The following is a 240,561-nucleotide window of genomic DNA, read 5'->3' on the forward strand; positions in this document are numbered from 1 at the left end:
CCCCACAGGTGATGGCAACCCTACATTATCCATACCTCCCAGCATGCCCCTCTCCAGGAGGACACAATGCTCTGTTCCTGGGTTTCCCTGGTAATGTAGGATTGCCAGCACCTGTGGTGACACCTTTCTTATCAGTTACCTAACTCCCCACAGGTGCTGGCAATCATACATTATCCATACCTCCCAGCATGCCCCTCTCCAGGAGGACACAATGCTCTGCTCCTGGGCTTCCCTGGTAATGTATGATTGCCAGCACCTGTGGTGACACCTCTCTTATCAGTTACCTAGCTCCCCACAGGTGCTGGCAATCATACATTATCCATACCTCCCAGCATGCCCCTCTCCAGGAGGACACAATGCTCTGTTCCTGGGCTTCCCTGGTAATGTATGATTGCCAGCACCTGTGGTGACACCTTTCTTATCAGTTACCTAGCTCCCCACAGGTGATGGCAACCCTACATTACCAGGGAAGTCCAGGAACAGAGCATTTTCTCCCTCATGGAGAGGGTCAGGTAGGCAAGTATGATATATACACACACACACACACAGTGGCCCTTATTCTGGTTTACTTGCAAAGGTAAATCCATACTCAAATGGACAAAACCATGTGCATACCTCCCAGCATGCCCCTCTCCAGGAGGGACACAATGCTCTATTCCTGCACTTCACCTTCATTTTTTGATTAATATCACCTGTGTTGAAGCACCTTTCTTAAGCCGTGTACACACGGCTGCGATAGGGGCTGATATTGCTGGGAATATGGTCGCTGGTGACCATATTGCCGGTGATGGGAGTGTGCCCCGTGCGCGCTCCTGTTTTCAGCCCCGTTCTAATCGCTGGGCGTTGATGAAAAGGAGACACTGAGCAATATATCTCCCCCGTGTGTACACAGCTTTATCCATTAACCTGTTTAAAACAGATGCTGGTAATCATACAGCATTGTGTCCTCCTGGAGAGGGGCATGCTGGGAGGTTTGCATGTGCACTGCAGGGGGGCAGCTGCAACAGGTGCAGAGAGCGTTAGATTTGGGTGAGTTATTTTGTTTCTGTGCAGGGAAAATACTGACGGCTTTATTTTTACATGGTTATGGGCTTGCGCTTGTGCAGATTAGCGAAAATTGCTATATTCATTTTCAATAATCTGCGGCCCAAGCTGTGATTCTGCCCTAAATGCAGATATTTACCCATAGCCAGAGTCGCACGGTATCTGTGCGGGAACTGCCCCTTCCCAACTGCTCGTTGTCACTAACCGCGGGACTGATCCTATCCCTGGTGCTAGAGATGTATCTGAGATCCGAGGGATCGCCATGTACACACCGCGCAGCAGAGAAATGCATCCTCCGACACACCATCGCTGACCCCGGCCTATGTACCCACACGGACCTGCTGCCCACACTGCCCGCAGCAACGGACACTTCCTAATAGGCGAGCACAGTCCCACATCATCTGTATTTGCAGCATTTGGCAGACAGTGATCTGGGGTTTGTGATGTGGGAACATCAGATATTATCTCCATAAACTCCCTCCCACCGACGTCCGCCGAGGATTCTGATGAATATTCACTGATTCAGCTTGTGACGCATTTTCTCAAAGAGCCGCAGAGCGTTGCATGTTGTGGCCTCGCAGACCGTCTCCGCTGACAGACCCTTGACACGGGCTATGTACTCACAGGGGACGACAATGTTTGATGGGATATTTCTTTCCTGGAATAAGAAGATAATCTGTGTAGTGATTAATCCAACATCCTAATACTGCGAACGGCTCACTTCGGAAAATAGGGACATTTCCAAGGCCGAAATTGTAAGTGTGACTCATAGGGGGTTATTCTAGTTCAAAAGAATTTGAGTAGACACTAGTGTGTATACTCATAGGAGCGCTTAAAGTGTTGTGACCTCAATCTGAAGCAGCTGCTTGTATGAGGAGGGTCAGTCCCCAAAATATATAAAGAAAAAACAGCACAAAAAGCAGCGCTACCAATTAAAGATGAGTGAATCAGATATCAAAAAAGTAACAACAATTTATTAAAAACAATAATAAAAATATACATATATAGCAGCATTAATTATCCCATAACATGTGTATCACAAGTGGGCACAAATAGAGTATGTGCACATGGACATTGGAAATAGGCAATAAAAGGTGATCAGATCTCACGTGTCGGAATTAAACCCCATCCGGGGTGGAGGATTACAGTCCCGCACTGTCCACACTATGTAGTCCCATACGAATTGGCGGAGTCCAGAGTAACAGCGATTTGTATTCCTGTGGGCTCACCGAGGGAGTGGCTGTTGTTATGTGAGCCTACCTTCAACCTCGTGGCCGGATATCCAGGTAACGTCCAAGATGGTGATGAATTAAGCCGTGGACTTCCAGATGTTATTAGGGAAAGATGGTGGTCAGGTGATTGAGAAGGAACCTCCAAAGTGTAGATTGAGGTCTTGGTATCAAGGGGGGCCAACGCGTTTCGCTGTCCAAACGTCAGCTTTGTCAAGGCAATCCTCCACCCCGGATGGGGTTTAATTCCGACACGTGAGATCTGATCACCTTTTATTGCCTATTTCCAATGTCCATGTGCACATACTCTATTTGTGCCCACTTGTGATACACATGTTATGGGATAATTAATGCTGCTATATATGTATATTTTTATTATTGTTTTTAATAAATTGTTGTTACTTTTTTGATATCTGATTCACTCATCTTTAATTGGTAGCGCTGCTTTTTGTGCTGGTTATTCTAGTTCATTCTTTCTGACAAAATCCTTCTTAGATGGACAAAACCATGTGCACTGCAGGTGGGGCAGATGTAACTTGTGCAGAGAGAATTAGATTTGGGTGGGGTTATACTTCAAAGTGAGATCTATATTGCAGTGTAAAATAAAGCAGCCAGTATTTTCCCTGCACAGAAACAAAATAACTCACCCAAATCTAATTCTCTCTGCACATGTTACATCTGCCCCCCTGCAGTGCACATGGTTTTGTCCATCTAAGAAGGATTTTGTCAGAAAGAATGAACTAGAATAAACCCCATAGTGAGAACTTGCAGAGTGCTGTAACCCATAGCAACCAATGAAGGGCTTGATTCAGAGTTTATCACATGTTGCAGATGACTGCGAGCAGATAGTGAACACCCGCGCCGTGCAAGTGTGCGAGAGAATTGCGAATAGATCACTATTCACTATCCACCTGCAATTCCCTCACCATCCAATGATTGGCCAGTCTGTGCAGATGTGAGCAACTCTGACCCTTCCGCCATTGTGCCGCAGAATCAGGCTGACGGAGGCCGATTGTGATGTCACAGACCCTCCCTGATAACACCTCGGCATGATGTGCCAGATTCAGATGTGGTTGGGGTATCAGAATACATACGCTTGAGCGGTGGTCAGGATGCCGGAAGTTAGAACCCCAACAGTGGCATCCTGGTCAAACATCACAATAGGGGCGGGGTAAGTGTACTTATACTCTCCCGCTACCCTCCTCGCCCTCCCTACCTAATGCATAATAACCCCAACCCACTCCCCCACAGCCTAACCCCAACCCCCTCCCCCCACCACCTAACCCCTCCTGCAGCCCAACCCACTCCCCCACATCCTAACCCCCTCCCCCCACCACCTGCAGCCTAACCCCAACCCACTCCCCCAAAACCTAACCCCCTCCTCCCACCGCCTAACCCCCCAGTCTGCAGCCTAACCCCAACCCACTCCCCGCAGCCTAACCCTAACCCCCCCACCGCATAACCCCAACCCACTCCCCACAGCCTAACCCTAACCCCCTCCTACCACTGCCTAACCCTAACTCCCCCCCCCCACACCGCCTAACCCCCCAGTCTGCAGCCTAACCCCAAACCACTCTCCCACAGCCTAACCCTAACCCCCTCCCCCCACCGCATAACCCCAACCCACTCCCCACAGCCTAACCCTAACCCCCCCACCGCATAACCCCAACCCACTCCCCACAGCCTAACCCTAACCCCCTCCCCCACCACCTAACCCCATCTGCAGCCTAACCCTAACCCGCTCCTCCCACTGTCTAACCCTAACCTCCTCCTCCCACTGTCTAACCCTAACCTCCTCCTCCCACTGTCTAACCCTAACCTCCTCCTCCCACTGTCTAACCCTAACCTCCTCCTCCCACTGTCTAACCCTAACCCCCTCCTCCCACTGTCTAACCCTAACCTCCTCCTCCCACTGTCTAACCCTAACCTCCTCCTCCCACTGTCTAACCCTAACCTCCTCCTCCCACCGCCTAACCCCCCAGTCTGCAGCCTAACCCCAACCCACTCCCCACAGCCTAACCCTAACCCCCCTCCCCCACCACCTAACCCCATCTGCAGCCTAACCCTAACCTCCTCCTCCCACTGTCTAACCCTAACCTCCTCCTCCCACTGCCTAACCCCCCAGTCTGCAGCCTAACCCCAAACCACTCCCCACAGCCTAACCCTAACCCCCCCCCCCCCCCTTAGTGCACACATGTGTATAGTCTTAGATTCATACAGTACATGTGTAGTCAGCCGCCACCTGTATGTCACTATACCTGCGCGTCTGGTCCCAGCGCTGGGGAATCCGTCTCCAGACAGATGTTCTCCAGAGGGATTTGTCGGATTAGCTTTTCTCTCTGGGGTTCAGCAACAACAAGAATACAGCGGTTATATACTGTATAGCGTTTCCGGATCATGGAGGTTATTCTGGTCTGATCGCTCCCCTGTGAAATTCGCAGCTTTGTGAGTTATCTAGAATAACCCCCCATGTGTGAGAAGCGCCAAGCGTCAGAAATACCGTATGCCTACTGCCCATGCACCCACCACATTCAGGCCGGATCCGGAGCCGCAGCCAATATCGATGTTCTCCTACGGGAGTGATTTGATTCTCAGAAAATGGCTGATAACGCCTATGGCGCATGCGTGACACACAGGCGCTGCTGCGTTTCAGACCCTCTAAAGCTGGACGACATCTGAAATGATTTTGCCGATTCCGACGGGATGGAACGACCAGATATTGCTGGGCACACACGTCGCCCGGTGTGTGCCCAACTGAACACTGTATTTGCTATCTCTCACTATTGTGGTTCCCTGGGGTGGTTTGGTCGGACTGAGGGTGAGGTGTACCACACCCTAGACTTGAACCTTCAGAATGTTAGGGACCTACCTGATGATCGGGTCACCTGGACGTGGAGGGTAGGCCCATAGATTTGGCCAAAATTATGAAAATAACCTCACTTTGATCAATTTATTACAATGACTGATGTTTGGAGAGTGCACTTGTTTTCTTTTCTGTGTGTGGCACTACAAGTCTCAGCATGGTAGCGCCTCTCATTATGTGCCCTCTAGGGCCCCCTATATAGATCGTATCGCTTACCTGATTGTTCTTTGCCACGGCGGGGGGGAAGGAGAAGAAGTACCCAGCCTGTACCCCCTCCAAGGCAGCTGATGGGCGTCCAGCAAAATTATGCAGCAGGACTTTCTCTGCACCTGAAACCCAAACGGAAAACCTCACTTTTCATTAAAGGGTAACAACATTTATATTGATGTTCCCTATCGTATTGGGCCTGATTCAGGTGTGGTTGTTCTTGCGATTACCGTACACAATTAATGCTAATATGGGCAGACGCTAACCTGAGCATAGGTGCGTCCGCTGCGGTCGCGTCATTTCTGTCTGACAGCTACTGATACATCAGAACCATCGTCGCAGGTCGTGCTGCAGATTCTGAAGATGTGCAGGCTGAGCCGCTCGCCTTGGATGTTAAATATTTGTTATGTGTTGCCGACATAACAAATGTCAACATTGTAGATCACCACTGTACCAGGTGTTACAAATAACAAATATTTAACATCCACCTGGTACAGTGGTGATCTACAATGTTGACATTTGTTATGTCGGCAACACATAACAAATATTTAACATCCAAGGTGAGCGGCTCAGCCTGCACATCTTCAGAATCTGCAGCACGACCTGCGACGATGGTTCTTATGTATCAGTAGCTGTCAGACAGAAATGACGCGACCGCAGCGGACGCAACTATGCTCAGGTTAGCGTCTGCCCATATTAGCATTAATTGTGTACGGTAATCGCAAGAACAACCACACCTGAATCAGGCCCAATGCGAGGAACAATAATTAGATAGTAATTACAAAGTTTGTACCTTGTTCCTTAAGGAAAGCGATCGTTTGTCTCCCGGCAGAACGGGAATGGACGTTCCTGCCAACGGAAAAACAGAAATCTCAGGAACATTTTATTTCAAGCGTCATAGACATGGCAGGATAGATTGTAAGCTCCGGCGGTGCCAAGAAACAGACGCACAATGTCATACACTGATGCAGGCCGGCAGCAGCAGCCAACTGCTCACATACAGCATGGTCGTAGCTATCCAGCGATCAGAGGACTGATAGACAGTCACTGGGGGTTATTCAGACACACGAGGTCATACACTGATGCAGGCCGGCAGCAGCCAACTGCTCACATACAGCATGGTCGTAGCTATCCAGCGATCACAGGGCTGATAGACAGTCACTGGGGGTAATTCAGACACACGAGGTCATACACTGATGCAGGCCGGCAGCAGCAGCCAACTGCTCACATACAGCATGGTCGTAGCTATCCAGCGATCAGAGGGCTGATAGACAGTCACTGGGGGTTATTCAGACACACGAGGTCATACACTGATGCAGGCCGGCAGCAGCAGCCAACTGCTCACATACAGCATGGTCGTAGCTATCCAGCGATCAGAGTGCTGATAGACAGTCACTGGGGGTTATTCAGACACACGAGGTCATACACTGATGCAGGCCGGCAGCAGCAGCCAACTGCTCACATACAGCATGGTCGTAGCTATCCAGCGATCAGAGGGCTGATAGACAGTCACTGGGGGTTATTCAGACACACGAGGTCATACACTGAAGCAGGCCGGCAGCAGCAGCCAACTGCTCACATACAGCATGGTCGTAGCTATCCAGCGATCAGAGTGCTGATAGACAGTCACTGGGGGTTATTCAGACACACGAGGTCATACACTGATGCAGGCCGGCAGCAGCCAACTGCTCACATACAGCATGGTCGTAGCTATCCAGCGATCAGAGTGCTGATAGACAGTCACTGGGGGTTATTCAGACACACGAGGTCATACACTGATGCAGGCCGGCAGCAGCAGCCAACTGCTCACATACAACATGGTCGTAGCTATCCAGCGATCAGAGGGCTGATAGACAGTCACTGGGGGTTATTCAGACACACGAGGTCATACACTGATGCAGGCCGGCAGCAGCAGCCAACTGCTCACATACAACATGGTCGTAGCTATCCAGCGATCAGAGTGCTGACAGACAGTCACTGGGGGTTATTCAGACACACGAGGTCATACACTGATGCAGGCCGGCAGCAGCAGCCAACTGCTCACATACAACATGGTCGTAGCTATCCAGCGATCAGAGTGCTGATAGACAGTCACTGGGGGTTATTCAGACACACGAGGTCATACACTGATGCAGGCCGGCAGCAGCAGCCAACTGCTCACATACAGCATGGTCGTAGCTATCCAGCGATCAGAGGGCTGATAGACAGTCACTGGGGGTTATTCAGACACACGAGGTCATACACTGATGCAGGCCGGCAGCAGCAGCCAACTGCTCACATACAGCATGGTCATAGCTATCCAGCGATCAGAGGGCTGATAGACAGTCACTGGGGGTTATTCAGACATGCTAAGCCAGGCATGTCCAAACTGTGGCCCTCCAGCTGTTGTGAAACTACACATCCCAGCATGCCTTGCCATAGTGTTTGCATTCCCTAATAGAAAACCTGTGGCAAGGCATTATGGGATTTGTAGTTTCACAACAGCTGGAGGGCCACAGTTTGGACAGGCCTGTGCTAAGCAGAGCCTTATTTTAGTGTCCATGTCGACTGTGTCAGTTGAGTAAAAAAACCAACATCAATCTTTTGACTGTCAACCTTGCCATGTCGACCTAATGCTTGTGTCAACCTAACCCCATGTCGACCTTCATGCACGTCGACCTAGTTGCTGTCTATCCAATGATCCATACCCATGTCGACTGACGTGGAAATGGACACCGTTTAAGAGTACCGCGTCCCCATGCTATTCCTTGTAGACCTGGTGACCGCACCCGGTGGGATCAGCCCGGAGCTGAGCGCAGTTTGGACGCTGCTGTCGTCTCTATAACACTATTACCCAATCAGATCACTATAAGGCGGAGGCGTGTGACCGTATCTCATATAATGTAACTGCCACAATCGTGTTTATTCCTTTATTATCTGCTAGGTGAAGGGTGACGTTATGGGCCTGAGTCACATGTGCCAGTGTGTGCTGACGCTGGCCCGTCTGCGAGTTTATGCAGAGATCATTCACACCCCTTCCCCGCTGTATATCCCTGTGGCCGAATGTGCAGGGTCTGAGATGGACATTTTTCACCGCTCACTTCCCGAGATTGGTCGCCGAGTGCAGTGGGCAGAACAAGCGGCCAATGACACACTTCATGCTGAATCAGGCCATCGCAGCCGCGCCCTTCTTCCCAATGCCAGTAACCATAGTAGGGTGTAACCACATCACTGCGCTCCCTGCTCCGCACATTTCTGCCATGCCATGTTATGCACAGTGCCGCCCAGGGCCGTTACTACAGAAGGCGCCACACGACTCGTCTCGCTGTTACCAACGGCTGTATCAGAGCACGTCTGCGACTATTTCAAATGTCATGCCTGCTTGTGAGCCAATCAGAGCTCACAGCCCAGCAGCCATGGTGGCTCCTTATTGGCTGCCAAGGTACAAGCTCTGATTGGCTCGCAAGCCGGCACAACATTTGAAATAGCAGCGAAAAGGAGCATGTAATCACTTGTGTAATTTAAAACAAGTATTTAACTCGCCCTGGCAACAAGCATGTAATCCCCCCATAGCAATGAGCACTTAACGCCCCGCTGGCATCAAGCATTTAATCCCCTGTGGCAACGAGCATTTTACTCCCTCTGGCAATGAGCCATGTAGTCCCCTATGGCAACGAGCATTTACCCCACCCTGGCATTGTGCATGTAATGGCAGGTGGCAAAGAGTATGAAAACCCTGGCAAGGAGCATGTTATCCCCTGGCAACGTGCATGCAACCCCTGGCAACGTGCATGCAACCCCTGGCAACAAGCATGTAGGTAAGCGAGCAGCACATCTGTGGCATGATATGTAATAGGCATTATGGCACATGGCATAATTGTGTAAAGGGCAAGGCCACACCCCTCCTTTTGACACACAAATGTTTTTGTTTTTTTGTGTATGGGCGGAGGGGGGGGGGGGGGGGGCATTTTTATCTGTTCGTACCGGGAACCAAGTAGGTCAGAAACAACCTGTTGCCGACCTGCCAGTGGTGTCAGCACAGTGGTCAGCGAGTATAAACTAAACGGTTTGTGTCAGTTATGTTACCGCCCCTGCTCAAGGGCATTTTGATCTCTGAGTGTGGACATAAATGCACAATTAAAACAAGTACGATTATTTATTCCAATAATTTACACCTAATGGGAATATTCAGCATTACGCCCCCATATTGGGATATTTTTGGATCACTGCCTGTTCTTGCTGCACTCATACCCGTGTACTCCTCACTCATACTGCATACTGTCATGGTGTAAATGTACAGATGTATACTGACACAGGCAGCTCCAGGCGTTTCGCGATGTCCAGCTGTATCTGTAAGACTTTCTGTTGCTCCTCTCTATCTGCAGAGGTGGGGGTCAGCCAGGGGGTGAAGTCCAGCCCAACCTGAATAAGGACACAAATGAGACAAGGAAAGAGTATATGGTAGTGACGGGTATAAAGTGGAGGATGTCACAGTGAATATAGAGCTCAGAGGAGCATTCCAAGGCCTCACTTCTTACTACATCATGTGCCCTGTGACTGTGGTTGCCATGGAATCGCATTGATGTTCAGAATACTAGCATCTCATAAACAGATTAGGACACATTTGATTAATATGTTTGGTCAGATGGTGTAAAGGTGTGTATTGGGGGTAATGTGTGTGCAAAAATGATAAAACAAGTATATGCTGAAAGAAGAACGCAGACATAACTGTCACGTGTTGCTGTGTAGAATTATGTGTTAGAGCGTCAGTACTGTGGACCTTATGAGTTTGAAAAAACTCAGGAGCCCGAGGTGTGCTCCCCACCACCAGTGCTGTGCCTAAACATGTGCAAAGGAGGCCGTGCGATCGAATGGGTCCGTCTCCTAGGAGACAGGGCCCCGTTTTTCCCCTAACCCCTCTAAACCGTAAGGCCGAAGAGGGGAAAATAGGGAACGGTGGGTCCTCTTCGCCGAAGCTTAGAGAGACCCTCATTCCTCAACCCCCGAAAGGGTTAGGACGGTGGGTCCTCCGCACCCCATGGTTTGGAGAGACCTGCAGTGGACTTCCCTCCGCCTTGCGGCTCGGGGTCGTCCTCGGGGGGACCGAAGCTCTCCCCAAAAGGCGAGAGCTTCGGCACATTGGGGAAATGGAAGGCCTGAAAGGGTCGACCACACTACCCAAAAAAAACGTGACAAACTACAAAAAAAACAAGGAACGTGAAAAGTGACAAACGTAAGAGGGGGAAGAGAAATAAATAATAAAGGACCCTAGCCAGAAGGCCAGGGTGGGGGTGTGAAAAATTGTCCTACCCCATCCAAAAGGAATGTAAGGACGTGCAGCGCTAACCTAGAGGGAAGTGCGCAGTGCTAGTGCTTACTAGTGCATGGTGATTTTGGGATCACCCGTGCATGTTTGGCACCCCCGAGTTTCCCCGGGGGCACAGTGCAGCCTCGGACTTCAAGCAGCCAGCCAGTCAGCGTCCGACCAAGTGTTTCTCCGCTCAGCCAGTGGGCCCTTTCCGACCCCCGGCATGGGAATGGATACTCCACCGGGCTTTTTCGGTGAGTCTCCCCCGCAGAGGCCCAAATGGACCACCTGAGGAAGAAGAAACCACCTACTCAGTCCCGACGTTTCACCTCTCCCAGGGATTGAGTACTGGGCTGGGCTTTTCGCTGTCTCCCTGGCCGGGGGCGACATGTTACCCCCGGACCAGAGAGCAATCTACTCGGTCCCAGCTTTTCCCTTTTTCCTGGGAGTGGATACTAGACCGGGCTTTTCGAGTGACTCTCCCACAGAGGCAAAGACCCCTGAACAAGAGCCCCATCTCAAAGCGCCGATGCTTCTCCCCTCCCTACCAGTGGAGAGAATGGTATTCCCTCCCTAGCAGGGCATCGAGACTAAGCCATTCCTAGCACTCGTCCAGGACATGAGGATGGTTGCTATCCTCAGGCCCAGTAACAAGATGCTACGGTACTGCTTTCTCTATTCTCTGCCAGGGGGCGGTCCAGACTCAACTGATAAGAACAGATACTACACTTGATCTTAGCCAAAAGGCCGAGAAGCGATGTGGACCTTATGCTACAGTACATGTGAAGTAAAACATTTCCTAGCGGTTCCAGCCTCACCTCTCCTATAGCGACGAGATGGTCTCTGTACTTGTCAAACAGGGAGAGGGCAGGTTCCAAATCCTCCAAAAACAAAAACAGAGTTAAACAATTTACATGTGTGACACAAAGAGGGGAACACCAACCCAAGAGGCTCTCTAACCTTAGGCATCAAGTCTAAATATAATGGGGGGCTGTCTGTATCCCCTCTTCCTATTGCACTGCCCCGCTGGCAAAGCGGTAAGTGGCCCATAGGCTTTAATGGGTTACTGCTATCTCAGAATGTCTCTGGGACCCGATGCATTGCTGCCCAATAGGGGTAGAGCGATAAAACTCCTGCCATTTCAAACATGAGGGGCTCATTTATCAATGAGTGGTAAAACCTGTCATGTATGATAGATAGGGCTCCAACCCAAATCTCAACACATGGCACCGAGGAGCTGAACACACAGCAGTTAGGAGCGGAACACGCACACACATCTGGGAGCTGAACACATGACAGTTAGGAGCTGAATGCACGACGGTAAGGAGCTGAACACACAACTGGGAGCTGAACATGCAACAGTTGGGAGCTGAACAGACACACTGCTGGAAGCTGAACACATGGCAGTTAGGGGCTGAACACACACAACTGGGAGCTGAACACACAACAGTTAGGGGCTGAATGCATGACAGTTAGGGACTGAACAAACACAGCTGGGAGCTGAACACATGACAGTTAGGAGCTGAACACACACCAGTTAGGGGCTGAACACACATCAGTTAGGGGCTAAACACATGACCGTTGGGAGCTGATTGGCTGGAGCACCATTTATCATATACAACCAGTTTTATCACTCATTGATAAATGAGCAAGAGAGCATGTGCAATGACAATTAGGAGCTGATTGATTGGAACTGTATCTCTCTCCATGTTATCACTCTCCAAGCTTTGATAAATGTCTCCCTTAATTTGGGAGAATACAGTTGTTTAAATGCCAACCTTCATTGTGACGCTGCGATAGCCATCTGTTCTCCTCTGGATAGGATGAACCCCAAAACACGGCATGAGATATTTCGGGTATCTACAAAACAGATAAAGCCCCCGTATTAGACATTTATATGGATATACAGGTGCCCGCACACATATACTACTGAGTTAGGTGTCCATGAGTCCTGGTTCAGGTATCCAAAAAGTCAAATTATGGAGATCAGTATAGTGGAGTTGGGGTGCTGACGCGTTTCGCCGGGAAGGTTCCAGCTTTTCCAAAGGACCATTAAAAAAGCTGGGAACCACCCGGGGAAATGAGTCAGTCACTCACCCCAACTCCATTGCTACTATTCAGATCTACTAGTCTAGCTCATACCCCAGATCCGCTGTGTCCTTCGCACTGCGCTTACACATGATACAAACCTTTCCGATAGCTGAATAAGCCTCCCAAACTCTCCGGCGTTCTCTGTTACAGAGACAAGGGCCTGGACGCCGTCCTACAGGATAAAACAATACATTTCCTAAACACGTAATTACATTTTGTATGTTATAACTTCTGTTAAGAATGACAATTCTGTACGTACATTTCTCGATCTCACCAGAATTTCCTCTGTGTCCTGGAAAAGCAAATGTTATGTTAGTGTCGGCAGGTACCAACAGGAACAGCAGGAATGGTGGGATTTGGGGAAGCAACGAAATGGGGATCAATAGGAAACATTTAACTATTTAGCTTAAGACAAATCCCGTCCAGACAGTGCGACGATAAACCCCTTTGCTTTTTAGCATTGCCCATTTTTCCTAGGGAAGTGAAGAGTGCAGACAAATCCCGTTCCAGAGACATTGTTCCAGCAAATATACTGTAGGCCCTAATTCAGTAAGGCTCGCTGGACAGCAAAGATCCGCTGCTTAGTGAGCCCTCTAATGCCGCCTGCAAGGTGAGCGCATGCCGCCCCCCACCGCCGCGCAAACATCCCTGCCGCAATGCAAATGAATGTTTAGTATAAACATGCAAGTCTCCGAAGCCATTCGCAAAGGGGGCTTCACATGCGGATTGCGCAGTCCCCAAAACATTGCGACAGGGACGAATTTGAGTCATCGTGAATCAGGCCCATAATTATTCCAACTGCTGAGCAAATACTCTACAACGTTATCAGCACTGTACCCGCTGCTTTCCCACACCGCAGCCATCAGCACTGTACCCGCTCCTCTCCCACACCGCAGCCGTCAGCATTGTACCCGCTCCTCTCCCACACCGCAGCCATCAGCACTGTACCCGCTCCTCTCCCACACCACAGCCATCAGCACTGTACCCGCTCCTCTCCCACACCACAGCCATCAGCACTGTACCCGCTCCTCTCCCACACCGCAGCCATCAGCACTGTACCCGCTCCTCTCCCACACCGCAGCCATCAGCACTGTACCCGCTCCTCTCCCACACCGCAGCCGTCAGCACTGTACCCGCTCCTCTCCCACACCGCAGCCATCAGCACTGTACCCGCTCCTCTCCCACACCACAGCCATCAGCACTGTACCCGCTCCTCTCCCACACCGCAGCCGTCAGCATTGTACCCGCTCCTCTCCCACACTGCAGCCATCAGCACTGTACCCGCTCCTCTCCCACACCGCAGCCGTCAGCATTGTACCCGCTCCTCTCCCACACTGCAGCCATCAGCATTGTACCCGCTCCTCTCCCACACCGCAGCCGTCAGCATTGTACCCGCTCCTCTCCCACACCGCAGCCGTCAGCATTGTACCCGCTCCTCTGCCACACCGCAGCCGTCAGTACTGTACCCGCTCCTCTCCCACACCGCAGCCATCAGCATTGTACCTGCTCCTCTGCCACACTGCAGCCATCAGCATTGTACCCGCTCCTCTCCCACACTGCAGCCATCAGCACTGTACCCGCTCCTCTCCCACACTGCAGCCATATGCACTGTACCCGCTCCTCTCCCATACTGCAGCCATCAGCACTGTACCCGCTCCTCTCCCACACTGCAGCCATCAGCACTGTACCCGCTCCTCTCCCACACTGCAGCCATCAGCACTGTACCCGCTCCTCTCCCACACTGCAGCCATCAGCACTGTACCCGCTCCTCTCCCACACTGCAGCCATCAGCATTGTACCGGCTCCTCTGCCACACCGCAGCTGTCAGTACTGTACCCGCTCCTCTCCCACACCGCAGCCATCAGCATTGTACCCGCTCCTCTGCCACACTGCAGCCATCAGCATTGTACCCGCTCCTCTCCCACACTGCAGCCATCAGCACTGTACCCGCTCCTCTCCCACACTGCAGCCATATGCACTGTACCCGCTCCTCTCCCACACTGCAGCCATCAGCACTGTACCCGCTCCTCTCCCACACTGTAGCCATCAGCACTGTACCCGCTCCTCTCCCACACTGCAGCCATCAGCACTGTACCCGCTCTTCTCCCACACTGCAGCCATCAGCACTGTACCCGCTCCTCTCCCACACCGCAGCCATCAGCACTGTACCCGCTCCTCTCCCACACCGCAGCCATCAGCACTGTACATGCTCCTCTCCCACACCGCAGCCATCAGCACTGTACCCGCTCCTCTCCCACACCGCAGCCATCAGCACTGTACCCGCTCCTCTCCCACACCGCAGCCATCAGCAATGTACCCCGTCGTCTCCCACACTGCAGCCATCAGCATTGTACCCGCTCCTCTCCCACACTGCAGCCATCAGCACTGTACCCGCTCCTCTCCCACACTGCAGACATCAGCACTGTACCCGCGCCTCTCCCACACCGCAGCCATCAGCACTGTACCCGCTCCTCTCCCACACCGCAGCCATCAGCACTGTACCCCGTCGTCTCCCACACTGCAGCCATCAGCATTGTACCCGCTGTTCTCCCACACTGCAGCCATCAGCATTGTATCCGCTGCTCTCCCACACTGCAGCCATCAGCATTGTACCCGCTGCTCTCCCACACTGCAGCCATCAGCACTGTACCCGCTCCTCTCCCACACTGCAGCCATCAGCACTGTACCCGCTCCTCTCCCACACCGCAGCCATCAGCATTGTACCCGCTCCTCTCCCACACCGCAGCCATCAGCATTGTACCGGCTCCTCTGCCACACCGCAGCCGTCAGTACTGTACCCGCTCCTCTCCCACACCGGAGCCATCAGCACTGTACCCGCTCCTCTCCCACACCGCAGCCATCAGCACTGTACCCCGTCGTCTCCCACACTGCAGCCATCAGCATTGTACCCGCTGTTCTCCCACACTGCAGCCATCAGCATTGTATCCGCTGCTCTCCCACACTGCAGCCATCAGCATTGTACCCGCTGCTCTCCCACACTGCAGCCATCAGCACTGTACCCGCTCCTCTCCCACACTGCAGCCATCAGCACTGTACCCGCTCCTCTCCCACACTGCAGCCATCAGCATTGTACCCGCTCCTCTCCCACACCGCAGCCATCAGCATTGTACCGGCTCCTCTGCCACACCGCAGCCGTCAGTACTGTACCCGCTCCTCTCCCACACCGCAGCCATCAGCATTGTACCTGCTCCTCTGCCACACTGCAGCCATCAGCATTGTACTCGCTCCTCTCCCACACTGCAGCCATCAGCACTGTACCCGCTCCTCTCCCACACTGCAGCCATCAGCACTGTACCCGCTCCTCTCCCACACTGCAGCCATCAGCACTGTACCCGCTCCTCTCCCACACTGCATCCATCAGCATTGTACCGGCTCCTCTGCCACACCGCAGCTGTCAGTACTGTACCCGCTCCTCTCCCACACCGCAGCCATCAGCATTGTACCCGCTCCTCTGCCACACTGCAGCCATCAGCATTGTACCCGCTCCTCTCCCACACTGCAGCCATCAGCACTGTACCCGCTCCTCTCCCACACTGCAGCCATATGCACTGTACCCGCTCCTCTCCCACACTGCAGCCATCAGCACTGTACCCGCTCCTCTCCCACACTGCAGCCATCACCACTGTACCCGCTCCTCTCCCACACTGCAGCCATCAGCACTGTACCCGCTCTTCTCCCACACTGCAGCCATCAGCACTGTACCCGCTCCTCTCCCACACCGCAGCCATCAGCACTGTACATGCTCCTCTCCCACACCGCAGCCATCAGCACTGTACCCGCTCCTCTCCCACACCGCAGCCATCAGCACTGTACCCGCTCCTCTCCCACACCGCAGCCATCAGCAATGTACCCCGTCGTCTCCCACACTGCAGCCATCAGCACTGTACCCGCTCCTCTCCCACACTGCAGCCATCAGCACTGTACCCGCTCCTCTCCCACACCGCAGCCATCAGCACTGTACCCGCTCCTCTCCCACACCGCAGCCATCAGCACTGTACCCCGTCGTCTCCCACACTGCAGCCATCAGCATTGTACCCGCTGTTCTCCCACACTGCAGCCATCAGCATTGTATCCGCTGCTCTCCCACACTGCAGCCATCAGCATTGTACCCGCTGCTCTCCCACACTGCAGCCATCAGCACTGTACCCGCTCCTCTCCCACACTGCAGCCATCAGCACTGTACCCGCTCCTCTCCCACACTGCAGCCATCAGCATTGTACCCGCTCCTCTCCCACACTACAGCCATCAGCACTGTACCCACTGCTCTCCCACACCGCAGCCATCAGCACTGTACCCCGTCGTCTCCCACACTGCAGCCATCAGCATTGTACCCGCTGCTCTCCCACACTGCAGCCATTGGCACTGTACCCGCTCCTCTGCCACACTGCAGCCATCGGCACTGTACCCGCTCCTCTGCCACACTGCAGCCATCAGCATTGTACCCGCTGCTCTCCCACACTGCAGCCGGCGTCAGCACTGTACCCGCTCCTCTCCCACACTGCAGCCATCAGCATTGTACCCGCTCCTCTCCCACACTGCAGCCATCAGCACTGTACCCACTGCTCTCCCACACCGCAGCCATCAGCACTGTACCCCGTCGTCTCCCACACTGCAGCCATCAGCACTGTACCCGCTCCTCTGCCACACTGCAGCCATTGGCACTGTACCCACTCCTCTGCCACACTGCAGCCATCGGCACTGTACCCGCTCCTCTGAAACACTGCAGCCATCAGCATTGTACCCGCTGCTCTCCCACACTGCAGCCGGCGTCAGCACTGTACCCGCTCCTTTCCCACACCGCAGCTGTCGTCAGCACTGTACCTGCTCCTCTCCCACACCGCAGCCATCAGCACTGTACCCGCTCCTCTCCCACACTGCAGCCATCAGCACTGTACCCGCTCCTCTCCCACACCGCAGCCGTCAGCACTGTACCCGCTCCTCTCCCACACCGCAGCCATCAGCACTGTACCCGCTCCTCTCCCACAGGGAACAACCTGAGATTCCCCTACTGGGTTTAGAAACCCCAACATTAAAAGAACGTTGATCTCCCTGACTGGAAGATTAACATCCAACGTCTTCCTATCCGAAATCTTAGCGGATGAGTTCAACATCCCTTTCTGATTCCGTAACCCAACATGGGGCATCCTAGTCTTAGAACCCCATTTGTGCGTCGGAGTGCATGGGGGGGGGGGGGGGTATGGGTGTTACATCCCAACTCCACTCGGGTTGAAAAAAAACCTTTACAGCACCACCACCACCAGACTTGTGCAGTTCACAAACCTAAAGAAAGTGGCCAGAACCCCCACAATAAAGACATAGATTGAAGCTTCTACGCCGTAGCCGGTCCTCTGGTGAGAATCTTGGCTGTAGAAAACTTCCATGTCTCTTCTGAACCCCCTGATCTAAAGTTTGGCTGACTAACCCTCTTTAGTCAGGGTCTCCTTTGGAGAGGATTGAGCCCCAAAAACCTCAGAAAGGTCCAGGAAAATTTTGGTTCAAAGGTCTTGCAATTGCAGGAATGACTGCTGCAAAACCTTAACCCGCTCAGGCTTCAAGGCACAAAAAGCCGTAATTAAGGCATCCAAAGAGGCTTGCAAGGCCTACAATTTAAATACCGCACAGGAACAAGTAACCAGCCTGACCAGACCCCTGGGCAGGCGGAACAGGCAAAACTTGAACTGAACCAGCTAAAACAAACCAGCAAAAAAAAAAAAAAAAAACTATTTCCTTGTATGGGCACAAAGAAATTCAGTAAGCCAGTAAAACACCCAGAATACCACAAGACAAATATATATATATAAAAATCGGTATGGCCGGTGATAATGTTACGGATCTGGGTGTGAACCTGCCGTTGGAGTACTGTGACAGGCACGTGTGGACGATGGTGGTGGGCTGAGCCCTCAGCCGTGACCGCTGTTTAGGACAGCCACAACGCACCCTACGCTGACTCTATTGGCCTTTTCGGGCAGGTGACCGTAGACTGCGGATTGCTAGGCTTCTCCTGTAGTCGCCGACTTCGAAGAAGTGAGTTAAGCCCGCTCCAACCCCGATGCAACCAGGTTTTATGGTATGTGAAGTCTACGGCGACCGCCCGAGACAGGACCAAGAGGAGATCTAACTACAGGCGCTAACTGGACAGGACCCCTGGCTAACGGCACCAGGCCAAGGACGGGGAGTGTGACCGAGTCACAGGCACCGGACAAAGCAATAACGGGGCGCCACCAAACGAAACACACACCAACGCAAAATAGTACACTTAAAGTAACGGTACCCCAAAACAGGCGTGAACCCACAGCCGTGGGCCTCTCCGAACCACGGACCAGGACAATGATAATAATAACTTAGGATAAAGGGCCGCTTGCCCGCAGAAATAAAGAATAAGGAACCAGGCTCCATTGGAGCACTTACGTGACCGGACCAAACCCTCCGGCAGCACAGAATGGTAACGTGCACGCCGGGAACGACTTGGCATGACTGGTTGGTGCCATGCTGACCAAGACGGAACCGGATCACGACTGTACCAGGACCGGACCAGGACTGGACGCAGACCACAGCAAGATGGCAGCTGGACAACAGCTGAACAATGACTAAACCACAACCGGACTGAGAAGGGCCCAAGACCAGATCAGGATGAGACCAGGACTGGACCGGATCAGAACGGGACCAGGACTAGAACAAGACTGCACCGGATCAGGACCAGGATAGGATAGAAACTGGACCATGGCTGGACTGTGTCTGGACCAGGACAGCAACTGGACGATGATTGGATCCAGACTGCAGCAGGACAAGACTCTGACAGGACAGAACAGAGCATATGACACTCTGTGCAAAGCAATATCACCAGCTGAGCTGGGCTGGATCCCTTAAGAGGGATAACCAGCCAATTAACCAGCCAATCAGGGCACCAGGACGCTGCTGCGGCGATGCCACAGCAGCACAACAGTGAGCACCATCAGCATTGTACCCGCTCCTCTCCCACACCGCAGCCATCAGCACTGTACCCGCTCCTCTCCCACACTGCAGCCATAAGCATTGTACCTGCTCCTCTCCCACACTGCAGCCATCAGTACTGTACCCGCTCCTGTCCCACACTGCAGCCATTAGCATTGTACCCGCCCCTCTCCCACACTGCAGCCATCAGCATTGTACCCGATCCTCTCCCACACCGCAGCCATCAGCATTGTACCCGCTCCTGTCCCACACCGCAGCCATCAGCACTGTACCCGCTCCTCTCCCACACCGCAGCCATCAGCACTGTACCCGCTCCTCTCCCACACTGCAGCCATCAGCACTGTACCCGCTCCTCTCCCACACTGCAGCCGTCAGCTTTGTACCCGCTCCTCTCCCACACCGCAGCCATCAGCGTTGTACCCGCTCCTCTCCCACACTGCAGCCATCAGCACTGTACCCGCTCCTCTCCCACACTGCAGCCATCAGCATTGTACCTGGTCCTCTCCCACACTGCAGCCATCAGCACTGTATCCGCTCCTCTCCCACACCGCAGCCATCAGCACTGTACCCGCTCCTGTCCCACACTGCAGCCATCAGCACTGTACCCGCTCCTCTCCCACACTGCAGCCATCAGCATTGTACCTGCTCCTCTCCCACACTGCAGCCATCAGCATTGTACCCGCTCCTCTCCCACACTGCAGCCATCAGCATTGTACCTGCTCCTCTCACACACTGCAGCCATCAGCACTGTACCCGCTCCTCTCCCACACTGCAGCCTTCAGCATTGTACCTGCTCCTCTCCCACACTGCAGCCATCAGCATTGTACCCGCTCCTCTCCCACACTGCAGCCATCGGCATTGTACCCGCTCCTCTGCCACACTGCAGCCATCAGCACTGTACCTGCTCCTCTCCCACACTGCAGCCATCAGCACTGTACCCATCAGCACTGTACCCGCACCTCTCCCACACTGCAGCCATCAGCACTGTACCCGCTCCTCTTCCACACTGCAGCAATCAGCACCCACACTGCAGAAGTCAGCATTGTACCCGCTCCTCTCCCATACTGCAGCCATCAGCACTGTACCCGCTCCTGTCCCACACTGCAGCCATCAGCACTGTACCCGTTCCTCTCCCACACTGCAGCCATCAGCATTGTACCTGCTCCTCTCCCACACTGCAGCCATCAGCATTGTACCCGCTCCTCTCCCACACTGCAGCCATCAGCATTGTACCTGCTCCTCTCACACACTGCAGCCATCAGCACTGTACCCGCTCCTCTCCCACACTGCAGCCTTCAGCATTGTACCTGCTCCTCTCCCACACTGCAGCCATCAGCATTGTACCCGCTCCTCTCCCACACTGCAGCCATCGGCATTGTACCCGCTCCTCTCCCACACTGCAGCCATCGGCATTGTACCCGCTCCTCTGCCACACTGCAGCCATCAGCACTGTACCTGCTCCTCTCCCACACTGCAGCCATCAGCACTGTACCCATCAGCACTGTACCCGCACCTCTCCCACACTGCAGCCATCAGCACTGTACCCGCTCCTCTCCCACACTGCAGCAATCAGCACCCACACTGCAGAAGTCAGCATTGTACCTGCTCCTCTCCCATACTGCAGCCATCAGCACTGTACCTATCAGCACTGTACCCGCACCTCTCCCACACTGCAGCCATCAGCACTGTACCCGCTCCTCTCCCACACTGCAGCAATCAGCACCCACACTGCAGAAGTCAGCATTGTACCCGCTCCTCTCCCACACCACAGCCATCAGCATTGTACCCGCTCCTCTCCCACACCGCATCCATCAGCATTGTACACGCTCATCTCCCACACTGCAGCCGTCAGCATTGTACCCGCTCCTCTCCCACACTGCAGCCATCAGCATTGTACCCGCTCCTCTCCCACACTGCAGCCATCAGCATTGTACCCGCTCCTCTCCCACACTGCAGCTATCAGCACTGTACCCGCTCCTCTCCCACACCGCAGCCATCAGCACTGTACCCGCTCCTCTCCCACACCGCAGCCGTCAGCATTGTACCCACTCCTCTCCCACACCGCAGCCGTCAGCACTCTACCCGCGCCTCTCCCACACCGCAGCCATCAGCATTGTACCCGCTCCTCTCCCACACTGCAGCCGTCAGCACTATACCCGCTCCTCTCCCACACTGCAGCCGTCAGCACTGTACCCGCTCCTCTCCCACACTGCAGCCATCAGCACTGTACCCGCTCCTCTCCCACACCGCAGCCGCAGCATTGTACCCGCTCCTCTGCCACGCCGCAGCCGTCAGCACTGTACCCGCGCCTCTCCCACACCGCAGCCATCAGCATTGTACCCGCTCCTCACCCACACTGCAGCCATCAGCACTGTTCCCGGCTCCTCTCCCACACTGCAGCCATCAGCACTGTACCCGCTCCTCTCCCACACTGCAGCCGTCAGCACTGTACCCGCTCCTCTCCCACACCGCAGCCGTCAGCATTGTACCCACTCCTCTCCCACACCGCAGCCGTCAGCACTCTACCCGCGCCTCTCCCACACCACAGCCATCAGCATTGTACCTGCTCCTTTCCCACACTGCAGCCGTCAGCACTATACCCGCTCCTCTCCCACACTGCAGCCGTCAGCATTGTACCCGCTCCTCTCCCACACCGCAGCCGCAGCATTGTACCCGCTCCTCTGCCACGCTGCAGCCGTCAGCACTGTACCCGCTCCTCTCCCACACCGCAGCCATCAGCATTGTACCCGCTCCTCACCCACACTGCAGCCATCAGCACTGTTCCCGGCTCCTCTCCCACACTGCAGCCATCAGCTCTGTACCCGCTCCTCTCCCACACCGCAGCCATCAGCACTGTACCCGCTGCTCTCCCACACCGCAGCCGTCTGCACTGTACCCGCTCCTCTCCCACACCGCAGCCATCAGCACTGTACCCGCTCCTCTGCCACACTGCAGCCATCAGCACTGTACCGGCTCCTCTCCCACACTGCAGTTATCAGCATTGTACCCGCTCCTCTTCCACACTGCAGCCATCAGCATTGTACCCGCTCCTCTCCCACACCGCAGCCGTCAGCACTGTACCCGCTCCTCTCCCACACCGCAGCCGTCAGCATTGTACCCGCTCCTCTCCCACACTGCAGCCATCAGCATTGTACCCGCTCGTCTCCCACACCGCAGCCATCAGCATTGTACCCGCTCCTCTCCCACACTGCAGCCATCAGCATTGTACCAGCTTCTCTCCCACACTGCAGCCATCAGCATTGTACCCGCTCCTCTCCCACACCGCAGCCGTCAGCATTGTACCCGCTCCTCTCCCACACCGCAGCCATCAGCACTGTACCCGCTCCTCTCCCACACCGCAGCCATCAGCACTGTACCCGCTCCTCTCCCACACTGCAGCCATCAGCATTGTACCCGCTCCTCTCCCACACTGTGCTATTGCAAACCCTGTCCATGTAAAACTAAGGTAAAAAGATTCAAATTAAATTGCTGAAACAAATCATATCAATCTAGTGAGTTAAATATTTATATTATACTAGTTACCAGCCCGTCAAAATGAGAGAACATCATAACAATAATGTCAGCACTGGCGCCTGCACGCAAAACACTTGAATCCCCCCCACAGAGATGAGGAGCAGCATTAGCCTTTAATTATATAGGATGTGGAAGTGTCCACTACAATGAATGTCTAGCGCAAGGATCCTCAATCTCGGTCCTCAGGACCCGACACGGTTCATGGTTTACCCGTCACCTTGCAGGTGCACTGTATATCCCCATCACATTTTAAAATCCGACCTGGAAAACATGAACTGTGCAGGGTCCAGAGGACCGAGTTTGAGGACCTGTGGTCTAAGGCAACCCCCTAATTCATGTGTCTCCCCCTTATTTTTCAATTAAGCTATAGTGGCAATAATTGGAAACCCAGGAGCAGAGTACTATCATAATGGCTCATGCTGGCGGCTGTGGTATGGTTCACAAATAATGTCTAGGTAGACAGCAAAATGTCAACACCTTCTGACACTGCCGACCTAATGCATATTGACATTTTTGTCAATGTCGACCTATTGACTGTCGACTTTGGCATTGCCTGTAGCCACCCGTATACCCATGCTGCCATGGAGCATTATTGGTGGTGACATAACCATTCCACCACAGTCCAACCGCACAGGATTCCATGCAATCTGCTAAAAACGGCACTCCAAAAATGGCCGCTGCATACCTCCAACATGACCCTCTCCAGGAGGGACACATTGCTCTGCTCCTGCACTTCCCTCTTAATGTATGATTACCATCACATGTAGTGAAACACCTTTCTTAGCAATTTAACTGTTTAACCATACCTCCCAACTTCTGTGTTGGGGAAGTGCCCGAAAAGGGGGTGGGGTGTATGCAAATGAGGGTGCGGCTTATGCTAATTAGGGGGGTCTCCCAACTGCCACCCCCCGCAGCGGGACAATGCCTGCCGCGGGTGGGACAGCGGGACAGGACCTGAAAATCTGGACTGTCCCGCTGTAATCGTGACAGTTGGGAGGTATGTGTTTAACACAGATGAAGGTAATCATACATTAAGAAGAAAGTCCAGGAGCAGAGCATTGTGTCCCACCTGGAGAGGGTCATGTTGGGAGGTATGCCGCTGCCTTGAAGGAGACTGATGCTAGAGGCCCTACAGGACCTAAAGCATCTCCCAAAGGAGTGCAGCACACGCTACCTGGAAGTGCTGTATTCCGGGAGCATTGGTACGCTGTGAGCACCTTACCTCTAGCAACGAGCATGTAACACCCTTTTAATTAACAAGAAACCCCTGGCAACAAGCATATAACGTCTGGACACAAACATGTAACCCTCTGGCAACGAGCATGTAACTCCTGGCATTGGGCATGTAATCACTGGTAAAGAGAATGTAACATACCTCCAAACTTTGAGGGTCCTGTCGGAGAGCCGCTGGCACGTGCGCCAAATGCCTGCCGAAAATTTAGGGCCATGGCCTAGCTAAAGGGGGTGTGGCATATAGCGTCTATTTCTATTCACGGGCGACAGGGGGCGACTCCCAACTGCCTTCCCGACGCGGGACACTTCCGGGCCCAGGCAGGCTGCAGGAACGTCCCCAAATATCAGGACATTCCCTCGGTAACTCGGACAGTTGAGACTCAGGAGGTATAGCTGGCAATAAGCATGTAACCCCCTGGTAACAAGCAAAAAGCCCCTGGCATCGAGCATGTAACCCCTGGCAATGAGCAAAAAACTTCTGGCAATGAGCATGTAGTGGGGAGGGGGGTGGGGGCACCAGAAAATGTTTTGGGTGGAGGGTGCAAAACTTTTAGTTATGCTACTGGTTACTGGCACCACCATGATGCAGACATATGGAATATAGCAGAGGATAATATATTTGTTTTATACAAAACTAGAAATAGCGTTAACAACTGATCACTACACACAAAACAACACACTGTAGCTGACGAAACCATTTCTAGGAAGGTAGCAGCCATGTACGGCTAGATAGCTACACACTTGTGTCTCCGTTATAGGAGCCATTTAGTTGAAGCTGCCTGGCTCCACTTCCACATATTTTGGTCTCTTAGAAAATGGCCGCCGCCTTGAAGAACGCGTGCTGGAAGACTTCAGCAGCGCCGTGTGACAGTGAGCACGGGTGCACTTGTTGCCATGGTGACTTGACACAGTAATGCTGTGACAGCATACAGCAATAGTTACCTGGAGGAACTCCTCGGCTGTCATATGACAGTGACAGTCCACAAACCCTGCTGCTGCCGCCATTCCCACACCTGGGCGGGGCATAGCTGCAATTAACGCCCCCCCAGTAATGTCTGCAAGGGGGCGGGGCTTAGAGTCAGCCTGCCAGGTGTTGGGTTGGGTTTAGCTGCATAGCCCATTGTGTGATTGTGCAGGAAGTGTTCCCATAAAGATCATGTCTCCTGTACTGAATATAGTGAAATCGATTCACACACAGAGGGTATTTAATTTGTATTTTTATTGCTTAATACAATCTTACTGCTCTGGGTGTTTGTCTCCTTATGTGCTCATTATTTTTACAGCTGGACTATGAAACCCAATGGGCACTTTAATGCCCCCCATGCTGGATCTTGTAGTTCTTCTGTAAAAAGCAATGTGATTTTATCTATCTTACACACATCAGCCATGGGACCCCGGGAACAGACCCAGGCTTCAGCCCTGGATGAGTGAAACCTGATGTGGACCCCTTTATTGGGGGGGTGGGGGTCCAGGGATCCCCGTATTTTTGGAACCAGGACCGGTCCAAGAGCCTGATGCTGGTTTCTGCAATTCAGGGGATCCCAGGACTGGCACAATGAGCCCGGGCTGGTTATGCACAGGAGAGGGGACCCCACGCCATTTTTTTTTTATCTTTACTAAATACCGCACACTTCCCTGTCTAAAAAATTGCACATCATTACTTAAAACTGCACATGTCTAAAAAAAAATCGCACATTTCGTTACTTCAAAATTGCAATAAATTGCATGCAAATTCTGACTTTGTTTAAAAAAATTGCACCTTATTACATTTCACCTTGCATGTGATTTGCAAACTGACCTGAATCACCCCAATAGTGCAACTTCCCCTATTCCGAAACCAGCAGAACTGGAGGGGCTGCCGGTTCTGCTCCTAAACCCGAGCCTGGAACAGGCAATGTAAGTACAGAAGTACACCACCGTCTTCAAACACAGAATAACATACCTCCCAACTGTCACGATTACAGCGGGACAGTCCCGATTTTCGGGTCCTGTCCCGCTGTCCCACCCACGGCAGGCATTGTCCCACTGTGGGGGGTGGCAGTTGGGAGACCCCCCAATCTAATAGAATAGACGCTGTGCGCATGCGCACAGCGTCTATTCTCGTATGAAAATGAGGGCGCGGCTAATTAGCATAAGCCACGCCCACATTTGCATACGCCCGCCCCCTTTTCGGACGCTATTTCCCCAACACAGGTCCCTATTTCCCCAACACAGAAGTTGGGAGGTATGGAATAATCATTTCCTGTGTGTTACAGCAGTGTTACTGCCAGCTACAAAGTATCCTCAGAGTTAAGGCCCCCATACACTAGCCGATTTTGGTCAGATTTCTGCCAGATCAGTCGGATCTGGCAGAAATCGGACCAAAATCGGCTAGTTTGGATGTCCCCTCAGATCCGATGCGCGGTCCCGTGCGCATCGGATCTGCGTCGGGTGGTCGGACCTGCTGCACGTCCGACCACCCGACTTGGGACCTAGTGCGGCGGTAGAGGGAGCAGGGGGGGCTGGGGACGCTGCGGGGGACACAGGCGGCATAGAGCCGCGCAGGGGGAGACGGCGGGAGCTGTCAGTATTGAATAAAAAAAAAAAAGCCCATACAATGCATGGGCGGCCTGTGATTGGCTGAGCGCTCTCTCAGCCAGTCAGCAATTGGCTGAGAGAGCGCTCAGCCAATCACAGGCAGCCCATTCATTGTATAGGCTTTTTTTTTCTACCATTGACAGCTCCCGCCGGCTCCCCCTGCCCGGCTCTATGCCGCCTGTGTCCCCCGCAGCGTCCCCAGCCACCCCCGCTCCCTCTACCGCCTCGCCGCACAGACGCTGGGGGGACACAGACGTGTCACCCGCAGCGTCCCCAGCCCCCCTGCTCCCTCTACCGCCTCGCCACACAGACGCTGGGGGGACACAGACGCTGTCCCCCGCAGCGTCCCCAGCAGCGGGGGACACAGAGTCCCCAGCCCCCCCCCCCCCCCTGCTCCCCGGGTTTTTTTACATGTGATAAATCGAGACGATTTATCACATGTAAAAAATGGCACATCAAGTGCCAGTCTAATCAAGCTCCCCCGGGGAGCAGCCGGGTAAGCTCAGGGGGAAGTCGGGGGCGACTTGTCCTAAGGACAAGTCGCCCTAGTGTATGGGGGCCTTAACACAGGTTACCTACTTTTAAATTCTTCTTTCCAGAAGAAGCCCAGAGAGGAGACTGTCAGTAGCACTCCGGGGGTGGGGTCTGATGTAGATGTCATCAAGCCCCGCCCCCCAGTACTGCAAATCCCACACTTCACGTGTCTTCAAGGAGGGGGACGCCGGTATCTGGGAGGGTTTCTTATCTTTCCGGGGGACCGGGATGGGGACACAATTTTCATGAGCCTCTAAGTCGACAATCAAAAGGTCGACATGGGGTTTTTCACTGTTTTTTTGACCCAAGTGCACCGCATCGTCTCGCATTGCTTTGGGCACGGTGCCTCGCTGCGCTTGGCACACTATGTTATTCTCCCACCACGCCCTAGTGGATGGTAGGGCATTAAATACCGCCTGTCGGCACATGTCGGCTCAAAAAAACAGTGAAAAACCCCATGTCGACCTTTTGACTGTCGACCTAGACACCATCGACCTAATGCTTGTGTCGACCAAATGACCCGTCGACCTAAACCCATGTCGACCTAGTACCATGTCGAACTTGACCCATGTTGACCTAGAACAATGTCGACCTAATGGTGTCGACCAACATACTGTAGACCAAAAGAACGTATCACCTGTTAGACACCCTGCATGCAGATAAACTACATACAACTACAAGTGAATAGATCATTTATGCTGTAATTTGCTGCCATCTACTGGCTGATGATAGACATGCAGTTATACATTCATATTTTTGGTCATAAAGAAATCACATTCTGGAAGACAATTTATTTACCAGGAGTAACATTTGTTATAGTGACTAAACGGTACTTGTGTGTTATCACGGCTCCCACTAAGCTATTTGCTTATTGGGCTATTCTGCGTAAGAAAATCGCATTGCTTCGCATGGGCCATTTTAAGGGCCGTGCGATGCGATTTTCCTATGTAATTTATTCAATTCTCTATCAGCCCCGGGCCATCGCATCGCACCTCCCGCAATATCGCATGCGATCGCATGTTATTTTATAGGGTGTGCAATGCCATAAAATTAGCTATACAATAATATCATTGTATGACATACAATGATGTTTTAGGCCCCCCCACTATACACGCCACCCCGAAGCGTGGCGATCGGCAGCGGAACGTGTCCTCCGACCTTTTCATACCCCCACTAACCACGTCGGCGTGGACTAGATTTTATATAGTGTGGCGAGCGCAGCGAGCCGCCAAAGCATGGTGAGCGCAGCGAGCCCCGCGAGGGGACGCAGAATACATGTAAAGTAAGCAGCATCCCCTCGCGGGGCTCACTGCGCTCGCCACACTGTATAAGATCAACTCCACGCTAACGTGGATAGTGGGGGAATGAAAACATCGGAGAATGCATTCCGCCACGACTCGTAGGGCTCGCTGAGCTCGCCACGCTTCGGGGTGGCGTGGATAGTGAGGGGGTATGTAAAACATTGCATGTCAGACAATGATATTATCGTATAGCTAATGTCTTGGAATCGCACACCCTATAAAATCACATGCGATTTTGCGGCAGGTGCGTTACGATCCCCCGGGGCATACAGAGCAGTGAATAAATTACATAAAAAAAATCGAATTGCATCGCATTGCATCGATGCGATTTTCCTACGGTGCCGTACGTAAGAAACTTGGGCGCCGAGATAATACACAAGTACTGAATAAACTAACACTTTACTATGAATATTGTAATTCTGTGGTAAATTCACCTATTGTAACGTGAGAAGATTATTCTAATTGTAAAGACAAAATATACTGAAAGAGTCATTATAAACCATAATGTTGCTTAGAAGAAACACATTTCACAATGGATGCCAGTACGTTAGTCCTCCAGCACCCCCAAGAAATACCCTCTCCGATAGCTGCACTCTGGGGGCCTGATTCAGAGTCGATTGCAAAAGCAAACTCTTTCTCAAATGGGCAAAACCATGTTACACTGCAGGTGGGGCAGATGTAACATCTCCCGGGGGCGGGGTTTGAGCGTGATGTCACTCACCAAGCCCCACCCCCAGGACTTAAAATAACCTGATTCATGGATCTCCATGGAGAGGGCGGGGCTAAAATGATGTGATTATGACATCCGCCCCCTCCTCCGAGACCCAACAATTGAGGTATTTAAATGCCACGGTTGAGGGAGGATGCCACGATCAGGGGACCCGATTTTCGGGAGCCTCCCAGCCATTCCAGGAGGGTAGGCAACCCTGTCATACATCAGTCAGAAGGGCTCCAGAAAGTAAACTACTGTATGGACCTCATTCAGTATCGGTGGCGCAGGTGGATCGACCCTTGTCTATGCGAAGGCCGGCGCATCGCCGCCATCTTTAATTTCACATCGGCTGTATGTCCCATTTCTAACGACATCCATAGGAAAAAGCAGGGCATACCCGGGTTCAGGGTACATGAGGCTGATACACAATATCGGGGTCAAAGTGCAGTGGAACTGTGTCTAAAGCCGGGTCCACACTGGGATTGTTCCAAGTTCAAGTTCCCCGGTCTGACCCGGGATTTTGGTGTAAAAGCAGTATTAGCCAAATACAGTATCCTTCAAAGGGCGACACTGTCACATAGGGCCTGATGCAGCCCTGCTCACTAGGCTGCATATACTCACTGCCTTCCGAGCAGGTAAATGCCACCCCGCCAAACACCTGCCACCCTAATCTGCTCATTACCATGTGCGCAGATGCGTTTGTATAAACATCCGCTCGCATGCGGCCACATGGAACAAAAATGGCCGATCACCATCGTATGGTGGGCAGAGCAGAATAATTGTGTGCAGTGGTGGTTGCACAGCATAAAGCAGCCCATACACGGTCCGTTTAACGGATCCGTTTGGGACTTAAATAGTACACATCGGATCGCATCCCTAGTGCATGCACTGCAATCCGATCCGATGTGTACCTAGTACAAAAAGTATGTGCAGCACATACTTTTTGTACCGTACTATGTGATGCGCGGGAGCGCGCATCGCATAGTACAGAACGGAGCCGTACACAACGGACCATGTATGGGCTCCTTAATAACCATTGGTGGCCAGTGGTGTCGCCTGCCTACCTTGTCTGCGTGTGCTTCCAGCCCCCTCTCTGGTCATGTGCGCAGCGGCTGGAAGAGGAGCGGCCGGTGGTGTAGCCTGCCTACCTTGTCTGCAGCGTGCTTCCAGCCTCCTCTCCAGTCATGTGCACAGCGGGTGGAAGAGTAGCGGCCGGTGGTGTAGCCTGCCTACCTTGTCTGCGTTGTGCTTCCAGCCCCCTCTCCAGTCATGTGCACAGCGGGTGGAAGAGGAGCGGCCGGTGGTGTAGCCTGCCTACCTTGTCTGCAGCGTGCTTCCAGCCTCCTCTCCGGTCATGTGCACAGCGGGTGGAAGAGGAGCGGTCGGTGGTGTAGCCTGCCTACCTTGTCTGTAGCGTGCTTCTAGCCTCCTCTCCAGTCATGTGCACAGCGGCTGGAAGAGGAGTGGCCGGTGGTGTAGCCTGCCTACCTTGTCTGCGTTGTGCTTCCAGCCCCCTCTCCAGTCCTGTGTACAGCGGGTGGAAGAGTAGCGGCCGGTGGTGTAGCCTGCCTACCTTGTCTGCAGCGTGCTTCTAGCCTCCTCTCCAGTCCTGTGTACAGCGGGTGGAAGAGTAGCGGCCGGTGGTGTAGCCTGCCTACCTCGTCTGCAGCATGCTTCCAGCCCCCTCTCCAGTCATGTGCACAGCGGGTGGAAGAGGAGTGGCCGGTGGTGTAGCCTGCCTACCTTGTCTGCAGCGTGCTTCCAGCCTCCTCACCAGTCATGTGCACAGCGGGTGGAAGAGTAGCGGCCAGTGGTGTAGCCTGCCTACCTTGTCTGCAGCATGCTTCCAGCCCCCTCTCCAGTCATGTGCACAGCGGGTGGAAGAGGAGTGGCCGGTGGTGTAGCCTGCCTACCTTATCTGCTGCGTGCTTCTAGCCTCCTCTCCAGTCCTGTGTACAGCGGCTGGAAGAGGAGTGTCCAGTGGTGTAGCCTGCCTACCTTGTCTGCAGCGTGCTTCCAGCCTCCTCTCCGGTCATGTGCACAGCGGGTGGAAGAGGAGTGGCCGGTGGTGTAGCCTGCCTACCTTATCTGCTGCGTGCTTCTAGCCTCCTCTCCAGTCCTGTGTACAGCGGCTGGAAGAGGAGTGTCCAGTGGTGTAGCCTGCCTACCTTGTCTGCAGCGTGCTTCCAGCCTCCTCTCCAGTCATGTGCACAGCGGGTGGAAGAGTAGCGGCCGGTGGTGTAGCCTGCCTACCTCGTCTGCAGTGTGCTTCCAGCCTCCTCTCCGGTCATGTGCACAGCGGGTGGAAGAGTAGCGGCCAGTGGTGTAGCCTGCCTACCTTGTCTGCAGCATGCTTCCAGCCCCCTCTCCAGTCATTTGCACAGCAGGGAGAAGAGGAGCGGCCGGTGGTGTAGCCTGCCTACCTTGTCTGCAGTGTGCTTCCAGCCTCCTCTCCGGTCATTTGCACAGCAGGGGGAAGAGGAGCGGCCGGTGGTGTAGCCTGCCTACCTTGTCTGCAGTGTGCTTCCAGCCTCCTCTCCGGTCATGTGCACAGCAGGGGGAAGAGTAGCGGCCGGGGGTGTAGCCTGCCTACCTTGTCAGCAGTGTGCTTCCAGCCTCCTCTCCGGTCATTTGCACAGCGGGTGGAAGAGGAGTGGCCGGTGGTGTAGCCTGCCTACCTTGTCTGCAGCATGCTTCCAGCCTCCTCTCCAGTCATGTGCACAACAGGTGGAAGAGGAGTAGCCAGAGGTGTAGCCTGCCTACCTTGTCTGCTGCGTGCTTCCAGCCTCCCCTCCAGTCCTGTGCACAGCGGCTGGAAGAGGAGCGGCCGGTGGTGTAGCCTGCCTACCTTGTCTGCAGCGTGCTTCCAGCCTTCTCTCCGGTCATGTGCACAGCGGGTGGAAGAGTAGCGGCCGGTGGTACAGCCTGCCTACCTTGTCTGCAGCGTGCTACCAGCCCCCTTTCCGGTCATGTGCACCGCAGGTGGAAGAGGAGTAGCCAGAGGTGTAGCCTGCCTACCTTGTCTGCAGCATGCTTCCAGCCCCTCTCTGGTCATGTGCACAGTGGGTGGAAGAGGAGTGGCCACTCGTGCAGCCTGCCTACCTTGTCTGCAGCGTGCTTCCAGCCCCCTCTCCGGTCATGTGCACAGTGGGTGGAAGAGGAGTGGCCACTCGTGCAGCCTGCCTACCTTGTCTGCAGCGTGCTTCCAGCCCTCTCTCCGGTCATGTGCACAGCGGGTGGAAGAGGAGTGGCCGCTCGTGTAGCCTGCCTACCTTGTCTGCAGCGTGCTTCCAGCCTCCTCTCCAGTCATGTGCACAACGGGTGGAAGAGGAGTGGCCGGTGGTGTAGCCTGCCTACCTTGTCTGCAGCGTGCTTCCAGCCCCCTCTCCAGTCATGTGCACAGCGGGTGGAAGAGTAGCGGCCGGTGGTACAGCCTGCCTACCTTGTCTGCAGCGTGCTACCAGCCCCCTTTCCGGTCATGTGCACCGCAGGTGGAAGAGGAGTAGCCAGAGGTGTAGCCTGCCTACCTTGTCTGCAGCATGCTTCCAGCCCCTCTCTGGTCATGTGCACAGTGGGTGGAAGAGGAGTGGCCACTCGTGCAGCCTGCCTACCTTGTCTGCAGCGTGCTTCCAGCCCCCTCTCCGGTCATGTGCACAGTGGGTGGAAGAGGAGTGGCCACTCGTGCAGCCTGCCTACCTTGTCTGCAGCGTGCATCCAGCCCCCTCTCCGGTCATGTGCACAGCGGGTGGAAGAGGAGTGGCCGCTCGTGTAGCCTGCCTACCTTGTCTGCAGTGTGCTTCCAGCCTCCTCTCCAGTCCTGTGCACAGTGGCTGGAAGAGGAGCGGCCGGTGGTGTAGCCTGCCTACCTTGTCTGCAGCTTGCTTCCAGCCTCCTCTCCAGTCATGTGCACAGCGGGTGGAAGAGGAGTGTCCAGTGGTGTCGCCTGCCTACCTTGTCTGCGTTGTGCTTCCAGCCCCCTCTCCAGTCATGTGCACAGCGGGTGGAAGAGTAGCGGCCGGTGGTGTAGCCTGCCTACCTTGTCTGCACCGTGCTTCCAGCCCCCTCTCCAGTCATGTGCACAGCGGGTGGAAGAGGAGCGGCCGGTGGTGTAGCCTGCCTACCTTATCTGCAGCGTGCTTCCAGCCTCCTCTCCAGTCATGTGCACAGCGGGTGGAAGAGGAGTGTCCAGTGGTGTAGCCTGCCTACCTTGTCTGCAGCGTGCTTCCAGCCCCCTCTCCGGTCATGTGCACAGCAGGGGGAAGAGGAGTTGCCGGTGGTGTAGCCTTCCTACCTTGTCTGCAGCGTGCTTCCAGCCTCCTCTCCAGTCCTGTGCACAGCGGCTGGAAGAGGAGCGGCCGGTGGTGTAGCCTGCCTACCTTGTCTGTAGCATGCTTCCAGCCCCCTCTCCAGTCATGTGCACAGAGGGTGGAAGAGAGTGGCCGGTGGTGTAGCCTGCCTACCTTGTCTGTAGCATGCTTCCAGCCCCCTCTCCAGTCATGTGCACAACGGGTGGAAGAGGAGTGGCTGGTGGTGTAGCCTGCCTACCTTGTCTGCAGCGTACTTCCAGCCTCCTCTCCGGTCATGTGCACAGCGGGTGGAAGAGGAGTGGCCGGTGGTGTAGCCTGCCTACCTTGTCTGCAGCGTGCTTCCAGCCTCCTCTCCAGTCATGTGCACAGCAGGTGGAAGAGGAGTGGCCGGTGGTGTAGCCTGCCTACCTTGTCTGTAGCATGCTTCCAGCCCCCTCTCCAGTCATGTGCACAACGGGTGGAAGAGGAGTGGCCACTCGTGCAGCCTGCCTACCTTGTCTGCAGCGTGCTTCCAGCCCCCTCTCCGGTCATGTGCACAGTGGGTGGAAGAGGAGTGGCCACTCGTGCAGCCTGCCTACCTTGTCTGCAGCGTGCATCCAGCCCCCTCTCCGGTCATGTGCACAGCGGGTGGAAGAGGAGTGGCCGCTCGTGTAGCCTGCCTACCTTGTCTGCAGTGTGCTTCCAGCCTCCTCTCCAGTCCTGTGCACAGTGGCTGGAAGAGGAGCGGCCGGTGGTGTAGCCTGCCTACCTTGTCTGCAGCTTGCTTCCAGCCTCCTCTCCAGTCATGTGCACAGCGGGTGGAAGAGGAGTGTCCAGTGGTGTCGCCTGCCTACCTTGTCTGCGTTGTGCTTCCAGCCCCCTCTCCAGTCATGTGCACAGCGGGTGGAAGAGTAGCGGCCGGTGGTGTAGCCTGCCTACCTTGTCTGCACCGTGCTTCCAGCCCCCTCTCCAGTCATGTGCACAGCGGGTGGAAGAGGAGCGGCCGGTGGTGTAGCCTGCCTACCTTATCTGCAGCGTGCTTCCAGCCTCCTCTCCAGTCATGTGCACAGCGGGTGGAAGAGGAGTGTCCAGTGGTGTAGCCTGCCTACCTTGTCTGCAGCGTGCTTCCAGCCCCCTCTCCGGTCATGTGCACAGCAGGGGGAAGAGGAGTTGCCGGTGGTGTAGCCTTCCTACCTTGTCTGCAGCGTGCTTCCAGCCTCCTCTCCAGTCCTGTGCACAGCGGCTGGAAGAGGAGCGGCCGGTGGTGTAGCCTGCCTACCTTGTCTGTAGCATGCTTCCAGCCCCCTCTCCAGTCATGTGCACAGAGGGTGGAAGAGAGTGGCCGGTGGTGTAGCCTGCCTACCTTGTCTGTAGCATGCTTCCAGCCCCCTCTCCAGTCATGTGCACAACGGGTGGAAGAGGAGTGGCTGGTGGTGTAGCCTGCCTACCTTGTCTGCAGCGTACTTCCAGCCTCCTCTCCGGTCATGTGCACAGCGGGTGGAAGAGGAGTGGCCGGTGGTGTAGCCTGCCTACCTTGTCTGCAGCGTGCTTCCAGCCTCCTCTCCAGTCATGTGCACAGCAGGTGGAAGAGGAGTGGCCGGTGGTGTAGCCTGCCTACCTTGTCTGCGTTGTGCTTCCAGCCCCCTCTCCAGTCATGTGCACAGCGGGTGGAAGAGGAGTGTCCAGTGGTGTAGCCTGCCTACCTTGTCTGCAGCGTGCTTCCAGTCCCTTCTCCAGTCATGTGCACAGCGGCTGGAAGAGGAGCGGCCGGTGGTGTAGCCTGCCTACCTTGTCTGTAGCATGCTTCCTGCCTCCTCTCCAGTCCTGTGTACAGCGGCTGGACGAGGAGCGGCCGGTGGTGTAGCCTGCCTACCTTGTCTGCAGCGTGCTTCCAGCCTCCTCTCCAGTCCTGTGCACAGCGGCTGGAAGAGGAGCGGCCGGTGGTGTAGCCTGCCTACCTTGTCTGCAGCGTGCTTCCAGCCCCCTCTCCAGTCATGTGCACAGCGGGTGGAAGAGGAGCGGCCGGTGGTGTAGCCTGCCTACCTTGTCTGTAGCATGCTTCCTGCCTCCTCTCCAGTCCTGTGCACAGCGGCTGGACGAGGAGCGGCCGGTGGTGTAGCCTGCCTACCTTGTCTGCAGCGTGCTTCCAGCCTCCTCTCCAGTCATGTGCACAGTGGCTGGAAGAGGAGCGGCCGGTGGTGTAGCCTGCCTACCTTGTCTGCAGCGTGCTTCCAGCCTCCTCACCAGTCCTGTGCACAGCGGCTGGAAGAGGAGCGGCCGGTGGTGTAGCCTGCCTACCTTGTCTGCAGCGTGCTTCCAGCCTCCTCTCCAGTCCTGTGCACAGTGGCTGGACGAGGAGCGGCCGGTGGTGTAGCCTGCCTACCTTGTCTGCAGCGTGCTTCCAGCCTCCTCTCCAGTCATGTGCACAGCGGGTGGAAGAGGAGTAGCCGCTGGTGTAGCCTGCCTACCTTATCTGCTGCATGCTTCCAGCCTCCTCTCCGGTCATGTGCACAGCGGGTGGAAGAGGAGCGACTGGTGGTGTAGCCTGCCTACCTTGTCTGCTGCGTGCTTCCAGCCTCCTCTCTGGTCATGTGCACAGCGGGTGAAAGAGGAGCGACCGGTGGTGTAGCCTGCCTACCTTGTCTGCTGCGTGCTTCCAGCCTTCTCTCCGGTCATGTGCACAGCGGGTGAAAGAGGAGCGACCGGTGGTGTAGCCTGCCTACCTTGTCTGCTGCGTGCTTCCAGCCTCCTCTCTGGTCATGTGCACAGCGGGTGGAAGAGGAGCGACCGGTGGTGTAGCCTGCCTACCTTGTCTGCAGCGTGCTTCCAGCCCCCTCTCCAGTCATGTGCACAGCGGGTGGAAGAGGAGCGGCCTAAGGTGTAGCCTGCCTACCTTGTCTGCAGCGTGATTCACATTTCAGATATCAGTAAATTGGGCAGCATTACATCCCCCATATAAACCTATGGAGAAATGTGGCTGCATACCGGAATGGAGGGATCGCAGCAGATATCAGAGGTGCTGCGGCCCCTCCTCCATACTGTACATTCAGAAGATATTTGCGGCTAACTAATAAGTGTTTAAGGGAAATAGCCGCAAATATTTCATGATAAATGGACCCTTATCAGAGCACTGGGGAAGTGTGACGGTTCTGCCTCACTTGATTTAGAGAGTTTGTAATTGTCACCCCAGAACTTTACAGCGCCTTACATGCAATGTCAGTTCTGCCTCTCAGCCAGCAGGTGTCACTATTGTGTAGGGAATCATAACCTCTTATGATAGAGGACTACACACATGTACTGTACGGGAAACGGTCAACTGTCAGACCAGACTTAGGTCGCCAGTCATTAGGTCGACTGTCCCCAAGGTCAACAGGGTTAAATGTCGAAATGGCTCAATGTTGACATGACTTAAGGTCGACATGGGCCAAAGTCGACATGGTTTTAGGTTGACAGTCATTAGGTCGACATTAGTTTTTACTGTTTTTTGAGCCGACATGTGTCGACAGGCTGTATTTCATGCCCTACCATCCACTAGGGCGTGGTGGGAGAATACAATAGTGTGCCGAGCGCAGCGAGCGATGCGAGGGGCTGCAGTTTGATCCCAACTGTGTCCATGTCGACTGTGTCGACATTCGGGTAAAAAAAACAGTGAAAACTCATGTCGACCTAATGACTGTCGACCTAAAACCATGTCGACCTTGGCCCATGTCGCCCTTGAGCCATGTCGACCTTTAACCCTGTCGACCTTGGGGACAGTTGACCTTCCGGGGTCGACCTAATGACTGTAGACCTAAGTCTGTTCTGACAGATGTACCGCTTCCGTTAGTAAATTTGTGGCAGCATCGCGGCGGCTGCCAAGCGAAGGGCGGCGATGTATATTAATACATCCCGCCCCTAGACTTCTCTTCTAGGAAGGGGGGGGGCGCGGTTTACTGTTTAAACTTGACCCTCCCCCTCCCATCCTGACTCCTCCCCCTTCCCATTCCTGACTCCTCCCATTGTAAGACTGTTCCCCCCCCCTCAAAAAAAATAATATTATTAATAATAATAATAATAATAATAATAATAAAAAACAATAATAAATGTTAAAGAAAAACCCTGCATGGTGGATCTGCATTGCAAACACACTGTACAGTATGTGCAGCCGGACACACCAGCAGACGGACAGTGCACACACAAGGGAGCTCCAGGCTGTGGCTGCTCCCACTCATCAGGCGACTTCATCCTGAAACCGGGCACACACCCACCGTGTGCCCGCAGGGCAGTGCTGCAGACACAGCCCACCCCACACTATCTGTGAGCAATCAGGGTGGCAAACCACCTAATTTACAGCCCACCAACCAATAGGATGGCAGGATGGGGAGAGAAAGCCACGCTGTATCAGCTACTGGGTGAGAGAGGCGGCGTCATCACCTCCCCATCATCACTACAATCATTACTTAGTAGGTGCAGGTGCAGATGCGGCCGGCAGCAGTGAGGAGTATACCCCTCGCCCCTCGCAGTGATTCCACTGGCCTAGGGTGGGCGACCGCCCCGTTCGCCCCCCCCCCCCCTTAAATCTGCCCCAGGCCAGGGGTGCTAAGAGGGTGGGGGGGGGGGGGCAGAGGCGCTTTCGGAGAGGAGGAAGCTCCCTCCTCTCTCCCGGCCAGTGCCGATGATGGCTATATGGATGGATGATAGCACTAGATGGCTCAGACTCTCCTGCGTATGTGCAGAACTGGCCGCTGAGGCCATTTTTCAGCGATTCCGAAAGCACTGCTGTCATCATGGTGGGACTCCGGAGAGGTAAGTATTAAACATGGGTGCAATGAGTGTGGTGTGGATGGCTGAAGTCACCCAGCAGGCATAAACCCCCCCTTTCTGCTCCCGGCCCTCGCTCCCCACAATGAGGCGTATATGACCGGGGTCTGCACATGTGCAAATATGCGAATGTGAAGAGCCCCAAACATCGTAACAGGGCCGAATCGCCCCCTTCAGAGTGATGATTAATCAGGGACTTTATCTCTCTCCACTTGATCTCTCTCCATGGTTTGATACATTTTACCTTTTGTTTTGACGTTCAAACTGCTGTTCTGCCGCCAGGCCCGACCTGTATCTGTACCTCCAAAACTCTATATATATTGTGCCACCTGCCTCCTAACATCAGTGTGGTGATGTCATGCCCGCATCACTGAAGGGACATGGCCACGCCCCAGAAGGCACGCCTACCACTGAATAGTGTGAATCTGCCAGACCCCACCCACTGGCAGGTGTGCACGGTGCCATTTATTTATTTATTTATTAACAGTTTCTTATATAGCGCAGCATATTCCGTTGCGCTTTACAATAGCAGACAGTGAAACAAAACAGGGTATTTACAGACAGTCAAAATGTAGGAGGGCCCTGCTCGCAAGCAGAGCCGCATGGGACTTCTATACCTTACCAACCAGGTATGGGTCATACGGTCAACATGCATTGGGTCAACCACTGAAGGTGGACATGAGCCAATGTCGACACATGGGTAGGTCAAAATGGGCTTAGATTGACAGGGTCATTAGGTCGACACAAGCATTAGGTCGACATGGGCAAGGTCGACAGCCCATAGATCAACATCGTATTGTTGCACCGCTTCCCCTCGCTGCGCTCGCCATGCAATGGGCACGATGCCTCGCTACACTCAGCACACTATTTTATTCTCCCACCACGCCCTAGTGGATGGCAGGGCATTAAATACCTCCTGTCGGCACATGTCGGCTCAAAAATAGTGAAAAATCACGTTGACCTTTTAACTGTCGATCTAGCCCATGTTGACCTAACGCTTGTGTCGACCTAATGACATGTCGATCTAAGACTGTGTCAGTTTTGACCCATGTCGACCTTCAGTGGTCGAACCCAATGCATGTCGACCGTAGTACTGTCAACCTAACGACCATATACAGTACCTAGCAACCAATTCCTGATCAGAAAAGTGATCATATGAGCGAACAGAGCTCTCGGAGAGAAGTTAAAGGGGGGCGGGAAGAGGCTTCGTTTTGGGGGCGGGGCGTGGCTGATGTCACCAAGCCCCGCCCCCATGACAGGCTGCAGCATCAACTTGCGGGTCAGTGGATGGGGGGAGGGGCTTAAATGGTGCACAATGACGCGAATCTCGTAATTTTAGCCCCGCCCCCTCCCCGCGGACCCTCAAAATTCGTAGTTTTCGACCGCTGGGAGAGGGGGAGCAGGGGCTATGGTTAAAAAGCGGGAGACTTGCCCACCTTCGCGGGGGGCCGGGAGGGGGTACCGATTTGCCGGACCCTCGGGCCATTCCGGGAGGGTAGGCAAGTATGGCTCTCAAATAGGGACTGCCCCGCTCCAATCAGGATGGCTGGGATTTTTGCCTTATCTATACTTGCATTCAAGCCATCTACCTTGTGCCACCTACCTTGTGCCATCCACCGTGTGCCATCTACCTTGTGCCATCCACCTTGTGCCTGTCTACAAACGATTGCTCTTCCTTGTATCTATATCAAGGTTAAAGTTCTCCGCTGTACTGTATGCCCAGAGCTATAAATGTTATTTGTGCCACCTGCAGTGTCAAGTGCCCGAATCCAAATAACAATTCGTTGACCTTTTAACTGTCGATCTAGCCCATGTTGACCTAACGCTTGTGTCGACCTAATGACATGTCGATCTAAGACTGTGTCAGTTTTGACCCATGTCGACCTTCAGTGGTCGAACCCAATGCATGTCGACCGTAGTACTGTCAACCTAACGACCATATACAGTACCTAGCAACCAATTCCTGATCAGAAAAGTGATCATATGAGCGAACAGAGCTCTCGGAGAGAAGTTAAAGGGGGGCGGGAAGAGGCTTCGTTTTGGGGGCGGGGCGTGGCTGATGTCACCAAGCCCCGCCCCCATGACAGGCTGCAGCATCAACTTGCGGGTCAGTGGATGGGGGGAGGGGCTTAAATGGTGCACAATGACGCGAATCTCGTAATTTTAGCCCCGCCCCCTCCCCGCGGACCCTCAAAATTCGTAGTTTTCGACCGCTGGGAGAGGGGGAGCAGGGGCTATGGTTAAAAAGCGGGAGACTTGCCCACCTTCGCGGGGGGCCGGGAGGGGGTACCGATTTGCCGGACCCTCGGGCCATTCCGGGAGGGTAGGCAAGTATGGCTCTCAAATAGGGACTGCCCCGCTCCAATCAGGATGGCTGGGATTTTTGCCTTATCTATACTTGCATTCAAGCCATCTACCTTGTGCCACCTACCTTGTGCCATCCACCGTGTGCCATCTACCTTGTGCCATCCACCTTGTGCCTGTCTACAAACGATTGCTCTTCCTTGTATCTATATCAAGGTTAAAGTTCTCCGCTGTACTGTATGCCCAGAGCTATAAATGTTATTTGTGCCACCTGCAGTGTCAAGTGCCCGAATCCAAATAACAATTCAGTGACATCTGACGTGTGCCAGTCCTAACACTGGTATCCTGTGCCACCTGTGCCCGTATTTTCCTGCTGTGCTCCAATTTGTGCTCCGCTGAATCCTCCACTGTCTGTAGAAGCTGAAGGGCAGCCAAAGGCTACATGCCACCTCCTGCCAGGCTGCTGGATTTGTATCCTGCACCTGAGCTACTGTATATAAAACAGACTATATATATATATCGCTGCACAAATCATCCCTTATGTATTACCGTTGTCTTCTATTGCACTCGGAAAGTTTCCGTCTGTTTTCTGTAAACACCACAGTACTTCAGCATGTCCCGGGGTACAAAGCGTGGTTTAGGAATACATGCTGTAGATAATATTTTAGGCTGAACACCCTTCACCATAAAATAATGCAAATCCAATTAACAGAAGTTCAGGATCACAGTCTTTTGATGACAGGGTGATTTCCATACTTACAGAGTTATACACAGATGAAAGTAATATTACAATGTGTTATTTTCATGTTATAATAATAATAATAATAATAATAATGATATTTATATAGGACTTTTCTCCCAATAGGACTCAAAGTGCTTTACCATTCTCTTTACAGCTCAAAAGGCAAAACAAGCTTAACAGTGAAATGCTGAGTAAATAGATAAGTCTTTAGTCTATTTTTAAAGGATTCTACAGAGGGGGCTTCTCGCACTGTGCGAGGAAGAGAGTTCCACAGAGTTGGAAAGCTCGACCCCCAGATGAATCAGGGAGATTCTGGGTACTGTTAGTAGTCCTTCTTCAGCGGATCGTAGTAATCAAGTAGGACAGTAAGGAATCAGCAGCTGCTGCAGGTGCCTTGGGCCCTGGTCATGTAGGGCCTTGAAAGTGAGTAAGCCAATCTTGAAAACGATTCACCATTTTACAGGTAGCCAGTGAGGGGCGTAGAGAATGGGAGTTATGTGGCTGGAGCGGGGATGGTTAGTTAATAGTCTGGCAGCTGCATTTCTTTTGCTGGAAGACCCAGGTAGAGGGCATTGCAGCAGTCTAGTCATGTTATATATTCCCTACTGTCACAGCATGTGTTCTTTAACCCCTTCCCGACATATGACGTACATTTACGTCATATGTCGGTTGCGGGGGAATCAAGCCAGCTCACGGAGTGAGCTGGCTTGAAAGAAAGCAGGTAATGGCTGTATATTACAGCCAGGTCCCTGCTCTCACGGCCACGAGCGGCGAATTCGCCGATCGTGGCCGTTTAACTCTTTAAGCACCGCGGGCAAAGCGACCGCAGTGCTTAAATAGCTGATCGGAGGGGGGCGCCCCCCTCCGGCGCCGATCGGGGCCCCCGGCAGCGAGATCGGAGGGTGCCGATCGGTTGCCATGGTAGCCAGGGGTCTAATGTAGACCCCTGTGCTGGCCGCGTTAGCATACCTATTACATCCTGCCTGAGGCAGGATGTAATAGGAAGTGCATAAAATCACTACGTTCAGCCATAGAGCTCTATGGCTGAACCTAGTACAGGCGATCGCGCCCCCTAGTGGTCAAGTACACTAGGGGGCCTTGTAGTAAAAGTAAAAAAAAAAAAAAAAAAAAGTTTAAAAAAAAAAAAAAAAAATATTAAAAGTTCAAATCACCCCCCTTTCCCCATTTCCCAAATAAAAATAAATAAAAAATAAACATATTTGGTATCGCCGCGTTCCTAAAAGTCCGATCTATTAAAATATAACATTAGTTATCCCGCACGGTTAAAGGCGTAAACGGAAAATAATCCCCAACGCCAAAACTACGTTTTTTGGTCGCATCGCCTACCCAAAAAAAAATAGCTAAAAGAGATCAGAAAGTCGCCCATATCCCATAATGGTATTAATTAAAAAGTACACTTCAGCCCGCAAAAAATGAGCCCTCACCCAGGTCCGTAGGTGGAAAAATAAAAAAGTTATAAGCCGCAGAACATGGCGACGCGACGCAAATTCGAAAAACCGTAACATTTTCTATTTTTTTTTTTAGTGGTAAAATGTAACGAAAACTATATAAGTTTGGTATCACCGGAATCGTAACGACCCATAGAATAAAGATAACACATCATTTTAAACGAACTATGAACTCCAAAAAAAACGTAACCAGCGCAAAATTGTGGAATTGCGTTTTTTTTTCTTTTTACCCCACATTGAATTATTTCCTGATTCCCCAGAATATTATATGGTATAGTAAATGGTACCATTAAAAAGTACAACTTGTCCCGCAAAAAAAAAGCCCTCATGTGTCTATATAGCCGGAAAATTAAAAAAGTTACGCTTATTTGAACGCAAGGAGGAAAAAAAAAAAAAAATTACCATAAAAGGCAATGGCGGGAAGGGGTTAAAGGGAATACACATGAATGACCGATAGACAAGATGCCGGCAGTCAGAATACTGACACTGGCATCCCGAGGCCCCCTCCTAACAATAACTCTCCCATCTTACAGCCTAACCCGAACACCAGCCCTGCAGCTGAACCCTCCTCTCTAGTGCCTAACCCTAACCCTGCTAACATAACCCTCCTGCCCTACAGCCTAAACCTAAACCCTTATTCTAAGGGGTAAGTTTACTAAGATATGAATTCTATTGAAGATGGGATGTTGTACGAGCAAATTCTCCTCAAAACCATACCTGTAATGGGAAATGCGATCTGCCCACATTTACTAAAATAATTATAAAAATGGTACTGGAGGGAGCCCTGTATAATTATGCTATCTTGAGATAGCGTTATCTAAGCTTCTCACCAGTTCATCTTGTTCCTCCACAGCCTTCTCTGCCTGCTGGCATATAAGACTGTTGGATTTTGGCCCTGAGATCAGTTATATTTACAGGCACCCAGGGACCGGTGATTGGTGATCCAAGAAGTAAGGGGGGTACACACCAGAACGATTAGGGCTCAATTCCATCAATCTGGATCCAATTCCGACGATTGGATGCAGATTGTATGTAGATTGGGCATGTTTAGGTCCAATTCCGATCCGATTCCAATCCGATGCTGTCGTTTGGTCGTTTTACAGATCCTACCTGCTGCAGGTAGGATCTGTAAAAGATCCATTCAACTGGATACAGACTCAGATCGGATTGGGATCAGATTGGATGCAGATCGTTAGCAGATTGTGTGCTCCAACAGATCGTGCGACCATCACACAATCTGCTAACGATCTACTAACAATCAGGATCGTTCTGGTGTGTACCAGGCCTAAGCCAGTCATCTGATCACCGTGCTCCTGCTGGGACCCTGGTGCAGTACGGTCATGCTGAGAAGCCGGCATCACCGGATCACCAGTCCCGGCTGCAGTTAAGTGTAAAGGTGCATACATACTGTATGATTTTTTAGACCAAACTTGTTAAATTTGGCCCTTTTGAATGATATTGGTGAAAATATCTTTCATTGTCTATGTCGTACTGTATAGAAGAAAATTACAGTTAGGTTATGGCTCACAAATTTGGGAAAATGGACAAAAAAATTCAATTAGTCAAATTGTTTAGATAAAACATTCAACTACAGTACTTTGTATGAATTTGGCAGCAAATTAATGAATTATAAATGACATTTGCTCTAATCCAGTACCATATTTTTATTCCATCCAACCAACTTGTTGGATGGTTGGAGGAAAGTTGGTCTGATAATTGATCAGCATAAAAGATGCCATCTAATCAAGAAGTGAGGGCCAGGGGGGTTGGCCTGTGCTTCTTAGAGGTCCAGGCTTGTGCAGACGTGTCCTCAACTTGGCCACACACCCCGTATCGGTACTCATCTGTCCTCTGGTGATTTATGTGGTCTCCTTGGGATAGCAGCTGCCACCACAATTTCTGCGGACAAAAGTAACCAGTGTCCTAGCACTGTGTCCACCATTAACCACTGATTCTAGAAAGCGGGACGATAACAGTAGTTTCATTCTAGGAAATATCTCAGACGGAATATTAGCAGCAAATATTCTGGACAGCAGTTTTGGAAGTACTGCTCATCCCTATGACTCACATATGGTGTAGGCCGCTCTGGCTGATTGTTATATCATTCCGCCTTATACCTAACCACAGCAATCAGACCTAGGTTCAAAAATAGTCAAATACATCATAGGTTTGGAAGACCTCACACAAAAGACGGCATCTTTACGCCTTGTATTGTCCATGCATGGTATGTCCGGAAAAGCAACAACTCAAACAACTGACTTCTAGCCTAAATTGACCTTGAAAAATATGATTTTATCAGATTCTACTCTTTATTCTGTTTTTTTTTTTTTTTTTAGAAATGAAACTAAGCCCCAGTATGAGGGGCAGAACTACTGCTAATACAGTCACTGACCAGCAATGCACCATCTGGCTGACCTATATTTTCACTTTCTTTCCTTTCTTACATTTTCTCTGCTGCGGCGCTGATTCCAGATCTTTTGCAGTCTAATCCAGATTAGTATATTAGTATATGGCTCCCCATGCTTTGGGCAAGATGCTACCTCTATATCGGCCACTGTTTACGCAGTTTAACTTTTTTTGGGGGGGTTTTAAAAGTGGACCAGGTTTTGTTCAGCCTGTTCTTATGGTACGATCATGAGCATTGCCATGTACCACAGTGATAGGTGCCTGGAGCATTGCCATGTACCACAGTGATAGGTGCCTGGAGCATTGCCATGTACCACAGTGATAGGTGCCTGGAGCATTGCCATGTACCACAGTGATAGGTGCCTGGATGTAGCTATTTGGTCAGTCACAGTTTTTGCAGAACGTCATTTTGGATGGTTTTGCTACGATAATGGAATTTTGCCAATTGTCTTCACCGTTCTTCATTAGAATTTGTCTTTGTTAATACTGCAGGGCGATGGACTTCAACTTGTTTAGAAACGTCCCGATAATCCCTTCCAAACTCTTGCAAAACACTGATTCTCTGAGATCATTGCAGATGTGTTTTCGCCTTGGCATAATGATACGCAAATCCAAACGTTCCAGAGGGAACTGCCAAAGACTTCCTTAGGATAAGATAATGAAGTGCCCCTGATTAGCCGTACCTGGCTCAAACCACCTTCTTTACAAATAGGGAAGCAGTAAGCGGTGCTTCTAGTTTCACAGCCTTGCTTGACTTATTTTATTTGTCGTTGTATAAAGTAAAATTTGTTATGTTATTTGCCACAAAGGATCTAAGGGGGGTGATTCAGACCTGATCACTGCTCTGCTAAATTGCAGAACCCAGCTCTCTGGTATTTGCCACAGTGACATCCTGTCCTGTGTAAGCCTGCGAATTGCTGAGCAGCACTGGTGAAAATGATCTGGATCGGCAAATAGCTGCAAATCCACATGCCAGACAATCACCATGGATCCCACAGGTATGTCACATGGACAGTGCCCCGCATCCCAGCACACAGGTATGTCACATGGACAGTGCCCCGCATCCCTGCACACAGGTTTGTCAAATGGACAGTGCCCCCGCATCCCAGCACACAGGTATGTCACATGGACAGTGCCCCGCATCCCAGCACACAGGTATGTCACATGGACAGTGCCCCGCATCCCTGCACACAGGTTTGTCAAATGGACAGTGCCCCCGCATCCCAGCACACAGGTATGTCACACGGACGGTGCCCCCGCATCCCAGCACACAGGTATGTCACATGGACAGTGCCACCGCATCCCAGCACACAGGTATGTCACATGGACGGTGCCCCACATCCCAGCACATAGGTACAGTATGTAACAGGAACAGTGGGCTGTGGCCGCAGGTGGTATAGTCTGTACTGTGGGCACGGGTGGTATAGTCTGTACTGTGGGCGCGGGAGGTGCAGTCTGTACTGTGGGCGCAGGAGGTGCAGTCTGTACTGTGGGCGCAGGAGGTGCAGTCTGTACTGTGGGCGCGGGAGGTGCAGTCTGTACTGTGGGCGCGGGAGGTGCAGTCTGTACTGTGGGCGCGGGAGGTGCAGTCTGTACTGTGGGAGCGGGAGGTGCAGTCTGTACTGTGGGTGCGGGAGGTGCAGTCTGTACTGTGGGCGCGGGAGGTGCAGTCTGTACTGTGGGCGCAGGAGGTGCAGTCTGTACTGTGGGAGCAGGAGGTGCAGTCTGTACTGTGGGCGCAGGAGGTGCAGTCTGTACTGTGGGCGCAGGAGGTGCAGTCTGTACTGTGGGCGCAGGAGGTGCAGTCTGTACTGTGGGCGCAGGAGGTGCAGTCTGTACTGTGGGCGCAGGAGGTGCAGTCTGTACTGTGGGCGCAGGAGGGACAGTCTGTACTGTGGGAGCAGGAGGGGCAGTCTGTACTGTGGGCGCAGGAGGGGCAGTCTGTACTGTGGGCGCAGGAGGGGCAGTCTGTACTGTGGGCGCAGGAGGGGCAGTCTGTACTGTGGGAGCGGGAGGGGCAGTCTGTACTGTGGGCGCAGGAGGGGCAGTCTGTACTGTGGGCGCGGGAGGTATAGTCTGTACTGTGGGCGCAGGAGGTGCAGTCTGTACTGTGGGCATAGGAGGTGCGGTCTGTACTGTGGGCGCAGGAGGTGCGGTCTGTACTGTGGGCGCAGGAGGTGCGGTCTGTACTGTGGGCGCAGGAGGGGCAGTCTGTACTGTGGGAGCAGGAGGTGCAGTCTGTACTGTGGGTGCAGGAGGTGCAGTCTGTACTGTGGGCGCAGGAGGTGCAGTCTTTACTATGGGCGCAGGAGGTGCAGTCTGTACTGTGGGTGCAGGAGGTGCAGTCTGTCCCGTGGGCACAGGAGGTGTGGTCTGTACTGTGGGCACAGGAGGTGCGGTCTGTACTGTGGGCGCAGGAGGTGATAGGACTTTGCTATAGTGGCACCACAGAGTTTGCTTTAGGGGCAGAACACTGTGTCATGGTCCTAATAATAGGAAGGTAAATGGGAATTAGGAGGTTATTCTGGGTGACACGCAAAGCTGCAAAATCCCCCCCCCACGCCCTGATTTCCCCGCATGCTTGCGAATGGAAGTTTAGCGTAAATGTCCATTCGCAGCCTTGGGTGCAGGGACAAAATCATTTGCTGGTCGCCGATCATCCGATCATTGAATGATTTTGCAGGAGCTCCCTCTCTGGTGTCTTACATCTGTAGGCGCCCTGAACAGGAAGCTGCCCGCCCCCCGCACCCGCGTCACAGGCCCATTTACATGGGAACGCCCCTTGGTAGCTCGCCGCACCTGCGCATGTGCGTAACAGTATATGTGCAGTCACTCACCATAATTCCCCTGCGCAAACACACAGGGAGAATGGTGATTAGAATCACCCCCTTATTGTATATATTGTAAGACAGTAGTGTCAAACTCACGGTCCTCCAGCTGTTGTTGAACTACACATCCCAGCATGCCCTGCCACAGTTTTAGCAATACATTATATAAAATCTGTGCCAGGGCATGCTGGGACGTGTAGTTCCACAACAGCTGGAGGGCTATGGTTTGACACCGCTGTTGTATATATGCATTTAATGGATTGAGCATGGATTGTCCTGAACGAAGTTGTGTGTTGTTTGGTTCCTGATATTCAGTATAAACTACTGATGTATTATTACCACTGTGCTGTATTCCAGGTGCCTGCTGGGATATCTCAGGGAAACATGACTGCTAGTGAGGAATTCCATAGTGTCTCAGCAAGTGTAACCTTGTATGGAGTTACTGCTCAGCAGGACGACATGGGGCAAAAGGGACAGCAGATTATTTTAGCAAACTATAATATTCCCTTTACTGAATTACCAAAATATACATCTGATATTCCTACAGGCATGGAACAATAATGGGGGGAAAAGAATGTTTGCAATTGAATCGGTTATTAAGGAACTTTGAGCAGAAATTTCTTAATGGTTATGGTGTATGTGCCCAATGTATGGTAGACATGATGGCAAAGGTGTAGCTGGCATACGTGCAGTGAGTGCAGCTGCTTGGGGCCCAGAGTAGAGGGGTCCCTTCAAAATGTTTTCATGGAGCCCAAAAAGTACCAGCTACACTCCTGGATGATGGGCATGGACTTAGCTGACCCAAAGATTTCTGTCCCCAAATGATGCAGCTAAGGAGATGGTTGGATGGTTGGTCCCTGTACAGAATGTGTTTGGTGTGATCTGTCACTCCACACAGAACACGTCTCCACTGCTCTACAGTCCAGTGTCGGTGCGCTTTACACCACTCCATCTGACGCTTGGCATTGGACATGGTGATGTGAGGCTCGTATGCAGCAGTTCGGCCATGGAAACCCATTTCATTAAGCTCCCGCCGCACAGTTTTTGTGTTATGATTAATGCCAGTGGAATTCCGAAACTCTTCAGTTACAGAGTTAATAGAGCGTTGGTGTCTTTTACGCACCATGCGCCTTAGCATTCGTGGTCCCTCTACGGTTTTATGTTGCTTTGTGGCTGAATGCTTCCACTCTCTAATAATACCACTTATACCCCTTTCACATCCCAAATGCAGGGTCGCACCCGGGATTTGCACACGGCATTTGTGATGATTACCCCCACAGCGAGCCGGTCAGAAATGGGGAAGGGCAGAGTGGCGGCCCATCATCGGGGGGCGGGGAAGGAGGCAGCGTTTGGAGATGATGTTGCCTCCTCCCTATAGTGTGAACAGGACCCAGGTCACTCAACCCAGGTTACCCATTTATACTGCCCAGCAACCCGGGTTATCCGTTTATACTGCCCAGCAACCCGGGTTATCCGTTTATACTGCCCAGCAACCCAGGTTACCCATTTATACTGCCCAACAACCCGGGTTACCCGTTTATACTGCCCAGCAACCCGGGTTACCCGTTTATACTGCCCAACAACCCGGGTTACCCGTTTATACTGCCCAACAACCCGGGTTACCCGTTTATACTGCCCAGCAACCCGGGTTACCCGTTTATACTGCCCAGCAACCCGGGTTACCCGTTTATACTGCCCAGCAACCCGGGTTACCCGTTTATACTGCCCAGCAACCCAGGTTACCCGTTTATACTGCCCAGCAACCCGGGTTACCCGTTTATACTGCCCAACAACCCGGGTTACCCATGTATACTGCCCAGCAACCCAGGTTACCCGTTTATACTGCCCAGCAACCCGGGTTACCCGTTTATACTGCCCAACAACCCGGGTTACCCATGTATACTGCCCAGCAACCCGGGTTACCCGTTTATACTGCCCAGCAACCCGGGTTACCCGTTTATACTGCCCAGCAACCCGGGTTACCCATTTATACTGCCCAGCAACCCGGGTTAGATGGGAGATCTATTCCAGATAGGATGTCGCTATGGGCAACCAATCAGATTATATCTATTATCTTAACTCCAATCTTAGTATCATCCTATCACATACCAGTCAAGGGTGGCATCCTATCACAGTGCCACATAAAGGTGGCATCCTATCACAGTGCCATATAACAGTGGTGTTCTATAACAGTGCCACGTAAAGGTGGCGTCCTATCACAGTGCCACATAAAGGTGGCATCCTATCACAGTGCCATATAACAGTGGTGTTCTATAACAGTGCCACGTAAAGGTGGCGTCCTATCACAGTGCCACATAAAGGTGGCATCCTATCACAGTGCCATATAACAGTGGTGTTCTATAACAGTGCCACGTAAAGGTGGCGTCCTATCACGGTGCCACGTAAAGGTGGCATTCTATCACAGTGCCACATAAAGGTGGCGTCCTATCACAGTGCCATATATCAGTGGTGTCCTATAACAATGCCACGTAAAGGTGGCGTCCTATCACAGTGCCACGTAAAGGTGGCATCCTATAACAATGCCACGTAAAGGTGGCGTCCTATCACCGTGCCACGTAAAGGTGGCATCCTATCACAGTGCCACATAAAGGTGGCGTCCTATCACAGTGCCACATAATGGTGGTGTCCTATAACAGTGCCACGTAAAGGTGGCGTCCTATCACCGTGCCACGTAAAGGTGGCATCCTATTACAGTACAATGTATTACACGCATACCTCCCAACTGTCCTGATTACAGCTGGACAGTCCTGCTATTTGGTGACTGCCCTGCTGTCCCTCCTGCGGGTGGCAATGTCCCGTGGGGGGCAGTTGGGGGGAGCCAGAGATCACCACTGCTCTGCTCTCCATCTCTTCAGTGCAGGGAGGGATTTAAGGGAGCTGGGGGCTGCCCAGTCGCTAGGGGAGCAGGGGTCGCAGAGCTAGGCCATGCCCCTTGTACCTGAGGTCATGCCCACCCGCCCATTTTCAGACAGAACAGGCCTTTGGCGCAGCAGGTCTCGAATGGGAAATTACATAAATTGGGAGGCATGGACATGGCTCCCAGAGGTAGCAGTACATGGCCACGCTTCTAGCTGCCACGTTCACAATTGACCTCACATGCTTTTTCCAAAGTAGGCAACTATGCTTAAGAATATCCATGCTTGATCACACACAGGGCTGCCATCAGGAATTTTGGGGCCCGGGACTCATTTCCAGTCCAGGCCCCCCAACCCCCCTCCTCACTTGACTTACCGTAACCCGGCTCCTGCTCCCCCATCTCCTCTTCCGCTGAGCTGCAGCCTGGAGGACCCAGAGCGCAGGCTTCATCAACCAGGATGCCGGTGTGCGAGCTCTGATTGGCTGAAAAGCCGCGAGAGAATCATCTCCTGTTATGTAAAGCAATAGCTGTATGGCTAGTACTTTATCTCTCTGAATGTTATCTCGCTGGAAGCATTGATAAATACCCCCATACTCCCACTGCATGTTGGCAAAAGACTTCAACTAAATAAAGGATATTGGTCCTTATTCAGGTCCGTTCGCACAGGGACCGATGTTTTGTTACTGCGCATTTGTATTTCTGCACATGTGCATACTCAGGGTGCGTGCACCCACTGCGAGTACATGGATCGCTGGGTGTGCGCACCAAGGACAGCGGGCAGAGAGGGGCGGCGGCGGGGGACCCATTAGCATATGTGATCGCCCCGCGTTCTCATGCTAATGAGGCCATGACATGACTGACGGGGGCGGGCAGCTGACATCACCGGATTCCCATTTCCGTCAGAACGTGCACGCAAATGTAAGGGTGCCTCACTCTAACCTATGCGTGCACGTTCCATGTCAATCGATGGTCAGCGACCATCGAATGGTGTGGGCGTTCCCCTGCATGCTGCGAATGGACGTGTATGCAAAGACATCCTTTTGCAGCCAGCGCAAAGGAACGCGCTTTACGAATGGTGGGACGGCATGCCACCATTCGCAAGGCGGGGTTAGGTTTACTCACAAGGATGCATAACCAACCTGAATAACCCCCATTATCTGCTGTAGGATGAGTCAGTTCCTGTTTCCCGGCTCTTGACAGATTTTTAAAAATGTGTCATAATTTTTTTTTTGTCCCTTTGTGTTACTGCATCTAACAGTCCATATGTCTATATATATAAATCAATATTCTCTGCCATAAATGCCACAGATTAAAGGCATAGATCTGACTGTAAGCTAGGCCAGGAAATGGGCGAATGAAGCGGATCAGTCAGGGAATGCAGGCTGGCTGGTGGAGGTACAGATCTGGATGATCTTTGGGGGGAAGGGAAGGGTACATTAAAAGGCTTTTCCTGCTCACGGCTACTACACTGTAGATTTCTGTCTGCTGGCTGCACCCCCCATACACACACACACACACACACACACATACACACACACATACATACACTCCCCCCCCCCCCCCCCTCCTTCTGATGTAACACATGGTCCTGTGAGGCTTAGGGGATGTCTAGTGAAAATTACATCTCACTTCATTATTATTATTCTTTTTTTGACACTTCGGAAACTCTGGGATCTTCCATCTGGAAAAGTCAAATGGGAACAGCCTGGTGGCATGGGGGTAATCAGATGGGGTCATTCTGGCCCCACCCCATCCTACACCTGATAATTCAGCTGTATTAAATAACGTATTATAATAATAACAGTCTGTGACTACATGATGGAATATGTTGGCGCTATGTCAGTAAATGAATACATTGACGCGCGTTTGGTGGAATGACGCTGCCGCAGGTCACCTGACTGCGATTTGTCCGGCGCAGCGGTTGTGCCCCACACGTGCCACAATGTGGCAGCAGAATAGGGACCTCTGACAGGAAGAGGGGAGGGAGAGGGGGCAGCAGAATCTCAGAAGTCTTTGTTTTATTGCACAGGGAAACATATTAATAATGGTCTGTTCCTGCTGAGTGCTACAATGTAACAGGGGTGAAGGAACCGGGGCTGGTGGTGGTGTGTGTGCTGGAGGTGGAGCCACTACTACCCCAGTCAGTGGGTCTGGGCTGAGGATGTAGTCATGTAGTGAGCCCTCTGCTGCTGCTGTATATTCCCTTCCTGAGCTGCTGAAGACTGGAGAGCCCTCTCTTTCCTCTCCCCACCCCTCCTATTCCTCCCCCTTCCAGCCTCCCACTGCTGCTGCTGCTGCATGCAGACCCTACTGCTGCTGCACCTCTGCAGATACAGAAGGGAGGGATCCAGGGCGTCCATCACCACAATGTATCTTATTTATTATTAGAGGATCTGGAACCCTGAAGATTGAACCCATTTTTTTGGAATACTACCATTATTTATTTGCCCCTGTTTTATTTTTGTATGCTTTATTTTTTTCCCCCAAATGGCATTACCACATCTTGGACTCTGGATACCCCTTTTGCTGTAGGAATACCAATTGGATTGCTTCTTTATTCTGGATCAGGAGAAGGAGGATTACACATAGGGGGATATAGATATTTTGGGTAAAACATGGAGAATGATATATTTGCTCCAGTCCTGGAACATTTCATGAGCAGCCCTCTGGTGAGCTGGGTAAGCCATGTCTTTATTTGTCCTCCTGCACCTTTGGGCCAGGCTGATCCATGTGGTGCGATGTGCATTAACCCCGTCTGTTCTTTCTAGATCAAGACTTTTGGAGCGTTGGTGAAGGGCAGCGCGACCCTCCTGGATGAATATGTGGCTTTAGTGGATGGCGTGTTTCTGAATGAGGTCATGTTTCAAATGTAAGTAAAAAAGAAAACGGCTTTTTTTTCCTTCTTCCTATTCTACCTCCTCCAGATTCCTCCTGTGTCCTAAGTTACGCTGATGGGGCATAAATAATAAAGGTATCCATTATACAAACCTCTGCTGCAGAACCTCATGGGATACACGAGGCTGAAGTTAGCTTCTTATTCGGCCAGCTTCTTATTCACTTCTTATTCAAGCTCCAGCTTCTTATTCACTTCTTATTCAAAGTCCAGCTTCTTATTCAGGAAAATCAGTCTAGTAAGGGTTAATGAGTATAAGAAGCTGGCCGAATAAGAAGCTAACTTCAGCCTCGTATGGGATACCAGGCTATCTTGTGAGTGCAACACATAGTATCTTGACCGTCTGCTTTGAGTTCCCCCATTTAAGAGGTTCCGCAGCAGCTATACACTGAGACTCTATGGGGGTTTTTGCCAAATCTCACACAAGCCAGCTCTAGTGGAAATTGGAAGAAACCTGATTCCTCCCAGGTTTCCCTGTCTGGGATTCCAGAGGAAAAAGAAAAAAAAGGAATGAGATGGTATAGTTGGAGGTTTCATTATTCATAGCGGTACTGACAGCTTTCCAAAAACAGCAGGGGCCTAGCTGAAAGATTGTATCGCTGAATGGAAGGGTGGGTACCCTGTCATCTTCCATGGTGGCGGTCAGTGCCTGATCCACTCTGACACCTGTGTACAATGGCTAAGGGATTGAATTAAATGACACCCGCCCCTCCTTGTTAAGCTTACAAGTGAAGGAATTAAGGAGGTGATAGGTTTGTGAGCTCTGGGCATTTAAATGGAACTGGAATTCATGTTTGTACCAAAGTGTTGATTTTTGGTTTTCCGTTATGTTGCGGAAGAGACAGCACAGAGAGAAAACCTATCTAGCAGGGAATCGGGGACCATGTGCGGGGCGAGATAGCCTGCAGTGTTAGATGAGGGAAGTTCTCTTCCAGACCTGTGATGTCACATCCCCAGATGCACAGATCTTGTGTCATAACTACTCACGTCTCTTCTGATTTATGACCAATTGCTCACATAGATAACGGTGTAGAATGTTCATGTTATTATTGATATAACCTAAAATGTTCAAAATCTGTATCTCCAGTATGTGCAAAATGAATGCCTTTCTTTGTCCCCCAAAATATAAGATTAATCTGGTGATATGGTTATGTCCTCACAAAACTAGTATGGTCCTAAAATCTAATGCAGAACTGGGCGCTCAGCTGGTAGTAGATGCTGGGACTTGTAGTTCTACTGCAGCCGGAGAGCTGCCAGATGCTGATTTTCTAATATACAGGATAGCTTTTGGCAGAACGAGACCCTCTCCGTGCACTTGCTTTTGACTCCTATTGGCTTATTTAAAATCACCATTTATTAACGCTTTCAGTGCCAACGTTGCTGCGGGAGAAGTGCAAAATATCCGCTGTAAATCCCGGGGCCGCATAAAGCGACTGTTCTATTTTTGGCGCAATGTTTAACAAAACTTCAAGGAGTTGACTTCAGATCATTTGCCGGCAATGACTAAAGTGATTCATTTTCCGCAAGTTGGACCCTGGCATTTTTAGAGGAGATTGGGCACATCTCTGGCAGCACCATCGGCACTCGATGGGTCAATGACTGTTTGTATTGTGAATTGAATGATTTTCTGGAACATTTGCACAGAGTAGATCAGGCTGAGATGACTGATCTATGAGCTGTGGTCCTGCGACTGTGCGCTGCCAGCAGGGGGAGAGTGACCAGTACATGGATAATATTTCCCTGTAATAGCCATACAATGGAAGGAGGAAATATGACCCTGTATGAGCACGCTCGCCTGGAGGGTGCAATGAATCAGTTTCCTTCTCTGTACACAATTGTGCACACAGTATACAGTTCTAGTTATCAGAACAATGTGACGAAAAGATTGCGGATTATATGAATTCATTATGGACGTTTGTTATATTGTCATTGGGTTCTCTTGGGAGTTTGAAAATAAATGGAATAAACTGCACTGAAACTTAAGGTACTTGTGTATTTTGGCGGCGCCCATCGCATCGCATACCATAACACATACGATGGTATGCGATGCGACGCGATATCGTACGATTTTGCACGATGGCATACAATTTTGAAATTGTATGCCATTGTACATGGCATACGATGCCATACGATGCGATGCGATGCGATTAAACATTGTATAAGCACCCTAATGGGTGCTTATACTATGTTAAGCACCCAAATGGATGCTTACAATGTTAAATGCACCCCCACGCCACCCCCCACTATAAACGTGAACCCGAAGCGTGGCGAGCGCAGCGGTACGCGTCCTACGACCTTTTCATACCCCCACTATCCACGTCGGCGTGGAGTTGAGAATAGAATAGTGTGGCGAGCGCAGCGAGCCACCGAGCCCGAAGCGTGGCGAGCGCACGCGGATACCTTCACAGGTAAACGCGTCCCCTCGCGGGCTTCACAGGTGTCCGCGTCGCCACGGACACCTGTGAAGCCCGCGAGGGGACGCGTATAACTGTGAAGGTATCCGCGTCCCCTCGCGGGGCTCGCTGCGCTCGCCACGCTTCGGGCTCGGTGGCTCGCTGCGCTCGCCACACTATTCTATTCTCAACTCCACGCCGACGTGGATAGTGGGGGTATGAAAAGGTCGTAGGACGCGTACCGCCGCCCCTCGCGGGCTCGCTGCGCTCGCCACGCTTCGGGTTCACGTTTATAGTGGGGGGTGGCGTGGGGGTGCATTTAACATTGTAAGCATCCATTTGGGTGCTCAAAAGCACCCTTTAGGGTGCTTATACGATTTTTGGTCGTATAGGGGGTCAAAATCGCGTCGCATCGCATCGCATGCCATCGGGTGCATGGCATGCGATGCGATGCGATATGTTCGTCGTACGACGGACATCGGGGGCGCCGCCAAAATACACAAGTACCAAACTTAATACTTTGTGTAGCTCAGTAAGTTTCTGTACCCCCCCCCCCCCCTCCCATAGGCCCATAGAGATACAGATGGGTATAAATGGTAAGATAAGCTTTATGAAGGCCTACACCAGTGATGGCTAACCTTGACGCTCAGCTGTTGTAGAACTACACATCCCAGCATGCCCTGCATCAGTTTTAGCATGGCCAAATAGTAAAACTATAGCAGGGCATGCTGGGATGTGTAGTTCAATAACAGCTGGAGTGTCAAGGTTAGCCATCACTGGCCTACACTTTAATATTGCTTTAGTACGATGTGGGTAATTATTATACTACGGTAGTTAAAAGCCCGTCACAATGACAGCTTCTGCAATGTACTGTCACCAAGCTTGCCTATGCCCAAATGGTCGGGAGATTCCCGAAAATCGGGTCCGCCTTCCATCCCCCCGAGAAGGTGAGCAAGTCTCCCGCTTGCCTCCCAGAGCCCCCGCACCCCCTTTCCCCGCTGATTCAATTACCAGACAGTTTTTATCCCACAGACTCTCTACCCCACCCCGGTCCCTATGTGCCCCTACATCCAATCTCTGTCCTCACATCTCCCTGTGTCTCCATATCCAGAAAGTGTGAAAGTAATCAGTGTCTCTGTAAAAATTGCTTTCACTTTCTGTTATGACATATTTTAGCACACAAAGAGTAATTTGGTCTGTTGAGTGGCCTCTAATGGTCAGTGGTCCTACTTTAGCTCATAGAGGTGAGGAGTTAATTAGCCTTTTATATAAATGGATGTGTTTTCAGGTAAGAGGAGGATGTGGTGGATACACGAAAAAGGGCATTAGTTGGACATGGTCAAAAAGTCAACACAAGCAACAGGTCCTCGTGAAAAGGACGACATGAGTTTTTCACTTTTTTCTTTTTAGTACATTTGTAAAACTGGTTCTCAGCAAGCACCTAGGACCGCAGGAGAAGCCACCTGCCAAGGTTCAGGATTGTAGGCCTTGTGGTTTAAGATTTCATGAGAGTCAATCTAGGTCTATATAGCCAGTGGCGGAACTACCGAGGGTGCAGGGGGTGCAGCTGCTATGGGGCCCGGCGGCTGGGGGGGCCTGAGAGGCAGCAAGCACTCCCCTGCACCGTTTTATTTATTTACTTTTTTATTCAGAGACCCGCCACCTGTCTGAGCTGCTCGAGGGAGAGTAGTATAAGGAGCCGGGCAGAGTAAAGGGGGGCTGCGCCATGCGCTGTGCTCACGGAAGAGAATGGAGCCAGGTGGGGAGGTTCGGAGGTTTGCGCCCTGCTTGCGGGAGTGTGAGGACGGAGCTGGACAGGAGGGATGGAGGGCGGGTCGTGCCGCAATGTGCCGGGCCCGCCCGTGAGTTCTGAAGAGAGACTCTGGAAGTACAGGCAGCCCTACCCACCTGCCACGAGGGACTGGCTTTCACTGTGGGACAGGCAGTGAGGGCAGCTGAGGGAGGACTCCTGCAGCTGCTTCTAATTTCTGGTGAGCTAAGCTCAGCAAAATACATTACTGTGGGCGAGATTCAGCAATAATCCCCGGTGCACATCGCCGGCATTCGCATAGTTAATAATCGCATATGCACTAACATATGCGATTATTAACACAAAAGCGATGCCCGGCGATGTGCACCGGGTCCCCCCCTCCCTGCCGGAACCCTTACACAGCTGTAAAGGCTGCGGTTCCTCCTCCTTGCACTCAGAAGTGGTGCAGGGAGGAGGAGATCACTGGTCCAGGCAGCACAGCAGGAGGCTGCCGGACACAGGTAAGGGGGGTGCGGCGGGGGGCACGCAGGGCGGCGGGGGACGCGAAGGAAAGCCCATAGGATTCCATGGGGTTACGCCAAATAGGAACTGGCGTAACCCCCCGCAGCGAAGCCCCAGCAATGAGGCTTTGCTGCATATGAAAATGCGGTAAAACCCCCGAAAACGGGGTTTTTACGGCATTTTCAGCTTGCTGACTCTCGCCCTGTATGTCTGTTACATTTACATTGTTTTGGTACTTGTGTAGTTTCACGGAGCCAGCATGGCGCCGTGCATCAGTGTTCCCTTGCGGTGCTCGCTTCGCTCGCCCGCGCTGTGGGCTCGGTGGCTCGCTACGCTATCTAAATTCAACTCCATGCCAACGTGGATAGTGGGGGTATGAACTATCCACATTGGCATGGAGTTAAGTTACTTTATTTTAGATAGTTTGTCGAGCGTACCCAACCCGGAAATAGCACAGCGCCATGCTGGCGCCGTGAAACTACACAAGAACCATTATTTCTCCTACAGTATATAGCAATATCAATATAAAAGATCCACTGATTTGTGTGACTGACCTGTGGGCATTGCGGTGTGCCACATATTATGTAATGGGCATTGCGGTGTGCCACATAATGTGTAATGGGCATTGCGGTGTGCCACATAATATGTAATGGGCAATGCGGTGTGCCGCATAATATGTAATGGGCATTGCAGTGTGCTGCATATTATGTAATGGGCATTACGGTGTTCTGCATAATGTGTAATGGGCATTGCGGTGTGCTGCATAATGTGTAATGGGCATTGCGGTGTGCCGCATATTATGTAATGGGCATTGCGGTGTGCCGCATATTATGTAATGGGCAATGCGGTGTGCTGCATAATGTGTAATGGGCATTACAGTGTGTTCCATAATGTGTAATGGGCATTGCGGTGTGCCGCATAATGTGTAATGGGCATTGCGGTGTGCCGCATAATGTGTAATGGGCATTGCGGTGTGCCGCATAATGTGTAATGGGCTTTGCGGTGTGCCGCATAATGTGTAATGGGCATTGCGGTGTGTTCCATATTGTGTAATGGGCATTACGGTGTGTTCCATAATGTGCAATGGGCATTGCGGTGTGTTGCATAATGTGTAATGGGCATTGTGGTGTGTTGCATAATGTGTAATGGGCTTTGCGGTGTGCCGCATAATGTGTAATGGGCATTGCGGTGTGTTCCATATTGTGTAATGGGCATTACGGTGTGTTCCATAATGTGCAATGGGCATTGCGGTGTGTTGCATAATGTGTAATGGGCATTGTGGTGTGTTGCATAATGTGTAATGGGCATTGCGGTGTGCCGCATAATGTGTAATGGGCATTGCGGTGTGCCGCATAATGTGTAATGGGCTTTGCGGTGTGCCGCATAATGTGTAATGGGCATTGCGGTGTGTTCCATATTGTGTAATGGGCATTACGGTGTGTTCCATAATGTGCAATGGGCATTGCGGTGTGTTGCATAATGTGTAATGGGCATTGTGGTGTGTTGCATAATGTGTAATGGGCATTGCGGTGTGTCGGATAATGTGCAACGGGCTTTGCGGTGTGTCATGTAATAGGCTTTGTGGTGTGCTGCATTAATGTGTGAGGGGCTTTGCGGTGTGTCGCATAATTTGTAAGGGGTAGAACTCCTTGAAGCAAAGCCACACACTTCTTTTGGAATGGGTGCATTCTATTTAAAAAAAATATCTATCGGAGGGGCACATTTTTACTGTTCACACTAATGGCGGTCACACCTGGTGCGATGCCTTCTGGTAGAGACCTGAATATTGGGAGGCCCATTATAAATTTTGCTATGGGGCCCTCAAAGTTCTAGTTACGCCTCTGTATATAGCCATCAAAGTGGTCCTTAGCAACCAACCAACCTGTATGTTTAACCGTTTGATTGCCTGCAGCTGTGCGTTCTCAGGCTTGCTGTGGGTAAAAAGCCTCAGGAACCCGCGGGCTGCGCGCTTACTGCAGATTTCTGTTCACGCCCCAGGAACCCGCGGACTGCGTGCTTACTGCAGATTTCTGTTCACGCCTCAGGAACCCGCGGACTGCGTGCTTACTGCAGATTTCTGTTCACGCCTCAGGAACCCGCGGACTGCGCGCTTACTGCAGATTTCTGTTCACGCCTCAGGAACCCGCGGACTGCGTGCTTACTGCAGATTTCTGTTCACGCCCCAGGAACCCGTGGACTGCGTGCTTACTGCAGATTTCTGTTCACGCCTCAGGAACCCGCGGACTGCGTGCTTACTGCAGATTTCTGTTCACGCCTCAGGAACCCGCGGACTGCGTGCTTACTGCAGATTTCTGTTCACGCCCCAGGAACCCGTGGACTGCGTGCTTACTGCAGATTTCTGTTCACGCCTCAGGAACCCGCGGACTGCGCGCTTACTGCAGATTTCTGTTCACGCCCCAGGAACCCGTGGACTGCGTGCTTACTGCAGATTTCTGTTCACCCCTCAGGAACCCGCGGACTGCGTGCTTACTGCAGATTTCTGTTCACGCCCCAGGAACCCGTGGACTGCGTGCTTACTGCAGATTTCTGTTCACGCCTCAGGAACCCGCGGACTGCGCGCTTACTGCAGATTTCTGTTCACGCCTCAGGAACCCGCGGACTGCGTGCTTACTGCAGATTTCTGTTCACGCCCCAGGAACCCGCGGACTGCGTGCTTACTGCAGATTTCTGTTCACGCCTCAGGAACCCGCGGACTGCGTGCTTACTGCAGATTTCTGTTCACGCCTCAGGAACCCGCGGACTGCGTGCTTACTGCAGATTTCTGTTCACGCCCCAGGAACCCGTGGACTGCGTGCTTACTGCAGATTTCTGTTCACGCCTCAGGAACCCGCGGACTGCGTGCTTACTGCAGATTTCTGTTCACGCCTCAGGAACCCGCGGACTGCGCGCTTACTGCAGATTTCTGTTCACGCCTCAGGAACCCGCGGACTGCGTGCTTACTGCAGATTTCTGTTCACGCCTCAGGAACCCGCGGACTGCGTGCTTACTGCAGATTTCTGTTCACGCCTCAGGAACCCGCGGACTGCGTGCTTACTGCAGATTTCTGTTCACGCCTCAGGAACCCGCGGACTGCGCGCTTACTGCAGATCTCTGTTCACCCCTCAGGAACCCGCAGACTGCGCGCTTACTGCAGATTTCTGTTCACGCCTCAGGAACCCGCGGACTGCGCGCTTACTGCAGATTTCTGTTCACCCCTCAGGAACCCGCGGGCTGCGCGCTTACTGCAGATTTCTGTTCACGCCCCAGGAACCCGTGGACTGCGTGCTTACGGCAGATTTCTGTTCACCCCTCAGGAACCCGCGGACTGCGTGCTTACTGCAGATTTCTGTTCACGCCCCAGGAACCCGTGGACTGCGTGCTTACTGCAGATTTCTGTTCACGCCTCAGGAACCCGCGGACTGCGCGCTTACTGCAGATTTCTGTTCACGCCTCAGGAACCCGCGGACTGCGTGCTTACTGCAGATTTCTGTTCACGCCCCAGGAACCCGTGGACTGCGTGCTTACTGCAGATTTCTGTTCACGCCCCAGGAACCCGTGGACTGCGTGCTTACGGCAGATTTCTGTTCACGCCTCAGGAACCCGCGGACTGCGCGCTTACTGCAGATCTCTGTTCACCCCTCAGGAACCCGCGGACTGCGCGCTTACTGCAGATTTCTGTTCACGCCTCAGGAACCCGCGGACTGCGTGCTTACTGCAGATTTCTGTTCACCCCTCAGGAACCCGCGGGCTGCGTGCTTACTGCAGATTTCTGTTCACCCCTCAGGAACCTGCGGGCTGCGTGCTTACTGCAGATTTCTGTTCACCCCTCAGGAACCCGCGGGCTGCGTGCTTACTGCAGATCTCTGTTCACGCCTCAGGAACCCGCGGACTGCGCGTTTACTGCAGATCTCTGTTCACCCCTCAGGAACCCGCGGGCTGCGTGCTTACTGCGGGCTGCATTTGAATATCTCTGAGCCCTACATACAGGCTAATGGGGCATATTTAGTTTGCTGCAGGGTTAATGCGGAATCAGGGAGTTTGTGCGCGTTACCAACTTATTTTGGGCGTGATGAAAATGGATATTAGCTGTATAGCCTTTCCCTGTGCTGCACAGTAATTATCCAAAAATTAGCTGCGGGGAGTAGAATAGGCCCCGTAACATTCATTGTTGCAATTGATAATATCTGTGATTTAAGCAAAGACAATTAGTGGATAGAAGTGTATCCATAGAGCAGCTTTATGTGCTAGACCAGTGGTTCCCAACCTGGGGTATTAGTACCTCTAGGGGTACTCTGCAGACCAGTTGGGGTACTTGAAAATAATATTAGTAATGGCGGAAGAAGTCTCCTGATGGCAGAAGAAGTCTCCTATTGGCGTGGAGACAAACAATGTTGCGTCACTTCCGGTTCCACCTGCAGCGTCATCAACTTGTGCTTTTGCCCGACCAGCAATCCACTGGGAGCTCCCCGCGCTGCCCTCAGATATCAGCCATCATCTGCCCCATGCTGACATGGGTGGAGGAAGCAGCAGCATAAATCCGGCAGGTGTTAGTGGGAACCCCAGAGACAGTACGCATCCAGCGGCCAGACAGAGGGACCCGATTCCTGACCGCACACACTACTCCTCCGCTACCGGAGACAGTACACAGCCAGCGGCCAGACACAGAGGGACCCGATTCCTGACCGCACACTACTCCTCCGCTACTGGAGACAGCACACAGCCAGCGGCCAGACACAGAGGGACCCGATTCCGGACCGCACACTACTCCTCCGCTACCGGAGACAGCACACAGCCAGCAGCCAGACACAGAGGGACCCGATTCCTGACCTCACACTGCTCCTCCTCTACCGGAGACAGCACACAGCCAGCGGCCAGACACAGAGGGACCTGATTCCTGACCGTACACAGCCAGCGGCCAGACACAGAGGGGCCCGAATCCTGACCGCACACTACTCCTCTGCTTCCGGAGACAGTACACAGCCAGCAGCCAGACACAGAGGGACCCGATTCCTGACCTCACACTGCTCCTCCTCTACCGGAGACAGTACACAGCCAGCGGCCAGACACAGAGGGACCCGATTCCTGACCGCACACTACTCCTCCGCCACTGGAGACAGCACACAGCCAGCGGCCAGACACAGAGGGGCCCGAATCCTGACCGCACGCTACTCCTCTGCTTCCGGAGACAGTACACAGCCAGCAGCCAGACACAGAGGGACCTGATTCCTGACCGCACACTACTCCTCCACTAACGGAGACAGTACACAGCCAGCGGCCAGACACAGAGGGACCCGATTCCTCACTGCACACTACTCCTCCGCTACCGGAGACAGCACACAGCCAGCGGCCAGACGCTACCGGAGACAGTACACAGCCAGCGGCCAGACACAGAGGGACCTGATTCCTGACCGTACACTACTCCTCCTCTACCGGAGACAGTACACAGCCAGCAGCCAGACACAGAGGGACCAGATTCCTGACCGCACACTACTCCTCCACTAACGGAGACAGTACACAGCCAGCGGCCAGACACAGAGGGACCCGATTCCTGACCGCACACTACTCCTCCGCTACCGGAGACAGTACACAGCCAGCAGCCAGGCACAGAGGGACCCGATTCCTGACCGCACACTGCTCCTCTGCTACTCCTTAATATAAGGACACTCGTAAGTACTGTGGATTTTCCAAATTGAGATGGGAGTACTCCTAAATGAAAAGCCAAATCAAGGGTTACGAGAGAGAAAAAAGGTGGGGAACCGCTGTGCTAGACTAATGGTGTGTACACGCTGTATGATTGCAGCCGCCGCTGATATCGGTGTCTGCGGAGATTCGGCGTACACACTTACTAATACAAGCGACGGCTTGGGGGTTAGGGGCATTCTGAATCATGATGATACAGGATATTGGGCTGAAAAGCACAAAAAAATACTTTAATGGAAGCTCTCTGTGTGCACTACTGTGTGTTTGGTTTGACTAGAACATTTTCATTTTTTTAATCATGATTGTGTGTGTGTGTATGTGTGCGTGCAAGTTGTGAAGACAGTCTGTTTCAGCAGCCATGTTTACAAGCATACGCGGCACAATACTGTTTGTCATATAATAGCTGTCGTAGTTCTGCCCCAGGAATAAATCACGCGATATCTCCTGATGTAAGTGGCACATGACAAACATGGAGTCCGGCAGGAGGAAAACGTACACAAAAAGCTGTCTGTTCCTTATAGCCGTTACCATGGTGACTGGGAACCTGGGGCACGGAATGTGTTCCTGCATTGATGTGGTACAATATCCCAGTGTGTGCGGCTGCGTATATCCTGCTTGTTCCGTCCTATTTGTGGTATAGTTGGTGTTGTGATAACGAAACTGTTACTCCAAGATCCCAAACATCATTTTCTTCTGAGCAAAGATTCTCTCTACAGGGTTTCCCTATAAATCAGCCTTTTATTGCCGTTATGGGTGTAGAATTGAGGTAGCCGTACATGTGTCCTTCCTGAGTGTCAAATATGGTCGCTGCTAGCTCAGAATGATCCTGTAGGTACTGAGGCGGGTATGCCAAGTGCTCCAATGTTATATAATGACTTGAGTGTTGTCGCTTTATTATTGTAAATCATCGTTCCTGTGTTTACTGGTCAGATAGTTACTTTGTGATGGACATTGTCGTAGATATGGCAGCAGGCATTTAGCACATGCAAATTATTCCTTTTTATTATTTGTTAGGGTATACTATTGGATGGGACAAGCTGTTGGCAATTGTTGCAGTCCCCCATCGCGCTCTGAGACTGTAGGTCGACATGGGTTAGGTCATTAGGTTGATACAGGCATTAGGTCGACATGGGGAAGGTCGACAGTGAAAAGGTTGACATGAGGTTTTTCACTTTTTTTGGTCCCGAATTTCTAGACAGTCGACATGGACACTAAATCGTAGCACCGCGTCCCCTTGCGTGGCCTGCTGCGCTCGCCATGCTTTGGGCATGGTGCCTTGCTATGTTCGGCACACTATTTTATTCTCCCACCACGCTTTAGTCCAGGGGTGGGGAACCTCCGGCCCGGGGGCCATATGCGGCCCCCGTAGCCGGTCTGAGTGGCCCTCCCACCCGCCTGGCAGCTTTTCCAGGCGTCAAGTAGAGGGGAATTCTCGTGAGAGGTCGGTAGTTCTCGCAAGATTCCTCTTAATCAACAGCAGCTGGAGACTGTCAGTCCTAGTCAGCTGCAGCCGCCGGAGTGTGGGACGGCTGCAGCAGGACCATTTGTAAGAGAAATTTTTACATATGGCCCGAAGGATTTTTTCCCTTGGCACAAAAAAGGTTCCCAACCCCTGGTCTAGTGGATGGTAGGGCATGAAATGCCGCCTGTCGGCTCAAAAAAAAATGTGAAAAACGTAACTCTACATTTTGACTGTTGACCTAATGCTTGTGTTGACATAATGACCATTTCGACTTAACCCATGTTGACCTTAATGCATGTTTACCTAAAATGAATCTCTAAAGGGGCCTACACAGGGGGAGATGTTGCAGCAATGTAGATTACTCAGCGCACAGCGCCGCACCGAAGAGCGCACTGGCCCTGACTGGCGACTAACTGAATTTATCCTTAACGATGCGCCCGTGAGATGCAGAGATGTGATCACCGCGCACCTCGGAGCGACCATGTTTCCACCCGCAGTATTACAGCTGATGTTGGGATCGTATGATATGAGGCGCAGTCTATTAGCCATGAGGGGAAGCAGTGGTCTGCTCTGGGCTCGTATCCAGTTGACGTTTCGACTCTGTCTAGATCGACGGTCTTGTGGTCCACCACTAATGATCAAATTCATCTATTTCGACTCCTAAACACAGTCCACAGTGTCTAGATCGACACTGACAGAAGCTAAAGATTGACGGAAATGTCATCGACATTTGGTTGATAAGAATTTTTCATGAATTTTTTTTTGCTTTAACCAACTTGTACATACGTTACCATCCCAGTGGGCATAGAGGGAGAATAAAACAGAGGCGAGTGTCCAAGCCAACCTATGTTGACCGAAAAATTTGAAAAATTGTGTCGACCATGTTCTCATTGATCTTCTGTTACTGTTTGATCTAGACCAGGGCTGGGCAACACCGGCCCTCCAGATGTTGATGAACTACACATCCCAGGATGATTTGCATTAGTTTTGCTATGTGGCCATGCTGAAACTGATGCAAGCCATGCTGGGATGTGTAGTTCATAAACATCTGGAGGGCCGGTGTTGCCCAGCCCTGATCTTGACGCTGGTGACTATGTTTAGTTGTCTAACTAGACACATTCGACCATTAGTGGTTGACCACGAAATTGTCTATCTGCTACACCGAAACCCTCTGGGGTGGTGGGAGGTCTGTTTTTGGAACATATGGGGGCATTCAATCCGGGATTCCGACTGTGGAACGTCTCCACAGTCAGTATTCCAGGCAGTTTTCATTCGGTTCGACAGACGGAATTCAACGTTCTGACTATATAGTGTCGTAAAGTTCAAGGATCGTCGGCTGCGGATTGGGGAAAACCGTCCGTGAATTCGGCAATCCGCGGTCGTTTCTGACTAAACAGATCCGACTTGTTTTAAAGTCAGATCTGTTTTATAGGAAACTGTCTTCATTGCTGTCGGAAACGGCGAGGGATGCTATTTCTGATGGCGGAATTTGCGGCCGGGATTGAATACCCATCCATCATAGGGAACCAGGAATACTGGGAAGGAACTGTCTTTCCATTAAATTGGGGGTTTTGGGGAGGCAGTAATGCGTGTTCACAGAACACCCACCTTGAGTTATGCTTACAGGAAAGCAAAAAGCATTTCAGACAGACCTCCTGTACCCAGCATGAGTCTGATGCGTCTACCGATACTAAGGATGGTGGTAAGCGTATACCTTGTATCTTTAAGGTGCTGCTTATACAAGCCACACATTTTGATTTGCTGGACTGTACAGTATTTCATATCTTCCTCCCGTAGATGGACGTGGATATATCTTGCAGCAGCTGTGCTGGAAAGGCTAAGGCATATATTATTAAGTGCTGTGCTGCTCTAGAAATCTATGTGGGGACCGCTGACTCAGTCGGGAGTGTGACCGTGTTTGGGGGGTGGACAGAATCAATAATACTGGCTGCTCTGCATTTATTGTGCCCTAGTCACTGAATGCTTTTATACGTTACATTTGTGAAGCTGCGAATGAAATGTATCTAGATTACCAGCGTATAATCAGGTTTATTCAAATCATTTACACTTAATTCATACTGATTTCGGTTTGAGTTGTAACTGTCACCAATACCACAGCGTTGTTACTAGGTCTGGGCATTGTCGGAGTTGCGCACACGGGTACAGGGGAAACCCATGGTAGACCCCATTGACTAGAGACCAATCCCCTCTTCTCAGGCTCGGGTTCCAGACTGTGCACTTGAATGAAGGTTGGGCTGCAGCACAGTTCAAAATGTAAATAGGGGCGTCCCATCAACTGCCATTCCAACCTGACTCACTGGCAGTGGGTGTGGCTCCCATATTTGAATTTTGAATTGTTCTGGAGCCACCACTGATTGATATATGATGAACGAGTGATTGATATATGTGTATACATACGTTACATTATTACTGCACAGGACTAGGGCGTCTTTTCTTGAGTGCATTGGTGTTATTATTCTTGTACATTATCATGCATGCATTATACAGTATAATACATATATTTAAGGAGTCTGCACAATGTATTTTCTAAAAGTTAGTGTCTGGGCACCTACAACTACTTACCTACAGTGGGCCCTTCAAGCCCCAGTTCACTGGAGAGGGGCCAGAATGATGGGGAAGTTTGGCCAAACACTGGGGGTGTGGCCATACCCCCCCCCCTCCCCCCCCCAAAAGAAAAGAATAAGAAAAGTACAGCGCACAGCGTCTCTGTGCGCCAAATAGGTTAATTTTTGCCCCCTTCACGGCTAACTGGCCCAGTCTCCTTTAAACAAGCTCCCGTTGGTGACCCTGATTTGCTACTATTCCTTTATTACTGTTTCAGGGGTTATTAAAAATTGTTATTGTTATGTCATTATTAGTTGATGTGTCTAGTTTGGTATCCCATACAGAACAATGGTTCCTTTTTCACCTTACAGCACTGAGGTCATGAGTTCAATTCCCAGTCATTCCGTATCTGTGTGCAGTGTGTATGTTCTCTCTACATTTGTGTGGGTTTCCATGGGTGCTTTGTAAAGTGCTGCGGAATAGGTATTGTGATTATAAAAATAACTATTAATAGATAAATCAAATAGTTTTGTATAAAGTTCGGCTTAGTGACATAATATACAAATGTCCATACAGAACACGAGACAACCAATATCGTATCAACTGGTATGAAATGATCTTGACGCCATTGCTACGGGGCTTCTGTTAAGTGACAACTGACAGATGGATGTTGTAAATCCTACAAGGTACAAATCCTATCTGTTGTACTTCTCCTTGAAGACAGGAGCAATGCCAAGTATGTCAGGTATTTCCCCTGGAGGTGTCTGGCACCCACACATGGTCCTGATAGTGCTTTGTTAAGATCTCCTGGCAGACTTGCTTTTTGGAGCACTTTGGGGAAGGTGACATTTTCTGATATTTCCTGGCTGGGGGCCAGCGAAGGGCATCTCGTGGCTTCGTCTGATATGTAGGCAGGTCCCGTCCGCTATTCCTAAAAGACTCCCTGTCCAGAGGAGCAGAGCATGTAATAGATTTGTCAAGACACAGAGTTCTATTTATTAATCCCGGCAGCTACAAAGATCAATTGATCTCTCGCCTCTTGGAAACCATTTGAATAATCGTGATTTGGAGCAGGCACAGTGGCCCCTCACGTGATGCCGCATTTGGGAATTTACTGGAGCTTTGAGTAAACACGGTGTGGATGTTGCAGATTTAAAGGTCACCTTTCTATATTCACATACACGTTTGTAACTTTATTAGATGGTCACACTTGTTTCAGATTTTATTCGTAGAAACAATTTCTATAAAAGAGACGTGTGTGTGTATATATAGTTATAAGATGGTGTGCTAAAATGACAAACATCCCACTTATGTTATTGGATACTCTAGTTCACACGACTGCGCATTATTTTTCAAGTGTCACACACCTCTCAGAGTAAAGACGGTTACACACTTTAAGACGATTCAGAACAACATATCAGCCTGATTGCTTATGTGTATGCGTGTACCAGCAATTTGCAGATGCCTGTGGTTGCTAGGCTTGATGTGCCTAACAACAAACACTTGCTTTAACGCTAGCAACCACGGCATGAAGGAAGGAGCGATATGTGTGATAATGTAGTGTTCATTCTAGCACCCGCTATCTTTGAAAACCCATGCAGTTCCTGTTCCCTGCCTGGGGTGTCACTGTCTGCTCTGGTGTTTCTAGCACAGGTATGGTCTGCATATCTAGAAGCACTACAGCAGACAGCGACACCCCAGGCAGGAAAGAGGAACTGCATGGATTTTCAAAGATGGCGATTGCTAGAATGAACACTAGATAATGCACACCCAGGTTCCGATATGATGTGCGTACAAATCAGCTGTGTGCACATCACTTAAGTGTGTACCCAACTTTAGGTTGGGCACACACTTTATCCATAGGCTGGAGGACCTGCCATTGCATCGGGTGGAGGATCCAGGTAAGTATATGTGTTGGTCATTTTGATTTTGCCCTTCCAGCTGTGACATCACCCACCCACGATAAGTGTATCTGAAGATGTATCTGCCGCCATCTTTGCTGCTTAGCCGACGCAATATGGTTGTGAACGACGTCGTACATAGACATATTGGGGGTACACAGCGGCTGAAAGCATTGCGATATATCGGCTGTTTGATCAAACAGACAATATAACGGCCATTTTGAACATAGCTTAATACTTCCAACCACATCACTAGCAGAGACACTACTGACAGTAGCCCATCCCCGCCTCACTGACAGCGGGGCATCCCGACTTCCTGTCAGTATTGTCGCCAATTACCAAGAGGAGAAAAGCCTTGTATTCTCACTAGTAACACATCTTAAAATATCACTACCTACGCCTTGTCTGTAAATGTAATGGCTTACATGACACATCAGATCTATGGGAATGTGTTGGAATATAATTTATTTTTTTGTTCTATCTATTATCTTTAAACATTTGTTCTTAAGATTTCATATCCTTATAGGTTGCTGTCTCGTAAAACATTTTCCAATTACCCAAGGCGGGCTTAATTCTGCTTTCTATGACGGTCTATCTAAGGTGTGCTCACTGGTCCCTATGGGATAACGCTCAGACGTCTAGTTGCCACGGTGATGTGCAATTAATGAGGTCTTAAATGAGTTTGTTTAGGAAATGGAATCATCCCTGGCTGCGGGAGAGACAGCTAATTCACCAGAGGAGGACGATGGCCATAAATCAGATAAATTCAGTCATAAGACACGTTTATTATATTTGCTTATGTTGAGAATCCGCTAGGAATTGCTTTGTAATATGAAGCGGGACATATAATGTGGTGATTGGACATCCTGTAGATCAGACTGTGTAATTGGTTATTCCACATTTCTAAACTCAACTGACTGATGATAATTGGTTGGAAAAAAAATCAGGATAAAAATCTATTTGTGAATAAGATATTTCTGGCAAAAAATCCCTCAAAACATTTAAATATGAAATATCTTCCAACTGATAAAACATTGTTTTGGGGAGGGATGTAATTTGCTAATAAACTCGAGTATAAATTACCTCTGCTTTATTTAAGAATACTTGACAACATTGGGCAGTTTGCATTCTGGTTGGGGCTTGTGACTCTGTCATAGCGCCATGGGCGGGGTTCTGGGAATTTGGGAGCCTGTCTTCATTTCATAATGACGTATTCTTTATTCCCTTTAAATCAATACAGCGGATGGGAGAGAGAGAGTGTTAGTGAGTGAGTGAGTGAGTGTGTGTGTGTGTGTGTGTGTCTGTGTGTGTGTGTCTGTGTGTTGGGAGGGGGGATAATGATGCTTCTATCACGGTTGGTATCTGTTAAAAAATAAATAAGCGAAAAGCCCATAGGCAACGATCAATTCATGGCATTGAATCTATAAAGCCTTTCATGTCTCCTTCTCCGTGAACGGACCCTGGCTAGCCTTCACAATGCATCAGAGCCTTGTGTTAATGATCCGTCACTGTCCACAACACACAGTCCCTTCATAAGCGAGCTGGTTAGGAATGTGCCAATACTCTCTTAGCTCTACGTGACCCGGAAGGCACTACACAAAACCGGTATAATATGTTATTATTCATTATATTCACAGCACTGATGAAATGATGATGTTCTATATGACCGAGAAATACTAATATCTGCGAACCTTCCCAAATCTAGTACAAACTAGGACACTAATAATTCTGCTAAAGTCCAGCTCCTTGATGCTGTCAAAAATCATGGCTGCCCCACTGGTACAATTGGGATCTTTAAACAGATTAGGGGTGACCATAGACCATAAATGATTCAAAATCATTGATGGTTTATGACCGCTATAGAATAGTTTTGCCATTGATTGGGGGAGAACCAGATGTTTCCCTCCATCGATGGCACGGCATAACTGAATAGTTTAGTTTTTTTACCCATAGGGAACATAGCCCCGCCCCCTGGGTTTGATTGGCTCATGGTTCTGTCAAATAAAAATGATGGAGATTAATAATGTAAAACCATCGATTTGCACTATCGCCATCAATTGGAACCATTGGTGGCGATAGCATCGATGGCTATCCCGAAAACAGATGTGTTAAGCAGATTTAGTGGCTCCTATCAGTTTGTACTTGTGACACTAGCCAATAGGGTGTGTTGCTCCTGACCAGATCACACTTTTCTTGCTGAACGGGTGTGTCAGAATGTTATCTGTTTTCTCTGAGAGCTACTGTACCAGCAGCCGCACACATCTGTAACTAACCACCCTGCCTAATGTTCCCGTTATCCCATGCTATATGCCTGTGGCTGCGTAATTATAGTTTTTGTGTGGATTTTTTTAGCAAGAGTGCTTATAAAGCATTTATTTTGGCCTCTTATTTGAGTGTTTTGTAGATACTGTGTTTTTTTTGGAAGTTAGGACGAGGGTACAATTACCCCACCTACACTAATCTAAAAGAGCTTGCCATAAAAATATATATCTTTTTTTCATTTTTATTGGATTCTATTGTGGTTAAAAATACATTTGGAAGTTATTGTACAATTGGTGTGTGCAAATATTTGTGTAGCAAAGACTAATGATACCCTGTTCTCACTGCAAGGCAAAATCCTGGGTCTAGCATGCCGACCCGGTAATTTGCCTTTTAACACAGGTTTTTTTGCAGTGTGAACGGGTCGCATACCCGGATCTCATACACTAGTAAAACCCTTCTTTTTACCCGTGTTTGAGATCCGGGTATACAGACACGGGTTGACCCATTCACACTGCAAAAAAAAAAAAAAACATGTTAAAAGGCAAATTACCGGGTAGAACTGCTTCACCTGGGAATTTGCCTAGCCGTGAGAACGGTGGTCCGTCACCACCGCTCGGTAAATGCCGTGTAGTTCACACACGCAGTGAGAACACGGCATTAATTTCTCTTGTGAAGTTAGGGCTCTGAACATGTAGAATTGATTGACCCCCTACACACAAACTTTCTGCCAGACCTTTACGCTCAGTTCAGCGTTGCTGACGCATTGTTTATTGTTCATACGTGTTACAGCTTTAGGGCCTGATTCAGCTTTTGTTAGCAATGCAAAAATGCATGCAAATGGTCAAAACTGTGCTGCACTACAGATGGGGCAGATGTAACATGTGCAGTGAGATTAGATTTGGGTGGGGTGTGTTTAAAACTGAAATCTATATTGCAGTGTAAAAAATAAAGCTAACATCGCCTAGTGTGTACATTGAATATCGTTAACGAGACCCTCCATCACCTAAACATGTACAGACGAGGGAGCTCCTCATTAACGATGGTCATGGTGCGGCAGCGCAATGGCCCACCATCCCTTAGTCGCTGCTCATTCCCAGCCGACAGCGGCAAGTGATGCAAGCACCCTGCCGCCACCAATATCGGAGTCTGTGGGGATCGTGTAATGCGTCTGGGGCTTTGGTCTGAAAACAGCTATAACTTCCTATTGTTCCGGAATGTAGGAGATCTCGCCAGGGCTTCTAAAAGAGTAGGTTAGTCCCCCTGATCCAGTAGATCTAGTGGCCTCTTTGCATGGGACAGAGCCAGTATGTAGCAGTGGGATCAATTGTTAGTTACTATGGCAACAGATAATTGTTGTCAGGTTCCGGTTCTGTTTCTTGTTGTGGTTTTCCTCAACCAGGTCTCATACATTTTGAAAGACAGGAGAATAATGATGGTTAGTGGCAGTGTGCAGTCATTACCCCTATAGGGTGGGAAATATCGATGCCAGAAATACAGCTAAAACTCCTAAGTTTAAGCCCCATCCCTATATGTACGGTACCAAGTTCCGGAATGCAATAAATTCCGGAGAGTGGACCTGATGGGCAACAGTATCCATTACCCAATGGAAACCAGCAAGCTTCTTTTCATGTTTCTCCCAGCGCCCCCTGTGGCTTTTGCCTCATTCTGTGCATACGCAGGGCATACTCAGAATAATGCCTGGGTCCTAAACCCTGAAGTCCTTGTATCACAAAGGAAAGCTCTTATCGGGAAACCTGTTATGTGCAATTCTAGGTACATACCAAAGTTCTTAATACCAGTATGTACCAAATAAGGGGTGTGGTATGGGACTCCGACAGTCGGGATCCCGACTGCCCGGAGTCAGACAGCATGGCGAGCGCAAAAAAGCCCCTTACGGGCTCGCTGCACTCGCCACGCTGCGGGCACGGTGGCTCGCTACGTGAGCCACCTATTCTATTCTCCCTCTATGGGGGTCGTGGACCCCCACGAGGGAAAATAGCGGGTGTCCGTCGGGCACCCGGCTGTCGGCATTTTGACAGTTGGGATCCCGACGTCGGGTAAATGACTGTCGGGATCCCGACTGTCGGGAACCCGTCCGGCACCCCCAAATAAGTGGTGCGATGTATCGCTCTATGGAGGCTGAGTACAATAAAGCACGGAGAGAGAAAAAACTGTTGGTACTTAGATGTTAGTTGGGCGCCCACTATAGTTAGTCTGCTCATACCCCCACTATCCATGTCGGCATGGAGTTGATTTTATATAGTGTGATGAGCGCAGCGAGCCACCGAGCCCCACAAGTGGACGCGGAAAACTAAGCGAATCACTTAGTGGGCGCCCAACAACTAACACATAAGTACCAAACTGTCATATTCCAAACTCCTTGTGTATGATAAATGGTTCTCCAGCAGCTTCCAACTGTCATGTGTTTGGAAAATAAAATCTGGAAACGGATTGGCTGGTGCGACATTATCATACGCATCGAGTTTAAAACTTGCGTAAGATCAAAAAAAAAAGGCCCCATAATAACTGAGGGGTAATCTGAGTATTTTACATTTCCCTCCCTATGTTCCGATCCTTCCAGTAGCTGATTTATAGCTGTAAGACATAAGTGTTGTCTAATTAGAGGCGAAGGGAGAACTTCACGCTGTTTATTTTCAAAAGGCGGCTTCAGGTGAGATGTTTTCCAGGTTCTTCACATTCCAATTGAACTCCCTGGTAGAAGGAGCCATCTGTCTGTGTGTACGCGCTCTGACATAAGTTGCCCTTGAAATTAACACTGAACTCTGTCATGATCAAAGAGACCTTATTTTACATAACATGTCAAATAATGTCAGTCCTGCTGCATCTTCATCTTCTACCCGGGGTAATGTATGCAAAGCAATGGCAGTAGGATTAGGTCTGCTTCTTAATCCTCCCGCTCTCCGGAACATTCATTTTCCCACTTTATCTTTGGAGCAGTCATGTGAACTAGTCAGCACTTTAAGCTCAGTCTGAGTTGTCCCATTTGTGTGACTGCTGCTGTCATGGATGGATGCTGTATAAGAGATATCTGCTTTGCTAATAGAAAATAGATATTAAAAGTTTGGTGTAATCCTGATTATGGATAGAACGAGGCTCTGCAAGTTATATAAAACTTCATCACATTTATCAATGAAATCTTTCTGCCTTTTAATGGCAAAAAAAAAGGAAAATGCTTAAAAATCTCCATATGCAAAAACTCTCTATATAAATTCTGCTAAAGGGAACAATTATGGGGGGACTACTGTAAACCTGGGGTACTACTATGGAGCACTACGAAAGGGCTGCTATGGTAAATTACTATGCAGTCTTCTGCTTTTTGGGACTGTTAAGGGGATGCAATGGGGGAGAGGGGAGGGCTTCATGGCTGCCATGTGTGCTATATCAGGCCAGGTGTTCTGCCAATTGTGCCATATCATTCCAGGGTTGCTGCCCTCTGTGCTGTATAATTCCAGGGTGCCGCCATGTGTGCCATGTAATTGTAGTGGCGCTACTTGGTGTGCATACCTCCCAAATTTCTTACATTTAGTATAGGGACACTCGCGCGCCCGAAAAGGGGGAGTGACATATGCAAATGAGGGTGTGGCTTATGCAAATTAGGCCGCACCCTCGTTTTCGGCCGCGAATAGCCGTCTATTCTGTGAGATTGGGGGGGACTCCCAGCTGCCCCACCCCCGCCCCCACGCAGCAGGACACTGCCGGCCGCTGCGTGAGGACGTTCCCGCGTTTAGCGGGACAGTTGGGAGGTATGGGTGTGCCATATAAGTCCAGGGGTGCTTCCTCCTTTATTTAATTTTTTTAATTAAAATATTTTTTTCTTCTTTACTGCAGAGGTTCTCTGAAGTGTGCCATATCAGTCCAGGGGTGCTGCTCAGTGTGCCATATCAGTCCAGGGGTGCTGCCAAGTGTGATGTTTAATTCCAGGGGTGCTGCTCAGTGTGCCATATCAGTCCAGGGGTGCTGCTAAGTGTGATGTTTAATTCCAGGGGTGCTGCGCAGTGTGTCGGATCAGTCCGATGTTTGTGCGGCTCACTTACTGTAGCTTTGTTATCCAGCTACCTCAGTGCAAACTTTTGGGCCTAAAAACAAGATTGTTAGCTGTGAGGTGTTCAAAATAGACTAGAAATGAGAGGAAATTAATGTTATTGAGGTTAATAATTCTGTGGGAACAACAAAAATGATCATATCTAGTTCCAGCAATGTGTAGAACTTAGTAAAAATCATGTCATTCCCAACCACGGACCTCAGGACACACCCGATGCTAGTGATATCCGTGCTTCGGCAAAGGTGACGGAATTAGTACTTTGATTTAAACACTGTGCCGAAGCCTGGCTATCACTATCACCCTGTGCCTTGAGGACCGTGGTTGGGAATGTCTGCTCTAAAGACTAGTTCACAGTACAGGAACTTTACAACTGTTGGTGAACAAAAATCCTTAGCAAATATGGCGATCAGCCACCCGCATAACTCTAAAGGGGTGTACACACAGAGCAAATTTGTGCTATTTTCTAAGCAATCTGACTAGATTGCTTAGAAAGTAAGCACAGATCTCTCTGTGTGTATGCTCCAAGAGATTAAATATCTCTTGCTAACTAAGTCAGTGCATGCAGTCACAATCTAGTCAGATTGCTTAGCAAATGACTGCAAATCTCTCTGTGTGTACAGAATGAGAGATACTGGTCACAATCTCTCATTCTGAACCATTACCCTGCCTTTTTTTGCTTCAGCAAAATCGCTTAGCAAAATCGCTTAGCAAAATCGCTTAGCACAAATCTCTGCATGTGTATGTGCTCCCCATGGGAGATCTTGACACCAGCAAAATTGCTTAGCAAAATAGCTTAGCACAGATCTCTACGTGTGTATGCCCCTAAGATGAATTTATTGTAAGAAAGGCGTCATTGTTAAATTATTAGAGAAAGTTCCTTCTTCACTTCATGTACTAAGAAATACCACAGCTTAACAACAACCATACCCCATAAATAGCCCCCCACCTCACCCCCCTTCTCTGTTTGTTTCTATTCACAATGGATGACCCCCAATGTTTTTTTTTTTTCTTCAGTAATAAAAGTTTTTTTGACAAATAGTTTTACTGACCTTGAATATATTAACATTTTTATTAGGCCACCTCTAAGTTAGCCTTCTAGTACCCTCTAGCCTTTGTAATCTTACTATAATTCAGATATTGTGTTCCTTTTATTCATTCAATTATTTGCTTCTTAAAATCTCAATATAATAATATTATCACAGACACTTATCACTAGAGAAAGGATTATATGCAACATAAAAAGCTTGAAATATGCATGAAAAATACTTAAAATATGCTTGAAAAGTGTTAAAATATGCTACATTAAATAATAAAAAAAGTAATTTTTAACTTATTTATTTAAAAATCAGCACACAATTAGTTGCAAATAAACCTCAAAAATAGGCCCACAGCATCTGCAGATGTCTAGTGCTATACACAGGATTTTCTTTCTTTCTGGCTGCTACAGCAGACTGCAGCGTCCAAAGCTCTTATGGCATCAACTACACGGATCCTCATCTCCAGCGCCGATGGATCAAATGTCATCATAGCGTGTGAGGGCGGCGCAGTGGAAGGCTTCCTTCCTGCGCCACATACTCCCTGTGACACGGCATTTCCTCTGCGTCGCGTGATGTCACAACCCTTCCGCCCGCCTCCTCTGCTGCAGAAGTCTGTCTCTTGGTGTTAGAGGCAGGTAAAGGTTCAGGAGCTTCATAATGGCATCCGCCCCGACTGACTTTTATCAACATGGATTGGCAGCCTAGAGCAGTGTCAGACATAGTGTATATCCAAGGTTCCCCACACTGCGCACATATTGCCCCAGCCTGCACACTCTACCACTACCACTACCTGGCCAACAGCAGCAGGGCAAAGCAGTGCTGTGACTCGCGGGTGGGAAGAGGACGGGGCCTAAAATATGCACCATCACTAGATTTTAGGTAAAATATGCAATAACCAGTGAGAATGGGCAAAATATGCAAATGCATATAATCCTGTCTCTACTTATCACCGACACTGTTCAATTTACAGAGAATGAACCTACCTATACTTGTTCACCAGTGTGTCTTTTATCCATGCTAGAAAATAAAAATAATCTTAGAAAAGATGAACATGGGTAGAACATATAAACCATGTGCAGAGCCCCCTCAGACTCCATGTTTCCTGTTCACTGGGGAGGCTTCATTCCCTATCCCAAGATGGCCACCAAGATCTCTACTGAGTATGGGCAGAGGCCATTATTATTATTTTTTTTTTGTTAATCCTCCCTTCCCCAAACCAGCTACCCCACAGTTTTACAGTGCACACACAGTGTTTCCTATGGCTTGCGATGCGCACTCCCCCGTAGATCATATTTCAAACCAAAAATGTATGTGGCAGTACTTCTTGTACTAGATCGCATCGCATTGACAGAACATCACGCTGCGTACAGCCTGGCATTAGATTTGCGCAGGTAATTCCAATCCTGGGATTCAAATGTGCTAAAAATTTGTAGCATACACTCATCGGCTGTGATCTGAATGTAGCACCAGTCCACGCATTCTATTCTCCATCACCAGTTTACATAGAACAGTGAGTACAGCTGTCAATCTGGTTTGCAGGTTTGGACAGGGACCTGTTTACTGCATAGGAAGGGTCTAGAACTAGGGTATTATCTCCTATCCATATCTCCTATCCATATGACAAGTGCTGAGCTGGCCCCTGAAGCAATGCTTGATCCTTTTCTGTGACGGGAGCCATTTGCTGCAAGATATTGTCACACTGCTCCTGTCACTGCGGAGGAGACAGCATTTTGGGGACACCTGTCCTGGGTGCGTTCCGTACCACCACTGAGGTGGCAAGTCCTTTATTATCAACACCATAAAAACTGATCATTTCCCCATGAAATATGCAATTATTAACACATCTGCCCCCTATTTGTAATCCTTTGCATACACTGCTGCTTATGATAATACGTAACACAGACGCAGCCGTGGCGGTATTCTCTATGATCCCGGTACAGTACGTCCTCTTGTTTTCTGTACTCGCCGCAGCCGCCTTCTTCCTGGGAAAAACATTCCTATATTATTTTTTTACTCTATTATTTACCGTTGCTCTAAAAATAATTCTGAATTCATATAAAAATGTGATGTCACTTTTTCCTACATCAGAGCACAGACCCAGCAGTTACTCTTGTTACATGGTGCCAGCAGCTTACAAATCTTTTCCAAGCGCCGGGTCTGTAGACCGTATGAAATACTGAGTCTGGGTTTTCTTTTTCCGCAGGCAAATGCTCCTTTTTTATTTTACTTGTGTATGTATCCGGAAGGGGAATATATAGATCTCCCAACTGTCCCAACATTGTTGCCCCAGTGTCCCGCAGTTGGCTGCTCTGGATAATGGCTGATGCTGTGCGCATGTATGCTGTGTCTAGTCGGTGGAGGTAGCCACTGGTGGCCTGTTCCGCAACTCCAGAAATGCCTCCAGAGTGATGATACTAGGGTGGCTTACTTGCCCAACATTTCCTTTAAGGCCACATTCCTCTTGCACTGAGACCATGTCCCCTTTTTGGACTAGGGCACCTTTAGCACTCAGGAGTCCCCATTTTTGATGGATAATATTACACTGCAGCACCCGGCTCCTGCAGAAGTTCCGGCACCCCCTCCGAGGGAGTACCCACCTTATGATGCCACTGCCCCGCACCCTTTTAAAGTGGTTACAAACAGATTCACTGGGGCTTGAGCTAGGGGCAGAAGGAAGTTTGTCAAATTTGTACAGTATGAGGTGGTCCAATTTAACTAATAATTCTTATTTTCTCCAAATTCCGATTCTTCTTAGTTACTTCATTAGTAGAACATGTTGTGCTAGGTTCCTGCAGTAGGATTATTTTACCTTGGGTTTGTATAGAACAGTGGTAGCCAACCCTAGCCCTCGAGAGCTACCAACAGTGCACATTTTCCAGACAACCTAGCTGCTGCACAGCTGCAATCATTAATCACTGACACATTTTAAAAGATCCACAGATGGAGCTAATTAGCTCACTTGTGATTCTGTGAGGAGACCTGCAAACATGCACTGTTGGTAGCTCTCGAGGACTAGGGTTGGTTACCCCAGCTATAGAACAATGAGGCAGCGTGGAACACTATGCAGTCATACAGTCAGCATGGACAGAACAAGTGATATTTTATACTTTGTGCTTTCTATCTCGCGCTTCTACTTATGGTGCCCTGTAGCCGTCCATTTCCAACGAGGCTTTCCAAATGAACAGCCATAGCCAGAATTCTGGGTATTGTTTACAGCAATAGTGTAGTTGAGCTTTGTAGGGTACAATATGAGGATAACTGCTATGACTTACAGTAATCCCTAATTACGATTTATGCTGGACTATAATGTCTTTGTGCATCAGTAATGTATAAGGCGCCTAGTGAATTATGCTGCTTGGCCTATACCTTTGCTTAACTCTTAAGCCTAGAAATAACTCACACTGAAACCTTATACTAAAAATAAGACACGAACACCAAGTGCGTAAGTTTAAAGGTCATGTAAATATTTATTATAAGTGGTATGACCCTATTTGTTAAGGGATGGCAAAGAAAGCACTTGAGACCAGCTCCCCCGCGTGGATGCCACTCATGGCAGCGACCGTGTCGCTCCAATCCGCTAACATCACTCAAATGTGGGTACAGCCTGCGCTGTGACGGGTATGCCACACCCCTCCTATGGCCTGACGAGGACACCTCCAGGAAGTGCCCAACGCCCCACCGCGTTGAGTCGGGACTCGCCCGCCATCCTGGCAGGGGGGTGGGCCAATACCTCACAGAGACCACCTGACACCCCACCTGAGTGCTGGTCGAGAGCGCCTTCTCGACGATTTATAACTAAAGCTATCAAATCGAAATTTGGTGAAAGGCCTTTGAGCCAGGTAGCACAAGAGAAAGGGAAGGGAGGGTGGGAATCCAAACTCAAAGAGGAAGTCCTTCCTGGCAACTTGCCTATATATACCCCTCTTCCAGTGGTGTAGCTACGTTTTGGGCCCCCCCATCGCCGCCCCGCCGCCCATGCAACCCCCCCTCTAGCCCCCATAGCCTTACCTATCGCGCTGGTCCCGGCGGCTCCGTTCTTCTGCTGAGGACCACCACAAAATGGCCGCCCCCATACAGCAGACAGTTTCAGAGAACTGTGTGCTATATGGGGGCGGCCATTTTGTGGTGGTCCTCAGCAGAAGAACGGAGCCGCCGGGACCAGCGCGATAGGTAAGTCTGCGGGGGATTGAGGAGGGTTTAACTATAGCACCGCAGCCCCCGGCGCCCCCACATGCACAGCGCCCCCCTGCGGTGACGGGGGCTGCGGTGCTATAGTTACGCCGCTGCCCTCTTCTAAGCTCACTCCCACCTGCTACCTGATAGGCAGATCTAGCTGCCACTCACCTTTGATTTCCTTTTGGCCTCTACCCTATCTTTCAATAGCTTTATTTACAATCACAAATTCACAGGCTCTTAGATGCACTCGGGCCTATGCGGCCCTTGTTTTATATAATGGGGGTATATTCAATCAGTGTCAAAACTGTCGTCTTGCCAAAAAGACAGCAGTTTTCGACATGAATACATCGGAAGGGGTTCTGATCTATTCCATCTTAGCTTTTTTTTTCCCCGGCATGTCGAAATGTTTCGACATGCCGAAAAGCATGTGGATTGACGGAAGAGCCGCTAATTCACCTGCTTCTGACGGAAACACAGCCAAAACTGCTGTGTTTCCATCATTCTCAATCCGGCACAACAAGATGCCAGATTAAAGGTACAGAGGACGGCGCCGGGTGAGCAGCAGCAGCTTACACGCCAGAACCCGCACCCTCCAGCACCCCCCCCATACATACCAGCTGCCGAGCCAGGTGAGAGCAGCTCACCCAGCTGCATCCAAGCTCCCTCTCCGGTTCTTGACGTCTCCCGCTGCCGTGCTTACCCGGTCTGAGCACCGGCCGGGTGAGTGTCAATCATCAGCCGACATCCGGATTTGGCAGATGAATTGAATAATGGATGCTGGATCCATTACGGCAATATGGATCCGGCATGAATTGAATATTGCCCTACATCTGTTACACAGAGAGTCTGGTGAATTCTGCACTGAGAACGTATCCGGTGTAAAGTCCTACTCTGTATTCTATTGTGTACTGAACTCGTGCCAACGTTGCTGTGAGCTATCCTCCAAAATATCCTCTAAAAATCCCAGCGTCGCTCACAGCCACTGTCCGTTTAGTATCAATAAATACAAATGCAGCCGCATCAATTAATCAAAGTTTAGTTAACCCTTTGAGCAGCAAAATCTCTGTGAGATGTTCAAAATATCTGGGAAAAAAAGCCATGGTCTCACATAAATTCAAATAAAAAATGTTGTATAAAAAAAAGATATTCTGTAAATATTTCAGGTCATTGTGATGGCAATTGTTACACATATTTAGACAAATTCATTTGGCACTCAAAGGGTTACAATTTGCACCAAAAAAAACCCCAAAACAGTCGATGTGGGTGCGCTGGCGTTTTTTAACGGATATTTTGAAGATGTTTCACAGCAAAGATGACAATCAAGGGGTTTAATAAAAAGGTTTCCGTGGCCATTTTCACACCTATGTGAACAGATTCCTTTGGCACTCAAAAGGATAAACTTCGACTGCTGTCTAACCTCTGTAGGCTAAAGGAGTAGTACTAGCATTTCCCCAAAAAAATCTTGTTTTAATTTGTGGTTCCTGGGGCCCGCCAGGGGGACGGAGCTGTTCCGCTAAACCTTAAATTGGTGATGCTGCTTTAAAATAACAGAAGGCTGATGGCATATAAACCCCAAGTGTGATGTAGATATTGTGCTAAATGGCATCTTACCATTCTGGTCCCAGCTTTGTAAATTGATGGCTGTGTGGAGGAGGAGGGGCTTAGGTAGCGTTTGGTGAGTTTATAGTCAGATGGTTCAGCCCCCATTTTTTTTTATTCCCTTCAATAAATGAAAACGGTATTATGTGTTTAATCCGGTTGTCGGATTGTGACAGCTGCATAGAAAGTCACTTGTCAATGCCCCATTGTAAGAGAGCTGGCCACTGCTTCCGACTGCTCACATGAGAACTCACGCATGTGTACTGGAAATGGCAAAGAAGGGTACTCTCAGCACTAGGCTGATGTGCTGAGGAGGCTGGGAGGGATTGCCGGAGGAGGGAGTTTTCACTCCCCCACTCGGGGAAAAAAAAAGATGTTCAAACATTATATCGCTTTTGCATCCTGCTTCGCCTCGGTATAGAGGTATAGCAGAAATAGAAATGCCGACATAATCAGGGCCTGGTAAAACATATGCCCCTTAAGCTGGTTACACATATATACAATCGTCGGGACGTTCTTCCGTTCTAGGTCGAACAGCCGTTCGATTGTATAGGTGTGTACGCTGTCCCCATTCCTTCTGTACGATCGATAAACGCCCAAAAACTTGTCCGTTGATTCTCGGTCGGTCGAAGGTTCAGTGCTGTTTAATATTCATCCAACCGGACGGGCCCATATCGGTACAAAAGTGCAGTGTGTACGCACATTCGATCGATATGCTGGCCGTTCTTGCGATTATACTGGCAAAATTGGAATTGGAATGCCCAATGTTCCATACCCTGCCGGCTGACTAATTTAGACGCGTACGCTGTCTATATAGAAGTTTAGTCACCCTGCCGGCTGACTAATTTAGACACGTACCCCATCTTTATAGCAGTTTGCCATATGTCTGGCCCTAGCCACTCCTTTTTTTTTTTTGTTATGCCGTTAACCCAGCCCATTATGATCATTTTGTTTATATATGACGTGTCAATAGCCCAAATTGAGAGAGTGTGTACGGTGGTACAATCTTTTTCTTGTGACTGTTGGATGGGAGTAGATCGGACGTAAAATTGTACAGGTGTGTACACGCGTATCGACTGGTGTTTGTGGACGGTCTGTCCCATGTATGGTTGATCGAACGCTCGCAAGAAAACCGGGATTGTATAAATGTGTACCCAGCTTTAGTGCAGAAGCTGCTATAGTGTTTAGGAGTTTAAATGGTTCCTTGGGGGGCACATCTGTTTCAATGCACAAATGTCAAAGTAGCACATAGATGACTGACCAGGGTTTCTTATGCTTCCCACATAGAGCTGTAACCCTCAGGCTCTGAGGGAATTCAATTAGCCTCCTTTATTTATCCCCAATTGATCCCCGGGGCTATTCAATTAGCCCCCGCTGACAGTACTTTCTGTTACTGATAATTAGTGGGTGCCACCTCCCTGTTATCGCACAGATTATGTGGGCAGTGTTCAGTTACATTACATTATTCTCGCATCTAAAGTGTTGGAAGACCTATTTTGTATGACTCATGTTGTGCTCAGTGTTCGTGTCTAAACCCGACCAATCAGGACTTTTCACGTCTCTCCCATCAGTTTGGTCGGGTTTAGACGTGCGTAGTGCGCACAAAATGAGTGATAAAAAATCAATTGAATATCGTCCCCACTGACCTTCCATCACTTTAGGTGGGAGACTGTTTTTTGAGCAATTTAGCTTGCCACCGATGGGTGAGAGCAAGCCGAATTGACGATAACGATCCCTTAATCAGCAACAATTGAATAGCGTCTGGGGGGGGAGCAATCGGGAGGAGGAAGAAATGCATTACTTTGTTAGACAGAATAATGTGGCTTCATCGCTACCAGTGTATTCATAATGTGCGGTAAGGCATGTCAGATAATCTATGCCAACTGGACTCTAAGGGGATTTGTAAAATTACCCCCCCCCCCCCCCCCCAAATTTAATCTGAACACATTTAGTTTCCCGTATAATTACCGTGCCAAATGTGGTCAGTACGGAGGAACCAAAAAATCACCAAGAGGTTATATTACATTACAGCAAAAACCACCAGAGACAAAGGGGGGAGTCAATCACATGCGGTAAATTATCGTCGTGAATACGATTGTACTCCCTTTATCACCCCAGACACTTGATAACACTCATTAACTTAACGTGTTAACAGACGTTAACATGAGATAGTGTACGTTACCACTCAGGGTGGTCTTCCTGGTTTACTGCTCATCAGATGTTAATGGAACCCACAGGTTGTTAATAGAAAGTGAAGGATCCCATTCTATAATCCTCTATTTGGTCATTTCCAGGGCTTGTGCATATGAATTGTGGGCTATAGGGCGTGGGACCATATAGAATCTGCCATGTTCCCCCAGTTACTATCATTTCTTATTGCACAAATCAGAACTGATTCTTGTGTAAAACACCTGAGGACGATCTTGTCGGGGCAGCGGTTCCGGTAAGAGCCTGTCCAGTATTATAGTCCTAGTGGATTTATAGCCTACGCTATCACTTTACTCCTAGAGACCATGGGGGCGCCAGCATGTACAGCAGCACCTGCGTGGTGCACGGCGGGATCCAAGTGTGACCGCTGCTCTTCCAACGGAGCCCTACAAGAAACATAAGGGGGGGGGGGCTACAAGAAACATAAGGGGGGGGGGGCTACAAGAAACATAAAGGGAGGTCATGGTTAATGGATGTATTAAAAAATGGTGCCTAGTGTTGATTGGCCTTTTTGAAAATGGAGCCACAACACAAGGGACAACCCCAATATGACCACAGTTGACCATTTTAGGCGCATTCATCGTCTTTTTTTTTTGCGGCTTTTCTGTTTTATAGTGACTATCATCTGTGACACATTCAGTGTGATACATCTGCAGTATTTCTGGCCTCATGTCAGTTCATACAAGATACTCTATGCTACCATTAGCCGCACCAGATTCTTGTACTCTTCTTTTGAAATCTTATCAATTTCCGAAATTGGCCTTTTTAATCACTGAATCTGAGCCGGGTTTTCATCGTATTTTGTGAATTGATGGCGAGCATTTACAGATGAAGTCCTTGCCGTAAAGGCTGCTACTGCGCGTTCCTGGTGTGGTGTATAAATATTTGATTGGTGTCCCGCTCTCAGCTGAGATTCTCGGTTAGTATTTGGCAGGTACTGTGGCATTAAGTGGTACAGATACTGTACATTGCTGCTTAGCGCAGTTATATTTGTGACTGTCTAAGCAGAACATAAGGTCACTGTCACAGCGAATAACTGCATATTGTCTCCCTGTATTGTTCCTTTGTATGGCGCTGCGAAACACTTGTAATAACTGCATATGCCTGTCCCTTACACACTTTAAGCCTACCTGCATATTTTACATTTTTTTCATTAAAGATAGACCTCCGAATGCCAATGTGTTATCAACGTCACGTAAATGATGGAAATCTCCAAAATAACCAGGCCAGCAAATTACCAGCTACAGCCTTGAATGTGACTTTTCTCTATCTGTGCTGTACAGTTTAGCAGTGGCATATTGATATTGGGTGTAGGGTGCACACGGGCTCCTGGGTGAAGGGGGCCCACACCACTTATCCTACCCTCATCGACTATATATTTACCTGTTCCACCACCGCTGCAGAAATCACTGGTAAAATGGGGCCGCTGCCGTTGTCCTGGAGTTAAGTACAGATACGAAAAGGCAGAGTGCTTAATTGTGTCAATACATGGGATGGCAGAAGGAAGGTGGGGATAGAGGAGGCAGTGCTACACAGAGACTGCACATACACCCCCAAACCCCCCCCCCCCCCCAACACCACCTTATAAAAGGGTTTATTCAGACCTGACCGCTGCTGGGTGAGTGACAGCAGGGCCCTGTGATCAGATAGCTGCCACCCAGACTGCGAATGGCCTGAGAAATCACACGATCCTGTACTATAGAGACAGGCTGATTGAGACCGGAGCTGATGTCATAGACCCCCCCCCCCATTAACACACCTGGGCATGCCTGTCACCCATCTGAAACCGGGCGTGTGATACCCACAAACGTCATCTTCTATTGACCTGCTCCTCTTGTGATGCGGGGTCACCACACCTTGTTTTTCCCACCCCTGGCTGCTCACTGCGCAAAATACTGAATTTCACACCTTTTTAAGATGCCCACATTTGGCGGCTTCATGTCAATCAACTCGTGAACGGCTAGCGATCTGAATAGACACATCTCTTATTTTATGTATTATTATGTCGTCATTTGTATGTTAATTAAATTCTACATTGAGCCATGAAAAAAGATTACTATCAGAATTGATTGAGCAGCGCTTCACTCCGTATCCGCAGATTCGTATTTCTATAAGTCACTAGCAGAGGCAGCAGAGGTGCGAGTGGGAATGTTCCTCAGCTGCTGCAGGGCTGCTCCCGGGGCTTATTGTTGGGTTCCAATTATACAGCTCCGGGTACATTCTGTGCAGGAACAGACTAGCAGCACATCCCACTGCTAATTTGATTTGACGCTCAGAGGTAAATTTATTAACAGTTTATTTTGCTAATATTTTATTTCCTAAAATCACTTAGAAACGGCTTTTTTGTTTGTAAGTTAAAAACCTATTTTTACATTGGAATCAATGTTAAATGGTCCCTGAGACCCGATTTTACATTGGCCCCAATGTTAAATGCCCCCCAGACCCCATTTTTCATTGTATGCCCCCCCATTGTTAACGCCACGCCACGATCAACGTGAACCCGAAGCGTGGCGAGCGGCGGCGGTACGCGTCCTCCGACCTTTTCATACCCCACTATCCACGTCGCCGTGGAGTTGATTTTATATAGTGTGGCGAGCGCAGCGAGGGGACGTGCATTACTTCAGACGTATTACGCGCCCCCTCGCGGGGCTCGCCGCGATTCAGGATCGCTGCGCTCGCCACACTATATAGAATCAACTCCACGCCGACGTGGATAGTGGGGATATGAAAAGGTCGGAGGACGCGTACCGCCGCCCTTCGCGGGCTCGCTGTGCTCGCCACGCTTTGGGTTCGCATTCATTGTGGGGTGGGTATACAATCAAAAATTGGGTATGGGGGGCCATTTAACATTGGTTCCTATGTAAAATTGGGTCCATCGCATTGGTCGCATCGTATGCCATTATAATGACATGCGATGGACCCGATTTTACATAGGAATTTAACATTACATACTATGCTTACAATGTAAAATCGGGTCGGTCGCGTCTGTTGCATCGTATGCCATTATAATGGCATGCAATGGACCCGATTTTTAAATTTGTCGAGAAACCTAAAAAAAAAAGCCAGAAAATCGGGTCGGTCGGGTCCCATCTCATACCTTAAGTTAAGGTATGCGATGGGACCCGATTGGCGCCGTACTAGGAAACCAGTACCAAATATTCTAATCCCTACTTTCTTCTGGAAACTAGAATTTGGGAGATTACAGCAGGAAGTGCAGCACCATCGAGGGGGCGAGTCACACTTGCAGCATTTCAGATTCTGATGTCTCTGATTTCTGTGGCGGCATCTTGCACCATCTCCGGGTCTGATGTCGCTGTACTCCTGCAGTTCGCGTGCTCTGATTTGTGTCGGCATCCTGTAGCATCTCCGGGTCTGATGTCACTGTACTCCCGCAGTTAGCGTGCTCTGATTTCTGTGTCTGCATCCTGCAGCATCTCCGGGTCTGATGTCACTGTACTCCCGCAGTTAGCGTGCTGTGATTTCTGTGTCGGCATCCTGCAGCATCTCCGGATCTGATGTCGCTGTACTCCCGCAGTTAGCGTGCTCTGATTTCTGTGTCGGCATCCTGTAGCATCTCCGGTCTCTTCTGTCACTGTACTCCCGCAGTTAGCGTGCTCTGATTTCTGTGTCGGCATCCTGTAGCATCTCTAGTCTCTTCTGTCACTGTACTCCCGCAGTTAGCGTGCTCTGATTTCCGTGTCGGCATCCTGTAGTATCTCCGGGTGTGATGTCACTGTACTCCCGCAGTTAGCGTGCTGTGATTTCTGTGTCGGCATCCTGCAGCATCTCTGGGTCTGATGTCGCTGTACTCCTGCAGTTAGCGTGCTCTGATTTCTGTGTCGGCATCCTGTAGCGTCTCCGGGTCTGATGTCACTGTACTCCCCGCAGTTTACGTGCTCTAATTTCTGTGTCGGCATCCTGTAGCATCTCTGGGTCTGATGTCGCTGTACTCCTGCAGTTAGCGTGCTGTGATTTCTGTGTCGGCATCCTGTAGCATCTCCGGTCTCTTCTGTCACTGCCTTTCCGCAGTTAGCGTGCTCTGATTTCTGTGTCGGCATCCTGTATCATCTCCGGGTCTGATGTCGCTGTACTCCCGCAGATAGCGTGCTCTGATTTCTGTGTCGGCATCCTGTATCATCTCCGGGTCTCTTCTGTCACTGTACTCCTGCAGATAGCGTGCTCTGATTTGACCTCTGATATTTTCTGTGCAGAGAATCATCACTTCATCCCCCTAAGGATATTTTTTTCTTTTTCTTCTTCTGTCTATGAAGAATCCTTGTCATGTTATGGTATCAAGGTCATACGAGGTATCTGGAAACAAGCTGTATATTTGATTCTTACTGTACTATTGGAATACCAGGTCTTCTTCTTATTGTGCGGCTACTGATCCATTTCACGTCTCATTTACATAAAATGCTACTGGAGGAATACTGTTCATAGTAACACAACTGAAGATCTGGCACCAGGTTTGCGCCACGGAGAAGGCGATATTGTTCCCCATGCACATCCAAATTTCTCCCAGAAAGTCCAGTGAGCGGTGTGTGTGCCACAAATGATGGTACCGGGAAAATCCTCAACTCGATAGGACTGAAAAACATTTTTACAATTCATTGAAGATTTCATCCGAATTCCCCCAGGGAAGGCCCAGAACTGCCCGTAAGGTTTCTTAACTGTAATTGGCAGCGGGAGCCTGCATACGCAAGCACCACACTGCCATAGCATTGAATGCGGAAGGGGGGGGGACATAACCATAAGAGACCATTGATTTGTGGTTATTTCACGTCAATGTATTATGGTTATTTCTGTCAGTTATTGCAGTTCATTCAAGTTTTCACCCAAATCCCACCAGTGGAAGGCTCAGAACAGTCTCCCTGGGTCAAAGTTCTGGCCAGCATGCACCAATGGGAAGTCCTAACCCAGATTGTATGAGCTCCTTTGTTTTCCAAAATCTTTTTTACACGGTTTGGCATAGAATCCAACAACTCATTGGTGACTTTAGGGTCAGGGTGCCACACTTGAATCAGTGCTTCAATCCGCTTCACTTTCGTCATACAGTCCTTTCCTCTAAGGCCACGCTTGTAAACAGACCACATATTTTCTATGGAATTCGTGTCTTGTGAGTTCTCAGGTCAGTCTAGTACCTTTTTATATTCTTCCCATCCATGAAATTTTCGACCATTTTCGATGTATGTCATGGGGCAAGATCCTGTTGGAAGATGCCTGATCCATCTGGGAACTTTTTGCTTTGAAAAATATCAATGTGACACACTGAGCAGCGTAGAAGGGAAGTAGCAGAGGACTGTGGGCTCAGCCTCTGTATGACAGACCCCTGCCTGGGACACCGCTGGGGCTGCTTTGTGATCACGACCAGGGCCGGCAAGAGGCATGCCAGGCCCTGGTAAAAATCTTGGGGCGTTGTCATCTCCAGCGATTAAGCCATGCCTCCAAACTTTCTGGGGGAGGTGTGAAAAAAACCCTCTAAAGTTTATTGTGTTATTGTCATCACCAGATCACTACTTGCCCCATGGATAAATATGTGGATGAGGCCAAAAGATCTGGGTTATACTCTACCACCATTATCTGGAAACCTTCAAAAAGCTAAAAACAGTTTGGCTATGATAAAAATGTGCATCCTTTATTCTCAGAATACCTGGTGGACTCTCATGGAGTATTGAAGGTCCAACCACCCTTTGATTCCCATTTGCAGCACCCTGGAGAACTGCGGAAAATCATAACCGCACTTACTGTACACCTACTGAGATCTAAAAGGCTGTCTACATTCTGCTTGACTGCTTGATTCATCTGGGAGAAGATGGTGGAAAGTCTCTTTCTCTGGTAGAGATTTCCATTCCCTTATATTACATAAGATCCATTCCCTTAACAATCAGTATTTGTGCATTTCTTCATCATTATGCATATAGAAAAATATCAATGTACTGAGCTGAGAATATCATACCATCAACTGGCTTCAAGCTTTCAACACCTTAGTAGCTGAATCATCCCCAAAACATTTTATTTTCTGGCTGTTTCACACACTGATAATCACTGATCTTCTCTCCAGTTGAGCTTCGAGCATGTTGACTTCTGTCTCTGATGTCCCCATGAAGAAATGGCTATCATCACTGAAGACAACCTTCGGCCTGTCTTCCTTGGTCCAGATTTTATATTTCTGAGCCCATTTGTAACGCCTTCTACCCTACCGTCCACCTAATACCCCTTTCACACTTGCAAGCCGGGTTCTAAGTTCCGGGTGTGACCCGGCATGCAAGTGCTTTCACGCTGGCCACCCAACCCGGAATGAAGTCGGGCTGGTGGCGTCATCTGGAGGCTTGGCCGGGGCGGCGCTGGGAGATGACGGCACCTCCCAGCAGCGCATTTTCACTGCAGTGAACGGGATCTGGGTTACGCTGACCCGAAATACCCGTTCACACTCACCGCATCCCGTGTCGATTACGCACCTGGGTAGAAATCCCGGAATGCCGAACACGGGATTCGGTGACAAGACCCTTTCACACTGAGCTAAATCCCGGGTTGATGCGCGTTCATGTGCAAAAACCCAGGATATTTTTGCAGGTGTGAAAAGGGTATAAAAGAAGTTACCTAAATGTAGAATGAACTATACTGTATTACAATTTCTTTCAAATCCATTTTCAAGGCGTCACTTGTTTGTAAAAGCATCCATAAAATAAATTCAGATTTCAAATTATTATTTTTCGAAGAAGATGGCAAGAGATTAAGTGTCCAAAAAAAAAATCGTAGTAGTAGTAGTAAACAAATGACAAGGTAAAATATTGTCGAGGTAGGGTGAGGCAGGAGGACCCTACTCATAAGAGTTAACATACTAAAAATAGGTGGGTGGACGAACGAAAAACAACAGGATAAGTAGGAACGGAGGCAGGATAGGAGGAGGGATAGGCTAGTCGAAAAAAGTGGGTTTTGAGGGAGCGCTTGAAGGAGGTAAGGGAATCAGAAAGCCTGATGGGTGGCGGGAGGTTGTTCCAGTGCAGGGGGGCAGCGCGAGAGAAGTCTTGGACACGGGAGTGGGAGGAGGTGATTAGGTGAGAGGTCAGTCGAAGGTCAGCGATGGAGCGAAGAGGACGGGAGGGAGTGTGGATAGAGATCAGTGAAGAGAGGTAAGGAGCGGTGGAGGAGGAGAGAGCCTTGTAGGTGGTGGTGAGGAGTTTAAAGAGAACTCTGAAAGGAATGGGGAGCCAGTGAAGAGATAGACAGAGGGGGAGGCGGAGGTAGAGCATCGGGAGAGGAAGATGAGCCTAGCAGCAGCGTTAAGAATGGTTTGGAGAGGTGCGAGGCGGGTGAAAGGTAGCCCAGAGAGAAGGATGTTGCAGTAGTCAAAGCGGGAGATGACAAGAGAGTGAATGAGAATTTTGGTCGCATCAGTGGAGAGAAATGGTCTGATGCGTGAGATGTTGCGTAGGTGAAAGCGGCAACACTGTGAGAGAGCACGAATGTGGGGGGTGAAAGAGAGGGAGGAGTCAATGATGACACCGAGGCAGCGCGTTTGGTCGGTGGAGGTGATCTCGGTTTCACCAATGCTGATGGAGATAGTGGGAGAAGAGGGGATGTTCGGGGGATGGAAGATTAGAAGTTCAGTTTTAGCCATGTTTAGTTTCAGGAAGCGTTGGGTCATCCAGGCATTCGGAGACCTTGGACAGGAGTGATGGGGATAGGTCGGGGGAGGAGAGATAGATTAGGGTATCATCAGCATAAAGGTGGTAATGAAAACCATAGGAGCTGATGACGGTGTCCAGAGAGGTGGTGTAGAGGGAGAAGAGGAGAGGGCCAAGGACTGACCCTTGGGGAACACCGACTGGCTGTGGGGTAGTAGGAGAGGAGGAGCTCGGAGTGGAGACGGAGAAGGAGCGATCGGAGAGGTATGAGGTGAACCAGGAGAAGACCGTGCCAGTGATGCCAAAGGAGCGGAGGGTGTTGAGCAGGAGAGGGTGGTCAACAGTGTCAAAGGCTGCCGACAGATCAAGCTGGATGAGGATAGAGAAGAGGCCTTTGGATTTAGCCGATAGTAAATCGTTAGTGACTTTGGTCAGGGCATTTTCAGTGGAATGTAAAGGGCGGAACCCGGATTGGAGGGGGTCTAGAATGGAGTTAGCAGTAAGGTAGCTTAGGAGACGATTATAGGTCAGACGTTCTAGGAGCTTGGAGGCAAAAGGGAGGAGGGAGATGGGCCTGTAGTTGGATGGAGAGTTGGGGTCCAGATTTTTTTTTTTGAGAATTGGGGAGACAAGAGCGTGTTTGAAGGAGGAAGGGAAGATCCCAGAGGATAGGGAAAGATTAAAGAGGTGAGCCAGGTGAGAGCATACTGACGGACTGAGACAACGGATAATATTGGAGGGGATAGGATCGAGCGGGCAGGTGGAGGGAGAAGCGGATTGAAGGATAGAGTGGACTTCAGCAGCAGTGGTGGGGTAAAATGAGGACAGGGGTTGGAAGGAGGGGAGTGGAGATGTAGGAGGGGAGGAGGGAGAGGGTGAGGTCATGGCAGCAGTGATGGCAGTCCTGAGAGAGGAGATTTTGGTTGAAAAGTAGGTAGCAAAAGTAGGAATCTTTCCTTCCCCATGTCCCTGGTGAAAGCTATCACAGGGACCCCCCCACCCGGACAAGACAACCCCATGACCAGATTTTGATGTGCGGTCCGGGTCTGGTTTTTAAATAGTCCCCCTTCTGATGGCTTACAAGTGTGGGAGTGTAGCGGCGAAGTGTATGGGGAATTGCGGGCCAAGCCACCCCACAGTGTCCATTTTGGGGCGGATGAAAAGTGCATTCACACAGACATCTGCAGCACGTGTGTCTAAGAACCCGTGATATCACTGAGGCACTGCCCGTTCCATATAAATAAGCCTTAGGGATATTTCCTTGGATAAGTGCATTCCTCATGGGATAAGGGCATTCCTGCCCGGATAAGGGCATTCCTCCTCTGATGCTACCGATTTCCCTGCACAAATTGTAATTAATTAACACAGCACAGTTGTCGCTGACTCCGATTCAGCATTATCCCTTGCGGAAACCCTTTCCCTCCCCCTCCACTGCACACACGTTATTGTGCCATCCCCCACCCTTCCAATGTATATCTCATCTTCCCGTCTCTTCTCAGACCGTATGATGTATTTATATACTGTATACATAAATCCGTCATATGGTATATACTATATAATGTCTGGGCTTCTCTCCTTTACTGTGGAGGGTGAGATTGTTATAAGTTAGATTTTATATTTCTCTTCTGCTCAAAGCAAGCATGTTCCAAAGGACATATGTATGATGTATACATTCACGTTCTGTTGGGATAACGAGGTTTTAGGCTTAAATGTCTGCATTGAAATCTGTGGACAGATGGTTACAATTAATACCACAACTGGTATCCAGTCTGTTTGGGCTCAGAGACGAAGCCATTAAGTGATCACATTTCTATAAGAGAGATCTTGGTCAATAGTCTACTAAATGTACATTATCCCCAGCCACATGGGGTCCCAGGATTAAGTTCACGGGAAGGGCTTGTCCGCCCATTGTTATTCGGCCTTGCCTTCCGTGGTGGCGCGTGTTGTGTTTGTGCAGAAGTCAGCCGGCTCCTGCGTGGGGAGGGTTATTGTCTCTCCTCTCGTTTGAAATTGATGTAACTTGCCATAAGTAGGTTGCTCTTAAATGTAAAATGTCCCAGGGCTGTGCTTTAGTGCTGTGCTGCCTATTGACTGCTAGACGGATCTGCCCTATTTTACAAGGCTGTTTACCAGCGAGGCATTTTTATATTCCAGCCACAAAAGGATCTATTCACAGCACAGTGTGACTAGCTAGGGGGGCACAGATACCCGGTGTTTTCAGGAACAGGGGGACTTGTCTGAGGAATTCTGTGCAATGATCTGTTTATTTCACAGTGCGATTGCTGCAGTGCAGTCAGGGTGGAATTACGCGTGTGTGATGTCTGCACTGATTTTTACCAACACTGCAGCAGTACCGCATGTGTATTAATTCATTGGTTACCTGTATTCTAACGTATTCAATACAAAATTCTTTTACTTAGCCTTTTACTTCTTATCTCAAAATATCATCCAACCCGACCTCTACTCTCCTCCCAAGATCTGCGTCTCTCATTCACACTCATTACTCGCTCCCATTTCCGATTTTTAGGACTTTCTTCAGGCTGCACTCACTTTGTGAAATACCCTCCCAAGCACAATAAGACTCTCCTCCAGTCTCCAAACCTATAAGCGTTCCCTAAAAACTCATCTCCCAGATACCAGCGGCACACAACCCCCCCTCCCCCGCAGCTTTTCGGGTGAGGGGCGGGACTAAAGACACAAATCGTGTCTTTTTTTTTTTTTTCAATAAAATTCACTTTCGCTTCAAAGGTGATTGGTTCACTTCTCCACTGTATTACTTCTTTATACGTCTCGTCCCATGTATACTGAGCAGGAAAGTGTCTTACGTTAATGGTCCCCAGTAACGGTGAAACTGTCCTTCTAAGGGCTCCTGTGTTGTGCTGGGAATTTAGAGGAATGTAATACATTGACTTAATAGCTCGCTGTGTAAATACTAAGTCAGTGCTCCAAAAAGGAGTCCGTTACTAGGCACTTGCCAATAAGGATTTTTGTTGCTTTAGTCTGAAGAATAACATTTATACTGTTTTCAGACCGCAAATACTATGTCACACCCGGGATTAGGACACGGGTCCCATCCCCGGAGCGACGCGGCATTTGCAGTCTGAAAGCTCCGCCACCGACCTGGCTTATTGCCGTGTCGGTGACCTCACATGGAGCGGAGCTGAGCTGCGGCGCATCATTGGGGGCTTGGGAGGAGGCAGCACTTGGAGCTGACGGCGCTGCCTCCTCCATACTATGAACAGGACCAGGGTTGAACTCCCGTGTTGCGTGATCCGAGGTGGCCCTTTCAGACTGCACCTCGATCCGTGTTGGGGATACGTAAATAACCTGTGTCTAGAGTGTGTTCTGAAAGCGGCAACCTGTGGCTCTATAGTAGGAATGAATGCAGTATGTTTGAAAATGTGACAGTTAGTAATGACTACACCTGTGCACCAGCTAAGGAGTCTGGGAAATATGACCGGTAGTAATGACTACAGCTGTGCACCAGCTAGGTGATCTGGGAAATGTGACAGTTAGTAATGACTGCAGCTGTGCACCAGCTAAGGAGTCTGGGAAATGTGACCGGTAGTAATGACTACAGCTGTGCACCAGTTAGGTGATCTGGGAAATGTGACAGTTAGTTATGACTGCAGATGTGCACCAGCTAGGTGGTCTGGGAAATGTGACAGTTAGTAATGACTACAGCTGTGCACTGGCTAGGTGATCTGGGAAATGTGACAGTTAGTAATGACTGCAGATGTGCACCAGCTAGGTGATCTGGGAAATGTGACAGTTAGTAATGACTGCAGCTGTGCACCAGCTTAAGGAGTCTGGGAAATGTGACCGGTAGTAATGACTACACATGTGCACCAGCTAGGTGATCTGGGAAATGTGACCGGTAGTAATGACTGCAGATGTGCACCAGCTAGGTGATCTGGGAAATGTGACAGTTAGTAATGACTGCAGATGTGCACCAGCTAGGTGGTCTGGGAAATGTGACAGTTAGTAATGACTACAGCTGTGCACCAGCTAGGTGATCTAAGAAATGTGACCGGTAGTAATGAGTACAGCTGTGCACCAGCTAGGTGATCTGGGAAATGTGACAGTTAGTAATGACTGCAGATGTGCACCAGCTAGGTGATCTGGGAAATGTGACAGTTAGTAATGACTGCAGATGTGCACCAGCTAGGTGATCTGGGAAATGTGACCGGTAGTAATGACTACAGCTGTGCACCAGCTAGGTGATCTGGGAAATGTGACAGTTAGTAATGACTGCAGATGTGCACCAGCTAGGTGATCTGGGAAATGTGACAGTTAGTAATGACTACACCTGTGCACCAGCTAGGTGATTTGGGAAATGTGACAGTTAGTAATGACTGCAGATGTGCACCAGCTAGGTGATCTGGGAAATGTGACAGTTAGTAATGACTGCAGATGTGCACCAGCTAGGTGGTCTGGGAAATGTGACAGTTAGTAATGACTACAGCTGTGCACCAGCTAGGTGATCTGGGAAATGTGACAGTTAGTAATGACTACAGTTGTGCACCAGCTAGGTGATCTGGGAAATGTGACAGTTAGTAATGACTACAGCTGTGCACCGGCTAGGTGATCTGGGAAATGTGACAGTTAGTAATGACTACAGCTGTGCACCGGCTAGGTGATCTGGGAAATGTGACAGTTAGTAATGACTACAGTTGTGCACCAGCTAGGTGATCTGGGAAATGTGACAGTTAGTAATGACTACAGCTGTGCACCAGCTAGGTGATCTGGGAAATGTGACAGTTAGTAATGACTGCAGATGTGCACCAGCTAGGTGATCTGGGAAATGTGACAGTTAGTAATGACTGCAGATGTGCACCAGCTAGGTGATCTGGGAAATGTGACAGTTAGTAATGACTGCAGATGTGCACCAGCTAGGTGGTCTGGGAAATGTGACAGTTAGTAATGACTACAACTGTGCACCAGCTAGGTGATCTGGGAAATGTGACAGTTAGTAATGACTACAGTTGTGCACCAGCTAGGTGATCTGGGAAATGTGACAGTTAGTAATGACTACAGCTGTGCACCGGCTAGGTGATCTGGGAAATGTGACCGTTAGTAATGACTAAACATGTGCACCAGCTAGGTGATCTGGGAAATGTGACAGTTAGTAATGATTACACATGTGCACCAGCTAGGTGATCTGGGGAATGTGACAGTTAGTAATGACTACAGCTGTGCACCAGCTAGGGAGTCTAGGGAATGTGACAGTTAGTAATGATTACACATGTGCACCAGCTAGGTGATCTGGGGAATGTGACAGTTAGTAATGACTACAGCTGTGCACCAGCTAGGTGATCTGGGAAATGTGACCGGTAGTAATGACTACAGTTGACCCGAACCCTGGTGAAGCAGACAGGTTGGAGAGGTAATCATCGTCATTCGCATGTTCATGGGTAGGGACTAAAATTATGCAAATTGCCTCAATTTAGTCCAGCCCCTATTGTACGGACCCACGAATCACAGCATTTTCCTCCTTTCCTCTGGGACAGGAGAAATAAATAATTTTGTGTTTGTAATAATTGTAGCATCATTTACATTTGCGAACAATCGCTGACGTCTTTGTTCAAACACAGATGGGGATATGTTCAGAATGATTTCTGCATTATGACAGGGTTTATGTCCTTCAGCCTAGTTGAGTTGAGTCTTAAAGAACCATTTCCTATTGCACATTACAGCACAGCTGCTATATTTTAGGCTGCGTCTACACATTGCGTTTTGCCAGGTCCCGTTTAAAGGGACTTGTTTGGCAGGAAGGGGCCTGCACATGTAAATCTATGGCTGCATGTACACATTGCAGGATGCAGTCGAACAGGAGCTGTTTAGCAGGATGCTTACACAAGCCTGCTGCATCTTGCTAAACCACAATGTGTAGACACAATAGGCTGCATCCTGCTAAACCACAATGTGTAGACACAATAGGCTGCATCCTGCTAAACCACAATGTGTAGACGCAGCCTTACACAACTAATGGTGTTCTAGTCTATCTTCTTAGCTTTATGGGAAAACGCCTTGTTCTATATTTTATTTTTCCATTTTCTTCAGCATATTTTTTATCACAGGTAATCGTATTGGGTAAAGCCGGCCATAGATTGATTGTCAGATCTGGCTGGAACAACATCCTGGTAATGGATGAGAGCAGATGACAGTTGACCATTTGCTTTGAAATGCTGGAAAACTTCCAAAAACTGTCACTCAGATATTACCAGGTTTTTGTTCCAACCAGCCCATTCTGACAATCGATCTGTAGATGTATGGGGCCCATAAGCCTTCACTGAGCTCCAATGCATTTTTATTTGTGTTGATAGGGCTGCCCCCTAATAGCAGACAGTTTTTAAGGATGCTAGAGGAGGCCGCCGCCGCCTCCTCTAGCATACCTACAAAATACTGTCTGCTATACGGGGGCAGCCATTTTGTGAGGGGCAGTTTTCAATAGCACTGTACGACAGGAGGAGACGGTCCGGAGCCTGGAGGAGATCTGCGCTTCGAGAATGCGGCAGCATGAGAAGGGGTAAGGGGGGTGATTAACTCTACGAGGGCGGGCGGATGGGAGGGCTAGGGCGAGGGGGGGGCCCGCGCTGTCTGCCCACACGTCCCGGTCAGCTCAGCCACACACAGAGAGAAAGGTTTTGTGAGAACCCAGCGCTGGATGAGGTGCAGCTGTGTACTATGGAGAGGGTTAACGCCCTAACCCAATTTGAGACATATACAGAGGTTAGTAACATAGCCCCGCAGTGTAGACTGGTGCCCACAGTTACTCAGCGCCTCCCCGCCATGGCGGGGGCTGCGGGGCTATAGTTCCGCCACTGGGGAGCATGCATCAGTATAAAATTGGCATCGAATGCGGCTGAAAACCATTTGATGGGCATTCGATTCTATTTTGACTATCTAGTCAAAGTCAAACACAAAATCTCACTGTGTGTACGCAGCATCACACACCGAATGGACAGACATTTTGTGAGCAGCGTCTGTATGCATGAGAGTGGCGACTGACATTGGGCTATTAAATGCAGCCAAACCTCCATAAAGGTCCTTTTTTAGAGGTTTGGACACTTATTGCGTGTGCACCAAGCCGCGGAATGCGATAGATTCTGGGACTTTGATGCAGTGGACATTGCCATCTTCAGATGGCACTGCCCTGGTAGAAGCCTATGCGCTTTCGCGTTTTTCCCTCTGAGAGGAATCCAATATGATCCCTTCACCTGACAGCCGCCGCGATGCTGCCGCATATGTACTAACATATGCGGCTAGCATCGGGTTGCGGTGACGGAGACCCCCGCGATACCTGTGATGTGGTCTGTGGGGGTCTCCGTCACATCCCGGCGGCTGCCAGTGTCCCCCTGCGTCTCTTCCTCCCCCCTGCAGCCAGATGTCCTCCCGGCTGTGACACCAGGGGGAGTAGGAGATCAAAGGAGGACGGGAGGGGGGGTCGCGCGGGCGGCGATAGAAGCCCATAGGCTTTTATAGGGTATCGCCACCCTCTGGGTGTCGATACTCTGCCAGGCGAAGACGGGGCAGACGGGTATTGGTACATAGGAAAATGCGATAACACCCCCGTTTTACCGCATTTTTCCCTTTAGTACATCCCGCCCCGTATGAGGTAAAATCTCCGTGATTTTAGAGGCTACATCTCATTAATATTAATCTGGCCTCCTCCCCGTGTAAGTAATGGGGTGTTGTAGGAAAGCGCACACGCCCGACTTCTTAATAACTCCTCTCATGCCATTCAATGAAGGGATCTGGTGGGTCTCTTACAGATCTGCGTGTGCATGCTCGGTTGCTTTGCAACTGTCAACATTTAGCAGGGAGACATAAGACCTTCGCATAATGAGCGGCAGGAAGTACCCTAATTACATCTGCCGCTGCGGCTTATTATATTACAGGACAATAACATGTATAAAGTCAGCAGAAGTTAAATGTAACCGTAGGGGAGAAATGCCGATATAATTGTATAATAATGTTCTAAATGCATTAGTAAAGAAAAAACAGGTAATAATGCTTATATCGTTTGTTGAACATGATGGTAAAATAAGAAACGTCTAATCAAAACCTAATTACTACAGCGGTACCTCTATTATGAGAAATGTTGTATATGCACATAACACACAATGATGGGACTGGCTGGTGTGCAAGACGCAGACGCAGACCAGACACAGACACATGACCTTATTTGGGGTCTGAGTGTCTGATTATAGAGTATAATGGATTTCACAAGCTTCTAATCTAACAGTCGCCTCTTATGTAGGGACATGTCCTGATCATTGCATCACACTTTTCCTGATCATTTGCTCAGAGAATATGAATGATGACTCACAAACTCTTCTGTCCCTCATGGTTAGTGGTTGGGTGAAGCCATTTATTGTCAAACAACTGCGTTTACTCTTTTTAAATCATAATGACAACAGAAACTGCCCAATAGACCCTGATCAAAGGTTTACATACCCTGGAGATTTTGGCCCATAACATGCACACAAGTTGACACAAACGGGTTTGAATGGCTACTCATACCCCTTTCACACCGCACTTGTTAAACGGTATATTGCCGTTTAAATCCCATTTCTAAACATTTAAGGCTGCAGTGGGAAAGTGCCAGAGTGGATTTGCCGGTTAAAGATAACTGGTATTTCAAAACGTTTAAAAGTCAGAGTCCTACACGTTTCAGAGCCGTTTTTATGCAGTGAGAATGGCTCTGAAACGGTATTCAGTAAAAACAACAGATTACAGACCTGTGATAGGCTGTCCCTTGCATTCTGCCTTGAAACGTGTTCAGGGGATTAAATGGGTTGACTGATGTGAATGGTATTTAAACGGTATTTAAAACGGTAATCTACTGCAATGTGAAGGCTCAGACCTGTTTTAAATACCGTTTCAAAATACAGTTTTTTAAAACTTTTAGGCAGTGTGAAAGCGGTATAAAGGTAACCATCCTCACCTGTGATCTGTTTGCTTATAATCAGTGTGTGTGTGTGTGTGTGTAAAAGGTCAGTGAGTTTCTGGTCTCCTGAAAGACCCTTAAACCCTGCAACATATTGCATATAATTTATATGGTGCCACAAGGGTTCCGCAGCATCTGACAATACATAGAGCAAAAATCAATAAAAGTAAATTAGGGTAAAAGGCAAATTAAGTATATGGTAAATAAAGACAGTGGACAAGACACTGATGCAGTTTTCAGGGGGGCAGAGATATATTATAAGAAAAGCACATGAGGAGAGAGGGCCCTGCTTGTGAGAGCTCACGACAGATAGAGAGATAGAGAGAGAGAGAGAGATATTGACTTTGCCACTTAACCAAAGAGTGAAGGATTAATCCTTGCTTTAGGAATTCTGGGTAAGCATGAAGCATGGCTGCCCCATGATGTGTGGAGTGGAACATTGGCCCTGAGGGGTAAAGGTGGCCAGTAATTTGGAATCCTTGGACTGGTGCTTACCCACCTTTTTTAGGCACACTTAAGGCAATGGGCCAGATGCACCAAGCTTCAAAAAGTGATAAAAATGGAGAGTGATAAACAACCAACCAATCAGCTCTTGCCTGACATTTTTCAAACACAGTCTGTGACATGGCAGGTAGAAGCTGGTTGTTTATCACTCTCCATTTTATCACTTTTAAAGCTTAGTGCATTGCCTGATATTGAGAAGGATGTTACTAGATTTTGCAACAACAAAAAAAGTACATTGGAAGTCTCATTCTAAAACTTTTGAATCAACAAAATGGTACCTTTTTTATAGATCACTTCCATGAGGTGATTTGGTACTTGTTTAGCTTCATGGCGCCCAATATATCGAATGCGATATCGGCAGATATATCGGATGTGATGTGATATATATCAGAATAGTATTTTCAACATTGATTTTCATGGGAGGTGTGCTACCACTGGACAAAAAATGATTCGCACAAGAAGAGAGAGGAAGAAAATTTTTGTCACTGGTGTGGTGCACCTGAGGTCACTGGCAAATTCAAATAAAATATAACCTTTATTGGTGTAATTAAAAAAGTGAGATATAACAGACATAATACAGTCTCCTTGTTGAACGGGTTCTCTATAATTGTGTCAGCACCGTGGCTCAAAAGAAACCCGCTATCCCACAAGGTCTCTGCATTTAACTGATATACTCAGTGTTAAGTAATGAATAGACACGCGGCATGAGTAGTGAGCTGCTTATATTAGCGTGCTTGCTAACATTTGCCGTATCTGGGTAGAATTCAGTGAATAGGCTTAGTTAACAGTCTCCCGATATTGCCCCTCATATACAAATCAACCTATAGTTTTATGCATGAATCAAAATACAATCCTATCAACAGTGCGTATCAGTGAGCGGCACCGCTAGCCGGCGCGCGCTTCGCTTTAGCTTTTTCAAGGCAAAGGCTTGTGTCAACAACCTAATATAAGATTAGGTATAAACCCCACATCATACAGTGCGTAGGCGGTGAGCCACCAAATTTTAATACACTTCATTCCTTCCCTGTCTTCCTTGTTATTGTTACATGTGTGTCTTGTTATATTTTGCTTTTTTAATTACACCAATAAAGGTTATATTTTATTTGAATTTGCCAGTGACCTCAGGTGCACCACACCAATGACAAACTTTTCTTCCTCTCTCTTCCTGTCATGTGACTGGTTGCCATGACAATTGCATTAAATCACAGCTGAAAAGACAATCATCTCTCTTCATACAGAGGGACATGTTAGAGACACCATTTTTATTGGAGACTGTGACTTTAATTCAGCTCTATGTGTACTGTATAAGCACGAGACCTCTTTTGCTAGTAAAGCAAAACAATTAGTCAGAAAAACAATCGTATCTTACTTGAAAAGTGATTTTTTTTTTTTCATTTATAATTATCAGCAGCTGGAGAGCCCACATGATTTATGCATGCGGTATAATAGTATGAGGCTTCAGAGATGACCGCTTTGCAAAGCTCTGTATAATAACGGAATCCTCGCCTTTCAGTTCGTACTACGCCGCAAGATTTGTAATCTGCTTTATTAACTGACTTGTCTTCTATATTTGGAGACATTTCAGGGGAGGCCGGCCCAGTGTCTGTCTGCCTGCCATCTGCTTACATGTAAGGCTCCGCAACACAAAACATTATTTCTTCTACAACAAACAGCTTTTTATAGAAATATGTAATTGGTTTTATGAACAAGTAGAATAGATTGTAAGCAACCTACGCAACAAATCAATTTGGGCCATATTTAATATTTTTCTATATATGTACTTTACGTCTAGATTTCAGCTGTTTGTAATGTAATTGTATGCAGTAATATAATGGTTAGAATCCTGTTATGTACAGTGTGCTTGGGTGCTCACTTTAGCTCATACGTGCTAAAAAAAGCTTGCTTTGTTTTTCAAAGCTGATGCAAAATGCTGTAAACGCATCATTGTAGCCTCACCCCCTCTCCGCGGAACCCGCAATTCACGATAATTAAACAAGTGGAGATGGGGGGGGGGGGGGGGGTGTGCGAGGACTCTGGCCAGCAAGCGGGAGACTTTCCCATCTCCCCAGGAGCCCATTCCGTGTGGGTAGGCAAGCCTGCTGTAGCTCCATGACTTATATTGTATGGAGGACACGGTTAGGCATAGTCTAAAGCCCCCACAAACATGAAGCAATATTACGGATGATATCACTCATTTTTGCCCTTCTGATCAATATCTGTTGTGATATTGCCTAGTGTGTAAGCTCAATATCGTTAATAAAGCGTGCTCCTGTGGGTCTTTAACGATGTCCCACATCTCAATTTGACTATATCGTCAGCATGTATGGTGCGGGGACCCGATGTCACTGAATGATATTGTGTATTCACGATACCGTTTGGCAGGAGTTCGGCAGGAGCTGTTGATGATACCGCTTGTGGAGAGAATTGTGTAGTGTGTATCTGGCTAAAGAGAGACTTCCTCTACAGCAGAGTTTCCCAAACTCTGCCATTACAGTCCAGGTTACTAAGGATAGCCACGCTTAAACACATGTGACTTCATTTTACCCCTTTCAGATCGCAAACCCGTGTCCCACCCGGGATCCACTCTGATCCGAGTCATCCGTTATACACAGAGGGTGACCCGGATTTAACCCTTCTTATAACCTGGGTCGAAATGCCGGGTTAATTGACCTTGGTTATTTTTGCGATGTGAAAGGGGTTCTAGTACTTCAGTCATTTTTCTTTATAACATCTCTGCACAAGTATACTTAACACCTGGACTGTAATGGGGAACTCTGCTGTGTAGGTATCTTAAACCATATAACTACTGAGCCAGGGCTGTAGATAGCTGTTCCCCGGTACTTAGAGGGGGGGGCCTAATGTAAGGAGGTGTGACACATCAGCGGTGGTTTAAAAAGCTGAGGTCCTTACAGTGTACAATCTCCAAGTGGGTCCCCTTCTTGTGGTGCAATGGTCTGTTACCCATGAGCAGGTCTCAGAGAACATGATTTGGGGGAAAATGTTCAGGAAACTGTCTGCTGCACGATTTTTACAGTGATTTCTGCACCTCTGCAGTTTGACATGTGACTAAAATATATGGGTGCAGGATGCGCGGTGTGGGTACCACACACCCTGGTATCATACTTGTCTACACTGAAGGGGGGCAGCATATTTGGCGCTTGGGGGGGGGCATGGCTGGCAGGTAGATGGGCAGATCAGGGGGTGGAGTGATACAATCATGTTGTCGTGGCCCCAAACTCTGTTATGCAGTGTTAGAGAACTCATTGTCTAGCGGGTCCCCTCTCGTTCTGCCCACTCTTGCTCTGTAAGTGGGTGGCCGAGGGGGTCTGGTGAGCTAGCCCCATTCCTTCCTTAGCCACCCGCTTACAGAGCACTTGTCCACCTTGTTTGGGGAGGCCGGAAGGGCCATGAGGTTTTCAGGAGCCATGTGGCCATTTCGGGAGGGTAGGCAAGCATGCCCCATATCCATTTGTGGTACATTATTGCTTAAGTCAAGTGTAATGTCTTTGAGCACTATTTTATTACAGGATGTCCAGTGGATGGATACGGGACTTGTCACTTCCTGTTCTACTGACCATTTGAAATGTTCTTATTTCTAAGCGATCTGGATAGACGTCCCTTTTATCCAGTTTTTTGTGGAGTACAGTAAAATACGTTCTGTGTAATCACAGTGACTGTCCGTAAATCGCATTTTGTACACACTGACATCTTGATTTTGCACCCAGAGCGTTCTTGGCAGCATCGCTCCTTTTGAGCTGTCATTCTGTGTGTGGCTTTTTCTGTCATTGCACGCTGATCAGTCCTAATACTGGTGTGGTCCCTTTAGATCTGCTGTTGTGTCAGACGGACCTCATGCTGACAAGGCCGATCCTCCCCACCTTTCTGCGGAATAAAGGGTCTTTATGGCCATGGGGGAATCCCGTTGTGTTTCGTACTGGTTTCACCAAATAACTTTGCTATAGCTGTCTGCAAATCACATTCTGTGCACTCATCTATGCTGAAAGTCTGGTCAGTACAGGAATCTGTGTATAGGACACTGACATCCTCCATATAGAAATACAATTTGCATTTGTCTAGGAAATATATATTTCTGTTTTCATAAAATGTTTCCTAGTTTCTCACACTTTAGTTTACGACAGTCTGACAAGTCTCACCAAATCAACTTCAGATGCATGATGTATGTGAGCAGCAACCAATGGCGCTCAATCAGCATCAAGCCTTAAATAAAACATCCTGTTGCTATTGGTTACACAATTGATTCAATTTAAACGGATGGACAACAAGTGGCCTTAGTTGTTGTATGTTCTGCAGCCCTCTGAGCCCTTAACCTGCGCCCACAGCTCCTCCCTGCTTTATAGTCAGATTGGGGGTATACATAGCCTTGGATGAAGTACCATCCAATCAGCTCCTATTTAACATGTTTAAAAAATGACAGATAGGAGCTGGTTGGGTGGTACTTTATCTATGTCCACTTTCTCTCCAAGGCTTAGTACATAGACGCCTTAGTGTTTTATAATAATTTGTAACAAGTGCAGAATGAATGAAATGTATTGTTTTAACTTCTTACTGAACATTTTTGCACCATGTGCCAGAAAGTGAATTGGCTCGCCCATCGTTGGTGGATGGCCATCCCTAGATTGGGGAAGGGAAATTATTAATTTGTCTGGATAAAGCATTCTATAGCGACAGATGTACGTAAAGATAAATGATTTGCGTCCATTGTCGAGTTCTTAGAAAGTCATTAGAAACTGATTGTCCGTTTAAAGCGTTGGGCAGATTCACCGGAAGCTGAATCCTGCCTGCAAGTCACAGGCTAATACTTACCCTGAGTCTTTGTTTCCATCACACAAGGCTCTGGCACGGACTGAAGAAACTTTGGAGACTCCTAGATTAAGAAAAAAAAAAAAATGACAGGCATTAAACCTTTAATTTCCATGTAATGTGACATTCCTGAGTATTCCATTGCTCTAGACAGCACTGTTGTTGTACTGATCAGCGCTCTACTGATGTGGCTGTGAGGTATAGAGGTTGGAGAAAGAATACACCAGCAGTAAGTTTAATAATACCACGATCTTCGTAACCAGTATAATATAATATACATGATTGTGGTTCAAGATAATTACTGGATCTAAGATGTATTTTAACATGCTTTAAGTCCATATCCGCATTCAGAAACTCACTGCGATTATTGTTCTTAACCTGTTTTTGCAGAGTTAGAAGGAATAGTAGAATGATGCTTATATTCACATGCATCAAAATGTTTCCTGATCAGACATTCCGAACCACCAGGAGGTCAGTCAGACCCCGCTACTAGATGGGGGATTGCCAAGTGTGTGGGCGTGGCCATGCACCATTGTAACTATTACCGGGACTGCATATGAAGAAGCCGCCACTGAGGGAGTGTGGTTATGTGACATTAGTTTGCTTGGAACCCTCCACACCCCAAAACGGGCTCTGGGCATAGGGTGCCTGGCTGGTGTCCTTGCAGACTGCAAATCAAAATATCCTGCTGTAATGAACAAGTCCTTTGTGCAGTGCTAGTAGAATAAAGCTGCTTTTCTTCCCATTTCATGCTCCTATAATTCCACCTGCGCTTGTCTGTCAGAAGAGAATATTTTCATTTCAATTAATGGAGAAATATATGTAAATATATAATTGGTTTGCAGACTCAGCATTTTATATGCTAAATGTAACAAAACCATCACTGAATTCTAAAGGACCAGAAACCTCTATGTCATCGCAAATAGGATCTAGTGGGACAGCGTGGACAGTAACTGTTCACCCAGTGGGCATAGTATCAGGGGGAAATAGGATCGGAGGCTGCTAAAGAGCTGGATTTGGGAGCAGAGTGGTTGTAGTTTAGGAGAACGCCTGGCAGAGCGAGTTCTAGCCGGGAGCAACCTGGGAGAAATCTGTCATAGGAGGTGGTTATCAATGAAGATGCAGACATGGCCGTTCAGAATGTAGTGACCTGGTCAGAGATGTGTGAGAGAGACTTGCTGGAGAGGGCTTGGAAGGTGATAATGGGAAGTGTGGAGTCTCCCCCAGGGGCTATGGGGAACCGTGTACCGGATTACAGAGCGGTGTAGTGGTAAGGGATGATCATTCTGACTGCAGCCTCTGGGACAGATTGTAGCGGGGATAAGACTGTATGCGGAGAACTCCAATATACTAGATATGGTAGACTGGCGCTCGGGCACCTGGGATTTAAAGGAACAAGATCAATCAGTGGTCATCTGCAAGAGGTGGTACCGGAGACTTACTATACGCATATAGTGGGTACACACGCTGTGATTTTGCTTGTGATTTGGAATCAAATCGGGATTGAATGGTACGCAAAATGTATTAGAATTTTACTATCTAGTACAGATCTGACAAGACCATTATTCTATTCGATTTATACTACACGGAGCACACATTGGCATCAAATCTGCAGTTGATGCCCATATGATTTTCTATTTGATTTTCCATTCTATTTTGCTTCTATAAACAAAATCGAAAATAAAAATAGTGCAAATCTCACCGTGTGTACCCCTATTGTAGTGCATTTCAATATTTTCCATTTGATTTACTCCTCGGTTTACTATACCTATAAGATGCACTCAGGATAGCAAAGTTAAGACGTCTGTGCTTCAGCATGATCTTCCCACTGCAGTGGGTTCCGCTGCATAGTGGCCGCAGGAGCCGGGTTGTAGTGTACTGCGCGCTGCGAATTTGTACTTTAGTCACAATCATTACAGTGTAAATTCACATGGTGTTGTGTGGCGCATAAAGGGAATGTGTAATGTAGGCACTGGCAAATATTAGGGTGAAGGAGTGGGGAAAGATTTATATATTTTATTTGTTTCTGCTGTCTATATAAACATAATTTTCTATAACGCTAAATGACACATACTCTGTCTCGTCTTCTGTTTCAGAAATCCCAAAGCTGATAATCAAAGAATATACAGAAAGATCAATAATGACTCTTCCCTTAGGATACAGAACTTGTCCGTTCTGGTAAAACAAATCAAGTCCTACTACCAGGTACGGTATTTCCTTCTATACAACGTCTTCGGTTCTGTTTGCCGATCTAGACGCGTTCTATCCGGTATATCACTCATGGTCGAATGCTTCTAGTTAGATGTTTAAAATAGATCAACAGTAACGGAAGATAGACGCAATCGTTAGGACGAAGGGAACGTGATTGACAGGTTGACATAAGTTATTCACGTTTTGTTGGTGGTTGGTCAACATGGACACCGTATAATGAACTGTGTCCCCTCACACTTTTTTATAATCTAACGCTATGCCAACTTGGATGGTGAAGTATGAAGCAAGTCGGTCTAAAGCAAAAAATTATGAAAAACTTGCGACTGACGATCACATTTCCGCCAACCGAACGCTTTCTTCTATCTGCGGTTACTGTGGATCTAGGCGCTGTCCATTATCATTCGGCACATCGACCAAGAGCGGCCAACCACATGATTGTCAATATTGAGGCCATCAATCCGTTGTCCGGATACGGATTTCTTCATAAGGGTCATTGGGCTGACCAAATTTAGGTCGACGCATGAAATAGGTCGACATGGCTAAGGTTGACAGGGTTTGCAGGTCGACATGAGTTTTTACATTTTTTTGGCCTGATTGTCATAGTCGACATGGACAAAGTGGATGGTAGGGCATGAAATATCGCCTGTCGGCACATGTCTGCTACAAAAAAAAGGTGAAAAACTCATGTCAGCCTTTTGTCTGTCTTTCTTGCCATTGTTGACCTACAGTAATGCTTGTGTCTACCTTCCAACGCTGTTGACCTAAGCCAAATCAACGTAATTCAGGTGTCGACCCTAGGGCCTAGGGTGCGTGTCGACCTTGATAGGTTGCACCTAATGAGCAGATCCCAAGGGAGCATGTTGTGATTATTTGGCCGTGGATTTCCATCATTTGGACACCATGTGTAATATTACTCCGGAGGCAGATTACGCTGCGCCGTTGTTTACATTAAATAAATGGATCTTGATGGACAGGAAAATATGCGACTGGGAAGTTAAAAACTATAAACCTCAAATCTTGAAAGGGCGTACATGAAAAGCTGGAGGGGAACGATTCATTTCAAAGTTAAATGTATGTTTGCCTGGAATGTGATCAACAAATACCTCCTTTAGGCAGAAGTAGCGTTATATCATTTTCTTCATTAAAAAGTAGTAATTATATATTCTGTTTCCAGATTTGACAAAAAAATACTTTGATAGAATAGTTCTAGGCTTTAGCGAATTGTCTTTCGTTGTTGTTTTTTTTTTTTTAAATGCTTCTTGGAAAACAGTTGTGACGAAATGTGTTCAATTTCTTTTGTGGTTTGGATGTAGGGATTTTAATTAGAGAAGTGTCCTCTAATCAATATTCTGAAAAATAAAATAAAAGGTCAAGTTAATGTTTTTTTTTTTCTCTCTGCTGTATTGATTGGGAATCACTGCGTGTGGAAGGCCCACTGTGTCTCACCCATAGACCTATATAGTAATTGTGTCACAAGCTAGTTCAAGGTCAGAATATGGGAGATATAAAACCAGACAGAAAGTAGACTGGAATTCAGAGCTGATAATCTTGGTGATGGCGGCCTGGGACTAGAAAGCTTTCATGTAAGATCCCGTTGATGTTTGGGCAACCGGAATAACCCCTGCATTAATTAGCCAGGGGGTGATGTGCTTGGCTTGGTTATAACACCATGTGGGATTCACCTTGAATTTAGAGTTGTAAACACGGTTAAACAAAATAATATTTAGCATTTTTTCACATTTTATTTTTTTCATTAATCTTGGAACTAAAATAGTTTTATTTTACAATCTTTACCACTGAGCAACACAACCTACAGCACATGGCCGCCACTCCCTACCTATCTGGGCCCAGGTTCTGCGTTGCACTCTCCTGCCTTCCCTGCCTGGTACAACCAACGTGGTGGCTTTCTATGGACTACGCCAGCTGCAGGCCCTTGAAGCCAGATAGGGCTGTTGTAATAGAAAGTGTCCACCCCTGGGATTGGCTGCCTAGGTGTGATTGGTTCCAATGGGAAGTCACATCGGCTGCTAGGCAGTCCCTCCAGAAGCGTACCAGAAAACATGGTCATGTCTGCTCTATTTCCAAAGTCTCCAGTCATGTGATGTTACCATAGGGTTACTCAGATGTCTGATGTTCATGCAGCTGACCTGAAGATGCGCCTTCAGACACCGCAGCGGATTCAGAAGCCAGCCGCGGGTGTCCATATACATAGTTACATAGTAGGTAAGGCTGAAAAAAGACTTGCGTCCATCTAGTTCAACCTGGTATAGATATCCATTGCTGATTTGGTAGGTTCTGGTATTTTACAGACAAATTATATTTCTTATTTGTACCCATGGATGTTTTTCTCCAGTAAATGTTTGTCCAACTTTGCCTTGAACGCATTTAATGAGCCAGCCGTTACCACCTCTCTGGGAAGAGAGTTCCAGAGTTTGAATGTTCTGACCGTAAAGAGATTCTTTCTACTAGCTGAATGAAATCTTTTTTCTTCTAATCTATACTCATGCCCTCGCGTCCTAGATTCCTTTCTAGTAGAAAATAGGGTGTGTGACAGTTCCTTATATTGGCCCTTGATATACTTGTACATGTTGAGCATGTCCCCCCTTAAACGTCTCTTTTCTAATGTAAATAGTCCCAAATTGCTTAATCTCTCCCCGTAGCTTAAATTCTCCATTCCCCTAATAAGCTTTGTTGCTCGCCTTTGGACTTTTTCTAATTCTATGATGTCCTTTTTATAGTGTGGGGCCCAGAACTGTACTCCGTACTCTAGGTGAGGTCTCACCAATGCTTTATATAGTGGCATAATTACCCATGAGTCCCTAGTTTCCATTCCCCTCTTAATACATGCCAGAATTTTGTTGGCCTTTTTTGCAGCTACATTACAATGGGCACTACATCCTAGATTGCTGTCTATTTGGACTCCTAGATCCTTTTCAAGTATGGAATTACCCAGTTCCTCTCCGCTAAGGTTGTAACTTGCACACTGGTTGTGTCTCCCAAGGTGCATAACCTTACATTTATCTACATTGAACCTCATCTTCCATTTTTTTGCCCACTCATCTAGAATTGCAAGATCATTTTGAAGCATGGTGACATCTTCTGATGTGATTTGATTTGAAGTTTTGTATCGTCCGCAAATATGGATACATTGCTGAGTAACCCTATCCCAATATCGTTAATAAAAATGTTAAACAAAATGGGCCCCAAAACCGAACCCTGGGGCACTCCACTTAGTACCGGTATCATATCTGATACGGCACCATTCACAACCACTCTTTGTTCTCTATTACATAGCCAATTCCCTACCCATCTGCAGATATTTTCGCCCAATCCTAGGTTCTCCATTTTATTAATCAATCTCTTGTGTGGGACAGTATCAAATGCTTTAGCGAAATCTAGGAAAATCACATCTACAGCATTTCCATTATCGAGGTTTTTGCTAACCTCTTCATAGAACCCTAGTAGATTAGTTTGGCATGAACGATTTTTCACGAACCCATGTTGGTTAGTACTGAGTAGACTGTGAGTTTTACATATTGTAGCATGGATGCTGCTTACAAAGAACCAGTTCCTGTGGCTCATTGATTTGTTTTGAATTTAAGCAATTGCACTGCAGATCTCGCTTATATACTGTTGTCACTGTCCTGCCAGAATATGAACTTTTGCCAACGTTGGTTCCACTGGCATATTTTATAATGGGTGCAGTTAGAGCTGGAATAAAGGGGGGGGGGGGCTCTGTATCCCTGGACCCCCCTCTCTAAGGGCCCCCCTGACTAAAGTTGCTCAGAAGCAGTAGTAGTTGCTGGTACAGACCTCTTGCTAAAAAAAAAAAAAGGGGGGGGGGGGCATGTACTGACTATTGCCTGGTGTACTGGGGGGAAGAACAGGTGCTGTCATTAGAGATATGGCACTGTGCCCTCTTGCTGTGTGTGGTTAGGGGCGGGCCCTGCTGTCATAAGTGCTCCGAGACCCTCTAACACTTAATCCATTCCTGTGTACTGTGCTCATGGGCTCCTGAGTCTAGGAGGGTCCAGATCTCACCCGTTGTGCTGCAGACATTAACATGCACATGCCGTTTTCCCAGAGATCTGTGCATGCGAATTACAGACTGATCCCCCAGGTGCCCATATCCTACAGCGCTGCCGGCAGAGAGGAGAGGGCCCGGATGAAGGAGGCTACACACAGGCCTTGTAGGCTTGCCTAAATTGTGCTCCAATCATTTATATGGAATGGCCCCAAAGTTGGTCTGTCCCCCCCATCCCTGTAATGAGAAGTTACAAAGCTTCCCAGAGCTGCTTGTATTATCCCTCGCACTCAAAGTGAAAGAGAAAAAAAAAAGTTTTGTTTGAAATGTATTTGATCTTCCTGATGAAGCTGTCTGTATGGCAGTGTACACATGGGCCCTGATCTGGTCGGCATTTAGCCCCACCCATATGAATGCCCGCCTCCCCCCCCCCTCCCCGCTACGGCGAATTTACCTGGAGAACTGCGAATAAATATTTTGCATAAACATCCAGTCGCCGGCTTGATGGGGCGGGTTCAAAATCATTAGATGGTCGCTGACCGTTTTTTTTTGTAGCGCACGCAAATATAACTCCGCCTCTGCTGACTTAGATTAGCGGCGCCCTGCTCCCAGAACAGGGCGGGCAGCTGACACCCGGTGAAGTCCCCGGAAGGCAGGTGGCCGCCCCCTTTCGCATGTGGACCCACCCAGTGTTTTCGTGGGTATGCCGCTGTACATAAAGATCAGTAATAGTCCCCTGTTCCTGACTGCAGCTTTCCTCTGGTTGGGAACCTGGCAGGGGGTCAGAACACGTGTTTCACCACGTGAAGTCAGTCTGTATACCCTGATATTAGGTAAAATAAAGTATATACTTTAAATTTGTAACCAAATCTATATCCGTAAATGCACTTGTGCCCCAGAAAGGAATATAAGTGGGCTAATTTTTGTTTGGAGTACAGATGGGCTCCAGTCAACCACTAAATACAACATGTTGCCCCAGGCTAGCTTGCTATTAATTTGTAAAAGGCTTGTATACGCATGTAATGTATTTGTTTACCACTTGCAAATGGGTGTAGTATGATATGTCATCATTCATCATGTCAACTTTTAATTATATCGACGTGATCATAATGTCAATGTTGACCATATTGACATTTATCACGTAGACAGTGAGGACGTGTTAGAGTGGCAGATTATCATCCCTGGTGGTCCAGCTCCCCACGGCTGTAGCAGCTCAAGCAGTGTTTTCTGGGTCTGGGTGGTCATGTGACTGTTATGTCCGGGTCACACCTCTGCTGCGCAGCGTTCCAATGAGTACTTTTGCACTATCCCTAATCCCTACCCCCTTACTCTCTCCCTCTAGTGCAGTGATTTTTAACCTTTTTGCCGTAAAACAATCACACTGGTCCCCACAGGTAACAAAAATACCCTTTACATGAAAAGAAGAGTCCAGTAAATAACAGTTGAACTGGTGCTGGTGGCTGTAAACTGGTCTGGGCATCTCTAGATCTGGGGGCACAGTGGTCGAAAAAAACACTGCTCTAGTGCCTAACCCTAACCCGCAATGCTCCCGGTGAGGACAGGCTGGATGTAGGTAACCCTAAGTGGAACCCAGTGCGGTCTTATGCTGCTGCAGCACATCCAATACAAGATCTGGCTGGCTGTGCATTACACGATGCTAATCTTATTATCACTGTTGGAACCCATGGTAACAGGGGCATAAGTTCATCCCAGCCGCCTGGAGGCAAGTTGGAGTTTAGTACCCAGTCCCCTTAATAAGAAAAAGGGGAATACACATGTGGTGTCCGTGAATGTGTAATTATATAGATAGCGCTGTCAGTCACAGGTACCGAAGCCTGCAGGGAACTTACAGGGTTCCGGTTATACTGTGCTCCTTATCCGGATTGATCATAGAATAACTCTAGGTCGACCACTATTGGTTGACAGACAGTAGGTCGACAGGGTTTAAAGGTCGACAGACAATAAGTTGACATGGTCAAAAGGTCGACATGCAATTTTTTTTATACATTTTGAGCCGACGTGCCGATAGGCGGTATTTCCTGCCCTACCATCAACTAGGCGCGTGGTGGGTGAATATAAGTGTGCTGAGTGCAGCGAGCCATGCGAGGGGACGCAGTAGACTTAGTGTCCATGTCGACCTATGTTGACATAGACACCTTGCAATGACTTATAAAGGTGTCGGCCACCCACGCACCTGGGTTACTGGATGGTAACTTACTCAGATTCCCTTCTGGTAACCCCCCTGGGTAGCGAGCTGATGAGATGTGTGCGCACTAGTCAGCAGAAACATGTGAATATCGGTGGCGGGCGCACATGGGTGCTGGGGCAGGCGCCCAACATTTGAATTTCCCCAAAGGCTGATGTATAATGCATGTTTCTAAGGGTTGTAAATGACCAACCACAGCCAACTCCCCCCCCCCCCCCCCCCCCTCCCCATCATTTGTAAACACATGGTTAACTAGGCCCTTGTTGCTCCACTCCCCCTGCCGACACTTGTCACCAGCGGCATCGACAAGTGTGTATGCCCTTGACAATGCCGGCACCAGATATTGATGGTGGCCACCGATGTACTGGTCATTACACAAATAATCATATATGTTTAGGTGCACTTGATGGGGCCGATTCAGACCGAACTGTATATGCCCATGTGCAGACACCCTGTGTGAACGCCTTCGGGGGGTATTTCACTCGCTGAGGTGTTTATAAGGGCAGTGGAGGAGGCAAGCAGGGGTGACATGGTGGACGCAGACGTGGCGTTACCTGCTTAGAGAGGGACGCTGATGTCACATGACGTCAGCGCCCAACCCGTGTTCAGCAATCAGTGGCGGAAAAAAAAGTCAGTTCAGACAGTTATTTCCGAAGGGGTGGGGGTGGGGGGTGGGGGAGGTGACGCTGAACTGGTTCACTAGGCTGCGTGTATACACAGCCCAGCGATCATGTCTGAATCAGGCCTACTGGGACAAAGATATTAATATCCTGAAATATTACAGATATTGGGAAAACATGCGAACTACACACACACACACACACACACACACACACATGCCCATGATTGGCCTTAATGCTACCCCAGGGTTTAGTAATAATTGCATTTTTTTATGCCATTTGAGATGTCCAATAGAGATATCACATAGACTCCGATACATCAAATGTTATATAGTGTATGGGCAACACAATGGCAAAGGGGTTAGTATTCCAGCACTGAGGTCAAGAGTTACAGTTCTGACCAGAGCCCTAGGTTTTTTTTTTTTTTTCAAAACTTTATTTTATTGAAGCGTAAAAGACCATTTGACAAAATAAAGGAGTATCCGGGGCCCTATCTTTGTGGCATTGCAGCAGTCTTGTCGCTTTCTCCGTATGAGATAATAAAAGTTATCCAAGAATTACAAATCTGATCCAGTTCTAATGAAATCACCTCACAAATAAAATGCCGTTCATCCCTATAGTAGATGGCATACTTTCCAATTTATTAACTGAAAAATGTTGGTATTCTCAGGTTTAAGTCCGGGACAATTCAATTCCAACCCCCTTTTATATCCGAGCCCCATGTTAACACACATTAATAACGTGTTAACGGTCGTTTACGCCCAGCGTCTGGTAAAGGTTCACGGATATGTGTGGTAACGCTGTTTATCAGGGATTGGTTTCAAGATGAGGCTCGGGAAAAGAAACCCCCAGTAACTAATTGGATAGCCCCAGGGGATCAATTAGTCTGCAGTCATTTACTGTGTAATTAATATAAATAATTTAATATTAATTTACTCCTAAATCTGTCTTGACTTGTTGAGTTGATTGATGTACTGTATATTGGCATTGTATATCAATCAATAATTACTCAGAAATATAATCTAGATGTTTAAAACGGGATGCAGTTAATTTGCCGGCGGTCGGGATCCCGACACTGGAATCCCGACCGCCGAAATCCCGAAACTTTCTCCCTCTGTGGGTGTCCACGACACCCATAGAGGGAGAATAAAATAGCGTGCCGAGCGTAGCGAGGCACCGGGCCCGCTGCGTGGCGAGCGCAGCGAGCCCGCAAGGGGGGGCGATCCATGTCCCCCCTTGTCAGGATTTCGTCGGTCGGGATTCCAGTGTCGGGATTCGACCGCCGGGATCCCGACCACAGGCAAATCGTATCGGATCCGTTTAAAACCAGTCAGGGCTTCTGAAGCAGATGTGGTTTCCTCAAGGTTTGAATGTAGATTTGATGGCATAATTCTTAAAGTTTTGCAATAAACAGTGTGATATTATTATCCTTTTCCACAAAAAATCCCAGGTCAGACTTTAGCTGGTATTTTTTACGTTAGCCGTTTCCATTGACCAGTATCCGGCTTAGGTGCGATGTTAGATTTTCATGTCGTTGGAAACGGGGTATTAGCTTAGTTGTGTCAGTCTGTGTTATCTACACTCTATCTAATACAGCTTGTGTTACTCAGTCCACAGACTTATATATGCTCCCAATATAAATTCATAGTTCCTCTACCGCCTTTGTGAGCTAGGTTGTATAATAATGAGATTATTGGCCAAATATTATTGTGGGGATACTTTATTAATAAATGTAAAGTAGCCTTGATAGGATATTGCATACTTGCCTACTTCCTTGTAGGCCCAGAGAGGCGACACTCGCTGATGTGCAGTTCGGGGGCAGGCACGGATGCCTATGTGATTAAGCCCCGCCCCCATTTCAGCTAATTGCCTTGATTCGTGGGTCTGCGGAGAGGGAAGGGCTAAAACGACACACATATGCCCCATGTACAGGGAAGAATGAGGCATATCTGTATGTGCTGGGGAGCGTGGGGAAAGCTGCACCCCAGGCACACATCATATACCCTCCAACATCTGAAGGTCAGAAACCAATACACATTCGGGAAGGGGTGTGGCCATGTGCAAAGTAGGCGTGGCCACAGTTAAAGTGGGTGTGGTCACACACCCTTTCCGAATGTGTACTGTGCATTTTTTTTTTCCCAAGAAGACTCCCACCACTCTTAGAAAGTATAACAACTACACCGGAAACTACAACTGTGAAACTACAACTCCCAGAGTCGGAGGAGCTGGCTACAAAAAAAAGGTACTTTCAGTACAGTTAGATTTAGCTGGTGCAGACCATTAAAAACCGGTACTGTAACGGCTAAATCGGTACAGTTGGAGGGTATGACATATGCCCCATGTACAGGGAACAATGAGGCATGTCTGTATGTGCTGGGGAGCGTGGGGAAAGCTGCACCCCAGGCACACATATGCCCCATGTGCAGAAACAATTAGGCATGTGTCTGTACAGTATGTGCTGGGGAGCGTGGGGGAAGCTGCACACATATGCCCCATGTGCAGGAACAATGAGGCATGTGTGTATGTGCTGGGGAGCGTGGGGGGAAGCTGCACACATATGCCCCATGTGCAGGGAACAATGAGGCATGTCTATATGTGCTGGGGAGCGTGGGGGAAGCTGCACACATATGCCCCATGTGCAGGAACAATGAGGCATGTCTATATGTGCTGGGGAGCGTGGGGGAAGCTGCAAACATATGCCCCATGTGCAGGGAACAATGAGACATGTGTGTATGTGCTGGGGACCGTGGGGAAAGCTGCACACATATGCCCCATGTGCAGGGAACAATGAGGCATGTCTGTATGTGCTGGGGAGCGTGGGGAAAGCTGCACACATATGCCCCATGTACAGGGAACAATGAGGCATGTGTGTATGTGCTGGGGAGCGTGGGGAAAGCTGCACACATATGCCCCATGTGCAGGGAACAATGAGGCACTTGTGTATGTGCTGGGGAGCGTGGGGAAAGCTGCACACATATGCCCCATGTACAGGGAACAACGAGGCACGTCTGTATGTGCTGGGGAGCGGGGGGAAAGCTGCACACATATATGCCCCATGTGCAGGAACAATGAGGCATGTGTGTATGTGCTGGGGAGCGTGGGGGAAGCTGCACACATATGCCCCATGTACAGGGAACAACGAGGCACGTCTGTATGTGCTGGGGAGCGGGGGGAAAGCTGCACACATATGCCCCATGTGCATGAACAATGAGACATGTGTGTATGTGCTGGGGAGCGTGGGGGGAAGCTGCACCCCAGGCACACATATGCCCCATGTGCAGGGAACAATGAGGCATGTCTGTATGTGCTGGGGAGCGTGGGGAAAGCTGCACCCCAGGCACACATATGCCCCATGTGCAGGGAACAATGAGGCATGTGTGTATGTGCTGGGGAGCGTGGGGGAAGCTGCACCCCAGGCACCCATATGCCCCATGTGCAGGGAACAATGAGGCATGTCTGTATGTGCTGCACACCAGACGCCTGGAGAGAATAGTGCGTGTATAGGGTTACATACCTACCCATTGCACAGCCTTATTATCCCCGTCCCAGGAACAGATGTTACAGCTGTCACTTCATATGCTATTCCTTTTATCTGTAAATCTGTAATGCTCTGTCCTGAGGCCATGTTTACAGTAGTGGGTTCCAGCAATTTTAAGGTTTTATAAATTGGTCATAAATCCTGTGTAGTAAATGCATTCTGTGTGTGTCTGTGTTTTATTAGCGTTTTCCAATATTACTGGAATGTCTGAGCTGCAAGTAGGGGGAAATAACAATGGCAGCCTTCCCTTCAGGATCAAGAAACGCCATTACTACTGTACCTGGGACTCATTGCAACCTTTGTGCTGGATACCAGGGGATGGCGCGCTGGCGGTAACAAAGAGGACGGCGCTATCTGTACTTGGAGCACAGATTGGGGAAGATACAGTAACTCCAGCTTCTCTTTATCTCTGTTAGCAGAACCTATATTGGTAGGTGCCAGCCGTGTCTGATGGGGGCCACTTCACACGATGAATACTTGCCTTCTCTCCCGGAACGCCCGGTAGACTCCTGGAAATCCGGTGGCTCTCCTGGCCCCCGGGAAATGAACAAAGCAATACAGATCTGGCCCACACCCCCAAGGGTGCATGAAAGTAGGCAGTACAGGGGGTGATGATGCGATAAAACAATGAATTGCGTTGTTTTAGCTCTGCCCCTAGGACAGGCGGTGCACATCAGATGTCTCTGCGTTGTACATTTATGCTTGGGTCTTGCATACCTCATGTAATTGCCTTATGTAAATGTTTTTTTTTTATTATTATTCATAATCAATGAGCGAGATGTAATCTATAATATAATCTCCCTAATGTATTTCTGGCCATTGAGCAGCCAGTACAGATCTGTCCTACTTCCTTGTCTCCTATATCTTCCAGGATACCTTTTCTGTGCCCTGCCAGTTTGTATCCTCCACACTGTGTTCCCTCTCATTCCTGGCATCTTGTCCCTTTTCTTGAGGCCAGGACCTCCTACTCTCTGCCCTGTCATTTTTAGCCCCCCTCCTCTCTCTTTTTTGGACCATTTCTCTCAGCCCTTACACCTTGTCCCCTCTCGTCTCTCTCCTGGGACACCACCTCTGTGTCTTCTCACCTTGTCACCTCTCTTCCTTCTCCTGGGACACCACATCTGCATCTTTTCACCTTGTCTGCTCTCTTCTCTCTCCTGGGACACCACCTCTGCGTCTTCTCACCTTGTCACCTCTCTTCTCTCTCCCGGGACACCACCTCTGCGTCTTCTTACATTGTCCACCTCTCATCTCTCTCCTGGGACACCACCTCTGCGTCTTCTCACCTTGTCCCCTCTCATCTCTCTCCTGGAACACCACCTCTGCATCTTCTCACCTTATCCCCTCTCTTCTCTCTCCTGGAACACCACCTCTGCATCTTCTCACCTTATCCCCTCTCTTCTCTCTCCTGGGACACCACCTCTGTGTCTTCTCACCTTGTCCCCTCTCTTCTCTCTCCTGGGACACCACCTCGGTGTCTTCTTACCTTGTCCACCTCTCATCTCTCTCCTGGGACACCATCTCTGCGTCTTCTCACCTTGCCCCCTCTCTTCTCTCTCCTTGGACACCACCTCTGCTTCTCCTCACCTTGTCCCCTCTCTTCTCTCTCCTGGGACACCACCTCTGTGTCTTCTCACTTATCTCCTCTCTTCTCTGTCCTGGGACACAACCTCTGCGTCTTCTTGACTTGTCACCTCTCTTCTCTCTCCTGGGACACCACCTCTGCATCTTCTCACCTTGTCTGCTCTCTACTCTCTCCTTGAACACCACCTCTGCTTCTCCTCACCTTGTTTGCTCTCTACTCTCTCCTGGGACACCACCTCTGTGTCTTCTCACTTATCTCCTCTCTTCTCTGTCCTGGGACACAACCTCTGCGTCTTCTCGACTTGTCACCTCTCTTCTGGGACACCACCTCTGCATCTTCTCACCTTGTCTGCTCTCTACTCTCTCCTGGGACACCACCTCTGCGTCTTCTCACTGTCACCTCGCTTTTGAGCTCCCTTTTCTCTGCCCTGATAGTGTGTCCCTCTCCTGGTGTAACGTAGCATTCATATGCAGACACAGCCGCGGTCTATCACCGCCGTATATCCTTTTAATCATAATATGCTATTTTTGCACCCGATTCACAGTGCTGTGTGAATAAGCTGCATTTTAATGGAAAAAGTTGCCTGAAATGAAGCTTGGCGCTACAGAGTTACATGGTGCTCCAGCGTTCTGTGCAACGCACCTTGTAGCTCATAGATGATAGATGTATATGGACACATCAGTACCTATTGTGTGCCTGTTAAAAAAAAAATCCAATAAAGATAAGACACAGACTGTGGTATTTTGGGGTACGGTCATTGGGTCGACCCTTGAAGCAATGTAGAGCAGTGCGGCCAGTGCTGCGGACACTTCGGTCTAACCAGGCACACGGCTATTAACGCCATATGCATTGTAGTCAAGGGACGCTCTTGTGTTAAGAGTCGTTTGTGATGATAAGACATCCTGGTTTAGGACCCAGAGTCCTATCTGTGCATGCGGCGAGTGACTCGTGCGCCACTTAACAAGGGACATTAGTGAAATCCTTGGGTGAACAGGAAAGTCTTGAGTCTATTTTTGAATGTTTCCAGAGAGGAAGCTTCTCAAACTATGCGGGGACCTGAGTTCCATAGAGTCGGAGCCACAGCACTGAAAGCTCCACCCCCAGATTAATTCAGGGAAATTACGTGTAGCTAAACAATTTTTTATATCCTCAAATGTACTTTGGGAGTGCGGGCAGGTCCACGTGATATCATGACATCACACGATAGCCTTGCAATGCTCCTCTGGGAACGTCGTGGATGACCAGGATAGCGTTATTGGGACCTACTGGGCCCTAGACGGGTGTATAGTTTGCCTTGTGGAAAATCCGCATCTGAACAGCCCTGATGACCAGTAAAGCAGGACTCCATTCTATTGCTGAGCCTGTTGCTTCATACAAAGCTGACCTGCAACCCTAAATGCTGATTGGCCCACAGCAACGCTAGTTCTACCTGCTGTGATGATCCATTCCAGCATCCCCAGCAGCACACACGTCACTGGACGCATGCAGACTCTGGGTCCATAACCCGGATGTCCTCTCTTTACAACTGATCACTCTTACCACAAGAGCGTCCTTGGCCAAGGCGTTAATAGCCGTGTGCCTGGTTAGACCTCAAGTATTCACAGCACTGGCCGCGCTGCTCTACATTGCTTCAAGGGAAATGTGAACTTTGTTTATAACAAATTGCACTTGATAGACTCCAGTCCCAGGGCCCCTTTTTCTGTCTGGGCCCATGCCTAGAGTCCCAGCAGCAGGGCAGTGGTGAGAGCGCCTATCCAGCCTGGCTCCTCCCTACACTGCATACTCTGCTGAGCAGGTAGCGCTGGCTCTGAGTAGTATTAGTAATGTCTGCTAGGGTTATTAATCCATTCTGCACCATTGATGCGGTAGGACTCTGTTTAGCGCCAGAACACTACTTTGTTCTTCTCTTATAGATAGGATACACAGTAGTGCTGTAATATATCAGTGACACAGCAAATAGGAGCACTGCATTCTTCAGCTGGCAGAGCCAGGCGTGGCGTCTCATTCTATTTTTGCCTTTTTGTCTGTTATACGTTAGGGGCTTGCGGAGCATATGCTGTTCAGCAACTTCTATTATCCCTTGAAGGAATTTTAATCTGTCTGAATTTAGCAGCTTTATATAGCATTCTGCTCCAGCGCCTCTTAGAACTTTGGCAGGAATTATAAGGTTACCATGTTATCCATAATGTACAAAAGTCTCAAATACAACAGGAGCATTTTGTTACGACCAAAATCTGTGGATATCTAGCACACTGAAGAGGTTTACATGGTTTCCACACTTTATACCTCATTGCAGTAAAGTTACGGAAGGGGGTGCTGGGGGTGTGGACTGCACCGAATGACACCATTCACGGGAGCTGACATTAAAATGAAGAAATCCGGGAGCGGGCACAGCCAGGGCCGTCTTTTCGTATGGGCTTAATGGGCACTTGCTCAGGAGCCCCAGGTGTATAAGGGCCCTATGCTGATAGCTGAGGATCCCCTTTTTCCAGGGATACCAGAATTTTGAAAATCGGCCCTGGGGAACTGGAGATATCCAACTTCAAAGCAGCAGTCCACATCCGACCTGTTAATTGCAATTCCCAGTCATATTTCTGAGGTTCTCTCTGGCTTAGAGTTTTTCTGAGAGTATATTCCAAAAGTTGGGACTCTCCCCTTTCTGTCGACACTAGCGGCTTGTCTCTATCCTACCCAGAACCAGAGATATCAGCCTTCCAGCAGCCGGTCCCTGCTCCAGCTCCAAACGTCTTGTGTACAGTTTTATATTTTTGTAAATGGATTGCTCTGGCTCCTGATCTCTGATCCCCAAGTCCCCAGCACCTCCTGAAAGTTGGGACTCTACGTTGTTATACTAAGAAATCGAAATCTATTTCCAGATAATGGCGATATCTGCAGTCAAACAAGCTGCCCTTCCACCGGAAAATGACGAATATTAAAGTTGCCCACACACTAGAAAGATCTGCGATCGTAAAATGTGTGCATAAATTAGCCTTGAAATCTTTTTTACGTCCTGGACAAAAGATTTCAGGCAAGCGCACATCTTTACCAAAGATTTTTCTTAAGATCCCGTGTGCGTTCCTATGGATCTTTTGTTAAATCTTCTGATCTTTTGTGCAGCACCTAAGATCAGAAGATTCAGCTAAAGATCCACGGGAGCGCGCATCGGACCAAAATCGGCCGATTTCGACCGATTATCGGTAAACATCGGACGATATATATCGGCCCAAAAATCATTCTAGTGTGTGGGCACCTTAAGCCCACTCCATTATCCAACCCTCCCCTGCGTATAAAACACCCCCTACCTCCCTGGAAGTCATTAACAAGGGACCCATCATTCAACTCAGTGCCCCCTTCCAAACGTTAGTGTTCTCCCTCCCACCACCTGTGCAGTAAAGGAGTAATTAGCAGAAGTTACTGCTCCAGGTCCTACATGTTGAATGGAAGATAGAGCACCCCCTGCCACCCGTGGGACATCAAAGCAGCTGCTGCTAGGAGGGGAGAATGGGTAAGGGCCCCAGTGCATTGCTTTGCCCAGGGGCCCACACTGCTGTTAAGACGGCCCTGGGCACAGCAAGAGAACATCCCTGGGGAGGAAGCTGGCGGTCACTGGGGGCAGTCTAGCATCTCCTAGAGCGCTGGAACTCTAAGAACAAGGGTGTGCCACACCCCCTTCAGCACAAGGCCACACCCAGTCAGTGCTCTGGGTCCAATAACTGCACTGGGTGATGCCAACCCTAGTGACGGTACTGTCTCACTGTGGGGAATTTGGATTTGTAGCTTTGGGAATAACTTACTGTATGCAGTACTGCAGCTAGCAATTCCCGTTCTGCCAGGCGGATTCAGTGCCGCACTGCGTTTTTTTCCTGTCTATTTTTATATTTTGTAAGAAACAGAGAGCTCCAAGCAGGGTTGTGACCATATATGGGACAGTTCCTCTTAGCCATGGAGTTGTCCGAGCAGTTACAGGGAACCATCAGGGCTGCCATCAGGAATTTTGGGGCCCAGGACTCATTTCCAGTCCGGGCACCCCCCCTCCCCCTCCTTACTTGACTTACCGTAACCCGGCTCCTGCTCCCCCATCTCCTCTTCCACTGAGCTGCAGCCCGGAGATGCCAGAGTGCAGGCTACTTCAACTCAGGATGTCTGCAGCCAATTAAAATGCAGCACCGGCTGATGAGCCAATCAGAGCTCGCGTACTGGCAGCTGCTCTGATTGGCTCAAAAGCCGGTGCAGCCTTTTAATTGCCCGCCAGTGTTCTGGGTTGAATAAGCCTGCGCTCCGGGACCTGCTTTGTTCAGCACACTGGGCATAGCGGAGGCAGTTGGGGGGGGGGGGGGTTTGCGGTGGGCAAAATGAGCTGCCGGGGCCCCGGGACAGCTGTACCCACCCACAGCACCCCCTATTAGCGGCCCTGGGAACCATGCAGCGCCCATTGGCCTCCAGACAGCGGGCACATACATCTACTACTACTACTGTCACCAATACATCAGGGTTGCCGACCCTCCCGGAAATTCCGGGAGTCTCCCGAAAATCGGGACCCCTCCCGGCCCCCTGGAAGGTGATGATCATAGACCCCCGCTGTCCCCCGGATCGCGGCATTAATATGCCGCAATCCTCGGGTCTCAGGAGGGGGCGGAGCTAAAACTGCACAATCGCGTCCTTTTAGCCCCGCCCCCTCCACGGAGATCCGTGAATTCCCAGCTTTACCAGCATGGGGCGGGGCTTAGTGATGTCACTCGTAAGCCCCGCCCCTGAGCGGCTGCTGAAACTCTCCTCTCCGGGCTTCTCCCGGAGAGGAGAATCTTAGTCGGCAACCCTGCAATACATACAGTACATGTGTGTTTTACAGGGTGGGGGTGTATAAGGGAACCATTATTTATGAAACAGTAACTATCTGGTACACCTAGCAGCTGCTGTGATCTAGGACAGTCAATTCAAACATATAAAATCAGTCCAATTGGTTTGTATAGGATTATACTTTTTAATTGATGAAGTGCTGCTACCAATTTTTCTTATTTAATAAACCGTGCCATCTAAACCAATTGCAGCAATTTGCTGATCTGAGATTAAATGGGGGGAGGAAAATGCTTTGCTTGTAACACACTAATGACAGCTCCACAATCCACTGAAGCACCGACTTGGGATTCGCCCTGTAATGAAATAAGCACTGTGCGTTGGGGCTCGGTATTTAGAATTAAATTGGGAAATATCAGGTGACTCTGGAGGCCGATGTCTTTTTGTTGCCCTTCTTTTCTTGCCTAATATTAAGCTTTAGATTGTGCTGCGGGTACAGCCGCAGTGGTCTGAGTATAAACTGGTTATATTCCTGCAGCTGGTGGGGGAGGTGGGGACATTATGGTTGCTCCCACATCTGCTGGTAGAACACAGGGATTAACACAGGGAAACCCTTCTAAATGAGCTTCCACTACAGAGCAGTCTTTCCACATCCATTTACAATTTATACATTGTAGGACTTTAGAATTAATAAGACCCAGGCAATGACTACGCCACGTATATTTCTGTTGACTCTAGAACACTATAACAGTTCCTCGTGAGTGCGGCATATTCTGGGTCTCACGTCCTATTCACGTTCGGTATGTTTCAGCGACCGGCGCTTGGACAGTGACCGTTTGTGTAACCGGGGGCAGCTTCAGTCCGCCCTCTCATATCACAATCAAAGACTAAAGGCCCCCATACACTATGCGATTTTGGGACGATTTCATCCGATTTCGGCACTTTGTGCCGATAATCGGGTGAAATCGGCCCAAAATCGCAGGTGTGTGATATCTGATCCGATGCGCAGTCCCGTGCGCATCGGACCGGATCAGGGAGGTTGGACGGTCAGTACATACGATCACGTCCGAACTCCCTGTATGCATATGCCTGCCCACCTGACAGGCATATGCATGCCGACATCGGGGGAGCAGTGGGGCGGGCAACGGGTCCTTGAGTGCTAAGCTGGCGGCGCCGGGGAGTGCTGACCTGGCCGGGCGGTGCTCTCAGCCAGCCAATCAGAGAACGGCCAGTCATTTGACAGGTATTTTAAAATCTAATACCCGCCACTGCGCGTCCCGTCCCGCAGCGCTGCTGTGCAGATTAGAAATGGGCAAAACGGATCATTAAGCTGAGCCGGGATCCGCAGATCTTTTGGACGGGTCCTCGACTCGCTAAAAAAAAAAAAGAGGGGAATATACATGACCGAGTAAAAACACTGATTGATGGCTGTGTGCAGAATCGCCATCGATGGCAATCCCTGGCAGCAGCAGCTAATCTTTCTATCACTTGTAGTCACAGCACTGTACTCAGTCTCCAGATGTAGTACAGCTCAGATGCCACAGGTGGCAGCACTGAGATCAGGAAAATGCATTGTGATGGAAAACGAAACTGAAACGGATCACCTTTTTTTGGGATCGACGGCTCACTCGTTCTTGAATGGGATCCGTTCAAAAAAATCTGGTTCGTTCGCGAACGACCCATCTCTGGTGCTGATATCTATGATCACCGCCCGGCCAGGTCAGCACTCCCTAGCGCCGCCAGCTTAGCACTCAGGGACCCGCTGCCCGCCCCACTGCTCCCCCTGATAAGAGCACCGCCACCCCCTGACCCTCACCGCCCGCCGCCTACGCCCCGACATGTGATAAATCGCAAGCGATTTATCACATGTCAAATTTGGCTCATCAAGTGCCAAATTGTGTGTGAGCCTCCCGGGCGGCTCACAGGAGAATTGGGTCTGACTTGTCCTAAGGATGTCCTAATGTATGGGGGCCTTAAGGGGCTGATTAGATAAAGCGGAGAAAAGGTAAAAGGAGATAACGCACAGCCAATCAACTCCCAACTGTCTTTTTCAAACACAGCTGATTGGCTGGTGCTTTATCTCCTTTTACCCTTTCTCCGCTTTATCTCTTCTCCAAGCTTAATAAATCTGCCCCTAAATTTAAAGCAGACATTCTGTCTTCAGCATTATCTAATTTTGTGCAAAACCTGTGTTCAGCAGCAGTATTATTAATCCATTTGTCAAAGGTAGGTTCCAATCATGTTTCTTTATGTTTGTTCTGAAACACTTAAGGGGCACAAAAATGGGGCGATTTTGCCTATTTCTAAGCGATCTGTCTAGATCGCTTATAAACGAAGAACAGATCGCTCCGTGTGTACACCCTATGGCGGTCCCACGCGTCGCCATCTCCGGCTCAGATCTTTAGCACGTACAGGCAAGATCTAGTCAGATCGCTTAGCAAGTGCTGCAAACCATTAGTTAGCACAGATCGCTATGTGTGTATGGGTGATGTAAACACAGAGAGGTTCAAATGAAATCTCCTAGCCTAAATCAGTAAGCACACATCACTGAGCACACATCTCAACATCTCAACGTGTGTATGGACCTTTAGGCACCTGTTGATGTTTAATGCGATCAAGAGTTCCTGATTTTGATACACCCACTTGTTTATACAATTTGTCCATTCCTTTGACATTCTTCTCACCGTGAATGGCTTTCATCATATCCATGGGTCTCTTTTCTAGAGGGTTCGCTACTCCCTATTTATTATCAGTGTTTTCCATGACTTCAGACCCGAAAGTTTACAGGCCCACATACACTAGTCCTAAAGACAAGTCGGACCCAATTTCCAAGGAGCTCCCCAGGAGGGCTCACTGACGATTTGGCACTAGATGTGTCATTTTTACATGTGATAAATTGCATCCTACTCCCAGGGAGCTGCAGGAGTGGGACAGAATAATTAAAAAACAAAATCAAAAGAAAGGGTGGCCGCTGATTGGCTGACGGAGCTCATTCAAGCAATTGCCGGCCGCCCATTCTTGTGTATGGGTTATTTTTCAATGTCCAGCCCACCGAATACCACCTGCCGGGGATGCAGAGCGGGTGGGGCGGCGCCTCTCCTACTACGGTCCATATCGGATGTGATACATCGGGGCATACTAAAAAGCACCCGGAATGTGCCGCTGACCGCTGTATGAATTATCTTACGTGCAGCGAGTCCGACTACGATACGATGCACACAGGGACCGCACATCGGATCAGATGTCCTACACATGCAATTGGGGCCAATTTCACCCGTTTTGGGCCCAAATCGCATAGTGTATGCGCTTTACAATTGGACATCCATTGACATGTTAAATATGTTGATGTTATGAATGTGGACATTCAGTCTTTCAGCATTCTGATGTCAGCATTCTGAATATCGACATGGTACATTACACCCTGTAATACTGGAATAAGTGTTTCTCTAGCCCAGTGCTGGATTAAGCCTTTGGGGAGCCTGGGTCACTTTAGACAGGGGGGGAACCCTCCCACTTTTCATTACACTGTCCGGAAGCTGCACAGGAGAATTTTATATATATATATATATATATATATATATATATATATATATATATATATATATATCACATGAATAGCGTGTGATTGTTCCCTCTGTACCTTACTCTGTAGGAGACCTCACAGGTGCAGCACTGCCTCTGATTAAAAACTCTCCCATGATGAGGCTGCTGCTGCTGCTGTCCTCCATGGGCCTGAGAAGCATGTGATGAGCTCCACCAATCAGAGCTCAGCACAAGATTCTCAGCCTCTATCCTCTTGTGCAAAGTCTCACGGGTCAACTCCCAGTAATGCACTGCACACTTGTGCAGTCAGTGTGCCTTGGCTCCTGAAAACCTTTAGCAAATTAAATAAATTAAATACATGACGACATAGGGGGGTCCTACATAGAGGTGGGCCCAGGGGTACTGACCCATGAGCCCCCCCCCCCCCTTAATCCGGCCCTGCTTTAGCCCCCGGTTGAAATGTTTAGGTGTGAGCAAGTTTCTCAAGCATTTATAGAAAAGCCAATCGGCCAAAAGATTTTTAGAGCCGGCTGCTCTGTGGTTTAAACCTTAAGTTGCTATTTTGCCAATTACGTACCTCCTCCTAACCTTACCCTAAAGCTACAACAGTACGATTGTATGAATCACAGGAGGAAGAGAGGTCCCAGATGGCTGCATCAATCACAACAGTGTCATCTGCCTTCTGAAAGTGCACATATAGTGCTTCTCATCTCTGAAGGAGACATCTATAGCAACACGTCTGTCCATGTACATACAGTACACTAGCTGTCCTGGCAGGACCCTGCTATTGTTCTCCCAAACTGAATAATCCCACTTGCTCTATCTGGCTCGCCAGGAAACCTCTTAAATAGTTTTTGTCTTTGTAGTGTATTCGTTTTAAGACACACATGAAATATGACATTCCATGTGGAGGGACAGAAAAAGAAAGATTGTGAAGTTCTAGATGTTTTTGTAACAGTCCTTGAATTGCTATAATTATTGTTGTCCTTGTAGTGGTTATCAGTATCCTTAATATAATTGTTATTGTCACCAGTATGCTGAGAACTAATTTGACCATTCATTGGAATTGTTGAAACTGTTGCTTGTCTATTTATCCTGTAATATGTGTGATCTTGCTTCTATTAATAAAGGCACACCTACAGGTATAAGGGAATAAGGACATACAAACTCCACACAGATAAGGGCCTAGGTCAGCATTGAACCCAAGAACCCAATGCTGACATCTGTGCTGACCAGCTCTCTCAATGCAAATTCTGTAGGCATTGACCTATGGGGCAGATGTATTAAGCCTTAACAAGAGATAAATGCCAGGGTGATATGGAGAGATAAACGTCCAGCCAATCAGCTCCTTACTGACTTTTTTCAAAAACAGCCTGTAACATGGCAGTTAGCAGGTGATTGGCTGGATGTTTATCTCTCCTTATCACCCTTGTATTTATCTCTTGTTAAAGCTTAATACATCTGCCCCATATGTGCAATGCATTCCGACCTCACATGTTACTTTGTATATAGTTGATTTAGTATTCTTTTTAACAAATAAGTTGTATGTTATTTGGCAGGAATGTGTAATAATATATTGTGTCAACTATGTATGTCTTTGTTTTAAATTAATTTGGTAAGCATTGCTCAGTGAATCCATTACTTCTGGAGGGAGAACTAACATTGGTGCAAGCAGGTTCAATGCACTGGGGCCCCTGAGGACATAAGGTGTCCATACACTGTAAAATTATTGTTTGCAATATGGATTAGATCATATCGTATAAGTTTTGCAATGCAATGCAATCTAGTCCAAATTGCATACAATAATTGTACTGTGTATGAGCACCTTAAGGGGCCCACTGCTGCCCCTGATACACTCTTCCTGTCACCCTCTGTTTTTCCCTGTCACCCTCTACCTCTCCCTGTCACCCACTGCTGTGGTTCATATTGTGAACTTGGGTGAGGGCCCAAATTATATTTTTGCTCCTGTGCTCCCCACCCACAAGTTCTGACACTGGTGACTACAGTATGTGTATAAGTGACTCCGCATTTTTTTCCACAGGAATCTTTGCAACAGTTGGTTATGATGAATTTGCCGAATGTTTTGATACTTGGGAAAACTCCATTTTCTGGTGAGTACCAGATAATCTACAATCATGCCATCATTTATAACATATAATCGTTTTAACAATAAATGTAATTATGTTCTAAACGTATCAGGCCTCAATTTAACATGTACTCGCTCCCTGCGGAAGAAGCCATTTTGTGGTCAGATGCAAAATTTACCCGCGCTTTGAACCCGCAGCTTCTGTAGTCACACGATAGGCTGTTTTCTCGTGGTTGTTTTTTCAGCCCACAAAATGGCTGCCTCCACTATAAGGGATCATGTCACTTCAGCTTATTATCAGTTCTTTGTATTGCACGTTTCTGAAGTACTTTTACAAATAATATGTGGTCATTCACCTCAGCTCCTGCCTCAGTGGAGCTTACAAGCTATATTCCCTATCCTATGTTTACTTCTACAGACTAGGGTTATTTTTTTGTTATATACTGGCAGCGAGTTAACCTACCAGTATATTTTTTGGATTGTGGGAGGAAACCAGAGGTAATGGCATGCCCTGTGACACTTTGAATCTGCAAAAGAGGTGTGGTCTCATGGGAAGGGGTGTGGCCTTGCAACCTGACCCCCTTTATCATCACTCTGGGGGGGGGTGCAGGAGATGTTCGACAACCCTGGTTCCTGTCATTACAGATGTGCTGGCATTTAGGGCCCCTGTGGGAGTTGAACTCATGGCCCCAGTGCTGGGAGTTATTAATGCTAACCATTACGTCACCCTGCTGCTTTTCAGTCGTCAGTTATGATGATGTTAGCATTTTGTTAGGGACGTCTGTCAGTTACTGTTACATTGCAGGTTTATGTGAATGCTGTTATTATTGTGCTCAGTATGTCGCTGATAGTTCTCTTCCATAAAGGGGTGGGACAAGGTTAGACGAGTGTGTTCCTGGAAGATTGGTAAGCTAGCCACCAGACTGTACAGTATGGTCTGACTGGTAAGCTAGCCACCTGACTGTACAGTATGGTCTGACTAGTAAGCTAGCCACCAGACTGTACAGTATAGTCCGACTGGTAAGCTAGCCATCTGACTGTACAGTATGGTCTGACTGGTAAGCTAGCCCCAGACTGTACAGTATGGTCTGACTGGTAAGCTAGCCACCTGACTGTACAGTATGGTCTGACTGGTAAGCTAGCCACCTGACTGTACAGTATGGTCCGACTGGTAAGCTAGCCACCTGACTGTACAGTATGGTCTGACTGGTAAGCTAGCCACCTGACTGTACAGTATGATCCGACTGGTAAGCTAGCCACCTGACTGTACAGTATGATCCGACTGGTAAGCTAGCCACCAGACTGTACAGTATGGTCTGACTGGTAAGCTAGCCACCTGACTGTACAGTATGGTCTGACTGGTAAGCTAGCCACCAGACTGTCCAGTATGGTCTGACTGGTAAGCTAGCCACCTGACTGTACAGTATGGTCCGACTGGTAAGCTAGCCACCTGACTGTACAGTATGATCCGACTGGTAAGCTAGCCACCAGACTGTACAGTATGATCCGACTGGTAAGCTAGCCACCAGACTGTACAGTATGATCCGACTGGTAAGCTAGCCACCAGACTGTACAGTATGATCCGACTGGTAAGCTAGCCACCTGACTGTACAGTATGATCCGACTGGTAAGCTAGCCACCAGACTGTACAGTATGGTCTGACTGGTAAGCTAGCCACCAGACTGTACAGTATGGTCTGACTGGTAAGCTAGCCACCTGACTGTACAGTATGATCCGACTGGTAAGCTAGCCACCAGACTGTATGGTATGGTCTGACTGGTAAGCTAGCCACCAGACTGTACAGTATGGTCCGACTGGTAAGCTAGCCCCAGACTGTACGGTATAGTCCGACTGGTAAGCTAACCACCAGACTGTACAGTATGGTCCCACTGGTAAGCTAGCCACCAGACTGTACAGTATGGTCTGACTGGTAAGCTAGCCACCTGACTGTACAGTATGGTCCCACTGGTAAGCTAGCCACCAAGCTGTACAGTATGGCCTGACTGGTAAGCTAGCCACCTGACTGTACAGTATGGTCCGACTGGTAAGCTAACCACCAGACTGTACAGTATGGTCTGACTGGTAAGCTAGCCACCTGACTGTACAGTATGGTCCGACTGGAAAGCTAGCCACCAGACTGTACAGTATGGTCCCACTGGTAAGCTAGCCACCTGACTGAACAGTATGGTCTGACTGGTAAGCTAGCCACTAGACTGTACAGTATGGTCCGACTGGTAAGCTAGCCACCAGACTGTACAGTATGGTCCGACTGGTAAGCTAGCCACCAGACTGTACAGTATGGTCCGACTGGTAAGCTAGCCACCAGACTGTACAGTATGGTCCGACTGGTAAGCTAGCCACCAGACTGTACAGTATGGTCCGACTGGTAAGCTAGCCACCAGACTGTACAGTATGGTCCGACTGGTAAGCTAGCCACCAGACTGTACAGTATGGTCCGACTGGTAAGCTAGCCACCAGACTGTACAGTATGGTCCGACTGGTAAGCTAGCCACCAGACTGTACAGTATGGTCCGACTGGTAAGCTAGCCACCAGACTGTACAGTATGGTCTGACTGGTAAGCTAGCCACCAGACTGTACAGTATGGTCTGACTGGTAAGCTAGCCACCAGACTGTACAGCATGGTCTGACTGGTAAGCTAGCCACCAGACTGTACAGTATGGTCCGACCAGGGCCGGCACCACCACTAGGCAGCTCTAGGCATTTACCTAGGGTGCTGGCACCTGGAGGGCGGCAGTTCGCCCCTCACCCCCAGCATATAGCTGTCGGCATCCCTGCAGTGCTGGAGCGGTCAGGGGTGTCCGTGCCGCGGGGGTACCTGCGGCGCTGTCACTGTATAAAGCTGCTGGCGGCAGCGGGGTCCCTGCAGTGAATCGAGAATAACTAGCGCTATCGATGGCGCGGGAAGCGCTTCTGGGTTTGAAGATTCAGCCAATCAGTCGGACCCAGGCGAGTCAGGTGGGGGCGCCCCGGTGCCCGGGGGGGGGGGGGGTGGTGGTACCTGTGGTGGACGCTGTCGGCGTCCCTGCAGTGCTGGAGCGGGCAGGGGTGTCCGTGCCGCGGGGGTACCTGCGGCGCTGTCACTGTATAAAGCTGCTGGCGGCAGCGGGGTCCCTGCAGTTAATAGAGAATAACTAGCGCTATCGATGGCGCGGGAAGCGCTTCTGGGTTTGAAGATTCAGTCAATCAGCGTGCGGCAAGTGTTTTTCAAAATCAGAAGCGTTTCCCGCGCCGTCGCGCGCATAGCGCTAGTCATTCTCTATTCACTGCAGGGACCCCGCTGCCGCCAGCAGCTTTATACAGTGACAGCGCCGCAGGTACCCCCGCGGCACGGACACCCCTGCCCGCTCCAGCACTGCAGGGACGCCGACAGCGTCCACCACAGGTACCACCACCTCCCCCGGGCACCGGGGCGCCCCCACCTGACTCGCCTGGGTCCGACTGGTAAGCTAGCCACCAGACTGTACAGTATGGTCCGACTGGTAAGCTAGCCACCAGACTGTACAGTATGGTCCGACTGGTAAGCTAGCCCCAGACTGTACAGTATGGTCCGACTGGTAAGCTAGCCACCAGACTGTACAGTATAGTCCGACTGGTAAGCTAGCCACCAGACTGTACAGTATAGTCCGACTGGTAAGCTAGCCCCAGACTGTACAGTATGGTCTGACTGGTAAGCTAGCCACCAGACTGTACAGTATGGTCCGACTGGTAAGCTAGCCACCAGACTGTACAGTATGGTCCGACTGGTAAGCTAGCCACCAGACTGTACAGTATGGTCCGACTGGTAAGCTAGCCCCAGACTGTACAGTATGGTCCGACTGGTAAGCTAGCCACCAGACTGTACAGTATGGTCCGACTGGTAAGCTAGCCACCAGACTGTACAGTATGGTCCGACTGGTAAGCTAGCCACCAGACTGTACAGTATAGTCCGACTGGTAAGCTAGCCCCAGACTGTACAGTATGGTCCGACTGGTAAGCTAGCCCCAGACTGTACAGTATGGTCCGACTGGTAAGCTAGCCCCAGACTGTACAGTATGGTCCGACTGGTAAGCTAGCCACCAGACTGTACAGTATGGTCCGACTGGTAAGCTAGCCACCAGACTGTACAGTATGGTCCGACCAGGGCCGGCACCACCACTAGGCAGCTCTAGGCATTTACCTAGGGTGCTGGCACCTGGAGGGCGGCAGTTCGCCCCTCACCCCCAGCATATAGCTGTCGGCATCCCTGCAGTGCTGGAGCGGTCAGGGGTGTCCGTGCCGCGGGGGTACCTGCGGCGCTGTCACTGTATAAAGCTGCTGGCGGCAGCGGGGTCCCTGCAGTGAATCGAGAATAACTAGCGCTATCGATGGCGCGGGAAGCGCTTCTGGGTTTGAAGATTCAGCCAATCAGTCGGACCCAGGCGAGTCAGGTGGGGGCGCCCCGGTGCCCGGGGGGGGGGGGGGTGGTGGTACCTGTGGTGGACGCTGTCGGCGTCCCTGCAGTGCTGGAGCGGGCAGGGGTGTCCGTGCCGCGGGGGTACCTGCGGCGCTGTCACTGTATAAAGCTGCTGGCGGCAGCGGGGTCCCTGCAGTTAATAGAGAATAACTAGCGCTATCGATGGCGCGGGAAGCGCTTCTGGGTTTGAAGATTCAGTCAATCAGCGTGCGGCAAGTGTTTTTCAAAATCAGAAGCGTTTCCCGCGCCGTCGCGCGCATAGCGCTAGTCATTCTCTATTCACTGCAGGGACCCCGCTGCCGCCAGCAGCTTTATACAGTGACAGCGCCGCAGGTACCCCCGCGGCACGGACACCCCTGCCCGCTCCAGCACTGCAGGGACGCCGACAGCGTCCACCACAGGTACCACCACCTCCCCCGGGCACCGGGGCGCCCCCACCTGACTCGCCTGGGTCCGACTGGTAAGCTAGCCACCAGACTGTACAGTATGGTCCGACTGGTAAGCTAGCCACCAGACTGTACAGTATGGTCCGACTGGTAAGCTAGCCCCAGACTGTACAGTATGGTCCGACTGGTAAGCTAGCCACCAGACTGTACAGTATAGTCCGACTGGTAAGCTAGCCACCAGACTGTACAGTATAGTCCGACTGGTAAGCTAGCCCCAGACTGTACAGTATGGTCTGACTGGTAAGCTAGCCACCAGACTGTACAGTATGGTCCGACTGGTAAGCTAGCCACCAGACTGTACAGTATGGTCCGACTGGTAAGCTAGCCACCAGACTGTACAGTATGGTCCGACTGGTAAGCTAGCCCCAGACTGTACAGTATGGTCCGACTGGTAAGCTAGCCCCAGACTGTACAGTATGGTCCGACTGGTAAGCTAGCCACCAGACTGTACAGTATGGTCCGACTGGTAAGCTAGCCACCAGACTGTACAGTATGGTCCGACTGGTAAGCTAGCCACCAGACTGTACAGTATGGTCCGACTGGTAAGCTAGCCACCAGACTGTACAGTATAGTCCGACTGGTAAGCTAGCCCCAGACTGTACAGTATGGTCCGACTGGTAAGCTAGCCCCAGACTGTACAGTATGGTCCGACTGGTAAGCTAGCCCCAGACTGTACAGTATGGTCCGACTGGTAAGCTAGCCACCAGACTGTACAGTATGGTCCCACTAGTAAGCTAGCCACCAGACTGTACAGTAAGGAATGGTACACACACACTAAATTGCTCAATTAATTGCACAGTTCTCTTTACTTATTACAAATCTTTACTTGTTATTTATATTATTATTATTACCCATACACTATGTGATTTGCGCCCTAATTCACCCGATTCCGGCATATCAGGCCGAGATTCCGGGTTTAATAGGCCACATGTGTATGACAGCTGATCTGCATCAGACCAGAGTCGGAGGTCGGACGGAGCTGCACATACCATAACCTAAGTCATATGTCATAAGTCTGGGGGCCTTTACACGGACATTGGCACAGTGCAGTATATGTTGTTAGTAAATATGACATACAGTCATTCGGTCCAGTGACAGGTCGACACAAGCACAAGATTGCCATGGAAAATGGTTTCCCCATGTCGACCTTCTCAAGTCAACATTTTGCTTGCTATCGACCTTTTAACCATGACGACCTTTTTCATGTGTCGAGCTAATGATCACATCCAGTAATACACATGCTGAACACACAGAAAAGGGACAAGTTACAAATCTTATATTCACTAAAAGAACGGATGCGGAACTTTCCAGAAAGTCTCCAAATCCGTAAATAGCCGTTATACACGGATATATAATATATAATTAGCACTGAGATTCTGATGACTCCGTACGGCAGCACGGTGGGTGTAGTGGTCAGCATTACTGCCTAACAGTAGCTGAGTCCCACCATGTACCCAGAGGCATGAGTTCATACCAGACCCCTGGTTGCAAGTTGGAATTTTGTGCCCCCATCCCCTAAGAAAAGGTTAAATAGTGGGTGAGTGGTTGTGTGTATGTATAGGGCACCGTCACTTGCTGCAGCACAGGCTGAGCAGTACCAGACCAGATCCATCCGGTCCCCTAATGTTGGACTCCAGGAATAAAACCAATGAACTATACACCAGCAGCCGGAACAACTCAGATCTTTGTTGGAAAAGCAGTGATCGTGAATGGATCCCGCTGTGAACTACATAGGTGCTCTGCTGCTCTGGGAGCTACGCCCCTGCAGGGCCCTAACTACGGGGAGCGTATACTCTCCCCGTGCTTGCGTGGGTTTCCTTGAGGTACACCAGCTTTCTCCATCAATCCATACATATACTGGTAGGTCGTTTTTGGGGAGCCAATTAACCTAAGTGTGTGTATATGGGCAGTGTGTGTATATGGGCAGACTAGATGGACCTAGTGGTTCCTATCTGCCGTCACATTCTATGACAACACATCAGCACAGTATTACCGTCACCCTGGCAGTCTTACTTATTTCCAACAATCCATACAATATTGGTAGGTAATTTTTGTTTTTGGGGAGCCAATTAACCTAAGTGTGTGTATATGGACCTAGTGCTTCTTATCTGCCGTCACATTCTATGACAACACATCAGCACAGTATTCCCATCACCCTGGTGGTCTTACTTATCTCCAACTTTTCAAGATGGTAAATCAGGATAATGGGTAACGGTGCGATGAGAAATATGAGTATTTGTCCAAATTTGCCGGATCACCCCTATCCCTTTTTTTCTTCTACTGAAATCCTCCTTTAAAAGCTGGCCCTACCATGGAGTACCCATTAGTTGCCAGCGGCATGTCCCTCCCAACCTTCTGGGCCAAAACGGAAAAAGCTGTCCCAATCAGGACAGTGGCGCTTGTCCCATCTAATTCAGGACATTCGTACGCTTGATACCATATAGTATACTACTCGGATTTTCTGTAGCTTCAGCAAAACTAAAATCTACTGCAGATCTTAAAACCATGATTAAGGCCCATACACACTTATTAATATTCTAAATATAATATTAATATTGTACTGTGTATGCTCAATTTCGTTAACGATATGCTCTCCCGCGGGTCATTACCAATGTCTTCCATCCTCTGCACATGCAGCTAAGTCCATCAATGACTGCTATCGTTTTACCAGGAGTTCTTGACAATATCACAAAACGTCTAGTGTTTACCCAGCTTTATACCCGGTATTTGGCACAAGTTTATATATTGAAACCTGATCATTTCTTCCCCGCAGCACATAATTGCTGTTTGCATAACATCCGTAAAATGCCCTTTTGTTTTTAAGAAATAATCTAATCTTACATGGGAGTGTGCAGGGATAACAGGTTTATATCGCAGATAATTCAGTGAAATTACCCCTCAAACCTTTATGGACAGAATCCCAATCTGGCAAAACTTTGAGGGATGTTTTAATGTGTAAACATCTTTTATCAGCTCCGTATATTGACGGCAAGAAGAGGCCTGCCAGATTGGGTCATGATTCTGAAAGCTGATGATGGCATGCGTGCCAAGTGAATCCAACCATGGAAATAACATGGGGGCAAGTTACATTCTTCAGACCCTTCCTTCCTTACTTGGCATAACGTGAAATTGCTCAGTTGATCGTTCTTGACAGATGCCACGATGGGTCTGAATAGAGCTTTATGGCTATTGGAAGTGTTTAATACACACACCGATGTTGAAACTTGCTTTCATTTAGTGGAACGGGAAGAAAGGATGTTTATTCATGTCAAATATTTATCATGTCGTCCTTGATTCACATTAGTCCTTGGTGCCAGCTGCCGATGCCGTAGGAAAATTACCAAACATTTTATTTATAATAACCAATGTTTTTGGCTATAAATATTCTTATAACAAACTTTTGATATGGTAGAACAAAGTTCATGATGTGCTGCGTAAGTGTTTAATAAACATGTTCATTTTTCAAAGCCTATTAAATGTTGTTTATTGTTACTGGGAAAAACCCCAGATGATACAATGACCTTGTTGGTGGCCCCAAAAGAAGCCTTTTTATGTAGTCGTGGGGCAGATGTATTAAGCCTGAAAAAGAGATAAACGCGAGGGTGATAGAGTGTTAAACGTCCAGCCAATCAGCTCTTAACTTTCCATTTCAAACATGGCCAATGACATGACAGTTAGGAGCTGATTGGCTAGGCATTTATCACTCTTTATCGCCCTCGCGTTTATCTCATTTTATAGCGTAATGCATCTGCACCCCTATTTGTTATTCACACTGGCCCACGGGTATAGGGAACCCCCCCGGTGGACCAAACACATCAGGTTCCATGCTCTGCACTTGAAATATACACAACTGTCCCGATTTTTGTGGGACCATCATGGTTTTTTTGGGGTCGATCCCGCCCCGAGCTGGCTGTGCTCTTGGGGAGAGGGCAGTTGGGAATCCCCACAGTGTCTATTCACTGCAGAAAGGGTATGGGGGCATGGCCAGCGGCTCACAGAAAATGGGGGCATGGCTTAGGGTTCAAAGTGTCAAATCTTATGTGCCTAACCTCCAATTCCGATGGGATCGTAAGGGCTGCACTGAGTATTTGCTGGGTTCTGCAGCGCTTGCTGGGATCGCTTAGGATACATTGTATGCAAAAGCAGCACATACGATATATGGAGGCTCCCCGGCGGTCAGTTGGGGAGGTGTGTGATACCTGCATAAGTGTATGGGCACCTTTAGCCTGGGTCCGTACCACTTGATTGCCCCGGTGGCCCTTCTACCACTGTTATGTTATACTATAATGGAAGCATTCTGGTGTTTTGCATATACGACTACAATCGTTCTGTACTATGGTATAATTATATAGCAGATGCTAATTGCTCTTTTGTTCTTACTGCTTTTAAGCTTAATACATACATTCGATATTTATTTTATGTTTTTATATTTTTTTCAACAGAGCAATGTACTGAAGAGATGAGGAAAATGCTGCTGCTGTTGTTGGGCTGCGCAGTTCAGGTAACGTCACTTCTGTAGTGTCGGCATAGTGTCCTGGGATTGGGTGCTTCGCTGTGTCACTCTCTGTAAAGGTGCCCATACACTGTACAATTGCTGGGTGCGATGAGATGCGCGCTCCCGTGCACAGCTAAAATGGTAGGTGCTGCACATACTTTTATACAAGATCGCATCTCATTGCATTGCAAAACATATGCGCTGCGATCTAGTCCAAACTGCATACAATAATTGTACAGTGTATGGGCACCGTAAGTTATTTTTCTTGCTATATAAATAAACAGTTTTTACAGTTAGAAAACATTCCGTTCCGTTAGGCTGAGCACACAATTGAGCGATATATTTGCGGCTGATCTGACGTGTGATAGGTCCCTTTGTCACACCGTGCATACCCACTTACACAATGCAGGGGACGACGGCACAATGTAAAATGCCATGACGCATCAGTAGACACAATATCTTCTGGTTGACCTGCAGCACGGACACAAGAAGATGTCGCATGCACAGAGCACACAATCGGGCGCGCACGCTGCCTGATATACACTATATATCGTTCCGATTTCCCAGGAACCAGCTATATGTGCCAATATCGGTGTAGTCTGTACCCACGCTTACTGTTCGAAGCACAATTGTTCTGTTTTTGCTGGGGAAAAAAAGTGTTTGTGATATAATAGGGGCTGCATTGTGAGCTAATGGGGGTGCTGCGAGCACTTTAGCGTCTCCTGCCGTAGTTGCGTATCCCATTGTAGCTTAATGCTACTATAATCCCCTGCCTGGTGTACAAGCGGAGGTCTGACTGTGCAAGGAGTAAGACGCCCACTTTGTGTGTCAGTCCTGCTTGATGTGGACGGTGCACGCATAACCTTACATATGCATAGAAAGGATTTCAAAGGTATCACTTAGCTCGCGCTGAATCAATTTCTATAGTGGTAGTTCTTTTTCCAATGGTACATGGATCACAGGATCTGGTTGACTCGCAAGGATGCGTGTTTGTATCTGGGCTAATGAACCAGAACATCCCCCTTATTCAATAATACTCTGTATGCAAGATGATACACTGTACATGCAAATTGGGCACTTTTTAGGCCATTGTAGTGATCAATCACATCAAAAAAATGTCCAAATAGCATGTATTTGACAGCAGGTCCGATGTGATGCGCTGTTCCGTGCTCATTGTGTCGGAACCTGCGAGTCGGCGCGGCTGCAGAAGCAATCTGCAGGATGGCTTGGCTAGGATCGCTTGCGATATAATGTATGCAAAAGGACCACATAGGATATATTGAATGTGTTCCTGCCACCTGGGAGGGTAACAGGCGGCTCAAGGGGGGATCGTGGGTGACTATTTGGAGGGGAGAAGTTGGCCCAGTGTATGGCCGGCTTAAGGGGTAAATTTTACTAAGGCTTTTAAAAATGAAGAGGTGAAGAGCTATGGAAGAAAATGATGGACAGAATCTCATTGGTTGCTATGGGCAACTTCACATCTCTTCGTTATGAGAAGCTTTAGTAAATTTGCCAATAAGATTGTATCTTCATTCTTACACATGAATGCATGCGGGTGCATGTGATGTCATCATGTCTGATGTCACTAGCTCACGGCGACTTACATTCCTGTCTCACATCTTTTTGCAGTGTGAAAGGAAAGAAGAATTTATCGATAAAATACAAGATTTGGACTTTGATACGAAAGCAGCGGTGGCATCTCACATACAGGAGGTACCATTACTTCTTATTTACAGCTCCTGTGACGTTCTCTGCCCTGACCCGACGTCTGTTCTGTAGCTCATTGTATAAGCTCATATCAGAGCATCGCTGACCAGTGACTGAGGGATGAGCGGAGATAAACAGCTGTATCCTGCCCTACTGGAGAATAATCCCGATATAACTGGCCTGTTTACCACAGCATGACAGGCATGAGGCTTCTATGGGCAGCTGTTATGAATCACTACATCCTGAAGTCATGACTATTAGCCTGCTCATTATTGCTGTTCTATGTGCCAACAATACGGTCACAATATAATGGGGAATGGCAATGTACTGCTGTATACAGCTATGTGAGTTCACCAGGTTCCTGCACTTTATACAGCGTAGATTCTGTCTGGTCACAGACTTTAAAGATGGCTTCAGATCTAGACATGACTATGCAAAAAGAGCAATTGCCCATGACCCACCAGGTATTGTCTAATGCAAAAAAGTTGTTAGGTGCGTGTGGATGTGAGCAAGCAGTTCAGTCCGCATGATCACTCCAAACCAGAGTAAGTGTTATTGAAAATAACAGGAGATAATAATAAACAGCAATCATTTTGATAAAGACTCAATCTCTCCTGGGCTAAGGACAGTATAGCCGTACTGCACTGTGATACTCCAATAACACAGTGACAGGCTTGGGCACATGAAGACCCTTTTATAAAGATAAGTAAACAGCATGCACCTGTAATCTAATCAGCCTGAACTTGAAGTCTAGTGACTCAGATGTGTGATGTTATTGTGGTTGATGAGTCATGCACAATATCTCTCATTTAAGAGACAACTTTTAGTGGTTAACCATTTGTAAACACTGGAACCTGGGTCCCACCATAAAACTACTTAGTAATGGTGCCTGGACAATAAGATCCTATCCACTTGGTTTCTAAGGAATCCAGTGTAGCTGGAGACTGCACACAGGCCACCTCCTCTTTTGATACACCCCTTGTTGTTGAAATACTGTAATGGGTATTTACTTTCTGTTACCAACCTTTTGAATATTGACTAGTCAACTGTATCCGAGTTATTGATATGGCCTATTGGTGGAACCTTGCTGTGATCCTTATAGGGTGACGGTGGCTGTTAGGTCACACAGATGTGTTTAACCAGTAAAAATAAAAGTAATGCGCTATATAAGATACTGTCCCTGCCCCAGTGGATCTTACAATCTATATTCCCTAGCACATGTACTCGCGCACACAGACATTCTAGGGTTAATTTTGTTGGAAGCCAATTGACCTACCAGTATATTTTTGGATTGTTGGAGGAAACCGGAGTACCCGGAGTAAACCCACGCAAACAGGGAGAATATACAAACTCCGCAAAGTTAGGGCCATGGTGGGTATTGAACCCATGACCTCAGCGCTGTGAGGCAGTAATGCTAACCATTATACCATCCGTACTGCCCTGTATATATAACACATGGTGGGAATAGACCCATGACCTCAGCGCTGTGAGGCAGTAATGCTAGCCATTACACCATCCGTACTGCCCTGTATATATAACACATGGTGGGAATAGACCCATGACCTCAGCGCTTTGAGGCAGTAATGCTAACCATTACACCATCCGTACTGCCCCGTATATATAACACATGGTGGGAATGACCTCAGCGCTGTGAGGCAGTAATGTAACCATTACACCATCCATACTGCCGAATATATAACACATGGTGGGGATAGAACCCATGACCTCAGCGCTGTGAGGCAGTAATGTAACCATTACACCATCCATACTGCCGTATATATAACACATGGTGGGTATAGAACCCATGACCTTAGCGCTGTGAGGCAGTAATACTAACCATTACACCGTCCGTACTGCCCTGTATATAAAACACATGGTGGGGATAGAACCCATGACCTCAGCGCTGTGAGGCAGTAATGCTAACCATTACACCGTCCGTACTGCCCCGTATATATAACACATGGTGGGGATAGAACCCATGACCTCAGTGCTGTGAGGCAGTAATGCTAACCATTACACCATCCGTACTGCCCCGGATATATAACACATGGTGGGAATAGAACCCATGACCTCAGTGCTGTGAGGCAGTAATACTAACCATTACACCGTCCGTACTGCCCTGTATATATAACACATGGTGGGGATAGAACCCATGACCTCAGCGCTGTGAGGCAGTAATGTAACCATTACACCGTCCATACTGCCCCGTATATATAACACATGGTGGGGATAGAACCCATGACCTCAGTGCTGTGAGGCAGTAATGTAACCATTACACCATCCGTACTGCCCCGGATATATAACAAATGGTGGGAATAGAACCCATGACCTCAGTGCTGTGAGGCAGTAATATAACCATTACACCGTCCGTACTGCCCCGTATATATAACACATGGTCGGGATAGAACCCATGACCTCAGCGCTGTGAGGCAGTAATGTAACCATTACACCATCCATACTGCCGTATATATAACACATGGTGGGTATAGAACCCATGACCTCAGCGCTGTGAGGCAGTAATACTAACCATTACACCGTCCGTACTGCCCTGTATATATAACACATGGTGGGGATAGAACCCATGACCTCAGTGCTGTGAGGCAGTAATATAACCATTACACCGTCCGTACTGCCCCGTATATATAACACATGGTCGGGATAGAACCCATGACCTCAGCGCTGTGAGGCAGTAATGCTAACCATTACACCGTCCATACTGCCCTGTATATGTAACACATGGTGGGAATAGAACCCATGTCCTCAGCACTGTAAGGCAGTAATGCTAACCATTACGCCATCCGTGCTGCCCAGAAATGGTAACAGGGTGTGATAGCAGTAACGGCAGTAATCACACAGACTAATAGCCCCGACAGTGGCTGTCCTACAGACTAACACTCCGGAGGAGTGCACACACAGTGGTGCACGTCAGGTCACACGTGCAGTAGTGTATCACATTGGAGGTCACACCTTCCTGCTAACTCTGGGTCCTAGTGTCCGTAGTGTATCAGAGAGAAGATAGATTCTGAGTTTGCTGCTCTCTAACATAATTCATCTATATGATGCATACATTCTCACCCAGCAAATGAAATTAAATAATTAAATTAAGTGGATGATATGAAATATGAATTCTGCTGAGATATACACAGATGGTATATGGAAACATTTCCCTTGTTCTTTACTATTTTTTTATTTATATATTTACTGATCTAGTGTTTATTACCACCATCATCTACATTGATTTTTAAGGTTATTTTTTTTCATAAGCCAAACCGGTAATACACTTGTGAATTAGTATGTTTATTAGTAGCATCTTACTATGACGCATTTTAGCTTTATCTCTCTTTACGCTCCGCATTATATTGTGTTTTATATGCACTGATCAGCACATCCAGGTTGTGTGTTTCTGCTCCTTCCTGTCTGTGGAAATCTAACCTAGCGTTTCATTCTCCGTGATTAATGGGACAAAACCAGGGTATTATGTGAGTTTCCTGTTGTCTGCTCGCAGAGAAACTCTCCACCTGGGAACAAATCTGGGAAATGTTTTACACTCGGATTTCATAGCCCTATTTTAGCCTTTTTTCATTATATATTTGTCATGAGTTTCTGTTTGGGGGAAATGAAATGCCTGATATTTGATCTTCTGCTTTCTTAAGGTAACCCACAATGCAGAGAATGTACTGGACTTGCAGTTACTGGAGGCGGCTGATCTTTCTCCGGATGATCTGGAATCTCTATTGAAGAGTACGGCCTTTCACCTGAAGAGGCTGGTGGATGAGCGCGACGAACAGTCTGAGGTATGTACACCGATGGTTGTACAATGGGGTTTAATGCGTTTTATGTATCTACAGTATGTATGATTATACCGGGAAGAGTTGCTGGTTATTGTTCTTTTCGGATTTGTCACAAAGCTGCTATTCGGGTACAATAGTGATATCCAGTATAGTACATATGGGTGTGGTATAACAGGTCCACCATGTCTACTGCTCAAGGATGATTTGGACTGCGCCTTAAGAACTTTACCCCCTCAGTACATCGGGACAGGTGGTAGCTAACCAGCACGGAATAAATTAGGCCTTCATTTTATCTCCCCCCCCAGTCCTGGTGACCTAGGCTGCAGCCTACTCAGCCTATTGGTTAATCAGACAGTGACGGCACCTATGGGATTTGCTCATTCCCTCCTGTACCTCCACCTCCCCACACAGTGGAGACCTATTGGCGCTTTAACCCCTCCTCCGTCAGTGGATAAAAGCAGGTCTCCTGTACACTTACTTCTGTCCTGGACGGAGAAGGCCGAAAAGGGGAAATGTTTTACAGGAACATTAGCATTGGGAAGTGGTACATTTATGCTCTGGCCGTACGTCTTTGTTACAGGGTCATGGGAAGTCCAGAGATATTTCCAAAACCTTGGCACGGGGAAAGTTGACTAGGATCCAGCAAGATGTCTGTGGGGATTGTCATACAGCAGCTGGTCAGCAGATTCATTGCTTTGAGCTCTTGCGTCTGATGAATCATTGCATTTGCATATCGCTGTGTGACTTGCTATTAGTGGAGGTGTTATTGTGCAGCAAGAAACTGGTGATCACTTCATCACTGGCTTCACTGTGACTGGCAGCTTCCTATTGGAAGTCCGACCTGCCAGTCACCTGTTGCGGTCTCATTGGGAGGTGTTCCCTTCCTCCCGGGCTGCCTCTTTGGCTTCTATGGGCTGTAGCCGAAGCAGCCCTTAGATCCAGGGTATGTGCATACGCAGTACCAAGGCCGATACTGCTCGTGCACCAGTTACGGTGCCTGTGACCAGCATTGTACAGGCACCAGGATTCGGCTTCTATGGGCGGTAGCCGCGTCAATGGGCTTCACTGTGCATGTGCCAGTCCCTGTGCCTGTCATCTGTACAGGTGCCGGAACTGCGTCTGGCTTAGGAGCAATGGGCGATCGCAGCCAGCCGCCTCTGATCATGACATACTGCTCTGGGTTCTAAGTAACCCCTACCCTGCTTATTTCTGGGGTAGGGGTTACCAGCCAGGGCTGGGTCTAACAATAGGCAGTCCAGAGGCTCCAGAATCGGGGGGGGGGGGGGGGGGGGGGATTGTCCCAGGGTCTATACCAAAATTAGGATGAGAGAGGCATCTTGTTGAACTTAGGGCTATTTGACACGCTCCGGCTGATGCTGGGCGTCGAATATCTGCAGGTCCAAAAGCCGTTTAAAATGGACGGGATGGCCATGGCCCGGCAGCCGTCTTTTCCTGTGGTGACATCCGGCTACAACCCAGCGGCAATGCTGTCCATTGTTAACTACTGTGTGCAGCGCATTACTGGGAGTTGACTAAGTCCCATGAGACTGCACATGAGGTCAGAGGCTGAGAGGCTTGTACTGAACTCTAATTGGTGGAGCTCATCACATGCTTCTCAGGCCCATGGAGGACAACAGCAGCAGCGGCCTCGTCATGGGAGGGTTTTTAATCAGAAGCAGCGCTGAGCCTGTGAGGTCTCCTACAGAGTAAGGTACAGAGGGACAAATACAAGCTTTTCATGTGGTATATATATTAACACGCCTCCCTGCAGTTACCCATTGACCAAGTTTATACTGCCTTTACTCTGTTTTAAAGTCTCCTGTGCAGTTTGTGGCCAGTAATGACAAGTTGGAGGGGCCCCCCTGTCTAAAGTGACCCAGTTCCCTCAAAGGCTTAACCCGGCCCTGACCTCCACACCTGTGGTTCTGTAAAGTCTATATTGACGTTTGTGTTGTGGTGGGAGCAGTAAGCAAGGTGCCGAAAACCTTGCATCTGCCGTGCACACAACACAAAACCTGGGTCCCATTCTAAGGGATTCTAAATACCAACAACAATAATGATAATAATAATAATAATAATTTCATGATATGAAGTCATAAAGCTCCTAATTAGAGCAGCCAGAAAATCCCCTTGGCTCCTGATTTCAGAAGCACAGTAATGAAATAATCTCTTATATATTTGGCTACATCTGTCACTCAAAGTGTGTCTGGAGCTGTAACGCTGGGTTGTGGACTTCCATCTTAATTTATGATTGTCATCACCTGTTTTAAACAGGGTAATTGATAAGAAAGGTGTTAAAGCACAGGTGATGGTAATCCATAAATTAAGAAGAAAGTCCAGAAACAGAGCAATGTGTCCCTCCTGGAGAGGGTCATGTTGGGAGGTATGCACCTCCCTCCCTCCCCCCCCCCCCCATTCACGGCATCCCCACGATTAAATGGCACATGCAAAACACTGACATGGCTATGGTCGACAATGAAAAAGGTTGACAAGATTTATTTTTCACTTTTTCAATGTTTTCATATTCATTCTCATGTGTCGACATGGACACCAAAGAAGTGCCACACTTATGTCAACATTTACATGTGTCGACCTTTCTGTGTTGATTTTTTCTTGTGGCGATTCGCGGCACCCCCCGCGACCACCCTCCCGCGATTTGCAGCACACCCCCCTCAATTCGCGGCACCCCCGGTGACTCCCGCGATTCGCGGCCCCACCCCGTGACACACCCCCCATCCTGCGATTCGCGGCACCCCGTGACCCCCCCTCCCACGATTCGCGCCAACCCCCCGGGCCCCCCCCTCCTGCGGTTCACGGTGCCCCCCACGACCCCCCCTACCGCGATTCCCCACCCCTGACCCCCCCTCCTGTCATTGCGGCAACCCCACGCCCCCGCCACCCACCCTCCCGCTGGCACGGCTATGGTCGACAATGAAAAAGGTTGACATGAGTTTTTGAAGATTTATTTTTCTTTTTTTGAATGTTTTCATATTCATTCTCATGTGTCGACATGGACACCGATGAAGTGCCACACTTATGTCAACATTTACATGTGTTGAACTTTCTGTGTTGATTTTTTCTTGTGGCGATTCGCAGCACCCCCCGCGACCCCCCTCCCGTGATTTGCAGCACACCCCCCGCAATTCGCGGCACCCCCGGTGACTCCCGCGATTCGCGGCCCCACCCCGTGACACACCCCCCTCCTGCGATTTGCGGCACCCCGCGACCCCCTCCCACGATTCGCGCCAACCCCCCGGGCCCCCTCTCCCGCGGTTCACGGTGCCCCCCCACCGCGATTCCCCACCCCTGACCCCCCCTCCTGTCATTGCAGCAACCCCCCGCCCCCGCGACCCACCCTCCCGCGATTCACTGCAACCCCCCGCGCCCCCCCCTCCCACAATTCGCGGCACACACCCCCCCCGCGACCCCCCCCCCTCCCGCAATTCACGGCATCCACCCACGACCCCTCCTCCCGATTCGCGGACACCCCTCACCTCCTCCCTCCACCCCCCCCACCCCCGCGCGCGATTCACGGCAACCCCAGGATTAAATGGCACATGCAAAACACTGGCACGGCTATGGTCGACAATGAAAAAGGTTGACATGAGTTTTTGAAGATTTATTTTTCTTTTTTTGAATGTTTTCATATTCATTCTCATGTGTCGACATGGACACCGATGAAGTGCCACACTTATGTCAACATTTACATGTGTTGAACTTTCTGTGTTGATTTTTTCTTGTAGCAATTTTTTTTCCAGTGACAACTATGAACTATGTGCACATCAACCTACACATCATCAACCAATTCTTTGTATAATATATAACACCTGTTCTGTTTTACTGTAGGTGTTTTAAGTCAGACCTTTTACTGCTACTATTACTGTTTATGTAAATGCATTCTGAATGACAGCAACATCCTACCATCCTTCTACAAGAATATATAACCAACTAGGTGATTCATCGCGCCCCATGCCCCCCCCCCCTCCCGCAATTCACGGACCCCCCGCGCACCCCCCTCCCGCGATTCGCAACCCCCCCTCGCACAATTCACTCCCCCTCCCACGCTTCGCGGACCCCCGCCCTCACCCGCGATTCGCCAACACCTGCGCCCCCCCTCCCTTGATTCACGGCACCCCCGCGCCCCTCCCGCAATTCACGGCACCCCTAAGCCCCTCTTTAGTCCCCCGTATACTCACACACCCCTATCACTACCCAGCTTCCTGCTCTCCTGAACCGTAACTTCCACCACTGGGGAGTTCGCTGACGCTGTTTTGCCCACATGCCCCTATCATGCCTCATAGCCCAGCCTCCTGCTCTCATGCACCCGAACTCCCACCCAGTAGGAGGAGACACTGACTCAGGGCCACCATCCTGTACTCCTGTACTGGCTCACTGGACCCTCACCCACTGGCAGAAGCTGCACAGTATCTCCCACCCTCCTCTTTAGTCCCCCTTATGTCCACACACCCCTATCACTACCCAGCCTCCTGTTTTCCTGTGTCGTGACCTCCGCCAGTGGGGAGCCGCTGACTCAGAAACACCCTACTATACTATTGCACACACACACCTAAACAACATGCACACACAGCCCCCCCCCCACACCCACAAATGTCACTGTACCATCCACACTATCAATGTACATCTTTCTCTGTAACCGCTTTTTAATTAAACAAAACAATACACACCCCCTTCCACATCATATGCTCTCTATTTAACACATTTCACCTATAACTCAAGTTGCAATACAGGCCATCTTTCATACAATTCTAACCATCTTTCTCATATACAAATGTTCACAAATTAAGGGGGCGCAGCCCCTTACGACGGTGTGAAGAGCGCCCGTAGGGCGCGATGAATCACCTAGTTAAAACAATATGTGGCCATTCTAATCAGTGTCTCAAAAAAAAAACAAGAAAAAAACCCATTCATAGCACATGTAGTCTATAATGAAATGGTTCATTGTAATCAAAGGAATGTTTCTAAATGTCTGGGTACCTACACACAGGGCCTTATTCTAGTTCACTCTTTCTGACAAAATCCTTCTTAGATGGACAAAAACCATGTGCACTGCAGGTGGGGCAGATGTAACATGTGCAGAAAGAGTTAGATTTGGGTGAGTTATTTTGTTTCTGTGCAGTGTAAATACTGGCTGCTTTTATTTCTACACTGCAATATAGATCTCACTTTGAAGTAAAACCCCACCCAAATCTAACTATCTCTGCACAAGTATCTGCCCACCTGCAGTGCACATGGTTTTGTCCATCTAAAAAGGATTTTGTCAGAAAGAGTGAACTAGAATAAGGCCCACAATCCCTAATCAATGATTCTCGTCACTGGATGAGAAAGTAAAAGATATCATAGAAGTGGTGCGTCCTGTGGCTCTAGGTGGTGATTGGTGGCGATATCTCATCGGTTGATTTGTGTTCCTCTAATATTACGTTTATTTGTTGCCCTATTTTATTAAATTCATCTGGGAGAGCATTATCTTATGTATTATGATGATGGCAACATATAAAAAAAATTGATTTTGGAGAGCAAAAAAAAAATAATAGGAAATGATAAGGAAAAAAAATAAAAATAGGAAACTGTCTGTTTGATTTTGAGCAGTGGTTCTCAACCTCGGTACTCAGGACCCTCACACAGTTCACATTTTCCAGGTCTCCACACAGAATCACAAGTGAAGTAATTAGCCCCACATGGTGATCTTTTAAAATGTGTTATTGGGGGGGGGGGGTCCTGAGGACCGAGGTTGAGGACCACTGATTTTGAGGGTATTGAATAAGACTTTGTAGTAGGAGGAATAGCAGTTAATTCCATAAGGAGGGGCAATAGATAAGGTTATAGGTAGACAGTGAAAAGGTCAACAGTGTCCGGTACGACACAAAATGGTCACATGGGACAAAAGGTTGATGACACATGTAAAAGGCCAGCATGGAAATGTCGGGGTGGGGGGTTGTTGGTGTCAGTTTGTACCACGTCCCCTCGTATGGCTCTCCTCTCTTGCCCTAATTATATGCACAGACAGAAGACAATTTAGGGGCGCACTCTTAGTTTTTTATTTTAACTAGTAACCAGTGACCAGGGGAACCAGAGTGGGGTCAGTAGCACTGGCCCAGGATTCTCGGGGGCCATTTTGATTCTGCAAGGTAACCTGCAGTTTCCATAGCAGCGGGTTAATGTATTCGGTGATTGTATTGCTTAAACAGATAAATATGACAACTGCCGCCTCTACTGAATCACGTCTATAAGGACCGGTCCACTGTACATTTTCTTTTATTGCCTGAAAATCACATTAAAAAGTAAAGTGAATATTTTAATATATTATTAATATTTTTGCTTCTGGCAAACGTCACATGTAACATTTTAGAACCCCGCACAACCTACTAGTGTTACACACACAATAGATTGCATCCTATATGTAATCATTTCCAGTGTTCCGCTCACTACAGCCTGGCTTCTCTCACCTATTCCAGACAATTATCGAGCTGACAGAGGAGAGGGACTCTCTCCACTTCACACCTCTGCCTCCATCAGCACAGTCTCCCTCCGGATCCCCGGGCATGAGGCGAACGGAGAGCAGACAGCACCTGTCAGTGGAGCTGGCAGACGCCAAGGCAAAAATCAGACGCCTCCGACAGGAACTGTGAGTACACGAGCTGCCTTCAGGTTCTTATAGCTGTGAAGTCTGTTAGAGGTTGGTTCAGATTCTATAAACAGAAGTTTCCTACAAAATAAAACAATTCGGAATTCCCGAGAGCTCATTGTACTTGAGGATCAGACAATGGTTACACGTAATAAATATACGCTACGGTGTAGTCACACACTCCAAGCACTAATGACATACTAAGCGCTAAGTAATGTTAGAGACGTTACCAACCAATCAGCTTCTAGCTTGCATTTATCAAGTGTATTACATAAAATGATAGGTAAAAGCTGATTGGTGGGCATGCATAGTTGGCTCTTGTGCAATGCCATCATTTTCGCTGTGCAGAGATTGTACATGGGTCCTCCCCTCACATAAGAAGCTAATTGGGGTGTATTGAATGCCGCAGCGAGCGGCCAGCGAGGGGGTTAAACAGCGAGGATTGCAGAAAACCAGCGATCCTCGCTGTTTAACCCCCGCACCAGCCGCTCGCTCTATTCAATGTTCCGGGGAAATCCTCGCCGTCACAGGACGGCGAGAATTCCCCAAAACAGCGAGACCAGCGGCTAAAGCAGGAAACTCGCTGTATTTAGCCGCGAGTCTCGCTGGTTCAGGAGCCGCATACGCCAATTCCCCCACGCTCAAAAAACGGAGCAGGGGGAATGGGCGTATGAGAGGGGTGAGTTGAATACTGTCAGGGTGAGTGGTGACAGCGAGCAGGAAGCTCTGCTCGCTGTCACTGCTCGCCCACAGCATTGAATACCTGCAATTATCTCACCATTTAAAGAGTAGTGGCTGTCTATCTTTGACCCAACTAGCGGAGTAGTGCTAAACCCTTTTTAATCCCTTTGCTCCTGAAGATTTGGTGACTCCTGTATTGAGCCCAGTGGACTTCATTTCACAAATTGGCAATAGTCCATTTCGTCCTTTAGGCCCTTATTCTGATTGAGTCAGACGGCTGCGTGTTCGGTTGGACGGCCGATGTTTTGTGTTTGCGCATGTGCAGACCCGTTTCTGCGCATGTGCGAACACCACGCATGTCCTAATATGGCGTGTATTCCGTACAGAAAACGATTGGTCAGAACAATCCGAACAGGGGTGGAGAGGGGCGTGAAGGGCTGTTTGGGCTCATTACCATATGCATACGCCCTGCGCTTCATGGCTGTTCCCATGAAAACGCTGGACGTACGTATGGTAATCCGGCTGTGACGCACATGTGGGGGGCGGACATATGACATAGCCGGATGCCAGCTGCCCGCCCATATCCCTGCTTTCATACAGAGAAATGCCCGAGTGGTCTGGAACACTTGGCGCTGTCTGACCGCTCGGTCCATCATTTGATGGTTGGCGACCATCGGAGAATGAGGGAGGTTCCCACAGATGGGGAGGTGTTCACATGAAACATCCACTCGCGGTCCGTTCACTCGGCGTCTTACCGCATTCAGACGGTGTGAGCGATCTGTACGGTAGGCGGGGCTAAGAACACTCGGTGGTCGTCCGAAAAATACGCATCCGACTAGAATAAGGGCCTTAGGGCGGGATGTATTAAAATACATTGCCGCCCTTCGCCGCCCCCCCCGCCGCGATTCTGCCGCATATGTACTAACATATGCGGCTGGCATTGCGGTGCGGTGACGGCACCTCCCTGCCGCTACGCTCTCCCCTCACGCCGGGGATAGCTATGCATGCTTTCCCCGGCGCTTCCTCCTCCCCCCTGCAGCCGGAAGGATGTCCGGCTGCTTCACTAGGGGGAGGCAGGGCTTACCTTCAGGAGGACCCTTCAGGAAGGTAAGCCAGAGGGGGGGTCGGTGAAATGGCGGGTTTGCGTCGGCGAAAAGAAGCCTATAGGCTTCTATAGGGTATCACCACCCAAAGGTGGCGATACCCTTCAGTGCGGTATAATTTTTGATACATTGGAAAATGTGGTAAAATCGGGGTTTTACTGCATTTTCCATTTGATACATCTCGCCCTTAGTACCATATCTAGTCCCAGGCAAAATAAAGAACTTGACTAACTATAGCTGCGTTGCGGCATCAGGACTTTGTACAGTACACAATGCACTTCTGGACCACAACATCATGGAGACTGTTCGGGAGGGCATGGTTGGGGTTATTCCAAGGGGTTGAAGGTGTTTGGTGGGCTGAGCTAAATGCACCCTTGATCTTACCTGGCGCCCAATTCAAGTGCCACTCTGGGCAACTGGTAGTTACGGCCCCGTTACCGTGGTTTCCATCAACTGCAAAGACAATAGTACAACCACCACAGCATCCAGGAACACAACACATTCATCTGTGAAATGTCTGTTATATTGGGAGGTTATTCAGAGCTGAGCACAAAGCTGCTTTTTTCTTAAATGGATATAACCATGCTGCACTGCAGGGGGGCAGATGTAACATGTGCAGAGAGAGTTAGATTTGGGTGAGATATTTTGTTTATGTGCAGGGTAAATACTGACTGCTTTATTTACACTGCAATGTAGATGTAACATCTGCCCCACCTGCAGTGCAGCATGGTTTTGTCAATTTGAGAAAAAAGGAGCTTTGGGATCCGGTCTGAATTACCCCCATTGTTCGTATGTGGGAGATCTGATACACATACTGTATTTGCAATGAAAATTACTACTTTTTAGCTTAGGCAGAACTTGTAAATAAATGACAACTTTCCTGTAATTGATGGAAGGCGGTGACCCCGAACTTCTTGTATTTTATATTTAATTTGACTCCTTGTTAAATGTACATTTAGCAGTAATAAACATGACTGCTTCTGGAGTGGATACTTGACGGGGTAGCTGGGAAGATCTGAATGTAATGAACCCATTGCCTTTGTGCTGCAGTCAGACGCCCTCCCCATATATTCCGCACACAGCTGCACTTGGTAAATTAGCCCGAAGATTGCAGTTATTATGTTGATTGACACTTAATAGATAGCCTAAACATTTAACGCCAATGTGCTCGTGGTAATTTGGTGCAGGTCTTCATAGTCTGGAGATAAAAACCTGTAATTAGACATGTAAACGAGATTTTTCCTTCTTTACAAAATCTCACCCTTTCCAGTCTGGTTCCTGTAATGCTCAGCGGTCTGAGCGTGTTTGCAGCGTTACCCGTAAGCCATAAATGAGTTACTCTTGTAATCAGCCCCCCACTGTTCTTCCTTGTACTGACGAAGCCTTGTTTGTTCTGTAGAGAGTCATTGCACCATGCGCCTGTCTCCTGTATGACCTGGAATAGCTTGTGTTTTATTTTATTATTTTTCCTATACTTTAGCTATAAGTTATCCTCTATTGTCATTTCCCTGATGAACCTTGTATGCGTGATAATGCCGCTGATTCATTTTCCTATGATCTAATGACATCACAGTATTACAGATTTAATATAGAAGCGGTCCATATGTGTTATGGCAGCAAGGTCTGAGGGCCCATACACACGAGGCGATTTCATTTTGCATAGTGTGTATATGGGGTATAAGGGTTCCTGACCGTTCCTGCTTGTTATGTAAAATCAATGCACCGCATCGCATCCAAGCCCTGGAATCCATTGCATCGGAGTGCTTGGTGCATATGTGGTACGTGGGCCAGACTTCCACAAATGCCTTATGGCAGTAATTGTAAGCTTAGAGCACCCGTCCGCCATATGGCGCAGTCATCAAGAGGTTCACGGCCTGAGCAGTTTGGGGGCACAGAGAGGGTGACAACAGCAGCCGCTTCCCAAAACAGAGACCCGTTGCTTTGGTTGTAAAGGGGCTGCAGTGGCCTGTTTGTGTGACCCCATGAGTCAGTCAGCCGGCCGATGGTGCTGCAAGTGATCCGCTGCCGTGTTCTCCGGAGCAGCAGTTGATCGCACATGGATGCAGGAAGCCTCTACTTATACCAGATGCCTCCCGCTGCATTACCATAGGACCGCACGCCACGCTCACCCCACCCACATCTGAGTCCGTCCCTCTGTGTACAGTAATATGGTATACTGTATGTATTAGTGGGACAGATGTATTAATCCTGGAGAAGAGATAAACTGGAGATAAAGTGGAGATATGGTAAAAGGAGATAAAGCACCAGCCAATCAACTTCCAACTGTCATTTTCAAACACAGCTGATTGGCTGGTGCTTTATCTCCTTTTACCTGATCTCCACTTTATCTCCAGTTAATCTCTTCTCAAGGCTTAATACATCTGCCCCACTGACCACTATAACCTATAGATTCTGGTCTATTATCAGCTATGGGGAACTGATGTTGTCCGTCTATACTTATCCTGCATCGATTGCTAGAGATGTATACGGAGACCGCCATCGCTGTGCGCAGTAACGGAATGTACAGTATATATGGCTAAAATGTGAAGGGTTAAATAAAAAGCATTGGCATTTTGACGCCTTCTGTAGGCCCTTCCTGTACTCCATTGTTAAGTGCTGCCGCTTTTTTCTTTTTTTATTGTATTACTATTCGTGTTTTTACGGGACCACACAGTCAGGAGTGTAAATTCTTCCCCGGAGCCTGGAGGCAGATGGTAGTTGGTGCACTGTAGCCTCTTCCCTAACCATTTAATGTGTATTGGTGCTGAGTCAAGGGTGAGGGCCCTGGGAGAAGGGGGGGGGGGGTTTGGCTTAAACTGGAGCAACAGATTAGGGTTTCCCAGTAACCAATACCCATACCACACCGGAAACCAGTTCAGATTCAAGACCAAAACCATTCACGGTACTCTGTTACTCTGAGTATTGTATAAGTATTAACATGGATGTTGGATGCTGCAATTTCCTGTGAACGTCTATGGAAGGTTGGGTTTCATAATAAATTGCATTTTGCTTTTATTTTCAAGGGAAGAAAAGACTGAACAATTCCTGGATAGCAAACAAGAGGTATCGCAGCTGGAGACCGAGCTGAAGAGGCTGCAGCAGGAGGTCAGACTGTATACGGCTCGGATGTGTGTTTTCTCCATTGATGTAACATGATTCCCGGAACACTGTGGATGTGGTGCTATTTGTAATATCCCCCCTGGCGGAAACAAGTTACATTAATGGGCTGTAGAACTATACTCTATCGTCTGACAGCAATTCCTAGAAAGCATTACGGCAATATATGCCGGTAATTAAAATTGATCCGCACTAAGTCTTAATATAAAGTTTAACTGCAATCAATTTTTAAATCTCAAGATTCCATCCAACTTGCAGTAGTGCGGTTTATACATAGTAGTGTTCTCCTGTACTGTAGTGCCCACATACTGCCCAACTCTGTGCAAGGAGGGGTCTGCCTGGGTGTATAGAGATTGGTCAGTCCAAGCACATGCAGAAGCCGCTGTACACCAGGGGAAGTGCTTGTACTGCCATCTGCATAAAGACATGGGAGCGGTGAAAATGTACGCTGCGTGTGACTCTAAATAAGAGTCTATGAATATTGGTGTCAGTCATCAAATAAACATTAAACAGGTGGATGGCCCAAGTTACAGTTGAATTCAGGATATTATAGCCTCCCAGTTCATTATAATTAAAAATAGACTTAGGGTGTCTATATCTAAATCTGGTTACACGCCTATACAATCTGGTTTAGCATTCGAGCATTCGATCCTACTCCCGATTGAACGTCCCCAAACCACAGCCAATGGGCCAGATGTACTAAGCTTAATAAATGATAAAATGGAGAGTGATAAACAGCCAGCCAATCAGCTCCTGCCTGCCATGTCACAGACTGGGTTTGAAAAATGTTAGACAGGAGCCGATTGATTGGTTGTTTATCACTCTCCATTTGATCACTTTTGAAGCTTAGTGCATCTGGCCCAATATGCGAGTACACACCTATACTATTTTACTTGTGACGTTCAATCTGCTCCCAACCAAACTATCTCAAGAAAAGGATTGCTTATGTAGTTTTATTGCAAGAACGGCCAGCGTGTCGATCGAACGTGTGTACGCACAGCACTTTTGTTCCGATATGGTCGAATGAATAATAAACTGCGCAAAAGATCCGACCAAACAAGGCAGAGCATTATCGATTGTACCAGGTGAGCCGGGACAGTGTACACACGTATACAATCCAACGACCGTTCATCCGAGGAAGAAAGAACGGCCAGACAATTGTAATAGGTGTGTACGCGGTTTTCTATACACAAAGTAAAATGTAAAATTGTCAGACTGTTTAAATAAGTTTTAATATAAAATGAGGTTTAAAATGTTTCTGTGTTACTAAACACATGGGGGCAGATTTATGTCCGTCTCTATATGAGTCAGATTTTCGATGTTTACTGTATGTTTCTTTTAATGCTATTATGGTGTTCTCATGAAGGTCAGGGACAGAAGCTGTCCTTCTGCCAAATTTAGAACATGAACATTTGTGTCTTTCCCAGTTATTGGCAGTTATTTGTGTGTACAAAGGGTGGGAGAGGGCCCTGCTCGATAGAAAGTGCGCCGTACCGGGCTGTGGGTATAACTATACTGGGATAGCGGCGGTTCCTTCTGAGATTACCTCTGTTAAATGACATAGGCCTGACCATTATTACATGACTAGTTAAAGGCCCCTCAATATGACGGCTTCTGCATTGTACTTTCAGTTTGAGCTGTGACAGTATTTACTGTCAGATATGTATATGGCTGTTGTTAATCTTGGTCTTTCTCTTCTTCCCTATCCCAGAACATGAATCTGCTGGCGGACGCGAGGTCTGCCCGGGTGTACAGAGACGAGCTGGACGCACTCAGGGAAAAGGCGATCAGAGTTGACAAGCTGGAAAGTGAAGTGAGCCGGTACAAGGAGCGCATGCACGACATTGAGTTCTACAAGGCCAGGGTAGAGGTAAGTGGATAACATCTGAAGGCCAATAGAAATCAATCAGGGACGTCTTTCCTCTTCATGGATCAGTGAGTGAGTTGAAGATTAGCGGAGGGATAATGGTTCAAATGGAATTTTAACGAGTGCGTTTAAAGGGAAATGCTCAGTGTATCTGGGTAGGGTTTATATGGAAATGTTCAGTCAAACATAGAAGTCATTCGGCACAGCAAATACAGTATTGTTCATTCACTTCTGTATTATTATAGTGAGCCTTGGTTCAAGTTGGTTCATTATATAAAGGCAGGACTAAAGTGCGGTTTTGTAGATTGGTGACAGGGGCGTAAGTTCAGAGGAGGCGCCCGGAGGCTCTATAGATAGTGGTGCGCTCACAAATAAGAAGCCGGAACATCCAAAAATAAGCAAGAATATTTTTATGTATGAAGAAAAGTCGGTACTTGTTTCCTAGCACGGCCACATCGATTTACATCGGGGTGGTCGTGTCGGAAAAATCGCGTCGATCGCATCGCATGCGATTTGGTCGCATGCGATGCGATCGACGCGACCGACCTGATTTTTTTGATTGAATGAAATGTAAATCGGGTCCCTGGGACCCGATTTTACATTGGATTCAATGTAAAATATTCCCAACCCCCCCAAATTTAACGGCGTAAACCCCACCCCACGATAGACGCCAACCCGAAGCGTGGCGAGCGCAGCGAGCCCGCGAGGGGCGGCGGTGCGCGTCCTCCGACCTTTTCATTCCCCTACTATCCACGTCGGCATGGAGTTGAGAATAGAATAGTGTGGCGAGCGCAGCGAGCCACCGAGCCCGAAGCGTGGCGAGCGCAGTGAGCCCCGCGCGGGGACGCGTATACCTGTGAAGTTATACGCGTCCCCTCGCGGGGCTCGCTGCGCTTGCCACGCTTCGGGCTCGGTGGCTCGCTGCGCTCGCCACACTATTCTATTCTCAACTCCACGCCGACGTGGATAGTAGGGGAATGAAAAGGTCGGAGGACGCGCACCGCCACTCCTCGCGGGCTCGCTGCGCTCGCCACGCTTCGGGTTGGCGTCTATCGTGGGGTGATGACGGGGACATCTATAATGTGAAATGGGTCATATTGGCCCATTTCACATTTTTCACATTTTCTCACGATTTCAATGTTAAAAAATATTTTAACATTGAAGCCTATGGAAAAATCGGGGGCATCGCGTCGGTCGCGTCGGGACCAATGTTAATGGTCCCGACCGACGCGATGCCCCCGATATTGTGCCTTAGCCGGCAAAATGGACCTGATTTCAAAGGAAATCGGGTCCATCGTGTGGATCGTGTACCTTAACTTAAAGGTACACGATCCACAAGATTGTGGCCGTGCTAGGAAACAAGTACCAAAAAGTCAATTCCACCAGAAATAAATCAATGGCTGACACACCATGAACGAATGTATTAAAGTATACAATCCATGGGATACAAAACATGTTACCACATGGTGGTCCACTGTCTGATCACTGATACCCAACAGCCGTTTCGGTGTATCCTCACCATCATCAGAAGCCTAAGTGACCCACAGAAAGGACCGGAAATATTATATTGCACATAATTAGCAACAAATAGAATAAACCTGTTTTCCTGCATATTCAGAGACACATCTGCTCCCCATCCTGGTCCCGACTAACACACGCTAAGTGTGTTCAAACTACAGGAAGTCAAAGTGTGTGCTGCCCAGTGTGTTCACGGATGGGCATTCGAGGACGGGCTGTGTTTTAAACAGGAGGTGGCTGGGCGTGGACGGACGGCTGTGCCATGCAGGGTGACCTTTGATGTCACGCTACGCACAGCCGGGGGTCGAGGCAGCCAGGCAGCATCTTAGCCATTTGCTGGTGAGCACTGGCTGGCATTTAAAAAACCAAATCCCGGTGTTTTTAGGGCAAAATCCCGGGATCCCCCTGATATCAGATCATGCTTCTGATGGGAGATTGGGATAATTCTAACCCCCTGAGGGTATACATTAATCTCCCCTCAGAAGCATAATCTGATATTAGTCTATATTTTGTAAATGGGACTACAAATAAAACTTTATCTTACATTTTCAAAAACCCTGATTTAAAGGGGTACTCATAGGAGACTGTTATGTACTTATAGGATACCCTATTAACGATAAGAAACAAATCATCCACGAAGAAAGATATATAAATAATTTCCCCTGATGAAGCCATTTTTGAGTAAACGCGTTGGGTTTGTATTGTTTTGTTGATTGAGGAACAGACCATACATTTTATACCAATACTGGAAGAAACCAATAAAAGTGCATCGATTGGATGAACAACGTCTCTTTATAGTATTTCTTATTATGGACATTCTAATATAAAATCTACGACTTAAATTGCTTGTTAAAAGGCGCCATATCACTATTGTGTTATACATTTCTGTGTTAATTCCAAGCTCTCAGGGAATTTAGTGATTAGGCTGCTGCCATCTGTATCATTTTCATTGTTGTTAATTTATATATCTGTACCAAATCTAGCGCGTAGTAGATTATTGGAATATAATATATATATGATATCTAATAAATACATACAGGGCGGGAGCTTACATTTTTCTCCCGTCCCTCCTCCAGCCTCATTCCTCTGGGCAGCCTGCGCACCAGCCAATCAGAGTGCCGCAGGCTGCAGTTTCAAATGTCATTGGACAGCTGAGCCATCGCTCAGCTGTCCAGCCTAGCTCTGCAGCAGAGCCTCCTGATGTGACAGCTGTCAGAGAGGAGGGCAGTGGCACATGCGGCTAGTGGCAGGAGACCCTTCCAGAGCGGGGGCTCAGAGTTTCTTGCTAGTTCCTTCTCTCTGTGCCCCCCTGATGGCTAAGGCCCGGCGGCAAAAGTCTCCATTGCCTCCGGGAGTTACGCCACTGATTGGTGATGTTGCCCATAGTGACCAATCACATTTTCGCAATAATATTCTAGAAGGTGTTAGATAAATGATGAGTAGAATATGATTGGTTGCTGTGGCCAACATCTCCACTTCTATAAACCCTCAGTTTAGTAAATATACCAACAGGACAGAACGTCTTGGAATGTCTTATTCACCTTAGCTATACAGAGAAGTATGTGTTATTGTCCTCTGGTCCCCTTTACAATGATTACTGCTGAGTGTGCAGTTCTAAGAGAACCCGGGAGCGGCAGGAGGTCAATGTTATCAGTAAGGTGACAGAACCTGCCACAGAGCGGTAGGGAGATGTTTTACGTATGACAAAGCTGAAGGTCACAACCTTGAAGAGACCGCACTGGAAGTAAGCTGCAGTTGTAATCCAGGTGGAAGATGCTTACAGTAAAGCTTGTCACACACAGCTATATCCGGATGCGGCAATACTGCAGCGTTGTCTCCCCAGCGGAAGCTTTTAATAATCCTATTGTTAATGTGTGACCACTATAGATCTGTGTGTGAGGTCATCTTCTGGCCTCACTGTAATATTTAGTTCTGTGCGCGCCCTGTATTGTTCTAATGTGTGCCATATGTGCGGCGCTGCTTAGAAATAAAATGTAAGAATTATAATAACATGTTCCGGAATTTATCCCGGCTCGTGTGAAGTCACATTGTCTGATGTCTGGGTGTGTGACCAGCTGGTCGTTAATGTTACTGGAAAGCTGACTATTCGCGTGTATGATAATATCATGTGACCACAATACGGGGCCCTTTATTGTCATCAGATGTGATTGAAACTATTGTGTAAGGGACAACTGAAATGAATCACATCTCACTGTGAGCCAGATGTATCAAGCTTCAAATAGTGATCAAATGGAGACTGGTAAAAAGCTCCTAACTGCCATATCACAGACTGGGTTTGAAAAATTACAGTTAGCAGCTGATTGGCTGGCTTTTTATCACTCTCCACTTTATCACTGTTTGAAGCTTGATACATATGCCCCTATGTCCAGGCCCAAAGGTAGATGTGTATCATAGCTTGGAGGGAGATAAAGTACCGATCCATCTGTTGTCATGTTTCAAACATAGCCTGCATCATGGCAGTTAGGAGCTGATTGGCGCATTATCTCTCTCCGATGTTTGATAAATCCCTTCCAAAGGCTTTGTGTGGTTGTTTTGTGTATAAAATGGAATTGTGTAACACATACCAAACTCACCGGAGGAGGATTAACAATCGTGTTACTTTGTAGGAATTAAAAGAAGACAATCAGGTACTTCTGGAAACGAAAACCATGTTGGAAGACCAGCTGGAAGGGGTGCGAACCCGCTCCGATAAACTGCACGAGCTGGAGAAAGAGAACCTGCAGCTGAAGGCCAAATTCCACGACGTGGAGACGGTAGGGCCGCCCGTTGCAAAAGAGCCGCATTGTGGTACGGGGTGATGTTGTGGAGGTGCAGCCTCGTAATCTTTACCAGAATTCAAAGAATGGGGCGGTGGTTTCATAGGACAGCAGCCATTGTCCACCGCACTAACATGCCCAATGTGTTTTAATGTGTGAAAAGTTTCCCCCCTGCACTAAAAAGGTCAGATCACTTCTTAAATATATGTGGGGTCCATTTATTAATGACAATAAACTCCAGCTGGATATTTTGCCTAATGTTGCCATGATAATATGCTTTCACTATGTACTGTAAGATGGCTTCTGTCCTGTAAGGTCCAGTGCTGTCCCCCTTCCCCATGGAGACCTGTGGTGCCAACAGCGTAGTGTGGGTAGTGTTGTGCATCAACCTGGCTGGCAGCATAGTCAGGGAGGGTTTGCCTGGTCTATCTTACTGGCATTGGGACCGTACCACTAGCGCCACCAGTACTATGTAGATGGCATAATTAGTACAGTTATAAACCGTGTTGGGCAAACAGTGGCTTAACTAGAAATGTGTCTGTCTCCTCCAATGCGGCGGACATTTTTGGAGAGACATTTTCTCCAGATTCCATTTGGAAGGCTAGACTCATTGGAATCTGAAGAGAACATGGGCCCCCACAGCTTTGCCCCGCTCTGCAACAACAGAACAATACCTTGTCCCATCCTATATTACACTGCATAGCACGCATACAAAGTAATCTGATTGGATGTGCAGCAAGGCCAATCAGACGATCTGGTATGCGAACCATTGGGAGTATATAATCCTGCTTGCACACTCCATTTGTCACCTACATATATATTATACCATACTATGTGCATTTACCCTGTACACATTATGTCCATGTTTACCACATAGCTGTCTCGGTTTTCGTCTTCTCGCTGATGAGGACCAGTATTACAGCTAGCAATGTTTTCTTCTTAGGAACGTGACATGGACAGGAAGAGGATTGAGGAGCTGATGGAGGAGAACATGTCACTAGAAATGGCCCAGAAGCAAAGTATGGATGAATCTCTCCACCTGGGCTGGGAACTGGAACAGCTGTCTAAGACCAGCGACTTGCCTGAAAGTAAGAGGACGGTTCCTGTGTGTATGTCAGATGTTCTCTGCAATGTGCCACCAGGTTCTCTGCAATGTGCCGCCAGGTTCTCTGCAATGTGCCGCCAGGTTCTCTGCAATGTGCCACCAGGTTCTCTGCAATGTGCCAGCAGATATCACCGCAATGTCCTGGGCATACTGTAGATGTCGTTGGCGGAGTGCCCTCACCTGTTCCTTTTGAAGGCACATCACACACATTGCAAAGAATATAATTGCTTCAAATGTATGCATATGTGTTATTTTGGGCATGGTATATTGTATCAACGATCAGAACAGTAGCGTAACAACAGTGAGGCAGCCCCTGCGGTGGCTTGGGGGAACCAGCCAACAGGGACTGCAGGAAGGGCGAAGCAGCAGTTCTTGGAGTAGCAGTGAGCGTCAAACAGTATGCGACCCAAGGGGAGGGGATATTACTTACATAGGTGGAAGGAGGTGACAAGGCTCAAACTGGGGGAAGGGGAACACCCTACAAAGGAGCGCTTTGCTGGGGGAGGCTGGAGCCACCGGCAAGACACCAGCATGATGAGAAAGGGGGGTATGGTAGGCGGTTACATCACTAAATGCCATACACCAGGGGCTGTCCTCTTGAAGCTACTCATTGCCATTACCTATCCTGGCACCCGTGCGCACCTGCTGCCGGTATTAAAATGTTTCTGGCAATGGGCACACGCACATCTTTTCAGCTAAAATATGAGAAAAGTCAGCCACTTGGGAGCCCAAATGGCACTTTTCTCGTCATGCCCATTAGTTTGGTTGGGTTTAGGTGCCTTTTAAACCAGACCTTAACGCGCATCAAATGTGTGATAAAATTAACCATTTGTATAATGCCCCTGTGATCTCCCGTCACTTTAGGTTGGAGATCAGATCAGGTACAATTAAACGTTGGAATCCTCCCCCCCCCCTCCCCCACACCATAATATGCACAACTTATATTTACGCTACATTATCGGCGCTCAGCTATCTTTTATGAGCCGTGGAGTGAATGAGACACACCCACAGGATTGCGCCAATCACCACAGGTGTCGCACGTGGCTATTGGCGGGACAACGATGAGCGTGGCTACATCACTATGTATTTGCAGATTAGGAATACATTTTGAATCAGGCCTTAAATCTTTATAATGCAGTGTTATCCGGTATTACTGAATGTAGGTTAGGAACGTATAACTGACTGTCGTCATTAACCGACCATTAGAGTTCTGGCTTTGTGTCGGTATTAGGCATTGTGGTGAAATGACATCATAACCATAATCCTGTGACCACTAACGACAATGACAAATCCGCCACTTATCCCGTCTGTCTGTACATCGGCTTTTGTGTAGCGCCACAGAAGTCTCTGGGACATGAGGTGAACGAGCTGACGTCCAGCCGGCTGCTGAAGCTTGAGATGGAAAACCAAACTTTGCAGACTACGGTGGAAGAGCTGAGGATCGCGATGGGCTCCACTGAGGGGGCCAGTGCCAAAATCCTGAAAATGGAAAAAGAAAACCAAAGACTTAGTAAAAAGGTAAGCCTCGCCTTATTCTAGCAACGTGTGATTATTGTTATATTGGGGGGTGTCTATGGGATACTACACGATATGGGGCACCGCTGATACAGTTGCTGATATCCTTGTCAATATCGGTGGGACTGCAAAAGTGAACGACTCGCGGCTAAACACCGAATTATATTGTTTAATGATCTCATTCAGCATGTTGAAACTATCGGGGTTCTCCTTAATGATTAGCAGGAGTGCCCATCGTTAACCCTATAGGACGATATTCAATGCCCTCAGCGAATGGCGGCAAGGGAGGTTTGTACAGTGAGGATGGCTTTTTTCACCGTCCAGCCCCCTCGTCTGCTGCTCGCCGTATTCTATGTTCCGGGGACATCCCTGCCTTCAGAGGACAGTTGGGATTCCCCGTAATGGCGAGGTTTGCCGCAAATGCAGCGAGCCCCGCCGTTTTGATGGCTGCACTCGCCGTTTCCACCTCGCTGAAAAGAATCCACGAACGGGGCCAGCTGAACACCAACCCGGGTGCTATGACTGCGAGCTATCGGCACTGCTTGCCATCATAGCTCGCCATTTGGCATTGAATATACCCCATTGAGGGTACATACACTGACCGATACATGTGTGTACCCAGCTTTAGGGTTTCCTATAAAACAAAAACATTTATTTTTCCATCCTATCCGATTTGGTCAGTCAAATCAAATTAAAAAAAAAATTTCCCGAATACACACCGGTTCATTGAACCGTTATATGGGGCTAATTGGATAGTCCTCAGCAAGACCTTTACGCGTGGTGGTTTACGGGGGGTAATTAGCTTCCCGCCTTATTGAGCAGTGTAACGTCTAAATTAGTTTTGATCAAACTAGATTGTAGTAGACGTATGTGAGGTTTCACAAATGGGGTTATTCGCATTTGTTGCGGAAAACAACAGTTTATTGCCGTAATCTGGGTCTGTGATCTTGCAGCCTCCCGGAGAGTAACCGGATATATCTAATTTTACCAAATGATCAAAATGGCTAAAAGTTCTAATTCTCTGTTATCACAACATCTTGAGTTCACCCACATCTGTGAAGCAGTGAGTCATTTTCACATTATCACATACAATAACATTACATTAGTGTTGCATTTTTTGTTAGTGACATATTTTATACAGTTTACTAGAATTTTTCGTTCTAAGAAGACCGGCAAGCTAGGATGGTGTAGCGGTCAGCATTATTGCCACACAGCACGGAGGTGGAGTTTATATGTTCTCCCAATGCTTTAGTGGGTTTCCTGTGAGTGCTTCTGGTTTCCTCCCACACTGCAAAAATATATGGATAGTTTAATTTGCTTCTGCTTGGAAACTAAAGGGCCCCATACACCACAACACTTTTGCACAATTTAGTTTGATTACGACCTTTTGGGACGATATATCAATTGCAAAGTGTCAAATTGCTTATATTTTCCATTCGATCAGATGCACGGTCCCGTGAGTGTCGGATAGAAGCCCCTAGATCGCTCTTACTGCACCAATGATTTATCGGAATCGGATGGAAAAAGGAGTGCTTTTTCACATGCAATCTATCGCATGTGATATATCGCAGGAAGTTTGACTGATGTTTCCAGTCCGTCTAGCCCCTAATCTAGCCCATCAGATATACCTTATGGTACAGTTGTATACATAACATATTCGGGATTGAAAAATGCCTAATCCCAGGGATTGGTTTCTCTGATAAAAAAAACAAACCCTGCCCTGGTTGCGCCACATATTTACTTACATGTGTGGTCCGGCCGGGTGGGTGGGCGCGCGATGGAGCTGGGAGCTTGGAGCCACAATGCTGCATTGCTGCCGGAAGCTGGGGGGGGGGGGGGGCTGTTATCCTGGAGCCGTGCAGGATGCAAATTCCGCAATAGACATGGCGGAGGGCAGCGCGCCCATGATAAGGCTGGCTGTGCGGCTGTGTTGCCTCCACAATGTGACCTCTGACCTAAACAGAGCTGCACTGCCGGGGATGGGAGAAGCCAGTCTAATCCCGGGATTGGAACCTCCATTTCTGGGATTGATATCCTGGCATTTTGGAGGCCAAATCCCGCCAATCCCAGGATTGGCTACCCTAGTTGTAGTGTATGGGGTCTTAACTCTAGTGAATTTGTGTGTTAGGGAATATACTGTAGATAGTATGTTCCACTAGTGCAGGGGCTGACTTGCAGAATGTGTGTTTGTTATTACCAGTGATTTACTGTAGCAAAGTAGGAGGCCTTGTGAACAGTCTGGATTCTCATTATTATAATATAAGGCTGGGAAATATCTGATGTGAATACATTGTGATGTCTGTGTTTTAGCTGGAGAAACTAGAAGCTGAATTAAATCTTGAGAGACAGAGCGTAGAGAGCAGCCAGCGTCTGAGCGATGACCTAATGAAAGAGAAGTCCCAGCTGGAGAAGATCATCGAGACGCTGCGTGAGAATTCCGAGAGACAGGTACAGAACACACAAGACGTTCCACGTACCCTACAGATGTCTTCTAATCAGAATAATGGGGAGAAAAGGAAACCTATCAGCTCCTATACACAATTACTCACCATTACCGGCATCCTTTATAATGATAAATGTGTTTATTGATCACCTTCAATATTGCCCATCTGGCTTCTTTAAAGGTCCGAAATCCGATGGTGGGGGACTGTGCTAATGTGCCTGTGCACCTTTCCCCCCCCCCATCCCCCGCAGCGAACGCCTTCGCTGGGGCTCTCGCTGCATGATTGACAGGCAGGAGGCATTCCGGGGTGGACACCCAGCGATTTATGGGCGTGCCCACCAAAACAGTGGGCGTGCCCTTAAAAATGCTGGGCGGGCCCCTGAGAACGCAGGCGTTCCCCTACCTGCTCGTGTGGGTGGCTGACGTCACATGAATTGCCCACTATTATATAAGGGGTTTATGTTGACTTAAAAAAATAATAATATGTACGTGGTCGAGTGCCACCCAAGCCACCGTGCGCTGCCAATTTATTTATTATTATATTAATGCAGTGATATTAGCAGCAGCGCCACCCATTGGTCATATTATCATGAAATATGTTTTTTTGTGGCGTCCCTGGAAAATGAACCAGGCAAAACTATGCCTTGTAAATGATTACCCCTTTAAAAAAAAAAACATCTGAGTTCGGCCGGCATCCGGCGCGGCCGCTGAACTCAGGCTCTATTACATCCTGCCCAATGTATTTGTTGCTGTAACACATCTTGTTTTATGCTGTTTATATCAATACTTAAAGTAATATTTTAGCTTTACTTCAAACATGACTATACACATTTGGGATAGTACACTTTGGGGTACACTTTGAATTTTGGTTCCAGTTGAGAGGTTTTTGTTGCAAAAGCTGCTTTGCTTATGGTGCTGCCACTATTTTCATTGAACATTGGGTCTGATTTTGATTTTCATAAAAAAAATGTCCAGAGAGTTAGATTTGGGTGGGGTTTGTTTTCTTAAAAATCAGAATGATGCACATAATGCAAACCCGAAACATCAGAATAAACTGCCTAGAATCGGCAATATATTACTTAGCCACAGAAAATTGGTGTATCGTTGGCCTGTTGGAAGGGTGGATGAAAGTCTAAGGGGGAAGGTATTCCAGAGGTTAGGAGCTGCCGTAATCTATACAGAATAGTACAGAGTTTCCATAGCTCATAGACCTTTATTAGCAAAATATTATTTTTTTATTGGCGGGGGGTTAAATTTCCAGAATGAATCCTTCATTGAGCAAAATCTGGATAGCAGGTACTGCACTTTTTCAGCAGTGTGAGTTTGCACAAAAGTGTTCACTACCCCATAGGGTAGTGAGCAGTTCTGTGCGAATTAGGCATTTGGCCAGCTGGGCAAAAAGTGGAAGACGGGGTTCTGTTGCCGGTGTTTAAATGCCGTGGAAATGCCAATTCACATCCTTCACCTGGAATTGAATCCTTGCCCCCCCTCCCCCATTCTAAAATGAAACTAGTTCTAATAATATTGACGTTTTGTCTTATGCTGTCATGCAGATCAAAGGCCTTGAGCAAGAAAATGAACACTTGAACCAAACTATCGCTTCCTTAAGACAACGCTCACAGATCGGAGCTGAAGCCAGAGTGAAAGACATAGAGAAGGAGAATAAGATCCTCCACGAGTCCATAAAGGAGACAAGTAGTAAATTGAACAAGATGGAATTTGAGAAGAAACAGCTAAAGAAAGAGCTGGAACACTTCAGAGAGAAAGGAGAGCGAGCGGAGGAACTGGAAAAGGATCTGCACCGAATGGAGAAAGAAAATGAACAGCTACAGAAAAAGGTGACCAACCTGAATATAATCTGTGAAAAGGCAGAGTCCTTGGAGCAAGAAAATGTAGGGTTAGAAATAGAAAACCGAAAATTGAAGAAGACATTGGACGGCCTGAAGAACCTCAAGTACCAGATGGAGTCATTGGAGAAGGAGAACACCCAACTCGAAGATGAGAACTTGGACCTCCGGAGAATGATTGAGTCACTCAAAAGCTCAAATATCAAAATGGCCCAGCTGGAGCTGGAGAACAAGGAACTGGAAAATGAGAAGCAACAACTTAGAAAAGGCATGGACCTCATGAGAGCTTCTTGCAAGAAAACAGAGCGCCTAGAAGTCAGCTACCAAGGACTGGACACTGAAAACCAAAGGCTGCAGAAGGCTCTGGAAAACAGCAATAAGAAAATCCAACAGCTTGAAAATGAACTGCAAGACCTGGAGACTGAAAACCAGACCTTGCAGAAGAACTTGGAAGAGCTGAAGATCTCCAGTAAGCGACTGGAGCAGCTTGAGAAGGAGACTAAGCTGCTGGAACAGGAGACGTGCCAACTGGAAAAGGACAAGAAGCAGCTGGAGAAGGAGAACAAGAGGTTGCGCCAACAGGCCGAGATTAAGGACTTCACCCTGGAGGAGAACAACGTGAGGATCTCCAACTTGGAGAGGGAAAATAAGTTACTTACCAAGGAGACAAGTGCATTTAAAGAATCATGTGCTAGGGTAAAAGAACTCGAAAAGGAGAACAAGGAGCTTGTGAAGAGGGCAACGATTGATAAGAAGACACTAATCACCTTAAGAGAGGTAATCTAATGTACATGGTTCTGAGCTCCGGGCCTCTTATATTTACATTGGGAACTCTAATGTAATGGGGCATACACCTGTAGGGACACTGCTGGGCGCTCTGAGCGATACTAGATCGTTCAACACACAGCAACGTGCCATCGCTGTGTGCTGAGCGATCTGTAAGGGCCAATGTTCTCCGCTGAGAACACTGGCCCGGACTGGCGATTAAGAGATTAAACCATACTGTTACCTCAAACCCTAGTTGTTCCTAATTTCAATGTTAGGATATCTGTAGGTCTATCCCAAGCATGTATAAATTGCTCTGCTGTCTTAGCCTCTCCCACCTCTGATGATAGGCTGTTCCACTTGTCCACTACCCCTTCTGTGTAGTGATTTTTCCTCAGAGTTCCCCTGAACCTCCCCCCAGTGCCTGGGCACGTCCTCGTGTTCTAATACTTCCTCCTATGAAGAATGTTTCCCTCCTTATTGTGATAAAACCCTTGATATATGTAAAAGTTTCTATCATGTCTTCTCTTCACCAAACTATATATATATATTGAGATCTTTATAGTCTTTCAGGGTAAGTTTTGTAGTTCTGGGATATAGGATTGATCATGTTTAGGTCGACAATACCATGATCTACCAGTAGTGGTCGAAGGTGTCTAGTTGGACATTGATACCTAAACTTGGTCCACCGCGTCTAGTTAGACTGTGACGGGAGATTGACGCCTGTGAATGATCAAAGGGAACGTGGTTGACAGTAGAAAGGTCAACACAAGTTTTTCTGGTGCCGAATGTCACAAGGTTCTCCAGGGTCACTGTGTATGTGCACAGTGTCTGCCCACCATGTTTCAGGTACTATTATAATCTAACTCTATGTCCACTTGGCTAGTAAAGTATGAACCAAGTGGACTTGCAGCAAAAAAAAATATGAAAAACTTGTGTTGACCTTACTACTAGTCACTATCTAGACGCCATCAACCAAGTTTAGGCATCTAACCAGGCGCCTTCGACCACTAGTGGTTGGTCATGGTATTGACCTAAATATGGTGATGTAGGCCATGTACCATTTTACTTGCCCTTCTTTATATCGTACATGCAAAATAATGTAATGTAATAAAGCCCTAGTTTTGAAGGTAGACAAAGTCTGTCGCTATATATAACATCAGTGCATGTTTGTATTTCATACATGGGTGCAGAAGGTGTAATGCCGCACATATTAGCATTTGCGCAGGCCAAGGGCCTCGGGTGTCCTGTTCACGTTTCTAAGCCACCTGACGGATGCTATTTTCAGACACGTAGAAAATACTGTAGACCCATTTCTGTGGTCTTGCATGTGCGGCTTTCTCTTCTACGTGCATTAGAGGGAAATCCTGGATTAGAGAGGAAGCGATGGTTTGCGGTGAATGCGGGTAGGATCACATTTCCTGTAAAACCAGAGCATTTTATTCAAGGAAGGAAGGGAGACAACTGTTGTCAGTTCCAGAATCTCCATTTATTATCTGCCTTGGCGATTATTTAGGAGCAGCTGTCCTCGCTTATTTTCTATGCAGATTTCCTGATAAGAGTTATTCAAGGCTGGAAAACAATGTGTACTGCAGGCGCAATGGAGAAGAAATAATTTGTGTTCTCAGAAATCCGTAACTGTACATACTGAGAGATCTGAGGTTGGACAAGTCCACAAATGGGAATTGTTAGCAGTTTACTATGGCAGAGATGCTCCTGGTTGTCCTGATTGCGAGTCCATAGCTGGGGACCCCTATATATGCTACTGCACAGGAGAAGGGGGGCTGGAGGCTAATGTTACACTTGGCAGCGGACTTGTATCTCTGAATGGAGTAAGTAGGACTATTCAGGAGATCAAACTTTATGAAATTAGGTGGCATAGAATCCTGATATTAATGGTAATATACTCCATTTAAAAAGTATGTCAGAGAACGGGGGTGGCCAAACCTGTCCTCAAGATCTACCAACAGTCCATGTGTCTCAGGCAACTTGTGGATCTATAGTAGGAATGAATGCAGCAAGATTGAAATATGACCGTTAGTAATGACAGCACCTGTGCACCAGCTTAGGTGGTGTGGGAAACGTGGACCGTTGGTAGATCTCGAGGATCAGTTTGGCCACCACTGCCATAGACCCTTGCTTTTTCCTAGGCAAGCTGGGAGGTAACAACATATATTTTGGATTTGGTGGAGCAATAATACTAGAGTTAGAGGCGACCATGGGTCAGAAGTACCATGGGTCAGAAGTACCATGGACTATGTTGTAGAGCTTTCATGAGACTAAAGTCCATATAAAAAATAGTTTATATTCATTATCTTTAATAAAGCATTTATGGAGGACTTTGGGGGAGATGTAGTAAGCCTTGGAGAGAGATAAGGAACCAAGCACCTGACTTGGTTCCTTCATTGCTTTGGTGCATTGCTTAAAGGCAGATAGGCAATGTAACAAAGCAATGAAGAAGGCAAGTCAGATGCTTGGTTGCATAGGGAGAGGTATCAGCAGTAGAAAGAAAGAAGTAATAATGCCACTGTATAGGTCATTGGTACGACCTCACCTAGAGTATTGTGTTCAGTTCTGGAGGCCATATCTCCAGAAGGATATAAATACATTAGAGACTGTACAGAGAAGGGCAACTAAAATGGTGCATGGCCTACATCACAAAACGTATGGGGACCACACACGGGGCGATTTCAGGGCAATTTCTATGCGATCCCACTAGATCACTTAGAAAATGCCTTGTGCATCACTGTCACCCGGCATGCTGGATAAATCTATTACATCACCAGTCAGCACCAGTGTTCTCACCAGAGAACACTGGTCCTGACACATTGCTCCGCACATACATCACTGTGCAGCAAATATGCGTGGGATAGACATAAGGAACATTCTTACACAGAAATAAGGATCGGATAGGGTTTGAGGTAACAATATGGTTAAAAAGGGGCAGACTAGATGGGCCAAATGCTCTTGTCTGTGTCACATTCTATGTTTCTATGTAACCCATGCCTGGTGCCATTATTAGAGAAGGGTAAGTAGATGAAACCATTCACCTGGACAGGCGCAGGGGGAGGTTGGATTCGGTGCATGTTATTTTAATACAATAGTTTGACTTGGAAGCTGGGCCATGTTAGCTCTGCAGTGATATTGTGAATGGCAAAATGCCTGAGGCAGCAACAGCTGTAAATCTGGGTCTGAAATCTCTGCAGACTATAATTGGGGAACTTTCCCTTCCGTAGGAATAATACAGGAGATTTCCTAGTTACAATTCTTATTCAGTGTACTGATTATTATTCAGATTTCTCCTTCCCAATTGCCAGGGTTATCGTGGGAGCAGCAAGTAGATCATGTGTCTATATTGTCCTGTGATGTGGGTACTATCGGGACGCATCCAGAAATCATAATGGCGTCGGCAATGTCTGTGGCGTCTGCAATGATACTGCAATTTCTGTGGCTGCGCGCACGCAACCTTTTCTCATTGAGCGTAGAAATGATATCGATGCCATTAAAGATCAATATTTCCACAATATTTAAGAGTATTAAATGTAAGGATGCTGATCTCTTATCATCGTTAAAGATAGATAATGGAACCTCTGATTGTCCTTCCCTCTGATTGGCCGATTCGGCGGTGTCTCAGGTGCTCACCTGAATCAGGCCCTTAGTGTATAAGAGCAATGTGTTTTGCCCAATGTGACGTCACGTGTTCCATTCACATTGCCGAACATATGAGTGTAATGTTTTCTTAGTGGAACTCTCATTGCGCAGTTTGTGTGTAAAATGACAACGTTCTCATTTGTGACGTGCAGGACTTAGTGAGCGAGAAGCTACAGATGCAACAAACCAACAACGAACTGGAAAAATTAACCCATGAACTGGAAAAGATTGGGCTAAATAAAGAACGCCTCTTACACGATGAGCAGACCAGCGATGATAGGTGAGCAGAACATAGACAATATCCAGGCATACACTTACAATGAATCTTTATAGCGGACGACTGTTTGGTGGCTCCACCTTGCTGTACAATCTACCGCAGGCTGTGAATGGAAGCTCTAGAACCGGGCAATGCAGAATAATGACACGATTGTCCTTTGTGCCGTACGAATCAGGGTGCGAGTAATAGGCTTAGCTCTGACGAAGCCGTCATCTGGCATGTGACCTGTACAAACGTGTCTAATAAATGAATTGGAAGCCAGGAAACCCTAAATAAATGCACTGTCCAAATGGTGGCGCAGTCACCTTGACCGGCGATACCGCCTTCAGTACACAGATGCAGGGTATCAGTCACGCGTGACGTTTAGTCTTACGACCATCCAGTAAAGTAGTGGACTTGGACCTGGTCTTTGGGGGGGTGGTTGGATGTTTCATTCCAGTTTCTCCCATCACAACGGAACGGGAAATGGTTCTGCACTGAATCTCCTATTGGAGCCATCGTGTTGGGAACATCTGTTTGCAGAATCTCTTAGTGATTTCACGCTTACTAAACACTGCAGAATGTGTCCGCCGCAGCTCTCGCACGATTCCAGGAATGCCCGGGAGCACTTTCACAGAAGCATAGCAGTCTGCTGGTTATGAGAAGCCCTTGGGGGGGAGATGTAGCAACCAGGATGATAAAGGGGGATTCATCAACGCTTGGAGAGATACAAAGTACCAACGAATCAATTCCTGACATTTTTCCAACAGCCTGTAAAACGGCATTTAGGAGCTGACTGGCTGGTACTTTATCTCTCTCTGCTTTATCTCTGTCCAACATATGACTCATCTCGTCCTTTATCCTTGACAGCCAACGAGAAGAGCTGCGAGGGTTTCTTATAGAAATGTAAGAATAATAATAAAACAGGGAATATCGCCGCTAGGTCCACACTATGACGTCGACACACATTAAGTCGGCACGGAAGTTTGACACAAGCATTAGGTCATAGAAACATAGAATTTGATGGCATATAAGAACTACATGGCCCATCTAGTCTGCCCCTAAAGGTCAAGACTGGGAAGGTGGACAGTCAAGAACGACATGAGTTTTCTACTTTTATTTTAGCCGACAGGTGGTATATCCTACTCTACCATTCACTATGGCGTGGAGGGAGACTATAACAGGGCCTGAAGCATAGCAGGCCATGCGAGGGGGTGCAGTACACTGATTTACGGTGAAATTCGGGACAAATAATTTAAAAATCTCATGTCTGCCTTTTGATTGTCAACTTTAGCTATGTCGACCTATTTCATGTTTCAACTCAAGCCCTGTCGACCATTATTGGTTGACCAAATATATGTCGACACTGTGACCCATTCCCTAAAACATGCATTTTGTACTGCACCCACTGCGTGACAGCGTCATATCTGCAATACATGTCAATGGGAGACGCCGCAGGATAACAGGAAGGAATGGTTTGTGATGTTACATTGCACTTATTACATCTTATTCTGAGAGGAATGAGGATAAATGGTTTGTGCACAATGAAGCCGCTCAGATCTCACTGATCGCGGCACTGTAATCGGTCGTCTTTTCGCACCGCCTGGCTTTGCCGTGTGTCATTTCCTCTCTCTGACTCATGTACTGTGAGATACTTTGTAATGGTTTGGAGCCGTTAATGAGAGCACCTGTTCTCCCCTGTAACAAAGCAGCAGGTACAAGCTTTTGGAGTCGAAATTAGAATCTACACTAAAGAAGTCTCTGGAAATTAAAGAAGAAAAAATCGCTTCTCTCGAGGCGCGACTGGAAGAATCGACGAATTTCAATCAACAGCTTCGTCAGGAACTGAAAACTGTGAGTTATTGTTACACGGTACAGAATCCTCCACAGCACGGGCGCAGAACTTGTGTCGTATGGAATGTTGTATGCAGCAGGACACACCCCTTGTTTGTATGACCGCCACTGCTAGTATAAGCCTGTTACACTGCATTACGCATATATTAGGTGCAAGGACCGCCACTGCTAGTATAAGCCTGTCGCACTGCATTACACATATATTAGGTGCAAGGACCACCACTGCTAGTATAAGCCTGTTACACTGCATTACACATATATCAGGTGCAAGGACGGCCACTGCTAGTATAAGCCTGTTACACTGCATTACACATATATTAGGTGTAAGGACCACCACTGCTAGTATAAGCCTGTCACACTGCATTACACATATATTAAGTGCAAGGACCACCACTGCTAGTATAAGCCTGTCGCACTGCATTACACATATATTAGGTGTAAGGACCGCCACTGCTAGTATAAGCCTGTCGCACTGCATTACACATATATTAGGTGTAAGGTCCGCCACTGCTAGTATAAGCCTGTCGCACTGCATTACACATATATTAGGTGCAAGGACCACCACTGCTAGTATAAGCCTGTCGCACTGCATTACACATATATTAGGTGCAAGGACCACCACTGCTAGTATAAGCCTGTCGCACTGCATTACACATATATTAGGTGCAAGGACCGCCACTGCTAGTATAAGCCTGTTGCACTGCATCACACATATATTAGGTGCAAGGACCGCCACTGCTAGTATAAGCCTGTCGCACTGCATCACACACATATATTAGGTGCAAGGACCGCCACTGCTAGTATAAGCCTGTTGCACTGCATCACACATATATTAGGTGCAAGGACCACCACTGCTAGTATAAGCCTGTCACACTGCATTACACATATATTAGGTGCAAGGACCACCACTGCTAGTATAAGCCTGTCACACTGCATCACACATATATTAGGTGCAAGGACCGCCACTGCTAGTATAAACCTGTAACACTGCATTACACATATATTAGGTGCAAGGATGGCCACTGCTAGTATAAGCCTGTCACACTGCATTACACATGTATTAGGTGCAAGGACCATCACTGCTAGTATAAGCCTGTCACACTGCATTACACATATATTAGGTGCAAGGACCGCCACTGCTAGTATAAGCCTGTAACACTGCATTACACGTGTATTAGGTGCAAGGACCGCCATTGCTAGAATAAGCCTGTAACACTGCATTAAACATTTATTAGGTGCAAGGACCGCCACTGCTAGTATAAGCCTGTTACACTGCATCACACATATATTAGGTGCAAGGACCACCACTGCTAGTATAAGCCTGTCGCACTGCATTACACATATATTAGGTGCAAGGACCACCACTGCTAGTATAAGCCTGTCGCACTGCATTACACATATATTAGGTGCAAGGACCGCCACTGCTAGTATAAGCCTGTTACACTGCATTACGCATATATTAGGTGCAAGGACCGCCACTGCTAGTATAAGCCTGTTACACTGCATCACACATATATTAGGTGCAAGGACCGCCACTGCTAGTATAAGCCTGTCACACTGCATTACACATATATTAGGTGCAAGGACCGCCACTGCTAGTATAAGCCTGTTACACTGCATTACACATATATTAGGTGTAAGGACCGCCACTGCTAGTATAAGCCTGTTACACTGCATTACACATATATTAGGTGCAAGGACCGCCACTGCTAGTATAAGCCTGTAACACTGCATCACACATATATTAGGTGCAAGGACCGCCACTGCTAGTATAAGCCTGTTCCACTGCATCACACATATATTAGGTGCAAGGACCACCACTGCTAGTATAAGCCTGTTCCACTGCATTATACATATATTAGGTGCAAGGACCACCACTGCTAGTATAAGCCTGTCACACTGCATTACACATATATTAGGTGCAAGGACCGCCACTGCTAGTATAAGCCTGTCCCACTGCATTACACATATATTAGGTGCAAGGACCGCCACTGCTAGTATAAGCCTGTCGCACTGCATTACACATATATTAGGTGCAAGGACCACCACTGCTAGTATAAGCCTGTCGCACTGCATTACACATATATTAGGTGCAAGGACCGCCACTGCTAGTATAAGCCTGTTGCACTGCATCACACATATATTAGGTGCAAGGACCGCCACTGCTAGTATAAGCCTGTCGCACTGCATCACACACATATATTAGGTGCAAGGACCGCCACTGCTAGTATAAGCCTGTTGCACTGCATCACACATATATTAGGTGCAAGGACCACCACTGCTAGTATAAGCCTGTCACACTGCATTACACATATATTAGGTGCAAGGACCACCACTGCTAGTATAAGCCTGTCACACTGCATCACACATATATTAGGTGCAAGGACCGCCACTGCTAGTATAAACCTGTAACACTGCATTACACATATATTAGGTGCAAGGATGGCCACTGCTAGTATAAGCCTGTCACACTGCATTACACATGTATTAGGTGCAAGGACCATCACTGCTAGTATAAGCCTGTCACACTGCATTACACATATATTAGGTGCAAGGACCGCCACTGCTAGTATAAGCCTGTAACACTGCATTACACGTGTATTAGGTGCAAGGACCGCCATTGCTAGAATAAGCCTGTAACACTGCATTAAACATTTATTAGGTGCAAGGACCGCCACTGCTAGTATAAGCCTGTCACACTGCATTACACATATATTAGGTGCAAGGACCACCACTGCTAGTATAAGCCTGTCACACTGCATTACACATATATTAGGTGCAAGGACCGCCACTGCTAGTATAAGCCTGTCACACTGCATTACACATATATTAGGTGCAAGGACCGCCACTGCTAGTATAAGCCTGTCGCACTGCATTACACATATATTAGGTGCAAGGACCGCCACTGCTAGTATAAGCGTGTTACACTGCATCACACATATATTAGGTGTAAGGATGGCCACTGCTAGTATAAGCCTGTAACACTGCATTACACTTATATTAGGTGCAAGGACGGCCACTGCTAGTATAAGCCTGTTACACTGCATTACACATATATTAGGTGCAAGGACCGCCACTGCTAGTATAAGCCTGTTGCACTGCATCACACATATATTAGGTGCAAGGACCACCACTGCTAGTATGAGCCTGTCACACTGCATTACACATGTATTAGGTGCAAGGAGCGCCACTGCTGGTATAAGCCTGTTACACTGCATTACACATATATTAGGTGCAAGGACCGCCACTGCTGGTATAAGCCTGTTACACTGCATTACACATATATTAGGTGCAAGGACCGCCACTGCTAGTATAAGCCTGTCACACTGCATTACACATATATCAGGTGCAAGGACCGCCACTGCTAGTATAAGCCTGTCACACTGCATTACACATATATCAGGTGCAAGGACCGCCACTGCTAGTATAAGCCTCTTACACTGCATTACACATATATTAGGTGCAAGGACCGCCACTGCTAGTATAAGCCTGTCACACTGCATTACACATATATTATGTGCAAGGACCGCCACTGCTAGTATAAGCCTGTTACACTGCATTACACATATATTAGGTGCAAGGACCACCACTGCTAGTATAAGCCTGTCACACTGCATTACGCATATATTAGGTGCAAGGACCGCCACTGCTAGTATAAGCCTGTCACACTGCATTACGCATATATTATGTGCAAGGACCGCCACTGCTAGTATAAGCCTGTTACACTGCATTACACATATATTAGGTGCAAGGACCGCCACTGCTAGTATAAGCCTGTCACACTGCATTACGCATATATTAGGTCCAAGAACCGCCACTGCTAGTATAAGCCTGTCACACTGCATTACGCATATATTAGGTGCAAGGACCGCCACAGCTAGTATAAGCCTGTCACACTGCATTACGCATATATTAGGTGTAAGGACCGCCACTGCTAGTATAAGCCTGTCACACTGCATTACACATATATTAGGTGCAAGGACCGCCACTGCTAGTATAAGCCTGTCGCACTGCATTACACATGTATTAGGTGCAAGGACCGCCACTGCTAGTATAAGCCTGTTACACTGCATTACACGTGTATTAGGTGCAAGGACCACCACTGCTAGTATAAGCCTGTAACACTGCATTACACTTATATTAGGTGCAAGGACGGCCACTGCTAGTATAAGCCTGTTACACTGCATTACACATATATTAGGTGCAAGGACCGCCACTGCTAGTATAAGCCTGTTGCACTGCATCACACATATATTAGGTGCAAGGACCACCACTGCTAGTATGAGCCTGTCACACTGCATTACACATATATTAGGTGCAAGGACCGCCACTGCTAGTATAAGCCTGTCACACTGCATTACACATATATCAGGTGCAAGGACCGCCACTGCTAGTATAAGCCTGTCACACTGCATTACACATATATCAGGTGCAAGGACCGCCACTGCTAGTATAAGCCTCTTACACTGCATTACACATATATTAGGTGCAAGGACCGCCACTGCTAGTATAAGCCTGTCACACTGCATTACACATATATTATGTGCAAGGACCGCCACTGCTAGTATAAGCCTGTTACCGCATTACACATATATTAGGTGCAAGGACCGCCACTGCTAGTATAAGCCTGTCACACTGCATTACGCATATATTAGGTGCAAGGACCGCCACTGCTAGTATAAGCCTGTCACACTGCATTACGCATATATTATGTGCAAGGACCGCCACTGCTAGTATAAGCCTGTTACACTGCATTACACATATATTAGGTGCAAGGACCGCCACTGCTAGTATAAGCCTGTCACACTGCATTACGCATATATTAGGTCCAAGGACCGCCACTGCTAGTATAAGCCTGTCACACTGCATTACGCATATATTAGGTGCAAGGACCGCCACAGCTAGTATAAGCCTGTCACACTGCATTACGCATATATTAGGTGTAAGGACCGCCACTGCTAGTATAAGCCTGTCGCACTGCATTACACATATATTAGGTGCAAGGACCGCCACTGCTAGTATAAGCCTGTCGCACTGCATTACACATGTATTAGGTGCAAGGACCACCACTGCTAGTATAAGCCTATCGCACTGCATTACACATGTATTAGGTGCAAGGACCGCCACTGCTAGTATAAGCCTGTCGCACTGCATTACACATATATTAGGTGCAAGGACCGCCACTGCTAGTATAAGCCTGTCGCACTGCATTACACATATATTAGGTGCAAGGACCGCCACTGCTAGTATAAGCCTGTCACACTGCATTACGCATATATTAGGTCCAAGAACCGCCACTGCTAGTATAAGCCTGTCACACTGCATTACGCATATATTAGGTGCAAGGACCGCCACAGCTAGTATAAGCCTGTCACACTGCATTACGCATATATTAGGTGTAAGGACCGCCACTGCTAGTATAAGCCTGTCACACTGCATTACACATATATTAGGTGCAAGGACCGCCACTGCTAGTATAAGCCTGTCGCACTGCATTACACATGTATTAGGTGCAAGGACCGCCACTGCTAGTATAAGCCTGTTACACTGCATTACACGTGTATTAGGTGCAAGGACCACCACTGCTAGTATAAGCCTGTAACACTGCATTACACTTATATTAGGTGCAAGGACGGCCACTGCTAGTATAAGCCTGTTACACTGCATTACACATATATTAGGTGCAAGGACCGCCACTGCTAGTATAAGCCTGTTGCACTGCATCACACATATATTAGGTGCAAGGACCACCACTGCTAGTATGAGCCTGTCACACTGCATTACACATATATTAGGTGCAAGGACCGCCACTGCTAGTATAAGCCTGTCACACTGCATTACACATATATCAGGTGCAAGGACCGCCACTGCTAGTATAAGCCTGTCACACTGCATTACACATATATCAGGTGCAAGGACCGCCACTGCTAGTATAAGCCTCTTACACTGCATTACACATATATTAGGTGCAAGGACCGCCACTGCTAGTATAAGCCTGTCACACTGCATTACACATATATTATGTGCAAGGACCGCCACTGCTAGTATAAGCCTGTTACACTGCATTACACATATATTAGGTGCAAGGACCGCCACTGCTAGTATAAGCCTGTCACACTGCATTACGCATATATTAGGTGCAAGGACCGCCACTGCTAGTATAAGCCTGTCACACTGCATTACGCATATATTATGTGCAAGGACCGCCACTGCTAGTATAAGCCTGTTACACTGCATTACACATATATTAGGTGCAAGGACCGCCACTGCTAGTATAAGCCTGTCACACTGCATTACGCATATATTAGGTCCAAGGACCGCCACTGCTAGTATAAGCCTGTCACACTGCATTACGCATATATTAGGTGCAAGGACCGCCACAGCTAGTATAAGCCTGTCACACTGCATTACGCATATATTAGGTGTAAGGACCGCCACTGCTAGTATAAGCCTGTCGCACTGCATTACACATATATTAGGTGCAAGGACCGCCACTGCTAGTATAAGCCTGTCGCACTGCATTACACATGTATTAGGTGCAAGGACCACCACTGCTAGTATAAGCCTGTCGCACTGCATTACACATGTATTAGGTGCAAGGACCGCCACTGCTAGTATAAGCCTGTCGCACTGCATTACACATATATTAGGTGCAAGGACCGCCACTGCTAGTATAAGCCTGTCGCACTGCATTACACATATATTAGGTGCAAGGACCGCCACTGCTAGTATAAGCCTGTCACACTGCATTACGCATATATTAGGTGCAAGGACCGCCACTGCTAGTATAAGCCTGTCACACTGCATTACGCATATATTATGTGCAAGGACCGCCACTGCTAGTATAAGCCTGTCACACTGCATTACGCATATATTAGGTGCAAGGACCGCCACTGCTAGTATAAGCCTGTCACACTGCATTACGCATATATTAGGTCCAAGAACCGCCACTGCTAGTATAAGCCTGTCACACTGCATTACGCATATATTAGGTGCAAGGACCGCCACAGCTAGTATAAGCCTGTCACACTGCATTACGCATATATTAGGTGTAAGGACCGCCACTGCTAGTATAAGCCTGTTACACTGCATTACACATATATTAGGTGCAAGGACCGCCACTGCTAGTATAAGCCTGTCGCACTGCATTACACATGTATTAGGTGCAAGGACCACCAGTGCTAGTATAAGCCTGTCGCACTGCATTACACATGTATTAGGTGCAAGGACCGCCACTGCTAGTATAAGCCTGTCGCACTGCATTACACATATATTAGGTGCAAGGACCGCCACTGCTAGTATAAGCCTGTCGCACTGCATTACACATGTATTAGGTGCAAGGACCACCACTGCTAGTATAAGCCTGTCGCACTGCATTACACATGTATTAGGTGCAAGGACTGCCACTGCTAGTATAAGCCTGTCGCACTGCATTACACGTGTATTAGGTGCAAGGACCGCCACTGCTAGTATAAGCCTGTTACACTGCATTACACATGTATTAGGTGCAAGGACCGCCACTGCTAGTATAAGCCTGTTACACTGCATTACACATATATTAGGTGCAAGGACCGCCACTGCTAGTATAAGCCTGTTACACTGCATTACACATGTATTAGGTGCAAGGACCGCCACTGCTAGTATAAGCCTGTTACACTGCATTACACATGTATTAGGTGCAAGGACCGCCACTGCTAGTATAAGCCTGTCACACTGCATTACACATGTATTAGGTGCAAGGACCGCCACTGCTAGTATAAGCCTCTTACACTGCATTGCATTACACACATACATTAGGTGCAAGGACCGCCACTGCTAGTATAAGCCTGTCACACTGCATAACACATGTATTAGGTGCACCACTGCATATTATTTATCCATCGTCTTCCTATTATTATGTGTTTATTTCTCCAGGTGAAAAAAAATTACGAAGCCCTTAAGCAGAGGCAGGAGGAGGAGCGACTGGTACAGAGCTCTCCGCCGCGGCCAGGTGATGACAGTGTGCCGGTCAGTAAGTGGGAGAGGGAGAGTCAGGAGACCACCAGGGAGCTGCTGAAGATCAAGGACCGCTTGATAGAAATAGAGAGAAATGTAAGTCACAGACTGACGTACACATGTAGATATGCTGCTGGGTGTTTCTAATGTTGTGGATACAGCTGCACATACATTACAGAATTCAGGGTGGAAAATAGTAAATTAATAATAATCCTACATCACGTGATTGGCAAAGTGAGTCCTTCGCTAATGTCTCCTATAAAAGTGATACATTGCATTCTGATAAATGGCAGCTGCGGCTACAACATGGCTGCTGCTGTTGGGTCTCAGGGATGGGTACACAGTAAACCCTTCCCATGCTGCTTTGTGTCTTTCAGAACGCTACTCTGCAGGCAGAAAAACAAGCGCTAAAAACTCAGCTGAAACAACTGGAAAACCAGAACGACAACTTACAGGCACAAATCCTCACTCTGCAGAAACAGAGCATCTCCCTACAGGAGCAGAGCACAACGCTGCAGACACAGAACGCCAAGCTGCAGGTAACCGGGTGACCGAATGGTTTGCCTCCTGTTTTCAGTACATACAGTAGACAGTGTTGATGACATCTTAATCTCTGTTCCCAGAAGTCAATGGGGGAGATGTATTGAACCATCTAAACTGAACAAGTAGAGAAATTGTCTAAAGTGACCAATCAGAGTGTAGCTGTTATTTATCTAGTAGAGGATATTACTGTAAATGATGGGTAGAATCTGATTTCTGCAGACATCTCTTCCTGTTTGATACATATCCCGCTCAGGAGCGTTTTAACAGAGGCAGGGGACCCATGTGCCCCCTTCTGTCCATAGTGTGAATGGGAAACGGGTCACTCAGCCCGTTTAACCTGTTCACACCACCAAGAAACTTGGCAACGAACCGGTAACAACTCTGCTTTCTTACCGGTTCTTATTGCCGTGTTGCTACCCGTTTTCCGGACACGGTAACCCCTTTCACATCGCACTAATTACCGGGTCAAACTGGCTTGTTCCCGGGAATTAGTTGCGATGTGAAATGGGTATAAGAAGCCTATCGGACAATGGCGTTGCCCACGCATCCAAACCCCTGGAATCTATCGCATTCCAGGCTTGATGCGTATTCTTAACACCTCCGAAAATGGTATGACCGCTTTTACCCCTTGCAGACTTCCTGTCTTACATTCTATTCATGGGCTTTGGCTATATGTTATCAAAACTGGTAACAGAGAACAGTAGCTTGCCGTATTGTTAATGTAAATACAGTGCTGAATATATCAAGTTCTGTCATGATACTATGGGGGGGTTGCCATGGGATTTTCGGTAACATTTACTCTGTTGGGGCACATCAAAGTACGGCTTTGAAGATGGTAACCGTATATCTCTCGTTTCCCGATGGTATCGCAGGTTGAAAACTCCACACTGAACTCGCAGAGCACCTCACTAATGAACCAAAATTCCCAGCTCCTCCTTCAGCAGTCCAGCTTGGAAACGGAGAACGAATCACTGGTGAAAGAGCGGGAGGAGCTGAAATCTATGTACGAGTTACTGGTGAAAGACCACGAGAAACTGGCGCAGGTCCATGAACGCCAAGCGGGAGAGTATGAGACGCTCATCTCTAAACACGGCAACCTGAAGTCTGCGCATAAGAACCTGGAGGTGGAGCACAAGGATCTTGAAGACAGGTATCTGCTTATGTTTTCCGATAATACATACCCGGCCATGTGGGTCCATGAGCAAATATGCGGTGATATAAAGTGTTTGACGTGAAGTGATGGAGAGGGATAGCTTGTGTCAGCTCTTGTGACTACGCGCTGATTCATAGGTGCAGGAAAGTCTGTAGTCGGTGTGGACACATTGCATGCTGGGAAATAAATGCAGTTGTTCGCCAGTATTCAGACTGGTCATATCGCGCTTATCCATCTGCTTGAGGAAGTAGTCGCCATCGCTGTCAGTACAAGCCTGCAGCAGTCCTATATCTGGTGCAAAAGATGATTCAGATATCGGGTGGATCACTGAGTGTTCTCAGCTGTGAGATGTCCGCAAATCTGCCAAGAGGCCCAGGTCTCCCCCCCCCCCCCCCCCCCGGACGTTTAGCCAAAGGGTGAATGCCCAGCTGTACTCATTCAGCATACAATTCTTAATCACAAAATATTGCAATAAGCACATCTAATGGTGTGTACACACGGTAAGATATGGCTTCCGATTTTGCCGATATAGTAAACATCGGAAGCCATATCGCATGCAGATCGCATGCTTTTTTAGGGCTTGCGAGCCCGATGCGCTGCCGATGCGCGCTCCCGTGTGAGCGCAAATTGGCAGTGAAATAGAGAGGGCATGCAACACTATATAGTGCAGATCTGCACTATATAGTCTAAATCAGGCATGTCCAACGTTGGCCCTCCAGATGTTTTGAAACTACACATCCCAGCATGCTTTGCCACCATTTTGCTATTAGAGAATGCTAAAACTATTGCAAAGCATGCTGGGATGTGTAGTTTTAGAACATCTGGAGGGCCAACGTTGGACATGCCTGGTCTAAATTGTGCCCCTCCATGCATGCCGTGCGATGCGAGTCCCGATACGAGTCTGATCGTATGGGACTCGCATCTCACAGCATATCCTGCCGTGTGTACACACCATTAGGCTCATGCACATTGTCATTCATTTTTTATTAACAGTTTCTTATATAGTGCCACAAATTCCATTGCACTTTACAATTGAAAAACAGTGTACAGTCAAAAAGGTAGGAGGGCCCTGCTCGCAAGCTCGTGTTAATCTAAAAGTTTGTTGTCCTCTCCACTGACCCCCCTCCTTCACATTTACTCGATAAATATATAACCCTATTTAATGGGATGTTTCCAAAAATACTTTTCAACAGAAGCGTTCCGAGAGTAATATATAGAGATTTACAGTTGAACTCACGGGGTAATAAAACCAAGGATAATACCAGGAGCTAAGCAGCCACAAGATTACAGAAAGTATAACTGTTTGCGAAACACGTGCAGAACTCCATCAAAGCAAAGCTCTCATAATGAGGGGTTCAAATGGGGCCAGTCTGTTTACAAAATGTTGCACTGACCTCAAATTGCTCTTATTAATGGATGTGTTTAACCCCCTGAGTGCCAGCGTTGCTCTGAGAGATTCTCAAAATATCAGCTAAAAATTTAAAAATATCAGCGCCACTCACAGCGACTGTTTTGAAGTATAAATGATACAAGTACAGCCGAGTCAATTCATGGAAGTTTAGATAAATATTGCCCCCAAAATAAAGAACAGTCGCTGTGAGTAATAATGCAGGCACTGGGATTTGTATAAAGTGTAGTATAGCTTTTTGATCGTTTTTGTTCCTTAGATATTAAAACACCAGGCAACTTTACAAAGTAGGAAATAGTAGCACTGTACCTTGAGTCTTCCTGACACAAACCAAGGTACAGGTATTAAAAAATAATAAAGACTAATGATCTATGCAGAGACGGATTTTCCACCAGGCAACCTAGTCACCTGCCTAGGGCCCAGCAGGTCCCAAGGGCTCCATAAAAAGATATCCTGGGCAGTTAATTCTTAGAGGAGCATTGCGTGACTACCGTAGACCCGCCCTATCTTTTGATTGGATACAAAATATTTGGGCACACAAAATGGTCTCATCCACTCACTGTATGTGGGCAGCCAGGTTACTATAAATGGGACGCAGGTATGAAGCCTACTTCCAAAAGATCAGATTTGTCCGCAATGCCGATGGTCACGCAACTGAGCATTTATCGGTAGACTGTGTTTATGCCAAGGTACTCTATCAGCAGCAAAAATATAGTTCTATGGATTGTTGAAGGAGGCTCCCAAACTGGTATCTTGCTGGTGCCCCATGAGGTCCAAATCCGCCTCTGGATCTACAGTATGCTTTTCTGGGATTGGAAAAGACTGATTTGTGGTGATGTCCTGTAACAGTAGCCCTAGCATTTGCTGCAGCTGGGTGGTATACAGTATACGGAGCGTATGAAGATGTGTCAAGGATTTATAGTGACAGAGAACAGCTAGATTGCAGATTGTTCTGAGAATGTGTAAAGGGTCAATTCTCTATTATACTGTACAGTCAGTCACCGCCAGGTCACACAGTCTCTGTGACTGTAACATGCACAATTATCATTAAGACTCGCGCAGGGTTTAAAACGGTCACGAGTGTTTGCCAAAAACAAGAGGCAGCACTGTATTTTCATTTCCCGGAGTGTGTCTTGTGTTTCGGCCAAATAAATCATCTTGCCTTTGATTACTACTTTGTTGGGAGCGAGCGGGAGCTTGTAGACAAGTGCCCCATTATTCCTCTCTCTTTGGCCTCTATGTGAGAACTCCAAAAAGGGAGCCGCAGTCAAGTAAATGAACACTGAGCAGTAACCCTTCTGTGATGCGCACTTTCCTCCACTGCATGATTGTGTCCGATAATGTTACACAGAGCGGCATTAATTCGTAACGAAACACTCTGTTTTTTAGGTACAACCAGTTGCTAAAACAAAAAGTGCAGCTAGAAGACCTGGAGAAGGCGCTGAAGGAGGAGCAGGGCAAAATGTTTCAGGAAAACAAACAACATGAGATGTTATCTTCAGACTACCAGAGACTCACCGAGGAGCACGAGAGGTAATTATGGCCTTGTACATTTTGAAGGTGATTCAGGTGGTTTGCAAAGCATCTTTGGTTTGCAGATGGACAAAACCATGTGCACTGCAGGTGGGGCAGATGTAAAATGTGCAGAGAGAGTTAGATTTGGGTGTTACTTTGTTTCTGTGCGGGGTAAATACTGGGTTCTTTATTTTTACACTGCAATATAGATCTCAGTTTGAAGTACAAACTCCACCCAAATCTAATTCTCTCTGCACATGTTACATCTGCCCCACCTGCAGTGCACATGGTTTTTTCCATTAGCAAACCAAATGTGCTTTGCAAACCAACCTGAATAACCCCCTTTATTACCGCTGATGACTTTACTGGAGCAGATACATGTGAGGAGTTAATTATTCTGGCACAAGATGCTTTTGTTGATGGACAATTATTCACCGTGATGTCCGCGCCTTAGATACGATTGTTGCCATTCATTGGTGTTCTCTACATAATAGTAAACACAGTATGAAATGGCTGCTTGTAGTGGTCTTTGGTCCGCTGAGATAGATGTGGTGAGATTAGGTTCCCCGACTCATTATACAAAACATATTCCCCAATTTGCTACATTGGGGCATATGTATTAAGCCTGGGGAAGAGATCAAGTGGAAATAAAGTAGAAGGTGATAACGCACCCGCCAATCAGCTGTGTTTGAAAAATGGCAGGCGTTGATTGGCTGCTGCGTTATCACATTCTACTTTATCACCACCTTATCTCTTCCCCAGGCTTAATACATCTGCCCCATTATTTTTGTAATACATCGTACACACGGTGCGATTCAGGGTCACGTATGATTTGTTTTTGACTATATAGTCAAAATCGAATTGAAATCGAACGGTTTTTAGCTGCATTCAATGCAGATGCGCGCTCAAGTTCAATCTATATCAAATAGAAAAATAGACTGTGCAGGCAAGACTATATAGTACAGATCTGTGCTATACGGTCATAATCGGACGGGTACGCTGTGCTGTGCGAGAGGGGTTGCCCGCTGCACCAAGCCAAATCCACACAGCGTCCCGCCACACAGACCATCGATTGTGCATCATTTACAGCATACTCCATTCTACACCATAACACTATACATCGATGACCCCACTAGGGAGTGGAGCACGGTGAAACCAAAACGAATCGTTGGAAACCATCAGGTCTGGTCACCTGACTTGGAACAACACTGCTCGGTGCGCAGTACCAGCTGCCTCATAACACTGTTTATGGTAACACCCATCACCGCTAGCCCTGAAATACAGGGAATGGTAGGGTCCAGATCATTGTCACTCTGAAGGCACTTTGGGGGTTACAAGGTAACCCAGCCGGTGACCGTATTTCTCTTTACACCACTGTCCAAAGCTAGCGGAAGTCGACCTTCTTAATATTTCCAAGGATGTGCATTCTCTGATATCTTTGAACATCTTCCCTTATTTGTAAACAGAAATATGTAATTAGTCACATGATTTGATTAATGATGGATCTGACCCCCGCTTGGCACATTTATTTGATTTCATTTACCAGTCCTGACTTGTGCGTCCGTCTAGTCCCGTATCCAGCTGACCCCTCACAAGGGACGAGATTCCACTTGTTGCCAGGGCAACGCCGGCTGCGGTAATGACCAAGTGACAACTGCTTGTACAACTCCATTCCATGGGAGATTGCACATTAATATTGAATAATTCTCCTGGGTAATAACGAGTGAATAAAGAGTGAAAGACCTGCAGCTTCAATTTAGGAAAGCGCTGGGGGAGGCACAGTTGTCAGGTCGCAAAGATCTTCCTATAGCCTGACAGTGTGCTCGTTACAGACTGGAATAGGAGGTTCTCCAGGAAGATCTTCGCTCCTGATGATCGTTACGTCTGTGTTTGATGGGAAATGATTCATAATAAATGAAATCCACTATTCGTTGAGAATGATCGTTACGCAGTAATCCAATATTAATGACATTTAGCAAAGCAGGGACCTATCGCCTTCCCATATACTGACTGTACAATGAGATGCCAGCAATTTTCTTCTGTGCTGTGACCTTCATCAGTTCTCCATAGATTTTTGGTGGTGGTGTCAGGTTAGTATCTTGCCCCAAAAGCAAAGGTGGATTTAGGTGTATGCGATTGTTAGGTTGACACACAAGGTCTACTTGCAATGTGTCGACCAACTGTAGGTCGACATGGCTTAGGTCAACACATAAAATGAGTTGACATGGCTAGGGTTGGATGGTCGACACAAGCATTAGGGCGCAATGGCTAGATCGACAGTCAAAAGGTCGACATGGGGTTTTTCACTACTTTTTTTTTTTTTGCCGACAGGCGGTATTTCCTGCCCTACCATCCACTAGGGCGTGGAGGGAGAATAAAATAGTGTGCCGTGCGCAGCGAGGCACCGTGCCCGAAGCATAGCGGGCGGAGCGAGCAATGCGAGGGGCTGCGGTTGACTTCCAACTGTGTCCATGTCGACTGTCGACATTCGGGTAAAAAAACTGTGAAAAAACCCATGTCTATCGAACGCATTCGTCGACCTTGTCCCATGTCGACGGAGACACCTGATGACCTTCACCCATGTCGACCTAGAACCCTGTCGACCTTGCTGCCTGTCAACCCAATGGGGTGGACCTAATGACTGTTGACCTAAGTCTGGTCGACAATATGATCCACACCGCCCATAGCAACCAATCAGATTCTACTTGTCCATTATATAGCACCTTCTAGACCAGGGGTGGCCAAACCGCTCTGCGAGATCTACCACGGTCCACGTTTTCCAAATTGCCTAGCTGCTGCACAGGTGTAGTCATTACAAATACCCCTTTCACATCGCAAATGCCAAGTCGCATCTGGAAGTTGGACACGGGTCTGTCTTGTGAGCGATCCGGCATTTACGAGGTGACCTCCCCGTAGCGACCCGGCAATAAGCCAGTTCGCTGACATAAGAAAGGGGTGGGGTGGGGCGGAGTAGCGGCACATCATCAGGGGGGAGGGAGAAGGCAGCACTTGGAGCTGATGCTGACTCCTCCCTATAGTGTGAACGGGACCTGGGTTGCTCGACTCGGGTTACCAGTTTACAATACCGAGCAACTTGGGTCCGACCTGGGATTAATCCTTCTTTTAACCCGAGTTGGAATGCTGCATTACTGGATCTGAGTTTTTCCTGTTGGCGATTTCACACAGCACAGTGACCTGGGACAACCCAGCAACAGCCTGGGTTGGACCCGGGTTATTTATGCAGTGTGAAAGGGGTCTAAATGTCACATTTTAAACCTGCTCTATTCATTCCTACTATAGATCCACAGATGGCCTGACACACATGAACTGCTGGTACTGTAGATCTTCAGGACCGGTTAGGCCACCCCTGTTCTATAGGAATAATTGCTACAATCTGACTGGTTGCTAGGGGCAACATCTCTAACTTCTAAAAACTCACACTTTACCGTTCATTAAACATCAAATAATGTTTTCTTTAAGGCTTCATCACCAGTAGAGGAATCCTATGTGATCTACAAGATATGTGGCTGGTATTCGTCCCTAATAGACATGTAATTCCAAGATATATAATTGTGTGTGGAGCCACATTTCAGTGTAACCGCCACTTCCCACACTACTAGATTTCCTGCCAAAGCTAGAACACAAGGAGAACTCCTCAAATAAAAATCCCTAACCCAATGACCCTTTCATTTAAGCTTCTGGACAACTGGAACCACTCGGAGAAGCTGGAACGTTTGCTTGCGATTCAGATTCTCTCCCAAATAAAAGATCGGTCTTAAACATAGAAATGTCTTATAGGTGGCAGCTGCGGCATTTAGTGGGATCACTCAGGCTTTTTGTTGTTGTTGATATGTATGGAAAAGGAAAGTTAAGTTACACTCCCATCAGACCGGAGCGATCCCACTGTCGGTGCCCGGTTCTTGCCCCATCGCACACATTATACGTAAAGACGGGTCCAGCAAAGATCCATGTGACTACGGACCGGATACACACGAGCTGTATGCTAAAGCTTGCTAATGGTGTCTATGTACTATGCATTGGATGGAGATCAAGTACTAGCCAATGAGCTCATAACTGCCATTTTTCAAACAGCGTGTATCGTGGCAGTCTTTCTGGTTGGTACTATATGTCCGTCCACTTTATCTCCATCCAAGACAAAGCCGGATGATTTACAGACAGTCAGGATTCCGACGGTGGTTTCTCCAACATCAGAGTCCCGGCGGTCAGGAACCCGACAGTCGGAATCCCGATTTCCATGGACTATTTCCCATCATGGGGGTCCGTGAACCCCATAGAGGGAGAATTGAATAGGTCGTTGCACCCCCCTGTCGGCTCCTATCTGTTGGGATTCAAATGTCGGAGAAACTAATCCCGACTGGCAGATAGTTATACCATACCCCTCTAGTCATACACTTCTATAATATGGCCCTTTTTAACACTATTTACACTTTTTAGACCCATCGGGCCGATACATTGTGTGAAAAGTGCCATATCGTTATGTGTTTTACTTCCGGATCTGTGGTATCTTGCGCATCAAATCGGATCCAGAGATTGCCATGGCTGCTGTACGGATTTGATATATCCTGTCACAGGCAATGGCTATAAATCATATGCAAAAGTACCGCATTGGATGTATCACATGCGAGGCTGCATGGGATACCTCAGCTTATGTGGGGGGGGTTAAGCAATTCAATACAGTGGGGGGGGGGTCAGGCTGCTGTTGTCATTTATTGGGCATGTTTGGCTTTCACTTATTGAATGTTAGGATCTGGACCTAGATCTTCAGCAGGTTCTTAGGGGGAGATGCGTCAAAGCTTCGAGAGAGATACAATATAAAGAGATAAAGTACCAACCAATAAGCTCCTAACTGTCATTTGTACAGCCTATAAAATGACAGAAGCTGATTGGTTAAAGCTTTGCTAAATCGCTCCATTCAAAATAAAAAAGAATTAAAAATTCTCTTTGCGTCTATTCTTGTAAATTGATAATATTATTTCGGACTCCAGTAATAACACTGGAAGGATGACCATAAGCAGGAGGTGTGTGTTGGGGAATTGGGGCACCACTTACTTCTGGACTTCATAATACAGGTGGTGGTTGTCCGTTCCGCCAGCTTGTAACTCACGACGACCGTTTCTTCTCTGTCCCCTTCAGACTGAACCACACCTACAGGCAATTATTGCGGGAGAATGAGAGTCTGCAAAGCGACCATAAAAATATGAAGAGTTCGCTGAACAACGGGAAACTGGAGCAGACGCGGTTAGAAGCCGAGTTCTCCAAACTGAAGGAGCAATATCAGCAGTTAGATATCACATCCACAAAGCTCAATAACCAGTGCGAGGTGAGTCCCGAGCCTGTCTGTGTATCTGTCTGTCTGGTTCTCCATCACTGGTTATACACATCTATGGCCATATAACAGAGGTGTGGATTAATAGACGGGTTCTCTAACATCCCGTTCGTGCTTCTTGTTTGTGGGTATTGTGGCGCTTTTGGAGGCGGCATTTCCTGTTGCTCCTTATTGGCCACACATGTGTCAATATTGCAGTAACCAGCGGGCACTTGGACCAGTGACACTGTGACTGTTCACAGCCTGAAAACAATAATGATGTTTAAAAGCCTGTGGTTTATCTGGATGGTACACGGACAGTCACCTGAAAGGAACTTGTCACATTTGGTCTGTAAATATGTAGCCAAATTGGATAGCACCATGCCGGAAGATGAGTCTAAAGGCTCCATACGCTCTTATACGATGCCAATGCATCTAGCCGAGGAATATGGTGACCCAAATGTTCTGTGCCTAACACCGATTCCTGGTGCGCGGTCACTTGCGCATTGGAGCCCGAGATAGCACGGGCTGCAGGCAGGATTTGTTGGATTCCGCAGCACTTGCTTGGATCTCATGTGATATATATTGTGGACCGCATAGGATGTATAGCATGTGATCCTGACGCTTGAGAGTCCGGCGACCAGTTGGCCGGGGATGCATGCGATACGTTGCAGTGATATATGGGCACCTTAAACTGGGTACACTTCTATACAGTTGTCAGAACAATCACTCAGGACCGTTAGCCAATAAACAGCATATGTCTGGACACTGCAGGACTGAGGGATTGCATCTAATGTGCAGATCACAGTGTGTGCCCGCAGGGGGGCGGGGGGATCGTTCCAGAGAGCAGAACATTTATCGGTTCCTCCAAGTGATCAGTATATGGCGGACCCCGGCTAATGTAATATGAACGCTCTCTGCGGCTACTGTAATAATGACACAATTTCAATGCTCTTCACTGAAGGAATAAAGAAGCTTTCTTTTAGTTTCGAACCAGTGGGTTTTATTTCTGGACAATTGGGGAACCCACAGATTGTCTCAGTGGTTCTAGTGTAATATACTGCAGACCAAGAGCCTCATACAGCATGGATCGAAAAAACAAAATCTTTCCCTAATGGACAAAACCATGTGCATTGCAGGTGGGGCAGATGTAACATGTGCAAATAGTTATTTTGTAAATACTGGCTTCTTTATTTTTACACACCCCTCCCAATCTAACTCTCTGCACATGTTACATTTGCAAGTACCTTTTGTAGCAGGAACAAACCATACTGCAATGCAAAGGGTGAAAATACATTTGTATTTTGCATGCAGGGTAAATACCATCTGCTTGTGCATGCAGCTACCCCACAAATGCTGGACAGCATTACCTTTACACTGTAATGTAGATTTTAATTTGCCCAAGCCCCACCCAAATCTAAATCTCCCTGCACATGTTACACCTGTCCTATGGTTTTACCAAGGTGCTCAGTTACTATATTCGCCCTCCTCCAGCTCAGAATCCGGCCCATAATGTCATAATCTAGCTCACAGATTCTCAACCGCGGTCCTTAGGACCCCACACCATGCAGGTCTCCTCACAGACTCACAAGTGTAATAATTAGCTCCAACTGTGGATCTTTTAAAATGTGTCGATGAGTAATAAACGCACCTGTGCACCTGCCGGGTGACCTGGAAAACGTGAACGGTGTGGAACGAGTTTGAGAACCCCTGATCTAGCTTGCGCACTCAAGACTGCCACAATAGATCATGGATCCTTATGAAAGCGATAAGATCTGCCGCAGTTGTGGCGGAATACAGTTCATCTGGAAAGTTTTCACAGCGCTACACTTTTTCCACATTTTGTTATATTACAGCCTTATTCCAAAATGGAATAAATAAAAACGTTATTTTTTGGTGTTTTTATTTTGAATAAATTAGCCAAAAAATCTCCCAGAAACTTTTTTCACGTTGTCATTATGGGGTATTGTATGTAGAATTTTGAGGGAAAAAATAAATGTATTCCACTTTGGAATAAGGCTCTAACATAATGGAATGTGGAAAAAGTGAAGCGCTGTGAATACTTTTTGGATGCACTAGATGTGAGGGCATCTATTCCCTATGCTGGGTACACACCAGAACAATTTGGCCTCAATTCTCCCAATTTCGATGCAAGTTGGACTGATTGTATGTGAACTGGGCATGTTTTGGGACCGATTTCGATCCGATACGCATCCCCGCTAGTTGTTTGGTTCGTTTACAGATCATGATCGGATCGGATGCAGATCTTGTGCCCCAACAGATCATGCGACCATCATACAATCGTCTTCTGGGGTGTACCAGGCATTAGAGTTTTCTGTTGCAAACTAAAGGAAATTTGGAGACAAAAATAAAACAAAACTTTCCTACTGGAATTTTTTTTATATAAATATTTTAAGTTTCTTGAATGGACTTCAGTGTAGACTGACTGGGTTAGCTCCTTGCTGCCATTTGTATGCTGTATGTTAAAGGTTTCTTTTGTTCTTATTGATGTTTTTGTCCACAGCTTTTAAGTCAGCTAAAAGGAAACTTAGAAGAGGAGAACAGACACTTACTAGACCAAATCCAGACATTAATGTTGCAAAACAGAACATTGTTGGAGCAAAATATGGAAAGCAAAGACCTGTTCCATGTTGAACAGCGACAATACATGTAGGTTTAAAGCATGATCTTCCATCATCAGTTTCACCGGAGACCCATATTACTTATATGTGCTGTTGGGAGACCCTGCTCCTTTCTAGCTAACTCTGTCTAAAGAAGCATGTCTTTGATAAGTAATAGGTCGAGCTGATTGGATACTATAAGCAACGTCGTCACCTGTTTATAAGGCTTGATACACCTCACCCTCTATCTGTTACTTCCTACATATACCTATTATCCCCTTTTTACACCATTATAGAGCCCCTTTTACAGGCAGCCCTGTCCTCACTAATGTATCCTCACAAGTGGATTGGTCACTGACTCCACACGGTCTTACACGCCTAGTAGTTATCAGCCCATCAAACTGATGGACACCATAACAATAGTGTCAGTACAGAGGCTGTCAGGTACCATCTAGTGGCCTCTGGCGAGCAAAAACACAAATTCCTCCCAGTTCAATAGCAATAGCCAGCAGACCCTGTGGTGACTTGGAGGCGCTGGGTAGTTGTGGCCACTTGGGGTCTCCGGGTGCTATTGCTACATCCCTGCTGGGACCAGCCCCTATTGAAAATGTCCCTTCCAAAATGGCCACTTTTTTGGTAATGGCATTTTTAATGGGTTCAGGAGTGACAAACCTGTGGGCGGCACCAGCTGGCAGAGGGGGGCGGGAATCCTCTTACAATGATCGGGATGTGGCGTGGTGGCAATAGAGAGGCACCTGACAACAAGCAGGTATTTGGGGGGGGGGGGGGGGCATAGTTATGATAGAGTCCTCAATGATTCCCCCCCATAGAGGTAAGAAGCATCATTTAACTTTTTAGCATATACGATAATGAAATACTCTGTGCTGCTGTGAGCTTTTTGATATTATATAATCAGTGTTATTTTACAGCCCCTAGAAATTTTTATCAAATTATAAAAAACATATGAGACAATTATTCCTTCATGGGTTTATTCATAGTATATTTCAGATTATTTCTGTATTTAGGTCCCCATACCTCCCATCATCCCAATATCAGCGGGACCGTCAGCGCGAGGTATGGATTATTGTTATGGACGAGCCCCAATTTTCAGATTCCTAAATAATAATCACAATTAAAATAAATAATTCCAATGTTAAGTTTTATTATTACCCCTTTGTGCACTAAAAATTATTTGAAGTATTTCAGTTGAACCTTTCAGATTCCCGTTTGCATACTAAAGCTACCAGTATGCTTTTGGCCTATAGGGAGATACACGTGCAAACTCCACACAGATGTGGCCTCGGTCAGTTTTGAATTCATGGCACTGCCGCTCTAACCCTGTGCCACTGTAACCTACATTAACCCATTTCATACTGGTTTATTAAACTTGACGTATTTAAACTTTGCAGAGATAAATTAAATGAGCTCAGACGACAGAAAGAGAAGCTGGAGGAGAAGATCATGGATCAGTACAAGTTCTATGAACCGTCCCCTCCGAGAAGGTACATTGCACATGATTGCTTTCTTGTGGGAAATTGCTATATTGCTGATCACTGAACTAAGTCAGTAACTTCCGAATGTGCTGATTAGTTCATGGCTTTGAAGCCTAAATTCCTTCCTGCATTCCGGCACTAGACCTGAGATACTTAGGGGGAAATTTACACATTTCACACGGGATGTTGCTAATGGCAACCAATCACAATCTACTTATTTATTTAGCACCGTTTAGAAGATAATAGACAGTATCTGGTTGGTTGCCCATAGAAATCCCATCTTAGTAAATTTCCCTTTTAATGTCTGCGTGTCTCTTGCGCTAGCTGAAGCAGTGGTCCTCAACGTCGGTCCTCAGAACCACGGATGTAATGTAGCTACACTACAGATTAGTATGTTGTAAATAAGCTCAGTTCTCTGCCCTCAAGGAGAGGTAACTGGATCACCCTAAAGATGCGGAAGCTGATCAAATCCAAGAAGGACGTAAATCGGGAACGTCTGCGCTCTCTCACGCCTTCCCGGTCGGAGTCCAGCGAGGGGTTCCTGCAGCTGCCCCCCCAGGACAGCCAGGATAGTTCATCCATAGGCTCCAATTCTCTTGAGGACGGACATCCGCTCGGGGCCAAAAAGAGCAGCAGTGAGTACATTGCAGAGTTACTGCGGGTTTATTTCATGGTTATTTGGGAAGTTTCCGATTGTCGTTACGGGCTGGGTAGATTTACCGGGCGGCCGCTTCTCTGCATGTCAGACCTCGTACTGTAAATCAGCACGGCTATTAAGTGGAACCCAGGCCACGCTTCGAACTCTAAATTAGTAGTGCTTCAAATTCTGAGGACAAACAAGCCAAGAAGCGGCGACTTAGTAAATCAAGTCCTATTTTTCAATCTTGTAACGAAATAAGTGTTTTGGTGAAAAAGCATTTAATTTTCCTGTTTAACGTAATTGGGAAAAGATGTATAGACTTGAATAGTAATAAAAGTTTGATTCATTGGTAATAAGAAAACAGCACGATCTAGAAAAGTTTATGTTTTATTCTGCAATACAGATCTGATTGTATGTACATATATGTCAAGTACGCAGCGTACAAGAACGGCAGAAATATTTCATATGTTTCTATAACGGGTTCAGTCTGATGACACAAGATGTTCTCCTGTTCATGACACATTCAAGTAATAATGTCTCTGTCCCCATCTCCTTGCCTGCAATATCTCGTGATGAATGTTAGGTTTAAGCTGTGTTGGGACACGTTGGATGGAAGTAGCATTATACAATCCACTATAGCACACTTGTTAAACACATTAAACGTAGGAAATTGCTGATATGTGTTCTAAATTATACAAAAAGTTTTATTTTCACATCCATTTACCTTTACCTAAGCGGAAACTAAAAACTAGGGAGGCCAATCCCGGGATTGAGCCTTCCAATCCCGGGAATGCGGTATTAGTGCCCGATAGTAAAATACCGGCAGACAGCAGCGTGGCTGATAGGAACAGTGTGCTGTAGCGGCATCATGGCGGTGGCCGGGCTGCGCAGCGTGACCCCTGACATCACGTCACGCTGCACAGCCCGGCCGCCGTCATACCGCTATGGCACACTGTTCTGTACTAGGTTGCCTGGCCACACACCTGCCCGCTGTGCAGCTCGTCCTACCTGGCCGTCCGCTGTGCAGCTCGTCCTACCTGGCCGTCCGCTGTGCAGCTCGTCCTACCTGGCCGTCCGCTGTGCAGCTCGTCCTACCTGGCCGTCCGCTGTGCAGCTCGTCCTACCTGGCCGCCCGCTGTACAGCTCGTCCTACCTGGCCGCCCGCTGTACAGCTCGTCCTACCTGGCCGCCCGCTGTGCAGCTCGTCCTACCTGGCCACACGCTTGCTGGAGATGTTCCTGCTACTGCCTGTCACCACCTCCATGTAAGTGACAGTGCAGTGCAGGCATGGGGATAGTGGTTTGGGATTATTCTGCCTTTAATTGATTTACGGTGTGGGCAGTTTGGGGGGGATGGGGACAGCTGTGTTTTTTTTGTATCAGGGAGGCCAATCCCGGGATCCCAGGAATCCCGGGATTGAGCATTTTTCAATCCCGAATCCCGGGATTGAAAAAATGCCCCGGGATTGGCAACCCTACTAAAAACGTATCTTTTGAACCGATGTGTGCGATCCCCGTGTGATTTGGCCAAACCATCCTAAAGGGTTTCTGTTTGGACACAGATCAATAAAAAGCAGAATCATTGATATAAAAGTGATAACCGCTAAAATCATGTCATTTTTGCAATCCAAAACCTAAAATTCAGATTTAAAACCTCTCAGGACAAATCTGAATCTAACTCAGGACAATCTGAACCGGTATTCCGATTAGGTTGGATCTCCGAGGGAGATCCAGCCCAGGTTAAGTTTTAGTTTAGAGCCAAAAACTTGTAAAGATTTGGATTTCTGGAGAACCGAATGATACATCTCTAGTTATAAGTAACATTCATGTTTATTTATTGCATATATGTGTATGGAGCTAATGGGGGTATCCAATCCTGGATTCCATGACTGTCGGAACGTCCCGATTTCCAGGCCGTTTTTTGCTCACCTCGATGTTCCGAGATCCGGAATCCAATGTTGTGTCAGAAAGTAGGCGTGAAGGCAAAAAACGGCCGTGAAGTCGACAATCCATGGCCATTTCCGACAAAACAGATCAAACATGATTTAAGTCAGATCTGTTTTGTTGTAATCTGCCCACCATGCTGTCTGAAATGGCAGCATTGAATACCGCCATATGTGTTCTACATGTTCCTGTTTATTCATTTTGACCTATCAGGTGAGCATTGGTTAAATGTGAGTTTTGCCCAGGAGAATGTAACTGTATACACCAACACACACACCCCACCTACATTATATACTTATCTGTATGGGAAATGATCATTATCAGTTGTATTGTGGATTTCTCTTTGTTGATAAACTTTTTTGTTAAAATACAACTTCACTAATGTTTGGAAAATGTTTAACTAAATCTGTGTTTCTGGTAAAGTCTCACTTGATTTGTATACAGACGACATCATCATTCCCATATGTCCTATATGTACTTTTCTTCAGTAGTTTACAGTGTGAATTGTGTGTTTGGAAAGTGATTTTCATACATAATTGTGCACACCTCCGGAATATTCAGGAGTTTCATATTCAGGCGTACTCCCAGATGCCCAGGAGAGCCGGGTACTGTTGTGTATCCTGCCTTCAAGTGGAGCAGAATTGATTATAATGGCCCGCCCCTCCCCACTGTGTGATGCAGATGGCCCCGCCCCTCCCCACTGTGTGATGCAGATGGCCCCGCCCAGGGGATGCGAAATGCGTTGCCACTTTCCCTGTTCCCTGGGAAAATCATTAAGTATTCTGTCATTGATCTATTTGATAAGAAAGTGAACTGGTGGCCATATCAGGAAATGCTGCCCTGTAAATATAAGTGAACTACTAGCTGTGTACTTCTGTGCTGCAAATATGTATGTACAAAGGTTGGAAGTAGTTACCAGAACCTTAAACGCCTAATACACACTAGGGATTTTGGCCCAGCATGTATGAGGAGCAATGTTGTAAAAATCCCTGTTCGGAAAATCGCTCAGTGCTAGGGTTACCACCTAGTCCCTTTAATTCCGGACACATATTAATTACACAGGTTCTGTGGCTGGCTGACTTCAAGACTCCACTCCACCTGATTTTAAACTGCCACAGAACCTGTGTAATTAACATGTGTCCGGAATTAAAGGGACTAGGTGGTAACCCTACTCAGTGCAAACACCAGTGATTTTCCATAGTAGGAGACTATAGAAAGTGGTTAACTGTTGTTGGTAAAACAGCCCGACGGATGGCGATGTTGCGGGAGCGCACATTAGCACCGGTAGCTGAAAGTAGCTCAAAATACCAAAAGTGAGCTACATTCAGCTTAAAATCCCATCCCATGGGGTCCAAGACAGTATACTGGTTTGGGCCTCTTATCCCTTATCTTAAAAAAAAAAAAAACATAGGTTACAAATTCAGGGTTCGGAGCGCCCTTTCTCATTTGGTAGCAGCCTAGGTTGCTTAATGGATGGTCCATGTCTGGTGGACACCTATAAAGTTACACATATTAGACGTGTTGTAAATCCGCTCGAGTTGACGGCTTTGCCGGATGCCGGCTGAACTCTGAGGTTTTTTTTAAAACGGGCAATCACTTACACGACCATGCCTTGGACGGGATTGCCCCTTGAAAAAAATGTCCGAGTTCGGTCGACATTACACCCAGCCCAATATATTAATAACGCATACACATCTGTAACACATACAGTCGAGGCAGACATTTTGTTCTTAAACCAATGTTCATCAATAAACAGCCTAGGAATTCATGAGCCACTAATAACAATACTGAGGCATGACATACTATATCCCTCATAGTTTAGTGAGGTAAACAAAATGGCCCCCTACTCTTTGCCTATCACACCTGTCATGAAACTCCCGTTTCCAAAGTTGATCTGTGAGTGTTCGCGTTTCAGGACTATGATCATGGCGGTTTCAGAGGTGGAGAGCCACGCCCACTGCCAGTGAGTCAGTTTGGAGTGGCAGTGGGTGGGGCCCTCCTATTTTGTAGCCCCCTCCTCTGGAGCCTCCCATGACTATAGCTGTTCATTTAGAGTGGCAAAGTGCTGCAGTTACCAATACAATACATTGTTGGCCGGTAGTGGTCACAAATAGACCATACTGTAGTACAGCTACCATGGACGCCACTAAGGCCTGTTACATTCTCCGTGACATTACTGGTTCACAGTAAAGTTTAATTCTCTACATTTTGTTTTGTAATAATAGTAATTTTTTTTTTTCAACGAATGAGGCTAATTAACGATTGGTCTTTTAAAATGATGCCACAAAACAGAGCTTGTTTTATTGTCTCAACAAATTGCTGTAATGCACCCAAACAACAAAGAGGTTTTAAATAGAAACCTACTTATCAGTGGTGTAACTATCATATCTGTGACCCCCCCCCGCCGAAAATTTCAACAACACCCCCCTGTAAAGTTAACACACACCCCTCCCCTGCCTTACCCCTCCGCTCAGCGCTTCAGTAGCAGGGACCCGCAGATCTAGTCTGCGGTGTGGTTCCGGCTCCCCTCCTGGCTTCCGCTGCTATGAAATCGGACCATCACAAAATGTCCGCCCCCATACAGCAGACAGTTTCAGAGAACTGTCTACTGTATGGGGGCGGACATTTTATGATGGTCCGTTTTCATAGCAGCGGAAGCCAGGAGGGGAGCCGGGACCACAACGCAGACAAGTGAATCTGCGGGTCCTGGCCGCAGCACAGACGCGGCATTAAAATAGCCCCGCAGACACCCGGCGCCCACACTGACACAGTGCCTCCCCGCTACCGTGGGGTCTGCGGGGCTATTGTTATGCCACCGCTACTTATTGTCTCCCTATAAAGGGAAGATCAGCCCATTATAGTGGACAATAACATCAGAATCCGATGTCAATTTTAAAGGAAAAACAAAAATACTTTTCAATATAATTACTGGATGCGTTATTATAATCGCTATGCAAAACTTTCAATACTCTGTTTGCTCCTTTAAACTTTTTTGGATTCCCCCAGAAGCTCCAGATTTTGCATCTGTCCCCTCCTGCACGGTTTCTTCCCATTTGTCTGTGATCAGTCTGACGTCCATCTGTTTTCTATTATCACTGGTGTCCTCACATCACACATCTGACTGTACATATCCTGTTTCTTAGAACATCTCACTGATCATCTGTTGGTTGTTGCAGCTCTGTGTCATACGAGAGCTAGAATACAGATAATACAGCTTCAGATACCAGTCAGCACTTTAGTATGAAGCATGTGCTTATATTTTACGCAGGAACATGGCTCTGTGGATTCCCCTGGGCGTGCTTAACGGCACATTCCAGCATGACGGTTTCTTTATTGGGAAATTAGGATTCCAGAAACCACTTCCTGTCTGTTGCCCCCTGGTGGCACTATAGGTGTATCTGTCTTCCCATTACCACTCCAAATCAGTACCAGTCCACCCCAATATTAAGTCGAAGTGTGACCTATGCATGCACTACATTACAGACTTAGCATGCAATTGAATTGGCTCCAATTTGGCAAAAATTTGCTCAGATGCTTAGAAATAAAGGTTCTGCTACTCTAGCCGGCGTCTTGCCGATGTATGAGGACATATCTGTAAAGGGAATGTAGTTACAGTCAGTGAAATGCTATGTTACACACATAATGGGAAATGCAGCATCTTTCTAAAGCTACTTGTAATTTCAGCAGAAAAATGTTAACCTGAACCAGGTATTAGGTTTAAGTTATATTTGGCATTTTATGTTTTGTCTCATTTATAATTCAAGGCAGAAGTAGTGCTGTAGGGAATGGAAAATATGGGGCTGGTTAGAGTGGATTAGAGAATACTGGGCTGGTGGCAGGAGAGGGTGACTCCGGACAGAGAAGGCAGCCCATTGGTGAGGTCAGAAAGAGAACGAAGGACAAAGTCAAGGTCAGACAGGGGATATGGCAAAGGTAGGTCTGGTTAGAGATGGCAGAGGTGATGCTGGACAGGGGATAGGTCAAAGGTAGGTCCAGGAAAAGGTGAGGTTGGAAAAGAGGGCAGAGGTGGGGCTGGACAGAAGGACTGGGGCAGAGGTGGGGCTGGACAGAAGGACCGGGGCAGAGGTGGGGCTGTACAGAAGGACCAGGGCAGATGCAGAGGTGGGCCTGGACAGAAGGACCGGGGCAGAGGTGGGGCTGGACAGAAGGACCGGGGCAGAGGTGGGGCTGGACAGAAGGACCGGGGCAGAGGTGGGGCTGGACAGAAGGACCGGGGCAGAGGTGGGGCTGGATATAAGGACCAGGGCAGAGGTGGGGCTGGATATAAGGACCAGGGCAGAGGTGGGGCTGGATATAAGGACCAGGGCAGAGGTGGGGCTGGATATAAGGACCAGGGCAGAGGTGGGGCTGGACAGAAGGACCAGGGCAGAGGTGGGGCTAGACAGAAGGACCAGGGCAGAGGTGGGGCTGGACAGAAGGACCAGGGCAGAGGTGGGGCTGGACAGAAGGACCAGGGCAGAGGTGGGGCTGGACACAGGTGCCAGGGCAGAGGTGGGGCTGGACACAGGTGCCAGGGCAGAGGTGGGGCTGGACACAGGTGCCAGGGCAGAGGTGGGGCTGGACACAGGTGCCAGGGCAGAGGTGGGGCTGGACACAGGTGCCAGGGCAGAGGTGGGGCTGGACACAGGAGCCAGGGCAGAGGTGGGGCTGGACACAGGAGCCAAGGCAGAGGTGGGGCTGGACACAGGAACCAGGGCAGAGGTGGGGCTGGACAAGCGGCCAGGGCAGAAGTGGGGCTGGACAGAGAAGCCAGTTCAGAGGTAAAGCTGGACAAGAGCAAACATTGCTTGATGAGGGGGGGGGGCAGGACAGAGATGGTTCCTACATTTAGGAGTTACTCCCACATGTAATAGGTCACACCTTCTACCCTTGTACAATCAACTGGTTTCAAAAATGATATTTATTCCTGCTGTAAAGCATATGCGCACAATTATATTACCAGGTCTGTAGAGGATGTGGGGCAAGTGAGATAAAGGCCTTATAATGAATATTTGCAAATTCTGGCATTAATGTATATTTATTATAGAGAGAGAGACATAGGTGGCTTGCCTCGTGCTACCTCTGCCTTTGTTTATATAGAATGATTCCGATGCGTACTTCAGGAATTAGCATAGAATTAGGAGTCTGTGTCACATGTCATACCCATCATGCACTGGTGTAAGTCTGTCTCGTTTAGTGGCGCATGTGTAGCTGAGATTCAGATGTTCTCATTTTCTGTCTCTCGCTTCAACATTTAACTTCCATGTGTTCTCCTCCCCCCCCCCCCCTCCTCCATTTCTCTTCTTCCCCCTCCGATTTCTTGTTTTTGATTTTTGTCTTTCTTCCCATGCTGTGACATAAGCACTGAAAAGACTGCCATTTATGAGGAACAGACCGAAGGATAAGGACAAAATGAAGGCCCTCTACCGCCGCTCTGTGTGTAAGACAATAAATCCGTTCAGCTAGCTGTGTTGGCTTCCATCACTAATACCTCACTACGCTTTCCCTGGATTGCGCTATTTCTCCTAACATCCAAGACGTCCTGCGCACGGAGGCTGACCGTATAAAGGGGGATGTACCTGAATTTCCATCCAAGGACTGAGCCACCGGAATTTAAATGTATCAAACCTTTCAAAAAGGGCAGGTGGAAAAGTTGCCCGTATCAACCAAGCAGCTGCTAGATTTCATTTTTTTGGGGATGCACTTGATAAATGCTAGGTATGGTCCGATTGGTTGCTATAGGTGACCACTCAACTTGTCCTCTTTAGAAGGTTTGATACACCCCTCTTAGTAAATAACCTTTAATGAGGACTGAATGGGTATGTTGGGACTGCTGGTTCCAATGCAGGTAGCAAATAACAGTATTTGATATACGAATATTCTAATGAATTGGAGTTCTATCACCTCCTAATTAGGAACTGCACACGGCTGCAATGTAGAAGGCAGGCAGGCTTTCCTTAGAATAGCATTTTACCAAGGTGTAAAATAATAAATGTAGTATAATAATAATAGTCTGGGCCAGATGCACTAAGCTTCAAAATTGATAAAATGGAAAGTGATAAACACCAGGAATTTTGAGGCCCGGGACCTATTTCCAGTCCGGCCCAAGGACCGGCGCATCTCCCCCCTGCCTTCACTTGCCGCCCAACACAGCAGGTCCTGAAGCACAGCCTGGCGTCTTCAATGCAGGATGCCGGCGGCCAATTAAAATGCAGCACCGGTAGGTGAGCCAAATCAGAGCTCGTGTACCTGATTGGCTAACGCTACATGAGCATTTTAATTGGCCACCGGCTTCCTGCATTAAAGAATCCGGGCTGTGCTTCAGGACCTGCCGAGGACAGAGCGCAGCGCAGGCAGCACACAGCAGCGGAGGGTTACTGTGGGCAAAATGAGCTGCCTGGGTCCTTCCAGTGGTGATAAACAACCAACCATTCAGCACCTGTCTGACATTTTTCAAACACAGTCTGTGACATGGCAGGTAGGTGCTGATTGGCTGGCTGTTGATCATCCACTTTATCACTTTTTGAAGCTTGATTCTGTACATAATTGAATGGATATGTTTAGTGCAGGACCAGCGTGTGGGGTAGAGGTGTGTTGGCACAACACTAATGTTTCATAGAGAGGTGCCTAAAAACAGATGTCCGCTCATATGACACCTTTTGTTGTAAATAATGGTATGACTCACCTTTATGAGTGGCATTGAATACTTTGATGGTTTAAAATGACAGCCAGTCGCTTAGATTATGTCTGTGATGGACAAGGGGAAGAAATTGCCAAATAAAACCAAAAAGAGACTTAATAGCAATTGACAGAATTCAGAACTGTTACAGTGCAGCGTGCACTGAAGCAATATGCAACCTATCAGTTCAATAGTAACTAGTCACGTGACTGGGTGATGTCACATACATAGGACATTGATTGGCTGCAGGTGAAGGAATATTTGTTCAGCCCACGGTATACTGTAGCGCCACCAGTGACCAATCCACTTTAATTCCATTCTAGAAAGGGGCAGTTTTGTACACAGTGGGGTTTAGAAGATGCATTTTATGAAGTGGCATCTGTAAAACATTTCTGTCAATGTTTTGTAAAACTTAGTATCCTGCACTGGCCATGGACCCCTCCTTCATTGCTTACAACACTCCAGGAGAGTCCTCCGCTATGCTTTACATTGCAGTGCACTGGTCCTGCCTATGACAGCAAAAGGTGTTAAAAGTACCCGTCGCCTGCACAAACCGGAGGCAGCCATTTTGTCACCAGGCCAAATATTTATGTGAATGCAAACTGTTTACTGGTGGCATCACTGAGGCGTGAGGCACACAATCCCTCATAGCCTGTTCCTAGTGAACCTCAAAGTGGCTTTCTCCACAGTGAGCAGGCGACATCTGAACCAATCCCGTCTCCCGCCTCCTCCACCCTTTTCACATCATTTGTTCATTTCGCAGTAATATAACTTGCTGGCAGGCTATGCTGTCCATCAGTTCTGCAGCGGCATGGCAGGAACATTCAACAGGCTTTATAACGTATGTACAAATGCTACATTTGCTGCACACATTCATCACCGCCCACAGAGTGCATGTGACAAGTGAAATGGCTTTTGTGATGTCGTGCATTCCGCCGCTTTATAGTGCTTGTTGGCTGTGAATCCAGAGAACGAGGCACACGTATCATGCTGATTCATTTGCTTTCATTTGCATCCCAGCCATGAATGACCTGGTCCAGTCCATGGTCCTGGCAGGCGGTCAATGGACAGGTAGTGCTGAGAACCTGGAGGAGGGTCCTGCTGACAATCCTACTGGCAAAAGGAGGAAAGATTTGGGAACTATGGCCTTCTCCACAACCGCAATCAACTTTTCTACCGCCAACCTGTCTACGGCCCAAAGATCCAAGTTGATACCTAAAAGTAAAGGTATAAGCAGGGTGTTGTCAATTAAATGTCTGTCCGTAGTCACTGAAAGCTGGGTGCGGGTGATTTCCACTGCGGTCTGTATAGGAGATTGTTATGGGTGGATGAACGGCTGCATATTTGCCCATTATGATCGTCAATACATCACTGATTTTTCTACCGATCATTATGGCAGGGTCCCGAGAGGTGCCGTTCCAGAATGCCACATCACCCCTAATTGATTTGACTGTAATGGGTCCTGTGTTGTGGCCACACTATCTGCATCCTCTGCTTACATTATTGACTATGGATTGTACTTAAACGTATCCTGTAGCATTCCGTCATGACAGATAGTTTGTATTTTTATGTTGCATATCTGCAAAATGTATCATTTGGTTAACGGGGGGGGGGGGGGGGGTACAGAATCCTTGGGAACATCTCCCTATCTCCCAGGACTTTTGGTTTAATATACTTATTTTTTTAATTAAACAATTATAAAACCTCTCATTGATCTTCCCAAAATTCCCTATAAATAGCATTCCAAGTATCACTTGTGCTGGAATAGTTACTAAAGGCTGATTTCAGTCCATTTTGAGGTGATTTGGTGGTTCGTCTAACAATCGGGTATTTTGTAAAGGCAAACTCTCCTTAAAATCCCCACAAACTCACCAGAAATTCCACTTCATACACAAATAAAACTTATAACAGAACATCAGATTTCTCCCATAGACACCAGTAGGAAAAGCTCATTTACTAACAATCGATTTGAAAATAGAACCAAAATGCTCCATTATTAATAGAACCATCAGAAATCATTCTGCTTGATTATGACTTTAACTTGTGGAATTGTCTGAAACATCAGTATAATGGAAATATCATGAGAGAGAAGCACGTGGGGCTGGCTGCATAAGTCATGGCTTATAAAGGCACTGCATTGATTAACAAAAATGTGGATTTGCTAATTAGCCCAAGAATGAAGGTGTTTGTGGGTAATACAGTGCATGTGTCATGTGTTGGCCAATAGGAATGATTTTGTATAACGTTGATGATTTTGGTTCTATTGAGGGTGAAGAGAACACATTCAGAAGTTCAAATAGAAACAAATGCACCATTGAAAACCGAATGTCTCTATTTTGAATAGAGACACTGTTGTGGATTTTATTTGGGGGGGGGGGGGTTTGGTTCTATTTTGGTCGATCCTAAATAAACATAAAATGTACTTTTTGTAAATTTACCCCATTATCTTTTAGATTAAGAGATAACCACGGGACAATAGATGATTCTCTGCAGAACAAATACAAAAAACAAAACACTTACATGTGCATTAATACAAAAAGTTAACAAAATGCTTTTGGAAATGGTGGGCCTGATTCATATTTGTAAGTACAGTAAAAAAAAAAAAGCGCACAACTGGGCAAATCCATGCTGCAGTGCAGGGGGGCAGATGTTGCATGTGCAGAAAGATTTGGGTGGGTTATGATTTTCTGTGCGGGGTAAATACTGGTTACTTTTGCATGTAGCTCAGACAACTTTATTTTCACACTGCAATTTAGATTTCAGTTTAAACCGACCCCACCCAAATCTAACTCTCTGCACATTTTACATCTGCATATCCCCCAACTGTCCTGATTACAGTGGGACAGTCTCACTATTTGGACACTGTTCTGCTGTCCCACCCGGGGTCGCAGTGTCCAGTGTCCAGTGATCATCAGAGCAAAGCCGGTGAGCACTGAATAGATAAGAAAAGCATCGGTCAGTGCAGGGGGCTGGACACGCCCTCAAAATGATGAAAAGGGTGGTTGCGGTGCCAGGCCACGCCTCTTCATCAAAGGCTACACCCACTCATGCTGTTCCGCACACTTTCAGTCCAGGCGCAGCAGGTCCCTTTTCTTAAAGTTGGGAGGTATGCATATCCCCCTTGCCGTACACCATGGTACGGTCCCTTACCGTCGTGTAGGACACTGTAGTGGGTGTGATGTCATTGAGGATCTCTGTGTAATAAAGCTGTTTTGCCATTGTGTATAATTCGTTATGCCCATTGTTTTACAGATGGAGCTTCCTACGAAGACGTCAGTGCGCGCGGCGTCAGTGATGATTCTTATACGGCTGCTGCTGTTACGGGTAACTACTCCCAGGGGCTCTGATACGGTGTCCTGCATGATGTGTAATGGGACTAGGTTTAGTCTTCAGAATGTCAGTTATTTTTCGTCAATTAACCACCTAACTACCACTCAGCTTACCGTACCACTCAGCTTTACCGTACCACTCAGCTTTACCGTACCACTCAGCTTTACCGTACCACTCAGCTTTACCGTACCACTCAGCTTACCGCACCACTCAGCTTACCGCACCACTCATCTTACCGCACCACTCAGCTTACCGTACCACTCAGCTCACCGTACCACTCAGCTTACCGTACCACTCAGCTTACCGTACCACTCAGCTTACCGTACCACTCAGCTTACCGTACCACTCAGCTTACCGTACCACTCAGCTTACCGTACCTTACCTATCTCCAGTTTGAAATCAGTTATATTTGACTTTACCGGATCAGGTCAGTTAGGGGCAGTGTCTCTCTGCACATCACCGCGATGTACAGCTATGGAATATATGGCCTATTTATGGGCTGCTGGTGCTGTAGATGGGCACAATTTGCGACTATGGAATAGAACATCACCCCTTATTGAATTTACCGCATAATGATTGTTCAATCGAATACGTGTTATTCATGTTGTCTGGGTGAAGGAGGAGACCATTGTTTGAGATGAATGTAGCACTTTTCATTCTCCAGCATTAGGTTTGCTTACTTCTGGTGTCTAGTGATTGTATCTGGGGGCCCCGTGCACCCCCGCCTACACCTAGTGCAGGATCCCTACAGATAGGTAATATTCCACATAATCTCATGTACAGCAGTCTTTGGTGACATCATGGCACAGTAGGAGATACATGAGCGGTCTTTGGTGACATCATGGCACAGTAGGAGATAAATGAGCGGTCTTTGGTGACATCATGGCACAGTAGGAGATAAATGAGCGGTCTTTGGTGACATCATGGCACAGTAGGAGATAAATGAGCCGTCTTTGGTGACATCATGGCACAGTAGGAGATAAATGAACGGTCTTTGGTGACATCATGGCACAGTAGGAGATAAATGAGCGGTCTTTGGTGACATCATGGCACAGTAGGAGATAAATGAGCCGTCTTTGGTGTATGACATCATGGCACAGTAGGAGATAAATGAGCGGTCTTTGGTGACATCATGGCACAGTAGGAGATAAATGAACGGTCTTTGGTGACATCATGGCACAGTAGGAGATAAATGAGCGGTCTTTGGTGTATGACATCATGGCACAGTAGGAGATAAATGAGCGGTCTTTGGTGACATCATGGCACAGTAGGAGATAAATGAGCGGTCTTTTGGTGACATCATGGCACAGTAGGAGATAAATGAGCCGTCTTTGGTGTATGACATCATGGCACAGTAGGAGATAAATGAACGGTCTTTGGTGACATCATGGCACAGTAGGAGATAAATGAGCCGTCTTTGGTGACATCATGGCACAGTAGGAGATAAATGAGCGGTCTTTGGTGTATGACATCATGGCACAGTAGGAGATAAATGAGTGGTCTTTGGTGACATCATGGCACAGTAGGAGATAAATGAGCGGTCTTTGGTGACATCATGGCACAGTAGGAGATAAATGAGCGGTCTTTGGTGACATCATGGCACAGTAGGAGATTAATGAGCGGTCTTTGGTGTATGACATCATGGCACAGTAGGAGATAAATGAGCGGTCTTTGGTGACATCATGGCACAGTAGGAGATAAATGAGCGGTCTTTGGTGTATGACATCATGGCACAGTAGGAGATAAATTAGCGGTCTTTGGTGACATCATGGCACAGTAGGAGATAAATGAGCCGTCTTTGGTGTATGACATCATGGCACAGTAGGATATAAATGAGCGGTCTTTGGTGACATCATGGCACAGTAGGAGATAAATGAGCCGTCTTTGGTGTATGACATCATGGCACAGTAGGAGATAAATGAGCGGTCTTTGGTGACATCATGGCACAGTAGGAGATAAATGAGCGGTCTTTGGTGACATCATGGCACAGTAGGAGATAAATGAGCGGTCTTTGGTGACATCATAGCACAGTAGGAGATAAATGAGCGGTCTTTGGTGACATCATGGCACAGTAGGAGATAAATGAGCGGTCTTTGGTGACATCATGGCACAGTAGGAGATAAATGAGCGGTCTTTGGTGTATGACATCATGGCACAGTAGGAGATAAATGAGCGGTAAGGGTCTTCCAGGAATGGCGACACTTGCTTGGATAAGGAAATCATCACATGTATTTAGAATTATTTGGGGTATCCTATAGCTGTGAAAATATTTGGGGCACAATTTTTTTTTTTTTGGGTGGGGTATCCAATTAAGTTAAGTTTCTCCATTCTAAAATGTTTATTTTTACTTGACAACACGTAGGGGGAAATTTACTAAGATGTGTATTCTACTTCACATGTGATGTTGCTATGGCCAACCAATCAGAAGCTACTTATTTAGCACCCTCTAGAAGATAGTAGACAGGATCTGATTGGTTGCCCATAGCAACATCATATGTGAAGTAGAAAACACATCTTAGTAAATTTCCCCCATAGGATCTACGAACAGTCGCAGATCTATGTATTTCCGCAATCTGGAATAAAGGGATACTTATCGTCTGCGTCTTCCCCTGTCTGTGCCGTCATTTTGGAATAATGTGATAATTTAATCCGGCTATTTGGATACTGCCAATAGGATAAATGATTTTCATTCACTTCTGTATAAAAAATATACTTTTGCTGCCGCCTACATATACTGCGGGAATTTGCAGCGTATCTTCTAGACAATAAATAGGCTCGATTATCATGAAAAGTTACTTCAAACATGGCTGCCGTCACTGAGTTTCGGTAATGGTACGCCTATATGTATGCCAGTACACTGCGGCTCATTTGGGCCTGATTCAGACCAGATCACTGGGCTGCGAATTCACAGCCCGAGCGATTATCAAACTAGATAGGCGGCCACCTGGCCATTTCATGGGAGGGTCAGAGAAAACACGCAGGCATGGACAGCCATGTACAGGGAAGGCCCTCTGACGGCCGTTCCGGGCCCTGATCTGCCTGTTTCTTCGCAGCCGCCATGAAGCTACTCAGCTACTGCGCACAGAGGGGTCATTTGATGGTGAATGTGCTGCAAATGGATTTGGATATTTTTGCGGGTTTTCACCCTGGTGGAAGGCGGCTATGTGAATGAGGCCCAATGAGTGTCCAATTTAGGCTAACCCTCTTATTTCTGCTCCACATACTTTCCAAATACATGAACTTTAAGGCTTGTCGCTCTGCCTGTTGCGCTAATTTGTACGGCATGTCAGGAATCAAGAGCGCACGTTGCCTATGTCGGTAGTATTTACATAGAGCTCTGTGATTGGACACCACTGACTGGAGGCTCCCTGCTTGTAGTACTGGGGTAATCTGTGTGGTTTTCTACTAATGGGTTCCAGTCAGAATATCAACACGGTCAAAATGCTGACATGTTAATAATGTTGACGTTTAACATGTTCACACCAGAATGTTGACAGCAGATTTTTGTATTCTTATTTATAATAGGTTAAGTAGGAACCTGTATGTCAGCATTCTGATGTTGACATAAGTGTAAACATTACCAACATGTTGGCATTGTTACCTTGTTGACATTTGTGAATGTCGACGTTCTGAGGTAGACTTTTCATACCACACTCGTGTCAGGTAGAAAGAACACTGGTCTTGTTATATATATGTTAAATTTTGATTTATTTTTCCTGTGCTGTCTCTTCCATTGCTCCCTATGATTTCTGACACTGTTAACTATTTTTATTTATTTTTTTTGGTGTCGACATAAAATTGTCTTCATTCTCTACTAACGAACTGAAAGTGTCCATGTTGCTGTGTCCTTCTCTCCCCTTTATCTCTTCTCTCTCCCTCCAATCTGCCCTCCAGGACTCCACGCTTTGCTGGCAGCGGCTCGAGCATGTGGCCATAGTGCATGACTGTACCTCAGCCTGTGCATGCAGTAATTAGGTTCCGTGTCACCTGTGTAATGTCTGTCACCATTGTCTCAATCTCTCATCCAGCTCCCAGGCCGGCCAGCCTTGATAGTGGCAGGACCTCCTGTAGTAATAGTAATAATAATGCCTCACTCCATGAAGGCACAGGTATGCCGCGTTCCGTTTATTTCCCTTATTATCGTGTCTGTGCCGTCTCTTAGATGTTGTGTGACATAAAATCCTTATTGAAGCTTAGAACCCCTCAGGAAAGGACAGGATTCTTCTACAGACACACCTAAAGTTGGGTACGCACTGTACAATTGTCCTGAGCCTTATGCAGGATAACAATATCGTTCAGGGTATATCCAGAATATCGTTAACGATGCGTGCTTCTATGGATCGTTAACCATATGCCCGATCGTTTGAATAAGCAATCCAATCTGACAATATCTCCAGTGACGGCTTGCTCGGCGAGGGGGGTACTGGTGACGGCACTGAACGATATCGTTAATGGTCAGTGGTCACCCGCGGATCGTCTGTTTTCGCTGCACCGCTAATATCGTTAACGATATCGGCAGTGACACATATCGTTCAGTGTGTACATTTGAATCTGTTGTACTGTAATAAACAGATCAGTCACAGAAAGTGTTTATACTACATAATGTGGTTCCTGGTGTGAGGTGGCGTCTGTGCATTTCTCTGTGAACTCTATAATGTACTGTGACTGGATGATAACATTGAACGAGCACCATATGTTCTCATGAGGAACGTACTGTGTGTGGTATCATCATTCGCTCCTTTCTTTATTCTATGTGACGTTGTAGCTAGTTTTGCAGTAAATGTCCTGATTCCATTTTATTTTTTGGCACATCTTCAGTATTATTTACAAGTTTTATAAATTAACTTTTTTCCTTAGAATTATTTCATTCTTGGGAGGGTGGATCTATTCTTGTTTCTGCCTCTGCCGATGGGCGCGAGGGCAATGCGTGCCCGTTATATCTGCTCGCACCCTTATTAGATGGCAAACAGAAATCCACAAAACGTCTAGCTGCTTCGGTGCCCAATGAGAAAGTGCCCCCATCATTTTAGATGGGTTTATTTTCTTTACCAAATCCGGTCCATTTGGGCGAGACAAGCACAATAAGTAATGGGCACCCAGTTACTGACGACTGCAGTTGAATATCCTATAGGCGGGAGATCTGGTGAAATAAAGCAATTGAATTCCCCCTTGCATGTAATGTCTGCTTAGTCCCAGGATCTTGGTCTTTATATTGCGTAACCCTGGCAACCAGCTATTAGCGTAGCCTCTGTCAGCACTGGTTGCTAGGTCGCTGCAGGAATTTAGTGGGCACACGATCAGCAGAGTAATGTATGGCAATAAAAACCTAATTCATTTAGATGTTTTATATATGTTATCAACACAGTTGCAATATAACTGTTTATCCTATATCTAGCTGATTTATTTCACGTTGTGCTAGGTAGGGGGGTAGGATGAAGCTTCTTCTTACATCATTATAGAATGGAAATGGATAATAGCGCAAAGAAACCTCAAGCCCCACATGTATCAGTGTTTGCAGTCTCCTTGGTAACAAATGCTTTACACAGATGGGGTGGCTTCAAATCTCCAACATTGAACAGCGTAGTACGGTGTTGTCATTTGTGCTGTTCATAGTTCTGTTGCCGCATCACAGAACTATGTGATGATAAATCAATGCCGGATCTATATGTAACCAAACTCTGATGGCTCTCTGGTAATACCCGCTCATTGCTCCACTGCAGGTCAAGTGACCAATCAGAGTAGGTCTCAAAGCCACAGCAGTGGAGATTTCATCCTACACCACGATAACGAAGTGTGGTCCGGCAGCAGTAGTCCCGTACAGTATTTCGGCAGTCGATTGAAAAAGAACGCGGTATCCAGCCCCATGCTGAGACTGAAGTCCTGCGACGGTGCGGAAAGCCTGACGCAGGCAAGGAGGAGGCTCGGGTCACCGGGGAGCGAGAAGGTGTCTCTGAAACAGTTTCTAGAAGAAAGCAACAAGCTGACCGTGAGCCAGGTGAGTTAGCGATGGTATCTACAGGTGTACACAAGGGACAGATTAAACACTCCGCTCAGTGACCTTATACAGCATACCCTCCAACATGACCCATCCCATTAGGTACAAAATGCTCTGTTCCTGGACTTCCCTGCCAGTGACAGTTACAGATGTGAGCCTGCAGCACAGTCCAATATTCAAAGAGGGGGGGTCACATCAACTCTCAGTGATGTCTGGGGTGGCAGTAGGTGTGACTCCCCTTTTTGAATATTGGACTGTGCTGCAGGCTCACATCTGTAACTGCCACTGGCAGGGAAGTCCAGGAACAAAGCATTTTGTACCTAATGGGATGGGTCATGTTGGAGGGTATGATACAGTGGTTCTCAACATCGGTCCTCACGGACCCCCAACACTGCACGTTTTCCAGGTCTCCACACAGAAACACAGGGGAACTAATTAGCTCCACCTGTGATCTTTTAAAATGTGTCAGTGAATAATGAGTGCACCTGTGCAACTGCCAGGAGACCTGGAAAATGTGTAGCAGCTGCCTGTGTCACGGTAGCTCCGCCCCCGAGTCCCACATGGCCACACCCCTGTCGAGTCCCATGAAGCTCCGCCCACATGCAGCTGAGGCCCGTGTAGCTCCTTCCACACCCCACTGGGAGTTCAGGGTGGCAGCTGGGGATGGAGGGTAGTTGCCACCGGGTCTGGCCATCATATTTAAGCATTGATGCTGGTGGCGGCCTTCAATCCACCTGCGCCACAGCGGGGGGTTTGTCTGGAGGGAGCGGGCCCTGACTTTATCTCTCCTCACGTTTTGATACACCATAGAACCTTTTTATACCCACAACTATTATTTTATTACAGGTCCACTACAGGCCGGGTGTTTGTGACCCTTAATAAAATGTTTGTTCTATAGTGCATATGTATAAAAACGTCGAGAGATGCATCAATGGTTGTAATGAGTATAAGCATCGCACGGCACTACCCCGACCCCCCTGTGGAGTGGGGAGTGATTGAGGGCCAGGGCGCCCCCTCCCCCCGCCTGGGGCACTCCGGTGCCTAGCACTGGCCGTACCTTATTTCTGCCCAACGGTCCAAAATAAGCCCTACCCCTAAAATAAACCCTAGCTAAATCCCCATTTTGCCCAGTCCCTGCGCTATACTACAATGCTTCCAGCTCACCAAGCAAAGCCCCTGGCCCCCCCCCCCCCCCCCCCCCCCCCATGAAATGGATGCTGCTGTTAAAGATTTAGCCCTGGCACTTAGCAGCCCTGGTACCGCTGAAGCCTCTGTTGGCATCAGCGGTTCCAGGGATGCATTCCGAATGTGATGTCACTGCGCACCTCAAGGACTGAGTGCTGTCTGTACACAGGCGGGAGTGGAGTGACTGAAAAACGCAAGGAAAGGAAAGCGAAAGTGTAAGGTGATTGAGGGGCATGATGGGTATAAAAGCAGGACTTGGCGAGCATAATGGTCATCAATGTTAATTAAAATAAGCCCTATGGTGTTTTTTGGACCAAAAAAAAATGAAAGACATTGTCTTATTATTGGGGAAACACGGTATATGTTTGGTTTACTTCCCGTAATATTTCGAGAGCCAGAATGCCGTCACTTTTTCAAATCTATCCTAAAATAAACATCTGTTTCTCCCCCTCCGATTTGTTTTCATTCAGATTCGGTCGGGAAGCCAGGAGAACCTACTAGATGAAGTCATGAAAAGTCTGTCTGGCTCTGCTGAATTAGCAGGATTACAATCCCCGATGCAGCTGTCCCCTGCCCTCGCCGTAGGTGACAAAAAGACTGCGAAACCGGAGCACTGTGTGCGGCCATACTCTCAGAAAGCAGAGGACAATACTCGATTCCCATTCCCCGTAGCAACGAGCCCTCGGTCTTCAGGAGGAAGCCTTACTGTAGGTCAGGAGACTGAGTGCCCCCAGCGGCAGGCGAAAGATTCCAGCCAGTATGCAACCTTACCCCGTGCTAGCAGTGTCATCTCCACCGCCGAGGGCTCCAGCCGACGGACAAGTATTCATGATTTTTTATCCAAAGACAATAGGTCACCTGTATCAGTTGATCCATCACCTACGAGCGAAGATGCCCCATCGTTATTGAGTGAGTACAGTGCGGTCAATCGGTCTCCTCCTATTATCTCCAACAGATCCCCCCCACTTAGCAATGGCCCTCAGTGTTGTTCTGGTTGTGACTTAGTTAGCATGTCTGATGGGACCAGTGTCATGTCCTACAAGTCATCGTGCATGTCTTGCCCGTATCTTTCACTAAACCCTGAATTGGTGAGCAGCATCAGTGGGCCACCAGGAGACAGACCATTTGTTTGCCCAGTGCTATCAACGGAAAGGCTAGACTGGCCCGGGTCCGGCAGCCACAATTTTAATAGCGAAGAGGGTAAATGTGATTGTTCAACCCAGTGTCCACAGAGTAATGGAGCAGAGTTTTCCTCGCTTGTGTCTGAAGATAATCAGAGTTTCTGGTATGAGTATGGTTGCGTTTGAAGATTCCTCTTAGAGTATTAGTCAACTGTAACTGGGATATTTGCCAGAGACGTTCGGAGTCGCTGCATGAAACACCCTTCTTTGTGTATATGTTATACCGCATGTCTGTCGTACCAGCCTTTCCTCAGTGGTAATGTGTGTGAGACAGATATAGCGATACTCAACTGGAGAGATTGCAGTGGTCATTCGCTGAGCTCATTCCTTTGTCCTCAGACCTGGTCACTGCCAGAAGTCGGAATGGGGACACGCCTTGGTTTACCAATGCTACAGAATTTAACCATAATGGCCCGCTTTTATTTTGTCCTATTATCAAGTTCATTTGGATTTTAAATAAATGTTTGGATGAAGTATTGAATAATGCAGACTTATTTATAACAATATTGATTATTAATGTGATAAAAATCAGATCATATAGTTATACAAATAATAACACAAATATATATTTTATATATATAATTTTTTTTTTTAAAGTATCTATAAATTCCAATGAGTAGGCTGCTGGTTGTACACAACAAACACAGTGGTTTCGTTGTGAGTTAGGACCTTATACCCGATACAGAGATCTATTTATTATTAAGAGGTTTGTCCACCGCAGAGGCTTGGCCAGTCAAGAAGACCAAGTCTGCAGGTAACACGGATACTACAGGGCGTAGTCAGTGCATTCGTGTTTTTACACTAGGATTGGAGGGCGGTTCGCTAGCGGCTGCACTTATCAGGAGACCGGTCAAATGGTATTGGTTAATATGAGAAAATAAATTGGATAGTGCTGCGAGGGGCGGAGCGCAGCACTATGCGAGGGGCGGAGCGCAGCACTACCCAACTGTTTGCTCATGTTTTTACACTACCATGTAGGGAAGCCAAACCCAGGACATTTTTTTTAATCCCTGGTATTGGGATTGAAAAACTGTCAATCCTGGAATTGGCCTCCTGATATGCCCAATCCTGCATTTTTTACCTCTCTGGCCACAGGAGAGGTGAGTGAGCAGGAGCAGTGGGCGGGGGAGGAGGCGGGGAAGCAGGCAAGGTGACTGTGGCAGGCACACTCGATGGGCAGTGGAGCAGGCGTGGGAGGAGGCCGCTTTCTCCGGACTCCAGGCAGACGCGACGGCATGGCACCCCAGTGTAGCTGCGCAGAGTGACCTCTAACCTTGTTTCAAGCAGTGCCTGAGCAGAGTGCTACTTGTGCTCAGTGCTGCGCGGGAGAAGGGGATTACATGTGCTTGCACATTTTGATCCCCTAAACCAGGGATTGGAGCCTCCAGTCCCTGGATTCAAATCCTGGCCAAAAATGCCTTAAATCCCACCGATCCCTGGAATTGGCATCCCTACTACCAGGTAACTGATCCTACAATAGAATAATAATATATAATACAAGTGCACTGTCTGAAGCCTGACCTCAGAGGAGGAGACTGGGGATGTCAGGCAGTGTGACCCTATGGGCCAGTCCTGCCTATCTTGGCCTATGAAACGTTGAGTACCGCTGGTCTGTCAGTGTCCGTGTTTTATCATGTATGTTTACACGCATGTTAGGGTTCTTGCATGCAAAGCCGCCATCATCCAGTGTAGATAAACATAGATAAGTTGATGAAATTGGTGTGTGCATGTCCAGCGCAACTTATCAATAATTTTTTTATTTGTTTTTGTTACATTATATTTAGTCCTTTGTTCTAATGCATCAATGTTACAGTATGTGGACAGGGTGAGTGCAAATCCCACCTTAGGTAGTAGGTATTTTAGATACATTCTTTACATGGTTACAATGTTGGGGCCGATGTATCTGTCGGGTCTCTTGAACTGAAGGCCCGTCACTTGGATAGGTTACAAGCTGAGACTTATTTTATCTCAACGTCCTTTTCACCTGCCAATTCTAGAACATTACAAGGAGGACAGAACGTGTGGAGTAATACAGGGCTCATATTGTGGTGTATTTGGGCATAATACCCTCTATTGGGACAAATAGGCACCATTAACCCAAACCAAAATCCTACCAGCGAGAGGATGAGGATAACTCGACAAAATAACTTCAGATATCGACTTGGGAAGCATAAACAACAGTGCCACCTACAGGTGGATTGGATGATATTCCAAATACAGTATATACAGTAGGAGACCTGCTGTAGGACAAAGAATAAAAAAATAAATCTAAATTAAGGGTCCAAAAGTAATGGAACAATGGACTCCTAAGCCATTTCATGGACAGGTGTGGGCTATTCCCTCGTTATTTCAGCATTGAGCAGGTCATAGGTCTGGAGTTGGTTCCAGGTGTGACATTTGCATTTGGAATCTGTTGCTGTGGACTCTCAATATGAGATCCAAAGCGCTGTCACACACAATGCTACTATGTGAGGTTGATGTTAGAAGTTCCTTTATATAAAGGGAATTCTAGTCTGTTAGGATGGGACCATAGATATGGCAGTAGAGCTTGTAAGGCTTTGCGTCAGTATATCCGTGTTGACCTGTACATTTCCCGCCTCTGCGGACTTATGTTTGCAATGAGTTGTGACTGAGCGGCAGCATGCAATGAGTCCCTCACTAACCTGGCTGTGGCAGCTAATAGATGCATGGTCACTGTGGTAGCTCTATGGGGATATGCATGATAATATCTTTACATACAAAGCCACCTTGCCTTCCATGTAACACTGTGTACATAGCACCAGCGCTCGACCACACAGCGCCCACTCAGGTGTGACCGCTAGTGCAGAACGAATGCACGTGATTGGTTGCTGGGGATTCTCTTGCATTAGTTCCAGGCCCTATGGGTACTATGGTATAGCCTGGCTGCTAGATCTGTATTTCAGTGTAAGTGTTTTATATTTTACACACATTTTCTAGAATGATGTCCATCGTGTTGGGAAACTGTCTCACAAAATGATTTTAACAGTGAGTTTAAGCATACCTCCCAACATGACCCAGGATGGGCACCATGCTCTGTTTCTGAACTTCCCCTAAATTTGTTATTGCCATCACCTGTTTTAAACAGGTTAATTGATAACGAAGGCGTTTCACCACAGGTGATGACAATCATAAATTAAGAGGGAAGTTCAGGAATAGAGCATTCTGACCCTCCTGGAGAGGGTCATGTTGGGAGTTATGGTTTAAGGCTGAAAGGATATGTTGGGACTTGTAGTTCATGAAGAGGCACCTGGCTGTCTGTGGAAGCAGCCAAACATGACGGAGTATTGTATCACGTCATCATTTCCTCACTACATAACCGCTCCGCTGCATGCGATTCCCAGCAACTTCATCGCAATCTATCCTCATTCTGGCAAATCCATCCAGCCGACAGCAATAGTTTACACTTGATGTACAAAGAACAACCTACTACCAGGCAAAAGGTTCAGAAGACCCCCAATTTCCAAGCTTTTTTTAATTGAAATTTAGGTAATTGAAGTACTGGAAATGATGAAGATGAGCAGGAAACGGCTAGAGATTATTAATAATAATAATAATAATAATAATAATGTTCAGGTTGACAAAAACGGAATAACAATGTAAATGAAAAAGGCTTTCCCGGGGCCATGGCAGTTATTTACATGTTATTGGCTGGTATTTTATTAGGACCGGGCCACATACAGCGGCCAATCGGGTCTCGTTCAGCGGAACCTGCTTGGCCACAAGGAGGAAAGGGCCGGATCCTGCAGAACAGGATCTGGCCACTGCCGACCAGATTTCAGTGAAGTCATTGCAATGTAAGTGTTCTTCCTGCAATCCCGCCGTCCAGTCCTACCACAGCATGCTACGGTAGGTCCCGGCAGATGTGGCCCCACTGCTATGTGTGGGCACTAAGGCTTAATACTTCTCTTCCCCTCCCTCCTACTCACCCCATGGTTTGCGATCTTTGTGACCGCTCCCTACGCAGGAATAGCAACAGTGTCCTCATAACTGGTCAAGAAATAAAGAATACTAAGGAAACCTGCCTGATGGTTCAGTTTTTCTACCAACATTGGAGGAACTTCCATACGTCATACACGTTTCCTCGCCCCAATGTGTATTTCTAAATATCCTTATACAGTATATCCCTAAATGGAATATAAAACCTGTGATTAAATCAACCAAAATAACACAGGGCATATTGGCTTTTCACACAGACCTCCTCTAAAAAGTGGTAGAAGCCAGTACGGAGTGATGTACAAAGAGACTACTCCCAGTGCTCCATGCAACGTTTGCCCAAAGGAACCCGCTCAGAGTCCCGCTTCTCTTGATGGATCCGTAGCACGAACCAAAGGCTGCAAGTGGGCGTTGCTCTAGCTCGGCCAGTTGGAGGACAGATAAGATGTTGTACAATCTCTAGACCAGACCCGGTCCCCCAAAACAACAGATTGCCACTGCACTGACGGCCCTACCAGATGACTGCACCTGGGGAACCTGGGACACAGCGTCAGCTGTCCGTGAACTACAAGTCACAGCATGCCCTGGTAGCCCTTGGGGCTTGCTCACGGTGTAGATGATAGGTGCTAGGCTGGAGGTGGTGTCTTGCTGCAAGCTTCTGTGCCTTTATAGACATCCATAATACTAAACCTACCTTTCTCCTACAGATGTGGAGGCAACAGCAGAAATCAGGCTCTCAAAGAGCAGGTCTAGGGAGCAGCAAATCCCTTAACTTAGTGACCCTGTTCAAGTGATATCCTAAGTGGTGAGTTCCTTGCCCACATTGTAAATGAGGCGCTTGAACCCTTGTTTACAATTGGCTGCCATCCGGCCAATGCTATGCTGCTTTCCGCTTTACATTTCATTGCTTGTTTGCATGCCCTATTACCCGTTTCCTGGTGACGTCGCCCGCTGTGTGTGATCCGCAGACCTTCCTTCTGAACTAATGCAGATGAGCCCAAATGGGGCCCTCAAGGCACCCCAACAGTCCAGGTTTTATGAATATCTGTGCTTAGGCACAGATGACTTAATTATTACCTCAGTCAGTTGGATTGCACCATCTGTGGACAAGCAGGGATATCCTTAAACCCGGACAGTTGAGGTGCTCTGAGGATCCTGTTTGGGAAATAGTTGAATGAACGACCTTTTCCGATCTTCCCAGTACACAGCGCTGTGGGGTCTAGTTTCCAACTCCAGTCATTGGACCCTTAACGGTGCATGTTTTACAGATCTCCAGGTTGGTGCCTAGGTGTATTCCTGTTCAAATATCCACAGTCAGAACTTATTATTTTAGTTGTGAAACTCAGGAGATCAGTAAAACATGGTATACTGTTGGTACCCAGGCCGGAGGGAGGGGTGTGTATGCAGTGTCGGGTCCCGGAGGACTGGAGTTGGGATACACTGGTATAGGTACTCAGGCCGGAGGGAGGGGTGTGTATGCAGGGTCAGGGGTCCCGGAGGACTGGAGTTGGGATACACTGGTATAGGTACCCAGGCCGGAGGGAGGGGTGTGTATGCAGTGTCGGGTCCCGGAGGACTGGAGTTGGGATACACTGGTATAGGTACTCAGGCCGGAGGGAGGGGTGTGTATGCAGGGTCAGGGGTCCCGGAGGACTGGAGTTGGGATACACTGGTATAGGTACCCAGGCCGGAGGGAGGGGTGTGTATGCAGTGTCGGGTCCCGGAGGACTGGAGTTGGGATACACCCAAACGTAATGATACAGATTACAGTATAAGCAGAGTCATTTGGTAGATTGAGACACTTTTATTATCCCTGCCCCACTGGAGCTCCACAACACCCACACACTATGGGGGATATGGCTGTGAGGTCAAGCTTCTTAATGTCGACATGCATTGCGTCAACCACTGAAGGTCGACAGGCCTTAGTTCGACACCTGAAATAGGTCGACATGGCTTAGACAGTGTCCATGTCGACTTTGTCGACATTTGGCACAAAAACTCGGGAATAACTCATGTTGTCCTAATGCTCGTGTCAACCTACTGACCCTGTTGCCCTGAGCCATGTTGACCTAATTCAGGTGTCGGCCTAAGGCCTGGCGATCTTCCTTGGTCGACCCAATGACCCATACCCCACTATGGTACATTTTATCAAGCAGCCAATGAGCTCACTAATAAGTGATTAGTGTCTGGGAGGAATACAGAGACCACATGGGAAACTCACAAGAGGGGGCGTGTCCTCATAGTGCTAAGCCACACCCACTGGTGTGATCTTCTGAGGGGCAGCCCCCATTCTCACCACATTGGGCAGCCCCATGCCTCTCTCCAGAATCCAGGCCCAAGGAATATTCTGGTGGCACCATCTGTGGGGTAACGGAGTATACTGTAGGCCAGGCTTTCCCATCCACGGTCCTCAAGGCACACCAACAGTGCAGGTTTTAGTGATATCCAGGCTTGAGCACAGGTGACTTAATTAGTATCTGAGGGATTTTGATTAAACCATCTGTGCTGAAGCCTGGATATCACTAAGACCTGCACTGTTGGTGTGCCTTCAGGACCAAGGTTGGGAATGCCTGCTGTAGGGTGACAGTTATGATGGCATTAGCGCTCAACTCTGATTAAGTCTCATTAGTATGCGAGCAGGATTCGCTGTCCGTGCATCTACATTGTACACTTAGGGGGTTATTCTGGTTCATTCGCAAGGCTGTGAATGTGCAGCCTTGCAAGGCCACCAAGCTGGTTGCTCCTTCTCCGCGTGTGCGCTGCGTGACTTGCGTTAGTCGTAGTAGAACCGTCCACCCATCCTCAGAGACCGCTGTCTATTCCGAGACTACAATACAGATCTCCGCTGAAGGAGCTACGGCCCAGTGAGAGTTCTGGATGCTGCAGGTTTGTGGTTAGAAGTTAGTAGTATCCCAAACATAAGTGGAAACCCCCCATGTGGGTACTTCTCCAGGACACATGGGTGCTGTCATAGCACTCGGCTACCCTATTAAATCTCTTCAATGGGTCAGGGGCTCAGCTTGGCTCATTCACAGCAATGTGTCACTGACCATGTGCCACATGCATTGGCCAGTGTGGTGTCCACTTATCTTCTACATGTAGATAGCCGGATATCCAGTCATTTCACAGGTCTCGTATTCCCATCTGGCTGCAATCCCTTTCCACCTGGAACATTTTAAATCTAAATCCATTAAAATCATTGCTGTACATTTTGTGTTTCCTAAAGGCCCAAGTACGGAGTCTATAGGTGACGACAACCCATTCTGTGCACCCATACTGAGGGCAATGGCTACTGCTTTCTTTACCATCAACTATACACCTATTTATTTCTCTGCCTTTGATTATACCCCTGTATGTATTCTGTCCCAGCATAGTCATTACAAATGGCTGGGCTCCTTAGTACTATTTAATGAAATGTATCCTTAAGCTGTCCTTATACTAACCGATAATCGTTCCAATATGGCCGATGCACAGAAATGCAAAACAATTACAGTGTACACGAACAATAGACGCTCTGCGATGAAAACAGCAGAAACCCGGTCATGACTCTCTCAAACATGTCCGATTGTCCAGATAGTCACCCATCTCACATCGTGCCCATTCATCATCCGATTGTCCAGACAGTCACCCATCTCACATCGTGCCCATTCATCATCCGATTGTCCAGACAGTCACCCATCTCACATCGTGCCCATTCATCATCCGATTGTCCAGATAGTCACCCATCTCACATCGTGCCCATTCATCATCCGATTGTCCAGATAGTCACCCATCTCACATCGTGCCCATTCATCATCCGATTGTCCAGACAGTCACCCATCTCACATCGTGCCCATTCATCATCCGATTGTCCAGATAGTCACCCATCTCACATCGTGCCCATTCATCATCCGATTGTCCAGATAGTCACCCATCTCACATCGTGCCCATTCATCATCCGATTGTCTAGATAGTCACCCATCTCACATCGTGCCCATTCATCATCCGATTGTCTAGATAGTCACCCATCTCACATCGTGCCCATTCATCATCCGATTGTCCAGATAGTCACCCATCTCACATCGTGCCCATTCATCATCCAATTGTCCAGATAATTTTCTGTATCACTCAGGTATGGCCAACGTTGGATCAACAAAGCATCACGCTAATATATATATATATGCAGCCAATGTTAGTGGGGTAGAAGTTCTTCTAGACCCTGAGCTTCCTATGCTGCAGAGTCCCGCAACAAACACCCGAGATGTTGCCCATAGTTGCTATGGGCAACATCTCGGGCGTTTGTTGCGGGACTATCTATTATCGATTCTATCTATTATCTTCTAGAAGGTGCTAAATAAGTAGAATCTGATTGGTTGCTATGGGAAACATCCGTTCTTCAATAGAACTCACATCTTAGTAAATTTACCCATGTGCAAAAAAAACATGGAGTCTGGTTGAGGTTGTTGGAGTATTTTGGGCCAAGCATGTGAGCCCATCCCCCATATCAAAATACTCAGAGATAATGTATTGTGATAAATAAAGTACCAGCCTGACAACTTCTGCCTTACATTTTATAGGCGTTATTTAAAAAATGGCAGTTAGGAGCTGTCATTTTTTTAACTTACCTTTTTTTTTTTTTATTAAAAGTCGGTACTTGGGGGTGATTTTGTACCGATCGAAAGGGGCTGAATTCGGGGGCGTGCAGGTGGTGGCATCAGAGGTATGCCCAGCGGTTTACGGGCATCCCCATGAAAGTGCTGCCCCCTTTTCGCCACATTTCGGCAGAAATAAAAGTAATTTCTGACTGAATTTTATTACCGAAGGGGAGAGAAATCATTCGTCGGTCAGCAACCAATCGAATAATTTCTCGCCCCTTCGTTCCACATTCAAGGGGATGGTGTTTGTGTACAGCGAACGAATGCGGTGCTGAATCTGGCCCTTTATCTCTCACAATGTTATCTCTCTCCAAGCTTTGATAAATCCCCCCATAGTCTCTGCAGTGTCCTTTGTTCTGCCTGCCGTCTGTGCGCTGTAACCGCTTCGCTTTCTAACCCCCATCTAACCTCTCGTCCTTTCATTGTTCTTATTGTTTTCTCTCTTCTCTTTCTGCTTTCAACTAAACACAGAGCGAAAAGTGTCCTTCAGTTTGTCACTGAAAAGTTTTTATTTCTGAAGTTACCAGATCGTCCGTCGAGTGAACTTTAGTTGCAAGCGTTCAGCCGTAGAGCTGGAGATGACGACAACGTTCCTTCCTTGAATCAAGGAGATCTTTTGGAGTGAAAATAACTAAAATAATACCCCCCCCCCCCCCCCCCCCAATCCTAGAGGAGTAATCCGCGTTCCTCTGCACTTTGCATTGTGATAATATTCTCCTGTCCGGTTCGGGATGGACCTACAAGCGCTCATGGAAGTAACCGGACTCTGTGAATGAACCCAATCCTGCTAACGACGTCCGTCCGTTTCTGTTGTAGTCCGAGAAGAACCATGAGGCTTTTTATTGTTTTCGTCCCTGCAGAACACAAGCTTCCTGGTGAAATCGCCGCCTCGCCTGTTTCTCATTGATCGCATGATAAATGCATCTTCCAAGCATTCAGCAGCCTGGTTAACGTGCCGAATGCACAAGTATCGTGTTTCAGCCGCACTACAGACGCACACACGCTTCGCGGACACTCTGCACCTTTTCTTTGCTGTAGTGTTACCCGCCTATATTTGGGTACAGTGCTAATAATATTGTGGATTTTTTTTTTATTCTGTCCTCTGCCAACAGAGGCTGCCATCCAGTGCCATAATGATTTGGGCGCACGTTGCCCCGCTAGTATGCTTATAAGGCGCTAGAAATACTGCGTAACCGGATATTGTGTTTTTATTCTCGTAGTCCTTTGAAATTAGCGATGACGGACAATTTTACTGCACTGAATACTGTTGGAGGATGAACAAAAGGATTATTATTATGTATGTCCCACCAAACCCCGTTTCCTAATCACGGAATCAGCTGATCGTGAATCATTCAAGCAAAAAATACATTTTTTTATAGATATATATATATATTGGCAATGCCACATTTTAATCGGGTTGACCGGTTTTTTTATTTTATTTGACTTTTTGTTGTGTTGCCAGTGGACTATGATTGCTGGCAGTGAAGGGGTCAACGGTAAGCGTGACTGTCGTGTTGGATGCGTGTGGAATTATTATTTTTTTCTTTTCCATACATGTACTGTTTCTGTGGCAACAATGAGCGCCTCTCTCTAATTTAAACAATTGTCTTAATATAATTATTTTCACTTGTATTTGATTAATATTCTTTTATGCTACATTACGACGTTTAACACACATGGGATGTTTCTGTTTTCTCGTTCTGTGTTATTAAACCATTTTCTTATATATTTTATTTGTATGTGATTTGTTGTTATATTGGGTGAAATGTAATAGGATGACCGAATCAGAGAGATTTGGTCAGAAATGTCCAGGTTTTTTTTTAAAGCGGCAATCATTTACACTGCAAAACCAGTTTGATTTTGCAGTGTAAATGATTGCCGCTTTAAAAAAAAACCTGGAGATTTCTTCCCAAATCTCTCACGTTCTGATTCTCTCATCCTATTAAATCTCACCCTATGTATTGTCCTGATTGCGAACCTGTGACTTCAGTGGTTGTGATACTGCAGGTTCTTAGCTTACAGGACCTGCTGGGACTTGTAGTTCAACAGCAGTGGAAGAGCCACAGGCCTGCTTTACCCTTGGCTACATGGAGAATCCTACATCTTCTATAACAAATGTTTGTCAGGAATTCCAATTGAAAAGGGACCAAAAGTATCATTAAATATTTCTAATTTAGAAAAATAATGTTCGGTGTGTATGAAGTTAAACAGAACGTTATTAATCATTATGGAAACCGGATCACCCGAGTAGCGACACTGATTTAAGGAATGGGTGCCCAGAACGGTCAAAACTGAGGTGACCATACACGTATGCACTTTCCCCTCATGTATTCAAAACATTAGTATTAACCCTTTAAGTGCCAATATCGTTGCGAGAGATATTCAAAATATCAGCTAAAAATGCCGACGTCGCTCTCATTTGTTCATAAAAATTCTAACAAACAAGCTTGTGTAAAAAAACAACATTATATTTCCTATAGAAGGTAACATTACCGGTCATTATGATGAATAAAAATGTTTGCTTGACCATTTTCACACCTATTTTGACAAATTCCCGCGGCGCTCATCGATTTTGAAAACTGTGGCCTCATGTAGCCATCCTGGACCTTGCTCTCGAGTTGGCCTTCGTATTGGTACTTCTATGGGCCCCTCTTGAACAACTGTCTTTGCCATACCGACTCCTGCCATATCTTCTTCCTGGTATCTGCGGACACTATCGCACATCTCCTCCGGTTCTTGTCCTACTGTTAATGATGGGACTGACCGTTACCACTGGACACTGCAGAGCAGCGCTGGTGAGAATCGTTATTACAGACCAGTTACACCTGGGCGTCAATTATACATTTCTTAAACGATTGGAAAAGCCTGAGAGCAACCAATAGCTGTTGGTTCCTTAGTAGCTGCTTAACACTGGGGCCCACTGCACAGCGCATTCCCATTCTGGTGCTACTAGAATTAACGAGTCCCGTTAGTATTTATATTTAATTTATAATGGGCAATACTATTCTGAGAGATTCTATTAAACCTTCCACATTAGGATTTTCTTAAAAGCCATATATATATATTCTGCGATTAGCTGACACTTGCTGTCTGCTATCAATTGGCGGTGCCCGGACCACAACCTGTTTAGATATATAGACAAACTCCGGCACTCAGTCAAAAAAGGCTCATCACTTCAGAAATATGCTCAGCAACTTTTTGGACCTTTTATTAGGCCCGTCGTCAGGCAGTACAGTACGACGGGCCTAATAAAAGGTCCGAAACGTTGCTAAGCATATTTCTGAAGTGATGAGCCTTTTTTGACTGAGTGCCGGAGTTTGTCTATATATCTAAACAGGTTGTGGTCCGGGCACCGCCAATTGATAGCAGACAGCTATCAATTGGCGATGAGCCTTTTTTGACTGAGTGCCAGAGTTTGTGTGTGTGTGTATATATATATATATATATTACTAGGTGATTCATCGTGCCCTACGGGCGCTCTTCACACCGGCGTAAGGGGCTGCGCCCCCTTAATTTGTGAACGTTTCTATTGTGAGAAATATGGTTAGAATTGTATGTAAGATGGCCTGTATTGCAACTTGAGTTATAGGTGAAATGTGTTAAATAGAGAGCATATGATGTGGAAGGGGGTGTGTATTGTTTTGTTTAATTAAAAAGTGGTTGTTTAGGTGTGAGCAATAGTATAGTAGGGTGTTTTTGAGTCAGCGGCTCCCCACTGGCGGAGGTCACGACACAGGAAAACAGGAGGCTGGGTAGTGATAGGGGTGTGTGGGCATAAGGGGGACTAAAGAGGAGGGTGGGAGATACTGTGCAGCTTCTGCCAGTGGGTGAGGGTCCAGTGTGGCAGTACAGGAGTACAGGATGGTGGCCCTGAGTCAGTGTCTCCTCCTACTGGGTGGGAGTTAGGGTACATGAGAGCAGGAGGCTGGGCTATGAGGCATGACAGGGGTATGTGGGCAATACAGCGTCAGCGACTCCCCAGTGGTGGAAGTTATGGTTCAGGAGAGCAGGAGGCTGGGTAGTGATAGGGGTGTGTAGGCATGAGGGGACTAAAGAGAGTGGGGGACACTGTGCAGCTTCTGCCAGTGGGTGAGGGTCCAGCGTGGCAGCACAGGAGTACAGGGCAGTGCCCCTGAGTCCGCGTCTCCTCCTACTGTGTGGGAGTTAGGGTGCATGATAACAGGAGGCTGGGCTATGAGGCATGATAGGGGAATGTGGGCAACACAGCGTCAGTGACTCCCCAGTGGTGGAAGCTACGGTTCAGGAGAGCAGGAAACTGGGTAGTGATAGGGGTGTGTGGGCATACGGGGGACTAAAGTGGAGGGTGGGGGACACTGTGCAGCTTCTGCCAGTGGGTGAGGGTCCAGCATGGCAGCACAGGAGTACAGGACAGTGCCCCTGAGTCAGTGTCTCCTCCTACTGGGTGGGAGTTAGGGTGCATGAGAGCAGGAGGCTGGGCGGTAAAGCATGATAGGGGAATGTGGGCAACACAGGGTGAGTGGGTCCCCACTGGCGGAAGTTACGGGGCAGGAGAACAGGAGGCAGGGCAGTGATAGAGGTGTGTGGGCATGGGGGGTTGTAAAGGTTTTTGGCTGTGGCAGAGTAGGGATGGGCATTGGTGCAGACGCCATCGATGGTTGGCATTGATGGCGATTTTGCACCCTGCCATCGATAGTAGTAACATTTTACTTGGATAACCATCGATTGTTGTAGCTATCGATGGTCATCCATTATATCTGACTGAATAGGCCGTGCTATGCTCCGTGTCCCGGCACCTTAAAAATGTTTTAAACTTGATCAGTTCTCCTTTGCCATTGATGTAGGTAAACCATCTGGTCCTCCCACATCGATGGCAAAAGTATTCAACATCGGCCATAATCCATCAATGATTTGAAATCATTGATGGTCGATGGGCATCCCTAGAACTGGAAGAGGGTGGGGGACAGTATGCAGCTCTCGGCAGTGGGTGAGCGTCTCCTCGCACTTGGAGGGAGTGAGGGTGCATGAGAGCAGGAGGCTGTATAATAGTGGTATGTGGGCAAGACACTAATAAAAGTTGTGGTGCTGGTGCAGAGGACCGTGGGGACACTTCTGGCAGTGGGGGAACGTGCAGCGTGGCAGCTAGGGCCGGATTTCCCACCTAGGGGCGGCACCTGCTTATGGCGGTACAGGATCCCCCATTCTCACCGGGGTATGTGAAATGCGGGAGAGGGGTCGCGGGGGTCCGCTGGGGGGGGGGAATTGCCGGAAAGGGGTTAGGGGGGTCTGGAGGGGGGCTGGTGTGGGGATCTGCGATTAGCAGGAGGGGGCGGGGGTCTGCAAATCGTGGGAGGGGGCGCGGGGCTTGAATTGTGGGAAGGGGGGGGTCCGCAAATTGCGGAGGGGGATTTTGGGGGTCAGTGAATTGCGGGAGGGGCGTGGGGGGTGCCGTGAATCAATGGAGGGGGGGTGCGGGGGGTCATCAATCGCGGGGGGGGGGTGCGGGGGGGGCGTGAATCGTGGGCTGGAGGGGGGTCTGCAAATCGCGGGAGGGGTGTGAATCGCGGGGAGGGCGCGGGAGGTCCGCAAATCATGGGAGGGGGGAGTGCCGTGAATCGCGGGAGGAGGCGGCGGTCCGCAAATCGAGCGGGGGGGCGCAAATCGCGGGAGTCACGTTGGGCTGCAAATCGCGGGAGGGGGCGTGGTGAATTGCGGGAGGGGGGGCGCCGCGAATCATGGGGGGGCCGCAAATCACAAGCGTCTCCTCCCACTGGGAGGGAGTGTGGGTGCATAAGAGCAGGGAATCGCGGGAGAGGGGGTTGCGGGGGTCTCACAAATCGCGGGAGGGGGGGTCACGGGTGTCTGGGGGGGGGGAGTGCGGGAGTAATGGTGGATGGTGGGCTGTGTACTGTAGCCCTGGCTGGGTGGGGGGAGGTGATGGCAAGGGGGTGGGGGGGGGGGAGTAGAACACTGGTCTTTTCCTTAGGGGGGGGCGGGTTTGTGTATAACGCTGGGTGGGGACGTTATACACATAGAACAATGGACTTTTCCCAATATATATATGATTTATTTATTTTTTTTACTAATCCTTTAGATGTGGATTGGGACATGTACTGAATAAAAAATGACAATTCCAGCGTTGAACACCTGCCTATAAGCTTTGCATTTCCAATACAATGTATTGTATATACATTTGTTCTGCATGCCTCTTGTTTAACTACACATAAATAGTGGGCATGGTACTGTAATGTGTGTACTCTCAGAAGAGATGCAGTGGATTCCTCTAGTGCTGTCTCTGTGCCACACCCTAAGCTGGAGTCCACATGGCTGGTAAAGAATGAAAAAGTTTGCAAAGTGGGGGAAAAAATCTGCAAAACAAAACCCATAGAGGGTCCACCTAGAAATAGTCCATCAGCCACCCATATACCAGTATCACAAATCCCGATTCTGCACAGAAAGCGATCAGTTCTGTTTTCCTGCAACCCCTGAGTTCCGTCACAGCTCCATCAGCACTAGAGTCAGGTGAGTAACGGAGGAGATCTGTGCTGTCTTTATGACACTTGGTTACCGCATGTGTTATATATATGAAATATGTCATACATATGCAGGTGGACACGCTGTGGGAGGGGGGGGGGGGGGGGGGCGGACAGCGTCTAGGGGACTCGTAAGACTATGAATTTGCAGCCTTGCGAGTCAACCAGAATAAGTGCCAAAGTGCTGAGTATGTAAAGTGTGGCAGATACAATAATGGAGGTGTTGGATACTCTAGAACAGTGGTAGCCAACTACGGTCCTCGAGAGCTACCAACAGTTCACATTTTCCAGACAACCTAGCTGCTGCACAGGTGCACTCGTTACTAGCTGAAACATTTTCAAAGATCCACAGGTGGAGCTAATTAGCTCACTTGTGATTCTGTGAGGAGATCTGGAAAACATTAACTGTTGGTAGCTCTCGAGGACTGGAGTTGGCTACCCCAGCTCTAGAATAATCCCTGTGTATCCGACACATCCTGCCGGTACGTGTTACAGACATGTGTATGGTCACATGGGACTGTGCAGCTGTCCGCAGCCTTTGCCAGATACTCTCAGACTGCTCATTGTTCGCACATGGACAGGTGGCGACGCGTCCGATGAACGGGGCTAACACCACATTCAGATGAAATAAATCTGGGCAATCACAAATACAAAACTCCTGTTTGTGCTACCCCCACTACAAGGAGCAGGATGCATGTCCTCTTTTAATATTAATAGGTATAATTAATAATACAAAACCTACCACTTACATCGGACCTTGGCCTGTCTGCATGAGCAGCTGACAAAATACAGTACGGTGCTTACCGCATCACTGGCAAATAGAGATGTGCTTATTACACTGAGCGCTTAGCATCCGTACCACGGGGAAAATTACCGGTATATTCCTAGCATCTGCACCACGGGGACAATTACCGTTATATTCCTAGCATCCGCACCACGGGGACAATTCCGGGTATATTCCTAGCGGCCGTAGCGGGGGGACAGTTATACTGTATCCTATTACGGGTATATTCCCAGCATCCGTACCACAGCGGCAGTTACACTGTATCCTATTACGGGTATATTCCCAGCATCCGTACCACAGCGGCAGTTATACTGTATACTATTACGGGTATATTCCCAGCATCCGTACCACAGCGACAGTTATACTGTATCCTATTACGGGTATATTCCCAGCATCCGTACCACAGCGACAGTTATACTGTATCCTATTACGGGTATATTCCCAGCATCCGTACCACAGCGACAGTTATACTGTATACTATTACGGGTATATTCCCAGCATCCGTACCACAGCGACAGTTATACTGTATACTATTACGGGTATATTCCCGGCATCCGTACCACAGCGACAGTTATACTGTATACTATTACGGGTATATTCCCGGCATCCGTACCACAGCGACAGTTATACTGTATACTATTACGGGTATATTCCCGGCATCCGTACCACAGCGACAGTTATACTGTATACTATTACGGGTATATTCCCGGCATCCGTACCACAGCGACAGTTATACTGTATACTATTACGGGTATATTCCCGGCATCCGTACCACAGCGACAGTTATACTGTATACTATTACGGGTATATTCCCGGCATCCGTACCACAGCGACAGTTATACTGTATACTATTACGGGTATATTCCCGGCATCCGTACCACAGCGACAGTTATACTGTATACTACTACGGGTATATTCCCGGCATCCGTACCACAGCGACAGTTATACTGTATACTACTACGGGTATATTCCCGGCATCCGTACCACAGCGGCAGTTATACTGTATGCTACTACGGGTATATTCCCGGCATCCGTACCACAGCGGCAGTTATACTGTATGCTATTACGGGTATATTCCCGGCATCCGTACCACAGCGACAGTTATACTGTATGCTATTACAGGTATATTCCCGGCATCCGTACCACAGCGACAGTTATACTGTGTATACTATTACGGGTATATTCCCGGCATCCGTACCACAGCGACAGTAATACTATATACTATTACGGGTATATTCCCAGCATCCGTACTACAGCGACAGTAATACTGTATACTATTACGGGTATATTCCCGGCAACCGTACCACAGCGACAGTTATACTGTATCCTATTACGGGTATATTCCCAGTATCCGTACCACAGCGACAGTTATACTGTATGCTATTACGGGTATATTCCCAGCATCCGTACCACAGCGACAGTTATACTGTATGCTATTACGGGTATATTCCCAGCATCCGTACCACAGCGACAGTTATACTGTATGCTATTACGGGTATATTCCCGGCATCCGTACCACAGCGACAGATATACTGTATACTATTACGGGTATATTCCCGGCATCCGTACCACAGCGACAGTTATACTGTATCCTATTACGGGTATATTCCCAGCATCCGTACCACAGCGACAGTTATACTGTGTATACTATTACGGGTATATTCCCGGCATCCGTACCACAGCAACAGTAATACTATATACTATTACGGGTATATTCCCGGCATCCGTACCACAGGGACAGTAATACTGTATACTATTACGGGTATATTCCCGGCAACCGTACCACAGCGACAGTTATACTGTATCCTATTACGGGTATATTCCTAGCATCCGTACCACAGCGACAGTTATACTGTATGCTATTACGGGTATATTCCCAGCATCCGTACCACAGCGACAGTTATACTGTATGCTATTACGGGTATATTCCCAGCATCCGTACCACAGTGACCGTTATACTGTATGCTATTACGGGTATATTCCCAGCATCCGTACCACAGTGACAGTTATACTGTATGCTATTACGGGTATATTCCTAGAATCCGTACCACAGCGACAGTTATACTGTATGCTATTACGGGTATATTCCCAGCATCCGTACCACAGCGACAGTTACACTGTATGCTATTACAGGTATATTCCCGGCATCCGTACTACAGCGACAGTTATACTGTATGCTATTACGGGTATATTCTCAGCATCCGTACCACAGCGACAGTAATACTGTATACTATTACGGGTATATTCCCAGCATCCGTACCACAGCGACAGTTACACTGTATCCTATTACGGGTATATTCCCAGCATCCGTACCACAGCGACAGTTACCCTGTATCCTATTACGAGTATATTCCTAGCATCCGTACTACAGCGACAGTTATACGATATATTCCCAGCATCCGTACCACAGTGACAGTTATACTGTATGCTATTATGGGTATATTCCCAGCATCCGTACCACAGCGACAGTTATACTGCATACTATTACGGGTATATTCCCGGCATCCGTTCTACAGCGACAGTTATACTGTATGCTATTACGGGTATATTCCCAGCATCCGTACCACAGCGACAGTTATACTGTATGCTATTACGGGTATATTCCCAGCATCCGTACCACAGCGACAGTTATACTGTATACTGTTACGGGTATATTCCCAGGATCCGTACCACAGCGACAGTAATACTGTATACTATTACGGGTATATTCCCGGCATCCGTACCACAGCGACAGTTATACTGTATCCTATTACGGGTATACTCCTAGCATCCGTACCACAGCGACAGTTATACTGTATGCTATTACGGGTATATTCCAAGCATCCGTACTACAGCGACAGTTATACTGTATACTATTACGGGTATATTCCAAGCATCCGTACTACAGCGACAGTTATACTGTATACTATTACGGGTATATTCCAAGCATCCGTACTACAGCGACAGTTATACTGTATACTATTACGGGTATATTCCAAGCATCTGTACTACAGCGACAGTTATACTGTATACTATTACGGGTATATTCCAAGCATCCGTACTACAGCGACAGTTATACTGTATCCTATTACGGGTATATTCCTAGCATCCTTACCACAGCGGCAGTTTTACTGTATACTATTACGGGTATATTCCTAGCATCCGTACCACAGCGACAGTTATACTGTATGCTATTACGGGTTTATTCCCAGCATCCGTACCACAGCAACAGTTATACTGTATGCTATTACGGGTTTATTCCCGGCATCCGTACCACAGCAACAGTTATACTGTATGCTATTACGGGTATATTCC

The 240,561-nt window shown here is 47.8% G+C and overlaps 2 protein-coding genes and 1 pseudogene across 17 annotated transcripts; 1 reads left to right on the top strand and 2 right to left on the bottom strand.

Annotated features, from left to right (window-relative positions):
• Window positions 1–259: 259 nt before the first annotated feature.
• Window positions 260–25,500, bottom strand: LOC146062444 (putative deoxyribonuclease tatdn3-A). Of its 3 annotated transcripts, none has more exons than XM_083174585.1 (10): window positions 25,202–25,315; window positions 12,981–13,013; window positions 12,820–12,893; window positions 12,409–12,490; window positions 11,449–11,511; window positions 9,635–9,744; window positions 6,137–6,192; window positions 5,353–5,465; window positions 4,532–4,612; window positions 262–1,702 (listed from the first exon to the last, which is right to left on the bottom strand). In XM_083174585.1, exons 1-10 carry the CDS (start codon window positions 25,223–25,225, stop codon window positions 1,559–1,561), a joined length of 780 nt encoding a protein of 259 aa, XP_083030711.1. In that variant the 5' UTR covers window positions 25,226–25,315; the 3' UTR covers window positions 262–1,558. The 3 variants fall into 3 exon arrangements, with proteins under 3 accessions (XP_083030712.1, XP_083030711.1, XP_083030710.1); XM_083174584.1 differs by lacking the exon at window positions 25,202–25,315 and adding an exon at window positions 25,403–25,500 and having other exon boundaries at window positions 264–1,702; XM_083174586.1 differs by lacking the exons at window positions 4,532–4,612; window positions 25,202–25,315 and adding an exon at window positions 25,403–25,500 and having other exon boundaries at window positions 260–1,702.
• On the bottom strand, window positions 11,255–11,389 carry LOC146066079 (U2 spliceosomal RNA; annotated as a pseudogene).
• A 27,866-nt stretch (window positions 25,501–53,366) lies between the features above and the next one.
• On the top strand, window positions 53,367–231,699 carry CCDC88A (coiled-coil and HOOK domain protein 88A). Of its 14 annotated transcripts, none has more exons than XM_083175199.1 (33): window positions 53,428–53,975; window positions 54,066–54,166; window positions 109,831–109,939; window positions 132,297–132,366; window positions 141,684–141,742; window positions 143,366–143,449; window positions 147,097–147,237; window positions 153,708–153,877; window positions 158,685–158,766; window positions 160,490–160,648; window positions 164,791–164,937; window positions 165,884–166,028; window positions 167,379–167,563; window positions 169,871–170,008; window positions 171,557–172,627; window positions 176,419–176,546; window positions 178,235–178,376; window positions 186,291–186,467; window positions 186,749–186,910; window positions 187,787–188,064; window positions 190,865–191,008; window positions 196,145–196,331; window positions 198,841–198,986; window positions 200,347–200,439; window positions 200,842–201,065; window positions 208,376–208,453; window positions 210,713–210,919; window positions 212,945–213,016; window positions 217,051–217,131; window positions 218,743–219,017; window positions 220,673–221,111; window positions 226,045–226,142; window positions 230,443–231,699. In XM_083175199.1, the coding sequence occupies exons 1-32, from the start codon at window positions 53,913–53,915 to the stop codon at window positions 226,107–226,109; spliced, it is 5,622 nt and encodes a 1,873-aa protein (XP_083031325.1). In that variant the 5' UTR covers window positions 53,428–53,912; the 3' UTR covers window positions 226,110–226,142; window positions 230,443–231,699. The 14 variants fall into 14 exon arrangements, 13 of the variants coding, with proteins under 13 accessions (XP_083031320.1, XP_083031318.1, XP_083031324.1 ...); XM_083175203.1 differs by having other exon boundaries at window positions 53,429–53,975; window positions 200,857–201,065; XM_083175200.1 differs by lacking the exon at window positions 226,045–226,142 and having other exon boundaries at window positions 53,378–53,975.
• The last annotated feature ends 8,862 nt before the right edge of the window (window positions 231,700–240,561 follow it).

The sequence above is a fragment of the Crinia signifera genome, chromosome 3, assembly GCF_055691185.1.
Source record: "Crinia signifera chromosome 3, ASM5569118v1, whole genome shotgun sequence".
In the NCBI taxonomy this organism is placed as follows: Eukaryota; Metazoa; Chordata; class Amphibia; order Anura; family Myobatrachidae; genus Crinia; species Crinia signifera.

What these genes read in the sequence shown, in the direction of transcription:
- LOC146062444 (XM_083174584.1), bottom strand. Translation starts at nt 25,486, where the DNA reads ATGCCCCGCCCAGGTGTGGGAATGGCGGCAGCAGCAGGGTTTGTGGAC. An exon ending in ATCTCGTCGCTATAGGAGAG is followed by an intron (nt 9,745 to 11,448) that starts GTGAGGCTGGAA and finishes GTCCTTATTCAG; the next exon opens with GTTGGGCTGGACTTCACCCC. An exon ending in CGCTTTCCTTAAGGAACAAG is followed by an intron (nt 5,466 to 6,136) that starts GTACAAACTTTG and finishes TTTGGGTTTCAG; the next exon opens with GTGCAGAGAAAGTCCTGCTG.
- CCDC88A (XM_083175191.1), top strand. Translation starts at nt 53,913, where the DNA reads ATGGAGAATGATATATTTGCTCCAGTCCTGGAACATTTCATGAGCAGC. An exon ending in AATGAGGTCATGTTTCAAAT is followed by an intron (nt 54,167 to 109,830) that starts GTAAGTAAAAAA and finishes CTTCTGTTTCAG; the next exon opens with AAATCCCAAAGCTGATAATC. An exon ending in CTCACTCCATGAAGGCACAG is followed by an intron (nt 217,132 to 218,742) that starts GTATGCCGCGTT and finishes GCTCCACTGCAG; the next exon opens with GTCAAGTGACCAATCAGAGT.